This window comes from Manduca sexta, chromosome 26 (genome assembly GCF_014839805.1).
Source record: "Manduca sexta isolate Smith_Timp_Sample1 chromosome 26, JHU_Msex_v1.0, whole genome shotgun sequence".
Taxonomy (NCBI): Eukaryota; Metazoa; Arthropoda; class Insecta; order Lepidoptera; family Sphingidae; genus Manduca; species Manduca sexta.
Window position 1 is genome coordinate 8318161 of NC_051140.1, and position 288358 is coordinate 8606518.

Consider the following 288358-nt stretch of genomic DNA (forward strand, 5'->3'; position numbering starts at 1 on the left):
TCCGTTATATACCTATTTATAAGTTATAATTTATAGCTAACGTTGCCACGAAATGCCAATTCATAACAAGGTAATCCTAATTATATATTGTGGTAGATAAAATAATCAAAGTTATTATATTTAATTTGTTAATTACTTTAATATTTTAACCATTATTTTATAATCGGGAAGTGCGCAAAACTGTATTATTATAATATACTTAGTTTGGGGCAATTCCCGATTTTTCGATGGATTACACGCATCTCTAGTCAACAAATTAACGGGCCCGTCTTCTTATGCCTTGAGAGACTCTATAAACTATTGCATCTACCAATCACATTTTACAATCAATAAAGAGAATGACAACCCTTAAATAAGTGCAGCATAAAGGTGATTTTACCACAACAATTCTTTTTCAAACACTGTATGGGAATAACCAGAGCTTTATCCTCACGTTGCATGATGTGCGAACTCGAACATGCAATTATGTACAATTTGAAAAAATGTAATTGAAAGTGAATAACACTTAATTGCTATGATTAAAATTTAATTATGTTTGTTTTAATTAATTTTGTTTATGGTTACAATTAGAGATGATTTATTTTGATATAATAAACAATGAATTACCACTATTACAGTTATATGGGCATTTTCATGAGTTGTACTCGTGAGAAACTATTCAAAGTTAATTTCCAAAGATGACGTAAAAGGAACAAATGAATTGAGCATACTTGCTCTTTTATTATAAAGTACACAAAAAAATACAATCTAACGTGTGTTATACTTTTTATATAGTTCTTATATTTAGAACACAATCACAAAAATTACTATATCATATTACTATATTAATTCGTACGTGATTGGTATTCAAAATGCATCGTACAAATCACCTGTTTCAGCCCCATTGACCCTTATTCTTTGACCTTGATCTTATCCTATTATTTTGCCATCAATCAATTTTACACGAAAATTTAAAGTGATTGATATGTATATAATTTTAAAGCCCATCAGAGCTCGCATAACATTCTTCATCAGAAAAATACTCTTTAGTACATTGGAATAAAGTGCATAAAAGTGCATGAACACTGCACTTTGTTGCGGAACGTATTATTTATTTATCCGCACCTACCAAAACCAATACACGTAGAACTACACACGGGAATAAAACAATAGTTACCACAGGCCGCAAAATTCTGGACGTTAATATTGATGACTCACGCGAATTAAGATGGAATCGCTTTCCAAACGAAAGGTGCCATGAGATTGGTGCAATTATCAAGCATTCGCCTACAACGCGAGGCAATTATTATCTTTTTGCTGAAACCTCCGTTATATCAGCTTAGATGGCGGGCAAAAACTGAGCGCAGCCAGTGCGGGTTGTGTCGCCGTGTTGAGCACACGCTGTGGAAATGTCTCGAGTACTGTTGGTTCTTGTCGCCGTCGCCTGCTACAACGGCGCGGTGGCCCGGCCAGTAAAGAAGACTTTGAACTTCAACATGTTCGTTCTTCGGCCGCGGCAGGACGCCCCAGACCGATTCCTGCTGTCAACAGACGGTGTCTCAAGATTTGGTCCAATATTGGAATATTTAGTCCAACGAGTCCAAGGTATGATGTCAGTTCGAGTGCCACAGGACAAGATTGATGGTTTCCAGAATGATTTCGAAGTGTCAACGATAATTCCCGACACAGCTGAGAATGAGGTCGATGCTATAGCCGAGTCGCGGACGCCTGGAGTAGTCGTCCGACCGTCGCGCACCAAGCCTGGTACATACGAAGTGGAAATTAATGTTATTGTGGACGACGGCCAACCAGAGGAGAAGAAAAACGAAATAACGTAAACAATAAGTTCAACAAACTCAGTGATAATTATCTGCATTTATTATGTTATAATTTTAGTTGTATGTAAAAATTGAGTCGTAATTAATTTATTTTATTTATTCTTGCCATATTTGTAAGTGGAATAAATATTTTTTCTTCTTGTTAATTATTGTCTCCTCCTTTCTGCACAATTTACAATGAAGACATCACATCACTCATACATAAGTACACACGTATTTATATTTCATTCAGATAAAAAAATATAATATACTCCAGAATATTTTTTCTTTAAAATAAAATTACTATCAAGTGTAAAATTGGAAGTCAATCAATTTTCTAAACTTAAGTATTAAAAATCAAATGATTAGATGTTTAAAGCATATAAATTCGAAGAAAACGAATTAATAAACTTGTCAACGACATAGACTATCATTTATCGATTTCACAACTTTATCATAAAATATATTTCTTTCTGAACGAATTGCGTTTACTGTAGCTCAATTATTTTATAATGGTACTGAATTATCCCTAGACGATCACTGTATGACACTTCTTCAACTCTCATTACGCGGCACAAAAACGTTCCCCAACATCATTAGTAGGAAAACATTCCACTACTCGATAAACCTGTAGAACAAGATCCACACTTTAATCCTGTAGCTTCTGGATTTTCTGACTTAGATGTTTATGCCGTCATCCCCGGTTTATGTGATAATGTAACATGATTATGACTTCCTTTAAGATTATCTTTAAATGTTCTTGCATCCAGAACTCTGGCTATATTAAAATAATTTATAGTCTTTGTTTATGTTCAGTAATTTCCTCTCTCTAGTAATATTTATATCAGTTGATAATTTGGATTGCAGTTAGGATATTAATTCGCACCTTGTTAGACAAGAAAGTCCAAAAGTTACAAATCCTCATCATCAGCAAACAAAATATCAATCGCAAACTATTATTTTTTATATATAATCTCGAGCCTCAGGTTAAAATAAATAATTATATAGTGTATTTTTTTAAACGTATCGTAATGCTGATTTATAAAATCTATTTTCTCTTTTATGAGCTGTAGGATTTTATAAAGTTTTTCTTTAACAATACCAACTGTCAACACCATCAAATATCCACAAGAATGACGTTTATAGGTAGAGGTTTCAAAGTTATTGCCAAAAAAAAATCAAAATTCCCGACAAGGAACCATATAATAACAACTACGATCTTTAATATTAAAACTGCGATATACTTAATCTGAAAATTAGTTTAATTTTAATGTCTAACATTCGCGTAAACATAAGAAATCATTATACGATCTTTAAGTTCCCACCAAATATAAATACGTAGAAATATAATTTCCTGGATTCCTTTAATTACTTGTAAATCACGCGACATGCTTACAACGAAATAACATTGTAAATAAATTACTTCTGTCAACAAACTATATAGATTACTATCATGCTATATTTATATTGCACTAGAGGTGTGAGAAAATTATCTCCACGCATTTCATATAAGGAACTAATTACTACCGAGAAATGATTCTCAAATATTAGCTATTAATCTATCGTTATGAGATGTAATAGATCTTATTTGTATAAATCACGAGCGGACGTGCCCCGGTTTCCATAAATTACAACATAACTGGTTTGCGGTCGGTGCAACGTAAGGCCAAGTGCAATGTGTGAGCAAAGTTTTCATGTGATTTTTGTTTCCGATATTTCTGTAGTTTATGGGTTTTAATTATAATTATCAGCGCACATCGATATTATATGTACTTATACGTCAATATTGGCCTACGTTTGTTAAGAAAGTTACTATGCTCCAATTGTCATAATTATCTTAATATTTGTAAGGCGCCCCAGGTATTATTTTTATTCAAGAAAAATCTCAAAGTTTGCTTGAATTAAAATAGTACACACGCCAGCATGTTGGACTAACGCTTACTCCCTCTCGACAGTAGACGAGGCTCATGCCCAGAAGTGGGATAGTATATGATAAAGGGCTGATATTATAAAAAATTATATTGCTTTAAAAACCTCTAGATACACATACTTTAATTTTTTATCAGTACAAAATATTTTATTCTATAATTCTTAGTAAGACTATAGGAGACACAGTATCTTCCACAAGTATTTAGTTATGAATCTAATGAGACGTAAATAATATTTAGTATTATATACTATTATGCAAGCCCGATTATTAATCGCAAATTATCAATAACAGTACAGAAGAGACTTTACACGAAGTTTGCACCGTAACAGTTGCAGTTATACTTACCGCGGAACATTCAGAGTTTATGGAGATTGCTTCCAAGATCTTCTACATCGGGATTCGAGGACATTCAGACCTTGCCAGTACGACTTTGATTTAATGTTAGAATACAAATAAAATTTAATAAGCTGTATTTTATTTGCAAATTGAATCTATTCATCTTATGGTCCAAAAGCTATAAGTCTCTTAGAAATACGTTCATGTAATAGAAGTTACACTTAACATCACGCCAGTATCACCAATGGGGTAGGCAATGAAATGTCATTGCCTAATTATGGTAGCTTTATCAATGGATAAAGCTACCATAATTGCCGAGATCATAACAGTAACACTATATGCGATTTTGAGGTAAATTTGTTAGTTTTGTACGGAAAATAATAACTAAACTTAAATTTCGTTTTATATTGTAATTGCGATTCAGTTATACTAGCGTTTGAAACATGTTTTGATGTATGTTTTTTTATGATTCTACTGAAAAACCTAAAACAGTTTTTCCTCTAACCCAGTTCAAACACGTTAACCCAATAGTTCAGTAGATAAGGTAATTCTCAGTAAATCAAGGGTGCCCTACATTATTATGTTCTTGTGTGAAAGAAACCATTTACTCTATTATCAAGCAAGACAAGATTATTTATTCTTATTTTTTGCTCTTTCGTAAGTGGCGAAGCACAAAGAGTTTTAATACCTTTAGGCGACGCGCAGACGCTGTCAACATGTGGCAGAGAAACAACGACTATAAAACGATAAGTTTCTTCAGAAAATTTAGCGACTGTCACCTAAACTGGTGTATTTTTTTATATTTATTGTTAGATAATCTTTACATAAATAAATAATATTTCTAAGACAAGACTCTTTTGGCAACAACGTATGAAGGCGTCTATATAAAGAGAGACAAAATTGATATTCACTTAATTTAGTCAATTACAATTTTATCAAATATTATCGCCTTTGCAAAATGCCTAGGAATATAGAAATATAATGTAGTAGCTATTATTGCTACTGTATCACATATTTATGTGATTACGATGTTTGTGGGAGAGGTGCTCCACCACATAGATAAAAACGATATTCTTTTGATCATAACATTAAACAACATTATCTTCCTAGTACATTCTGAATAAAGATTATACGTATGTAATACTCGTCATTATATACTTCATGTTATTCTCTATTTCATCAAAGATTAATATGACTTATTTGCTTCCTACTAACTTGGATATGGTTTTGTATTACCTTCTTGTATCAGTTCCCAACATTGACGTATATTCTATAGACACAAACGTCCATATAAACTATTTGTTCAAAATCTGAACTAAAATAGCAACCAAAAGGTCACTGTTATAACCTATGTATTCACTTGAACAACAAATAATTTTACTTATTTGACTAATATTGTTTAATCTAATCCAGGTTTACACTTAGACTTGAGTTCTTATATTATGAGCGCCACTTCATACACAACCACAAGTTGTCAATATTGACCGTACTAAAGTCAGTTTGAATGGATTGCAGTTCATTTCAGTTGAATACAGTGAATGTTCGGAACGCCATATCTAGTACGTAGTACATATATATCGATGGTGCTCGACCATTCCTTATTATGTTAAATGTACATTACTCTTAGCATATGACTGACATTAATCAGCCTTTACATGAATTTTGTTTTAAGTGTGAAAAATAAATGATAAACGATGAATGATTACTTACTGTAATGTGAATGATAATTAACTCATCAAGTAAAAAATTTACTACATTGAAAATGGTTTACTGTAGCTCATTAAGGGAGGAATGGTGTTTCCTCAATTTACTGTGAAACTGTATATTATTTATGCTAAATATCATCTACATCTTTAATTCTAATAGCTGTTCTGAAAACAAATTGTATTTACTAATTTATTATATATTTAAGTGCAGATTATTTTTTTAACCAAGCGACAATCCAAAACTATGAATTCATAAAATAAAAAAAAGGTCACGAGATTACACAGAATAAATTATTCCAGAAACTTACTTATAATTTTAAGTTTCCTCACTTTAATTTCGCAGAAAGGCATTAAAGATTACCACAGATTATTATAAAGAGACAACTTGGTACTAAAATTATTATCTAAAGTGTAAATCTTCAAACAATTGACGCCGAAAAAGAAACTTGACTTTCTTTAGCGGACAAGGTCGAATGTCCTGTCAGTGGGCCAGAATGCTACGTACAATGAATAATAATTACGTACGTTCATACTTACGCACTCACTTCCTGACCACATTTTAACTAACAAGCATACTGACTACACTCTAAACCACTCATTAAAAATAAAATACATAAATAATTGTGACATAAGTTTCGAAGCTGCATTTGCGAACACCCTGTGAACGTGTTTAAAAACCAATTAAATAAGGATTCATTTGCGATCGTTTCAACAGCACAGTATATTTTTTAGTATATATTGTTTTCATAAAAACTCATAACGAGTAGCCAGGAGATAATCGCGTTAATAGCCTTGTAAGTGAACTAGTGTATGAACCTCTATTCGCTAACCAAAAAGTGTGAAGTAAACATTAGTGACAAATTAAGGACCGCAATTTCGGCGCTTTTCAATGATAGTGGTGAATGTGTTAAAAGTGGTTTGAAAGACTGGCTAATATTTTGTACAAACGATGATTTCTCTTCTATTAGTGTGTTTACATACATCTTTAATAGAAGCGGCACCGTTGCAAGTACAGTTACTGCAACCGTTGCTGCAGCCGCAGCAGATGACGTTGCAAAGACAACTGATGGCATTGCAACAATTGCAGATTTTGAAGAGATTAAATGAATTGCAGAATCCGCCTTTGTGAGTATTGAATTACTATCAATGATTGTGATTATAAATATAGAACTAATGAAAAATGATACATAATATTGCGTAATATTTTAAAATAGTAACAAAGAGCACAGATCACTCGATAAAATATAACTCTACAAAGTTTTTTTTATATATCTCAGTTGGCGAATAAATGGCAACAATTGTATTAACATATACAATATAATATAGATATATAATTACGGAACATGGAATAAATACATATTAATTGATAACATATCATGTCCATTATAATAATATTATATTTTTTATATCCTTGTCGTTTGATAAATAATTAAACTGAATCCATATTATATATTAAATTTAATTATACTTAAATTAAGTAAACAGATTGTATCAAATTGTAAAAATGTTGACAGTATATAGAAAAAATATATCATATCAAAAATATATTCTGTTAATAGCTTCGTTAACTCTATAATGTTTTTCCGTGAATGAATTAACTTTAAAAATGATTGTTCCATCTGTCTATATTTCAGAGACTTACCAAGACCATTGCTTATTCTACTGCCAAAAAACAAAGCTACCATTGACCAAGTACCTGACCTACCCAACTTACGGAATCAAGATACAAAAAAGAATCACGGAATCGAAGACGATGAGAGAGATTCGGTTGTAATAGACGCTGATCCTACTGAAAAATACCACGCTCTGAAAGATACACCAAATGCTATTTTACTCATGCCAAATAATGGGCGATTTTCCATAGGAGATTTTATATCAAGCATTCCATTTTTACCAATAGAAATAAACGTTCCAGACTCCATATCTTGGATATACAATGGAATTTCCAGCATTATATCTGGAATTGGTCAGAGATTACCCTTCAGGCCACAAACGTTAGACGAATTAGAGGCAATGAATCAAGAGGAAGGGAATATGAGGATAAAATCATTGAACAGTCGTGGAATACCGCCAGTTTTGGTAATACCGATGGGACAATCGTTTCCTATGTATAAGTAGCAAACGTTTTTAATCGCAAATTTAATTTTATAGCAATTCTTTGTTATTCATCGTTCCTCTTTGAAGTAAAAAGAGAAACGAAGCTTAATACTTATATGAATTATATATGCTAATAAGAGAAAAATACTGTACTAAGTAAGTGATCAATGAAGACTTAAATTATATTGAGTAAACTTTAATTTTTGTAATAACTATAATTTAATGATGGATAATATGATGTACTTAAAACCTATTGATAAAAATATTACGGCCTGTAGATTCATTATTATTAAATAAAAATATTAACAATATATATAGAGACAGAAATAAAACCGTTTTATATCAAAATGCTTTATTACAATAAAATTAAGTACAACGGCATTGGAAGGTCACGTAAAATCTACACAAAAAAAATATTTATATTGGTAACACGATAAAGCAGTTACAACAAGCGAGACCGGGTTCAAGAGTTTAACCAAACGCAAACCACGGTTGACAGTTATTTTTAAACAACTAGAATATGGCATGTTAGAGAAATTTAATTACAATTTATAGTTACACTTTCAAACCCCGACCGTGCTTCAGTATAATCTATTCGATGTAAAATGAACATTTTGACAGATCAATCGGAACGTGCATGACGTAGTCCTAATAACATGTGATAATTATGGTACAATTAACTTTTTTAATAAAAAGAAAACCCTGTCAAAATGGTCATCACATATTGAATGTATACAAATGGTTAACTTAACTTACTTTCCTACTAAAATGGCAACGATTGAAACCTCGTGATAGGTGTTAATGTAACAAATATATTGCGGTAGATATCAATAGTCAACACTCCATACTAATTGCTTCATTTGAATATCAACGAGGGAAAGACGACCACACCAGTATAAATTAGTGTTGGTTTCCATTACTAATATTGCAAATCAGAACGCCATTGCATATTTAACAAAACTTAACAGTTGGTATCTGCTTGAGAATATTCTTTCATTGCTATGTACAAGTTAACACAATTCGAAAACAGTACCGACTCAAGCAAAAATGTTTCATACTAGATAATAGTTTGAAAGTTGAAATTCCAACAGCAGTTGACAGGAAGTCATAGACATACTCTTCGTCTATTAGTATTCACTAAATAGAAAACACTGACACAATGAACAACTCGACGATTTTCGGTTACTACTTATTCGTTATATGTAAATGAAATTTCTCATTACTTAATACTTGGCTCGCCTATTTACAGGTTTGTGTGAAAAATATAACTATGACTTACCACTGCTATAAGAATTAGATGTTACTAGAATTCTAACAAGTGTCAGGTTCTGTTAAATCCTATGACAATAGTATAGTTGTTAACGGATAGGTGTGGCAGTTTATTCAGAAACGTCTTCTTCTAATTGCTCTGTCTTGAGCTTAAGGATGGAGACTGGGTATCTGAAGCTGTAGAAGAAACCACGTGGGGGCCCCTATAAAGAAAAAAAGTTCAATAAAACTTCTTATAAAATTCTGATCATAAATATAATTGCATATTGCAAAGATCATTATTTTCAGACATTGTCTACTGCTTAACGTAGACCTCCCTCATAGATTTTCAGGTCGAGCTGATAGAAGGGGCAAACATACTCAAATTATTTCTTAAGCTATTTCAACCTTTATTTATTGCGTAAATCATGCCATGTTTTATCCCAAATTCAATGTCATGTCTTTAATGCAGCATGCAAATACCTCGTTATGATAAAATTCAAAACTTACAGTAGGTTCGGGTTCGGTGGTGGTGGAGTAGTAAGGGTCGTAGGCGAGCTCACGTTTCTGCCTGACCTCAGCAGAGGCGGCGACCTGGGGCTGGTAGTAGTTGGCGGGGAGAGCCTTCAGGGTCTGCTGGTAATAGTCCTTAGGGAGGTTCTTAAGGGCGAATCTGTAATAATTAGTTATTTATTTTAAAATATTTCCTTCTGTTAATCTGTATGGATATACTTTTGATTTGTACTATTGGAAATGGATAGAGCGTTATAAACTTCCAAGTATCAAGAGTTCGTCTAATTTTTAGAGCAATTTTTTAAATATAGGTACCTAAAGCTGTAGTCTACTTTATATTCTCAGTACGACTAGTAAAAAATAAAGTTTTCTTTTTGGTTTAACCTATTTATCATAACCAATCATAACAATATTAGGTAAAACAGATGTAAGGCTCTCAGAAAAACTTCATAATGTACACAATAAGTTCTATTTAATATTTCATATAAAAATATCACAAAAAAAAACAATTTATGAAAAATAAAATATTATAAAATACAATTAGCAACTTAAATGTCTTTAATAATACTTTTTACAGCTATAAAAAACAACAGGCATTCTAGTGTTGCCATCTAACATTTTATAAATATCCATACTAAATCGATAACACTCGTTACACTATGCTATTAATAAAAAAATACATATATCAAAATCTAAAAAAATCAACTATGTGACTCACTGAGGGTCTGGTTGCTGAGCAGCGGCTTCGGCGGCTTCCTTCCATGCCTTCTCATGCGCAAGACGAGCCGCCTTCACATCAGGGGCTTCTTCAACGGGCTTCAGTTCTACTTTGGGAATGTTGTCTTCTTGGTGGAAACCATCGTGGTCAGCCCAGTAACGGACCTGATAAATAAAAATGGAGTTTTAGTTCGTGTTTTTTTTCATATTATAACTATGTATTCGAATCACGTTTCCTTTTTTTGTCGTATTTCACATTTACTAATGTTATTAACAATTACAGTTTTTAAAACAAGGTTTTATTCAATGTAAAAAGTCTTCAACCATCTACTTAAATTTATTTAAATTAATTTTCAAAATATTATGACATAACTATGAATAAAAAAAATTAAACTAGTTTCACCTTGATAAGCTTGTTCCTGCCAGATTTGTACTCGTAGGCTCCAGTGACGTCTCCGGACCTAACTCTGTTCTCAATTTTGGCGGACTCAGGAGTCTCGTATCCATAGACGTAAGCGCCAAGACCGTCTTGTCCGTGGAACTGAGCTGCGTCGTACACCTGGCAATTTAAGGGATATTTAATAATATTTATGGATATTTAAAAAAACTGAGCTTTAAATAATATATGTGGAAGGTCTTATTTGGTGATAACTTTACATTTTTAATTAGCTTTTGCATCAGTCTCATAAATTATATTAGATATATTGTCGAAGACGGATGAATCTATCGTACCATCTTAATTTTGTCGGGTAATCTTTCGGGGTGGTCTATTACCGTATATTTATATGCAGCGTCTCTTTAACTTAATCAGATAATTTCACTCACTGCTCAGTTATTAAAGTAAGTCACGTTTCGCGACAACTCATTCTATGAATGTTAAATGAATTCTAGATATTTACCTCTTCTACGTAATCATCGGGGTTTTCGATCTCCTTTCCGTTCTTCCAGTAATGACCAAGGGTAGGGCCGGCTTCGGCAGTGCGGAACCTGGGGTCGTTGTATTTAACCTGAAAAGTTTAATACTCATTTATTTATACAGACTAATGGTATGCCCTAAGATATATTCAGGACCAATGATAAGATATATTTTGAGGTACTAATCTTGTTATAGTACTGATTTGTGTTTTAAATTCACAATTATAGTGATGGTATGAAAACTTAAGATGTTTGCATCATTGACTAAATTCTAAAAACATAATTATACCAGCCCTGTAATAGAACATAGTAACTATTCCTCTAGAGTATTATCTACTCCTCAGAGGTTTTTGGCTTTATAATTCTTAGTTACTCTTCTAGTAATTAGGTTCCCATCAATATTAAACTAATCAATAAATGTAGTATTTAGTTACCAAAGGCAAGACGGCGGTCTTTGGAGAGAGCTGAGGCGCTGTGAACGGTGGGCTGCTGAGGTATTTCTGGGCCTCCTCGGGGCTCAGGTCGAGTTTAAAGATGTTCTCGGGATTTGGGGCCGCTGACGCGAGCGCCACCTGGAATGACAAATATATTTGTATATTGATTCACATTTATTATTATTATTCAATACTATTTGGTTCATTCATTAAAATAAACCGAAATGGATAGTATATTCCAAAACATTTTGCTGGTGGTAGGACATATTTCGTATCCGCCTGGATAGCGACCACCATGTAAGTATGTGACGTTCCGGGATCAGTCTGTATATATCCGATTCCAACAGGCCGGCATAATTGTGTCGACTGCCCAGGGTTAATCATCTCGCATCAGTCGACATTCTATTGGGCCCCGTCAGCTTACCATCAGGTGCAGTGAGATCACTTTGCCATTCACGTATAAAAAAAAAACACTGTCGCATGCGTTAGTCTCTGTTTGACATCCTATGCAGGTATTGCGGAGTAGATTTACTACCTACTTCACTAGAAGTCTATGACGACCATTAGATCGTCATAGACAGATTTCTGTTTTATTGTAAAATATTTAAGGTAATTTGACCCGTAAATATAGTTGGAATTTAGGTCGAATAATCTGCGTACAGCTGAGAGTAGACAACCTTATCACAATGACTAATTTTTTTGCGCCCTATACGAAATCAATATTAAAATTAGCCTTTTAAAATCAGTTATTATTTATAAACGCTATTGCACTTACAATAAACAAACAATTCCTATATACCTAATTTACTATTAATAAACTCTATTTTTTAATTGCTGTAGTAGGCTAACGAGCAAGCGGTCCGCCCGATGGTAAGCAGCATTCGACGCCCATGGACTTTAAAATAGAGAAGCACAGCTAAGCCGTTGACTACCGGGAACTAATAATAACCAATATGTCTATTATTAATTAGGAAGCTATTGAAAGCTGCTAACTATAAACAATTTAATAAAACAGCTAATTCATCATCTATGTTCCCGCCCATCCTCAATGTCATAGGTGTCAAATTAATTTATATTTTAATAGAATAATTGATGGCAGATGACGACACGTGTTTATCGCTATAAATAAAATGAGTAATAGACTCATAAGTAAAAACGAATTAGCGTTCATTCACAACCGGATATAGTATAAAGCATGACATTCATGCAACTGCAATATTAAATAATGGTTTTATCATTATATTCAGTCGAAAATAGAAGTCACCGATTTTCTGTCTTAATAATTGGCAAAAGAGGTGAACTTTTAAATATCCTCTATAATACAGTATTGGAAATATACTTAAGTATAGGTAATATGTTTATGTCATTGGTCCTATGAGCAGAGGCTTAGTTACCGCCATTAGCCGTATCAGTGATACAAGGCCCCCTAGCTTAGGGCCCCTCTGGCCCACACCTACAATAAACTAAATAGACGTCCAAAATTTCTCACTGCCCTGAAGAGCCCTCAACAAATATAGATGTAGGGTCCATTTATGGTAAGCTATGCTACTACTTATGAATCTTACAATTAAGGTATTAAATTCGAAGCTACCTAAAATAAATACGATATTCTAAGGATAAGGTAATATTATTTCAAGGAGTAAGGATATACGAGCCATGTAGATTAACGTAACAGATGCGAAGCTCAGAGGCTAAGGTCTTCTGTAATACGAGACGTAGACGTCTACTTTATCATCAATGAACTACCATATTACTATTATCGTCTTATACAAGGCTTAATTCTGCAGTACTTGACCTTGTTCCTGCGACAGACGTAAAAATACACAATATAAACTACTGCAACAGGGACAGCAGACATGACTGTGTCAATGTATTGCTAGTTTTTGAACTTTATTATTTGTTAAATATAGTTCAAATTACTTTACAATAATTTTTCATCCCTTGCATATTTCGTAGGCATACTTCAATCACAAAGTTGCCGCGTGAATGGGAAATCCCAATACAAATAATGATGCGCTGTGACCTTTGCCTTGGACTGGTTCAAATGAACTCATATGGCTAATATTTACATACACGCGAACATATAAATCGTTTTTGTATGTTAATTAGGGATTATGACGATTCTGTCTCCGGTAAAATAAGCATTAATAAAACGTATATTAAGATATTTATTTAAAGAGAATAATAGAGATCGTAAAATATCCGTGCAAAGAGCGCAGCTCTTACTAGGTTATCCCTTATAACCCTCAGAATTTTGTCATTGTTCTGAGTTATATAAACTACTGCAAGCCCGGATCGAAAATAATACCATTTTAATGACACTCAGTAATGAAATTCGGGGAATCACTGAATATTTTGTGCTCGATCCGTAACTAAATTAATTAAATTTAAATAGTATTAAAATAATTTATTTTTCATTGCCTCCGAAAACAGATGAGAAGGCGCAATTGCTGGTAAGTGGTCACCATTGACTGTCATCAGTGTCAGGGTCCAATCGAGTCGCTGCCAACCACATAATTAATTCCTAGTGTACCAGTTATTAAACATTTTACAATGATAGAGCACAGGAATATATACCATTACATATTAAAATAATAGTTAAACTACAACCGTTTGTGCACCAAAATCTGTTAACATATATTAAGATAATTTGGCGAATATTATCTACCTATAATATAGTTTGCGTCGTGATTGATCTCAGTCTTGCTATTCAAATTATTTATTGGTTGCAATAAGAAACAAATCACGATACAAATATCCACTGTCATACAAATGGCACGTCACTAACTAGTGTCAGTCTGTCCACCCCTTCAAGAATACAGACGTAAGTTGTACTAAAAATGGCGTAAAATCCATACGAACCATATACAAATCCAAGGTCTTTTCTGGGTTTGTTTTTTTACGTAATATTGTTATATGCTAATTATTTGCCGCTATTTCGGGACATTGCCAAGTGATTCACACATACAGAAATGACACACGTACGAGAACGCAAGTATTAGATATAATTAGCAAATATAGTTACCAGATACTATTTCTATCACTTTATATCAATACCTACGTACCTTAATGGCCAAATTAGGTCATGTTTCACATAATATTTAAACTTTATATAAGCTCAATTAAATTATTTAGCGTGAGGTTACTTATTCGCTTATATTGAAAATCCAAATAAACTTATTAGAGGATGGAGAAATATAGCACTGACTAAATTTATATATCATATAATTACGTACAAATGACATGCATATATGTCTGCAGAGGTCTATAAATAAATAAATGATTAAAATATTATTTCAATAACGTCGACATACTATGGTCCATATTATCGTAATTACGTTTAGTAATAACTGTCCACAGCGAAGACAAAATTAATAGAGGTATTTTCATGCACAATTTCAAATTTCTTGTAAATACATATTGTAATACATTCTGTCTATGTAAGTTCGTAATAATAGTCCTTTTATATAAGTATATAAAGTACTTTCTTCGCTGCGTAGCGAAATGTCTTGCTGATCAGCGTTACCAGGCATTTAATTTCAAAGAAAATTAACAATTAAAACCACACCATAAGACCACAGCTAGAATTTTCTAATTAATCAAGGATTTGAGTTATGTTAATGTCTAACATAAAGTATACATACAAATGACTCAACAAAGTTCAATCCGTTGGTGTCTAAAATATCTATGATACAGAAAATGAGTTGTAAATCGTGACTGCGTGATTACACATACGCGTGGCACATAAATCGCCTGGGTGTTAGGTACAACGAATATACATAAATAGCCACAAACTTAATTCAAGAGATATTTCCAACGCTACATTATTTTTCTCTTTAATTCTTGATAATAAAATTCCTATGTCCAATTCCATTCTATCTAGGTTATAAATTAATTTTCCCAGACAATTGCTGAGTTTCACTGCTCAATGCAATGATTATAGTGAGGATAAAAAAATAAACGACTATTTTTTACACACTTCAATTAAAAAACAAAGAATATTCAACTACTAGCTTTTGCCCGCGGCTCCGCCCGCGTTATAAAGTTTTTCGGGCTAAAGTTTTCCGTTATCAAAGTCACGCTATATATTTTCCCGGGAGCCTATGTTCTTCCCAGGGTCTCAAACTGTCTCCATAGCAAATTTTATCCTAATACGTTGGGTAGTTTTAGAGTTTAACACGTTCGGGCAGACCGATGCAGCGGGGACTTTGTTTTATGATATAATTTTGTAGAACTTTTTAAGAGGAACAATCCCGTCATACATTATTGTTGCATAACTTTAACCGTTTACGCAGCGCACGCAACAGAAGTTCTCAAAACTAATAAATTGTCCCCGTTTTTGCATCATGTTTCATTACTGCACCGCTCCTATTGGTCATAGCGTGACGATATATAACCTATAGCACTCTAGGAACAAAGGGCTATCCAACACAAAAATATTTTTTTAGTTCGAACCGGTAGTTCCTGAGATTAGCGATTACTGCTCCGCTCCTATTGGGCATAGCGTGGTGATATATATAGCCTATAGCATTCCAGGAACAAAGGGCTATCCAACACAAAAAGAATTATTCAGTTCAAACTCCTAGTTTCTGAGATTAGCCATTACTGCTCTGCTCCTATTGGTCATAGCGTGATGATATATAGCCTATATCACTTCACGAACAAAGGGCTATCCAATACAAAATGATTTTTTTAGTTCGAACCGGTAGTTCCTGAGATTAGCCATTACTGCTCTGCTCCTATTGGGTATAGCGTGATGATATATAGCCTATAGCACTCCACGAACAAAGGGCTATCCAACGCAAAAAGAATTTTTCAGTTTGGACCGTTAGTTCCTGAGATTAGCGCGTTCAAACAAACAAACAAACAAACAAACAAACAAACAAACAAACAAACAAACTCTTCAGCTTTATATAATAGTATAGATTTAGTAACAGCGCGTAAGATTTTAAAACAACTTGAGAATAAACAAAATAAAGTTAGAGTAAATTAAGATAAGATAGTTGACTCCAAAAAAGTATTACGACCTTTTAAATAATAGGTTTTGTAAATAGCAATCGCTCTTTTTCTTTTTCGCAGATTTTTTATTTCTTTTACTTCATAATTTGATGGTAGTAATAATGCCTGAGCTGTTCATTAACCTTTTTTAAAAAAATGTTAACCCATTAGCAGGTTTTAAAAAAGTATTTTGTTATCTCATTATAGAAGCTAACAAATTGCTCTTTTACATAATATCGCTTTTCAATATTTCATTTGCGTCAACATATTATGTCATAATAAGTAAATTATGGAAATATTTACAAAAAAATCCCATTATGGATCAAATCACAGAATATTATGGCCAAAATAAATCAAATCGAGTTATTTTATTGGATTGTAGATACTTATTTAAATCTTAAAACATCTTAAAAAAATCCCTAATGGCTCACTAATGTAATATAATATTATTTACCCCGTGTACTAATAAAATATTCGTACATTAAATCTTGAGTTATAGATAATTTCATCCACGAAGACGCGTCCCACTACTTTCCCTAGTCGCTTACAGTGTGCGTAAGCAGCATGAGTGCACACGCACACTCCGATAGATAGCGTTGAGGAAAGTGCTTGGATCAGTCTCCTTACCCCGCGACACCCCGCAACAACCCTGCACAATAGGTGACGAGGCCCGTCTTCGTGAATGAAATGATCTATATTTACTTATTTCACACGCCAATTCAAGTGTATTATAATTAAAGAGCATAAAGAGTTTAGTACATTTTTCTGACTATACCTACCTACCTGGGATCTGACTTTAATCAAATAATAAATTTGTTACACGTGGCGTATTCGATTTATGTCCGTTTGTGACAAAACCACAAGACCTTCACACATTCTAAACCGTTCAACACAAAATACCATCCTCATACCGAAAATCTGACTAATAAACAATATAAATAGACTATGACAATATTTACATACAAATATCGTAGCTCGTAATACTTTAGATATCACAAGAAAGTTATTTCTAATGGCCTTCTATGATTACTACTACAAACTTTTCATTGGTTACATATTTTCTGAATAAAAAATGAACTATGATAGCTCTAAACAAAATACTTGATATGTTACGACAAGCTTGTTTTCAATTAAACAGTGATTATGTACTCATTCGAGCGAAAAAAAAATAATTAGAGATGCTTCTGGATCCATAATGCATACAATAAAAAAAACATAACGAAATCTATTTAGCTAATGTTGCTGTTATAAAAGGTCAATTATACCAATCTAAAGGTTAGATTGCTTGAATCGATCGAGAAAATAAGGCAAATTTGGTAACAATAGCGCTCTGCAGCATGTAAATTAGGAAATTATTAAGAGAAACACATTCTAATCTAATTTTATATCTAATATTAAGAGAGTCACAAAAGGTACATAAAATAAAAATGATGTTAGTTAATTAGGCTTATTGTGAATTATAACTATACGTATATGAATGTAACTATAACTTACAAGCAAATAGCAACATTAAAGAAAATAAAGTTCTTCATTTTTATATGATTAATTCCAAATATGTTTAAACATACCGTCTACTACAGATTTTCCATGCAATACCTATATATGCGACTATGTTTAACTGTAAGATAAATATACAATAAAATGTCATAAAAATTCTAATACCAAAATGTTGTATACTTGTAAAATGTGTTAGATATCGTAACTTTGACTTTAGGATGACCAACACCTCAGTCCCTTGACCATGAAGGCTGCAAAGTCTTCGATGTGTCGGGAGTAAATTATAATATAAAAAATCGCGATAAAATTCATAAAACAATTTTATTTAAATAACTAACATTTGCGTAAACATAAGAAATCATTATCTCATAAACTTGTTAAACATGATACCACTTATCAAAATTGATTATATTCACTTTGAAATTAAATTCTTGATTTGATGTTTGCAATAAGAACTAACAAATATTTTATGACGAGTAGTCAGTGTCGTATGGTTATAAGGACTGCTAAGAAGAATTTTAATAAATCGGTATTTAAACATTGAGTGAATATTTTTGTTATCATCAAAAATTTGAGTTAAGAACAAGTCATTATAATTTTGCTCAGTTCCAATTACTAAATTGTATTTTTAATATCTGTATATTATACAGTTCTATCCAATAAAAGATGCACAAAAAAGATCATTTTCCAAATTATTACGTCAATTTATATTCAGACGTCAGCGTATAAGTTACAACGCAAAAATAAAAGATTTTGCTCGATGCATCCTTGGCATTGATAAAACAGGTTTTAATTTCGTGATCTCTGATTCTAGAATATCATCAAATACATTCTAAAAAAATATTTATGTATCTAGAACATAATAACTGAAAGTGAATGCGTTGCGGGAAGTGAATGGATTAAAAGACCGTCATTTGGTAAATATAGATTATAAATATGGCGATAAATCATCAAGAGTGGTGAGTTTAGTGACATGGTAAAGAATTAAAACTTTTTTATATTAAAACATACCTATAATCCTTTTAGAAAATATATTTTATGTAACTAACCCTTTAGTCTCCATAATGGCTTATAAATTATTATTTTTTCCGCATCGACCTAAATTGCTATCGTACAATGGCGAAAGGTTCACATAACCCTATTCTTGCTGTTTCCCTTTCGTAATCTATGTAAAATCAACTATCATTAGAACTATTTCCAGACCGCATTTTTTATCATCTTTATTCAATGAATAAGCTTAGAGGTTTTTAATCCACAAGATTATGCAAGCCTAGACCGCATTTATACATGTTATTAGTACCAGTATGTTGTGTTGGGTTCTCTTTCTGTCTAATGTACCCTATGATTCTTTTTTAATATTATTATTAAACCTTTTTTAAGAACTTCTTTAAACAAGTCTCTCCCAATCAAACTGAATAAATATATTTTATGTTAATATTCGATAAAAACTTTATTTTAGGTTACTACTTGTAACTACTAACAAGATTTAATGTTTTACAAACTTTTGAGAAAGAATACATATTCACAATACCTTTATCAACTTTGTTTAAATTTATTTGAAGGTCGATAAATGTGAAGTTTTAACATATCTTAAAAATTGTAGTGACGAAGTTAGTTGAAGTAAGTGATCGATGAGTATTTCGGACCAAAACAAATCAATTTAAAAAAGGTTCTCGAAGAAAAGTTTTGTGCAAATAAACACTAGCCGAACGTTACTTTTTAACATAAAGTTACTTAATACAACAAAAAAGAAGGTAAAGACTTTAATTTGTTAAAAATGTTAATTAGATTGTATGCAATTGTAAGGTAATGTCAATATAAAAAATACCTATCTAATATCGCGACATGGAACAAAATGTATAATTGAATAAATGTAGAATTTTATTTTATTTTCGCATTAAAACACAAAATTATTAAGTAGGTATATGCACAGTTTATATAAAAGGAAAAAAATCTTAATAAACCATTAGGAATCCAATTTAACATAATCATGTTTGCATAACATGATGAAATAATAAAAATTCATTTCATTGTATAAGTGCCTAAAATGCGAAACTATAAAACTTTACCAATCGGTTTTGAGTAAAATGAACATATTATTATGAGTTTTTTGCGTATTTATTGATAAATTTTACATAAGTATGTACATTACATTTTACGTAATATAAACTACTTAAGTAAGTAGTTTATATTTATATAAACGAGATACTCAAATGTTTTTCCTGACCAACATTGAATCGTCAGATTTATACAATACAGGTATAAGATTCGAAATTTAATTGAAGATTCAATCAAGAGTTTTTGCTAAATTACAAAATATATTCAATTATTTCATCAGTCATTTTGCTAGTCTAATGTTCAGTTTTTTTTTTTGCAGACGTCTTCATTTCATTTAGAAATATATTTTTTTTACCTTCTAATCTGGTTTTAAATAAGGAAAATTGAACAACTTTTAGATTTAGATTCGTCACAATATATAATATATCTTTAAAGCTAAAAAACAAAAAACCTGAATGTCCATTTTTAAATGACCTTTAAATTTATGCGCATCTTATTATTCATGGACTGTGGATTCTAGATCACAAAATTACCATACAGTAAGCATCGTAGAATTTTCTGTTAAGATTATTATGTAAAAAAAACCGTTAAGATTTTCAAACAAAAAATTTTCAGAATTGTTTGAAGCATGTTCCACGTAATCCGTTGCAAAAATAAGTCAAAAATAACTACATATTTTCACATTAAAGTACATGAATTGTTATGACAGATTGAACTGCGTGCAGCCCTGAGTCCAAGTACACGTAGCCAGGTGCATACGACTGCAGTCGTGTCGTATCGTCGTGTGGTATAAATATACCCACGCTTTTATCATTAACAACTGAAAACTGTTTTAAAACTTATAAATACTTAGGTGGACTGCGATATCGAAGGGTTAAAACTTCCAAAAGGGAACTTGACACAGCATATATAATATAGGTATTACATATATGTATAAATGCGGTCTGCAAATCTTTCTAATCTTATATAAATTACGAAAGATAAGCCGGCAGTTATATGAACCCTTCGCCACTGGTGGATTTAACATCCTTTGACAAAAATCTTCTATCCTTAACCAAAATTAAACGCTCATACAACAAACAAGTACTCAGAACATAAATGGAGTTCAAAGAATTGCCGCTCAAGATGGCTCAGGTATTAAAATGTGGCTGTAAACACCCAGCGAACTCTCAAGGTTCGTGCGAAGGTAAACAGGATCTGCCAAAGACAATTATTGATGATATTTGCGGAAATGGTTATAGCATATTTTCTCTTCGGTCATTTATCACTTTAATTAAACAAACATCGTAATACTGTTTATTAAGTTTTAATATCTATTTCCGGTGTATTATTGTTACCAAGTCGACACTGTTAAACATCTACATGGATTGTGACTTTTGCCTTCAAAAGCGTTAGGTACTAAAATGCTTAGAGAAATTGCATATTGATTATATCAATTTAACTTTTGCGCTATGAAAGTAGAGTTGCCACTACAATACCTATTAGTTTTGATTTAAGTAAATTGTAATAATCTCAAATAGGTACACATTAAAGTAATAAATCACCACTATATAATATGTGTTTTGTTAATTAAGACGATTCCTTATATAAATGTCGATGCAAAAATGTAATTTTCTTCAGTTGTTTATTAACGCGTATCCTTTTTAATATATTTGTGCAATACAAGTTATTTAAAGATTTAAGTGGCACAGCGATGGTATCTTCCGATATCTCAAGGTGGTTCCTTCATTTTAATCTTCAATATTTCTTCGAATTGTTTCGTCATTTCATGGCACACCGATAATAAAAGATTGTATGACGAACTGCATTCCAGTTTTCATTGAGAATAAAAAATTAACGAGCTTTTAAAGCTATATTTTAAAGTATTATAGACCTTACCAATACCTAAATAAAACATTATTTTACTGACTAATTAATTTATTTTGTTTATGCTTCATCTTTGTTTAAAGAGATAAATAAATAAATCTCATAAAATATGAGCAAAACTATATGTTGAATTTACTGTAGGTAATTCCCACATGTCTACGATTATCGCATAATACCTATAATTAACAGATTTAATATTTTTTATAGATTCTTAAATCATCAGACGCACCTGTAGCGGATCTCCACGATAATAAAAAATATGTTTTGTTGCTCATTAATTGATCGATTTTGCTTACGTTGTTTTATTCTGTTTTGATGTTCAACAAAAAGCCAAATTGCGTCAGATATAAAAGTAATTTTATAATGAACATCTGACATTGGAGATTATGTTTACATCTGATATTTTACCAACACTTCTCACTGAAATCTTGATCTGGCCGCGGTTCGCCCTTTGATGCTAACGGATTTTATTTATGTACGATGACAAACTATGTACATATTCTGTTCTGAAATTATGAGGCAATATACACACATATTACATAGTATATGTGATATTCTCCGTAACAGAGCCGGTGACGAGCCGTCTCTGAAAATGAGGTCGAAGATTCAGTTACACCGTAACAAAATATTGTTAGTTGAATTAACAACTTTGAATCTACTTAATACCTACCTATATTATCAGATTCAGATAACATGCAAACTTAAAAAAAAAAACAATGAATGATAAAATAAGGAGAATTAAATTCGGACTAAACCACAATCATAATGTTTCATATCATATGCTTAGGCGAATGTTAGGCATGGAAATAAAGCTATTTTACGGATTTTATCGCGGTTTGCTCGCGACGTTTCTTTACAACCCGCGTCGGGAGAAATGATGATATAAAACCGCGATAAAATCCTTAAAATACTTTTATTTCAACCCTACTGACCTTAAAATTGTTTGTATCGTGCCATTTTACATGGGGCGGTACTACTAAAGATTGCTCACCGCAGTTTTTCAAGGAAAGCAAACATATGACAATATGTTGCCTCACCTTCGCAAGTCTTCTTTTTGCACGTAATAAACGTAAACCTTAACAGAATAAAAAAACCTGTTCCTACTAAATTTAGGTATGCTTTTGGATTCCCTAAGATGTTACGGGTCACCTTCTAGATATTATTACATGACATCAAATCTCATATACTGAGTCAGATTTGTAATTAACTTGTTTTCGCTGGACCAAACGTGGTACAATTTCTATTTAATTTGTATACCTACAGCCAAAGTATTGTAGGGTTATTTTATTGTTTTAGAAGCATATTGGGTTTTACGATGAAAATCTTAAAACTTTTAAATTATCAACAACAAAAAGTGCATTATTCCAGGTTACCAACATCGGAAAAGCATCTATGTATAATATTTTATAAGAAATCCAGTTATTGTTATTGATTTGAATTAATAAAAATTATATTTTAAGCGTCCGTGTAACAAAGCGATGTTAATGATTTATATAAAGATTAATGAAGTTTCGCACATTTTATTACTTGCAATAAGATCTACAATGAATCAACCTTTATGTAACAAAACTATTATGTACAGAATACTCTAGATTGTTTATTACAGAAAATAAAATTATACTATTTAGTGCCGTTATTTTTTAGACTAATATATCGATGTCGATATTAAATAGAGTACATAAACTGACAATAAGACATTTTATGAGGTTAGAAACATTGTTTTCTTATACTAATGTATAGTTTATAACTAGTAGTTGAATGCCATTGCCCTTCGTTTTGCCGGGCGCACGTTGTAATCTTGATGATAATGCGTTTACTGAAGAATCTCTTAGCTGATGTAACTTGAAGGAAAATGCAGCAATTGACATAGGATTTATGTATGTTATAGCAGTATAAGGCTACATATTTTATTGAAACATTGATGAGACTATCTGAATAATGAATATCGATTAGACTAATAGCATCATAGTATTGTAGAGCACGATTTATCCGATCTTAGATAATCAAAGACAGAATCTAAGATAATAAAAAAATTATATAATATTTTTTGATCAAGCGTAAGTTGTCCTAAAAATGAGTCAAATATATAAAACAAAATTAATGCGTATAATTTTTATATGAAACTCAATACGTTGTATTGGAAGAAAAAATCTGGGCAATAGAAGTTAGTCAACTGTATTAATTATTACGGCACCATATTCACACCATGTATCGAACATCATCGAATCAAAATCGATATTTTAAGGAATACTTTCATTAATTACTGTCGTTTCAGTCAAGATTTATGAGAAATGGCTCATCAGTCATAGACAATATTAAATCTATAAAAAATTACTGTAACTCTTCTTACTTTGACATTAGCAAAATCATCGTCTGTCAACGATGGAGCGACAATCTAAAAATTGAAATTAATTGAATTGTGCAAAATTATTGTTGTTAAGAAAATAAAATTCCTACAGTTTATAGACTAAGTAAGTTCCTTGTCATTAATTATATTAGAAATATGTACAGCTTATACCACAGTGTCTAGATGCAAAAAAATATGAATTATGTATTTATTTTGAAAAGAAAAAAATCTTTTATATGTGATACTCTTCGCTAATCATGAATGATGAATCATTCGCGAATCATCCCGAGTCTACGAATATATCTTTCATTAAGTTTTACTTTCAGCTTAGTTATTTAACTAGTATAACCGAAAAATATCCGAAATCTTTAAATAAATCGGTTTTTATTGGCTTATGTACTTTGTTTCATTAGAAACTTCGCACTTGGGACATATAAAAACTCTACGTGCTATTTAATTTTATTTGTATATAAAAGAATAGTATTTCTAAAGACTTCTAATAGAACCTAGTAATCACTTCAACAACTACTCTTCATATTTTAATTTATAATGCGGTTAAAAAGATTCGTTACAAACAACACGTTAGTGTAACATGTGATTACATATATCACTTGATAATAATCATTACTTCACATTAAATTTCTTCTCATTTTTTAAATATAACTTAAAACTTAGCGGATATTATGTTCAGTAACCATTCATTATTTTTTTTATATTAAGTATTAGTAATTGTTTTTGTTTAAAATTTAATTATTAAATCGTAATAATAGAACTAGTAAACTTTTCTAATATAATTTTATCATTGCATATGTTATGCACCACGTTTAACCATAAGGAAAACTTAAACATTTTCAATTGTATTTATATGCATATTTAAACTATGTTTAAACTACATATAAACTATATAAACTGAATTAGTTTTGTTCGTGCTTTACTAAAAAGGTATGCGTATTAAATTAAGAGAATAATTTTAAACTGAACAGATACTTCAAATGCCTGAAATATTTAAAAGACTGCTAATTAAATCGTTGCATCAACGACCCCTTTGCGTTTTATACAATTCTATATTGCACAGAGATGGATATACTATTCTTCTCCATATATTCCTGATACTACACGATCATTCCCTGATTATTGAATCTGTACTATAAATTTAAAAATATCTAGAGAACGTAAAACGTATTAATTACAATAATATTTACGCTTCGCTGAACAATTCAAGTGGCAAGCTTACTTGTTATTCGTGATTCTAATATTCATAACAATTTATTATTTCAATATTTAACTTTATCTTACGATATAACACTACGTCGTAATTTTATTTACGAATAACAAATCGCTATTCTCATGCGGTTACATAATTTGGGCCTTGTATGAAAACCTTCGATCGCTTAAACTATGAACGCTTACCAAAGCAATTGCGGTGACAAAACTGAGCATGTTTATTATTTCTCTCGCAACTTTTTCCAACACTATGAACTGGTCACAAATCAACGAAACAAACGTATTGGTGCGCACGCGACCGTATAATATATACCGGCGCAGCCTCCGATGACGTCACTGCCCTCCCCCTCCGCATCCCCGGAACCAGTTCAGCTCATCTTCACGACATTTGACCTTCATGTGTTATACATCGATGTTTCGGATGTGTACTATGTGTTGGTGTGTTGCGAGCGAGAGATGTAGCGCGACCTATGCATGGCGTCGTCGTTTTGTTATGTTTATGTTTACGTCGTTTTTCTTCATAAATAGTAAGGGGTAGACAAAATTTGTTTTCTGGAAATGTCGAGGTTAAAAAGCTGCACAAAGAATCCTGGGAACAAATTTTGATTGTGGGTTTTACCAAAACCTCGAGCAATAATTGGTAGAACAACCCTGTAAACATAATTGACTACATCAAGGCTCTACCGGGATAGTATCCCTAAACCATTTTTTACTGGTGATAGGATATATTTTATATACCACCGTACACAAGATGTTAAAAGCTGCCATAGCGGCCCGCGTAAGTGTGACGTGTTCCGAGATTAGCATGTGTATAGCCGGTTCCAACAGGCCGGCATAATTGTGTCGACTGTCGAGGGGTAATCATCTCTCTTCAGTCGACAGTCTCTTGGACCCTACTCCACTTCTATCCAAGTGCAGTGAGGTTCCTTTGCCGTGCCCGCATAAAAGAATCCATGAAGTGATCTTTGCGTTATGTAAGGTAAGATTTCAGGAAATGCACAACCCTGCCCATTTTCCGGTAAAATTACTTTAAAATCCCCACATTCCCCCGGAAACCAAGGAAGTATGTTAAGTAATACTTCCGAAATTATGGGGATATTTCTTTAAAAATTGCGGATTTTCATAAACATAGGAGTTCACTTAACATTAGGTGAATAGTGAACTACTCAACCAGTAACTGGTCTAAGCTTAAAAAAACAACTGTTTTTAATGATTCACCTGCAGTAACTTCATTATACAGTTTTATGTGACTGTTTAACATTATTAACCTATTAAAAAAATCAGTCACATAACATAAAATCTATATTTTAGAATGACAACACGGAGTTGTATATTTATAATTTCAAGTTCAATACAATTCGGAAACAATTACAATGAGTAATGAAGTTCGCGTTAACAATTGAAAATGATAATTATTATTTTTATCTTAAAGTTTAAAGTGTAATCATACTATATCAAACGAAAAGTATACTTTTTACCGCATAGTTTTATAGGATTGTCGTAATAATGTAGAGATCAATTTGGCTCTTAAATACTTGTTGTATTAGTTTATTCTACATATTTACAGCATTTTTTTTTAAATCTAATTACACGCTACCTATAATGCGATTAACACATTGCTATTAAGAGGAAATGTTTACTGAAGCCCTTTTAAAAATTCACTTTTAAAATAATTATGATGATTAATTTTAATTTATACGCGTTGATGTTTCGATTTACACATTAAATTGCTTCGAGCCTGGAAGAATGCCATATAGGAAGAGAATGTTTTTTCCTCATTAATATCCCATCAGAGATCCTCAATATTTTTCTCTCAGAACTAAAAAGCTCGCATGGTTGACCATACGTTATGCCAAATATTTCTATCCTATAGCGACTGCCATTTCGTATTACAATGCGATGAATCGTTCTGTTAATTATTCATCGTATTGTAATACAGATCGACTAACACGCTTGGCGGTTAAATACTAATAATTAACTATTAATGCCGGTATTTTTGTATCCTCTTGTTAGCTGGCCATTAGTTTGATTCTTCTCCAATTCCGCATGCGCAATGCACCGTCGCTCAGAACCCTTAATACTCGTAAGAAGCAAGGCCTGCCAACTAGTATATTAAAGACCAAATGATTTAAAACAGTTAAAAATCTTAAGAATTCTACAGGAGCCAACTCATAAAAATTATTAAGAAACTTTGAGAAACAGCGTCTCAAGGCGGTTGTTAATTTGATACCACCAATACGTTACCCTGGCGGCAAACAAGGATGTGGTCTTTCGAAAATACTTCTAGAAAACAGGATTTTGTTTGTCATTTTTCGCATAAAAAAAAAATAACATGCACATAAACAGCATGGTCGGTAGGGCCGTGAACCTTCAACAAGTAGGTACGTTACGGGTTACTATGTTTGTGATTTCAACATAGTATTATCAGGTAAAACTGATTTAAATTAAAATATCATCTTCGCTTTTTTATTTATTGATATTGTGTTGTTTGCGCACGATTTTATTTAGATGAATGAGTCAGTTCGATCAACGTTTTGTAGGAATTTTATGTTTTATTACGATTTTTATTTTAAACATAGCAGGTATAATATCCTAATATTATAAAAAAATTAAATATTTATTATCATAGTTTAGCGGATGTTCAAATATGCCCAACAGGTTCATACTCCCAAAAATCTTTGCTGTATACGATATACTGGATAACTTGCAATTATTATATTATGTAGCTTTCTTTTTTTATTGGTCGGCAATCTGCACCAAAAAATACAAGGCAACATGCTGGTGTAATACTTACATCGATTACCTGTATTGTTCTTATAAATCCTTGAAATCAACCAGTCCTTAAACTTATGATCTAGACTTGCTTATTAATTTTGTTCCAACTTTTCATAATTAGGGATACCACGTTTTTTAGGCACGCACGGCTAATTGGTTGATCATCACAACCTGATAGTAATATGTGCTAGATGTAACACGTTCAACAGTGTCACAATTGGCTGCGACTCAAAGACATTAGAAAGAGATCTACAGCCCTGCTATTGAAAAGTTCTTGCAAAATAAAAACTGATAGATCTCAGACATATTAGATTTTTATCACACTTTACAACTTCCATTGTGATTTCAAAAATGAAATTCGTCATGGAAGTCATCAAAATTTTGCGAAAGCTCACGAATGTAGTCTTTGACCGCATGTAATCATTGAGGCATTTAAGCTATTTTATAATACGAATCTTGTGCGAAGACAAAAGGAACTAACCTTTCGTCCTAGTGTAGTTAATTGTAGTGTTAAGTCAACAACACACGAACAAAGTGGTTTATGTTATCATGCTCTAAGAAAGAGCCTAGAATATCGTTTTTACTCGTAGTAAATTTATTACATAGAAAATAAAATTACAATTGTATTGCTTATTAGTCTTATAGACGAGACTGTAATTTATTGCTATGAACCTAGTTCTAACAATAAAGAAAAATAAAACTGTACACCTACTGCTAGTTATCCATACAAGGCTTGGTGGTATATGATTTAATGTCCAATCCAAAATGTCAGTTGCCAACCATAAATTATAATACCAACTGCCACAATTCTGGATAGTTCGTTATTTCGTAGTAAGTAACCCCCAAAACAAACTGAGAAGATTTAAATAAGTACAATTACTTTTTACTTAAGATCTCCAGTCAACCATAACTAAATATGATATTAGGCTACATAATACAATTTATCATACAACAGAACGCTCGGAACGGATTAGACCACCCAAATGTCCCATGGATCTCATTATATCAACAGATTTCGGCTACGTAAAAAGTAAATTTCAAATGCATGCCAATATTATTCTGTAGACTGCTTTAGTCAGCGAAGTCGCACAACAAGCGATACGCTTTGCTATGCGATATTTATCCCTTTTTTCAAGTGTGTAGCGACCACAATTTCACTGAAACTATAAAATCAGTATCTGTAAGAAAGTAGGTATATATCTTTAGTTAAAGATATCTTTAGTTTGACTTGGCCTGTTAAAATAGCAAACTCAGCAACTATGATTTATTATTTCTCAGTATCAATAACTGATGATGGCACCAGTTGCGCACTTTTTTTGCAGACGTAGTAACTTTGAGATATCAGAAGAACTTTGTGCTCATTTACATAACCCCTAATAAACCAATAACCACAAATACCAAAGCTCATCGCATATTGGTTCTCGAAGCCAAAGGTCAAGGTTTAGCCAGCTAATTTATCAACCTGTTTGCTAGTAGTGCGACGACTCCTTTTCATGACAATTACTCGTCGTCACGGATGCCGCTGGCCGCTGGCAACGGGTCGGCTCGTCTTGCGACAAGGTTCAAGGTCAAGTGTGAAAGATCATGCACAACTTTACCGCGTACGTTGTCTTAGACTCGTGTATTCGGAAATGATAATTTGGGCGTGAATTCAAAAGTCAGACATGGTGTAAGATTTGCGATAGTTAATAATATGTTTGATTTTGGTGTCGTATATTACATACATACATAACATCACGCATTTATCCCCGAAGGGGTATGCAGAGGCGCAACTAGGGCACCCACTTTTCGCCAAGTATGTTCCGTCCCATGATGTGATAGGGGGCGAGCCTATCGCCATATCGGGCACAAATTCCAGACTCCGGGCTGATACTGAGCAAAAAAACCCAAATATCACTTTGCCCGACCCGGGATTCGAACCCAGGACCTCAGAGCGCTATTGTACCGGACATGCAGTACAACTACGCCACCGAGGCAGTCGGTGGCGTAGTTGTGTTGTAGTGGTGTCGTATATTGGAAGATAAATAGTGTAAAATATTTCATGGTAACTATATTTTCCGAATTTGTTTATTTCACCAATTAAATTTACCAATTTATTTTAGAATATGGTTTTATTCATACTCTAGACTCAATATAGTATGGTAGTACGCTATTCTACCCTATAAGTGGTTGGTGTTTGGTGGTACTGCTGGTTGAAAGATAGGTCTTAGACTAACTAGCAACCCGTAAGGTAACAATATTAAAAATTATTTTCCATCTCCTAAATTATTAAAAAAAAATGGGAGATCTCTTGTTCCGAAAATGAGACTTATAGATTAAAAAAGCCTCCTAGGACAGGCAAGAGAAGTCGTGGCAGGACTCTCTTGATGTTTCTGGCCTACAGGGCAAATTGTTGTTTCAACTAAAAGACAATGGTCTTAACTTTACCGTTTGACATGGGGATAGTAATGACCGCAAATAATACGTTTGTAGTAAGTAAATGCGCTTTTTTATTATAAAAGTACTTATATATTTATGGTTTGCAAATTTTTGGTTTACATGTGCTGTAAGACATTGCTTTTTGCCATATTTTATGTTTTTAGGTCAACGGGAACTACCCTACATATCGTATAGGTTTTGACACCCCTATGAAATCACAAAATATGCGAAAAAAATTCGAGATACCTCGACGCGGTCCTGAGAAAGGAGTCAGTCAGACGGACAACAAAGTTATCCTATAAGAATTCGTTTTGGTATACAGAAGCCTCAAAATACATTACAACAAACATACTCTTGCTGCTCCACTCAAAAATGAATCCCGAATACCAAGGCTACTTCGAATTCCATTCTAGACTATAGCCAAACAAATTACTTCTATTTTATGAATGAGTCAGTGTTGTACTATATTTGACAATTGTGTAATCTATACAAATAGGTATTATTATTATATTATTAGCTATTGAGGTCAGAGTTTCTTAGAAATGTATAGTAATGTATAACCTTTGCGGCATTTATCACCCACTCTGGCTAGGATGGAATATTAATTGACTGGCAAATTTCACAGAATTGCAATAAAATGACCACTCTTGCTCATTAATTTTATTTTTTGCTCAAATAACCTGTTTACAGAAAAATCGTATATCATTCATTATTATAACAAGCTTATCTAGTTGTAAACGTCCCTATCCTTGAAGTTAAAACGCCTTCTTAGATCATGATTTTGTCACCCGCATTGCTCTGGGGGGAAGTGGTCAATTAATATTTCCAACTCCTTAATTAATCTTTCTATTTGATTAATTTCGTTGCGGGATAATGACATATTAGTTTTCCCTGAGACTCACCGAGCTTCACTGCTCGGTGTCATAAAATGCGTGCCACTGCTGACCCTGGCTACAGAATTTGTAGTGATGGGCGCGAGGGCAGGAAAGTCTCGTATGTAACATTATTAAACAAGAATATTTTCCCATGGATAGGGTATTACAGATTTTGGTAATATTTAACGATAATGACTAGGTAGGTAATGTTCTCTGAGGCACAAACATATTGAGATTTGTTATTCTTATGTGTTAATTTCTTCTGAGAAGGCATCTACATAATATGTTACTCCAGACATTACATTGTTTGTGCCTAACTAAACTATAATGCCCTTTAAAGTAATCTAAATAATTCTGAAACTGCATGTTTGTTTTTCTCCCTAAAACGGATTCTTGCTCTGCGAATTGTTTGCATATTTTTCAATGCAAACCAGACTGCGTTAAATGCAATTAAAATTCAAATGATCAATACCTTGTTTGTAAACAAAACCAGCATGATTGTCATATATACAGCATTGATAAATGTCACATTTTAAAATGCTTAGGGCCTCTTCACCAGTATATAGTAAATTCTATTTCACAGTTATCGTATTAAACAGCTAATGTAGATAGTACTCATTTTATTCCCATTTATTTGGCAGCATAGATTACAATGACTATTGTATTTGGTCCGCTTATACATTTATGTGACGAGAGGCATTCATTTGAAAATTGTTAAACAGGCCCTTATAATTTGAATTCCCAACGAAACCATTATGTAAGTTAAATTTTAAGATCAAAGGAAAAACGTTTAAAACTTTCTTTATTCTTTGAAGTTCTCTATTCTTGTCTTCCTATGCTGGATATATAATTTATCTTGGATAAGACCATGAGCGTAGCTTCTCTAAATAATCTGTGAAAAAGACTGAGTTACACAGTAATTCCGCTCATGAAAGCAGTAATAATTTTATCAGCTAGAAGTTCTAATTACTATATAACGTTTTCCTGGTATGAATACTGGACTAATTTTGTTCCAAAATGTTTAAAGAGTTTTGTACTCTTTGTAAGTATTTAAAAATGTCTGGGTCATTATGGCGAGCTGTGACATGAATATAAATCAAAATACGTTTTGGTCGGAATTACACATTCCAAGAATATTATTAAAATCATATAATTTCCGCGATAGTGGAGTAGCAACCTATATTACGGATATTGGGAGGTTATAGGTTAATTTTCACGTCGGGCAAAGTTTAATCAATTGGGGCTAGATTATCTTACAATTCCATGATATGCCAGCGATGGAATTTATTCCTGACATTGTTGTAATTTCACTTTCTATTCTACTCTGTTGACTTCTCGCCTTTGACATCAAGAAACAAAGATAAGTAGCGAACTACATAATAATATGCAGGTACTTGTTGCTCCTTCCCATAATATTATGTTGGGGCTACAGAGAGGACGTTACATAACTAAAAGATGTTCCAATTACGTTTGACCTCGCATAGTGTTATAAATGTCACTTAGTCATCTAAAATCAATATTTTAACAAACATTTAAAATGATCTACGTACGTAAATGCACGAAAATGTTAGTCATTTTTCGTGAATCTATAATATTAACAAATGCGGAAACTGCGAAATATTCTAAGTAAATATTCAAACCGTGGTTAGCGTCAACACATAAAAAAATTTGCAAAATATACCCATTATTTGGGAATTGTAAAATTTATTACTGTGTCGCGTGGCATTTACAAAATTTTAAGGATAACGATGCTTTTATTGTTCCTAAAACAAACAGAATGTCAATAAAAAAAACTTAGTTTTTCTTTATAAATTGATTGTAGTATGATTACGTGAGTTATAGCAAACTTGCTACTTTAGCTTATGATGGTATTCCTGACGTTACTTTTGAATATAAAGTAACGAGACCCTCGAAGGCCCACCTAAAGTAAAAAAAATCATAAAACTCCTTTCATATAAGAATATAAAGAATACCTTTAATTAAATTGCAACATACAACTACATATTATAAAGTAAATAAAAACTAACAAAATCGTAATATGTTGTAACACGAAAAATACCAAAAATACGGAGGAACCGGACTTTCTTCAATCACACTACTTGATAGCTAAACTACATAGAAAAAATGTACAGCGTTTTTTATATTACTATTATTATTTTATTACCTACCTGGGCACATTATACATACCTACTTACTTACTTTTTAAAAATACTCCAAATATTGGCGAGTTTAATGGACCTGTTAATGCAAATCCCTAAACCCAATATATCTGGCTCAAGAGTGAGTCTATAAAAATGTTTGATTCGCATTTTTATTTCAAACTAAAACCAAATTTAAATCTTGCTTTAATCTATGCTCGTAAAGTTGAAACCCTTGATACTTTTGCTTCAATGCGGAGTTAATTTGTAGATTTTGGTATCAAACCTCCATTTTAAGCTGAATGCTTTCAGTGCCTCTACTCGTAAGTTATGTGCCTAACCGCCATTTTCAATAAATGATTCCAAACGCTTTTTTCGATCTATCTCAAAAATTGACCAAACAGAACAAATTGTTTTTGAAGTGCTTACGAATGAGTTATTTTAATTGGTTCATTTTCTAAATCAGATTAAAGATTGAGATTGGGATTGTTTGCAGCTGTAAAACTATATTGCAACTTATAACTTATCATAGATATTTGGGATAAAAAATATTGTTACGTTACTATAATTTAATAAGAAAAGCATTTAAATTAAATACTTATTTAAGTATTTTAAAATTCAATTACGTTATCTTAAATATCACTTGATTACTAAATTATATATAAAAATCACCACTTAAACACATCCGTTCAACAAATGATTTCTACCTGGTCCGCATAAATTGTTTTGAGGGTGGCCTTAAGGCATTAATTCAAGGTTGATTAAGGGATCTCCTGTAATCTCGATTGCGTCATTCATTGGAACGATAATAATTCTGTGTCCGGGAGATTTCTGTTAGGGAATGTTTGATTTATTTATTTTTATTTTATTTGATTTTTTTATTTTATTTTATTTGGAACAAAAAACAACTGTACAAGTGACTTATAAATCTAATAATCTTATTAAATAAGTACAAATTATTATACAAATCACACCTTTGTCCCCATGTTAACAATAAAATAAATAATAATCCCCAGACCCACTTTTAAATTCAAATTGAATTTAAATTATTTGATGTTTTTATATGTAATGTCAGGGAGCCATTGGCCATATTAATCATTTAAAATATACGCAACCAAAACTGCCTTTCGATTAGAACTCCCGTAATTGCAAAAGGCCCCCTGATCTTATCTAACTTCGTATTTTAACGGTAATTCAACGTCCTCTATATGTTAGATCTACATAATATTGCATACCCCTTCCGCAGTTCTCCGTAATATTGAACACTCGAGACGCTTGTGACCCGTCTCCCCCGTGAGATCATCTGTCCCCGACTTATCCTATATGTTACATAGAACAAAATTTAATATTTTTCAGTAATTGGATTATGAATCTAGTGAGTGGGAACAGAGATATTTCAAAAAATCTTTTGTTTATGATCATGATGACTGATTGACTCACGTCTCCCTGTTATTTTTTACAAAAAAATAATATGCAATCACGGAAATCTAAGATTTCATTGCATGTTTTATAAAAAAAATAACTGTTAGTGTTCATCGGCAACATGACATTTGTCAGCATTCGCGACAAGTTTCGTTTCATCATTTTGGTGTAATAAAAATCCTCCCCAAAATGCTACACTAGATATCAATCCATGATTTAATTCGACTCCAAATCTATTTGAGCATTTAATTGTCTCAAATGTTAAATAAAATTAATTTATAATTTGATTTACAGATAAAGAATCACAAAATGGGTGGCGGACAATCAGTCCGCGCAACACAATTCAACCGTCCTGACAAAACAGAAGCCGATCCAACCATAAACGAAGAATCAACAGAACACCACATCAGCATCTCCAATAAAATGGTAATATTTTTTTTTATAATCACTTGTAAGGTATATACGCAAGTACGTGCGACTATTTTCCGCAGTGTTACGCTTTTTTTAAGACAATTGGATAATTCACCTCCTAAAACATTACAAAAAATTAAGAAGTATAAAAGACTGCTTTCATCCGGGATTAAAAGCCACGGGACTTTATTTTGTCGACTACAATACTTGTTTAGAATAAATATAACGTATAAATACATAATACTATGTCATTATATTTTGGCAGAGTCTGACTCAATTTAAATTCCACTAAAATGATTGCATCTACAAACATTACCTACGACCGGAACCCAGTAGGTAAATGCAACTTCCAAGAATTTCGTGTTATCGCTTATACACAACCCCTTCGTTAGAAATATTAATGCACACGACACAAACCACTATTTCACCTTTGATCTAACTTCAATATGTAAGTATTTAAATAAAAATGATGGGAAAATCCTCGCCTTTAAACACGGATGAGCCAAGCTTTTTGCGTTGAAGCAATAAGTAGATATTGATCTTGACGCTAAGATATGTCGAGATAACCATAATGAAGTTAAAAGCAATGACTAACCTTTAGGTGCCATTTTAATTTCAAACAATTAATTTATATTAGGTATAGTGAATTATTTTGTACCTAACTGTTAAACGAAGAGCTATACCATGAGTAGATAGATAGTTAATATAATAGAAAATATACTTACTTACGTTGTAAGTAACAAAATCTAGTTAGTCAGTTTTATTATTGATGGTTATTATTTCGTTTGCACAATAAATATTGGGTATTGATAAGGTGGAAAGACTGGTGGAAGATGCGACGTTGGCGGGCGGCGTAGCAGCGGCTGCCGCGGGCACACCACGTGGAGACTATAAGGACAAAATGTTCATGGAAAAACTCAAGTACATGGACGAGCATCACTCCGAGAGATGTGGGTGAGGTCATATAACACGGGACATTGAGCTAAGAAAAACAAACTTCCGTAGTATGTATGTAGTTATTCCGAGGTCTTAGGTTTTCCGAATATCTACCGAGCTTGAAGGTTACCTAACGTCTCAATACCACAATTTACATGATAAAAAGCTGTTTCCCAATAGTTATGTTTCGCTACTCTATAATATTATAATGTAATATATAAGTAGGTATATCAGGTATCTATTTGAATAACGGGAGCGGCTCTACATATTTTTATTGGTCTCAGCAAACAGTTATTTCCCTCTCTGAAACAAATTCCAATATCGAACTCTTCTTTTAGATTAACCGTAGAAGATTTAAACGCAATAGCAAAACGCATCGAGCTCCGCACCAGTAACATGGTGAGCATAGAGCCTGTGTGTGCCGAATGCAAGCAGCGGGTCATCGACTGCTACAACCGGGAACGAATCGACAACGCCGTCAGATGTTCAGATTCTGTTGGTAAGTGATGTTAGATAATACAATTGTCATCCCACGACAGTTCCAGTTGATTCCGAGATGAAACAATACTAAACCATAACCCCTATAGGGCAGTCGCTGTAGGGAACTTGAATGGTCTTAATGATAGTATGATAGTAAAGTTTAGCAAATAAGTTGCACAATGTCCATACAAGCCACAAAATCTCAATAGATTCATATTTTATCTATAAACGTTAACTACTTATATCACACATCCAGGTGCGTTCACAAAATGCGTGAGGGAGACAGCAACGACTCGTCTGCGTGCGCGTACGCAGAAGGAAGCTCGGGAAACCGCTCGCCGTTCCAGACACGTGGCACATGCACGCCACCATGCTTTGCGAGACCTAGTACCACCTCCTGAAGAAGAAGCTACTGCTATTTAGAACATATCAATGTATTAATACCATCCCAAAATATTGTATTTTTTAAATTTTTTATTGCGATATTCCGCTCGTAGCCATACAAATGCATACCAGAACGTCCGGAGAAAACAATGATGGTCGTTACTTCTATCATGCACACATCTACTGAGTACGTAAATACTAACATCATTATTTATTTTCGCTTTCGCTTTGTATTGGCCAGATATCTAGCATACGTCGTATTGTGATTCTTACTTTATAAAAGCCACAACAGTGATGATCTATTTAGGAACTTTTAGAACAACTATTAGATAATAGATATTTTTTGCCCGACATTATAAATTTATAAAGATCATTCATTAAATTATTATATTCAAAAGTTTAAGATTAGGTATTCATAAAGTAGTCAGTTTGACATAAATCTCGATATCTTTCAACCTGAGACTATAATTTAGCACGACATTAAGTTTTGTGCTCCAAAATACCACAATAAATATATTATTTACTAACATTGTTGTTTTCGTACAGTTATAGGTATTGATATTTAATTTATCTGCGGTCTTTGATAATAATCAGCCATGTCCGATCTTATAGTAATCATGTGTGTACGTATTTTTAACGAAAAAAACTCGTCATTTTAGTGGACTTTAATATAAAATGCGATGGGTCGTGACAGAGTTATTAAATAAAATTAAACCGCACTAAACCAGTTAGACTCTACATTTTTTGTCATGTATTGTAATATATCTCAAATAAAGAGTCAATAATAACAGCACGTTTTTCATTCATTCCTGTATTTGGCATCGGGAATCCCACTGCATAAAGCTTGTAATTTAAAGTCGCAACTTAAATAATAGAATTTAAGATTGTTGCGTTTAGTAAATATACTATCCAAAGGCCCAAATCATTTCTGGTTAGGGCAAGAAGGAGAGGGATTAGGAAGAGTCCCAATCCCTCTCTTTCTTGTATTCTTCTTTCTTGTGTCTAATCCTTGGCAGTACATCATCATCATACATACTTCGTCACGTATTGTGGATGTGTCGATGTGCATACGTACGTCTTATGGTAGCACCATACTTCACGCGTTTGATCGAATATTTGCATTGTTTGGCCAAACAAGTATCTACTTTTTACTAAAAGAGCACTAAATTTATATTATTTTGCTCAAAAGGTCCAAATATTTTGACAAATACCATTTTCTAGAAAACTAGAATAAAAACGCTAAAACTTCAATATTTATGCTATAATTATAATATTTACATTATCAATATTTCTTTAAATTATATTAGTTAAAAGACACTTTCTTCTTCACATCATCGGGACCGAGTTTCTGCGGTCTAACTGTAGGCATAACCTTTTGCATTCCAATATCATTCTTAATGTCGATTTCTTTGGGCTTAATATCCAATGTGGGTGAAGTGATTTTAGCTGAGTTCGCTGTTAGAATAGCAATTTTCCTGCGTAACTCTCGGACTTGGGCCGCGCTGGCCAACTGTGCCGCGCCTTGGGAGAGTACTTCGGTACGTAACTGCTCGCATTCAGTTCTATAAAAAAATATGAATACCTTTTAAATGCTTCTTTTTAATTCAGTTATCATTAATGAAGCTTGTTCTACTTTATTTTTGATAGGAGAGACTTCGCTACCAATAAGAGTGGTAATGTCCTTTATCCACCATACTAAATGTGTATACATAAATCTTAAAATAATATTATATCTTGAAAACATTTATTTGACAAATTGATTGTGTTCTCTGTTAAAGCAAGCAATCATTAACAATTTTTATTAACATGTAACTTTGAGTAATAAGAGATTAATGCAAATTGAATCTAATTTATGACTCCTTCACAGCAGTCAGTTCCGTAGTCAATAGATCATTCTAGAATTATTATTCTCTACATTTCAAAATTATCTATACTTTATACTAACTTCAAGTGTTCCAGCACCCCAGGTAGCCAGCCGTTTGCAGTCGGTTCACACAGTTTCCCAAACCAGCGCGCCAGTTCACGCCTCTGTTTCTCACATAGACCTTCCAACTGTGAGATGCGTTCCTCATAACTTTCTGAAGAAAAAAAAAATTATAGAATATATTCCTATAGGTTTTAGTATTATAATCCTGAATAGCCAAAATTTTAATTTAGTGATGTAGTCAAATGAAGATTTTTTTACTGACATGGCATAGGTATATTGGGAAATTAAACAATAGGATCAAATAAATGTTTCCGATTCAAACAATAGTTGAAACATCATAATAAAAATAAGCCTTTAGTAACAGTTACTACTACTATGTGTACTAGGTGTTTATTGCGTCTACCCATGTGAAGAACATTTTCTGGGATAAAAGTCCCACTGTGTATTTTTCCATAATAAAAAGGAGTTTCATACTAATTCAGGATAATTTGACTTATATATGTGCTGTACATCTTAACATATTCATGAACTGTCACATTTATCATATTAGTAAGAATAGACACATCACACCTTTATCCCCGAAAGGGAAGGTGCAGGTTAATCAGCCCCCACTTTTCGCCAAGTTATTGTACTATAGTTCGCAAACTATCCTGCGAGCTGTTACCCAGCAGAAAACTCAAATATCACTTTGCCCAACATAATATTTGAACCCAAGACCTTAGAGCGACATACCACTAACAAAATACAACTATGACACCGAGTAAGATAAGGTAAATTTATTACCAATAAGCTCCCTGTCGTAATGTGCGGCCGCTCCAACTTGTTGTTCCCAGATTGTCTGTTTCTCATGTAGCAAGGCTTCCACTTCCACCTGCTTGTTAGCCAGCTCTCTCCTTAACTGCAATATTTAATAATTTATAAACTAGTGGTTTTAGTAATTGAATAATTGTTGAATATAGATATCAGAATACTATGTAATTTCTATATAGGCATAACTAAAACTTTACTAAGAAATGACACAATATTCTGATATCTATATTCAACAAAGAGACAAGGTTATTATATATTTTTTTTCATTGTGCATGGCAAAATGACCGCACAGCAACTGATGGTAATTAGAATGTTGAATGATGAGAAATGATTACCCCTCAGAAGTCAACAAAATTATACTAACTTGTTAGAACCTGATATTTATAGGCTGATCCTGGAATATGGCACTCTTATGCAGGCCATTATAGTGGCAAAAACAAACTATTTTTTAACACCTTTTGTATGGTTGTTGCTATCAGAATGGCAATTGAATATATCCTACCATGAGCAAATTGAACACATCATATTATTAATCCATGTTTTTATATTAATACAAATAGAATACTTTTAGAGACTTTAACACATCATACATTCTCTATTTATTCCAATATTAAGTCCATAATATAAATGCAAAATCTCTGATAAATGTACCAAAGTATGTTTTGACATACATATTTATAGCATCAATATATAATTAAAAACACAAACAAACAATGTTTTGCATGCAGGTAAGAACATAAATAATGTATTAACATCATCTTAATATTGCAGTGATATGGATATTAATGGTATTATATATTTTACCTTGTGTCATATTTTGTTAGTTTTATTGTCTTATACTTAAGTTTTAATGTCAAATGCATACCCTAGAATTTGTTTGTTTCATATGTATAAGATTTTTGGCCATTTCTTGTCTTTTGTCTTCAACTTCAGCGAAGATGGAGTTTCCTTTGGCAGCTGTAAACATTGTAAGGAACATTGTTTATGTGGACATTAAAAAAATGGTTTTATAATATTAAAATGCCTTGACTATCCACGGATAAGTCACTGCTCAAATGAAATAAACATAGTAGATTTACAAATTACACTATAAACCTCAACAAACACATACAATAATCAATATGAATATTAGACATACCATGAGGTTGTGCATCCTGGGCCTCTGCTGTGTACTGATGCAACATAGCCTTCGCTTCAGCTAGTTCCACGATGGTAGCCGCCTCACGCTCATTGGCTGCCCGCAGTTCTTCTCTACGCAATTCAGCAGATGCACGCATTTCACCCATCTCAGATGCCAACTCCTCCACTTTCATACGCCAAGATATGATCTCGTTTCTTGCTTCCTCAAGCGCTACTTTCGCTGCAGCTGCATCGGACAATGCGATATTCACAGCAGCGCGCGCTTCATCTAATTCTGTGTTATCACGTTCCGGGCTCTCTCGTACTTTTAAAACTTGCTCCTCTTTTAAATTGCAAATTTGATTTTCGAATTTTTTTACCTCTACTGCGTGACGTTCAAGAATTTCTGATCGTTCACTTCTGAGGGCTGAAATTTCTTCTTGTAAAGATGTTATACGTGTATTCAACTCACTCTTCCTTTTCTGTTCATCTGCTTGATATCCTTCTAATTCCGCCGTCAAATGTCCTTGTACGTCAAGAGCGGTTTGATAACTTCTTTTTGTCTCATATAGCTCTTGTTTAGTTATTTCATAGCTGCTAGATAAATTTTCAAATTGCTTCCTGAGTAAATAATATCGTTCGCTAAGTTCTCCATTAGTTATATCCTCAGCTTCTGTGCAATTTGTTTTATTGCTTATCGTCGAATAATCCATAGTAGTATTATTTACTTATTGATGCAGTAATTATAATATAAATTTGTAATTATAACAAAATAAACCGAAATTCATTCTAAAATCAAATCAAACGAACTTTCTGAATTCAAACTTAAAAAAAAATTGACATAGACGTCAAAATTGAACTGGTGTTGTTCTGGAACAACATGAAATCAAATGTATCGATTATAACTCTGAAGGCAATTTTGTCAATCCCCTTAATCATGTGTTTTGGCTATGAATCAATAGGTTTTGGCTTTGAATTCCTAGTTGGAATAATATACTTTGTTTGTGATGTTAAAGACAAAATTTTCCAAAATCTAAGCCAAGCCTTTCCAGCAACTTCCTTATAAAATCAAATAACACTGTCTACACTGAAGTGTGATAGAGTGAAAAAATTATAATATTTATCAAATTAGATACCATACCACAACTTACGATAAGAGAAAACCCACATTGTTAAACAAATTAAGCGCACTTTGCCAACTTTGATTACGTAAAAAGAAAGGAATCTTGTAATAATTATTATGTATTGTAAGCAATTTCATCCTCCAAACTAAGTGTAACGGCAGAACTTGTTAAAGATTTTTATAAGATAATGGTAATACCTTAGCCATAATCAGTCCCGGATCTAAAGGGGGGCTAGCCGGGGCCCAAGCCCCGGGCGGTGAATTCAGAGGGCAGGCAAATGCAAACTTGGCAGACGAATACATAACTCATGATTAATGCAACTTTGAATATTGAGACATACACTACATTCAATACTAAAATTATATCCTGCGGGACGCAAAATGATGATAATGGTAAATATATAGGTGGGTGCGCGGCATTTTCCAGATTTTGCCCCGCCTCAAAAAAATTCAAGATCCGGGATTGGTCATAATGGATCATTTTTACTATTAAATTAAACAATTGCATTGAAATATTACTTATATATTTAAAAGTAGAGTTAAATAGTTAAAGCTAAAGTGACTGTAAATTGACAAAAAGTTCTTGAGTGAAGATCACATTCAGGAAACACAACACATTGGACGTCCACTTGTAAGCTGGACAGACGACTTGATAAAGATTGCAGGAACACGCTAGATGCAGGCCGCTTTTGAAAGATCCGTCTGGAAATCTTTAGAAGAAGTTTTTAAGCAGTCGATTACACATGGCATTCATTGATTCGTGGATTCAGTATTTACTCGATATTTATTAACTCTCCAAACTATTCGAATCTCTCGATCTCCTAACGTTGACACTACCTGATAGTGTACGAAGATTGTTGTAATGTTATTGCTCCGTTAAATAAAATTATTTTACTATTAACAATTTAAATAACACATGAAATTAATACAAGTATCTCTAACTTTTATTTTCACTTTAATAAGAGACCAATACTCCAATTTCATTTTGATATAGGAAAACTTGAAAGTTACGGTAGTCCATGTCATAAGTTGGTTACGCATATATTGCATACGCTTATATTTATCTTTTTTTAACGTCGTGTAAGTGTATAAATTTATCCTTGTCTAATAAAAGCAACTTGTGTAATATCTGGAAAGTGGAACAAAATTTTGACATAAAATTTGTCTGCTCTCTGCTCACTGCTGTCAGCTGTGCAATCAAAAATCAGGGGGCGGAATAATACTTTTTTGTTATTATATATCTAAGACCAGGAAAATATTGCAACAATAACACCAGGATGTCCTCTCCCCCGCCCACTAAGCCCCCTCGGGGGGTTAAACAAGGAAAAGAAACAGTAAGTGCAGTGTTTTGTTGCGAACCCATCATGGAATCTATTATCAAAGTAAAATATATTTATTTTTATGCCACCTATACCCAAATATCATAGCTTCCTTGTACAATAAGTTGTATTTTTGTATTTAGCTTTGCCATATTCGTAACGTTAAATATACTAGACCATAATAATATTGGATATTGAGCTTTATGATCTAAATGCCCGCGGCTCCGCTCGCGTTATAAAGTTTTTCAGGCTAAAGTTTACCGTTATAAAAGTAGTAGTTTCCCGGGAGCCTATGTTCTTCCCAGGGTCCCAAACTGTCTCCATGCCAAATTTCCTCTTAATACGTTGGGTAGTTTTTGAGTTTAACACGTTCAGGCAGACAGATGCAGCCGGGAACTTTGTTTTATAATATATTTTTTAGAACTTTTTAAGAGGAACAATCCCGTCATACATCATTGTTGCATAACTTTAACCGTTTACGCAGCGCACGCAACAGAAGCTCTCATAACTAATAAATTGTCCCCGTTTTTGCAACATGTTTCATTACTGCTCCGCTCCTATTGGTCATAGCGTGACGATATATAACCTATAGCACTCCAGGAACAAAGGGCTATCCAACACAAAAATATTTTTTCAGTTCGAACCGGTAGTTCCTGAGATTAGCGATTACTGCTCCGCTCCTATTGGGCATAGCGTGATGATATATATAGCCTATAGCATTCCAGGAACAAAGGGCTACTCAACACAAAAAGAATTATTCAGGACCCTTATTCTGTATGATAGTGTAAACGCGTAACGCGGCCGTGTCATGTTATCTTTGAGAAATGTGCGTGAAATGGTATTCTGTAAGCCAAATTTCTATAGTCCTAAACATGATGTGTTGTGTTACGTGCTTGTTACGCACTGTTAAAATAACGTGCGGGATAGAGAATAAGGGCCCAGTTCAAACTCCTAGTTTCTGAGATTAGCCATTACTGCTCTGCTCCTATTGGTCATAGCGTGATGATATATAGTCTATAGCACTTCACGAACAAAGGGCTATCCAACGCAAAAAGAATTTTTCAGTTCGGACCAGTAGTTCCTGAGATTAGGCATTACTGCTCCGCTCCTATTGGGTATAGCGTGATGATATATAGCCTATAGCACTCCACGAACAAAGGGTTATCCAACGCAAAAAGAATTTTTCAATTTGGACCGGTAGTTCCTGAGATTAGCCATTACTGCTCCGCTCCTATTGGGTATAGCGTGATGATATATAGCCTATAGCACTCCACGAACATAGGGCTATCCAACGCAAAAAGAATTTTTCAGTTTGGACCGGTAGTTTCTGAGATTAGCGCGTTCAAACAAACAAACAAACAAACAAACTCTTCAGCTTTATATAATAGTATAGATGCAGTCACTAAAAAAATTAAAAACGGTAAAGTTATGGCTATTAGTTTGGCTATTAATTATTATGATAAATATGTGGCATGGATCCAAATTCGTGTTGTCCTTTGACTTATACTTGGGCCAGCCTATAACTGGCTGGATTGTTGTTATGTGGCTCGCTGTTGTGATATTTCACATGGAATGGTGCAGCAGTGCACTGATTATTAATTTATATTTATCATTCAATTTTTATTTTAATTACTAACATAGTCTTAAGAAAAATTTTATCCTTTGCTAACAATATGAGTCCTATGTTATTTGAATAAATAAATAATAATAAGAATAATAAAAGTCCAGACAGAGAGAGTACTTGCAAGGTGTATAAGCCCCAACTAGAGTAATGTATCTTAAAGGGGCCTGTGCATTTTGGATCCATGTCCCCATGCAAGCCTTCCAAAAGGACCAGCCTTTATGCTATGATTTTCCACAGGAAAGACTCATAATAATAATTGATTTTTACCCTTTAACTAAATTATGTCAATCCATATCATGGCCCAACTGTATGCCAAATTTTATCCATATCCATTTAGTGCTTCACTAATTATTACATTTACTAGTGAAATAAATTTATTTTTTGCCCTAAATTTGAATGTTCTGTATCCATTATTTTCCAGAGTGGTCTTCTAATGTCAGTGATACGAACACTGTCTGCAAGTGAGACAAATGAACAGCGAGAGAAGGAGAGAGCCAAGCTAGAGAAGGAGTACAAGAAGAGTGATGCAAGACTTGATGAGCTTGTCGCTGCACATGCTCAGGAGATCATGGAAGTTATGCAGGTGGAATATTTTATATTACCATTAGAATTATAGAGATTTATTTTGAAATATTCAGATTTAACATTTAAAAGATAAACTGGGTTAGGCAATTTGTATTATTTTTTATATAAAAACATAGTTATACAGATACATATTGGTATTTATTATTACTTTGAAAATGTTAGCAAAAATGAACATTAAAAACATAATATTTTATTTTTAAGAAATTAATATTTTTTCCAAAATAATATTATGATTGTGCCATAATAATTTATTTATAAAAGTATTTCAAAGATACCACTCTTTTTATTTTTTACTAGTTTAACTTTACAGATAGCAACCTTGTTTGTATCTATAGAAATTCAGCGCGGTTGGCGAATCGCTAGGTGCGTGGGGTCAACACTGCGAGGCAGCATCAGCGCGGCTGGCGGCGTGCCGCGGCCTCCTGCGCTTGCGCCGCGACGACTTGCGTCGACTGTGGGCCGATGCACGCACACACCACTATGCCTTAAATATGCTCACTGACATGTGAGTGACTATATTTTAAAGTGTGCTGTAGTGAGAACATGGCCTTTCCAAAACATTTCAAATCTCAAAGTGATCATAAATTTAGTTATTTTTTAGACATATTGGCATTGAGTCTAAAGACTAAAGAATTAAAATTCTATAGGTCAAAATTAAAAAAGGCCAATTAACACAGAATGGTTATAATCATAACAAATATTTTTTTATATATAACAATTTGTTAAATCCTCTTCCATGTTTCTCACAGAGAACGCGTGGTGGTGTCAGAGCGAGAAACTCGCGAAGCGCTGTCGAGCGGCCGCGTGCTCGCTGCTGCGCATACACTTAAGGCGGCGCTCGACACCGCTGACACCACGCTCTCTCACGTCGATGCACTCAACGCGACGAGGCAGCACTTGCAGGTGATGCTGAATTTGTTACATTAACATGCCACTCAAGTTGAATAGGCAGTGATGTTATTGTAAACCATTATTAATTGTATTCCACTTATTTTTGTAGAACTTTGTGAAATTCCCAAGTGCTAAAATTTTTATAGTTTCTTACTATGGATAACTTTTTCGATCAGGCAAAAAAACGTGAGCTAGTGGAGATGGTAGTTCGGCGCGTGAGTGACGCCGTGTACCGCGGTGAGCGCGCGCCTCTCTCGCGCCGCCTCTCCGCGAGACGCCGCACCGCGCTGCTGCTAGCCGGTAAGCTTTCTGATGTGAAATACCTAACGTCTAAGATAGAATGGAAGATAGGCTTATTACAATGTTGTTTCTTACAGCTATCCTAGTGGTTTAGGACTAGACACCTACTGTGAAAAAAAAAAGGAAGCTAGTATAAAATTATTTTATAATCATGCATAAATCCACTGCTGGATGATATTTCTGTTCTAGACTAATCCCTGACCTATGTTATATCTTTATGTACGAATTAGTAATCTTTTACAGAGCTAACCAAGAGTGAAGAACTAACAGATGCATACTTACAAGACATAACTCCAGAGTATGAGGCTTCATTGTCGGAAGAAGATAAAACTTTTGAAACAACAGTGATGATATCTCTTGAAGCACTTGGTGTGCTAGAACAGCTGAAAGAGGCTACTGAGGTATCTATAATACTTTGCCATTGTTAAAATTAACAAAATATAAGCTAATATTAAACAAAAAAATAATATTGTAATTAAATATATAATGCATGCATTACTAATCCCTAAAGTGGAAATCTAATTAACTGTACAACTAATAATGTTTTGCTATTTATATTGAGACTGTGGTTCCACCCGTCACATTCATTTGTTATTTTTTATTGTAACCAAAACAGAGCCTGAGCCAGAGAGAGCATGCCAGAGCATGACTACCACTTTAAAACAAAATAATTCTCTTACAGAAATTCAAAGTTAACATACAACATGAACTACTTGAAGTAATTGACTCAGTGTCGCGTAGAATCATAGAGGAGGGCGATGTGGAGCCCGACCCCGAGTGCGAAGAGGATGGCGAGATACAAGACAATGAAGGAGTGACAGAGACGGGACGACCGCTGGCACGCCTCGTCACCAGTCTAGGAGAGGAATTCAGAGCTTGTGCAGCACGAAATAAGAGGTGGGATGTGTAATTAACTAAATTTATAGCAAATAATATATAGCTTTTTTCATTTTGAAATCATTGCATTTTTATGTGCCGAAATAACATATATTATATAATCTTTTATCATTATACAAAAAAATATTTATTTTCCCTTATCGTATTCAAAATTAAGAACACCGCCATTGTTTTAATTACACTGGTATTATAACTTTTTGCACACCTGCTAGAAGAAAAAGACAAAATGATTGTAACTATGAGACTTATCATCTACTTATTGTTATAGACTCCTGCAATTGTGGAAAGCTGCGTTACAGAAAAATCGCGTGTCCGACACATGCCTTCACACGGAGCAGCACTATTGGAGCGCCGTCCAGCAAGTTGTATGACCTATTCTTATAACATCTTCTTTGCCATCTAACAATTTTATAACAACCGGCCCTTTGCAGACAAGGTTGTATAATATTATATGTACATTATATTAAAATATTAATCATGTGGACACTAGTATAGGAATAGAACTCACTATATGACTTGGAAAAAAACAATGACTTAGGAGCGGACATATTAAGTACACAGGGCTAGTCGTCCACAGCATGTCGCCTACCGCCATCTTGTGACGGAGTTCACACGCAAGTCCAGTATCGCGCTCCGATTGGCGGAGGGCGTATATCACGTCATTGGGAGCCAATGGCAGTGTATTACGCGAATAAATCTTATAAGGCGCAGAGCCTGAGATTTAAACTGAAAACGGTTACCTTTGTTACAATAGGATTTAATATTTTATATAATTATTGGTATAATGCTTTAATTTAATTTCAATCATTCTTCTGCAGATGCAGCTGTTATTAACAGAATATTTGGAAATTGAAAGCGTTCCATTGTCAGCTCAGAGGTCTAATACAGTGCCTGAAGGCACGGGCCCTGCGCTTCGTCTCACCGACTATTTCGCAAAGAAACGACCGCAAAGACAACATGGAAAACTGTTTAGATTTTCTGGTAAGTTTAATCTAGACATATTTATATGAATTTATTTGCATGGAATATTCTAAAACGTGAACCAGTTCTTATAGTTACTTTACTTATAGACAGTTACATAACACAGACCTAAAGCTATATGATAACTCAGTTAATGTAGCTTCCATTAAAGATTTTTTTTTTAAATGTTTACTATGTATATGAATTATCCTTATACATTCAACCCCACACATTTTTACTGATAATAATGCGTATTAATAATAATATTGTGGCCAGCATGCGGTCCTGTGACGACGACATCGACCCGAAGACACGCGCATCCGCTCGTGTGCACCCCGCACGCGAGTCATCTGCACGCCGTGCTGCCGCTCCTACACTCGCTTTGCCAACACATCGAGTCGATTACTGGGTGAGTACGTAATGATAACACAATTATTAGTAGTTGTGTAACATTGGAACAGTAAATCTCTGAAGTATCATAAGATAAATATGTCATCATGTATAATAAATACACTTACTCTGGATACACCATAGGATACTAATTTGGTTTCCTTAAATAAACAAACAAGATAGCAACTCTAAAGCATGTTTCATAAAATTATTTTCCTTTCAGGGGTGGCGAATGTTCGCTGCGTGCGTTTATAACAGACTACGTGCGCACCGGCGAGAGCGAACGGCTCGCCAGCGCCGCGCGCGCCGCCATAGACGACGCCATGCGGGCCGCCGGCGCGTGGCGCGAGCGGGGACCGCCGCCACCCACCAATATTAAATCCGGGTGAGTGTGTCTTGTAATCTCTCAATGTTACTGTGGGTTTGGAATATTTCCATAGGAGTATTGTATTGATATACATTTTATATCAGATTTTTTCAAATGATGCCTTTGTTAGAAAATGTCGTTTACACAGCATAAAATAAAGTTAGATGACCTGCGGGGCTATTGTGTATCTCAGTTGACAACGAAAATTGATAAGCACTAGTCAAGGTGTACATCAATTAACTGTCAAACTACGGTATTAACGTACACGTAAAACGAATGTAACTATATAATGTGTATGTGCAGTGAGCGTCACCGCGTGATATTCACGTGTTGCGGTGCGTCGTGGCGCGCGATCAATGCGGCGGTGCGTGGCGCGCGGCGGTGCGGCGCGTGCGGCGGCGGCGAGGCGGCGCGCGGCGCGCTGGGCGCGGTGCAGGCGCTGGGGTCGGCGGCGCGCGCCGCGCCCGCGCCACGCTCCGCCGCGCACGCCGCCGCGCGCGCCGCCCGCTGGCTCGCCGACGACGACATCGTGCGCTTCCTGCGCTCGCTGCACAACTACCGCGCCGTAGACATCGCGCCCAAGGATGACAAGGATGCGCATGTTAGTCATATTCTTACCTAAATTTAAAGATATTGAGCAACGCGTGAACATCCAGTAACTTCTCATCAAGAAAGCCAGCCCGGGTTATCCTGGACTTTGCTGAAAAATGATTGATAATCTTAACATTTAGTTAAGAAAATATTCCAACTATTCTAATAAATTACACAATAAGCACACCTATACCTCTAACGATAACTTACACTAATTAACAGGAGTTAAAGCAAGCATACGAACGCGAAGCAGAGATATTGGGCTCGAGCTTGGGTGACGGAGCTATCGCACGCAAAGAAATTGTCGCAGATATAAACACGTTAGCTGACCTAGCGGTCATGTGTGAAACTATGGTAAGTGTATAGTGTTGGTATATTTTGCAAACTTGTCTTTCCCTAATGGCTTACAGTGCGCGTGAGCAGCATGTGTGCACACCACTCCTGGGTGGCAGCCTCTTAAGGGAGGCAGATTTCAGAGGATGCTCACTCAATTTAATTATCCTCCGTTTATTCAACTTTAGTGCCTTCCATAATACAAACAAATGGAAAATGATTAAATATTTTAGAAACCTACATACATAAATACATATACGCATAAACTTATCTACATGTGGCGGCGGAAATAAAGTGGCCTACACTTATAAAAAATATAAATCCGGCACTGGTGCACACGCACACTACTATAGCGAAAGAGGAAAATGCAATACCGCGTAAGTGTTAAATAAAATAGGATTAATTATAATCAAACAAACATTTCGTATATTAAGTATCAGTTTTAATTAAATGTTTTTGTCGTTACACCAAAACTTTCCCCGACGCTTTCTATCGTAGTATGTGTGTGCACTCACGCTGCTCACACACAATGTCTTTGTGGATGATATAATCTATACCAGAAATTAAAACTGGTAGATCATGTTTTAACGCAAAAACTACGTATCGTGTTGCACCCAACTGCGGAAGGTCACGGATCACGCGAATATCCATTACAACATAATATGTATTGTAGCATTTTTAAATATTGTTGTTCATCAGGATTGGCTCAGTGCGAACATAAGGAGTATTCCGTCAATGCTGTCTGGTGCAGTAAAATTGTCCGAGAAGTTCATCAATGACATATCTGGCGCGGCGTCTGTCTTCGACGATATAGGGCAGAAATGCTTGTTGTTCCTGCATTTAGAGGTGAGGGATGTTTCGTGCCATTTGACAGTTTATTACCATTAGATAGTTCCATGTGTTTGTTGCTTTGTCGAGTTGTTTACTTTAATTATTTTAGTTTCAAACAAGCATGTAAAATTCCTTACATAGGCAATTGAAGAAATAGGAACGCACATAATAAAAAATATTTTCTCCAATTTAATGCAGTACATGTGTAATTTTACTCTTTACTTATTTAATTTGTAACTGTTTTCTGTTCCTACTGAATAAAAAAAATACATTTATCATAAAACAAAAATATTTATCTTAAAGATGCGCATCGAGTGCTTCCACTACCTGGGTCAGGAGGAGCGTGAGGGCGCGGAGGGTGCAGAGGGCGGGGCGGAGCGCGGCGGCGCGGCCCAACTCGCGCATGCGCTGCTCGCCGTGCACGAACGCGCCGCGCCCGTACTCGCGCCGCACCGACTCGCCGTAAATATAATACACATAATTACAATCTATCTGAAGGTAATCTAGACTGCCTCGGTGGCGTAGTTGTACTGCATGCGCGGTACGGCAGCGCTCTGAGGTCCTGGGTTCGAATCCCGGGTCGGGCAAAGTGATATTTGGGTTTTTCTGCTCAGTATCAGCCCGGAGTCTGGAATTTGTGCCCGATATGGCGATAGGCTCGCCCCCTATCACATCATGGGACGGAACACACTTGGCGAAAAGTGGGTGCCATGGTTGCGCCTCTGCATACCCCGTCGGGGATAAAATGCGTGATGTTGTGTTGTTGTTGTTGTGTATCTGAAGGTTTTAAACTTATTGACATTGTGCTGTTATAGCAACATCAACGTCAAGGGGAATTTTGCGTCATTGCTACTAATGTTAAAATAACATAAATTACCTTTGTTCGTGGAGTGCTATAGGCTATATATCATCACGCTATGACCAATAGGAGCGGAGCAGTAATGACTAATCTCAGGAACTACCGGTTCGAACTGAAAAATTCTTTTTGTGTTAGATAGCACTTTGTTCCTGGAGTGCTATAGGCTATATATCATCACGCTATGACTAATAGGAGCGGAGCAGTAATGGCTAATCTCAGGAACTACCGTGTTTGAACTGAAAAAATCTTTTTGTGTTGGATAGCCCTTTGTTCCTGGAGTGCTATAGGCTATATATCATTACGCTATGACCAATCGGAGCGGAGCAGTAATGAAACATGTTGCAAAAACGGGGAAAAATTATTAGTTTTGAGAGCTTCCGTTGCGTGCGCTGCGTAAACGGTTAAAGTTATGCAACAATAATGTATGACGGGATTATTCCTCTTAAAAAGTTCTAAAAAATATATTATAAAACAAAGTCCCCCGCTGCATTTGTCTGCCTGAACGTGTTAAACTTAAAAACTACTCAACGTATTAAGATGAAATTTGGTATGGAGACAGTTTGAGAGGCTCCCGGGAAACTACTACTTTTATAACGGAAAACTTTAGCCTGAAAAACTTTATAACGCGGGCGGAGCCGCGGGCAAAAGCTAGTTGTAAATAAAACTCAGTGAACGAACACTCTCCCCCAGTACGTGTTCAACGGCATCGGCGAGATGATGTCGGCGGCGGTGGTGTGGCGCTGGCAGGGCGAGGGCGGCAGCGGCGCGCGCGGCGCGGAGGCGCGCCTCGCCACGCTGCGGCACTGCCTCGCCGCGCTGCATCTGCCGCACGACGGGCTGCACAGGGCGCATGCGTACTTACACCTCCTCACCTGTACACCTGAGGTATGTCAACATACGGATAAGCAACTTGCATCTCTGTTCGATATCTTATTCAACTAAGTCGTGCCAGATAAAAATAGACGACTTATAGTGTGTGACCATGTCTTCGTATTAAACTACCTTTCATTGGACATGAACGTGCAAGAACGCTTGTGAGCTATAATGCGTGTTTAATTAATATTGTTAATCTAATCTATAATGTATTTGTTGCCAGGAAATAATAACGTCGGTGCGGGAGAAAGGGGCTCAGTTCACAGAATTGGAATACTTGAACGCGTTCAAGGTGATCGGCGCGCGGCGAGGCCTCGCGCCGGCCGACATGCGACACCATCTCAAACTGCTCTCCGCGGCTCTCGGACACGTCGGCGTCACTGTATAGACACTTATAGACAGTGACGACCTTTGGGGACAAATCGAACAATCGCTCGGAACCCCGCGTTTTCTAGAAGGACCTCGCGCGATGCTTTATTTGCGAATCTTTTTTAAATCACTACCTAGTTAACGAGCAAAGCATCTTACCTACGAAATTGTTAAAATATCGGATAGCTTTTTTTAATCCCATCTGGGGAGATAAGACTGCCACTGCTTATAGAGATTTCTTTATTGTACATTCAATACAGATAATTCAGCTTAAATGCAGTCCATGCCTCTCAAATTAACCCAGCGATACATTAGATGTTTGAAAGATATAATGATTGTACTGGTCATTTGAATGGTGGATTGCATTTTAAAGATGCTCATTACTCAATCACCACTTAAAGTCGAGACGTGCATTCTTCTTGGACTTTTCCAGTGTTATACATTTCCTTTCTACCTGGAGTTATTGGTATAATTGCGAGAAAGTTTTATCGGTACAGTCTGGCACAGAATTTGCTATTACCTTAAAACGCACTAACTAATAAAAATATACAGAAACGCGTAATATTATTATTATATTATAGCAGCTAGATAGCGTGCTATCTATAATTTTTAAGAACGCATTATTTTTATAATGTTTCTTATATGCAATATTAGCTAAAGATAATGTATTATAGAACAACCCCCTTATTCATAGACGTTATTTATGTAAGGACGGAGCATTGCTGTGATAACAAATCTGTTTCTCAGTGCTGACGACGACTAGGGCTGTTGTGATTGGCTAATATTGAGATACAACTTGAATCTAGTTGGCTGTCAGATAAACAATGCTGAACAAACAGCAAGCTGTCAAATAAACAAAGCTGAGCAACAGACTTGTTATCACAGCAATGCTCTGTCTTTAGATAAATAACGTCTATGAATAAGGGGGTAAAAGTATTTTACAGTATTTTACAATTTGACGGTCTTTGCGGTGTAGGGAATTACGAGCCAATTGTGAAACGAGGCTGAGAGTTTGATCATTACACTGAGGTATTTTTACGTCTCACACGAGTATTCGTTCCCGGCCCATCGTATTAGTTAATCAAATATTAAATCCCTGAATCATTAAGTAGTTGTCTGTATTATTACCTAATCGCTTACAGCACGCTGTAAGCGATTAAGTAATAGGTAAATCTCACGAGATGCATATAACCGTACGATTTTATCACTAATGAAAACTGTTTATTAACATTAAGTACCTAATATGCGTCGTTAACAATCGGCCCCCACTTGATAGGCCTTAAAGAGAAACATGTCGAGCTGCACCACGACGCTAGTCTATTTTGATAATAGTCGTAGAACAACTTAATAATGAGTATTCAGTATTCAAAAGTTTTGTAAGTCTTCATTTAATTTTTAAAGACAATATGGTTGAAAATGGGCATTCATTGTCTAATTTTTATTTACTTTTAAAGGTCTTAATTATAAGAAAATTATTTATATTTGTATTTAAACGTTATATTAAACATCAAATTTTTGATTGCAGTCTTTTATTAAATTAAATCTTATAGTCATACTAATAAATGCCAAAGTGATAGTCATAAGAAACTTTGTGATAAATCCTGTGCAACATTAATTCATTTGTTTGGTGGTCTTTGTATAAAGGACATTGTGCATTGCCCTTACATTTTTAGCCTAAAAACCAAAAGATTTTAAAAAATCTCTTTTTTTTTGTAGATTTTTACTAATATTTATTTTTATTTTTTTTATTTTGGCTTTTTCCTCTTGGTTTGTTTGAAATTTACATAATAATATGCATTGTGTAATCACACCGTAATAGTATATTTCGTATAATATTATAAATAAATGTCTCTTTCGTTAGATTAGTAATATCCGCCTTAAAATAATTGTGCAATTAGAAGTTATGTTAATTGTATTTTTATATTTGTACACGAATGATTATAACAATTTGTGGCTGGATTTTTCTTTAATAAATAAAAAATAAAATAGATAATAACAACTACATTCCAATAAAATTGAATTATATTTGTGGACTTTTTCTAGAATAGAATAACCATTTTACGTAGTCGTATTATTAATATCGAGGAACCTGTTTTCTATGAATGGCCTAGAGCATCAGATATTAATATAATCTAAAATCACACATAGATATTTAATTGCTACATATTATATTAGATATGAATGTTAAAAAATAAAAATAGATAGTTTTAATTTCATTTATTACTTGAAATTAGATATTGACAACCAAATATAATATTAAGCAGTGACCATTATACATCTTGAGGATCCTCTATATTTTCAATCAAAATAGTATTTAAGAACTCTGCAGGGGGGTTTGTTATCTTGCCCAGCTCCTGTACCATATAATGGTCATCACGTGGGTGCAGCAACCAATTGTTCTATGGCTAACAAGATAATTACAGCAGTAGATAGCCTTGTTTGCCAATTTGACAAGTGTCAATTATAATTAAGTATATAATTTTACTCATACGTCGACTGCGTATTTTACCTTGTAGCAACGAAGTGTTTCCTACAGTTGACTCGAATTCGTTCAACAAGCCCTCAAAAACCTCCCTGCATACTTAAATAATATATGAACCATCTTGTATTTTATGTTCCCCATAGTATGACTGGGTAAATGGCAAGTGATATTAAAATTAAGTCATAATTCAATTAAGGAAAGTCTATAAGAATTTTAATTTCTACAAAAATGCTGTGAAATAACGCCCTTCTTATTAATTTTATTGCGCTCCACATAATCAGTTAAAGTGATACTTGAAATGTAATTTGGTTTGATTTTCCACTTGCCTAAGATTAAAATTTAATGCGCCAACTGATCTTATCCGATGGCTTATTTAGTTCTATAAATAGGCTGTTGTAGTCTTTATAGATTACTCTGCCTGGCGCTCGAAATCATAACTTTCTTGTTAACCTAACAACCCATATTATTATAACAAGCTTTTTTTTATTATTTTTTATTACACTGTATCTCTGGCCTTGGTTATTAGCCTTCTAATAGTGCTTCTGCTGACATTAAATAATGATGCCATTCTCTCATCTGAATCTCATGTGTGAATCGTCATTAAATAAGCACTAATTGCCTTTCTTTCTTTTTTTCAGATATTCAGATAATAATTCAGCTTCAATTTCTTTGAATTGTACTCTTGTGCGTCCCAGCCAGTGCCATATCACATGGTTATCCATGGATTCAAATATTTTCAAAATCCTCATTTTTATTTTGTTTTAGGAGCTCACAGAAGTCTTCTATTTGTGTTGCAGAAAAACTATGCTGGGTATTATCAGCCTCGAATAAAAGTGACCATGATTGACTTTCTAAATGGAATCTACATATACGACAGCCTGGCGATATATAATATTTATGGTCACTGAATAACCTTACCCTTATTACATCAGGCACTAATTGTTGTGATTTACTGTTGCAACTTGGGAATATACATCGTGCATGTGTATGAGGGGCTCGTCTATAATTTGGTAAGATTATTATTTCAGATTGTGCTGAAGTGTTATAAGGCAATAGGGCATTTGTACGAAAATCTGCTTCGGCTTTTTGAAAGCATCTATGGCAAATGACATCTGCTGATTGAACCTAAAATAAATATATATAATTAATAATTATGTATAAGTTAGATATACTACATTCATGAGTATGTAGAACAATGTTTGCTTCTTACCTCTTGTGGGTAAATCCAGTTTTGCACAACACTTAAAATATGCTCATGATTCTCATTTAATACCTTGTAATGACGAAGTCCTCTTACAGAGTACCCACATTTTATGCACACATTCCTGTGGCCTACAGAATCATAATCTTCAGAAACTGGGTTGTCATTATGAAATAATAAATGACATGCATCACATATGTAATCACTTGCAGTCACCTGTAATCAATTATTGATATCAATTATATATAAAAAATTATGTATTTGTATAGGCACACAATGAGGAACAAAATAATTAATATGTTTTGTTCTCTTACCATTTTAGGTGCAACTCGTTGCTGTATGTGATGTAAAATTATCTCATCATTTAAAATATGGCGTTTCATTCTTGTGACATTAATTCCACAGTTCACACATTTTAATTGAGTACTACCTCTTGCAGTGCTGTTTGATGTAGATGGCCTTGTATACTGCTTGGCAGCACGATCAGCACGTTGCCAGCAGGGATGGCAAATATAATGTGATGCTTGAACCTTAACGTAAAATATATTAAGTAGCATTAAGTATTAACTAAGATCTTAATTTCACAGATATTTGTGATAATTACAGTCAGCAACAGAAGTCGTTGAACATAATTTGTTTCCAATATTTCCTAATCATTATCATTTACCATAAGTTACTGACTATTTAAAGACAAAACAACTTGTCATAATTGAACTACAAAAGTAGCTGAACGCTGTCAAACCATTCACTGCTAAACATTACTAGCAACAATTATTTGTGATCTGTAGTAAATACAAATGTGGCTGAAATTAGCAAATTCTTTGTTTTATATACAAGCTTTTTTTTCAAAAGTCCAGAATTTCAATTAAATTGTTATTTTATAACATACTAGCTTTGGCTCGCTACTCCGCCTGCGTGAAAATGTTTTTCAAGGACTAAAGTCTTGCTTTATATTTACCCGGAATAGAAAGTAGTATATAGCGCTTAAGAGTAATGTAGCTTCCTATTAGTGAAATATTTTAAAATCGGTTAAACAGTTCCTGAGTTTAGCGCATTCAAACAAACTCTTCAGGGTTATATAATTATATAATAGTATACATTGAAGTTAATAACCAGAATTAATAGGAATAGGTTAGTTACATTTTAAATATCCTATTTTATAGAGCACTGGCTGGTTTAAGGAACAAATGTGTAAATTCAAAATTATTGTGGCAGGAGATTCTCTTTGAAGGATTCAAAGCGTAAACGTCAGTTTCTTTTTCATATTTTTTTCAGCCAATCCTTTACTTTGTTATCCATATTGAAATGATAACCTTAATCTGTACTCCTCTTTGGTAAGTGATTTATGATCCGTTTCAATGTTCAGGTGTTTTGTAAATTAGTATCTGTTCATCGACTTTTGTTGCTGATCGTACCTCTAATGGAAGAATTTTTTCTGTGATGATATTTCTGATATTCTTATAATGTTGAGTATCCATTCTCATAGCAATAACATGGTGTGAACGAGCCCGATGTGGCAATGCTACATGACAAAGAACACAACTTTTGCCTACAAGAGAAGAGGCAGTTATTGTGTCTTTAGCATTCGACCAACATTCTGTGCATATGTGATCATGTGCTTGAACCTGCAAAAAGTTAGAAATTAACTAAGAATCTAGTAATTAAATACTTAACAATAATATGGATGTTTTCAGTAGGAAACTAGATCTGAGATATAACAGTTTTTTTTCTCTCTTTGGCAAGGCGCGGTTAGCCCAGATGGGCTAACCGCGCCTGCATATGCGAAAAGTGCATAAATAATACTAATAAATATAAATAAATGCATTAATAAAAAAAAAATAATACTAATAAAAACGTTGACACTGGCAGATGCCAGTGTCAACGTTTTTATTAGTATTATTTATTTTTATTATAACAATTAATTTAAATGTAATTAGTACCTATGTATCTATTCAGTTAGTTGCTAAAATACACTTTAAGTAAGGAATTGGGTTCATCCCACTTACCAACCGCGGAGTGGTCCTTTGCTGTATGCATTGAAGGATTTGCTGGTCTTCTAACATTATGCAAGCAGATGGCGAACCGCAATTGATGCAAAATACATCGTCTAATCCCATATTTAAAATCGTAAGTCCGTATTAAATGCTAGTTATGTGTCGTTCTCAATAAATCCGAAAACACAGCCAAAGTCGATATAATAATACAAAATCGGTGTCCGTTGTACGTTGTTATACAAAGTCGGTAAATAAATCGTTTAATGTCAATAAATACAATGCCGCAAAACAAATTCAAAGCGTATGTGCAATAAGGTTCTATATAAACCAATTGGTAAGGCTCAATTGCAATAGGCACTGCAAGTCTGCATTTGTGATTTGACATACATCAACTAGGGATGGAGAGTCTTCAGATAAATAAGATCAATTATTATATCTATTTGAATCGATATCATAAATAGATCGATTAACTAAAGTTCAAGATTTAAAAAATAAATTTTATAAAAATTAAACTTATTGTGAAATAATAATAATTATTATTTCGTGTTTGATTTTATGAACCAACTTCAAAAAAAGGAGGAGATTCTCAATTCGACTATTTTTATTTTTATAATAGTTATATAAATAAGCCATATCATAATAGCAAGAAAATCTCCCACATTTATCTTTTGTAATTTTTATTACTAAAAACGAGATTATTGTTGCTGCTTCGGTAAGAACTTTAATATTATTTCTATTTATTTTTAATATTTATAGAGCTTTGTCAAATTTTTACGATAATGTAGCTCCATGCGTCCGTTTTTATTGATGTTTACTCACTTCTCATTTTTTTAAAATATATTTTGAATAACCCTAGCCCTTAACTTTAATCTATTTAGGTGACTGTACTTAGAACGCAATTATAGAGAAGTAAGTATAAAAAAATGTTCATTTAATTAAACACTCGAGTCAATTTCCTTCACTTCTTTTGATCTATTTTAACCTGATAATTTAATATTATATATACTAACTAACTACTAACATCTTAAGTTATGTAGTCGTTTCACTTATCGATTTAGTACGACATATTGATTGATAATATGCGAAATCGATTTTTAGTTAGCATCTCTACGGCAACTTTAAAGTTTGTTTGCAAGTGTCAAAGTCAATAATAGTCAACTTCAAGGATCTGTGTAGTTTCGTTTTTAAGTTTTTTATCAATATATACAAAAGAATATCATAATGTCCGACGTAGATCTAGCGGAATTAAGGAAGCAATGCATTACGAGCTTATATTTATGTACGGATAATATATCGAAATATTTGGACAAAGACAAGGATGCGGAGTTTAAAAAATTACAAAATTGTGTAAAGAAGTATTGTTTACTAGAAGCTCAGCAAGAAGTCGCAGTGCAGGCTCTAGAAAAAGCAAAGGTCTCTGAAATACTTTATCCTTTAAATGGTTCTGTATTTGTTTTGGTATTCATTAAGAAATTGGATACAAAAACAAAACAAATAAACACAAATCACACCTTTATTCCCGAATGGGTGGGCAGGGATGCTACCAGGGCACCCACATTTCACTACTTATGCGTTTTCCATCCCAAATTGTGATAGGGGGCAAGTCTGTTGTCATATTAGGTTCAAAATTCCACTCCTGGCTGATACTGAATAAAAAATCTGAGTATCTAGCACGTCACCCCGGGATTCGAACTCTGGACCTTAGAACGCAACCATATAGTGCATGCAATACAGCTATACTAACAAGAATTCAAAAAGAAACATTGAAGTTTTAGTGAAGACTTTTGACTATTATGTCATATATTTTACATTTTGAATGTTACTAGATCCTACAATCTTTATGCAAACAAATCATAATTCTTAGATTTAGCCATTCAAAGATATAAAGACATTGAAATTAAACTAGTTTTCAGATTTCATCAGGGTTTTTTATATCATAATTTTCTCCCAGCTTTTCAAAGTCTGCAGCCTTCATGATTGCAGGTAGGATTGAGGTGTTGGTCATTGGAAATGTCAATGTCATAATAATATCTATCTATATTTTACAAATTATTATACAAAATAATAAAAAAATATATATTAATGCCGGTTCAATCCATGCAGTATGTCTCTTTTGTTTTTTTAGAGAGAAACAAATACCTCAAATATAGATACATTGGAAGAGCGATTTAACCAGCAACTTAACAGTCTTGCTAACAAGCGGAACAAGCCTGACCATCATCCCTACATGCTAGAACTAAAGAAGAGATACCAAATTGGTAACCAAAGGGCAAAGCGTGAGTATAAGTCTATTTAAAGTTATATCTGAATCATTTTACGAGTAATAGTATAATTAATTACTTTATTGTTATGATTGAAAACGGTTTGTGAAGAGAATAAGCAGGATTCTGTTTTGGGTAAGGCTGTTGAGTAATTCCAGCCAACCAGAGCATCCTTAACGCAACACTTATATAAATTACACACTTATAAACACTGTTTATTCAATGTTAAACTACATTACCAATATCTATTTATCAATATGGTAGTTACTTTAATGTTGTTATAACTAGTTTTAACTGATCTCTTTTGTAATTATGGACAGATTATAATGTTTATAACAATTTCAGAGAACTTGGATGAATCAGATCTGGCGATAACTGAATCACAAAATGAATATGTAAGTTTTATGTTGTGGTTTATGATAATATAGTTAACAATTTAACTTTAACTACTTTCTATAAAAGAAAATTTTACCAGGTATAAGTTTACCTTTTGGTATCATACAAGGATTAAGTACAAAATAGATAAAATAAAATGTGAATAATAGTAATTTAGCAAGAATCTCTAATCTTTTTAATTTGAGTTCAATTGTTATGGTTTCTGCTGATAACATGGAACAACAACAAACATTATAACTTATAAATTATCATAATCTTCATGCATTCCACATTTGTACAATATAAATAGCCACATCTTTATTGAATATAAAAATGTTTTATCTTCAAATATCACTATTGTATTATTAAACTTTACTTACAGTTGGATCCAATAACAAAAAGGCCTGTCACTGATCCAGTGAGGAATTCGATGTGTGGCCACATTTATGATCGGGAATCTATTATGAGTCTTATTAACATGAGGAATAAAACAAAGTGTCCAGGTAAACAAATTACTTAAAATATTAATAGCAAACTGATTTTGACTACCTCAGTGGCGTAGTTGTATTACAGTACGACTGCAGTGCTGAGGTCTTTGGTTCGATACCCGTGTCGGCCAAAGTGATAGTAGGTTTTTATATGCAGTATCAACCCAGAGTTTGAAATGTGTGCTTAATACGGCGATAGGTTCACCCCCTATCACATTATATGTATAGCAAATAACTCGCGCAATGAATATCTTTTTAAATTTGCAATTAAAATTTTATTCATAAAACAGTTTTTATGCTTTATATTTACAATAATTTTAAATATTTCAGTGGTGGGCTGCGGCAACAATTTACCAGTCCTCAAACAGCATTTAATATCTGATGACGAGTTGAAATTCCGTCTCACCCTCACGCAGCATTCCACTATGATACAGGAGCCAAACATAATGGATTTAGATAACACTATAGAGGAGTTATAATGAAAATCACATGATCAACATTCCCATAACAGGTTAAAATTGTCTGCTGAGACAATTTGATTCCAAAGTATTCAGACTTGAATACTTTCTACTCTGAACAACAATCTTAGATAAGTTACTTTTTTCTTATTCAAACACTAAATCATTTGCTGTTGTTAAAATAAGTATAAAGAGTGAAATGTGAGTAGAGATTATTGTTTTATAAGTTTATGATGGATAAGAATATCTGCCGGAGGCAGCCTCAATTCAACATTGCAAGCCCATTTTTTGTTTTGGTCAATTTTATATTGTTTTAATAAAAAAAATATAAGTCCATATGCATTTTAATGAATTATTTAAGAACCTGTAAATATGTTTGGAAACAAATATTTACAGAAAAATAAATAAAACGAAAATGAGATCCAATAATCTTTATTACAGCAAAATTCTGACAAGCGTAACTATGAACTTAGTATATGTAAACAAAGTCCTTTGATTCCTATAAAAAATTTAGAAAAAATAAAAGAAGACATGTATAGGAAATTATTGATAAACATATAAATATTAAGTTACACACGCCCTTATAAAAAAAAAAAAAAAACAAGACAATCACTTTAGCACAAATAATTTTAATCTTATCATGGATTTTCATTCTGAATTTAAAGTCTACAATGATCCCGAAAATATAAAGGCAAACAACGAATAAAATTTGTCTTATCAATAAAAAAAATCCCACACAGGACAATGGTCTTATTATTTTTTTAACATATTGTTCCTGAAAAAGAAAAGTAAGACAGGGACCATTTACGTCAATTTCTGTAGATATGACTCATCACTGAAGTTGGAACCGAATCTGGTTTTGGTCCTCTGAACTCGAACAGGGCGCATTTATAATGATATTTACATTGATATAAAAAATTATAATACTTTATAATGAATTATTAAATATTGGTCCATAAAACTATATCGAAATGTGCATAACAAGATTAACGTTTATAAACACTATAATATAAACTATTGAAGCTTAATAATCTAATTACAATAAAAAAAATACAATAACTGGATTACTAAGTTATTAATAAAATGGTGTTTCCGTTCATGTTACAAGTTCCATATTAATTAGACTTTCGATAAGACTATTTGGAGACTTGGGATTTTAAAAACCCGAATTTTTATTTATAATTAAAAAAATGCAGAGTGAATTGGACAAGAATGGTCCTAAGTATTTATAAACAATATTATACAAATAAAACTAGCAAAATTTTTTTAATTATTGCAGGCACAATATTATATGGAATGGAAAATTAAAAACTTTGTATTAGTTTATTAGACTAATTTATCATAGTTGACATGTTTTAAAAATTGTTTTTCAATTCAAGGATTGAATCCTTGAATTGAAAATCAATTTTTAAAAAAGTCAGTCTCCAATATGGTCATAGACGAAAATCTCAAGGATAAACATTAACATTCATTCGCACAGCCATAGCTCCGTGACTACACAATAAAGCTAACTCGATCTCATTCAAGCATAGAATTTAATAAGTGCACTATCGGATTCTTAATTATTCTAATAAATTGTGAATATAGGGAAAGCTACACATTCAGTATATTTGTTGCAGTAATTCATTTTGTGTCCATCAAAAGTTATGTTTACGTGGCATTAGGAATTTTACGAATCAGCATAGAAACAATTTTCTCAAGGATTTCATACATTGCATAAAAATGTATCAACGCTATATATAAGATAATTCAATTACGTTCCCAATCTATAACAATTTATCTTTCATTTCTTTCGAATAATACTTTTGGCACATGCAATACAATACTAAACCGACGGTGTCATGTACTTGGCATATAATAATTATGATACAGTAATAAGACCGATTCCTACACATTTAATTCTGAATAGATAAGCATTTATTAAATTGAAAACAAATGTGTATTCCCCATAAAAACAACCTCTATGGATATAGTTTCTAATCGATCCACAAATCCCCACTTTACTTTGCTACAAATATACTAATTGCGGAGGTAACTATTAATTTAAATACGAAATGAATAGCCTCATAGCTATAGATATAAGAATATATTCACGTATCAGTATACAAACTATGTGAGACTACATTGTACTCTGAGTATTCCTTCAGTATTGCTATAGTTTTGTATGTGTTTATAATAAGCTTTACAACAATCGCTACTATATATAACGTTATCGAGTTCATATAACAAGTGTACGATTTATAAACAATGTAAATTGGTGTGAAGGTTCATGTTTTTAGGCCGCATTCGGCAGCATAGTTCTTTAAGTGAATACCAAAAATTGCATCGACAGGCATACTGCATAAACATAATTGTTTGATGTTCGAAAAAATAAACAAGGTTTTAAAAAATATATTGAAAATTAAAAAGACATAAAACCCCAACTTCCCCTCTATCATACTTACTCATGTTCAATTAAAACTTGCCATAAAAACTCGATTTAATGCTCTAATTTAAGATATTACGAATATTGTTAAATAAATCGTATGGAATCTAATATTTATAGGAATGTAAAAAAATGAGATAGTGTTATAAACATCTCATTAATTTTCCTTACGAATAATCACGTGCGATTAAACAAATTATGGAGGTTGAACTTTACATCAACGAGTGAGGAACATAAGATTGACATTAATACCGAAGAATATGCGTCATATTTTTTGTACAATCATCACAGTTTTATGAATAGTTAATAAACGCCATTATCTTGAAAATTCAAATGAACAGAATAGAGGAAAGACATTTAAACATACAATCTCGGAGAAGACATGTCATGAAACCTTGGCGATTGTACAAAAGTCGTATATAATCTTTGCTAAATGAATAGCTCCATCATGTATAAGTTTGATTACGGAATAATATTTAATTTTTGTTGTAATTTAATTACAAATGTTTTATTGTAAACTTTACATATTGCTATTCTGTAAACTTTGGCCTTTTGGCGTTCTATCTAATTCTTTTTATACCATAATAAATATGTCTTAGCTAAAACCAATGTGAAACGTTCCAATAGCATTGTAAACTTAACAGTAGCTTTAAATGCATGAAATATAGCATTAATTATAGTTGAAAACGCAGTTTAAACTATGACTAGATTGTTAAGAATAGTATAATAAATATATATTTTTCTAACCAGATTTACAGTTATCGTTAATAGCCAAAATGACTCCAGCAATACAAGCTTTAAGATCATCACTAAAATCTGTTCTAGAATCAGAAAATTTCTTCAACGATTCTGGAACCTTAGCTTCTTTATAATCGAAAGCCACTTTGTTCTTTTTTGAGGTTATGTCTAAAAATGCTAATAGATTCTCAGCGACCTCTACTGGCATTTTGGCGCAATTAGTATCTACAAGCACAGACACATGCTTACCTATTTCGGATTTTATTAACTGGGCAATGAAGTTCTTTTCGTAGTCGAAGTTGGGTTGCTCAGTGTCTGGAGAAGGCCGTTTTAAGGACTCTATTGCTAGAAGTGTAAGAGCTAATATTGCTTCGTTTTGCATCAACGAATGACTTGCCACTAACATGTTCACGAGACTCGATATGCATCCGTCGACCTGTAAGCAGAATTGATTTTTATAATTTTTAAAAGTAAAATATGTATCCACATTACCAGTCTAACAACAAATTCAAAAGGCAATTAAATCAAAATTAATGTCCCTCTACAAGCAGATAACGCCATTCCATTACAACAATCGTACCACTAAATATAAGTAATTCCAAAATATTGGTATAACTCAATGTCCCTGAAATCCCCACTCCCCTTTGCTAAAATTTTGCTACAAAATAAAAGCGCAAACAGCATAATGTACCTCAACAATGTGCCTCCAATGTGTATGGTGGCGCAACTGTTTGACCGCCCAGGCGAGCAGCCGCGGTGCTTCCCCAGCCGCGCCGGCGTATTCTCCCGCGTGTCCCCACTTCGCTACACTGGCCAACGCGGACGAGTCGCTAGCCAACTGCTTGGCCACACCCTCTGGTGGATAATATAATAAAACACATTGAAAAATTATGTAGATATAAATTCGACATACAAATTGTGATGCACCTAAAATAATTCATTCAGTCATATTGCTATAAAAACAAATAATTACCTTGCCCATCAACCAACATCCGTATCGCTGCTAACAGTTTATAGGCCACATGGTGATCTTCTATATGGGGCAAAGCGCTGAGGAAGATTGGTGCCGCGCGGCCCTGCGCTGCCGCCACACGCTTATTAGCAACTGGCACAGTTAAATTCCTCAAGGCTGACAGTACTGCATGCTGGATCTTAGTAACTGTTGCTGAATCTATTGGATGGGGTACATCAGGTTCTTTGCGCATGCGCACCGCGAAACCATGGTATATTTCGAATATATCTGAAATAAAGGAATATAGTGTTTGAATATTTATAATTACTTAATGCTGGACTATTATTGAAGAATAATATAAGGAATAATTTTTTTAACAAATTCATTTCATAATCATATTAAAACTTACCCAACAACTTGTCAAATATCTTATCGTCCATCATTTGCGCGCAGTAATCGTCCTGCCGTGCAAAGTTACCAATAGCCAACACAGCTGTAGTCAGGAGGTTGTAGTTGGGCGAGTCCAGCCATTTCACCATGGTCAGGTACACTTCTCCAATTCCATTCTTGTACAGGATATGCATTGCTTCATCTGCAAAATTGACATATTTTTCATAATTTATATTACTTAGCAACAAATAAGAAAATAATGATAATAACAGATGGAAAGCTTAATGTAAACTAACATATATATTCCTACATCCTCAGTCATAATAATAGAACTATTTGAGAAGATATCCACTATTTATTTTATACCTAATTAATAGCCAGACACAAGCAAATGTGACAACTTCTATTACAGGATTATATATACAAGTGAACACTGGCAAGCACAAATTAATAGTATACAGTAAGCATTAAAATGAATATAAAATCTCACCCAAATAATTCACTGTTGGAAACCTAATAATTATTGATTAAATGGTTTCTAAATTGGCCTATTTATATATGTGCAAGGGAAAGTGACCCAACTGCACATGATGGTAAGTGTAGTGGGGTCCAATAGAATTTTGACTGATGAGAGATGATGACCCCTTGGCAGTCGCCACAATTGTCACTTGTTGTAACCAGATATATACTGGCTGATCCCAGAACGCAACACATTTATGCAGGCCATTATACCAGGTTTTAATACCTTGTGTATGGTGGTTGTATAGCTACCACTGCCCGGATGGGCGAATATAAAATATATCTTACCACTGACAAAATTATACAATATTTTCATATATCAATTTGTAACACCATATTTACTTGATATGTGTATCATGTATCAGATGTGTCTTACCTCCAGTTAACACAATAATGACCAAGTCACACGCCTGCTTCATGATAGTCTCTACCTCTGAATCATCTGCATTCAAGTCCCCAGCCTCATGCTTCTGTGTGAACTGCTCTAGGCGAGAGCATACTGTCTGCACTCCACCTTCATTCGCTAAAAGAGTCTTCACTGAATCTGATATAAAAATAACACTTTATATAAATAGCTAAAGGAACACTTAAAGGCTTTTACAATACTAATATGCAATTTATTATACAAATTACGGAACATATAATGCAAGTATGTTTGTTTTAGTAATGTTTAAGAAGACTGTAATAAACAATTCTCACTTTTTCTTTATTAATTCTTAACTATTTATTATGATATATTTGTAGTAATTTTATAGGATGGTTATATTTGTAACTTAATCATTGATATTATAATTATGACGTTATTGCAAGTTGATTGGTGGGAAATCATTTGTTTTACTAATTTGACCACTACATATTTAGTTTGATGGGTTTTAAGCTACACTGTATCTAAAAATAAAAAGTATAAACATAAGGAAACACAACTTACCATGTTCAGCCTGGGCATGTAGGTGATCCAAGCATAACTCAGAAATTTCAATGTTGGTAGTATCTTTTAATATATTAAGCACAGCTGTATTCACAGCCTCATCATACAAGAATTCTGGAGTGTTGTCATTTATCACACTCAGAATCAACAAAGCTGTAGACACCATATCATCATCCATATCATCTTTTTCCAATTCCAAATTCAAAATATTTTTAAGAACATCTACCACATTTCCTTGGACAATTGCTTCTGAAAATTGCTGGCCGCCAATGCAGAAATTTAGAAGAGTTTTTGAGGTAAACATTTTTATTTCTCCAAATTCAGTATCCAATGTTCTTTTCAACAAATTCACAATGACTGGCACACCATCACAGTCCAGTATTATTTTTCTTGCCTGATCACAGTCGCAGCACAAGTTACCTAGAGCCCTGCAGCACTGCTTAATAAGGCCAATGTTATCTGAAGTTAAGTCTTTCTCAAGATAATTCAATATAGGCTGTATAATTTCTTTTTGAGAGTAAGTTACTCTTTTATCCTCACATTTGACAAGTTCTGATATCGCCTGTACGCTCAATAGCACTATTTCATGGTCGCTATTGCATATTAATGATTTAAGACATGACGAAACATCGAATTCGTACTCTTTTCCGATTCGAATGATTTCGTTCAGTTTTGTTTTTAAATCATTAACATTACTTATATTTTGTATCACTAACGTTTCCAAAGAAGTAGATTTCTTGGTTGTTGTCCCTGCAATAGCTAATGTTCACTTTGAGAATAATTGATGAAATTCATAGAAATAAGAATACGTGCACGTATAACTTACCATCCATTTTGGCCGATTATTGAAAGAAAAATTTGAGTTAATTCACAGAAAAGTTATAAAAAGAACGTCTATGTAAAAGACATAGTTAAATTAACAATAAAAATTGAGAAAAAATGCGTAAAACAAGGTAAATTTGTCGATAAATGCCAATAATTTAATTATCCGATTTACTATGTACTAGCTACTACTGTCAATGTCATTAGCGTTTTATATCTCCTCCACTTGCTAAACAACAAGAAAAGTAAAGAACGTTTTTTTCATACGTAAAGTTTTTTTTTAAAAATTATATAAATTTTCCGGTAAAATTGATTTTTTATTACAAAAATAGTGGAATCTGTAACTGTTTTAAATTGTTTAAATGTTAGCTAGTGACGCTACCGAGAAAAAGAATAACTCGGCATCCAGTAGAAACGGACCCAGAATCCAAATGTAGTTTGTTAAAATGTTTGTAAGAAGTAAAGTCTGTAACAACTAATGGAATTAGATAACATTTTGCACATACAAACTGTCTTCGATTATCATAGATTACATTTTACTCTGGGAAATAGGTCCAATAGAAAATAATTAAATGTTTAACCCGTCTTTCTAAATAGATGGCGCTAGCGACGTAACGATGGTGCAATGGATCACGTGATTTAGTCCCTTTTACACAGGGAAAAGGTTTCCAAGCGGGCGAGGGCGCAAGCAATACAATGTCTTAATACTAATCTGATTTGAATGTACCCTAAGCTTAAATCTAATTTCAAGGAGCGGGATGGGATATATTATAGGTAGATACTTATATTTTTATCCTATCCCCAAGACACATCTTGCGGATATTGATAAAAGTAAGAATGGGGACAAAGCATAGGGTTTATAAAGATTTTCTGTAGGGGATGAATCTTTGCTATCAAAATATTTATATTTATATTTGACAAGAGTAACCGAGGGCCAAAGTTGTAGGTAATATACAGAGTCAAAGTATTACCTATAGGTAAGTATAACATATTAGGTTTTTATTGTTGATTATTTTTCACGACCTTGAGTTCAAATTTTATAACTGCCATATGGCGTAAAACCGTAGGCGTACCGTTATAAAACACTCGTAAATTACAGAACAGGGCGTATTGGTCGCATAAAATACCGCAGGCAAGCAATATTTCACAATGAAATTCATGTTTTTGCCATAAATAAATCGATCTTGATTTTTCATAAATCGTTATGACGAATTGTTTATTATGAAACTATCTATAGAATTATTTATTTCACTATGTTTCATAATGCGATGGGTTGGTAGTAGCCAGCAGACGTTTCTTTATGAGAGGATGCATAATTTTGGTTTAGGAAGGCGTGTTATGTAAGTGTTTTTGTTAAGATTTTTCTTTTTTATAGCACAAGGCCGGGAAAGTTAACTTCTAAGCGTTCAAGATGGTTAATGATTTGGTTAATACCTACTGTGACAAAGAAAGGGTGGGCTGAGTGCGGAACCGTTATTAACATGTGGAATGAGGATAATGTACAGGTAGAGAGAGGAGACTCTTTTTTCGTTTGCAGCAACAGCCACTAGCGAAATTTTGCAGCAAAGATTGTAGTTGACGTAGTATTTTTGAAACAAAGGAAAGTGCTTCTTAAAAGGACGCATTTTTACTTAGTCTCCTATTACCGGCAATTCGATGGCTTCGATAGCTTCGAATGATTATTATGTATAAAACAATTAAATAATTCAAACTTCCTTCCAGACCAAGATATAAGCAGTTCGAAAGCCCTTACGCCTATCCAGCGCCATTACCTTCTTCTGCCATTCCTATAATCCCTTCACCATACCGTAACCTCTACCAAGGGTCCAGAATGACGAATGACACTAGAGTCTATAGAAGAAGGTTTCACTATCAGCCGAAAGCAGTCGGCCACCGAGTATTGTCTGAGGGACTTTTTGATTGCATTGTGAGTAGGATAACTCTAGTTTAGATAAATCAATTAGTGATTGAGATTTTTAATAAGCCCGACTCAAATACATAGACTATAATTGAGACACCTATCACTCAATGGCAATATGTTGTAACTCGCCCTCATAAATTACACTGCCTTTTATTATAAGTAGGCGTGGAGAAAAATATTATTTCAGTTAGTTTTTCATTTTATTTTCTGAGTTAGCTTAAGTAAAAGTGTTTGTATAGAGACTAGCCGCCTTTAGATTACAAGATTAACCTAAAGAAACATTCGCTAATGGAAGTAATTAGGCGCATTGTCGTGGAGAGTGCAATACACGTTACGCAGCAGCAAAACGTACAATTGTTGGTCTAAGCTCGAAAGTAATCCTCTCAATAATCGTCAACCCTACAAATTATAACATATTTGATTAATTATGAAACAAATTGCTAGCTTGTGAGAAATATATAACCGCAAAGAGTTAAGACAAAAATAGTTTCATTAAAAAATTAAATCGCTTCAATTCTGAGCTTTCTAGTTGCATTTTTTATTTCAGATAACTCATCTAGCAATTGAAACGACTGACGGGATACCTATAATACTCCGTGGTGGAGCTGGCTACCGCTTCTTCAATGTTGTGATAAAGGCAAAACCTGGCGATCAATTAAAAGGGAGTGTTAGGGCGTATTGCAAGCGTAGCAACGGGACTTAGCTGGAATTAAAAACAAAGTGCAAAAACCTTTAATAAATTAATATGAAACGTTCGCAATCGTAACTTTTTTGTCTATTATTTTTTTATCTAACTTTTTGTTTGTCCTAGTTAAATAAAAACAGAAGTAAATGGACATATAATTTTCGCAACACTTACAACTCCAATATTTAGTAAACAATAAACAACGAGTAAGTAAGTGCTAAATATTTATAACAGTAATACTTATTATCAAAAGGTGACCTGGGTCGTCTCAACATGAAAACATTTATAATTACGTAGCTATTTAAAATTTGTATTGAAGTAGGTAATGTTTAATTAAGATAATGGTTTGATTTTAAGATGCAACAGTACTAGCATTGCCTGGGTTCTTTTCGTCTCAGGCGAACCTAAAGGAACCGAGCGAAAGCGAGAAAAGATTTTCACAAAACCAAATATAACAGTAAAAATACGTATATTATGATTGTTATATACCCAGTGGTAGATGAAACAAAAATAAAAGAAATAAAGGGTTTATTGTACTCATTTTGCCGCTGCCCCCCCCTTCTAAAAATGTCGCCCAGGGCGGGTCCCAATAAAACTATGTTCCTGAGTAACCAATATGCCGATTTCTTAAAAGACTCTTTGAATACTGCCTATCATCTCTAAAGGTTCATGCAAGCTGGACCACCATAATTAATAAAATAAGGTAAGGTGTTATTATATAATATCTTTATTTGCCTGAACTACGCTGAAGAATCTTTAGGAACAACATTTAAAAGGCCTTAAAAGTAAATATGTACTGAAAAAAAACCCTTGTGATTATTAAACGTCGATTTGTTAATAGGTAGACTTCTACGATAACTTGATGTAGGCTAGATAGCTGTAGACTAGGGATGGCGTACCTTTATTGATTAAGGTGTCATTATTTATAAAAGTAGAAATAACAATGTGGCTACAAGCCTACAACATGCCTTCCAGGAACAACGTTATCAAGTCGAGAGCGCATTTCTTGTGACTTTTAGGCTCCAACTAAGTACTATATTTGTTGGCACAAATTGTCAATATTATTTTGTCCCATGTATTGGTTCGTCATCCTTTCTATAGGCTTTAAAACTGGTGCTAATGTGCTACGCCAGACACCGAATGAACTAGCGTGATAACAGTAAATTGGTAGCAGTGAGTATGTTCATTGATGTAGTCGTTTCGATGGTTATATAGAATTTAAAAAAATTAACAACATAGACGTACGTGAAACGAAATAAAATGTTCTGACTCGTACAGACTTCCTTCATGAGTAAGTGGCAACAGGTGAAATTGTAAATGATAATGCGTGGGCGGGCATCGTCTACATCGCATCGTCAGCCCATAACTCTAGCCCCGTTAAGCCATCGCCGGTGTAAATCACGTTTGTTTGCTTGTCCGTTTGCTTTCTGGAACTCTTTTCCGCTTATTTGGAGAAAAAATAAAAAAAATCACTGTTAAAACTCTCTCACTCATGACTAATGCAATTTTCTACTGCGCCGTTTTTTTAGAGTGTCGGCGATATTCGGAGATCCAGTAATAACATTAAACTTGAGTCCGACTTCTGAATAAGGTATGGCACTGTATCTCTGGAGTTTTCGGTGGTCAGTATGTGATCGTTGAGGTTACATAAAAGGAGTAGCATGTAACAAAAACGTTATTGGCAGAGACCGTTCTACCAGTAAAAGTATGATTTTTTGAGACATTTTTTGTGCATAATTCTGTCAGAGCACTTTTATGTGACAGACACGTGGACAGATAACTTGATAAAGGTTGTAGGAACACGCTGGATATAGGCCGTCTGTGACAGGCCCATCAGGAAATCTTTAGGCGAGGTCTGTGTTCAGCAGTGGACTTCATGTGGCCTATGATTGGGATTATTATGAGTTTGTAGTTAATTTGTGATATTATGTATCTTAACCGCAATGATGCATAAAATTGTGATTCAAATTAAATCATTCAATAGACATTTTAAGTAAATATTCTTTATGCTCGAGACGTGTAAATATACTGACTCATAGTTTCAGGTTAATACTACCATTGGGAACTTACTGAAGACTGATTCATTAAAAGATCAAAACACATATTTCTTTTACTTTCCAGAGAACCAATTATACCCAAACATTTCCTTATAATATTATCTGGAAATAATATGAACATTTTAATGTGAACTGAATTTTAAAACGAAAACAAAGTTAGCAGGAAATGGTGAAATTGATATTTAAAAACCTAACATGAATTTCTGTATTTTACGGTGGACGAAGTGGCTAAGGGTATCCCACCAGTGCAACTTCTGTAAACTAGGATCCATAGTGGCAAGCATTATAATGAATTTTCTTCAACATTTTTGAAACGCTCAAGCCCATCATATTATTTGTCACAACGCTTAAATATTCCGAGTAAAGCCGTTGGTCCTGCGCCTGATCTCTCCCCGGTCATGTCGGATTGCCGTCTCACCGGACTATGAGAGTTGGGCAACAGAGAGTGCACCTGTGTATTGCGCACACATTTGTTTACTATAATGTCTCCTGAATACCTAGTTGATCCAGTCCTAGATTTCTAAATGGCCGTATAGGCCGCGGCCTATGGGCAGCCTCTTAGGGGCGGCAGATTTCAGAGGCCGCTCACTCCATTTAATTTATCATTCGTTTATTTAACTTTAATGCCTTCCATAATACCAACAAATGAAAAATTAAGTATAAGTATTTTATAAATCTACATACATTATACATATGTACATACATATATACATACAAACATAATCCTATCTACATGGGGTGGCGGAAATTAAGTGGCTTACACTTATAAAAAATATTAATCCGGCACTGAGTTGATCTTCGTTGAGATTGGGCGCCGTGACCAAATTTGGGTAGAAGGGATGAATACATTTCGAGTAAGTATTCCAAATGGAAAGTTCATTGGAAATGCTTCCTACCTAGAAATCGAACCTCACTATCGGCATCAAATGACACTACCAATGAGAATTTATGAGCATGTAACTCATTGAACAGTACTGTCTAAGTATAGTGAAGTACACAACGTCACACAAATGGAGCGAGTGTTATAAACAATTAAGATCATTCGGTTCCCGCGGGATTGAGGCGGTTTTAACTAACTCGATGCGTCTACGGAGTGTCCCTTTTACGTGTTTAATCAAACTTGCTATAGATTTTTAGGAGTTTCTACTTCGCTGTTACTAGGTTTACTCCAAGAACTAAGGTGACGAGACCCATGATGGCCTACCTAATTTTAAAATGTTCATAATATCATTTTCTGAAAGAATATAAACAAAAATCTTTCCAAAATAAAGCACCAACAAAAATGCGTTATATTGTGTTTTATGGTGATTTTCAAAAACATGAACATGTCAGGAATATGGGTGCTCAACTTGGCCTGTAAAATTATACGCACGTTATCAACATACTGGATTTACTTTCTTAGTATGAATATTCTTCATTGATTTTTTGTGTCTAAGAACTTGTATCGCGAGTGGAACACTTCACCTGAGTTCCGTAAATTCTTTTGAAAATATAAAAATAAGCAAAAACAATAAAATTTACCTATAAATTCATGTGAAACCGATTATGTATATGCATTAGTTAAAATAATACAATTCTTAAATTTTAAAAAGGTTACTTCATGGAAATAATAACTTGGCCAGTGTCACGACGCACTACATAAAAAGAAACAATATTTTCAAAATGACAGTGGTGGCCTTTGGAACTAGTTGGAGATGCAAATTCGATTCTAAATTTAAGTAGAATCTTTGTAAGCTGGGCTCTCACAGGAACCGGGCTATGTTAGGTCACACCAAAGAGAATATAATCACTACGCTTTAGGTCACACCACTTTAGCTAGTTTTTCTTACTTTAGCTCTTTTTGTCTGGAGAAATTAAACAATCGAAAGAAAATTCTTTCGAATGTTTCTAACGCGCCAATATTTTGGATAAGGATACCATAAATTATATGAACGTATGTATTTAATATTCGTTTCGAAAATTTGGTACCTATACATCTTTATTATTTATCTGCGTAGGCTATGCTATTTTATAGTTATAATTATTTACTGGTTAAAGAGAATCTGTTGCGGTGGAGCAGCATGCTAATGGTCCTAACTACTCAATAAACAGCATAACATTATCCGACGATTTTGAATAACGCACCTCATAAGTAAATTATAGGAGATATAAGTTACATACAAACAATTTATTGGTGTGTAAAATTTCGGTGGCAAAAACAATAGACAGATACTGGCGAGCCCTGATTCATAATAAATTTAAAGTCACCTTTAAACGTAATGCATATTGATAAATATTTAAAATTATACAATAAAACAATTACGATAACTTACAACACACTGTACAACTGCATTGAATCTCAATGTGTTTTATTAAGATCAAACCGATTGTAAGAGACAGAACGGGCGCGACGTTCCGACACAATTTTTATCATCGTACCCTCAAAATGATGTAAAAACATTTAGTTTAGTATCATTGTTATTGTGCGTTTAATATGTACCTGTGTGGAATTAGTGGTTTTTTTAAGAGACGGCGGCCTGACATCCAAAGGGTAAGTACACTAATATTTTAATTTACCTATAAATTAAAGGGAAAAGTTATTTTTTTTTGAGTGTTTACTATAAGGTTTAAAATCAAAACAGTCTTATGAATCCTATCGTAAGGGCCACATAGATGTTCCACATTCATACTATTGCATGACGGTTTTGAACTACAGTCATCTTCCTGTGAAAACATTTGTATTCGTCTGTTCTACAAAAAAAAAAAATGGTGATACGTGCTACAAGAGTGACGATAGTGAAATTAGTGATGCGTATTCCTGTAGGTTTGATAATATAGATATAAGCAATCCGAAAAATCTGTTCAATGATATGTTGTGTATGTATGATAGACACTTAAAAGTACTCTTTACAGTTTTCCTTAACAGGAACAGTTTCAATGCCTTCATTCTTAGTAATTCTAACGCTTGGATCTATAGCATGATTACGTCAATAACTACTAACTCCGGCCGCGGACATATATAATGGTTTTAAGGCTGCAGTCCAGGGTCCCGTAGATTTATAGGGCCCTCTTACGTCAATAATATTTCAATTTAAAGAAAGTTTATAAGACTTTAGTATAAATAGTTAACCTACACTGTTAATTTCTTTTGCAATAACTTCTTATATTGTTTATGTGTCTCTGTCATATTAGATAAATAATATATTTTACTTTACTCTTTTTTCTTCCATACTCTGTACTTACATCGTTATTGAAAACCGTTTTTGACAAGATGGCAGTAAAACTAGAATTCGCCTCGTCCCAACTCTCGGTCCGCACATGATTTTAAAGTTGATACACAAACCCAGCAATTAACTAATAGTAGGCATATCGAATACTTTTATGTTAGCTTTAGCCTATAGGTAAGTAATTAATAATTATACCATATTTGAATCGGGTTTTTATTTTACCTGGTCACGAACAACATTAGTAGGTAATTTTAGTAAGAACTTAACTAGTAGCCCTCCTTCAGATAGAATATGCTACATCAGAGTAGCATCGCTATCTTAAAGAAACCCCACATGTAGTGACAGATTGGTTCTAGTACTGCGTTTCGTAGTGAGATATTAAGAAACCGAATGTCCTGAATTCTTTCCCTCCACGATTTCTATTTCTCTCCTTTGAAACCGGTATGAGTTACACGATTTTTTGGTTACGTAATTTGCAAACACTGGACATCAATTAAATTAGATAGCCCACCTCCTCTCTCGCCAGCTTGTGCTGTTAAAAAGTATTATACAGACGGGTACCTATGTAATTTACAGCGTGTTAATAGGTATTACTGATGTAGACTACATTACGTACATAATGTGTATCCAGTGTTTTTAGTTTAGTCGCTTTTGTTCATGCGTATTTGCAAAGCGTAGGTCGATAGTTAAATAATAAACAAAACTTTAAGCCATTAGACAAGCGTTATTATTTCAAGATTGTTTCTAGTCGGGTTCCGACTGTATAGTTGAAGTTATTTAATAAACGTGAGCGAATTTATGATGCTTTTTCCAGGAGAAATAAGATCCAAATAGTCTTTAGGCATAATCAATTAAGTATTCATAGACCGTAGACATGAAGCCGGAAGGCTTGAAGGCTTTCAATCAACGTTTACAATTGTATTCCTACAATTGTAAACGTTGATTGAAAGAATTAAAACATTTCCATTTTTTTTATTTCAGCGTTATCGATTTTTGAAAAGCATCTTATGTATAGTCCTAATTTTCATCTGGTAATGTACACTAGGAAAGAATATCTTGTTTACATTTTCTATGAAATTGCAATTGTCTATGTATTTTTGGTTTATGTCCTTATTATTTTAAAATTTAATACTTTATTTTACTAAATTTAAATAAAAATTAACAGTTGCAAAAATCACGAGATCAGCCTATTGTGTTATTATAAACTGGCTTACAATCATAATTTAGAATACACTTTTTTACCACGTTCTCCAATATGGAGTCATAATAATCGTTGCTTATATTAATTACATACATACATCATTTTAATTACACCTCTAACAACAGAGAATCAAACGAAAATCTCCACACGATACTGTAGAACAAAACTACTATTTATAAATTCACAAAATTAAATCAAAAGGTCACGATTTATTTTGTTTGATGTACGCACACGGCGCGTCGCAACCGCGTCGCCTTTGATACAAATGACGTTGTTTTTAGACTACAAAAAACATATCACGGTGTATAAAACGGTGTCAACAAACTGCTTGAACGGGAGTCAGGCATGCGTTCATACAGGTGATAATATTATGTAGACAAGATTTTGGTATAAAATTGGTTTGTGAAAGTCTACTGATGTCTAGTAGAAATGTTTGCGCATTTGGTCTACATGGGGTTTGAAGCCATTGGTGATTGGTTACTGGCCACTGAGTATATAAATATTATTGGAGGTCAGGGTTTATCAGGTTTTATATTGTCTGTACGTTCTAGATTTTTTCTTTCTCATTCGGCCCAGCAACGTTGCTAACGTCTTTTTTCTTCAAATAGAATCAACATGACCTTAATCACGTCCACTGTAAATCTGTATTAGAGGAGAAATAGGAGTTGTGTCGCATTGTATCTGATTAAGGCAGCGCTAGGCGGAACGTTTTAAACAGTTTTGTATTTAATGTTTATTTCTGATTTTAACTCATATTTATAAATGTTCAAGGCACCTCAAGTCCTTCCTTCTACTTTAAAATTATTTACTAATTCAACGAGACAAGAAATATCACCTCGAAATATTTTACCGTTTATTAAACTATTGAAATGTGTAATTTGTCTTTCCGACATCTGTTTACCACAATCATAGTGTGTCTGCTATTTTACTCTTGTCTGTCTGTACCCAGAGCTTTAATCAAAATGTTATAAATATTTACTAACTCCTACTATACAATAAATGTATACAGAATAAAATAAAATCTTTGATTAACATAAAATTTCTTATGTTTACGCAAATGTTAGACATTGAAATAAAACTATTTTATCGCGGTTTTTTATACATATATTGTAATTTTCTCCCGACATATCGAAGGCTGCAGCCTTCATAGTCACGGGGGACTGAGGTGTTGGTCGCCCGATAAGTCAAAGTTACAATATCTACCTACATTTACAATTATACAAAATTTTAAAAAAAATCATCTGTTGACGATCCGATCTACGCAGCATGAGCTCACAGTGTCTTGAAGTCTGGCAGTCAGTCTATTGGGTTCCAATTTAATTAAATCACTAATCATGTCATTACACTGCGTTCGTTATCCTGAGATAATGTTTGATTAAAGATTTCTCATAAGCCCCGGTAATTGCTATGCTACCATTTTCTTTTCATTTCTTTGTGTCGAGACAAGCTTTCTCTTCGCCTGATGGTAAGCGATACGACCACCCATAATCAGTAGAAACACCATCCAACACCATGATTTATAAAGTATTGTTTGATATTATATTAGAGACCTAACACCAGTATACATATATAGCTACAATTTCTTTCCAACGATTCGTTTTATCATAGGCTAAGTGCGTTCTTATGCAGCTATGAAGATAATATAGATGTAAAGGTGTGAAATAAAAGGGACGTGCGGACCATAGCCCTGTAGTACAGAGACTGGTGGCTGTCAGCTTCTTTGTCTCTTTTCACAGAACGGTCACTTTTGTGTGGATATACCATAGAATTGAGAAAGTTGAAGGTTTTACGGCTTTCAGTCTATTTTCAAGCTTATTATAGATTAAAATACATTAAAATTTTAAGATCGTGGTGTCATTAGATAAAGGCAGACATGTTAAAATAAAAAAAAAAACACTTTTCATATAAAGCTTAAACATTTCTAATAATGTGTTTTTAGAAATAATGTTTAGTTACATAAATTCACTGCCCTTCTAAGATTAGCCATAGTGGTTACAGATTTATGATTAGAGTAGAACATTATTTCATTCAACGACTTGTGTATTGAGGTATATACTATATACGCTGGTCTGCAGTTATCCCGTTGTCCGGGATTGTGAACGTTTATTAAAAGTGGTTAGTAAACAATCTTATACTAACAAAACATTTTTAGTACATACTTATATTAAGTTTACTATGAAGGAAAAAAAGACGCAATAAAATATTAGAACATTGTCGTAAGCTTCTGAAAAACAGCCGTTATAAAAAAATCATATTTTAATCTAGAATAATTATGTTGGTGCGTCTTCCTAATGAGTCTTTAGTGTTGACTGTCATTTATTTACGCAATTTAGATTTCATTGTCTTTATATCACGTGGATTTGTAGTTCTAATATACACAATTCAGCCTAATTGCGTCACTGCTTGAAAGTTCAGACAGGTCGTACCAACCCGTCCGCGCCCGTAGCGTTCGGGGGCTCGACCAACCCTCAATCCAAGCTCCCGCGCTCACTCGCACCTCCTTCGATCCAATTTTAAATGTCAGATAGATAATTATTGTGCAACGTTCTGGCGACCGATCAACTCTCTGCCTTCAGTAGACCTGTGTGTCCAGAGTTCAGTTCTCGATTCTTGCGTGAGTCGGCGCGCGCGTTCTCACACACGAAAATTACCTCTCGAAATAAACACTAAAGTGCCTGTGACAATATGTTAAAATAGTTTCGCTGTTATTGTGAACTTGAATAATGGAGAGGCGAAGGTGATGGGTGTTTTCAAAATTTTTGGCGTAAACATTGGCATAACTGCAGTGCTTAGGCGATTTTGTAAATATGCATGAGAATAATCCGTAGATAATTTTTTGTGCTAATTTTTAATAACGAAATAATAGGTTTAAAATAAAATATAGACCTTGTAAAATAATATTATAAATGTTTTAATCAATTGAAGTGTAATAATATTGTAAAAAGTTGGAAATGAAACATTACCTATAGTTATTAGTTGTCTTTCATAAATCACCTTGATGGTTAACCATTTAGAATAGTCACGTAACTTTATACAAGAAAAAAACAAAGTAATTTAAATAATAATAAAAATTCCTAATGTCTGACAGTGACGAAGGGCTTCACATCTGTGTATTATATAAATGACCACTTGTATTTTGGGTATAATACATTATTTTGACTATCAATGAATTAAGTACTGCTTCGGGATAATAATATTATCTAAGAATATCAACCTTTGTATACAAAATGTCAAACTTATCTACAGGTTGTTCACGTATTATAGCGCAATACTAAAAGTAGTTATTATTTAATTTATCTACATTGTTTTTGAACTGTCTAGCAGAGCGAAGAGATACATAATGATTGATGTAAGCGACTGTATTTTGTTTTAAATGACGTTTTATTTTATGTTTGCTTACTGATGCTAATATTAGTTTATGTTTGATTAGTAATACGAACTACAGATGATATTATTGATTTTAAAGATTATAATATAAAAAGAAAGGTATAATAGTTGTGACTGATTTCCTTATCATGTATGGGAATTACTTATATTTCTATATCGATTAACAAGAATGAATCTAATTATAATTAGCGAGTGTTATCAAAAACAACTAACAGAAAGTAACGAACTCTCAGTGTTCGGAATCGCTGTGTAGGAGTTATATGTATCAAAAAATGTGGATTTAGGGTCAACAAAAACAACGGACAAAACATCGTCTGTAACATTTTGCCAAAATTAATTATTTCTATAGAATTTTTTAAATTATTGTCGCAACTTGGAAAATAATAATATACCAAAAAGCTAGTCCTATATTTTAAGCGTTTCTACGTGTAAATTCAGAATGTAGACTTACATACTTTGCCAGTTGCGAAATCCTAAAATGAAAGTCAATATAAAAACAAAATAGGTACATATTCAAATTATAGATTTAATGGTTTACCAGTAGCAAAGACCTAAAATCGATTAGAAAAAATCATAGTAATCTAATTAACCTTAGAAGTTCTACGCGTCATAGGGCAATATAGGTACATAATCAATGGTTATTGTCCGTAGTTGTCCTTTATCAACTTGCTTTTGTTAGTTCGTTGATTAGATACACCCTATTTTCTTTAGAATTGATGATGAAAATCTAATAAGTGCCTTTATCTAACTTTGTTAATTAACTGAAACCGAGTTAACTGACTGACCTAATATTAAATAAAAAATATTTTAACATTTAAAAACAGTTCTGCATTGCTTTATTATTATCAAATTTTTAATATTGCTAACTCAGTTTCGTATCAAAATACTGAATCGATACATATTACATTTAACGTTTATTTTATATGAAACCTAAGTATATAATTTAAGGAAAATGAGTGAAAGACAACGGCAAGACAATTTTAACAATCGTCAATTTTATAAACTGTTAAGTATATTATTTCTCGTCAACGAAAAAAGCGTTTGTGCGACGTCTAAATGATTGGCAGCGAAAGCCAATTTTGTTCGTAACTTCCTAACAACATAAGTGAGCGATAGGAAAGGGGGTTTAAATCTTTTGGGTCCAAGGCTAAAATTATATTATTCGAATCATTAACATCGAACGCTCTAAACTGTAGTATAAAGATAATAAACAATGTTCAGATCTGCTAATTATATTAGAATAATATTATTATACATAAAATACTATTTTCCTTTCCCTATATAGGGTATATTCATTAGTCATAATACTATCATGTTGTAAATATAACTCATATAGGATTTTAAAGCACATTATATAAATAGGTTTTTGAGAAGATAATTTTTAGCGGTTTATCACGATTTCGGACCATACCTAAGAGACGGGCTTAGCCCGAAAATCTCAGTTTCAAGATTTTGATATACTGCTAAAATAATTACATATATAATATAAGAAATAATTTTACTATGATACACAGTGATCAATAGAAAGTTCTTAAATTACAATAAACCTAGAAAGAAAATTCAATAGATATTCGATTCGAGATTATTATCTGACATCAAGATTTTGATACGAAACTCACTTACTGACAACTAACTATCGAACTTGCGTAAAGATCAGCGGGTGAGCAATTGATAAAAATGTTCCGCCCATCGTTGTTCCGGGGCTTGAGCCTGGATGACTCTCACTCCGGCTATGAACTCGATAGGAGTCGTCGTGCGTCGCTCTCCGCCGAGCAGCGGAGGAAGCTCAGCATGCTCAGGACCTCAAGCATACCCTCGCCGCTGACTCCGGTGAGCCACATTTACCATTTGGTACCCTGCCCAAGAAAATGCTGCCACCAGGTACATACCCGTTGTTGAGCTTTGTGCTAACTGTGTGTCTTCTTAATACATCATTTGCCATTTTTCTGATTATATCATAATCTTGTCCTTGGATTTCCCTGAATTTAAGGTTTGTTGGTAAATTTCAGTATATTATAACAATAAGCTGTGGGTACATGAGTCCTCATTAAAAATCGTCCACAAATTTGAAATACCAATTTGGATTTGACGTCAGTGCCTCTTCACGCATTAAATACTTACAAGTGTGAGCAGACGATTCAAGATAAGAAAGTTTATACAAATTCTTTTAGTCAAAATTATTACGTATTTCGCGCCTTTTTACCATAAATATAATAAGTATTATACATTTCAATATGAGGAGACACGAGTACTTATTAGAAGAAGTGTATAGACTCAATGATCAATTTTTATGGTACACTGAATAAATAGTTGCATGTCGAATGGATCCATTCTGGACAAGTGTCGAAAGAACAATCCGAAAAAGATAGAAAACAAATAAATATCGTTCACGTCTAAACTAAATATTAAATAACAAACACATTTCAAATCGAGAACAATGCAGTCTCGAAAATCTCATTCAACAATAATAATGACAACCATTTTCAACACGATTCGACGAATACATGATCGTTCGTTTGTAAACACGATATAAATATAAGACCGCTACAAACTTTCAGTTTTAATGGTTCTAAATCACATAAACTTGACGCACTTTAACACCCTGAAATGTCAGTCAAGTCTGTGGACTGATGGGCTGTCAAAGTCTTAGTGTAAAATCAATTTCATCAAGCAATCAAATTGGTTAATATTTTTTATTTCATCATCAGTTATTATTGTTGCAGGCCATTGCTTGACGTGCAAGGTCTTCCCTAATATCAAGTACTAGCTTTTGCCCGCGACTGGCCGCGTTATAACGTTTTTCCGGGATAAATATTTACCCGGGATAAAAAGTAGCATATAGCACTCAGGTGTAATGTAGCTTCCTATTGGTGAAAGAATTTTCTAAATCGGTTTAGTAGTTCCAGAGATTAGTCTCTAAAAACAAACACAGTTACAATCTTTTTTTCTTTATAATATTAGTATAGATGTATATGGAATACAAGTTTAAATCAAATTTAATAATAATAATAAGTACATGGTACGTGTACTCAAATTCTTTCCAATTTTCTGTCATAATGATAATTCGTTAGGGTTTTATTAGCCTGTTTTCGAAGACCACAGAGATTCAATATGCGGAGTTTTCTTCGATATTCTACGCTACTTATAATCATATTTATTAATTATTACAAATTCGTTTATCCATCATGTAAATAATTTAACTTCAAATAACAAGTCGGTAGTTACAATAAATAGAAAAAACATTTATTAATAATATTAATGACATGCACATTTTCGATCGGCAGTATATATTAACTAGAGCAGCGTCCGATTAAATCCAGAAGTTTTGTGGTAACACAACAGCCTAAAAACATCAATCAAACAAAAGATCGACATATTAACATCGGCATAACCTAAATAATTACGTGCAGACTAAATATTGGCCGGTTCTATATCAAGCCGCTGCACCTGTGTTGAACAATACGTTAGGGTCGCATGGCATCATGCCATCGCACTTATAACATTTGCATTGATAGAACAAGGCTCACCAGTATTGAATCTGACATATTGTTATTGTAAGGTCGTAGATGTACTTGGTTTCAATCTCTTTATGTATACTTAACCGATATTCAAGAAAATATACCACCTTATTAATGAAAGTAACTTAATTTTTTTTATTAATAAATTTATTTAAACTATAGTAAATAGAAAAAGATTCGTAAAAATATCCTCGAGCAATCAAATATTATGAAAAATATTGCGTAATCTTAAATAATTGAAATTCCTAATAGCAATGTACTTAACTGCGTTATTACTTATTTATAGTCGACATAAATCTTAACATCCATGGCTACTTAAACGATTACATTCAATTTGTTCCACGTTGTTATACTTTTTTAATATGCCATTAAAAGTCACAGTTTATCGTTAGCACCGGAAAGATTAATTATTTGATAAATAACGTTGGTTGTTTTGCAACAAAAAATAAACATTATTTGGTCTCCATAATATTCGAAATATTAACTTGCTGGACTATAAGATAATAGTTTATTTAACTGAATTTTCATAGGATTATTTATTTCAGTTAAGTATATAATCGACTAATGTTGTTTGTCACTGCGCCTTTATGAAAGGCGTTTACCGCTACAAAATATCCTAAAACCATGCCATAATATTCTATTATTACCCGAGGGAGCAAATTACCAGGATAAAAATTTGCCTATATTTTGGTCTAGAATATCGTCTACTCGATAATTTAATAGATATCCGTATATCTGTTTCTGCATTCATGAAAGCATTTCCACATACTTTCGCATTTATAATATTATTAAGAACTAAGTTTACAGAAATTTAATTAGTTTGATTTGTTATATTTAGTTGAATACTAAGCGACAAAACATAATTGAATTACGCGACACAATTCCATTTTTATGTATATTTCGTAGCTATTTTAGTTTTTAACGAGACGTATTTAGTCCGCTCCAATTGTGGCGACAACAAAGCGATATAATCTGTTGTAAACAACTGTTATTAATGTTTACATAGCTCGCATATTATAAGTTTCTTTGTTATGTTACTATAATATAGTACTTTGAAGTGAAAGCAGCTGTTGTATATGAGATCAAAGTCATTGTCTAAGATTATAAAGAATTTTTTCTTGGCTTTGGGTATTTTATAGCTTTTAATTAATATTTTTCGCAGGACGATGATGCCAAATTACTATTTATAGTAAACATACATATAGGTTATTTTTGATTGACAGATGGATAGCATAATCAAGCATGCCTATATTGCTATGGGCAAAAAAGTTTTCATAGAATTGGAAATTAACAATAAATCATTAGTCTGCTTACACAGGGTCATTTATAATTTCCATTATTAATTGAACCCATATTCGTCTTTACCTCTTTTAACATTGTGTCAAAAATTATCCATAAATAACAAATATTTTCGCTAAAAAACCCAGTTTTAGTTTTGTGTTTTTTTTTTATATATTAAGTATAATATAGCGCGAATATAATGTGTGAAAGTGTATTTCTGAGTTTTCAGTCAGAAATACTCTTTCACACTCAAGAAGTTATTCTCTTCGTGTAGTAGTAGTGGACTTAGGGCATGTCAAATTGAATCTGCATTTACTAATATTTATTTGTTCAAAACTTAGACTTTTTTATTTTACATCTGTGGTTATAATCATTTATGATAAAGTTTATCAAGTGGTATCAAGAAGAGTATAATATGATAGATTTAGAAGATGAGAGAAGTATAATATGGTTTCATTTATTAACGCAATGTCAAAATGACCCAGTATAACAGCTATGTTTGTTAAAGGAAAATGTTGATGAGACTAGCAAACGGAGTTGCAAATTTGTATTTTGTAAAGTGTAATGGCATCAGTATATTCCAAAACAGCGCAATCGCACAAAAACAATACACTTAAACCACTTCAAAATTCAGCCACTAATATTGTAATTTGCGTCAGTGTGATATGATAATTTAGAGAAATAACTGCGGTGGCACGATCGCCCTGCCCACGCGCCGCCGCTAATATAACTACTGGTGAATGACACGGCTTTACGCTCTCTTAATGGCTTTTTGTATTAGTCCGTTAATTTTTGAACGATTTCTTGAAAGCCGCATTTTTTAATCGTCAGCCTTGGTCGACCCAGTGCTGTCTTTTTAATTGCTTGCTTCGTTGTAGTATCATATTGAACTTTGATAAAATATAACAAAAATTTTCGCTTATGTTCCATCCCGTGATCTGATAGGGGTGATTCAATCGCCATATCAGGCACAAATACTTACCAGACTGGTTTATTAGAGCAGGAAAACTCAACATAATTTTTCCCGACCGGGACCACAGAGTGTTGTCATACCGTGTGGCGTGCACGCCATACATCTACGCCACCGAGGCTATAGGTCGCTGCTAAAATATTCGTAAATTAGTATAAATAAAACGCATTTGATCGCATGCACCGCAAGTGATACTCGCAGATAAACAAATGACGTCGACACACTTGTATCAGTAAGCTACGTAGTATTATTTTGCATCCTATGGTATTCGTATTTACTTCATTTTCTGGCGATTAAAAAAGGTGAAATTCATATTCAAAAGAAATAGAAACAAGAACCTAAATAGAACGAAAAGAGGTAGATTTAGAAATTTAGTTTTGCGTTCGCTTTTTTTTTAAATTGAGTTTTCGATAGTAGCTAGCTATATGATACTTATTTGGATCAAACGAAAATCTATGCATTCTAATCATCTCCTTGATCATATTGATTGATTATTATTTAATGAAACTCTTTTCAAGGGCACACAAAATCCCTGTGTTTTCATCCAAAATCGACTTCCACAAAGTCGTCACCTTGTCTGGCCGAAAAACATTTTACGAAATTAGATGCTTTAGTACAGACGGTGTTTATCACAGTTTGAAGATTTATGCGCAGTGTCATCGTATTTGATTCATCGTTTAGAAAAATAATTTTATCGAATATTTAGTGGAAAAAAATAAAATTTATTTATATAAGGTGGTTATAGGATTCAAAGATCTGCAATTTTTGGTGTGTACAACTTCCATGACATAGGACGATTGATTTAACTGTAGCAATAAAACATAATTTAAGATGTATCTGGAATAATCTAGATACAAATTACAAGGAATTATTTCCAATTTTGCCTAAAAATCTTAATGGCTTTCTTGTTTATTTCTAATACAATGGGATATAGGTTTCACCAATTAGATATAAATATTATCTTGTTTATAATTCGAATCAAATTTAATCAGTATATTATACATCAGTGGCAAAGCGTCCATATAAACCTATCCCTACCAGTTTCCCTTTTAGGCTGTAGAGTTGACTGTGTATTTGATGTAATGTATGGGAGTCGCAACTCTAGCTATAATGAAACTCCAAAGATGGCACTGTATATATTGTATATTTCAAAACTCCAGAGTACGTTTAATACACAGAGGCGTACTTAGATGGTAATAGTAACAAATCGTAAGACGTACTAATTAAACAAAGACGCGCGTTGCTTTTATACGGGAGGTATGGTGTGACACAGCGTTCTCGCACAACTACGCACGTGCACTTACATAGCTGCGCAAGTGTGTGTGTCCCAACACCATTCCCCCTTTACAAAAAATAACGCAACGCATAAAATCAATTTTATAAAAGAAGTAACTACACATAAGTACAATAAAAACAATATGTGACGAGTACAAATTCATCGCTGACTAATAATAACGCTAGACACTGGACACTGATGCTGTTGTTGAACATTGCGATAAGTTCGACGCGTCAACAGGATACAGCTCGTATTACGCGTAGCTGTCTGCAGGTGGCGAGGTGTTTGTTTTCGTTGCAGCGATTGATACCTCTTTTCTTAACCACTTTTAACTTTGCGTCGACATTGTAACCACACTGTAGTAACTAACACGATGACTAGCAGTGATGCTATGACGATCAATGTTATGTTAAATTGATTAACTTGCGTTTCAACTGCGCTATTCTGGGCTATAACTACTTCTTCTTTACTATAAGTTTTGCCCATTGTTACGATTATTCGTAAAGTGTGGATTGTCCGCGAGGTCTATAACGTATGAAGTTATAGCGCTATAAATGCTTCTTATACCTTATGACAATGTCCAAGTAAGCAAATAAAATGTTACAAATAATTTAAAATCTAGGTCATCGTTACGCAGTTTGTTCGCGATGGGTAACATTTGACAAAGCAATTTGTTTTAAAATTATTCAAAGTTATAACGTTAATGTTATAAAAGACATAAAATGTGTACAAAAACTGTCCATCGCGAACGCTTTGCTGATCGAGCAGAAACATGAGCAGGCATGTACTCGACTCGATACCGTGCGTTGTTTACGATCTGATGCAATAGTAATGTTTCGAAGAATTGTTTTGCACATGATAAATTTTGTAAAATATAAACACTGTGTTTATGAACAAAAAGAAAAAAAAATTACAAAGACAATATAATGAAAAATAATAACAATATATTTTGCGGAGTCCGTAAAGCGGTCCGACTTGACGAAGGTTGCTAATGCACCCTTAATTACTTAAAAACTAAATTTAATGGTAGCATGCCACGATGCACGTTCTGCAATAAAAAATTAACACGGATTGGTTTTTTCTGCCAATCCGCCGGCAACGCCATCGTGACAGCGCCAACAAAAATGAGGCAGGTAAACCTGCGCCTAAATACTAGTTAGTTTATATGCTAATATTAGCGTGCGCAATGCAACGTATACATTCCATTCGATATACAGTTATGTTGTCTACCAATGTGTTTATTGACATTTTACTATAATTCTAGTAATCAACAATAATAAAATTTTATAAATGTAAAAATAAAGTAAAAATGTGTAAATAAAATGTATATGATTATATAAAAAATGAGTCCTAATTAATCCATAAACCTTACAGGAGTATTGACTACTCGACCACTTCTAGTAATATGTTGTTGCTTTTGTGTCGTATCTTGTTGCAAAACTGGTAAATGTTCAGTGCGACTATTACTAGGTAAAACATTATTACGAACAATTGTTTCTTGTTCATTAATTACGAAAGCTGGTTTCAACCTATCAATTGAAATGCTAGCTTCGCGATTTGGGAACTGTATTTTATATACTTTGGAGTCCCTTTCTAAAACTTTAAATGGTCCATCATATGGCGGTTTAAGCGACTTGTGAACCGTATCGTCCCTTACGAAAACGAATTTACAATTTTGTAAATCGGAGTTCACGAATATTTTTCTCGAGCATAGGGTATCTCGTGTTGGTCGATAAGTGCTGATAGTTTTACGAATTTTTTTGGGTAAACTATGCGGATCATTGGGATCATTGTCCGTTGAAGTGTCGTAGAATTCACCGGGCAAACGTAAAGTTTTACCAAAGGTTAATTCTGCTGCGCTCACTTCGTTATCGGTACGCACTGCTGCACGGAGGCCAAACAACACGGTAGGTAATTCGTCTACCCACGTGGTACGGTTATGCAAACGCGCCATAAGCGCGGCTTTCAAAGACCTGTGCCATCTCTCTACTATTCCGTTACTTTGGGGATGGTATGGCGTGGTGCGAATTTTGTGGATCCCTAAAAATTTCATCAGTTTTGAGAACACGTTTGACTCAAACTGGCGACCTTGGTCGGTCGTGATCCGGACGGGACAGCCGTATCTAACTATCCAACCTTCGTAAATACACTTTGAGACTGTATCAGCGTTTATATCTTGCACGGGAAAAGCTTCCGGCCAACGAGTATACCTGTCTATGATTGTTACTACGTATCTATAACCTTGCGGAGATGTCGGTAGCGGACCAACAATATCTACATGGACATGTTCGAAACGTGCAGCGTTCGGAAATTTTCCTAAATCCGAAATAGTATGGCGGCTTACTTTCGACTTTTGACATTGTGAACAAGCTTTAGCCCACTGTCCGATATCTTTATTCATGCTCGGCCAAAAGAAATGTTTCGAAACCATTTTTCGCGTTGTGCGTATCCCGGGATGGCTTAAATTGTGAACACTATCAAAAGCAATTTTTCTAAAATCTTCTGTTATATAAGGTCTAACGGTGTCTTTAGATACTTCGCAAAAAGTGGTTTATTGCATGTAGGTAAAGAGAATTGCTTACACTGTATATTACTGTCGCTACGTGGACTTTGTATCAAGCGTGTTAAGTACTCATCTTTCGCTTGTGCGTCCGCCAGTGTGTCGTAATCAAGTACAGTTGGGCACAAAATTGTTTCTACACGCGATAACGTATCGGCGACCACGTTGTCTTTGCCGTTTATATGACGTATGTCGACCGTAAATTCGCTAATAAAAAGGAGTTGTCTCGTTCTCCTTGGTGTTTCCTTGTCGTCTTTGCCGCATTTTGAAAATGCATGACACAAAGGCTTGTGATCGGTAAACACTATAAGGGGTCGACCTTCGAAAAGTTTTCGAAAATATTTTATAGCTTTGAATATGGCAAGCAATTCGCGGTCGTACGTCGCGTATTTTTGTTCCGTAGGCGTAAGTTTTTTTGAAAAATAACCTAGTGGCTGCCAACTTCCTTTAATTTTCTGTTGTAAGACTGCGCCTATAGCAGTATTAGAAGCGTCAGTCATTAAAGCAAGGGGAACATTCGGAAGTGGGTGCGTCAATGTAACGGCCTTTTGCAGTCCTGTCTTACACTGAACGAATGCTTCTTCCGAAAGTTCGTTCCAAATGATTAAAGTTTTATCATTTTTCTTTGAATTTACTAAGTATTTATTAAGTTCGTATTGGCAAGACGCTAAATTCGGTATATGCGGTCTATAGAAATTAAGCATACCTAAAAATCGCCTTAAATCGGTTATCGATTTAGGTTTCGGGAAATTAATTATAGCCTCTACTTTCTCGGTGAGTGGCTTAATACCATCAACACTAACTTCGTGGCCTAAGAATTCTATACGCGACTGTCCGAAGGAACATTTATTTAAATTAATAGTGATACCATAGGTATTAAAACGTTCAAAAATTAACCTTAAATGCTCTTTATGTTCCGTTTCATTTTCGCTGGCGATAATAATGTCGTCTAAATAACAAAATAAAAAATCGAGTCCCTGTAAAACTGTATTATTCATGAAGCGTTGGAATGTTTGCGCTGCATTACGCAAACCGAAGGTCATGCGGGGAAACTCAAAAAGGCCAAACGGCGTTATAATTGCGGTTTTTTCTATATCTTGCTGTGCGACGCTAATACAGTGATATGCTCTATTTATATCTAATTTTGAAAATATTTTCTTATTAGCCAAAATAAAAGTAAAATCATGCAATCTAGGTATCGGATATCTATCAGGCGTTGTAATAGCATTTAATTGGCGATAGTCCCCACAAGGTCTTAATTCGCCATTTTTCTTTGTTACGACATGTAGTGGACTAGCCCATGCGCTTTTGGAAGGCCTGCAGATGCCCATCTCCTGCATGAGTCTAAATTCCTCCTTGACCTTTTTATATCGGTCAGGCGGTAATGGACGAGCGCGCGCGTGGACGGGTGGACCCGTCGTCTCTATATAGTGCAGTACGTTATGAGACGGAGTTTCCCTGAATGACACAGGTTTGGTGATTTCGGGGAACAAACATAATAACTCGTGATATGGGTGATTTTCATTAATAGAATTAACCGATGGTTGTTTAGAATTTACAACAGGTGCTAACACTTTTAGATCAGTAACTTTGTCTATAAGCTTGCGATTACATAAGTCAATCAAAATTTTGTGATGTGCCAAAAAATCAGCGCCGATGATAGGCTGTTTAACATTAGCTACAATAAATTCCCAACGGTACGGTCTACGTAAATTAAAATTTAAAATTAATGTTTTTGTGCCGTAAGTAGCAATTTCAGTACCGTTGGCGGCATATAATTTATAATCTACACATCTACTATTTTTAAGTTGCTTTTTAGTTACTGGTAAAACTGAGACATTTGCGCCTGTATCTATGAGAAAATTCATACCCGAGTTGTAGTCCATCACTGAAAGGCGGCTGCATGGTGTTACGGCGCAGACTTCAGCCGGGGTCTGCACGCCGCTACCTAGTTTTTTGACTCGGAGTTTTTTGACTTCCACGAGCAGGGCTGGATACATTTGCGAGCTTGCTGCCGGTATCTGAAATGGTATTGGCATAATCGTTTATTTGGCTCTGGCGTGCGCTGCCGTGTCGTTGGACGCGTGAATCGTCTGAAATGACCTCTGCTACGACTTCGATCTGGCTGCATACGTTCTATGTTATTTAATCTTGAGTTGATCTTAGCTAACTCCGCCATAATGTGAGCTACCCCCTTGTCGTTGTCATGTTGTTCCTGTGTCCTTTGTACTACCTCGGAAACTTGTGAGCTGCGAGTGGCCTCGGCGACGTTGTCTGCAATGACGGCCAAACTATCAAGGCACTTAGTTTCTGAAACGGTTAATACTCCTCGAACTGTCGATGGTAAATGCGTCTGCCAAAGTACGCGAAGTGTATCATCGGGGATTTTATCCCTTGCCAGGTTTCGCATGCGCTGTAGCAATTGAGAAGGCTTCTGGTCGCCTAATTCCATTTCACCAATGAGTTTTTCTATCTGCCTGGTTTTGGAATCTTCGTACATGTTTAACAACTTCGTTTTCAGCGCCTGAAATTTTCCTGTTTCCGGAGGTTGTGCCAAAAAATCCGCTATAGATGTTATAACTTCCTTGGGCAATTTTCCGACGGCAATGTCAAATTTTGTGTCGTCGCTCACCTTCTGCGGTGCCAAGGTTGCTTCGATCCGGATGAACCAGACACGAGGTTCATCTACCCAGAAGTCAGGGATACGCGCCTGAACGGACACTCCCAGTAGATCCGTTTCTTGAGTCTGTGTATTTGGAGCTTTGGTTGCCATCTTGAAGATCACGTCGGGGTCACCAATGTAGAGTTGACTGTGTATTTGATGTAATGTATGGGAGTCGCAACTCTAGCTATAATGAAACTCCAAAGATGGCACTGTATATATTGTATATTTCAAAACTCCAGAGTACGTTTAATACACAGAGGCGTACTTAGATGGTAATAGTAACAAATCGTAAGACGTACTAATTAAACAAAGACGCGCGTTGCTTTTATACGGGAGGTATGGTGTGACACAGCGTTCTCGCACAACTACGCACGTGCACTTACATAGCTGCGCAAGTGTGTGTGTCCCAACATAGGCTTATTTAGGTTTGTCTTAGTTTTTGATTTGTGCTAAATTGTCTGTGATATGTTAACAAATGTAATTTTTTTTGTCTCGAGTTATCTTTCGAAAAAGTTCACCTTTCGCCACTGCTATACATATCTTACAATAGGCGGTAGAGAGTGCAAATTCAAACGCTAAGATATTATCCTTTGTTAAACAACTATGCTTCCGTCCGGAGATCGTAAACGTGCTGTTTTTAATCCAAGTCTTTGATGCGATTGTACAGTGCAACATTACACGCAAATCGACGCTAATTCCAGTATAACTTCTACACGGTACATTTCTGATTTCAGTCGACTTTTTGACTGTATTATATGTGACCCGTCTACGTTGATAGATAACTTGCATCTGTAACACTTTTTCTTTTAAGTTACTTTACGAAAGTGTAATAAAACAGTCCAGTAAAATTATTTTATGTTTTGCAATTAAATCCTAGTTAGGTTAACGAGTGTTATAATAATTTAGGTTTAAAGAAGCGCTAGGTTTATGATCTAAGTTTGTTTATAACAATAAAATTGTTGATATAAAAATGTAAATATTGTTATTTATGGTGTGACATGAAACAAAAGCATTTGTCGTATCGTAGAGCACGAAATTTGCACAATGCGATGCCGAGCACAACTTGCCAAGCATCCATGTTAGTTTCATTGAACCGAGCTATAATTAAAGTTTGCTAAAAATGGCCTTAATAGCACTTCAGTTATTTTTATTTGTTGTTATATTTTTTGACCAAATTTGCCCTTGTCACGCAGATTAAAACATATAGTTAGGTACCTAAACACGTGACGCTGAATGTATACTGTGACATATAGCATATTATTTTAAAAAAATATTATGTCGAATTAGGTAAATATTCAATTATATCTAATATGAGTGATGACTTTGTGTTTCGGAAGATAGTTACATAATATTACAGTAAGTATGTCTTGTTATAGTTTAGATATCACACAGAAGGTAAGGAGAAAATCTATTATGATATGAAAAACACTGAAAATTTAATGAGATTGATTAACAAGCCATAAAATAAACGAAAACACGTGTTTTGCTTTGTACCGATTTCTGATTCATCCTAATTATAATAACATACATAATGCAACACGGAAACCGCAATGTAGGCATGAAATCTTTTACATGTTTCTAACAATATATTTACGATCGTAGAAGACACCGCGTCCGCGTGATACTAAAATAATATCTCGACTTGAAATAAGTTGTCACAATGAGTTCAGTGTATTACCTGTCAATCAGCTATTACGGTAATTATTCGCTTAACAAGTCATAAATAATTATTATTATCGAATCAATGTGTTCTTGAATCGAATCAATTCTTGTGAATTATTATTCACCTGACTGCCTCTATGTAGAGTACTACACAGAAGTAAGTAAGTATACTGCAAGTACTACTACTCGTAGTTGTACTGCAATTGCGGTACGGCAGTGCTCTAAGGTCCTCAAATCTCGGGTCGGGCAAAGTGATATTTGGGTTTTTCTGCCCAGTATAAACCCGGAGTCTGGAATTTGTGCTCGATATGGCGATAGACTCGTCCCCATCACATCATGTGATGGAACACTTACTTATCGAAAAGTAAGATCCCTAGTTGCGTCTCTATATACCCCTTCAGGGATAAATGCGAGATGTGTGTATTTTTTAATTGCTTACGTAATATTCTTTGATAACGCAGTGAAAGTAGAAATTTAATAAAGAAAATGTTGTATTCTTATATTTAAACAAACATGTAAGTAACATAAATGTTAGAGTAACAATATGATTCTGCAAAGATAATAAAAAAATCATAAATAAAAGAAAGTATAAAACACTATTTATAAGTGTGTAAATCTTTTCAACGGCCTCAACTGAAACTGAACCACTGAGCAGTTATATTTAGATCGACGGAATAAAGGCAGTATTATATGTAGGTGTTATAATATTTTTTAAGTTAAATAAAAATAATATCATTGATTATAAAAACATCATGCGTAGCTCGATGTAGCGATTTTAAAGCATATAAAATTAATATTGATGCCATTGTTACTATATTTTTTATCGATTTTATTGTACAAAAGCATAATATGATAATTAATTATTTTGGCTGATAACTAACGCCACTACTGCTTGTTAAAAGTAACAGACACATGAAACTTTTCCTTACAAATTTCTACAATAGGTATATCGTTTTACAATATGTCCTGGCTCCTGAGACCTTATCCAAAATGCCTACAAATTACAATTGTTAATGCTGACATTATGTATGGGAATGCTATGTATAAAAATAAACAAAATGGTATTATAATCTTCCCAAGGCAGTATCACTTACAAGATAGTTATTGCTCTGTACTTGATACGATTGGTATGTTGTAGCCCGAATGCGTGGGGTTGAACAAAGCTTTGTTATGTTAAGTTTGTAATTAGTGCAACACAGAGGTATAAACAAACTTAGACTCAAACTCAATTCCAGGCACACGATGACATTGAAAAAGATCGACAAAACATGATTTAATACATATAACTTGTTTGACATCACGCACTTTATAATAGTAAGGGTTTGCTCGCGGCTTCGCCCGCGCGACGAGCTTTTACCGCAAAAAATGTCCCTAAAACCTTGTAGTGATTTATAGCGCCAAATGTATGACGCCAGTGTCATCAATAAAAAAATAGATTAAAAATCGCAGTATTTAAACAAATAAGCAAATTACCCGGTTAAGAAGTAGCGTAAGTGCTAATTCAGGACAAAGTCTATCCGTGTGCCAAACTTCATTCAAATCCATTTAGCTGTTTCTGCGTTTACTCCTAACAAATATGTAAACGTCCAAACGTCTAGACATTTTTACAATCTTTTCCATTTATAACATTAGTAAGAAGTAAGACACACAACTGCAGAGAGTAGTGAATTGTTTTAGAAAAGGTATAACACCTCCATGTAAACCCAGCCCAGTCGACAGTTACGTTGCGCGCGCATCAAATAGAATAATTGCATACGACAGGAGCGATTTGCTTATTTTTACCTCGCCACTACAGCGGTTATACAGAAATAAATTTCTATATACAAAGATTTGTTGTTTATCTTACGGATTTTGCGCGAAGATCTCACTTTGTCTCGGATACCCGCCAAATAGTATTCACGTGTGCTTTTAGATTTCTTTACGTCTCATGATTTGTTGAACGATAATATCTTTGTTTATTTTACTATATTTAGGATAAATGCACTGGCTAATCTATTAGTTTAGGTATTTTATAGTAGCTAATCCGGACAGGAAATTCATTGTATGATATTAATAGTATAGAATGCAGATGACGTATAAAATGTATCACCAAAAAAGAGGAAGATCTTTCCTGTCCCACCTAGCTGTAGACATACCTTACATTATGACTCTCAACGACGTTATCACCATACATTCGGCGGCATTATGCTAAGATTAGTTTTCTACATCACTAATTCTTTAGATTTATTTATTTATTTACTAATAAAGACACAAAACAGAAAATATACTAATCTAGTTTATACTCCAAAACATGTGTCCTGATCCAATTCAGAAAAGTTTGCTTGTGTGCCTATATATCTATCTACTTAAAATACAACATTACGTGCTTTAAGATTACGTCAATTTAGTCATTAAAGGCAGTAAAACGTTCCCTCGCCACTCAAGATCCCGAGTAGGATCTGCGCTTGATTATAGTTATTGTCGGACCATCGCTCCCCAGCAAACTGATATCGCGCGACAGAAATAACCACACAGAATGCAATCACAATCAGTTACATCAGCTGCAGTTTGCCACTTATGCTGTTAACAATGGAATCGTCCCACTAGCTTGCATCAGGCCAATTGCGTAGGACATGTGTGCGAGTCCCAGAATAGCCGCGGTGACCGGCAGACGAGCCCACCAATCTCCTACACTTAACTCAAATTGTTTTGTTTGTGTGGCTTTATGTTGTGATATGACGGGCAATTGGGTAGTTGTGGTATCTGGACTTATGCGTCTTTATATAATCGTGACAGTCTTCTTACGTCATCTTAGGATATTTTGTAGGACCTTCAATTGGCATAGTTTTAACTCAGTATGGAAAATTCATTGCTCGTAATGTACACAATTATTTCAAGCTAGAGTTTGTTTATTTGAACGCACTAATCTCTGCAACTATTGCTTCGAATCTGAATTTCCGCTAATAGTAATTTATAATAATATATCTGAGTGCTACGGACTAATTTTTATCTTACGGACTTTTATCCCAAGCAATTTAATGAATACTAGTGTTCGTCCATTCGTCGAAATTCTACCGTCTAGACTCTAGTTAAATATAATTGTAAAACATATACATAAATTTTATTTTTCTGCATTCCTCGATTTAAACTTTAATCATGCCAAATCTCTCACTGTTGCGTGCGCTCAATGTGCTTAAAAAGGGGTACAAAGTTTATCTTTTTATTAATATAGGTAGATACTCTTTGATTACTCGGCTCGGCGTCGTGTCAACACAGTCACGTAGGCTGACTCCGCAACGTGACTTAAAGGACTCGTCAGATTGCTATCGTAGTAGTGTATTCCTATTATGCCACACCCAGTAGCGTAGTTTGCCATAAACTACGCTACATAATGGGCCCTATATCTAAATTTGTTGGGGGCCTTTCAGGGCAGTGTAAACTTTTGGGCGCCTACTTAGTTTAATGTAAGTACACGCCAAGAGGGGCCCAAAGCTCAGGGGCCCCGTATCACTGATACGGTTGATACGGTGGTAGCTACGCCCCTGGCCACCACAAATATTGCGTTAGGTGCAGATTTAACCCGCCATAGTGGCCCACGTAAGTGTCGCGTTCCGGGATCAGCCTATGTATATCCGGTTCCAACAGGCCGGCATAATTGTGTCGACTATCGAAATGTATCTCTTGTAAATCGATATGTACTATTAGACCCCACTCCACTTATTATTAGATACAGTGGCGTCACTTGGCCGTAGAAGTATAAAAAAATACTCCCAATTTTCAATCTTTATCTCTGTAAATTCTAAAGTATGACAAGGTACCTAAATAAAAAATAAACTTGTTATTGTTGAACATAGGAGCAATTGAGAATGTATTTTACCTGACCGTGACCCACTGAGGAGACAATAGTAAGAGCGAAAGGTAGCTTGATAACTCGATTCTATAACTAATAGCGTTGTTGTACTATTCACCTTATAGGTAATATTTTGTTCGTTTTAATTTTATTCTGAGTTTTTGTCTAAAATCTTATTAGTACAAATAAAAAATATTATTCGGTAGCTTCAGTTGTTCGGTGGTGGTTTAGGTTTCAATTCCTGGGTCGGGCAAAGAGAACTTGTGTTTCTGTTTTCTGTATCAGCCCGGAATCTGGAATTTATTCCCGATATGGCGATAGGCTCGACGTCTATCACATCATGGGACGGAATACACTTGGCGGAAATTGGATGCAACTATTGCACCTCTGCGTACCCCGGGGATAAAAGGTGGGAGTGTTTGTATTTAATTCATAGAATATACTATTTTTGAATTTGTATTTCAGGTTTATCTTGGAATATCTTTATCATTTTGAATATTCGCATACTTAACCCTATTAAAAATATATAATGATCATTTTGTTAATATTTAATGTTTGTAGTAATTCTGTGTATTGAAGTGTATATAGTCCCATAAATTCCGATAAATAAAATAGTTCTTATTATAACTTCCCAGCGAATACTCGTGACTGCTCGACCGCAAAATCCATTTTCCCAAGTTCTAGGACAACAGCTTCTACAATGCTCTTGACGCTCTCACTGATTTATTTTTGTATTTTACCTAAACATCGGAATGGTTACGGTAGCGCCGCCTGGCGTTGAGTGTAGACATTACACTTTCAGTTTTCAGTAAACTGTTCCTGAAATCTTATGGAGTTAAGGTAGTGCACTTTAGATGGCGTTGTACGCGTGTTTTTAATTGTTTTCATAACACATTTTCTGAACAAAATAATGTGAATATTTCATCATATAAACTGCAGAAAATAGTAACTTTCTTTAGAGCTCTGCATTACTTTATGTTGAAATTATGCAAATATGCAATTATTCTTTATAAAATTAAATAAACACGCGATGCTGGTAATTATTCATTATATTTATGGTTCTAAAATAAAATATATATATTTGAATACCCATCTAAAGCACGTATGTACTGGATAGGTACCCTCAGCCCGTTTTGTAAGTGAATTGATCCATATAAAAGCACTGAGTACAGCAGATAGAATAAACAATATAAATAAGTACTTATGAATGAAATATGACATGTGTCCCATGTCAGTGTGGTGCAATGACCTGCGGACGTCAATTTCGCAGAAAGTTATATCATACATACATTAAAATGTGGCAGACATTCGTGTTATGTGACATTTTATGTTTCCTTTCATCTTCAATTAAAAATATAATACGGAATAACATTTTTATTGAATTAAAAGATTTACGTCTCTTCTTGGCTGTTAGGGCTTATTTTTACATAGAAAAACTTTGAGATCTAATTAAATTTACACTAAAATTAAAATGAATCTTACCATCGTGCTTCAATTGTAATAAATAACTGTTAATAATTATAATTTTCGATCAACATAATTTATCTGTGGTTATAAAATTATATGAAAGAAAAACAAGTTAATTTATTGATCGATAATGTTTGTTACTAAGAAAGCTGATTTTATATAAGACAGGACAACATAATCTTTGTTTATATGTGTCATTTTAAAAATCACCTTTCACTTTTTCTTTTCTGTACTCCGAAATATAAACGAAAAGACATACATTGAAGTAAAAAACGCTTAATATCTAATATCCTAAACAGCAAAAGTACTCATGCTTGTCACTAAAGCCTAAACAGGTATAAATTCTATTTCCGCACCAGTTTCCATTTCCTCTATACGTTTTTATACAGCGGTCGGTATTACAATTAGACGACGACCCAATTACGTGCAATTGAGTGTCGTGGCCGTACCTAGACGTTCGATAATCATTTCCAACGAACGCTTGGGGGAAAAAGTTTGATGGATGCAAAAAGTATTTGATTAGCGCAGCCGATGTAGGGTATATTGATTTTGTGATACTTCTTTTTATGAAAGTTGTTGGTCAAGATTTTGTGCTTAATTTATTATGTAGGTATATACATAGAACGATTTTGTATTCTGTGATATCTTATTTTAAAGTACAAGTTTAAAATAGATTTGTGGTTGTTCTTGGTTTGGTCAGTTTAAGTTTTATAAATGGGCAACATCCATATTTTTTTTTCTGTTAACCACTAGCGAAGAGGGTTAACTTACTATATTTTCAATCTTTCAATTTATTTTATTGCTCTTACTGAATGCAAAAGGAAATCTACCACCCCCACATCCCACTCGTTTGCTGTGGAGCAAGCTATTGTTGCTATAGATATCACTTCTACAATGCAAAAGCAAGTAATTCATAATGCTACCTAGTACTTGTTACTTTTTACATACAATTTAATATTCTGACCATATCGATATAAACGAAAGATATTCTACTGGTTAAATGAAGCCAAATTACGACAAAATTACCTTGTTTCATAAAATAATTATTTGAAATCGCTTACATCCACTTATGAATAAAATTTAACCAGATAAGTGCATGTAAAATGTATTGAATAGAATGACATTTGCATTAACCACACAATTCACATTTCGCGGCTAATAATAATCAACAAAATACGCGCATTGTAAATTTTGTAAAATTCGTCTGAATACTTTGTTAGCATGTATCAATGTAAGTCTTTGTTATACTTAATTATTATATAATCAAACCAAGGCATGGGTCATGATGGCTTGTGTTTTAAATTATGGCCTGGTATCTTGCATTAGCTAAAGAACTAAGGACATTAGAACTTCTCTCTCCATTCCGGAGCAATTTTATTAAATTTTATCGAGCGTTTGCGCCCGGGCGGAATGTTTCCTTTTATTTTATTAATACGAGTATTAAATCTTATTTCGAGGTTATTTGTATTACGAATAAATATAATACGTTTTGTGACGTATAATTATAATATTTACATAAATACAAAGTTGTTTTCTCATGTTCCATTTAGAAAATCATAACAACAAAAGTTACGCGATCGATTGTTTATCCGCAGCGATGATACTGTTGTTTATTGTCCTGTTTTCCATAATAAAAAATATGGAAGTAGTCCATTACCTATATTGATAAATTCGGACTTCGGATAACAATTTATGAGTCCGAAATATATCCTAACAACCCAAAACTTTCTACGAAGAAAGTACCTTTGGAACTTTTTAGTTTCACATGTCCCTTTTCCCAATTTGGGTCGGTGGTAATAAATAGATAATACTTAACTGTTAAGTGTAAAAACTCGTGCCCAAAGAAACTTCATGTCGGCTTATAATAATAATAATAATATCAGCCCTGTAATAATACACTTATATACTTGCCCACTGCTGAGCACGGGCCTCCTCTACTACTGAGAGGGATTAGGCCTTAAGTCCACCACGCTGGCCTAGTGCGGGTTGGTAGACTTCACACACCTTCGAAATTCCTATAGAGAACTTCTCGGATGTGCAGGTTTCCTCACGATGTTTTCCTTCACCGTTAAAGCGAACGATAAATTCACAAAGAATACACACATGATTTTTTAGAAAAGTCAGAGGTGTGTGCCCTTGGGATTTGAACCTGCGGACATTCGTCTCGGCAGTCCGTTCCACACCCAACTAGGCTATCGCCGCTCGTCGGCTTACACCTAACCATTTTCCAACAACTTTAAAAATAACTCTCGCGTTAGTCTTGCAGAGTTCGACACGGTGTGGAAGGTGCATTGGCATGAGATGCTTCAGTTTTAATAATTAGGGAATAATTTTGTACAAATTCAATAGGCTATGATAAAAAGAATACGAAACTTAAATCTTCCTCAGTCTCACACATCATTCTCTTATTTGTCTGTATACTTTACAATATTTTATATTAATTACCTATCAATTCCTAAATATTTATGTATAAATAATATATATTACTATTATTTATTTATATTTAAAACCTTATATTCACCTATGTCTGCGTTCGCTAGCTATTAGATTAAGAAACAAAGAGAAAATCAATTCTGTGCAATCTTACAAATTTAATACGACGAAATTTTAAAGGCCGAAATATCCATGCATATTAATTATTTTTACGTGTTTCTTTCAACTGCGAGAACTAATCACTAACTAGACGTGAATTTAAATTCTTTACTTGTCAATACTTGTTTAGTTACCCAGATTAAAGGTGAAACAAAATGTATGAAAAATGGACCTTAAGCTATAACCTTAAGGTTTAGAATTATTTTACTTGAGAATAGAGTTTCTAGACTCTCTTCACGAGGTCTTAAATCTAAGTCACTCGGTGCCTAGAATTTTTTCAGCATCTAATCACAGATTAACTTTGCCATAGTTTTTGATAATTAACATTTAATTATTTGTATTTGCCCAGTGTAGGGTTTACCTTACCTTTTTCAATTATTTAATGAATAATTTCTAATTTTGAGTGTGTACTTATTTAAAAATTTAAAACCCGATCTCATTAATACCACACAACACATACACCTATTGTGTATATGTACTGATTTTGGAAGGTACATAGAATTTTTAGCTAGAGTCAAAGGCAAAACTTTATAAATAAATTTTCTGTAACTTCTTTTCTATGCCACACTGAAACTGTTTCTAGAGCAACACAATTAAAGACTAAATCAATTTGTGTAGCATAATGTATAAAGTGTGTGATGTGCTCCGGTGAAGTTTCCCATCGGCTGGCGGTGGTGTGCTGCGGCTTGCCTGTTACAGCTCAGATATTTTCATTAACCTAGCTTGGGGAAATGAAATTCATTCGTGTTGCTTTAATATAGGAAAATTGTTGGGTTAAATTTTATGTTTTTAATGTATCCAGATTTGGATTATCATTATGTTTGGAAACAGTATTTTATGCCTTAATTCTTGTTAAAACCTCTGATAGCCCGTTTCAATGTCAATTTTAATATCTATAATCAAGAAATCCAACACGATTTTAGCGTTGGCGAACCCATATCGTTCTTTAACATTACAATTGGCCTGCATTGCACTTACCATAAGTTACAGTGCACTTTACCTCGCTAAAATAAAAATATAAGTAACTCGGAAATAATATACCATGTTCATTACCTGCCATAACAATAACAAACCTCGAAAACATCATAACCGGACTTAGTAACAGTAAATAAAAATACAAACATGATCGCGCTAGAGGAACAAATTGTAATAACAAATAGCAGGCTGTTTATTCATGATTTTACCGCTTTGGACGCACGGTATCCGATATTTCAGCTAGCTCGTACAAAATGTTCGAATTCACATTAGTAATCTCCACTGGGGTAGAAAAACGCGGCGTTTTTCAATCCCCCATCACGTTTATGTTTTTATGTAGCATTTTAAGCGCATAAAATAAAAGCAATAACAAAAAATTATAAAATTTTCTAAAGTAGTTCAACAAATTAATTCCTTATTAAAGAAATCATAAAATATTAAAAAAGTCTTCATAATATTATGTAAAATATTTTATCGTACCAATGCGAGCCTATTAGTCTCTGCTTTGCGGCTAAAATAAATAAATATACCTACGAAGACGTTTTAAACAGATAGGTTCCACTACCGTATACGTATTAGTTGCAGTAGGATTAGAATTCATGAACATCTTTATTCCTTCGTCGGGCAAATCGCAACTGCGCAAACCAAACCTGCGGTTTCAACCTATTAAGTAGCATTGTAAAACTCAACTGTTCTGTGTCCTGGTGAATAATTATTATTTACTATAATTTGTTAACAGTGTTTAGAGCAACTTGTTTCATGGGCGATGAAAGTTAGATTATCGTATTGTACTATTTACAAAATATTATTACGTTAATAAGTAGGCATTATAACTCCTCTATAAAACTATTATAATATCAAAATAGTAGTTAGGTCAACTACTATTTTGATATTATTATAATTTTTCCGCAAACACATTGCCTTTAAATCTAAAAGCTCGAGCGTTTTCCTGCCTCAGTATGCGGCGCGCTCCTATACGGTTTCCTTCAGCCACAAAACGATAGCTCACTGCGTTCCCGATCTTCCCGTCGGTCGGTTGTTTGTTCGTCATACAAATTCACATACGTCGATATGTCTGAAGACGAGAAAGGAGTGCAGGTAACTTTAATTACCTATTTTTTATTGAGATTTGCGCGGATATTGTAGCCTAAAAGTTATATTTCTTAAATCAGACGGTGTTTTTGTTCGTAAATTGAAAATACCAGAATTTCATAGTATCTGTAGTAGTTTGTGTACATTTGGTAAATCACTGTTAATTGTTGCCAGTAATGTATAACAATAACAATAACAATAACAATCAAATAATATTTTCATATTACTTATGCAAGTTTCGGTTTTCATTTAATACCAGTATGGTTGTTAGTAATGTTTTACTTTATTTAGTCGGACTGGAACTAAAAAATAACTTCTGATTTGTAATGGTTGTTTATAAATTTATATTTGTTTGTGTTTATAAGGCAGGTACACAAAGTGGCAACAAAATAAAATATTTAATATAAGTATAATAATTTTTAAATGCTCTATTTTACAAATGCTAATGTCGTTTTGTAGTTGGATAATAAAACGAGTCTTTAATAATGAAAATCCAAAAGCGTCATTGGAAAATGTGCGCAGCGGATGTGTAAGTGGTGAACCCGGTCGCGATATGAGTTTTTTAAAACTTTGATACTAAGTTATGTAAATTTCGACACCAATTGGTCTGAATTTATCTTTAACGATCTAAATTGTTTGTTCCATGTACCATAGTTGTCACTAAATAACGTATTCATATAATATAATGATAAAGTTTTGTATATTGTTTGTTTAGTAACTGAGTAACGAATCACTGAGTACTTTAATGTACTCCTTACTCGCTGTCGCTTACTGCTTTTCAATATTTACATCAATAAAACAACTAGCGGGTAGTAGCGTATTTTCTAAATCTAATATTGTAGCGCGTCGGTAATGCAATAACTAAAACATTTTACATTCCGAGGAAGTAATTTGATGCATAAACAAGACGTTTTCTATATGGTTCGGTTTAAAGAACTTTAACGTAAATCAGTGAAAAAATGTTTAAACATCGAATGAGGTCGTCGGCACTCGTTCTGTTTGCAAACATTCCATACATTCGTTTATTTAACGTGGCCTGGTCGAGTGGCTGCACACCCCTAAATTAGGATACTGCGTATGACGATATTGCGTACATGGTTATTGTTCAGTCGCAATAATAATTGCGTACACCTGAACTGCGTATCACATTATTATACTGATTTTGCTAATGTACCTATCGATCTCTATTTCCCATAGTCACGCCATAACTTGAGAACGTCTTAACTGATTTCTATCATCTTTTTTTGTAATTTCTTATACTTTGTAAAAAAAATTATAGGTAGAAAAGTTTTGAAAATTACAGCTGGGTTTTTTGATAAACATAAAATGTATATATTTCTTCTGTACATGTGTAGGTATGTAACTGAACTCTTATATTGTGGGACCTATTGATTATATTTTACGGGATTTCGGGTGGGTCTCTGGATGGTTCAGATTGATAATTGGACCCGATAGGTGGCGCTGTAGGTCAGGTTTTGGGATTTTACCTCCTTTTTAGAGTAGGACAACTTCTACACTAGTTTATTATGATAAAAACGAAAAATCATTTTCTATATTTACAACTTTCAATGCGATAAACTAAAATGTGTACTTATATTTAAAAATAATAATATATATATCCTCTGTTGCAAAGTTTCAACTATTTAACAATGTTTTAATGCTGTTAATATCTAGATTGTAAATCGCCTCACTGCTCTATTGTCAGTAATATGACTGTGAGGAAAGAAGTTATGTTTTCAGGTATTTTCTTAAATACATAAATTTCATTTGAATGAACAATTGAGTATAATTATCGGATTTGAAGTAAATGTTGACGTTCCATAAACGACTGGTTGTTTTATTATGAGTGTGTAAAACATCGCGTTGTATTTAATAATCACGTAGTAGTATAAGACTTGAGGCTAGTCTAGATATCTTGTAAATACATATCAACCACCTTACTAATAATCGTTGTATATTTATGATAGTTAATCAGTATTTTGTCTTGCTATGTTCAATGACATTTATCGTCAGCAGAAGCGAGACAAAATATTGTGTAACTAAGACAGACAACATTATTAGTAAGGTCCATAGTGTCCACTTTGACAACAAAATTAAAGGGCATTAATATTATATTGTACTATTTATGAATAGTATAATATTTAGGACAGGTTATCCTTCTACTATTCTCGATAGAAAAGTTATGTAGTGCTCGTTTTCAAGTCGGTTACTTGAGAGCCTTCCCTAAAATAAAACGTCCTACATAAACCATAGGGTTTATGTATGTCTATATCTTTGGGGGAAAATAGAATATTTTTTATTATTCTAGAACATGGGTTGCGTCTGCAGGTATTCGCACAAATTTCATTCATCCGTGCAATACATTAAAATTAACAGAAATTAAATCAGCACCTATACAGCTATATAACATGATAGTATATATACAACGAAATTAACATGCCTCGGTTCGTACCGCTGTTTAGTGAAGCGGTCAGTGTACATAGTCGCTATGTAGGTACGTCAATATGTATTGTGACCGCAGGAAGGTGCAATAATCTAGCATCTCCTTGCTTTGTAAGCTAGTGTGGCTTCATTAAACGAGCGACAGGCATGAGGGTGTACCACTGGAGAACTCCTCGAAGCAACCAGCGCTCTTAATCAAGTGGTTTCGAATATGTGGAAGGGTTTACCTTTCCGTTCGTGATTCTTAATTAGCATTAAAAATGTGTTGAGATTAAACACTGTGAATTAATATGTATTCACTACTTTATTTAGTCATTCCTAACATGGAGTTTAATGACACGTTATAAGTAACTTAAAGCATTTGAACTAATATAGACGACTGATGGTTTTATCCCGTTTCCACTTTAAAATTTTATAAAGTTAAACTCTATGTAGGATATATAGCAGATAGGATATTGGAATAAAAGAAAGTTGTCTACAACTTTCTACTAGACAAAAGAGGCCAACCGTTTGTTTTTAGGTGTATAGTTATTTTAAAGTATAATTAGTGTTGACGTATTGTAAGTGCAACTTTGTTCGCCTGCGTAATAAAAAAAAATTATTATTGACTAGCTTCCGCCCGCAGCTTCGCCCGAGTGGATTTCGGACTTCAAAAATGGAGGAGGTGCTCAATTTGTCGGGATGTTTTTTAATGTATGGTGGTATGCAGATGGTCCGATTGTCCGGTCAGGGTCTAATGATGGGATCCTGGTGAAATCGAAGGAAGCATATAGCATGATTCAGTATTCACGCGCGATGGCTTATTATTAGCGTACTTCATGTATAACTTTGGTGTTTCTAAACAGATTTCTATGATTCTTTTTTATGGAATATTTAATAATGTTAACTTTTTTAATTAGGGATGACTGAGAGCAGCCCCGGATCTTGAATTTTTTGAAGGCGGGGCAAAATCTGGATAATGCCGCCCCTAACCACCTATATTTTTACTTTTGTCATCATCATCATCATTTCGCGCTCCGCGGGAAATAATTTATGTGTGTTATATACTAGTCTAGCTTTTGCCCGCGGCTCCGCCTGCGTTATAAAGTTTTTCAGGCTAAAGTTTTCCGTTATAAAAGTCACGCTATATATTTTCTCGGAAGCCTGTGTTCTTCTCAGGGTCTCAAACTGTCTCCATACCAAATTTTATCCTAATACGTTGGGTAGTTTTTGAGTTTAACACGTTCAGGCAGACAAATCCAGCGGGGGACTTTGTTTTATAATAAATTTTTGGTTAACTTTTTAAGAGGAACAATCCCGTCATACATCATTGTTGCATAACTTTAACCGTTTATATATAATATATTTTCCCCGTTTTTGCAACATGTTGAAACTGTTACTGCTCTGCTCCTATTGGTCATAGCGTGATGATTTATAGCCTATAGCACTCCAGGAACAAAGGGCTATCCAACATAAAAATATTTTTTCAATTCTAACCGATAGTTCCTGAGATTAGCCATTACTGAACCGCTCCTATTGGGTATAGCGTGATGATATACAGCACTCCACAAACAAAGGACTATCCAACACAAAAGAATTTTTCAGTTCGAACCGGTAGTTCCTGAGATTAGCCATTACTGCTCCGCTCCTATTGGGTATAGCATGATGATATATAACCTATAGCACTCCACGAACAAAGGGCTATCCAACACAAAAAGATTTTTTCAGTTCGAACCAGCAGTTCCTGAGATTAGCCATTACTGCTCCGCTCCTATTGGGTATAGCGTGATGATATATAACCTATAGCACTTCACGAATAAAGGGCTATCCAACACAAAAAGAATTTTTCAGTTTGAACCAGTAGTTCCTGAGATTAGAGCGTTCAAACAAACAAACAAACAAACTCTTCAGCTTTATATAATAGTATAGAGTATAGATGTCGCAGTAGTCAAAGTTGCGTTAATGATGAGATGTGTATTCGTCTGCCAAGTTTGAATTTCCCGCCCTCTAAATTCGCCGCCCGGGGCATGGCTAGCCCCCCCCCCCTAGATCCGGGGCTGACTGAGAGTGTTATAAACGTAAGAGTAGACAAATATGATGAGAAAGCTTCGAACTGCTTTGCTATCGGGAGCTACACGTGTTATTGTGAGTCAACCATAAAAGATAGACATATGCTGTCGTGGGATATTTTTTATATAATTTTAAGGCGAACATTTCTGTCATACATGATTTCTGTGTAGCTTTAACCATTAAGGTTGCACCCGCGGCGGAAACTTAAAAAATGGAGTAACTTCTCCCGTTTTCCCAACATTTCCCTTCACTGCTCTGCTCCTATTAATTGTAGCGTGATGAAAAGTATACTATAACCACCACAGGAGTATGACAAATAATTGTACCAAGTTTCGTTAAAATCCGTCGAGTAGTTTTTGTTTCTATAACGGTTATACAGACAGACAGACAGACAAAAATTTTACTAATTGCATTTTTGGCATCAGTATCGATCCCTAATCACCCCCTGATAGTTATTTTGGAAATATATTTCATGTACAGAATTGACCTCTCTACAGATTTATTATAAGTATTGATGATAGAAGAAGAAGATAGATATAGATTATTTGAACGAAATGAACTTATTTCTTTACAAAGTTCTCCAAGATTACATATTTCTTATTACGAATACGAATTTTGTACTTGAAACACATTCAGATTTGTGTACCAATCAAAGGAAAACAGCGTTTATAACTTGCTTGCTTTATAAAATAGTAACAGATCCAATTCAACTACACATTCTCATAGTGCACTGTAACCGCCTCCTGCTCAATTTCCTACAAGGTATAGATCACTTCGCCGCAACTTATTAACTGGCTTTCCTAATAATTGGAATTTTTATGATATAACATCGCGTGCAATTGCATGCATTTAGATCTTATTTTCGATTATTCTTACAACACTAACTTGTAAGAATAATCGGAAATCTAAACCTTTAAGAATAGAATATTGTAATTTGTTGTAAATAATTACGTATTAAGAGGTTGTCTCTCGTGAGTGAAGTTTCTATATAAACGCTATTTCTAAGACTAGCAAAGGAGACGTACCCCATAGTGATCATTTAATATATTATTTATTTTATTATTCAGTGTGTACATTTATAGTCCATAATAGATTGTTGATATTATGCTCTTCTAATTATTATAAGAATCTTTATGCACATACTTACTTACCTTCAAAAATATATAGAAACCATAGGAACAATACAAAAGATACAACGTAGCGATTTCAAAGATCCACCACAGTAATACAAAGAGAAAGTCGTTGGAAGGAGTACGGAATTGCTTCACATACATTCTGGAATAAATCTGCATGAATTTTCCCTTTGGAAAGAAACTTCCGCCATGTTACCCTTTGACCTTTGAAATCCATTTGGTAGGCTTTCACCTTTAAAGAAAATTGAAAAATTTATTGAGTCTTAAAATTGGAACAGGAATTTAATTCGTGGTTTTAACGTTGTTTACTACGACAGCAATGATTAAGTAAAAAAGGAGAAATATTTTTTAAATGTATTACGAACAGATCCGGAACAAGTTAAGCTGTGAATTCCTACCATTATCTAGGTTTTTTTAATACATCATAATAAAGGGTTAAAGAGATCATTCGCGATGATGTCCGCTTCTACTTCTCAAAGAAGTAATTTGAAAAAGACAATATTTACAATTTGTTTCTCAAAGGTTCATCTATCCATGAAGATACGAATCAATTGTATCTCAGGTACATGTGGGTCCAGGAAACCAGTGTTTGTATCGCTAAACTACGAACTAAGTACATATTTTGTCTCCCTTTCAAAACTGAGGATTTCACCATAGATGTTCTTCTATTTCACATAGATAGAGTTTAAATTGTAAATGGTTGTTAAAAAGAATTATTAAAAAGCTGTGTATTGCCACATATGTTCAAATATAAGAAGACAGTTGTAACAATTAATACAGATATTGGAAAATAGAGCGACTCGAGCCTCGAAATTCAATATAGTGAATTAATGTTCGTGTTGCTTTGAAGATTTTCTTTACAATCTACAATTTTATTCTACCGCTTACGTTGGAGTGTAGACATATCTTTAGGTTGATTAACTGTTTCTGACACGCTCATGATTATGCTATTAACATAATATTTTTAATTTTATTACAATATAATTTTATTATTGCGAAATTAAATTTATGTTTGCTATTAAAAGTTGGATGTTTAATCACTTGTACTAAAATTATCATAGTTAATTTTTTACATAATGCCTAATATTTTGTTAATTTTCTTTTTAAATAATGTTTAACTATTTGAATACAAGTTTGACTTGTATTTATTTTTATATCAATAATAAAGCAGTCATTATATAACTTTTATATGCTTTATGACTATTTACATTTAAAGCATATTTTTATAGATCCCGTGAAATCGTACAAATAAACAGGCGTGTTAGTGATGTTAACGAATGTACGATAACCGAAATCATTAAATGTTGTGCAAACAGCGAATCCACTGATGTACTAAAATAATTCATACGTCACTACGGTAGATAAGAAACAATACCACTCTAAGGCAGACTCAAAGGCATATTTCTAAAGGAAATGAATCTTATGTCGGAGCGTGTAAGGTGTTCTTTCCACATGCACAGACAATATTGAAAATGTCGATATAACAGACTTTATGTCGCGATGGCGAGATAAATTTCTTCAGAAGAATAGCTAGTAGGTACTAACTATTTTAAGTGGTATTAATGCATACTAAATTAACGATACTCATCAGTTAATTAGGGGTCAAAATGACATATAAACTACGTTCTTTTTCACATATTTTGCAGTACCTTTAACATTCTTTATCAAACCAAATTACACCTACTGAAATTAGTATATTGTTATAAGCTTCCAAGACCATTGAGTTCCTAAAATTTCTAGCTGTTTTAAAAATGCTTAAGACACTAGCTATGCAGTTACCATTTAGTGGACGGTTGTCATGTTGCGATCAATTGACCTCGAGCGCAAACAGATCGCTTGGACACGTGCCCCGTGGCACGTCGCTCCCTGCCAGTGCCTCGTACCTACGTTGTGTACAGAGCTGGATATAAGTACTAACTACATTTTGTTAAAAGACCAGTATACAGTTTGATACTTATTGAATCAATCGATTAATTTATATACAGCGCACCCGAATTTCGATTACGAACTGCACGGTTCAAATGTGCGTGCATTTACAAATACAATAAATTTATTTATTTTGATCTTCATTGTACACGAAAAAAATACTGTATTTAATATTAAAAATACTTATGGCAGAAAAAATATCCAAAAATCTTGTCAATGATATTCCAGAATGTTTTTTTCGTGCGCATTAAAAACGTCTATTTGACGCTGAGTATGACAATCGGAAGTCAACCTTAAAAATAATTGAACATATTAAGGGCAAACGTAAATATTCCTTATCGACATTCCACTTATAGATCCAAACGACCTTCAATACACACAAACTTAATTAAATTACAGCTCAAGTGTACCGAACGAATTGGTGGCTAATTGGGCCACTCGCAGGTAAGAGCTGTAAATGGGCCTCGCATGCCCAGGGGAAATCGGCCGAGTGTACATTGAATCACAGTTTAATGTCCATTGCATCTTTCGCTAATTAATACAATACGGTTCAGAGGGTTTGGGGTTTGTGTGTTGTCTCTTGATCTAGTTACAGTATATTTTAGTCGACCACTAGTTCAGATTCTAGAGGCGATTGCCAGACCGGCCGACACAGTTCCTATAGGTTACAATGTGTCTACAATGATTTGACCAACACTTCATTCCTCTGAGAGAATTATGCAATAATTAATGGTAGTGCGTCAGACAAAAATGTTAGTGAAAAATATAATATTTTATAGGAGAAAAATATACTGCGATGTTTTATGGCCACGCGGAGCGCATTTTTGGAAGCATTGTGTTAATATTGTTAAATCTTTGTGCAAATCAAAACACATTTTAGCTTATAAAGGAATACTTATATATTTTTTATTTATTAAGTTTTCTATGCTTGTGGTTTTGTTATTTTAGGAAGAAATTAACACAATTAATAATGAAAACTTCGATTATAGAAGTTTATTGGTAAATACAACTTATATTACATTAACTACTATGCAATCAAAAGGAAGATCCCACTCTATGTCTAGACATACGCCATCCACTACAAAGTGAAGTGTCATCAGTTAACGCAATCAGGCCAATACGAGCTAGGACGAGCTGATTAAGCTAAATGGAAGCTAGCGGGGGTGCGCGCACGTCAGCCATACAATAACACTAACCTATTGTTATTGTTATAAATTAACTTTAATAAAATCATCATGGAGATATTGTTATGATTATTATAGCAATTTACTTGGTTTCATTCGGTTTATTTTTTATGGATATAGTGCTGTTTTAGTATATTGGACCTTACTAATAGATATAAGCACATACACACACAGAGAGAGGGAGAGAGAGAGAGAGAGAGAGAAAGAGGGAGAGAGAGAGAGAGAGAGACGGCTTTAATCCCTGAAAGGTAGGCAGATGCGTAACTGGTGCACCTATTTTCCGTTATTCCGGCCCATGATATGATAAGGGTCGAGCCTATCGCCATATCGGAAATAAAATTCCAGACTTTTGACTGATATTGGGTAGAAAAACCTAATATCAGTTTGTCCGACCCGAAGATCGAACTCGAGACATACCACTATAGTCGCATCGTAATTTAACTACGCCACCGTGGCAATCTAAGCTTGATATAATAACATATAATTACCTTATGTTTAAGTAACCTTAAAAGTTTTTGTTACATACGTTGAGAACAATTTTCCACCATTCATTATTATAATTAAGAGTTAATTTAGCAAAATTTGGAAAGTCATAATCAATGTCTGAGCCTCATACCCTAACATTGACGACCAAATACGCTTCTGTTTATTTATACACTTGACCGATTAATGCTTTACAGAATTTAACGCGATATATCTTTCGTTCCTGTAGTTTATCGGTAGAACCCCTTATTTCAATCATAAAGGGTTCTGGATATACGCTGTTCAATATTCATCAAGCGATGCCGAGATCGGCGAGTTTATTTTTCATTCGACTGTATTATCAAGTACGGACTACGTTAATTTTACTGAATACGAGTGCATTGTAAAAGAAAACTAGTGGAACTTCTCTCTTTCCATATAAAGCATATTTTTCACTAATGAGGCGTTTACGTCAATAGTAATAAAAGTATATTGGCTGTTGTCGTATACACCTTGTTTCTTTTTATCAGCATATCGTATGAGACATTTGTCTGAATCTAGAAATGATATGCAACGAGTGGTCTCAGATATTACATTCATAATATGTTGTGGTTATTATTCGTATTATATGCTTACAATCAACATTCGTATTTCCGACCTTTCTGAGTTGACATAAATATATTTTTTCTAGTGACCTGTCATAATAATATCTCAGATAGTAGTAGTAGTATGTAGTGATTGTAGAGTATTTTTAGAAATAAACGACAAGGAGAGTTGAGACAGAACAGACTATCATATAGCCATAATTATACATACGTGTACATTTGTATAAATAAATATGCATAGTCTTTGATTTTCTCACAGTTTAGTCGGTTAAAACAGAACAGCGTTGCAAATAAAATCTGTTCTATTCAATAAATATGCTGAGAGAGCAACTGTTACGCGTCAAACTCTGCTCCGTCGATATTTCCAGATGTTTGTAAACAATATATTTTCGGCTTTAGCTGTGGGATGAAGTCATAAATCATACACGGGAACACCTTTAAATCCAAATTTTGCGAGTCGTCGACCCAGAATGGGTGTGCTGAAGGAATAACGGTATGTTAAAAAAATAACATTGTTTTTTGTTTACGACACATTATAGTCTGTTTGAATATTGGAAGATATAAAAATCGATATAAATTGTTCCGTACTGTTTTAGAGCGATATAGAAATACTCCCATTTAACAAGAAAAAAAACGAGTGTAGTATAATCAGTTCTCGAATTGTTATTCTCATATTTGTTATATTCTTCGATGTATATATCATTTGCCCTGTGTTACATACTATCCCACTGCTAGGCACGGGCCTCCACTACTACTGAGAGGGATTAAGCCTTAGTTCACCACGCTGGCCTAGTGCGGATTGGTAGACTTCACAGACCCCCAAAGTTTCTATAGAGAATTTCCCAGGTGTGCAGATTTCGTCATGATTTTTTCCTTTACCGTCACATATTACTCGATTTGTAAAAATATTTTTTGTATAATAGTTAGCTTCTGTTATGTGATCTTAACCTGAAAAGAGCATCCACAAATCTTAATATCAAATAAATCATGGTCGCTCTTAAAGCTGATTTTTCAACCATCAAATAAATTACGACAAATGGGACAAATTCACAACTTTTGTTATACATATAAAAAATTCATTTTTTAATCGCATTTGTTGTACGTTAACATACGCATACCTTTCAACAGAATTAAAAATCAGTCCTTACTGAAGTAAACATGACGATGGCGAGGGGTTTTTTGGGTTTACTGAAATACAACTGTCTGCAAAATGCACCACCATCACCTTTAGCGTTGATTTTGGTGAAATAGACCCGGAAAGGCTGACTGTACTATAGAACTGTTTGCAACATCCCTTTACCACTTTAAAAAATATTTTGTGTTTAATTGAGAGTACCTTTTTATTGATTACACTAAGAAATTGTCTAACTGACAAAACTTTTGATTTATTAAAATTTCAGTCACCTGTTTTAATATTGTCTATTAATACCGTGACCTAATCAGCCGATGCAGTCATCCATTATTAGTCTCCAGCTACGTTTTGCCAGAGGCGAGCGGACCGCAAGCAAGTTATAAGCACATTGCAAAATGTATACAGCATGCTACAGTATTGTTTTTTAAAATATAGACTGCGTCGTTGTATTATGTTCCGATTGCAGTGCTGAGGTCACCGGTTCGATCTCCAGATCGAGCAAGTGGTATTGGGTTTTACTATTCCGTATCAGTCCGTGCAATAAATCTATACATTTTATAATTTTCACATAAATATTAAAGCTACCTGCGGTATTCAAACTAAAGAACATTTGCGAGCTAGAATATTATGTCTATACGTCCGTCATAAAACATCTTACGTAGAAACTAAAATTACAGCAAACGCAAAGAAAATCCTCCTTCGCGACCAGCTGTCCAATTCGGTTCGAACTGGTGTAAAGGCCCATAAAATTTTCCGTGTGTGCGTTTCGGCTGGAGTGTTATAGTAGCACATACAACAATAGCATTAATACATAGTTTTTTTTTTAATATTTTATTGTTTTAACAATTTTTTTTTGAAGACAAACAATAATTACATAAGTAAGGTAGTCTGACCGAAGATAGCCCGATTCCTAACAAGGCCCACCATTCTTGTTTTTTGTTTTGTAATTTAAAAACACTACGATTTTTGTTAATTATTATATTATAACATTTTAAAACATGTAGTTACATGTTGCAATTGTATTGAAGATTTTTTTCATCATTTTTCATGAAACGATGTTACGAAGATTTTAAAATTAAACGGGCTAACAGTAGTTCTGTTACGTTTTAATTAAGATCTGTTATTTTGAGTAAGGTTATGTTTATCAGAAAAAAACGGTCAAGTTGAACCAATTTGATAAATATACTATTCTGTTTATTGCATATAAATTGTTTCACGACTTCAAAACTATTCGTTATACAGGTGATTTAAGAAAGATGTACTTATTAACATAATTCATTCAAGATCTAGAACTACAGTCATACAGTTTTTCTGGAATACTAAATTTCTTGACTAACGACATGTCTGGGAATATTACATATTCTAAACCCACTCCGAAAAAAAGAGTTAATAATAACACATTAATCGAATTATCTTCAGATCCATTGCTTCTGCGCATCACGCTCGTCATCTATAATTAACACGATCAACAAATCATTTAACAATCTGTCATTGCATGAACTGTGCGCGCATGTAGTCTAACGCGCGAACCGGCGTAGATTTCACCATCTATTTCTGTTGCTGTAAACAGCATTGTGCGGGTAATGTTGTTTGTTTACTGAACACGCCCTCAATGCCGACCCCACGTCTTAATTGGCAGCCGTTTGATGCCATATCCGCGGTATTAATAGTTAAGCAAAGTATTTTACGTAATTAGGTTAGTGCAATTTGTATGCTAGAGCTTAGAATGTTTTGTTTACTTTTTCTATCGAAGATGTAAAAGGCGGTAAAAGGTTTACGAATATAGTACTCAAATTAGCGGTAAAAATATACTGAAGAGAAATAGAAACATTTAAAGAACACTATAAAAAAATCCATAAAATCATACTTAAAAATAATTGTATATGCGTTAAAGTGTTTGAAACTTATCATTTAACTACAAAAAAGAGGATTAATATTTTCTGCTGTCACAGCATACATAGACTAGTTACTAGCAAACAAACAAACGGTTCTTGAACATTTACAAACACTATATTTATAAAGTGTGTACTAAAACGCTGCCTAATTTATCGCCGTATCTAATTTATAGTCCTTAGGTCGGTTGCCAATTTCGCTCAGTTCGTCGCTCTTATTAGCCCGGGGCGAGATTATCTCGGCTATCAGGTTTCAAATTTATTCCGACGACAGCTCAGGTGTCTAGGAGATAGATGAGCATCCTTACGTGAATAGGGCTGCTCTATCTCGTTTCGGGATATCTTATCACGTTGTGTCTAGAGCAATGCCTCCCAACCTTTTTTAGGCCATGCCCCACCTTAACATTTCTAAAATTTTTATGCACCCCATACACTATTTTTAACCTATAAAATTGTTTTGTTCCCTTAAGAAATATAAATGATAAGTTTTAGGAAGAAATCACTATGAAATTGTTAACATCGTAAGTAAAATTTCAAAACATATAAGAATGAAAAACTGCAAATTCTGTTTAATTTGCCCCCTTAACTATGAATTTACCCCCTTGTGGGGCGTGGGTTCCACGTTGGGAAACACTGGTCTAGGACGTTAGAGGTGATGCGTTCATACGCGGATAAACAAATGTATGTTTTAGTACTAAAAATGTTAACTGTAGTAATTTGTCTGTATGGAGTCATGACGACGTATTGACTTTAGAGCTGATTGTATAGAATCAATCCTCCTCCGTCGGTCAATTCCCCTCCTGTCTGATGGTAAGCGATACGACCACCCGTAATAGTAGCAACATCATACATAACTTTTTAATACCAAAGCTCTGCCCGACACTCCACTGCGCTCATCACCCTGTGACATGAGATTGCCTCGTGACCATGAAGGCTGTACAGTCTTTGAAATGGAAGAAAATCAAAAAATATTAAAAACTGCGATAAAATCCGATAGTTTTATTTCAAAGTATAGGCCTGTTAAAATATCCCAAGCAAAGTTGATCAATCTGGGATTTTAGCCTAGCACTTCCTAATTTATAGCCCATATAAGCTGCTACTAGCCATTAAAGCATCGGAATGTTTGCCAGCAAACATGACAGCTACATGACATTATGCGTGTCACGGAAAAATAACCTAATTATGTAGCATATAAGGTTATATTCCCGTGACACACGTAAATGTCATGTAGCTGTAATGTTTGCCGGCAAACATTCCGATGCTAAATGGGCTAGATTCAGAAGCCGACCGATTCCAGATTCCACGTTAATACGCAAAAGACCTTAACAGGGACAATTTTTTGTATCAACATGTAATTTATTAAGTTTTTAATAACTTAAAAACTTAATAAATTACATGTTGATACAAAAAATTATAATCGCTTAATTATTTTAAAGTCGGTAAATTAGCCAACGTGAGTGAAGCCTAATACCTTTCCATGCGTCAATCGTCAGCTAATGAGATTGGTTCATGTCTGGCATTAACAAATGTGTACTAGAAACTGTTTTGTGTACAAATCAATTCATCATGTAAAAACTAACACGTTTCATTTCGTGGCCTCTATTTTCGCCAAGTTGATACTTTATCGGTTATATTGAAATTAAAAACTACGGTGTAATAAATACATAAAAAATATAAACAGACGAATCGAGAGCCTCCTCTTTTTGCGAATATCAGTTTATAATTAGGAATGGAATGTGGACTATAGAGTAAAGAAGCTATATGACGTTTATACCCAAATCCGAATTCTTTTTGTAGGTGATAGAAATAGTAGAGTCAATCTGGGTAGTCACTACAGTGCCGCCGCATGTATCTTTCTGCCACAGTTACATTATTTAAATATATGTTATATTTCTCTTTGAGGCCATCAAGCCCCGTGTCATTACTGTTGTTTACAAAGATGAGAAATTTGTGACAGAACAAGCGCAGTATAATCCTCGTCAGCACTTTATATTTCGAAGTCTCTAGTGTAGGGATACTATCTTTGTCGGCTGATTTTGATATCGGCAAGAAAACTACGTTTAAAGGTATTTTAAATATATAATGATTGTTTCCTTTGTTACAGAAATACGTGGTTAGCACGGATCGGAGCGGAGACATCCATGTACACGTTCAGGTAATTCCATAAGAATACATTATTCAATTTATTTTATTAATAATTTTATAACACACCCTTAGCATGTTACTACTAAATACTAAAAACGATTCGCCATATTTTTTATGGTATTAACTTTGAATGGTAGGTGTATTCTTTATAATCAAACCTGGGTCAGTATTATACAGCCAAATATAAATGGACGGCAAACAAGCTAATAGATTACATTTAATAAAAGGAATAATAATTGCTAATAACCGCTTATAAATACTTTTAATGTCGGATAAACATGGGAATGTTGTTAACCAATAAGAAAAGTAACGGCAATATTCAAATGTTTAGTATCCGGAAAATTATAGTCATTAAGATATGACCATTACGGATTGCCATTCACACCAGCTTTCAATAAAATCGAGTAACCTGCGTTGTGCAGCTAATTTATTCATTGCTCAAAACTAAAGTTGTCTGAACAATATACAATATACATACACTTGGATTTGGAAAATAAAAACATAAAGTGATGCAAAAGACATAAATCATTGTGTTTTGAATCATTAAAAAAAATTATAATTTATTTATGATATTCAGTTTTAAAGGGAAATCTTTGAGTCTTCTTGGGTGGGCGCGTAAGATTTATCAGTAAAAGTTAATTTATACGTTTAGTCCATTGAAAAGTTACATTTGGGGTTGCGTTTTTTAGAGGACGCAATTTTATTTTTTAGAAGTGTAGGGGGGGTCAGTGTAAAGCTAAAACCAAGTTTGTGGGGTCGCCACCCTTGTCCCACGGCCGCCATCTTGGGTTGAAATGGTTTTACGATGTATCTCTTAAACTATTTATCTGACAAAAAAATTGTAAACATTTTTGTTGCAAATTAAATTCTCTACAACTTTGGTCCAGTAACTTTTGTCGTAGAACTATAAATAAAAAGTTATAAGCAAAAATGTTAAGCAATTGCTTCATCTGTCCCAAAGCGATTCAGGATCCAAGTAATTCGCGTACAAGCCGACAACCGCGGGTTTGTGTTGTACGTATTATGAACCTTATAAACACACGTTCTGATGACGTTGCAATGGACATTGCTTAACATTAAATTTCTTAACATTTTCGCTTATAACTTTTTTATTTAAAGTTCTACGACAAAAGTTACTAGACCAAAGTTGTAGAGAAGTTAATATGCAACAAAAATGTTTATAATTTTTTGTCAGATAAATAGTTTAAGAGATACATCGTAAAAACTATTTCAACCCAAGATGGCGGCCGTGGGACAAGGGTGGCGACCCCACAAACTTGGTTTTAGCTTAACACTGACCCCCCCTACACTTCTAAAAAATAAAATTGCGTCCTCTAAAAAACGCAAGGTAAGGCCTAAAAAATGTAACATTTCAATGGAGTAGTTGACATTATCGTCTACACCATAAAACAATACATTGACGCACACAAACTTATATATTCTGTGTTATTTATAAATAAAATAGTATTTATTAAATAGCAGAAGCGACGCAGAAATAAAACTGGCCGTATGATTTTATTACCGTGACAAAATTAAAAAAGCAACGCCGCTTGACATTTTAATTCCCGCGCGAATTTTGTCGGGAACGTAGCAATAACTGGCGCGTTGAAATGCCGCCACAGTAAACATTGTGTTTGTACGTAATATTTTGCAAGGATGTTTGAAGGAATACGAAACTAATGTTCTTGTTATTGTTGCAATAGATCTAAATATATACTAGTAATTACAACTAAGTAAATGTAACGCTACTTCAGAAAAGTATTTGTTTTACCAAATTAATATTCTGAAAATTAATAACTAAATGCTTTTTGACTTAGAATATTTTAATAGATTATCACGCAGCACTCCTACGTTTTATGCATCTGGAATATAAGGAACTGGCAACGAAAAAAGTTTGCCAGATAATAAATAATATGTTTGTACCTAGTTAATGTAACACATTGATGAATTTTGGCAACCCGCAATCGAGATTTTGCTAAAGATTTTGCTACATGGTGGACTATAGCATCCAGTGCATCCATGAAGGTCAAAGTCTATGGATCAAGGTTTCCATTCCTGGATATAGTATCACATATTTTTAGAATTTTAAAGCTTATTCTTTCCCAGGAGGCTCTAAGTGAAAACATAATGTAAATATTTTGCGGTCACTGTAATCAATAGTCAATATATATGCATAGAGGTAGCTGTACCTGTTGTATTATTTTACGTTGCGTACACCATCGCAGTAGAACATACGTCATATCGTTTTACGCGAACGCCCTTAATGCTCTATAAATAACGGATTCAATGAAATACCCATCAATCTATTTCAATGTCCCATTTCTGATATTGACCACGATTCGATCGCGTATATAGCTTGCATGGTATAATATCTACAGTATTCTAAGTATTTTTTTCTTTCCTAATTTGATACAGTTTATTAGTGTTTATCTCACTTCGTTGACTTTTATAGCTCTTAGCTAGGTTTAAATTCACTATTGATACTCTAGTATTCAAATATTATCAATAGTTTCCATTAATAGCTGTAGACTTAAATGGCAATCAGTTTTTTCTAAAAAGAACAAAGTTTACTAAGTTCGCGGATTTCAGCGAAAACTTGCTTAACTTATATTAAATTCATCACAGTTAAAAAAATGCCTTACAGGTACTACAAAATCATGCAATGTTTTTTGGGTATAATAATAAGAAATTGTTTATTTGCATTTCAAACTGATTATAAAAAAGTAATTCAGATTACGTTCTAAATGGAGGGAATGCGACAAAGTTTAGCCTAAGTTACAAAGTAACACCAATTTTACAGTATTAAAAAATCTACGCTTGAGGAACGCCAATACAAAAACTTTATACTTACATACCTACTTGAATTCATTAAACGAACAAACAAAACGATCTAACATCACGTGACCACTTCAAATTAAAGTATGTGGTCTAAATTTATTTTGTTTATTGTAAGAGATCCTGCGGGATTCCTGAGTGTTTACTGGCCTTGTCCTGAGAGTTTTACCTACGTCCTGCATACTGACGTCTTATTCTAATTTTAATTTCCACTATCTACTAAGGTACATAGTTATAATATTTATGACAAATATCAATAGCGCATATAGATATACTTTTATAGTTGTGTGAATATTTTTACATGCTGCGTAACAGGGAAACGTCAAGGTGAGTTCAATAAGACTTATATGCTAATAAGAACGCCTGTTCGCAATGAAAACATGCAACATACACACATTGCTGTTTGTTTTCCATCAGGCGCACCTTTTATAGCGCTAACGAAATAAGGTACTGACATACTTAATTATATTCCACAGAGATGTTTACAATATAAAAATACTAACATGTGTACTCCACATTAACACAAATTATACACATAGTTATGAGTTACTAAATATCTACATTGACCACGAGTCAATTGTTAGTAGGTGAAAAGGTATAATCAAAGAAGGGTACTAGGTACCTACTAGACCTTTGTTTGTATTACTATTCCAGCAAAAACTAGGACAATTAAAATATTTAACAATAGTAAAATATATGCTCAAATCAAGAACATATTATTGGAAATCTATACTAATAACATATAAAGCTGAGAAGAGTTTGTTATTTTGAACGCGCTAATTTCAGAAACTATTAAACAGATTTTGTTTTTCTTTAACTAATAGAAAGCTATGTTATTCCTGAGTGCTATAGGCTACTTTTTATCCCGGAAAAATATAAAGTGGGATATTTATAGCGGAATAACCTTTTCACATGGGCGGATCAAAAGCTAGTATAGAATATAATTAGTATGCTAACTATAAACTAGATTCTACTTATTATCTACTTATTCGATCTATTAGTTCCTGTCATATGGACCATGTTGTCATAAAACAATAGGCATTGTGCAGAAGTACGCTCTAGATGTTCTGTCCGTGCGTCCTATAGGGAACGCAGTGACGCTTTCTTTACATTTCACTTTCTTGTAACGTGTGAAGTAGAGCGGCTGTTCTTTATTGCCGTTCAGAGTAAATTACTACGGTTTAGTTGTTGATCATTGCATAAACTTTTTAGGTCTAAGTACCTATTTTAAAATTTGTTGAAATTCATGATATTTATTTACGAACATATATTTATATGTTCATTATACACAATAATCAGACTATTGTTTGGAACATCAATATAAATTCACTGTGAAAACGTCTTAAGTCTGCTAAGACCCATTAGGCCGCTCAGGAGGTTCGTGCTCAGCAATGGTCAGAATGTAATACACAGCTGGTATATTTTTTTTTTATTTCCATTTATTTTAAAAGTTATTTTTAACATTTGTATATATCTTAATACAGTTCATAAAAAAACGTAAAAAAATAATCACCCTTCAATGTTTCGCTTAAGATTCGAACTCATTAGTTATAGTGCCTAATTTTATTATTATATCAATAATAATCTATACGTTTGTAATTCCAGGGTGACTTGAGCCAGCAGGACAAACGATGCGTGTTCCTCACCGTCCACGACCTCGGCACCAACCGTGAGTATCCAAGAGCCTTCACTATGATAAGTAGAATTACTTTAAAACCACGTAGTTTCCTTGGTTATGTATGCGCGACAGCCGGTACTTTAACAAGATGGCATGGGTGCCATTTATGGTAGTCGTGTGTTTTATGAAATAGAACCACGGTGCAGCTGGATTTGTTAAATTTATTGAAATCTACAATACTGCCGTGCTAAGCTCAAAAGCGGTATCTCAAAAAAAAAAAATCAAAATCTTGATTTTTATGTCGTCAGATAGGTTAAAGAAATACCCATCCAATGAACCTCCTATTTAGGGACGTTCAATGGATGGTTATTATGGATGAGGTAACGGTATCTTGTTAAGAACTCGGTAAAAAACCTTAAAAGAGTTTCTCTATCTCAGTTATACATACACAACTATAAAGCTATATTTACAAAATTTCGATTATCTTGAAATATGGTTGCCCTGACGTACCGCTTTTGCGCTTAGCACGGCAGAATATGAGTACGTTGGCCGGACCAATGAATAAACCCGGTTGCAACAGGCCGGCATAATCGTGTCGACTGTCGAGGGGTAATCAACTCTCGTCAATCGACATTCTACTGGACCCCACTCCACTTACCATCAGGTGCAGGAAGGTCACATTGCCGTGCCCATATATAAAAAAATTCTAATCGATAAAAACTTAATGACTCACTCACTTTGACTCTACCTGGAACCTAAAATACTTCCATTATTACTTAAGTCTACATAAGTACTTCCATTATTACTAAAGTCTACATAAATACTTCCATTATTACTTAAGTCTACATAAGTACCGTGAGTCGATCATGGCTTCTGTTTGATGGTACGCGATACGACCACCCATAACAGTATTAACATCATACATAACTTTTAATAACAAAGCACTCCCCGACACTCCACTGCGCTTGTCACCTTGCGACATGAGATTCGCCCGTGGCTATGAAGGCTGTAGTCTTCAAAACGTCGGGAGATAATTATAATATAAAAAACCGCGATAAAATCCGTAAAATAGTTTTATTCCAATATTCGATGTGTGAGATGTGAGATTCTCATTATACCCAGTAATTACGCTAGCTAAAATTTTCTTTAAACCGGAACATAACAGTACACCCACACTGGTGATTGGCGTTAGTAATAGCCATTACGGCGGCACCTTCCCAGACTACCCTCGCATACAAGCGGCCACCAGTAAAGTACCTAATTGTAATACCTTGCAAATCCTAGGTCTAAATGGGCTCCACGATTTGTACTCAACGTTAGAGAATAAACACTCATAAATTATTTTTAAGATAACATTCACATCATAGAAGAAGTGAAAGATATATCTGTTTATTTCTTGAGTTAAGGAGCAGTAAACTACACTGAATAAACAAACGATTATCACAACTGTTGTTGGTGATTAATGTTTTCTACAATTGCTAATTCTTCTTATAGTATTACATTTATGAAATATATACAAGTAGGTTTATTGGGTGAAGATTTACATATTATGTTTGTATCTAAAATATACAAGGCACCTGTACGATATTTCTACATGTTTTTTCTATGGGCGCTAAGGCTAGGCTTCTACTACTTACTAGGACCTTCGATATAGTGGAATGATTTGAGTTAGATTTTCCGGTGATTATTTACTGCGATATTATTTTTAGCATAACATTACATTTTGATCTATCATTCGTCATTCAGAGCAATAATAAAAAAGAAAAAAAATTGCATTACTTAAGTATATAATTTTCTAATGTTTATTTATTTCTGTAGTTGATAATTCTGTCTAATTGGAAATACATTGGATTGAACAAACCTTAATTTTCCTAAAACATAGCAATATTTGTTATTTAACGTAGGCATAAGATAATGAAGAAACCGAATATCGTTGCTAAGAATGAAACATTATCAGATTCATAGATAGGTTACCAGTTTACCAATTTGGAGTAATTTAGTAAAGGGTGAAATAAAAAGATGGTATATTTTGCAGACTCATCGCTGGTGGACTTCGTGAACAGTCCAGCGATGACGGAGATAAAGGAGAGGTCGTGCTTCATACATGTGGATGTGCCAGGTCATGAAGAGAACTCTCCGGATTTGCCAGACTCGTAAGTTTTGAAAATACACAGCAATGTTGAGGTTTTTATTAAATTTAATATCATTTTGAGTCAAATCCCAGCTTAATATGAACATTCATAAAGAAATCAATATCATACTGCAAAGTCAGAATAGAAACTTCTTAAAATTCCAATAACCACCACCTAAACACCGTTCAAATTAAACTATTTTTCGGATTTTATATGAGGGTGTTACTGAGGTGTTGTTCATCCACAAAGTCAAAGTTACAATATCTACCTACATTTTACAATTATACAACTTTCTAAATCAGTCCTCCGTGACCACGAAGGCTGCAAATTTTTCGAAACGTCGGGAGAAAACTAAAACATTAAAAATCGCGATAAAATCCGAAAACTAGTTTAATTTTAATGTTTTATTCGCATAAACATAAGAAATCATTAAATACCATTCCAAAACCGGTTAAGCAAATCTGATTTGGTTTTCAGGTACCAATTCCCCTCTCTCCAAACCCTAGGCGAGGACTTGATAACAGTCCTCGACTTCCTCCAAATCAGATACGCAGTAGGCCTGGGAGAAGGCGCCGGGGCCAACGTGCTGGCCAGATGCGGGCTGGCACACCCGCGTCGACTCCTCGGCTTGATTCTCGTAAACTGCACAGCGTCCACCTCCTCAGTAGCTGATGCCTTCAGAAGTAGGTTCTCTAGATGGCGCGGCGCCGATATCTCGCAGTCTGAAGAGGACTTTCTCATTTACCACAAGTTCGGACATGTGAGTTTTGTTCGAGCACACCTAGACTATCGCTATCAGGTACTATCCTTTTGTGTTTTGTTACTAATTTACTAAATCACGGTGGAGGTAACCGGTAAGCATTAGCAGACTCGTTTTGAACCTTTCTTTTTCTCTTGGTAAATGATGTAGTATTGTGGATAAAGGAAGAATGATAGATGAACCCAAATTACTTTTTACATTTAATTATAGTTCAACGTTATATGTAAAAGTCAGCCACAAAAGTAGTTAAATTCATTCAAAACGCTTCTAAGCATTAAAGTAAACACCTAAAATTGTATTTTAGTGAAGATAAACGATTGTGGATAACGACACAAAAGTTTGAAAGCAAACCAAGTAAATAGATTAATCGCTTGATACGATATGATAGTCTATGCAGGCGGATGAGAAGTAATACTCTGTACCCTAAACTAAACCTAATTCTAAATCCTATACCTGGCAGTTCTAAAAATAAAAATAGTTACTACTCTAATATTCTTCAAAGGTCCGGTAAGGTAAATAACTAGAGGGTCTCCAAAAGAAAAAGCCATTAACTACCATACGCCATTTTTAATCATTTGAATTTTAATTATCGTATAATATTTTAATAATCTGAAATCTGAATACAATGGACTGTGTTATTCTGACAGACTGGCTCAGGAAAGAATTGCCCTAAAGAATTGGTTAAAATGATAATTATCCGAAAGTTAAAATCAACCGATCTGACATTCTTAGTAAAGGCCACGTCAAAAGTATCCTGAACCGGCGGGAATGCATAAAAAGATTGACGAAGGTGGAGGAAGCGAGAGAAGTATGCCAGAATCGTACAATGTGGCAATCCATACTCTCTGCCTACCTCTATGGGATAAAAGGGTGATACTATGTATGTATGTACATGTAAGCTCTGGAATGAGCTACCTGTGTCGGTGTTCCTTGCGCTATGACCTGTACTTCTTCAAACGAGGCTTAAAAAGAGTATTGTCGGTACGGTAGACAGCGGCTTGTCTGTGTTGCTGGCATCACCGAGTCCATGAGCAGTGGTGGCCGCTTACCATCAGGCGAGCCGCTAGCTCGTCTGCTTATACTGGCATACTAAAATCGTTCCTTAGGTGCAACAAATGTGTCGACCTACAAGATACTATTGAGACTGAAATGGTAATGAATGAGTCTGCTAATATACAGCTAGCAAATTACTTTTGCTAACTGTATCTTTGTCGTATAGTATCGATCAATGTAGAAATTTAACAATTGTTGGCTCACATTGAATGGCATATTTAGTTATATATTTTTCACTTCCTTTCACTAACATACTAACAGCTTTTAGATTTAGTGTCATGTTTATTTCTTGAGTCGTTAAAAGCCTTTTAGATTGCGCTTTTGTTCTAATTTAAAGAATGAATTTTAACGGCTTTAAAGAGATCTTATTATTTTTAAACTAAAGGACAATGCGCGTCTAAAAGGGTTTTAATTTACTCCTTTATATTCCTCGTAGATTAGATTTATTAGAAATAATGCTGAGTTTCATTATATACTTCTACGATATTCTTTATGAATGAAACAAATTATTATAAATATTATGTTCTATCCATGCTATTATAATCTTACTATGGGAACTTCTTTAGTACTTGATCTACATAGTTTAAATATATCTAGTGGGAAACCTAACTGGCTTAAACTATTTCTTTCCCTTAGTTTAGTCACATCATAAAATTATAGACCGAGGTACAAAACATCTTGGGGTCGAGTCCCAATGCAAATCTTTGCGTGTTTTTTTTGTTTGCCTGAGATTGAACTTCTTCAGAACGAATTAAAGAACAGGCAACAAGTCGTAACTTAAGCCAAACGATTCTCCAAAAAATCTTGAAAAAATATGTAACGTCGACCCTACATTGGAGTAAAATAAGGTTAGACGAAAGAAGAAACTACATAATCAATATTAATATAGCAAATAACGAGCGAATGCTGTTCGGCTGGCGAGCGCGAGCGCACGCTGGCGGAGTATCGCTCGCGGCTGCGCGGCAACCTCAACACGCACAACATCAAGCAGTACGTCAAAGCATTCATCAAGTGAGTATTAACAATACAGTCATAATAAAGAAAAGAAAAACAAAGTAGGTTTTTTCTTTTATAGCAAATGAATGACGTGACAAGCATGCCCTTCGTCTAATGGCAAGTGATGCGACCGCCCATAAACAGTAGTACTAACATCATTCTAAACTTAGTATTATAAAGTACGCGGCAGCACTCCTCTGCCCTTATCACCCTGAGACACCCCTATGTCTCATAATGCCCAGTAACTACACTTGCTACAATATACTCCAAACCGGAACACAACATTACCTACACACTGCGGATGCTTGATCGTAGAAAATGACATTGCGTTGTTACCTATTCCAACGGATCCTCGAATTTCTGTACCTAACAGTGACTTCAGTGGACAGACTTCTGAGTAGTTTCGTTAAAGTTCAATAAATTATTAAGTAGTACCGGGTGTTAGTGTATAAATAGTTTTAGTAAGGCATGAGACTATCTCGCCCGTACTTCCACCACTGCAAGCCAAGATCGGCATCGGCACGCATTTTATCACAGTAGGCGCCGAAGCTTGGGGATTCTCGTAGAGCATTCATTAGTCATAACTTGCAACGTTATTAACTAAATATAGGATACGGAGGACTAGGAAATATATTTTTCCACTCCTTTCCAAAACAGTGTGGGGGATAAAATTATGGATTACAAAAGGTGTTTTAACTGCATAAAGATCTACAACTGCTGAGCCAGGTGTGAAGTATCACGCATTAATTGGAAGAGTCCTATCGTTTGAGTTGTAAGATTTGAACTTGTTTATGGCGAATGTACAAGTTTGGCATATAAAAAAAGTTTGAAGGCAAAACGTACTGGTGCAAAATGCTAACTATTATATAATCGTGGTTACCTATGGTTTTACGACCGCCTACATAACACCCGAAGTTTATGGTTCTCATTAAAATAATAATAGATAAAGGATATTACACTGAAATGTTTATTACCAATAAACATATCTTTGATACAAAATTACTAAAAAAAATTTAGACCGGCATAATCCTGGCAAGCATCGATAGATGCAAAAATGTATCTTTCTCGTAAATATTAGTGTATATTTTATTTCTCTGTATATTAAATAACATCAGTTAAATTAACCTCACAGAAGCAAATATTAATAATTGCTTTTAAACGATGCCCAGTCTACGATGATTGCATTTCTTTTCCTTTTCCATTCAAAACTCCACGTATTGGCCTCATAATCCTCTTAAAACCAAAAAATAATTTGACATTACCTTTATGCTGGTTAACAAAAAAATAAACTGCCTTTAAAAACTACTTACTTAATAAACATAATTTAATTACCTGTACACTGGTTACCAATTCTTGCATCGGTATCTAATAAAAATTAAACATTGTTTTCGTTAACGTATTCATGTATTTATCTAGCATAGTTAGCAATTTTACTAAGATTAGACTGAGGTGTGAAATATCAAACATTAATAAAAAACATACACTTCGAATTGGGAACCTTTTTTTTAACTCGTTAACTTATCATAAAAACTTTAACCATGTGAAAAAGAAGTTAATTCTGATTAGTAAATTTTTGTGATAAATCTTTTACGAACGTTTATTGAAATCGGTAATCACAAGCATCTGCAAATTTCCAGTCGCAAAGACCTGCTGCTGAAGGGTTGCCAGCCCGACATCCTGCTGATCACGGGCACACTGAGTCCTTACAGCAGCGTCATCGAGAAGCTGTACAAAGAGCTGGACCGGGACAAGGTCACCATCCTCAAGGTAGAGAAAGTTGGAGACGTGTTGGCTGAATCGGTATGTATTAACATCGTTACTCAAATGTATGTAGACTTGGAAATTTGTTGGCAAGAAAGAGGGATTTTTAAAACGCAATATTATGGCAATATAATCATGAGCCTATATCACTAGGCCAGCGTGGTGGAATAAGGCCTTATCCCTCTCAGTAGTAGAGTGGGCCCGTGCTCAGCAGTTGGCAAGTATATAATTCAGGGCTGATATTATTATTATTATTATTAATCATGAGCATCTTAAAGTTTTGAAGTGCATTCTATATTTTTTATTTATTTATTAATTTACACTTTTTATTTATAAATGTATATAGTCGAAGTAAGTGCCGAAGGCATTCTCTACCAGTCAGACTTTTAGGTGATATAGAGATAAAACAATACAGGTAGGTGTAAAAGATAATAATATAACAGGTGAAAGAAATAAAATTATCTGTATTTGAAATAAATTACAGTTAAAAACTACTACTTAGTGTTATTTGAAGATGGCTAAATAAGCAACGCAGTCAAAAACATTGAAATACTAATCGATATTTCCATAAATGTAGTGTTTTCACTTTTGGTTATCATAAGTATAATATCTTATGTAGGTATGCAGTAGTAATTTTGTCGTACAGCCGCGTGTTCCAATCATTGCGTCATTTATTACTTACTTACATACTTTGCAGTAGGGTTTCACAATATCTAAAGGAATGATGGTGAATACAATGCATGGAAATATTATATATTGATTCCTTTCTTAGCTCTACTTTAAAAATACATAGTTTAGTACGAAATAATTATCTGTAATTTGCGAAGGATTAAGCCTTCTATATTACATCACTATTCATTACGCATTACGTGTTCATAACTTATATCGTAATTACAGCAATAGCAATTATAAAATTACTGAATTAAAGCAAATTGAGATATTTTGCAATTTTCCTTGATTTTAATTAAGTATGTTAACGCTTCATCTGTAATTATTGATAAATCGTATTTGTAAAACATTTAAAAGTTCATTAATATCATATTCAATTTTTAATGTTTTAATGCCTAACTATTTGTAAATAATTTTGAAGCTGTAATTTTCTTAAAATTTTACATATTACCAGCATTTAAGGGTAATAAATACGCTTCAAATACCTTGACCAATTTAAAGCGGACCCTCTTCGTTGCCAGAAGTCTTTGCAATCTCGAACGTCCTACAAAGGCAATTGCTAAAACCATCATATCCGACGTTGCACACTCTGTAATGAAGTAAAAGTAACGTTCATTGACTCGCCAAGACGCGAATAGATACAACGCATTTAGCGTTACGAAATTATAGCGTAATACGCTGATTACATGTTCCGCTGAATATTATATCAAAATAAATAAACAAAATCAAGATGGCCTTGATTCTCATATTAATTGAAATAATAATAATTGGGGGGATGCTAGTAGGGCTTTATCAGAAGAACACGAATTTAATGTGCAAATCGAAGAAGAGATTTGACGGAAAGACAGTGTTAGTCACGGGAGGGACAACTGGCATGGGATTAGAGATCGCCGCAGACTTCGCACATCGTGGAGCGAAAGTTATAGTTGCTTGCCCTTTTCAAGATGAAGGAGAACACGGAAAGAAATTAATCATAAGAAGCTCTGGAAATGAAAACGTTATTTTCAAACTCTTGGATTTGTCATCGTTGAAATCTGTACGAGAATTTGCTGCAGACATCTTGGCGACAGAAGAAAGACTTGATATACTTATAAATAATGCTGGAGTTGGTACTGCTAAAGATTGTCTCACTAAAGACGGACTAAATTTTATAATGCAAGTGAACTACTTCGGGACATTTTTACTGACGATGTTACTCCTACCGCTTCTGAAGAAGACGGGAGAGCCGTCTGAACCGAGTAGGATAGTGAATACGTCGTCAGTGTTACACAAAATTGGAAAAGTGGACATAGAGAACCTAAACAAAACAAATTACTGGTATAAGATACAATTGTACGGGAACAGCAAGTTATGTTTAGTGTTGTTTTGCGTCGAGCTAGCGAGAAGACTGAAGGGGTCTTATGTGATTGTGAACGTAGTGGACCCTGGAGCTGTGGGGACGCAGATTTTCAAAAGTACGGGGCCGTCGTTCGGCAGTTTTCTGACATTTATCTTTGGCGTGTTGTTTAAACATCCTTGGGAAGGTGCTCAAACGGCTTTGTACGCAGCGACTAGTACGAGAGCCGGTAAAGTTAGTGGGAAGTATTTTATGAACTGTAAGCTAGGTCGGGCGTCTTCGACGGCTTTGGATGTGAAACTTGCTAAAGATCTTTGGGACGAATCGTTGAAGCTAGTGAAAATAAGTGATGAACAATTGTAATCATAACCTGTGAAAAATATTCTAATAAGTATTTAGTATAAATATAGACAGGGTAATTAAACTATGTTAGAAATAAAGTGTTATGTTTTTAAAGGCCTTGGTTTTATTACCGTTAAATTCATTCAATCATCAAGTAACGATTATAAGCCCATTTGTTAAATTTCAAGCATCTATTAACGGAAGCGGTGTTTTTGCATTATTTACATGATTATTTCGCAATACAGACCTTGTTTGAAATAGATTTCTTTTTTATTCTACTGAGGGTGATAAAAATCATATCGGCAGTAATATGTATAGATTCCTGTTTATTTCTATTGATAATATATTTTGTGTTTCGCATAAAAAATATTATAGTTACTATTCAAGTAAGGTCATTCCAGTAATAATAAATAATAATAATATCAGCCCTGTATTATATACTTGCCCACTGCTGAGCACGGGCCTCCTCTACTACTGAGAGGGATTAGGCCTTAGTCCACCACGCTGGCCTAGTGCGGATTGGTAGACTTCACACACCTTCGAAATTCCTATAGAGAACTTCTCAGATGTGCAGGTTTCCTCACGATGTTTTCCTTCACCGTTAAAGCGAACGATAAATTCACAAAGAATACACACATGATTTTTTAGAAAAGTCAAAGGTGTGTGCCCTTGAGATTTGAACCTGCGGACATTCGTCTTCGTAGTCCGTTCCACACCCAACTAGGCTATTCTATTCCAGCCGCATTCCAGTAGCTAAATATTAATATTTATTTTAAACATTGCATAATTTATTTTCCCTTAAAATATATTTAAATCATGAAATTGTTATACACATTCCGTATATGTTATACTCACGTTTTCAACATTTTCAAAAAATAAATATATATCATTCAATTTAATCCTTGAAGAATGTGATTGGTACCATATAGAGCTTCCAACACCATAGTTCACAAGCGATATGCACGGGTCTCTATCACATCTTGGGACGGAACCCACGGTGAGAAGTGGATTCCTGCTTACGTTTTGGGAGATAAAGGCGTGATAATATGTTTGTTTCTTTTTGATAAATACGTAATATTTTTTTAATTCCCAGCCGGCAAAGGTGGCGCAGTCCCTGCTCCTGTTCTGCCAAGGCCAGGGTCTGCTGACGTCACTGCCGCCGCCGGGCGTGGAGCGGCGCATGTCGCGCGCCATGTCCATGGAGGAGTACGACAAGCCGAACATCAGGCGGCTGTCGCTCACGCCCAGCGTGTCCGAGTCTCCGCCGCCGAGGAAGCTGTAGGTGAGGGTCTCAGACTCTGTTTGATATGTAACACGTTTTACAAACTGTTGGTAGTTTTTGACATGTCCTTTTTAACCAGGTAGACCACAATTCTAGTAATTACGTTAGGAACCTTATCCTTCGATAGGCTTACAAAAATGGGTTGTGGGCTCCGAGGCACCTGGACAACGGGACATGTGAAAAGGTATTGATTCCGTAGTAATTATGATATTTACGTGTTTTTGAGATGGTATTGTAGTATTGTGTGATGGTATATTATACGTATATGGGGTAATTTTGACATTGCATTACTAATTATTATTATTGCATTACTCTCAGTAGTAGAGGAGGCCCGTGCTCAGCAGTGGCAAGTATATAATACAGGGCTGATATTATTATTATATTATATTATTATTACTAAATGAAACCACCTACTTATCCCCTTTAAAATAACACTGGAATAAGTTATTCGAACCGTAGATGTAAAACTAAAAAGTGTGTTTTGAACTAAATAAATGTCGTTAAAATATAATCTTATTCGCCCTAAAACCATTGCTACTATAAGATAATTCTTTACAGTGGCAACATCACACTGTTAGAAATATACTCTCGCACACGCCAAATTGATACTAAACTAAAATAATATTAAAAAAAAAAAACAAAGTCAAACTGGGATTCCTGTTGAAAATATTCGTTATTCATGAATAATTTTTGGCAGTGTTAGCAGAGGTTAAGACGAGTATGTAGTTTTATGTATTAACGCAATGTCAAAAATAACCTTCAATGCTGCATATCAGTAGTGAAAATTATTGATATATCTAATTAAAATAATGGATTCAAAAATGCGTTTAAGAGACGTAAGTAGCGGTAAAAAAATTAGAATTTCGAGATTTATGAAGAAAATACTATAACCCTAGTAATATAATTACTGCTGTTTAGTATATTTATTGTATAGGTACTTGAATGTTAGGTAAGTAAAGTATGCACAAGGCTTATAGTTCTCCTTCAAATATATTTCATAACTTATATGCATTAGGACCATTGCTATTGTAGCTGATTTTTATTATTATTATGCGCTATTTATATATTAATAAGTAACACTACGTATAAACATTTTAGGCGTTTGAAAGTGTTACAAATTGATAAAAACTACAAAACAGTGATTAATTAAAACGCTAATTAAAGTGTTTATAAGTATGTAAGGGATATAGAACTAGTTATTGGATGATTGATGAGTTGCTGAAAATATTATTAATGTTTTATATTTACCTTGAATGCCTGGTTTTGAGTCTAGTCAACAGATGGCGTTTATACCGTATGTCCAAAAATGTTAAGTATATTCACCATTTCCCATAGCTCTTACTTTTTTTTCATGACTATTATTTTGTGATTCTATAAAAATAGATCAATGATAACTAGGCTCTGATTTCGACTGACCATAAAAATAAAAGGGACGAATGTATATTATACGAAATGCAATAGCATAATTGATTTACGTCGAGTTTTGTACAAATTTATACAGAGCTAAAACTACCACAATTGTGTAATAAACAATACCTATGCAAAATACTCTTTGGATAAAGCAATGATACCATTTTTTCATCTAATACTATCACTTCAATTAGTACAATACAGCGCCATCTGTTGACGAATAATATCAATACACCCTTTTCGATGTTATTATGATTTTCTTTGTTATTTTAGTTATAATTTTGTAAAATATGTAAAAGGAAATATTTGTAGAGGTTTCAAGTGTTATTTTATTACAATATATAATCACTAAAACATAGTGTTAAATGTATAAAATGTAGATACGAATTATGAAGTTAATTGAATGGACCCTAATTAAAAGTAATATTTTGATGTCTATAATGACATGTTTAATGACTGTTAAAGTGAATACCTTATATTATTATATCAGAATCTCAGCCAAAGTGGGCTATTATGTCACTATAGAGATCCAATAACATAAAACATGTAAATTGATGTAAACGTGTCTTAAACATTGTAGTATATCAGAAATATATGTGTAATATGTAAAATTTATTTTATTTTAAATCTATGACCCACCATTACCCTTTTCTTTCCCGAAACGGTAGGCAAAGACGTAACTAGTGCACTCACTTCTCGCCATATGTGGGTATTTCATCTTGATGTGATGGTAATGACCCTTTGCCTCGTACCAGCCACTATAATTCCAATCTTCGGCCATATTATTATTAAGGTGAAGTTAACGTGACACTGGACGGAAATGCAATATCACTTTACCTGAACCGCAGATCGAACCTGAGACCTCGGTAGGTCGGACCTTATTGTTGCACAGGGGCATAACTACGCCACCGAGGCAGTCAAATTATTATTTGGTTTTATTTTGATTCGCCCTGATTTTCGACGGTCCGACGAATAATTAGCCTCTTTGGAAAGTGGCAAAGCGACAGTGCGGTTAATTACTGTAGTTGTACTTTTTATAATTCTCTTTGAGTTGTACAACATAGGGATTATGGGTCGCATGATCACTATCACACTTTCTGTGTTCTTTATGTCTACGATCCTTCGACTCTCAAAACAATCACATGAAATGCTTGTCATTCTCCTGAGAATGCAACCTCAGGATGCAACTCAATTTTGCTCTAAAGTGCGATATTAGATGAGACGCTCTCAAACTATAGTCAGCATCTTAAGATCATCATCTTGAGAGATAACATCTCAAATAACATCCTAAGTCACGACTTACTACGAATTTGGCAGCAGAGTTTTGTTCAATACAACAATTAATGTGTACTCGAGATTCTACTCAAAAGTGAGACCCATTTATAAATAAATCTCTGGCCGACTAAGACCACATTTATAAATAGCAAAATAAAAAGCAAATTAAAACTGGGCACTTTATTGACAACAACAGACGGGTACAGCAACTTTTTCAACATTTTACAACACAAAAGACAAAACATTACACTTAAAATAACCTCGCACCGCACTCAACGCGACTAGACATTGATACTTGACAAAAATTACTGTAAAAACTGGAAAAAAATATCCATTCGTCATCTCTTCATCCAATATTTGCTATAAAAATTTCAAAAAACTTCCAAATAGAACTAAAAAAACGACATCGCAAGACCACTAGAGGAAGAGATTCACGATTATTGTAATGAAGGAGGCAACACGGATAGTCTCAAATACTTTAAAAAATCAGATAAATAATATTAACAAAACTGGTTTCTAAAATAAGATATAAAAAGTAATGTGAACAAGTCCATAAGATAGGCTCGAAGGACCAAAATTAGCATTCACCATCGTTCTAGACGTTGGGTATAATAACGATCGTTGCAACTCGAGCATCATCCGACCTCAGCGGACATTTTCAAACCTTTAAATAAATTTTGCAGTTCTGCCATAAATAATATTATCAATGCGGCCGCGATTTAGGGGCGTCCGCTGCGGCGGCGACGCTGCGCAGCCACCGAGTAGCGCCGCGTGACACTGCGACACGGCACGGACCTTCTACAATATAAATTATTTCAGTCAAACTAGTGTCTTCAACTTTTCTTGCAATTGCTACTGTTTCATGTGATTCTGCCATCCTTCAAATAAGTAAGGTTATAAAACTGCTTCGAAAAAAAAACCATCTGTAATCTTAAAGCCATGCCATCAAGTCACGCATAGCTCCGGCATCGATGCTTTCACCTCTGGTGTCGGCGCGATGGAGTGCGGGTGTGAGGGCGATGACGTCATAGCCATATGACGTCACTGTTCGTCATCGCAGCCGGGCTGCATGTCCGACGTCTCGATGGCCACTTCGTCGTAGTCCCTCTCGAGCGCCGCTAGGTCCTCCCTCGCTTCTGAGAACTCTCCCTCTTCCATGCCTTCACCGACGTACCTAAAAATACCATTTTTAAAAACGATGGTTCTAACTATTAGTTTCTTGCGCTCGTTAGAATTTTATAATAGATGTAATATTTTTAACCTGAACATTCTAAGATTGAAATGTTTCAGCATTACTAGGTATTACCCGAGGAATTTTCCAACATTCAGATAAAATTAATAGTCCTACAGAGTATTATGAAGTGTGTTCATACCAGTGCACAAACGCCCTCTTGGAGTACATGAGGTCGAACTTGTGGTCGAGCTTGCCCCACGCCTCTGCGATGGCGGTGGTGTTGCTCAGCATGGACGCGGCGCGCTTCACCTGCGCCAGGTCACCGTCCGCCACTACCGATGGCGGCTGGTAGTTTATGCCCACCTGGTAATGTTCAGACGTACTTTATTAGGTTTTGCTAGCGACTCTACAATTGTGAAGTTCTTCCTCATAATAAAAGTCTCATTCTCCTTAGTAAAAACGTTTCTTTTTACTATATCAAGCGCAATGTAACTTAATCCGGGAGTTGAAATGAGTAGAATTTTATTCCATTCTATTGATAAATTCTAAATACATACTTCTAGCAAAAATAAAAACATCTTCACGATTTTTCGAACCAATGAAAGAATACGAACTTTGTAAGTATCCTTCTCCTCTCCATAATCCTCGTTTCTTTTATTATAGAGGGACAGCACCCACCATTCTTCTGGAATAATTAATTTACTGGCAACGTGTCCACTGCACATCCTCACCAACCAAATGCTCGTTTTTTTCAATTGTTCCTCAAACCTTGACCACAAAGAGATACAGGCGCAGACTCACCTTAAACCCAGTGGGACACCAGTCGACGAACCGTATGCCGGCGCGTCCCTTCATGGCCGCGATGGCCGCGTTCACGTCCTTGGGCACGACGTCGCCGCGGTACAGCAGGCAGCACGCCATGTACTTGCCGTCGCGCGGGTCGCACTTCACCATCTGGTTCTGCGGCTCGAACAGCTCCGCCGTGATCTCCGATACCGACATGCCCTCGTGATATGCCTAGGGGCGAGTCATTATATACTGATGTTATTCGTGTTATTAGTCCAATTGCTCAATTGATAAAATAATGATTCTATGATGGAAAATTGTTTTACAATGCTTTAGCCCGAAAGTTAGGTGGACCATCATAAAATATCTACGTATCTTCATAAACACAAGCACGAAGTCCGACAATTTATTAAAATTCCGATTCCCCTCTCAAATGGTAACCTATCACGATTACAGGAAATCGAAATATTTTTATTTCCCATACCCTTCATTATGTATGAAAATAATTTTCTAATAAAAACCTCGATACCTTGTCTGCGGATACGACTGGTGCGTACGCGGCGAGAGGGAAGTGTATCCTGGGGTAGGGCACGAGGTTCGTCTGGAACTCCGTCAGGTCCACGTTCAGCGCGCCGTCGAACCGCAGCGACGCCGTTATTGACGACACCACCTGCATCATCCATTAGTATTGGAAGTTTCATTCAGTACTTCAAATTCTATATGAAGTTTTCATTGTTCATGGATACCCGAGCCAAGCAACATGCTCGTCTCATTTTGACTAATAAAAAATCCTAAGTCGCAGAAAACCCCTCTCTTAAATCACTATTATATATACACTAAGGCACTATTAGAAAATATTATATTTTGTAGGCATTACTTAGATGTAATATTTCAATACCTGGGTTTAGAAGTAAGACTGATACTCATGCTCTATTTATAAATGATTGCACTTACTTGTGAGATGAGCCTGTTGAGGTTAGCGTACGAGGGCCGCTCGATGGAGAGCCGCCGCCTGCAGATGTCGTATATGGCCTCGTTGTCCACCATGAAGGCGCAGTCCGAGTGTCCGATGGTTGCGTGCGTCGTCAGGACCGCGTTGTAAGGCTCCACTACCGCTGTCGATACCTGCACGGGATACAGCCAACGTTTATTATTATATTTTTTTTTTATGTATTACACTTTATATACAAATATTATATGAATGGACTTGATGCATTTTCTACCAGTCAAGCTCTGGGTGCTGCAGAGAGGTTTACACGTGGATCTGATCATAGTTAAGTTACAATTGGCAATATCCTATTAGAAATCACATTTATTAGGGTCAGTCACTACTAGCAAACTTATTTTAATGACACCAAATTCCAAAAGATTGCTGTCAGGTAAGCGATCAGTCATAAAACCAAACTACGGCGGGCCAATCTCATAATGTAGTGGATAAATACCAGAAGAAAAGATGACAGTTCAATACTTACTCCCATACGCGATAAAAGAAGAAGTACATACTAAATCTACATTTTATTTATAGATTACAAATAAAAAACCAAACTTATTACTAGATTACAAATAAACTAATAGGCAATTTTTATTATTGCAATTTCAACTCACTTGTGGTGCAGGATATATAGCGAACTCCAGTTTACTCTTCTTACCGAACTCGTCAGACAGTTTCTCCATTAGCAATGACGTGAATCCGGACCCAGTGCCGCCGCCAAACGAATGGAACACGAAGAAACCCTGCCGCAGTTATATTAGTATCAAATCGCTAAGAACTTTTTGTAAGTATGGAAATCTTAAGTATTACTATATATTGTTACGCATTAAATTGTTAACGATTTTTAAATAAAATCATCCATAGACTAATAAACCACTAGGCAATTTAAACTCGACAGAGGAAGGCTATAGATATGATCCCTACCTTACCTACATGTTATTTATTTTTATTATGCCCATTTTCTCAGTTACCCCTCCCCCGCCCCCGCTATAAAAATCCAATTATTAGTGCATTGATCAGCGCACCTTATCACCGGGCCTAACATCGCATGCCCGGTCCAGTAAAGCCCGTTATCGAACCCACCGTTTCACTTACCACCAGTCTCATTAACCACCTCAGCTATAAAAAACCAATCACCTGCAGTCCAGTGCACTGGTCAGCCAGTTTTCTAACGCGCTCCATCACTGGCCCCAGCACCTCGCGGCCGGTCGAGTAATGCCCGCGCGCGTAGTTATTCGCCGCGTCCTCTTTGCCCGTGATTAGCTGCTCGGGATGGTACAGCTGACGGTATTCGCCTTGACGGACCTCATCTGTGGCGGTTTAATTAAAATTCCTTAATGATCGGAGTTACTGACTCCATATTAGAATCTAGCAAGTTTCAAAACCTTAGATTTTGTAATGAAGATAAAAGATAATGTTAGTTTGTTGATAAGTTTACCGAACGAGAATTCCCTATGTAATTAAAATTTCTAGCATGAAACCAAGTTCAGTTATACTGTTTTCAATTAAACTGTGCTGCTATGAATCATATACCTATCTTTGTTATACATTAGGTGAATATTTTCTAAACTTACCAATAACAGTAGCCTCTAAATCCACCATCACGACCCGTGGTACCATCTTGCCCCTATCAGCCTCTGAGAAGAACGTGTTGAAGCACGAGTCCGCCGCGTTTGGGTCCGTCTCGCACGACGGCAGCGTGCCGTCCGGCTTGATGCCGTGCTCGAGGCAGTACAGCTGCCAGCACGCCACGCCCATCTGCACGCCGGCCTGGCCCACGTGCACCGATATGCACTCCCTCTGCTCAAGTGTAATGGGTTACACGTTAATGCCCTTACTATGGACGAGCTGTGAACTAAAGTGGTGGTAGAAAACGGTTAGCAAAAACTAATTGATGATTTCGTTTGGCTGGCTGACCTAGAAATAAACTGGATTAAGCCATGAAACTATAAAGAAATAAGCGACAGTATTTTACAAGTCACGTGTTTCAAGCCGCATATAAAACCAAATAGAATCGATATCGAAGGAGTCTTGGTTTTTACCGGTTTAGATGAGGTCCAAAAAATATATAATTTTTCACAGTTGATTAATACTGATAAATGTATACATGAAGAAATTTTCAAAATGGCGGCTTGAAGTAGTTATTTGATAGAATTTATAATGCATATCTACAGCTTATTGGATAATTCAAGTTGGCCATGCGTTACCTAAAAAATACTTCCAGAATCGGCATACTACACAAAGCTGATTTGAAAACACAGAAGAAGGAATAAAATACTTACCTTACTTTTGTCTACATAGTATGTAACATCTTCAAAAACTACCAACGTACTACACCAACACTTACCATGATAAAAACTGGTAATTTTGATAGATCTTTTCACAAAATAAATACAACAAAAAACTGTAAAATCAAAAAGATTTAGGTACAAAAATTTAGATATGGACTGAAATTTGGAAAAAAAAATGAGAATCTGCGGCCGTCTGGTCGGTCGCTTGGTCTATTGTTGAAATTAGTTCCATGTTCAAATATTAAAACAATTGTGAATTCGCGTCAGCCAGTAAGATATACCTGTAAAAAGGATTTAATAAATTAAAAATCTTTTTGCATAAAAAGAATATGTTACACCACACACAATACATCGATGATTTTACATAATTTTTAAAGTTTTATGTTTACACCATCCAAGTTATTAATTAATTATTCCTTCGTATTTTGAGTAAACAATTAATAAAAAATATGTTCTAACCTCTAAGTCTTGGGACTTGTTAGTTCCTTTTTATACATATTACCTACCGACTATGTGTGATCATTATATTTTAATTAAAAAATATACCATAACATTCCTCAATATACCAACCTTTCGACATACTTGTACATAAGAGTAAAGAAAATGCGTACTGCACCCAACTGGTCATAGTGTTTGTAAACTGGGCGAGGGTGCAAAGTATCTAAGTAGGGCACAGAACGGGGAGGGACCCCAACAAGTTGAGCTATTAGGGCACAATGCCGATCGATGGGACCCACACACGACCACCCTAACTATTGCTGGTTAATTTACATTTTTGTGTGTCTCGTTAGACGTCAATGTGGTGGAAATTGTTGAAGTTAAAATATTTTTAGTGTCTGCAGAAGTTAGTTATGTCTTCCATGTGTAAAGTAGCGGGTTTCAGACATGAAGTCTATTAACTATTTTTTGTAACTCTAGATGCCATTATTACCAGGACAATAAATGTGGAAAAGAAAAAGGAGTCATCGTAGTACCAAATCAGCCTCGTGAATATTAGAAGAGGGTTAATTTCCCCAACCATTGATAATTAAAAACAGGATGCACCAATAATTCATAACTTTCCGTTTACAAATATTATTTCGTCACGCTTAACCACGACAACTGTTAATCCTTGTAAACATTCAAATGCAAAGTTGGCAGTCCCTATTATTTCAAGTGTTCGTTTTATTTTGAATATATAATTGCGTGATATTGTCACGGCGGGCGTGTTACAATGTGCTTCAGTAAGCGTGACATTCCATTTGTCACGTTGGCTGCTTGTTTGATTTTGCATTATTAATTAAGAAAACCGCTATTTTTGTTTGATATTTCCAATGGGCGTATTACACATGGTATTATTTGGTATCTTACTGATGGTCAAAACCATAACAGCTGCTGCTACTAACCCTTTATCTAGGACTAGTAATACTTTCACTTAATTTCCCTGTTTTATATGTATACTCTAAGTTAAGAACACTTTAAATCGACACCTGAAAAATCGATCTAAACTCTTCTCTCGTGTTTAGCATATTTTTTTCCAATATTACTCTCAGTAATAGCTATAAGTAAATAGATTTTCAGTACAACAAGGTTTTGACAAATGATGTATTCGTGAGGGGAGATGGAAATCTGATAGCATTGTACACAACGATAGTTATCTCAGCGATTATCGCTAATGTGACGAGATGTCTTATCTCCCTCCGAGCACACTCTGAGCTTAAATATGAATCTGACACATTTTTGTCACCTGCAGACAAACAATTGCAGAACCCATAGCTTGGTTTCATAAAAAAACACATTTTTTTATTGTTTGAATGGCGAGATGAGCTTTGCGTTCGCTTGATGGTAAGCGATACGACCGCCCATAAACACTAGAAACACTATCCAACACCTTGAATTACAAAGTATTATTTGGTATTCCACTGCGCTCGCCATCTTGAGACATGAGGAGGTAAGTCTTATTATGTCCAGTAGTTACACTGGCTACAATGTCCTTCAAACCGGGACACAACAGTGACTACACATTGCTGCTTGGCGGCAGAAATAAACATTGCAGTTGTACCTATCCAGGTGGACTCTCACATAATATGAGAGATCTACCATCAGTAAATCATATCAACAATATTAGTAAAAGCACCGTTATGTTTATCTTTAAATTGCTATTTAAATAGGTATGTTACATTCGAATGCAATCGTGATCCAGCATCAGATTTTTCTCTTACTTGATTATGGGTAACTTTAGATTCTTTAAATCCGAAGTTTCGAAATAATGCCAATGTTTCCTCAAAATCTATATAATTAATTTCCAACAACCTATTAGATTTTTTTTAAATAAATATGAACGTACATTTTTGTTGCCCCCTCGACCTGGATATGCCCGTATGTATTAGTGCTTATTTTGATTTTTTATCAACATCAAATTTGAAATTACCCATCCGCATGACAATCCCCGGTCATAAAGGACCGAGGTGTGTCCCGTACAAAAAATCCCATTTGGTCTACGGAGGCGGAATAATGAGTGCTTTTTACCGGCTAATCCGGATCAGATAAAGCCGTAATGCGATGTTCGTTTGATATTCATGATGCTTGGACGAGTCGCGAGGGATTTGCTGATGTATGTGGGTGAATGCCATGGTGTGACGTTCAGTCTTATAGATTGATAATGAATTTTCATGGAAAACAATTGCTACTTTCCATTCGGGTGGAATATCTGCAAAGAAAACGCGTGATAGAGAATATAGATTCAATTATTATAATGAGTCATTTTGAATACAATCTGAATACTACAATAAATTAAATTAATTTTACATAATGTACGAATACTTATTGTAAAAAAATGGGTTGCTAATTTATTGATTCGTCCACTATGCTGTCTAATTGGTGTTTTAGAAGCAAAAAAAAATCTATACTATTGATGTTGTATTTTATTATTTCAGACAGCTATCGATTTCAAACACTAAAAAATTTACATCCCTGTATAGCCTGGATAAATCAATCAATGTGTATTAAAACTACGAAGCTAAATTTCTAAGTAATAAAAGTAAACGGCAGTAGTAAAATAGGACAATGAAGTCCGTAATTAAATCTTGAGCTGGGATGTAGGGGTGCAAAGCCAGGTGCCCCCGTACAACCGCTCACAAAAGCATTCGTTGACTCGCATTGTAGTTTAGTTTGAATGGAACGGGAGTTAGAATGAGCTGTTTGTGACAAAGAAAACTTTGTTTTTGTTATTATTTATTGTAACTGGAAGTCCTGGTTGACAAAATTTTCACGAAAATGTAATTTTCCGATATAAAACATTTTAGGTTTCCAGATATATTTTTGATATACTGAACTTCGTCATAATTTAATTGGTTTATTTTTATAAATTTAGCATAGGTTTAATGTAATATTTTTAAAAAATCTTTCAATTCTCCAGAAATAATTCATTAAAATGAAATAAAAATCGAGTCATCAATCGTTTTATTTCTCATTTTTTCCCCTCGAGAGTACCGCTTAAAACCAACAGCGCTTTCCCTGGCATGTTTTTTGGTCGAAATATAGTTTTTTCGATAAAAATTTCGCCAATGAATGGAATGCATTGTTCGCCGTGCACCGATGCGTTCGCGACAGATGCACGCGCGGTGTCGCCGACAAACGATAAGGGTAAACGGTTTGACACCACGACAATCGGTCATGACGGATTTTGAAGGTACTGTTCAACAAACATTGTATTTTGGACAAACTTGGGAGGGGTAGGAGAGAAGAAATTATGTAGTGTGTGTTGAAATACTAAATCGATTTTCATGTATAAGTTTATAGTCGACCAATGAGGAGGCCAACGAACCATCAGCTTCATCGTAAGCCACACGACTGTCCATGAGTAATAAAACTACAAACTATAACTTTGAAATGTAAGGTTCTACTTTTATACTGCACTTTGTTCGGAGATGGCGGCAGGAATAGACTTCTTGGTGGCATCTACCTTACCTATACCAGTTTCCCATTATTATATTACTACCTGGGTGTTTGATATTAGACAATTCCAAGTTGAAAAATATGTGTCATCTATCTCACAATTATTTTCCTGACAGTTTTCGCTAGATATCATGATAATTTTGTCATAAATTAATGATGATTTAAGGCGTTTATTATAATGATTATTCATATAAATATTGATAATAACATCAAATAAATTATTTATGTATTACTGCCTAACTTGTGAAATAGGCGTGATATTGGGTAATTGGTCACGCGTGGGTGTTACAGTGGCATTTTGGTTCCAAACTTAAATACGTATTATACGCTTGTCCAAGTGTGATTACTGATTTCCTAAAATAAAATGTTACTTAATCGCATACTAATCATGGTAGCATTGTTTACTATTGTAAACTAAATTGGTTACTAACCTCCATCTTATTATATACCTTTGGAGTTAAGTCTAACAGCACGGGTAATAAGATATCTAGATATCATATTAATATTATATTTCCCTCTTGTTTGTCATAATATCTTTGGTTTCCTGCTATTATGTTATAGGAAATGCATCATTATAATGTTTGTAGAGCCGTCTGTATTTTTTATTCCATATTATAATTACTCAATCCACTAGTTAAAATAATAATCTTTTTTAGAGATTCTCCGAGTCTAATGTTCGGTATTTTATATTTCAGAAGTTGTATTAACGATTTGAAAAAATATATAATAATTTGATGGTTTAAAAATAGGGTTGTAGACCATGATCACAACTCGGCATCAGTTACGCCACATGTCTCGTCTTAAACATTTGTTGGCCACTGTTTAATAAAACGTTTAATTGATACCAATCTGGTTAATACCGACACTCAATGCCACGTGACGGCCGCGTGGTCACACTTGCTGGCACGTGGCGGAGTGTGGCGCTGGGCGGCGCGGCGTGTGCCTATCATTACACGAGTATTTGGCCATATCGTTTGTAGATTTGTTGTTATAAGGATATAATTATTTAATAACTTATTAATCGATTATAATCTGAAGAAGCCTGTGGTAGAAGTGTTTTGACTTAGGTTCTTATGTAAAATTTTATCGATTATAGTTTGGCCTGCGGAGAAAAGTTTTTAAGTTATGATAAATTAATTTTGTATTTTGCGTTACTTGGAACTACGTTGTAAAATGTCTCATAAATAAAGTGATCGTCATGACTATTTTGTAGTGAATAGTGCATTACTTTATTCCCGACGGCTGTTATTTTTTTACATTATACGCATTACCTACGCAATACCAATTCTACTAAAAAATTTAAAGACATAATGCATGCAGGGAAGCATAATAATAAGCTAATGAACCATGTTGTTGGTCATAATATATTATAATATTTATTACCCGTGTGAATATTTCCCCATATTAGTATTAATCCAAAACTCCGTACCTAAATAGACACTTGAGATTTTTTACCAGTGCTTGCATTATCCCATTTTGCAACCACTAAAAATGACACGCACGGTCTCAAGTGGGATAATGATGACAATTACATGACATTTAAAAAGCCATCCAGTTATGATAGGGTTCATTTTTGGCATAAGTTTCGTGTGAAAGTTATGGTTTGTGTATTTTTATTGGCACAAGTATCTATAATGATCATGAGTTTACTCCCACGGTTCAAAATTCAAGTATTTTATGGTGTGACAATAATAATATAATTGATTATCGCCATCGAGCTATCGCAGTTTAGGTAACGTTAATGCTTTTTTCTTTTAGTGCTATGTATTTTATTTATGACTCTCACTTAAAAATATAATGTGTATGTATGTACGTCAACTCTAAAATTACTTCAGTTTATGCTCTGGTTGCTGCAAACTGAAAATGACTGGTAGAGTTTAATTAAATTAACATATACAAAGTAATGTAGTCGCTATAATAATTATGTTACAGGCAATAAGTGTTATGAGTGACCCATGACTGATGGGATGAACATGTAATTTATCCTATAGCAAGTAATACCTACCCTTTAACAAATAACAGTAAGATCGCCAGCTAAAACCCTGGTTTACGAAGAACTGATTGACTCTATGGGTACTTTATTTATTACTCTAATAGGTATTAAGTCTTTTAAAATCCTTCATTCACACCAGTCATGATAATGTGCTTCGAACCGAAGTGCTTGTATCCCGTTGGCGGTTGGATAGAACGTTGGCACTTAAGGTTATAGCTTAAGGTCCATTTTTCATACATTTTGTTTCACCTTTAATCTGGGTAACTAAACAAGTATTGGCAAGTAAAGAATTTAAATTCACGTCTAGTTAGTGATTAGTTCTCGCAGTTGAAAGAAAAACGTAAAATAATTAATATGCATGGATATTTCGGCCTTTAAAATTTCATCATATTAAATTTTAAAGGCCGAAATATCCATGCATATTAATTATTTTTACGTTTTTCTTTCAACTGCGAGAAATAATCACTAACTAGACGTGAATTTAAATTCTTTACTTGTCAATACTTGTTTAGTTACCCAGATTAAAGGTGAAACAAAATGTATGAAAATGGACCTTAAGCTATAAGTTCTCGTATATAAAGGTCGTACCTACCAGTAAAGTAATCTTCATTGTAATTTTATTTAATATGTTACATATTAGTTTAAATTTATATTAGCACTTACTATTGCTCGCGGCTTCGCCCACGTGAAGAAGTTTTCCGGGATACATTTGTTTTCCGACTTACTTGATATGTATCGTTATATTATGTCCAAATTATACAAAATTATTATAAATTATAGCCTATGTGTTATTCTGATGTATTTATAACCAATATTATTGTACAGTTTCATCCAAATCCGTTCAGTATTTTTTTTCGTGATCTTTCACGAAAGTTGTGAAAGTTTGCATATTTGTTCCTCTTGGAACAAATATGCATTCATGTATCCTCACAAACTTTTGCATTTATAATATTAGTAGCATAGCACCAGATATTAAAATTGTACAATTTAATGGTCGAGTGATTTTCATCTGATCTACAGATGTACACTCGACGTTCAAACTTAACTATTATCTTTATAAACAAACCAACACAGATACAGTTGATTTTCAATCAATCTCAAGAGCTTGGGGTACCACTGGACTTGTGTGCCAAATGTTACAAATACAATGATGGTAAACGAAACTTACCCTTAGCATTAAGAGATAGAGTTGAGTTTTATCTGTTGTAGTTTTTTTTACACGCAATGGTTAATATGCAGTTGTTTAAATTGTTATTGCATAGATATAAGGTGTATAATTGATTAGATGAGCGAAATATAATTTTGTATTCTTATAGAGTGTTTACGGGTGGTGTAAAGTAAATAAGCCCTCAAAACTTTGGATGAATGCAATTTTGTTTAATATTATTGATTTGAATTTGTAACAGTTGCATCAAATTATTTTTTGTGATAAATTAGCTAAGTATAAAAATTGTGTATTATGAACCTACGTAGCTTATTAATTCTGTTGTGAAGTGTATCAAGTCTCTCAATATCTTACTTAGTAAAACTATTTAATATTTTGAAATTATTATTGCGCGGTATTGTATCCATAACGTGAATTTGTATATTATTTTTACGACGATTTGTAATTTGGTGTTAATCATGATTCAAGTATCATCAAACACGATAGGAAGATTATCGGTGAAGTTACGCACAAATTAATCATACGCAGTCACATCTTTTATCCCCGATATGATAGGCAGGTGTAATTGGTGCACCCATTTTCCGCTGTGTGTATTTCGTCCCATGATGTGATGATCGGGCACAATTTCGGACTCCAGGCTAATACTGAGTGGAAAAACCTAATATCACCCGACCCGGGATCGAACCTGAGACCCTGAGTTTTGACAGCTCTGAGTGCTGAAACTGCAGTCATACCATAATACAATTATGCCACCGAGGCAGTCATTAAAAAAACAATTAAATTAAACAAGTGCTTTGACGCTTAATAATAAAGGAAACTATTATACTTAGGCGCCAAATATTTTAGCTTCTGGAAATAATATGAGGTAACGATTTCTGTTTGACGATGAATTTAAATATATAGCCAGCTTAGCCACTAAATTCAATATGCTAGTAGCAAATTATGGTAAATCAATAAATACTGAACATTTATTTAGCCTCATAAATAATGTATGATATTTGCACTACGTCTAAACTGTCATGTCAATAATTCTCTTTATTTCATTGACCATCTTTATAGACCTTCGCTGGTTGTTTAGCAACCCTACTTTCTATACTGTTTGTGCCACAAATGGGGGATGTCATGGCTCTTTTTAAGATGGTCTCTATAACTTATATCCCTTGGAAAATAGTTTTTATTCTATTCCACCACGATTGAAATTGCAATGCACATATGATTTAATGTAAATAGTTGTACAGATGTTAGAACCAATTTGCGGTGGACACCAATTCATCTTTCGGTATTAAATGTATAAAATGACATTTCATTGGCTGATCTATGATGAACAGTGGTTTACTTTATATGTTATTATTATTAGCCACACTATTTTTCTGGTTACAAGGGATAAAACAAATATGAAAGAATCGGTGATGGTATGTTTACTTATTAGAGTCAGTATTTAAAGGTAATTTTTGTGCATATAATTCATAATCGCCCAAAGACCATTAATAATCATAGGAAACCGAATTAAGCACCTGATGTATAATCTTGCATTGGCATATATTGTTTTCATGTAAACCAAAAATATCTATAATGATTTTTACTATACATAAATTTTACTTCACAAACAACCAAACACATAGTCCATCAAAAAAACATTAAAAATCTTCAAACGAGTTAATAAAAATCACCCCATGATTCAATTTAAAAAACTAAAGCTAACTTAAATATTGGCTTAAAGTTGTGTACACACTGCCCTGGGCTACCGGCAATGAATTTTAAACATGAAAGTACAAACAAACGGACAGACAAAGCACCAATTAGCCGCAGGCGAGGATTCTGGACATTTGATATCAAACATGTGTATTTGTAATGGTGGTATAAAAAAAACAGGGTTAATGAACTTTGGAATATTTTGTTTAAAATGAATTTGTAAGAGAATAGAAATGTTTTATTTTTATCGAAAATATAATGAATATACTTACTAGCTTTTGCTCGCGGCTTCACCCGCGTGAAGGAGTTTTCCGGGATAAAAGTCCCACTATATGTATATTCTTCCAGGATAAATGTAGCCTGTACCCTTCCCAGGGTCTTAAACATTCTTCATACTAAATTTCATAAAAGTTCATTCAGTAGATTGTGAGGAAATCAATTACATACAGACAGACAGAAAAGCGGACTTTGTTTTATAATATGTATAGATATAAATTACGTATAGTGTCAATCTAATATTATTATCGTTAGAAAACCATTCAAATATGTCTTAGTTCTATTATTAATATCTCACGAAAATAAGTGCGTATGCACCAGTCAACAAACGCCTACGAATATGTGGACAAAGAAATCTTGCCACCTATACAATTGGAATAACACAAATGAATTGCAACGAAAATTCCTTCGACATTATCAACCCCAATACTATGTCGAAGGGAGGGTTTCCAAATATGTAGGATTATCGGCCGAGCAGTAGCCGGTGCATGCTAATGGAAATGACTGGCGATTTGTGGGGAGATATCGTTAAGTATGTATAGCGTTTAAGCATCCATATATTAATTTGCAAGATTTTATTACTCAGCAACTTTAATCGCAACGAAAAAAGACCAAAAAATAACCCGTGTGTTAGTTCAAGGTGTGGTCTAACCGTGTATTCATTTTGATCTAGTCGATTAGCATTTAGCGTGGTTGACTAATAAAAAATTAAAAAAATCGAATGCTAAAAAGCAACAAGTCGCAGAAATGTAGACATAAACTGGTGAAATATTAATGCATTCAATGTAGTGAAATTGATTTTTAAAAGATTGTTATTTTTAAAGCAGTTCTAGTGCAAAACGTGAGAAAAATTTGCAACGGAAGATTTAATTGTAATGTCTATGATCTCCAAATATATTTGCTATGAATATTATGAAACAAAATACCTATTCACTATTTGTTTTTTTTTTAATACTTACTGGAAAATACCATTGTGTTCTAAAAAAAACCTTAAAATGATATGAAATGATTAATCAATAATCCTAACCGATGCCCAAAACTCAATTTGTCGCCACATAAAGTGTGTTTGCGGAGTCTCTCCGTGAAAATCCATTCGCTACGGTTCTGTTGACAATCGATGCGCCTGTTACTGTATTAGGGACTCACGTAAATTGCTTTGTGGATAAGCTTCATCATTCCATTCATATTATCTGAGGTCGTAGCCAAGATGTCTTTTTACAATCGTCAATGCTAACAGAAAACCAAAAATATAATAGAGAATAGAGAACCTATTTAAAAACGACGGTTTAAACTTAGATGTAATTAATAAACATATACGCAAAAAGTGATCATAAATGACATAGTAAATCCAAAAAAAAACTCCTAAAAAGCTTCTAACGTGTAGGCACCCTTGTGCTTCCCACTTGTTTAACCTATATTATTCGTAATTATGTTTGAATATAATGTATAGGTATGTTCTATTTTCCTTTCATACTCCAAAAGTAGCTTAGGCGGGCAAAAGTACCTCGGTGCTAAAATTACCTTTAAAAAACGGGCCATATAATTTATATATATTTAGGACGAGTATTGAACACTGAATACTCTCCAAAGGTTCCTCGACTGACCACGTTCTGTATAATGGAATATTGTTTGAAATATAAGTAGAGTATTAAAATAACCAAACGCATTGGATTTAATAAAATTATAGATCAGGTACTTGTAGGTTCTGGAATTGATATCATACCAGAATCTAGAAATATGATCTTTCATTCATAATTGAATATTACTGAACTCATAGAGATTTTGTTTATTTCAGAACTTTATGTATATGCTGCCGTAACAGAAAATATTTGTGCTCTAGTTCAATGTATTACGTAAACAAGTATTTATTTTTTTAACACAAAAGTCAATTTCCTGCAACCAACAAAATCATTAACTCAAATAATGCGTGACGAAATCACAGATTTGTTCCTGTAATTATAATAATTTTGTACGACTGTGCCAGTTGGTCGGCAGGTGACGCGGGTGCAAGTATTCTTTGATGGTAAATGTGTATGGTATAATGTTTAGCTTACAATCGGTCTAAAAATATTCATTATTAATTTACTGTAAAAGACTTGACAGAAAGAAAAGAATTTTTAGATACGGGTTTCTCGGTAATCACACAAACCATAGGATACCTGAGTTTTTCTAACAGTCCACTTCACGTCGCTTTTCACTTTTCTCTTGTCGTCCTGCTGAAACTGATATACATAATAATAATAAAATAATTAATCACTTAGTTAAAACTCTCAAGTAGCGTGTTTTGCTTGGAAGAATATTACTTCCCTATCTTATTGATGCGAATGTATAAGGTTTAAAAACTTTGTAATAAGGTAAGTTCCGCGGCCAAATGGAAATAATAATAATTGTATATCGGCAGAAAAATATCGAAATAATTGGAGCAAATATAGATGTTCATAACAATATACGGCGTAACGAATTTCCAATGCAAACACAAAGTTGGAGTCAGTAACTAGATACGGAACGGGTGCCCCCATTTTCCACAATATTATCTTTACCACAATATTGACCCTTATACCAATATTGCGTTAAGTCTATATTTCAAAATTAAGAAGCTAAATAAAACTGCCTGATATTACAAAGGCCCTATCCAAAGCAGGGGTGCGCGGGAGCATTCACAACTATTCACTATTTAACAGTCTTTGTTCAAATTTGATTTATATTCATGGTCCTTACTTGTATTATTACAGAGCGGTAAATCAAGCGTGCATTTCTCTCTTTCTGTTTTAATTGGTGTCAGGAGTCGAGCTTTTATGACTTCGTGACGGTTAGTTAATGATTGCTCGAGCTATTACTATTGAAATCAAGTTCTAATGTGTTTATGTTCTAAGAAACCTTCGTGAGTTGGTAACGCTAAGATATCTATCTGATATCTATCCCAGAGACTTATGGATGGAATATTTTAAAACTACCTACATAAGCTATAATGTTTATGTATTTGCACAACTACCATAACATTAAAAAGAAATAAATCATCTAGGTCTTAACAGTGTTATAGTCGTGTATGATTTTGTTTTGATTGATTTTCTTGTATGATTGTATTTTCAGTTGTATTAAGGGATATTTAAACACATATTCAAAAGAAAATATAAAAAATATAATTTCACAAAAATGACTAGCAGTTAGTTAATACAATCCGACTAATTCTATATTTAGCTTATTGTCTTTGGTATTGTATATCCTAAATATAAAGCTTTTGCCTTATCAAAATATTTTTTACAAGACTAGTATACAGTACAGAGTTATGAATTTGCATACAATTTGCTATATCACATCATATATTTTTGCTGAATATTCCTAAATAAATATTATCATGATATTCTCCAGAGTTCTAAATTTAAAATACTTGCATTATAAACCAGATATAACTAAAATAGGTATCTGCATTATAAATGTCAATTTCAAGCTTTATCTTACTTTTCTTTTTACATACATTCAAAACTATTATTACATCACTACATTTGAGCGTTTACAGCAGTTTGTACCCTGTTATAGGAATTTCTGTAAAATCTTTGATCTTCGTAATAATAATTACTTTGTGTATATTCGTTGACATTACTAAAACTGCTCATTTGATTGTATTCTAACAATGAATTTGAACTTTTTACATAACTATAATCGTCATTTTTCCCGTAACGTTTATTCTTGGCATCATCAAAAGCGTTTTTGAAGATTTCGTAGTTCTTTTGATTAAAGTACTCTTCCTGTCCGTTCCCTGTATCGTAGTAAGTTTCATTGTAGTTACAAGGTCCATACGGTCTTCCATAGTAGTTATTTGGTATCATGTTGTCACCGTAAGTTGCAGGATGTGTGAAAAATCCTGTACCAGTAGTCGAAGTTATGCAATTTCCACCTTTATTGTTAACTGATACTGTGACATTACCGACACTGATAAGTACACCTTCTGGAGTTTGCATGAAATGAGTTCCATTAGTAAAGGGCTTTCCACATCCATGATTCCTGGTCTCATCAAAATCAGATTTGTTCGGCACGAAAAACATGTCTCTGAATGCATCTTTGGTGACTTTCTCTCCGGCTATGGAATAATTTTGTATTTTTTCATAAGATAGTGCTAGACCGTCTGCTGGAATTTGACCTGAATTGATGTTGTCTAAAGATTCCAAAGTTTGACTTAGTGCAAAAATATAATTGTGAGCAAATCGTAACGTTTCGATTTTGGTTAACTTTGTATCTTCAGGGAATGTGGGTAAAACACATCTCAGTCTATCAAGAGCTTCGTTTAACATGTGCATCCTATTTCGTTCTCTATCATTGGCTTTCATCCGTCTATTTCTTTTTATTTTCAATATTTGTGTCGGACTTTTGCATCGCGTTACTCTGTTTTTTCCATTTGCATACTTTCTTTTGGGTTTATTTGGGTCTTTTGCTTTTCTTTCTTTCTTTGGCGTTGACGTGTTGTTTGTTGGTTTTAAATGTTCTTCAAAAGCTTTTATAGTTTCTATTGAGTCTTTGAAAGGGTAATCGTATTCTTCACTAAAGAGTTTTCGTCTTGCATGACTCTCTTTACCTGGTGTGAGTGATATGCCCAGGTCGCTCGGATCTTGCTTCAAAGGAGTGGTAGGTGTCGTGGTAAGTGTGTCGTTGTAAGACCTCTCGAAGCCGGAGTCGTTGCTACAAATACTATCGTTGAAATCACAATAGTCATCGAAGTCTGTGCTGAACATTTTGACTAGATCTGAAAAGAAGAAAAAAAACATGATTTATTTGATTCATGAAGCCAGGGAATATACGTATAAAATATTAAAATATATCTCAGATGTTTATTTTTTCTAATACTTCATTCTACAGCTATTTTATTACACACAAAGTTAGACCATTACCACTTGACTTGTTACCATTTCGTCAGTCGCACCCCTGTTGTCCTAATACAATTTCCATGGTAGGGACAGGTGACCCTTTGTAATTACAAATCGCGTGACCGACAGAAACGGTAAGTCAGTTGGACTTTATCACTTTCTACTTCCGGAATAGTGATTTTGTAACACTGGGGTTGAGTTCTTTGATTGATTGACTTATTTTTTTTTTTTACTATGAAATCATAATTTGAAGAAATGGTATGCTTTAGAATTTCCTACAAAATGTCACATTTCTATGGCTGACGGGGTCGGCAATATGAAGAATATGATTGCAATAACATTTGGCTCATGATATGGTAGAGTTCATCTTTATAATATCATGCTCCTGTAAATGAATTCATCACGAGATTAACATTGGTTGCACCCTGATAAGCACTAAAAGCAAACAAGTTGAAACTATGTTATTAGAAATTTTATTCATGCTTCTACATTCGTTGACATTCCTTCACTAAACTAGGAAGTAACCATTTGGTGTACAAGTATAATAAAATGAAGTATTGTTAGTTAGGTTTGCAACACTCGACGCGTGGCCACCTGCACGGCACGCGTCGCGCACGCGACCTGCTGTTTACCGCCGGCAGTGTGGCGTGTTCTATAGTATTTAATTACATATTAACTTTTGGCTAATAAATATGTTAATTTTGTTAGTTGATTGTGATTCAATATATCAAAACGCGTCCTTTTTGCATTACTTCTATCAAACTGTGTACAGCTGTTGAATATCTGGAAACTGTTACAAATATTTTTTATTTTTTTAAATCGACAATAATATTTTTTTTTTTAGCATTAGAATATTTTCGGCTGAGTGTCGTTCCTTATTATTAATATACTTTGAATTTAATCAATTTAGAGTCTGCACGACGTCTGATTAGCAAAACTTTTAATCTTTGTCATACTGTACACAGACATTATTCTACACTAGCTTTTGCTCGCGGCTCCGCCCGCGTTATAAAGTTTTTCAGGCTAAAGTTTTCCATTATAAAAGTAGTAGTTTCCCGGGAGCCTATGTTCTTCTCACGGTTTCAAACTGTCTCCATACCAAATTTTATCTTAATACGTTGGGTAGTTTTTGAGTTTAAGACGTTCAGGCAAACGGATGCAGTGGGGGACTTTGTTTTATAATATATTTTTTTAGAACTTTTTAAGAGGAATAATCCCGTCATACATCATTGTTGCATAACTATAACCGTTTACGCAGCGCACGCAACGGAAGCTCTCAAAACTAATAATTTGTGCCCATATTTGCAACATGTTTCATTACTGCTCAGCTCCTATTGGTCATAGCGTGATGATATACAGCCTATAGCGCCCCACAAATAAAGGGCTATCCAACACAAAACGAATTTTTCAGTTCAAACTGGTAGTTCCTAAGATTAGCCATTACTGCTCTGCTCCTATTGGTCATAGCGTGATGATATATAACTTAGAGCACTCCACGAACAAAGGGCTATCCAACGCAAAAAGAATTTTTCAGTTTGGACCGGTAGTTCCAGAGATTAGCCATTGCTGCTCCGCTCCTATTGGGTATAGCGTGATGATATATAGCCTATAGCAATCCACGAATAAAGGGCTATCCAACGCAAAAAGAATTTTTCAGTTTGGACCGATAGTTCTAAGATTAGTAAACAAATATAATGAGAAAGCTTCGAACTGCTAAGCTATCGGGAGTTACACGTGTCATTGTGAGTCAACCATAAAAGATAGACATATGCTGTCGTGGGATATTTTTTACATAATTTTAAGGAGAACATTTCCGTCATACATGATTTCTATGTAGCTTTAACCATTAAGGTTGCACACGCGACGGAAGCCTAAAAAATGGAGTAACTTCTCCCGTTTTCCCAACATTTCCCTTCACTGCTCTGCTCCTATTAATTGTAGCGTGATGAAAAGTATACTATAACTAGCACAGGAGTTTGAAAAATAATTGTACCAAGTTTCGTTAAAATCCGTCGAGTAGTTCTTGTTTCTATAACTGTTATACAGACAGACAGACAGCCAGACAGACAGACAAAAATTTTACTAATTGCATTTTTGGCATCAGTATCGATCCCTAATCACCCCCTCATAGTTATTTTGGAAATATATTTCATGTACAGAATTGACCTCTCTACAGATTTATTATAAGTATAGATATATAGATAGATTATATCCTATCGGCAATTACTTGTTTTTTTAATACATAGCAAATAATAATATTAATATTTAATCGTTTATTTTTTTTTGTTTTAGATTTAAAAACATCTGAAAATTTTACAACAATTTGCTTAGTCAGTAATAATAAGCCAGGCGATTTTATTATGTCCCAGTCGCGAATATTTATAGGACTTTTCATGTGAGTAGAGCCTTTAATTTTTTTCCCTTAATATTTGTTATAAGTTAAACAAAATCTAGCTTTAGCCAAATTATTTTTTCCACAAATTAGCACAATTTCAACGTGCGGAGATAAATATAATAATCCTATCGAAATATACCTGCTTAATTAATTGTTCATGCGTTAACACCTATAAACATCTTTAAGAACTTTGATATTACGCCAATATAAAAAAGTTAAACAAAACCTATTTAGGACCTGTTTTATAACTTCTAGTAAATGTTATTCGTCACATATATTAGTCGACCAAATAAAACAGTCACACGCTAATCTATGCTTATAAATAAATAGTACCTAAGAAAATAAGTACTATCTACATTAGCTGTTAAATATGATAATTGTCAATAACAATTTATTTGAAACTAGTAAAACAGGCCCTAAGCGTATTACTTCTACCAGTTAGTAGAAGAAACCAACCTTGCGAAACCAACTTCAGGCCAGTCTTTTATAAAATAGTGGATTTCTAACATGAAAATGGAAAAGGTTCTATAAATTATGAGTGAGATATGTAGATAAAAGAAATCCTACTAAAATAATTTAATCAAACGAATTTTCCTTAGTGCCCTATTTTTCTTTTTTTTATTAAAAAAGTAAATGTATATACTAAAACAATAGGCAATTTTGTTGTTATTTAAGAATTAGTCTAACTAGGTAACTAAAATTATTTTACTTCTGGGTCAGATGATACGCAAGCGGAATAAAAATGACATTGAAAAAATATAAAAAAAAACTTACTCTATATTTTATTTAAATCCAAAATATCTATGGAATCACAACCATATAATTAACACTATTACACATAATTTAACTAAGCATGGTTCGCGGCGGCGCGCGTGCGTCGGACTGTGGGCTGGCGGATCTACCACCCTGTTTTATGACCCCATGCCCAATGGGAAGGACATGCCACGCCTATCACTCCTACAAAAGTGAAAATTCATAACACTCCAGAATCAATTTTGATTCAACCTACATGCCTAGGTACTATAATTGATGCGATGCTGCAACTTGTTTTAAACAATACTTCTTGATAACTAATTGATAGCAAAGAAAATTTTGCACTGCAACTTGCAATGTTCTGAATTTAAACATCTACATTGAGGTCATGTAGACACTTAGTTTCTGAATAAATTCTTCGTGTAAATCTTAGCACGTAAATTCTTTTGTAGATGCTGTAAGGACAATAATGTTATGTGCCTAAGTAACTAAATGAAAATAACTTAAGATCTTGCATCATTCTGTTATTAAAGTTGGGTTTTATAAACACTTCTCAACATGTTATTTTATCTTTTAATTTATCGGAAAGTAGTATTTTTTCTTACAGCATAATGTAGCTGTTTCGATATTTAAAAAAGGTAATTAGTTAAAAAAAAAATCACGTCGAATTGATAACCTCCTCCTTTTTTTGAAGTCGGTTAGTAATACAAAATCAAGCAAAGAATATGTTAGAAAAGTTTCTTTTTGCATTGTTCAAGTTTTTTTTGCGGGAAAAACGTGTTTCACCAGTTTTACGGCCCAATGTCGACACTCAGGAGTACAGCATCATCTGTGCGAACATTGGAGCCGAAAGTGCCCTAATAGTCCGTCTACCCACCTAACAGATGAATTTTATAGGGCCGTTAGTCAATTCTTTTATTCCGCATCTTGCAATTCCACGCTATAATGTACAACATGTTTTTTTTATGTCAACCCTTTAAAGTTATTGGGATACCATAAATCATATAAATATTTGATCAGTTACGGATATATTGGTGACCTTTTTATGGTACCCATGGGTATGCTTTTTATTTACACTTTTTGTGTTTTCGTTTTGTAACCTACTTTACAAAAAAGGAGGACATTCTTAATCCCTCGTATTTGTATTTTGGAAGAACCTTTTTGATTGTGTTGGAAACACTTATTTATAAACTGTAAAGTTTATGTTATTAATATTATGTAATAATGTTTCTATTTAATTTTATATTATAATATAAGGTGATATTATTCGCCCTATGTAATTTTCAGTATGACTACCAAGATGACTTAATGCTAAAAAAAATTAAAAAATACACGTCGTATTGGTAACCTCCTCCTTTTTTGAAGTCGGTTAAAAAAATCTGACAGAGCAAGAAAGAAAAGTAAATAAAAATAAATTATAGACCGTAAAAGAGACAAATTAAGCTCTATTTCATCGTCAAAATACTACAATCGGTCACGGAATTCGGACCCGATGGCGCGAACAAACACACAAGGAGGCGTTTCAACGGAAAATGTTAAAAGACACGGTTCATCGGTGTAAACTGGCGAATTATTGACAAATTGCGTCACGGCACCACACGGTAAAGGGTTGAAAAAATATTTCATTGGCGAATAACATAGATTTAGAGCGTTGTCGAAATCCATGATTAAGGCAACAAGTACGTAAGTTTGATTCCTAGGGGGTTTAATATAAAGTTCTAGAGTTAACTATTTACAGTAAACACGTCCAAGAGAGGCTATAGATTCTCCTAGTTCCCTTCAGGATTTTTGGTAAAGGTAACTTATGCCTGCAATTTGTAATCTTATTTACTGCGAAAATATCTTAAGTAGTTTTAACTCGATGTATGTATCGCATTCTGATTGCTTGAACGATGTCAATCACGATTTTAGAAATCATTATTAGCTGCCAGTAACATAGCACTTTATAAAGCAGTCAAAAATTATAATCACATTTGCGGTAAAATATTTAGTTAATTTTTGCATCACCACTCTAAAATACGTGATAACTGTCGCGTCAACTTTGCCCACATGATATTCTAAGCTCCTAATAGTTTTTTACCAAAGCAAATAAACAGGTGTCCACAAGCAAAAGGCGATAAATCTTAATATAGCTGTGCAGTTTAAAATAATAAAAATGTAGGGTACGGGGGGCCGTTTAGTTACTTTGCAGTCGGCACGCTCGAGAGACCATGAATGAATTATAATGTTCTCGTATATGGGCGCGCTTTGAAGGGTTCAATGTAGTGATTTTCAATGTGCATGTAGCTAGTGATGATCCTTGTCGATAATTTTTGAAGTATAAAACAAGCTAAGGTTGATGTTTTTGTATAATCTTAGTCCCAGATAACTCATTGGATTTGGGAATCAAAGACCAAATATTAATATTTTTAACACGCTTTTATTAGCTTGGGTTGTATCTATGTATGTATGTAACGGAATCTTTGAGCTCAATTTTCACCAATTTCCAGAAATCTGATTAATTTGAAACTTTACACACGTATCAAGGACCGATGACAATGCAATAATTTGATAAGTGTTTCCCATTATCCTTATTAGGACCGCCAGGATTAATAATATATCAGGTGCTTGATATAGTATGTATTATAATCATTCTATTGGCTACTATCTATAAGAGGAGAATTATGAAAACGAAGTTAAATGCACCTCACGCTTTTTACTCTGAGTTAAATTATTCTGTTAATAACTTCAAGTTTATTATAATTTTATTTTGAGGTACTTAACTATGATTGATCCTTCAACCTTCTACTACTGTAATATAAATTCTTTGTACTTAGAAATTATTTTCTCCTTTTTAGTTCGATTAGCCATAAAAGCGTGTTTTTTTAGTTTTTTTAAACTATTATTTTTTATTTATTTTCATTAAATTGTAAAGATTAGTGTTTAAATAGACACGAAAAACAAATGTAACATAATAATGTGCACAAGAATTTTCTGGCATTGTACATATTAAAGGGCGGTAAATTTCTTTGTCATAAGATGATTCAGCTGTCCGTTTGACCCAACTTCTATAAAGAAAAACCATGTGACTGTTTGCAATATATTTTTTTCTTAGGCATCAGACTGAGTTAGTTCTATATAAAGTTAGTCTAAATTGCATTGTGTATTCGTTCTTTGAAATAGAAATTTCTGAACCACTATTAGCGTATTTTCAGTTCTACAGCGGAATATCCTTACGAAATATTTGATGTAATAATGGTCACAACCAATATCGATAATATATTTTCCCATCCCCATGCATAACAACCCTTTTAGAGCTGCGTCCGCGCCCCACGCGGGTATAAAATACCGGCTCGCCACCGAGCATAATTTTGCGGACTTAACCCGTCGCGCACTAGCGCTGTGATAATTATTTGCTTATTTCAGACTTATCAAAACACACAGATGTTTGCCTTTGGGTTAGCAACGGCAAAACAATTGTTTTATTGTCCTAATAATAATCATTATAATAATATGTACTCTATAATAATATATAAAGCTGAAGAATTTTAATGTTTGTTTCAATGCGCTAAACCAATTTCATTTTTTTTCACTAATAGGAAGCTACATTGCCCCTGAGCGCTATAGGCTATTTTTATACTATGTATACGTATATTAAAGCAAATTTCTTTATACGAAAATATATAAAGCGGGAGTTTTATCCCGGAAAATCTTTTCACGCGGGCGGAGCCGCGACTAATGATTATTAATATAAATCTTAATTGATATAATATTATTGGCTATAGGGTGTTAATTATACAATTAGAAAGAATTGTTTTGAAAACCTCAATAAATATTATGTAATGAGACTTTCGCGCCGCTTTACTTATACCTACGGAATATACATAAGTTATACTTATAAGGCTATTTTAAATTGAACCAAACCATTCCGGTACAGGTTGTGAGTGCTTTCTTAGGATTTGATTTACAACTAGATTGCTGTTGAAGTCAAAGATGGTCCGTTGAATAATCTTCAGCCAACATCATTACTTCAATATGTACAAGAATGCTTACTCTTAAAACGACGATAGTATCTTCGTAATATTTAGTCTAAAGTTAAAATACAAAATATTCAAATCATGTAATCTTCAACTTTATAAAAAAAATCTCGTACACACGTCAACCCTTTTAAAGGCAAACGTTTAGTTTCATAAAGAGTTGCAGCGTCATTATTTACAACCCTTACGGATAAGCCCTTAACAACAAAGCTTTTTAACATTTTAAAACTCCTCCCCACAATGGAGTATTGCACGTTTTTGTATCCAGATTTAAGTAGAGACTCTGTACAAATGTTTTAATATTTAAGAGATTAACGTCATGTTATTGGCTTTATTCATAAACAATGATATTTTTATAAAATGCTAGTATGTACCGAAATTATTAGCAGAACTGCTTTACGTTTGTGTTTGTTTTTATGTATAAATGATTACCATAAAACATAAAAACTTTACACTAGACAATGTTCTTTCAAGTTGTCTGTAGAATTTTCTATTGTATAAATTTTACAACTATTTAAAAGCAAAATAGAACATACCTATCTACATTGTGCGTAAAGGCCACCAAATATTTATTCTGATCATTAGTGCATGCTGATATAAAATACATATCGCTCATAAAATTGTATGTATTATAATATATAGGTAAAATTAGAAACCTTATCACTAAAGTTTAATAAATATGTATGTCATTTTGATCGATCGATGTATAAGATTTGTATAGTTTCTTATTACATTGAGTATTATTGGATAGGAATTGCGATAGAGTCTTGTGATACGATTTTTACAAAGTGAAGGGCAGATCCGTTAAAAATCATGTCGTAAGACAGTTACAAAGTTACTACGAACAGTCTACAATGAGAGACAGTCGGTTAATCTATCGGGGAATTATTGTTTTTTGGAAGGATTTTGTTTGCACCTTGAATTTTTGTTAGGTGTACTGATTGGTCGCTTGCCTAATTCATGATTGCAGCAAACGCACCTACAGCGTCCTACCAACCAGGTAGCATTTTAAAATAGCGCAATAGAACTAAGAAACTGCATAATTACTGTAACACTGACATTACTATTTAGATTCAATATATTTTAGAATAAAGACGTATTTGTAATAACACCTGTTCTAAGTAAGTGTTGCGCAAGTAAACAATGAATTCAATAGAAACATGTCATGATTTTGATAATAATTAGAATAAAACAAATAATCCACAGATAAACCCGTGGGAATTTTACCTCCAAGAACAGATGCCTGATAACGTTCTATATTGAATTTTTCGCAATAAGCATTGCAATAAAAAGCATTTTATACGCCGTTTGTGCGCGTGATTTTAACTTACGATTAAAGTGTATTGCATTGCAAATATAATTTCATGACATAAGTGTGTTTGGGAAGACGATACAAAATCGCATATCAGTTGATTGTGAGCCACGAATGTACATGTGTGCATCGATGTAAACGGACTTGCAATGGAATATACTGAACTGTATTGAAAAAGTTGAACTAAGCTTAATTTGTAAGATTTACTAGGGTTTCATCGACTTTAAGCTATTTTCTTATTTTTAAAATGGATTTTAATGCACGGGAATTCATATTTTATTTAGTCCATAATAGACACTGTAAATTTTTAATATCGTAAAAAGAATATATTACTATATACAACGCTCAGAGTTAAAATTTGTAGATAAATTTAATAAGTGATTATATTTTGTATCTACCTACTAGAATATCGTATTTAGCGTATAATTAAATGTGATATCTTATAAAATATTTCTATATTATTTAAATGAAAGACACTTTATTAAGGTATGTATTTTGTTTTACAACCAACAATGATATCCACGATTGGTTTCGGTTAAGAAAGTTAGTCACTGTTTAAGATGGATACATAGCTGTTGGACTTTGGAGAAAGTAGTTATTCATAATATTATCCCGCCGAAAAACTTATGCCTACCTTAAGAAAAATACATTTGAGACATGTTAATGTGTTTGACTTCCTTGAAATTTACATGTTAACCTTTTTTAATTATTACCTACTTGAAGATAAAATCTATGCCATTCTATCGATGTATGCTGATAATTATTTTATCTTATAGGTATGCTTTTAAGTAATTAATAAAATCAAGTTTCGTAGCTCTACTTTATTGCTGGATTATGAAATATTTGGAAATAGTACACGACGACACAAATGGTGACTAGAAAACTGCCGTGAATCGGTTTGGCTGCTGCGTGTTGTATGATCGCTGAGATTTCCTGATGTCCAACCCTACACCTCCATTCGTTGATAGTTCCAAATCCACCGTCCTCTGGAAGTCTGAATGTTTATCGAGTTAAGTAGAGGATTATTATCTGAAAATGATTAGCTACTAAAATCAGTTCCTCATTTACGTTGCATTTGTAAGCTCTTTGGTATTTTGCTCAAATAATGTGATCATCTCTTCTATAGGTACCTCTAGTGATCAGTGTTTAGGGACAATGTGAGACCGGTGAATATCTAAGATAATAAGATGCCATGACCAAACATTAAAATTTGCGTGAGTACTTCGGGTTGAAAGAGACACTCAAACTATAACTACCTGTGTACACCGAACTGAATTTTTTCAGATTGCTCATATTATGTTCGTTTTATATAAACTAAGAGCTTAGACCAGAAATAACTACGACGTAAGGTGGATGAAGTAGTTGCACGACTGCATTGTTTAGTCTTGGAAGCAGAGATAAATTTTATAAATAAACAAGTAAAATTTATCAAATATTATCTGTATCCTAGTATTCATAGTAAGTAAGGTATTGATATGTGTAGTTGTGATGCAAAAAATGCGCGGGTGCATTTGCTGCGCTTACGCGTTCTATATTTATACTTATTTATCTGCTTACAAAACAGCACGTGCAAAATTAAAAACCTATAAATACTAAACCTTGCCCTCAAACCCTAAAACAAATAATCAAACAGAAAAAATGGCAATATTTACACAATTGTTCCAACTTGTCCAGTATCGAACGCAATGGGCGCTATAAAAATAATTTCTGACTATAATAAAATTGATAATAGGACTAATCCTTGTTTACACTGAAGGTGGGTGAAGTGGGTGGTCTGATAAGAGTGCAGGTAGGAAAATCCAAACATTTCTATTGGTCAATTTTAGATTTCATATCACCACACAAAAACGCTCCCTGGAATACAATACGTAATACAAAATAGGGTACTTTTATCATGTTTTATTGTTAATATTGTACTTGGATAAACACGTGGATTAATCAATATTTTAGGGAAATTTTATGATGATTGGTAAGAATTATTTGAATTTGGCGCCCGCGCGCTTTTTCCGCGCCTTTCGCAGCTATTGTTATTACTAGCGCCAACTAGCGGTCGTCGCAGATAATGATAGTTTTCCTTTTATTTTTATACAGATTCAGGTCACACACAGCAATGCTAATACTGTAGGTCAAAAACTTGATTGGGAATTAATTATTAAAACTAAAAGTATTCATTCACAAATAATATAATTTTTCAAAAAATTACATGCCATTTAAATAATTTGAAATTATAATATTTTGATATCATTCAATAAGACTCATTACGTCTTGGTCTGTGTCGTCGTATGTGTTTGTATGTGTATCGTCTTGCTATGTTTGCCCATATATATATATTAATATAATTTTTAAAACAAGTAAAAATGTTTATTTCAACAGCTTTAATTAAACGCAGTAGATAATTATTCAGGTTGGAGGTCGAATCCACATATTATACGCCGATGAAATGGGTTGCCCTATTCTTGCAAAATGTGTATTTTACTGTCTTGACTTGTAAGTGCCTACTAATTCATCAACTTATGATAGATTCCTATCATACCAATATACGTATTAAAAGTATAAAAAAAAATATTCGAGGAGCAGTTTAAAAATAGCTCTCCTGTGTAGAGCTTTCGATAAAAGTAGGCATAGCGAAATGAGAATACTGTAGACTTGTACCTACGCGTGTCTGCGCCTTTTTTCTTACAAGTTGTACATCGTAAGTAAGTGCTTATTAAATAAGTAATAATATTTACAATTTCTATAATTTAGTGCCAGCCTATAGGTTTAGACTGTGGGCTAGAATGTCGTAAGTTTAATTTTCAGTTTCAGTAACAATATACGTGAGATTATCCAATACGATTTGACCGAGATTGGACATATTATAAAATATACCTATTATTGTGTAATTTAAGCAGGTTATATATACTAATATACCAAAATGTGGACTACCTACGGGCCTACTTGTTGACTAATGTTAAAATAAAATATTTTAATAAAACTATAAATTAAGCAAGGTTTAGATAAGCAAAAACCTTGCAGAAGTTATTGAAATCCGCCGAGCCTTTTTTGCTCCCGCCAGGTGCTCGCTCTACAAAAACTTCCTAGCAATGTCATTGCGGTAAGCTGACTTCTGCAAATTATGATGCTTGCAAGATTTGCAACAAGTCGCATGAGTATTAAATATTGAAGTACTGCTATCTGGGAGTTTTTGCGGTATAAGTATATTGTTGCGAGAACTTGCTAGTCTAAACTTTGCTTTAGGTTAAAGTTTGGATATTGCAGACTATTTTCCTATATAATACTTATATTTTTATAATACAGAAATAAATAAATTAGGGTTATACAAAATCAATATTACAATTATAATTCAACCGATAGCTCATAGCACTTCATAAAATTATAATATGTCTACTTCGAGCTTTGCCTTTCCACAACGAACAATTAAAAAAACAATGAATGTCAAATTTATCAGTTGACAACAGTTAATAGTGTTGCCAATATTGCGCTTTAACTTCTACTTTAGTCGTTTCTGGGCCTTTTTCGCAACTCGAGTAAATATTATTTATCACATAAATTTATAAGCCGAACTAATTCGAAAGTCACACTCTAATATAATTTCCTAATAAGTGGTAATAAAATGAGTACTATCTACATTAATTATTGTTTAATACGATAACTATCAAATAAATTTTACATGAGTCAGAAACAGGCAAGTTAACTTCCTTCTAGTAAAAGAAATAATTTTAATACAAGAGTTTTGTCAATAATAATTTGGGAAACTATAAGTCAACTTAGGGATTTTGTACTCTCTTCTTGTTTTATATGTGCTAATATTACTTACTCGATATTGGCAAAATCACCGATAAATAAACAGTGGTTGCATATAAGATGATAGAAGAATGTTATTACTTAGCATTTAAAACAAAATAATGTCATGTAATGTAAAATTGTAATGTCTAATATCGACTAAATTAAATAAATCAGTACTGAAGTTGTAAGGATTTTTAAAAGACACTTTCACAGTAAAACCATTGCTAATTATAAGAGTATCTCGGATATTTTTGCCATCAGGGCGGTGTTTTTTCATTTTAATTTGTAATGAAAAAGGCAGTGCGCAGCACACGCGGCTCCTTATTAGAAATATAATAATTTGTTTCTAAATTCAATACTATTAATAATCGAATAGTATGATAAATTCTATTTAATTTTACTCCTAATAATTTTGGTGTGGTATTATATTATATTAACAGTAGTGCAACGACATAATTATGACGTCAACCTAATCCTTGGTTAGATTGGTGTAGTAGATTTTTTCAGTATGTATAGTGGTTGAGGTAATTTTATAACGACAACACTGTCAACATATTTGACAGTTCACATGTTCACAGTTGTCAAATTCCGTAATTGACAATGCATTGTCTGGTGCATTGTAATAAAAAAACATAAAAACATTAAAGACGATCGTTTTATTGATAAAATTACAGGTACTATCAATATTAATATCTGTTTTATGATTTAAATAACTTTTAAAAGAACTAACATAAGCTTTAACTATTAAATGGGTTTATTCTATAGGCTTTGTGAAGTGTTGAAAATATCGATCGCTTCGAAATGATTCCAAATGAGATATTTGCCGAAGACTTGATGAATACGGTGATTCGCTACGGTTTGTACATCGGCGCTGCGTTTCAACTGTTTTGTCTGCTTGCCTGTGTTACATTGACGGATGAGCAAAGCGAAACTCATCCATATGAAAAGGTTTGTAAATATGTAGCCGAAAGCCGGTAAATAATTTTTGCAGGCATTTAGTTATAGGTATGATACAGTTTTCTGTGATAAGTATACTTTTATTACCATTTCGAAATATTTGATTGTTTACATTTAATGTTACTTAACTTTTACTGAATATTGGTTTTCCACATATTTTATCATAGACCTGATGAATCACAAATAATAGGTACATTTTTAGGATATTATTTTCATTCCTATTCATATATATTTTTCGCCTATTATTGGATACTTAATTTCAAGAACAATCTGTGATTATTCCTATTTGTATATAATATCTAGTAGGCCTAAGAGACATCCAGCCACAGATCCCATTATATGTATACTATGTTCGATCTTATAGGTCTTGGCAAGTGCCACCCATCGGGTCCCAAGTTTTTCTATGATTCAACTGGAAGTAACTAAGCTGTCACAATTTTTTTAAATGGGAATGGTTGGGTGATTTTGGAGATTAGCATGTATGGAAAAATTCGATACAAAAATTTAACTTAAACTATCAACTATTGCGGTATTTTCCTGTTAATTCAAGCCTGGATTGTAGATTTAGTACAAAACCATATTTTCATTTTATCATTTCAGTCCTACACTGACAGTGATGAATGCAGCTCGGAACAGTCATCACCAGGGCACAGGGCGACCATGTCTCGTGCCCGACGGCATGATAAGAAGAAACGACGTTAGATCAAACACATGAGTGTAAACATTGTTAACCTTATGGACTAATTCAATATGTCCCCATCTTCAATTTACCCTCAAAACTGAGTTTGATGTCTATGATGTATCTTTGACTATGGATCTCTTATTATTTATTCCATGATATAAAATCTTATATACATTTAACTCCAAGGCATTTTGAAGCCATAATTGTCTAAAAACGTGAATGTGTTGCGCATTTGGCATATTTGTATTTATAGGGTTTTGTAACCTTTATTTTGTATTTGGTTGGTCAAGGTTTCTTGTTAAGTATTATAATACTAATAATACCAGCCCTATAGTTTGTACTATACACTGTCCCACTGCTGTGCACAAGACTTGTCTAATACCAAGAGGGTCTAGACCTTAGTCCACCAACCATGCTGGCCTCCTAATGTAGGCTGGGAAACTTCACATACCTTTGACATTCTAATGTAAAATTCTCAGGTATGTTACATTAATTGGTAAACATATTTGAATATTGTTTTTATTTAAGTTCTGATTTAAGCATATCTATATTTGCTAATTGAATGTAGATACGTAAAAAGGATCCAGCCCACAAAATGACGCTTTGAAATAGTGCAGATTGAAGTTTAAATCGTACTTTTGCTCATTGATATTTCATTTTATATTTCGGTAATTGAAAGTTCAAAATTTTTTTTTAAGAATGGAAAATATAGACCTTATAGACTAGAACTAATTTGGCATACTCGGCTCATTTTCGACCATGCTGTGGGTTATATCCTTTTTGCGTATCTACAACCAATTATATCTCTTACGCCTAAGTTGTATAACCCACTGTTACAGTGATATTTCTAGTAAGTTTTATATATTTATAGCTATAATTGTGGCCGTTTATTCCAAGGATGTAATATTATAATAAATATAATACTCAAATAAATGAATCACTGTTCTCCCCAATATTTATAGATTTTTTTACATTACTTCATACCAATGTTCTGTGTCAAATTTACTGCAAATAGGTTTGCAATTGATTATACTATGTAATATTTAAATGTGTTGTAGTAATATTTTACACTGTAAATTTCGTCACTAAAGAAATAAACAATTATTTAATATAAAGCATTTATTCATTTTGTTAAATGGACTAGACATTTTACAGCATTATTATTTGTTTTGCTTATATACCAATTTCCTGTATGTTTTATTTTACAAAATACTCAATAAGTGTATATAGTACAATATTTAATATGTGATAAAAATCATAGTCTCAAGTTATTATTTTTGTAGAGAACTTCAATTTTATTTGAGTTGTGTTGAAGTTATAATTGACTTTTAAGTACATGAAGACTGACAAATCCTATAATTGACATGGATTATAAAACTAGATAAACAGATATGAATTTCAACACATTAATTTCTCAAAATAGAAACCATAAATAGCAGATCAATATATTATTATAAAATCTTCACAAATATAAATAACAGATGTATATTTAAAACATGTATATTGTAAGTACAACATATAAGGCACTTCGTATAAACAGTTTATAATAGCACCACATTCATAATACCAACAATGTAATCAAAAGATATCTTTTAAGTACACTAACTACTATTTTCTTTATATGGCACGTTTCACTGGCATGAACTTTTTATAAGTAACTTGACTAAAAGCATGGATTATAAAGCCGACAATTTGTTTTAATTATTTTTGGTTTGTTAAATTCTAACAAAGACATTTATTTTTGTAACTTATTTCGGCCATATGTGTCACTTAAAACATCAACATAAACTCAATATGCTTGTCAATGTAGCAAAACATCACAAAACATAGTATCATGCTTCTTTGCATTTTGGTCTTCATATCAAAATTACTATATGTTATATTTTTGCTTTAATACAATTAAATTGTTTTTTTTTTATTTTATGTGCAGTAATAAAATTGAGAATTGTTTATAATATGTTTACGCACTAGCTGGTAACAGCTAAAATTCATTTTTCAATGGACTGTTTTAAATGTCGGCTTCTCAAATCTCATAATATATGTCATTTTCTAAAAATATGATTGCACAAAATATCACCGCGCAGATCTACGCACACTGTTACGAAACAAAAATCCTACATTACTGCACACAGTGGACAAAAAACACAACAAATACATAAATACATACATAGCAATATAACTTAAAAACATAACGTAATATCACGTTTGGCAAAGTTATAGCAGGGCGCTGGTAATGTAGCATATTCGATGTTTCCGAACATTGTTAAATGCAGCGTTGTAAAGCAAATTGTTATGAAGTTGTGGTTAAATTGTGCGATTTCAGAGCATGCACCAGATCATTGTCGGAGAGAAATTGTTTGAAGGCGTCGAGTTTCTTAAAACAAATTGTAATACAACAGGACTTCTTATTACTGCAACAGGAACTCTCGTCCCCTTTTTCACCTGTACTATGGCACGTGGCATCTTTATTAGAATCATCGCAACTACATTTGATGCTGTCAAGAGCAGTCTTCGGTGCCTCTTCATCACACTCATGGAGGGTAAATATTCCTAAATCTTCTAGATTAGAGTTGTTATGCCGTCGATGATAATGTAAAAATGTGTTATGGTTAGTATCCGTCGCCTGTCCGCATCCGACAGCGCATTTCATTGCAGCGTGATCACATTCACAATTCACACACGAGCAAGTGTCTTCCGTACAACCTTTAGTCTCCTCCGATGCTGTACCATTATTGCAGTTTCTGCATTCTCCTTTTGAAGGATTGCATTTGCAATTCGTACACGAACAAATACCGGCGTCAGCAGCTAATTGTTCCAAAGCATTCCTCTTTGCAATTTCTTTTCCGAAAATATTTTCAGTTCTTACAACGTACATATCAGAAGGCGGTTCATTGTCAAACAACAATGTATCTTCTAAATCTAAATCTGTATTAAATAACACAGAGTTTGCGGGATTGATTTCTATTTTATGTTGCACCTTTGATGGAGGGGGTGTATTTAGGGATCTGTCGTCATCGGATCTGAAAAATAAGTCCAAATCCGGATCGAGTTTATTGGGTTCTAGATTTGTAACGATTTCACTGTCATTAAATACTTTATCGCCAACGTCTAGAACGTTTGGAGTGTCCAGATCGAAGGAAGTGTGAGTCATAAGGTTTGCAGTGGGAGCGACTTCTGTATTCAAGTCTATATAGCTTTGCATGTGCGTCGGGACAAACGTTGCTAATGTAAAAATGCTTTCTGGTGTCTGTTCCTTTATACTCACAGGAGTTTCCGATATTGAAGCCGCCAGGGCACTCACGTCAACCCACGGCGCTTGTAATTCAATTTCATTTGCTAAAGCTAATTGTATTGCTTTTGATTTTACTTCCATTTTTATAGGGTAATTTTCATCAGGCTCAAGTGGCACTGTGCGTTGTAGATCAACCCACGTATCGTCGCCTTCTTTTTTCTCAGATTTAACGTTATGAAATGGAGAAAATGTTAGATTTGCCAAATCGTAATCTACAGCAAGATTTTCAGCTTCGTTATTTTTAGTATTGTTAACGGCATCATCAAAAAGCAATTTTGTTATGTCTACGTTACTAACGCTTGTTATATCTTCTAAGCTCCCATCTGTTGAGTTAGATTCAGTTGTTATTCTTCCGAAAGATTCTAATAGTCCATCCCAATTCATTAAATCGTTCGTTTTCGATTGGACATTGGATTCAGCAGGAGGCTGTTGGATCGGCTGCGCGACTTCCGAGACTTGTATGATCACCGACTCGGCGTCAATCTATAAAAATGTAAGGTTCATTTTGTATCATGTTTCATTTTTTAAAACAAGAATATAGCTTTCATAGAACGTACATAAAAATGTTGATACTCACCTGATGTTTCTTAGCATGAGCTCGAAGACTGGTGGCTGTAGAGAACAGTCGTCCGCAACCGGGAGCGGCGCATGCGTGCGGGCGGGCGCCTGAGTGCGTGCGGCCGTGCGCCTTCAGGTGATGCGACGCCGTAAACGATTTGCCGCACCCCTCTGTTCTGCATCTGAAAAATAAACGTACGTAATAAATACTTTTTGTACCGAATAACTGTAAGCTATTTGCAATTGCAATATAGATATCCAAAATCAGTGAATTGAAAATTGGAAAAAATACTTTTTACACAATATAAAAATTGCACAATAATGCTCAGCGTCAAATAAACGGAAAACGACAGGAGTGCCAGTTTTGTATTCACTGCATTCCACACCTGGCAAATAATATTATATTTACTGAATTATGAAACATAACATTTATTAATCAGTTATGGTGACATGAGCAGTGCTTTGTATTTTTTAAATACATCTAAAGGCTTGAAAGAATGGCTTGTTTATCTCATTTTTTTATTGCAAGAAAACAAAGTAATAATTTAAAAAATTTACACACTTGTATGGTCGCTCTTGTGTGTGGGTACGAATATGTTTTTTGAGATCACTGAGTGTTGTAAAGAACTTGGCACAGCCATCAGCTTTACAGTTGAATGTATCTCCACTATGAAGTCTTTGGTGTGCTCTCAGCCTGAAAACAAACTCAATTTCACCTCAAACTATTTGGTATGGCTTATTACTTTTACTGTCCGTCACAGTAACAGTCTAAACTGTATATAATATACATATAATTAAACAATATAGGATCAAAACAAATTAAATAACTACTTCAGCTTAGTAATAGTTTAGACTTTAAAACAACATTGATAATAATACATTATGACTCCATCTCTTGCTACAAATTGAAATAAAGTTAGATATAAATAAATTTAATACTTTCACATTACATCATCGGCAAATATAGATTGTGGTAGAAAATGCTAGTTCTTAATCTAGTATTACTCCCACTTTATTTTCATTTGTAAAAGCACAGTTTATAAATAGCGATGTTTGTTTTCCTACTCATTTTAATTATATTTATAGACTCAATATAATTTTAATAATGATTATGTTTTGAAGCACTTTTACAAGCAATAATAAAAGATACATTTGCTAAGCAATTATAGCTATTATTTTGCAAACTCTAAGGTTACAAATATATTAAATACTCTCTTCTAATAATTTACACTTTTTTGGCAAATACCCAAACAACATTAATCACTTGAAGTTTCCGATTTATGTATTTTGTTTGAAATTTACAGATTTATAGGATTATGAACTTAAAATATATTATATTACATTAAGTTTGTTGGCAAACACTAGAACATCTAGATTTTGTCTTTTTATCTCAATAGAGCTTTTTTTTGACATAGTAGATGTAATAAAAGAATATCAAAATTGTCACAATTTAAAAAGATAATCTACAATGAAGTAGATTTTATGTATACATCATCATGATCAGTTAGCACTATAAGAAACACGATATATGAGTATATATTCAGTATAACAATAAGTACTTGAACACCTTACAGCTTACATTGGCATTACTAGATGGAAATGGCAATACCTCATAACTTCTCAGATACGTCAAACTGCAGACACTTTTATACATGTGTATGTTGGCTTGGACAGACACAAACAAATATGAGGATTGAAAGATTTATTAGCAATATAAATTATGCCCTATGAACGTTGGAAAAGTCACATGTCAGTCATCAGTAACAATTATAGCTACATCAACATAAATAATACTACAAGGTGTGTGAAACAAAGCAGACATTTTGAGTGATGACTTACATACTTCTACTGATTGTGGTTGTGTTATTTTAAGACTTATTACAATGTAGTGGATGCTATAAAATTGTGTTCAGTTCTAATTAAATTATTATCAATGCGAAATGAATAAAGGAAATGTATTAGTTCTCACTAACCTGTAAAGTGTATTGAAAGCTTTCCTGCATCCACCAGTGTTGCACATGAAAGGTTTTGCTTTTGTGTGGGCCCTGACATGAATTTTCAGACTGTATGATGTGAGAAATGCTTTTTCACATGATTGCATTGGACACTTGAACCTGTATTCACCTGTAAAGTACAATAGTGCATTTATTATGTACAGATATTGGTAAAGCTACAATATTTCTGCTTAGGGAAAAAATAATATTAAAACTTGTAATAACAATAAGGCATTGGCAAAAGAACTTCTGATTAATAGTGGTAATTCATTATGTTGTCAGTGTGGGAATGTAATGTTATATACCATTAATGGGTAATGCACTATAAAATATAGACTGGAACAAGTGATATATCAACCACTCTGAACACAAGGAAAAAACTAAAATTATATTAATCAGTAGAAATCTGACTTGACTTAATGTCTTACTCCAGGGTTTTTATTTTTTGTAGGTATAAAAAGTAATAATTAAATTATTGATGGAACTTGCAATAAAACAAATTTATAACAAAATAAAAAATAAGGAAGTCAATATTTGTTAACGAAAATGTTGATGATTATTGGGTAATCTATAACTATAATGACCTTGAAGTAAACTTGTTATCTGCCAGGGAATTTATCATGAAAACATATTTATAACACAGAATACCTCATAATTTTCACTATCAAAGTACTGTAAAGGCATTTTGTCTCAGCTTATATGTATTTTAATTACCTTTGTGTGTTTTCATGTGTGTCCGCAGATTCCCGACTGTGCTGTATGTCCTTTCACACCCGTCATATTCACATTTGTACCGTGCGCTATTGTCTTCCGTTTTCCTTTTGTTTTTCTCCATATTTGATTTTGGCATTTCAATATTACACTTTGGCATTTCTGACGACTCATTGTGTCTGAAACAATATTATATACACATTATCTAAATTGGTTATTGTAACACATAACTATGAAACCTTATACACCCAAGTGTTAAGTTTTATTCTATGTGTCTAAAATGATTTTACAATATGCAATTTCTTGTTCCAAGCTATATAATTGCACAAACAATACAATATACAGTACTTGTTATTAGATTATATTACCTCAAAAGGAATTATAATATTCAAATTGTTAGCTTCAAATTTTCATCAGTACTATTTGCAATAGCAGGTAGCATAAGCTGTTCATTAGTTCATTCTGTCACAAATAACTTTTATGCTATAAGTATAATTATTATAAAAGGGAGTTTCCTTATATCTTTTCAAAGGTGCTAGTGATAGTAAAATCCCATTTTTATAAATAAATCTACTTTCAAAATGTTGCGGTTTTCATACATGCTTTCATCAGTTTTTATTTAAAGGAAAACTGTTGCTTAATCTACCAGATATGTCACTTAAGGAAAAAATTACGATTCAGATATCGAGTGTTTGTGCCTTTTGTTATTGTTCGAGATATAATACCTATTTTTATATTAGCCACTAACTACAGTTAACGAAATAATGAGAAAACATACCTTTCACAAGGATCCTGAGAGAGTACTCATTGGAGAAAACAAATTTAGGATATTCGCATCACATCGTGATGGTAATGTACCAAAATAGAATGCCCAAAAACGATATATACGAGAAAAAGACCACTTGTGTACAATAGCCTTGGTGAGAGCGGGATGGAATATTATTGACAAACAGCTGATTGGATAATAGTTTCATAGCGGAATAAATAGCATAAAAAGCGCACTTAAGCTATAATCCCTTTGAACTAATCTATAATATGAAGTGACAATCATAATTCATAACTCACGATGAAAATCCTTCATGAGACTCAACAATTTCGTCGTTGTTGATTATTTCGCTTACAGACGTCACTGCACACTCAGGACCACTTATTAGAGGATTACATACTTTTGAATGCGTGTTTTTCTTGCTAAATTCTGCCAAATTTATTTCTTCTGTTGTATTACCCAATATCGTCTTAAAATTAACAGGGACAAATGTATTTAAATTGTTTTGTGACAATATATCAGATTGACCGCTGTCATGCCGCCATGCGGCCATGTTTCGAAACAGTGCTGCCAATGCAGCAACTAATGACAAGCGAATGTCATATAAAACCGGTGAGCTAGAGATTTTTATCGGTAAATGGTATGTCATGTTGATTACAGATGGCGCTTTTTTCAAAAGTTACGGAGAGAGTTATCGCTATCAAAAGCGGTGTAGGCACTCACACCCGCTTTGAGAACTCCCGACAGAACTCCCGTTATAATGAACACCACTTGTTGTCTGCGCGGGCAGTGCGTCGACCGCACGCCCTTCCACTCACGCGAATGTGTCATCTTAACACTCGAAGAAAAATTCGCGTATAAAAGTGTGTCGCACTAATAAATCAAATTTATTTATTTTAGTTCAATTACAGCTGTTTCATTTACAAAATGTGTTCAAGAAATATTTTAGCATTATATATTAATTTGGTAAGTTATTAAAAAATATAATTTTCTTAAAGCTTATTTAAATAGTACAGATACTTACATCCACAAGAATAAAATATTTACTTAAAAATAACTAAGCAATTTTGAATTACAAAATAATAAATGATGATAATTATACATTAAACGAAAGTTTAAAAAAACTGCTTTAAACTATATAAAATATTATGTAAAACACAACATTACCTCTAGTCCAACTGTTAAAGAATATTTTCACATAAAAAAAAAACCACTAATTCAATAATGATCGACTTACGGCTACTTTCATGTTCGGAGTGATAGGTAGTGAACCAAATAACATTGAGCTTTCACATACCAACCTATTATTTTTCCGGATCATCACACTGTTCCGCTATTAAATTAAAGGCAACAAAAGATGCTATAGCTACAAAGGTTCATTATTTGTACTTCAAAACTCAACTTAGAAACAAAAATTCAATCTCAGTCAATGTAAGTAATATTATTTGTGGCATGGTTGACTGACTCATTGTCCATGTATTCAGAGCGCACCGCTCAAGGAGATAAGTAAAAAACTATGAAACACTGGTGTTTATCTTTATTTTACTGTTAGGCAGCACCTAGCATCCGTCTAAGGTATTAACGTGTCATTAGTTGAAGGTTGCTGACCGACATCGTAAGCAGTATCCGTGCCACAAAATCACTTAATGTCTTACACGCCGCTATATGATGAGTAATCTTCCGGATGGTTGTTAAGTGTAGTTTTTCCAGATTCCTTTAACATAATCCTGTTGACAGATAACTGACTGACAACCTTATTTGTAACTTCTAAAGAAACAAAGAACTGTTTGAGCTTAATTCATTGTACATCGCAACTTTCGTAATTGTTTACTAATAGATGCAGTAAATTAATGTGTGATCAACATATCTTTCTTCGTAATAACTGCTAAGTAGTTTCCAGTACTGTAACTACTTGGTTGTAGCGGAATTTCCAGTATCTTAAAATGTATAATGATATGTATGAAATAAATCGCTTTTTGCAATTAAAGGTTTATACCAGTTCCCTCAAAAGTGCGACTGTCAAATAAAAAAAATAATTGAAGTTTTGTTACATAATTAATGTGCACCTATCGTCACAAAATAACTTTTAAAAAATAAATTTATTTTCACATATAAAATGTTTCGCCTATTTAATTTTCGTCATCTATGTAAACTATAAATTTTACAATCTTTTGCGTTTCACCTGTAACTTTAATTATGCCTTCCTCCATTTACGACTCATTTTATCTTAAAATACTTTTATTGTGTCGCACAATGTGGTCTTACTTCCTCTATATCCATGTTCAAATCTTCTATAGGTAGTTCATCCAAAATTAAATATGATTAATATAGAAATTAATATTACGGGCAAGACGTTTTACGGTGACGAAGCCGCGATCAAAGCATTAAATTATTGAATTTAAATATAATGAAACACTGAAACAAGGTTTTAATAATAAATTTAAATAATGTATAACATTTTACGGATTCAAATAAATCATTTCCTTTCATTTCAATAAAATCTACATGGATAATATACAAGGATAATTCTTAATTAATATGAGAGAATGTTAGAAATTGAAATAAAACTATTTTTTACTGTTAAATTGACCATGAAGACTGCAAAGTCTTCGAAACATCGGGAGCAAATTATAATATAGTATACTTAAAACCGCTATAAACCCGAAAAACAATTTTATTTCAATTTCCAATATTCGTGTAAACATAAGAAATCATTATGATAGTAAATACTTTGACTGAGACTTTATATTTATAAAAACAAATTCCTATGGACATATCCTGTTCTTATAATACCTACAGTCATAATTGGTTAGCTGTAAAAAAAGCATCTCAGATAAGTCAAAGTCATAAAATAATAGCTTTCTTCAATGTGTACACAAAAGTTAATTTTATCACGCTACTTCATTCTAGTTCGCTTGACATTCACATTATCATCCTTATATTATATCTTACGGTATTTCTATTTTGGGTTTGGATATTTAGTTCTTGTAGAGTAAGTGAGTATATTGATATGTATTGTGGCAACATGTGGGAACTGCAGTGGTGCTAACAGCAAAACACAGCCATTCATAGAATTCTTATATTCGTTATGGGGCCCTTCTGATTTAAATTCTTAATAAAAACAAAGTTATTTAGAAGTGCATGTTCTACTCAATAGGTATATTCTAATAATTCATGTAAATACCTACACGTCTCATAGTCATTTTATACAAAGTGTATAAAATGCTTGATGTCATTCAAAATTCATGACACAATGTTTTACCGTTATTTGCATTTTAATAATAAGTATATAAAATATTATCAGCCCTGAATTATATACTGTCCCATTGCCGGGCATGGGCCTCCTCTACTTCACACACCCTCAAAATTCCTATACATAATTTCTCATGAACGCAGGTTTTCTCATGTTTTCCTCCACCGTTAAATCATACGATAATTCACAAAGAATACACACATGATTTTAGAAAAGTGAGAGGTGTGTGCCTTTGAAATTCGAACCTGTGGACATTCGTCTCAGCAGTCCGTTCCACACTCAACTAGGATATCGCCGCTTTTTTAATTTGCAATTTATAAAAATATACAATTTACGATCATCTTATGGGTTGATAATTGATATACCAAAAACATTTATTTTAAATAGGACATAAATGAGCACATATCCTAAGAATTTCATTGTACTTTTAGCTAAGAACTTTAAAATTGTCCAAAAATGTATAATCTTACAATTATTTCAAATGAGTCACATTGTATGCAAACTTAACTGCTAGTTTTGGCCTACATAAAAAACGATATTTCGGATCTCTGTTGTTTACATTTTCACAAATAACATTTGTCAAAACACAAAACGTAAATTAAATACATACAAAGCTACATTCTTTACATTTTTATCATAAAGTTCAAGGGTAATCGCACGTTCCCGTACGTGACAAGACTCCAAACGGACTTCACGCACGCGTAGAAAGTTTTAGTTTGTGCATACACATAAAAGTCATAGTTTCAAACACTGGCCACAAAGCTGTAGTTTAGTTGCCAAGAAACACGATCGTCCAACTTCTTGCTATGTTAAATGCAGTTATTACTTTGACAAGGAAAATTCCTGATCCTCAGCGCATTAGAGAGAAAACTGAGTTGTATGTCTTGATCGTCAAACCGGGACGAAAGAGAGGCTATGGTAGAAATCTTTTAAACTTCTAATTCTTTGCAGTAAGTACATTATATTCTATCTGATAATTGCATTTTTGAATAAGCATTAAGTGCTAGAAAAGGGTGTACCTAAGTATATTCTTTACGTTGAGTCATAATATGCTAATATTACATAAATACACAGAAAAAAAGTACATAGGCTTATGTCAAATTAACAGAATTACTCAGTGAAATTCTTGACAATTCCATTTAAAACTTTCGATCCAGCGACAAAGTTTCCCAATTGGTCACTTCTAGTCGGAAATCGAGCATCAAACTGCCGTTCAGAACGTGCTCTCCATACAATAGACTCCGGGGGCCAGAATACTTTCGCTGCTTTTTCTATATTCTAATTTCACTTTTGTATCAATACCTCACGTCCGTAGAGAATAGATATTATAACGATCGTCTCCCGAGACGTTAAATGTTGCGTCAACTGAGACTTCATTGTAAGTAAATGCTTTTATGATGTAATAGAATCAGCTGTATTCAATTACATACATATTAATGAGTGATACCTATATCAAAAGGAAGATGTCACTTTCGATTTAACTTCGTAGGTTTTGAATAATGAGAACATGCAGATAAATTAAAGTGACGATGAATATATTATGCTTACTAGGCGTTTAAGTTTATTCTATATTCTGATATTAATGAAGGAATGTCCTTAATTAGAAATTGTTCTTAACAACTAATAACTAAGGGTATTCAATCGAATTATACATAATACATAATCTTTCTATACATCTCATAACACTGTTTAGGGAATGTAATATTAAGGAAGCATGGGTTTTTCCACAAAATCCACAAGAATTTAAGGTAATGTGTCGTGTAAATTATTCTTGCCCTTTCCTAGTGAAAGTGAAACTTTATAAGAAGGTAAACTAATACCTAAAGAAAGCAAATGTGTAACAGTAAGTAAAAACTTTCATTACTGTTGATGTCTCATAATAAAATATAATAGTGTTATAAACACATAATTGTTATTAAAACATGAGCATTTTTTACAACAGAACGCAGGAAGTTGTAGTCTGAATATGAACTTCTTTTACCCAGTAGCAATTGACCTATGAGGATAAAATAAGTCATTGTTTTAGTACAACGAGGCTCTTATATCGAAATATTTGATTAACTGTATATTATAATATTTTTTGTACGCTTCGTCTGAATAAAAATATAAACCTTCGCGCTATTTTCCGAATAAAAATTATCCTACATTTCTCCAGGTCTTATATATGTGAACCAAATTTCACCGTTAATCGACAATAAAGATCAAAACATCTTCAGACACTTAAATGATAGAGATCTTATAAGTTAATTTATTTCGGTTTAAAAACTTGGTACAAAATGATTTTGTAGATACGTGTACTTAACACTTGGTTTGAAATATTTCAATAAATTAAAAATATATAGGCTTAGTTCGTATTTTAAATGGAAGTACTAACTGTGTTAGATACAATTCTATATACATATATATATATATATAATTCGATGAGAAATCTGCGTACTATGTTGATAATTTTTTTTAGTATAACCTTCCCAATTAATGATTGAATTTTAGTCTTTTTCACCCGTGAGTAAGGTTGTAGACGAGCACTTGTTCGAAACAACAGTTCAATGACATGTTATTCACACTGTGACCTAGATATCAGACACTGACACTTTCTTCTTGAGGGTGTTTCTGATTCAACTCACACTCGATTACCCTTTCATTTCCGATGAAACATTCCGAGTCATAGCCGCGATATTAATTGTTTGTTTTTTTGGTTAACAGGCAACACTGATTGAAGTAATCCTTTGTTTCTCTAAATATATGTAATATCAATAGGTACCTCTGTCTTTTTTTGCTTTGAATTAAAAATTAAGGGAAAGTTTACTTTAATATTTTAAGTTGTAATTAATTTAATTGTCATCGTTAAATAGATTTTTTTTTAAACTAATATATTGTGCTACTACTAACTGTACAATATAAGTTTGTGACCCTTATTTTCTGAAAACAACCAAATCTTAAAGTGATTTAATCTCGCTTGATAATGGTATTTCAATATAGGTAATTTGGATTGCATTATCTAGACAGGATGTATTTTAAATTAAAATAAGGATAGTAATATTACTTGGTTCCATTTAATATATCGATAAACATAAACAATTACAAATGGAATACATAAGTAAAATTTAATACCAGCTCAGTAAACAATTCCACAATTTCCCCGAAGACAAGTTCGGAAAGACCGTAAAAAGCTCACGACACTCCTTTTCTAAGCAGTTAACTAGATTTGCCAAGTCACGAACTTTACGGAATGTGTAGGACTTCGTCCAATGCTTCGTACCCAAACAAACTTCAGGTTTATAGTACGCAGTTTCAGCAATGGATTTCTACAACATAAAGGACGGGTTTTGTTAGTAAAAGATAGTTTGAGGCACGGGATCTGTGTCATTCGGCCACGGCATACATACGACCCTGACTGTGGCTCACGCGCCGATGCTATCATATCAAGTCCGATTATTCATTATGAATCATAACGACCTCACTTTTTATTTCAGATATAATTTGATGAAAAAAAAAAACAATATTAGAATTATTCTTAGAGCATAAAAATAGCATTCTAATATTAATTTAAAATTAATATTAGAATGCTATTTTTATACTCTAAGAATAAATTTAGAGACTATTAATTTATAATATTTTAATTAATGGGTCGTGTTTACACTTTTATTTATGATTTTGTAAATAAAAATAATAGGTTCATACTCACAGTTGTATGAAGAGAACATAACTCGTAAGACGTATTCTTTATACGTCCGTGTTGAAACCTAATTTTCAATATTTATTGTTGAATGATTTAAAATCTATGATTTAATTTAAATTTAAATGTTCTATAATATTATAAACAAATCGTGTGTAATACTTATTGTATATTTTATGAATTTTTCAGGCACTTCTCACATATTACGTGGTAGCAGAATGTGGACCTCGATTAAAATTTGCTTGGGGTGACGCGCTTCAAGGAACCGACTGTCCTGGTCCCGATGGAGCTCCATATCCCAGGTGAAATGATCGGTTTTTATTTACCGTTTATTAACGAACATCTCTAATAGCCGTTTTGCCAACATAATAATAAATACATTTTAGGCGGGAATTTTGACAGTCCGTTGAAAAAAATATAAACGCTTTGAATAGATATAAGTATGGACTATTGTAATTTGTAAATTAGAAGATAATTATCTTTGGTAAATACTAAATTAATAAAAAATATACGTACATGACTACGTTTAGTCGGCCACTAATATCCTTATTATTTTAGAGTAAATAATTGTATTTGTTTGTTTACTCTCTAAGAGGTGTGTGTAATGTGTTTGTGATAACCTTTAAGAACAATGCATTAAAATTATGTAATTGATGTGACTTGACTACAAACAAATAGTAACACAGAGGAGGTTAATAAAAAGCTATTTCCATTACATATTTACAAAGGACCCACATCTTGGTGAGTCATGGATTTCCTAAGTACAACTCTTTTAAGTGATTAAGGTAAATTTTATAGCGCTGGTGAAGCGGCTTTTGCATGGGACTGTAATGCCATAATATCAAAACAGGCTTTATGTTCAATCATAATTTTTTTGACTGTGTCGGTGGCGTACTTATAATACGGTACGACTGCAATGCTGAAGTCTCGGGTCCGAATCCCGGGTCGGGCGAAGTGATACTGGGTTTTTCTATTCAGTATCAGCCCATAATCTGAAATTTGTGCTCTATATGGCGATAGTCTCACCCCAATCACGTCATGGTATGGAATACACACGGTGGAAAGTGGGTGCATCAGTTGCGTCTCTGCCTAGCCCTTCGGGTATAGAAGGCGTAAGTGTGTGTGTAATATTATATTTACTTATTTTGTCTTCGTCTCACATGAAACTGTCATGCTAAAAACAAAGTATTATTGAATTTCTAATAGGTAGGCACTAGGTAGGTAATAATGTTAAATTGGTTCCAAGAAACAGGGAGTTATATGCTGGACTACCTATTATCATTTATAATGTTTAATATATGCAACATAAGTACAAAAGTAGGTGAATATTGCTTAGGTACCTATGTATTTAAGCTGTAGATTCAAACCTCTTCACCTAGATTAAAATGCAGCAATAATTATTACAGATCTTCCACACATTATGTACTTAGTAACAATTAAATGATGTATAATAAAACAGGAATAGTTAGTATTTTTAAACAGCAAACATTTTAAAATAGATAAGTAATAATGTGGTACAAAAGCACACAGAGCCACCGTTTTCACGTGTGGTTAAAACGTAAAGATAGTTTATTTACTGCCAGTTGCCACTAACCAACTCTCAATGACAGATGTTTATGTTTTCGCATTGCCTAGTTAACTTAGAAAACCTAACAACAGCTGTACGTATCTACATACTATATACTTATATCGTACAATGACCTAGTAATACGAGCAAAACCGGTTGTTGGCGGTTTCACAGATTGACTAATAAGCATGGCCACACAATCGAACGTGTAAGAGCGGAACAGCATGCTTTTTTATTATTAAACCGGTTTATACAATCCTTGCTGTGTTCGGCTTTAGCCGGCAAAAACTCGGTTAACTTCGTGCTCTGGCGAGGGTTCATGTCGATTTTATACGCCTGTGCCGGTCAGAATACGTAGCTAGTTATTTGTGTTTTGTGCGTTTTTCCTAGTTTATCCCACTGTTTTGCCGAAAAGGTTTAGTGCCAGAATTTGAAAAGTGATATTTTATGTAACTGTGTATAAATATTAAACCATGGAAACAAATATGACTGTGGATGTGGACAAAGACATTTTTAACCAAAAATTATCCGAAATGTTAAGTAAACAATCTGTGAACACATTGCTATTTCCTCGCGAGCGGTACAATCGTATGGTTGAGAAGATAAAGTTATCGAAATCGAATCCTAAAAAGACCCCCGACGATTACCGTCGTGCTAAAAAATATGATATTGTGGAAACACCTGATGGTGAGCGTATGTTAGCCAGGCCGACACCTCTGGACAAACATAACAGACGGCTAATGCTCGTACCTATTGAAGAAATGTATGATATTGTAAGTGAATATCACACAAAATTAAACCATGCTGGCAGGGGCCGCATGATGACACAAATTAAACGAAAGTATAAGAACATTACTGCCCAAGTCGTTCTACTCTATTCGTCGCTTTGCCACACTTGCAAAAACAGGCTTGTGGTGCGCCAAAGGAACTCGCAGCCAAAGCCGGTTAAAACAGACTTGTTGGTGAATTTTGAAGACGACCCGTTAAAAGAAACATCTGTTAATTTAGAAGCTAGGAGTTTAGCCGTAACACAGACACCTGGTTGGAAATACCCCGAACTATATTCACGAGCGCAAGTTGATTTGTTAAGTGTCATGAATGAATCTAGGGAGGAATATAAATTTTTGATGGTGTATAGAAATTTCGTGACAAAATTCATCCATTTAAAGGCAATGAGACAATTGTGTGTTGACGAAGCTGTTGATGCATTATTAGAAATTTTTCTTGTCTTCGGCGCACCTAATATATTGCAATCGAAGAATGGCATTGTCATTGCAAAGCCTATTTGTAGACGTATAGGTAATCTTTGTCCAAATATTAAAATAGTAGCTTCTGAGAGTGTTTTTACGAACCAAGATTTTAAAGGGAAATCGAATGAGGATATACTCAAAATGCTAAACGACTGGCTCGTAAAGACACAGAACGTTAAGTGGCAGGAAGGCGTAAAATTTGTTCAACATACATTGAACACGACATTTCACGAGACCCTATGTAGAACGCCGAGTGAAATAACTTTTGGAACAAATCCAAGGAAAGGATTGAGTTCAGACATGTCTAGGAACGATTACGAAGACATGTTTACCGAACAAGATCTGAAAGCTAGTTTGGAACAAAAAGAATCTCGAGAAAATGTTCCAAAACAATTAAAACTGGAAGAGTCGTTGATAGTGCCATCTACTTTTATTAAGTTAGAAGAAGACATAGAAGATAATGTGATTGAGGATGATAATATGGATATTTAGCTTTCAATAGAACATTTAATAGATTATATTATGAATGCTGATGTACAGGCGTGATAAAATTATTTTTCTATGGTAGGTAACCATTATTAAGTAATTGATCAGTTTGTGGCAGCATTTAAATTCTAATTATATTAAAGTTATCTTTATGGAAGAAGAAATAAGTCATAATAATATTTTTATGTGCTGTTTTTATATTGCGCACTCTTAAACTGTAATTATAATTATTTGTTATCAGGCCGACAGTTTATTTAACTGATATGCCTGTATCCTGCAATCCTCGATTCCGGTTTCACTTCCCAGCAATATTTGTCAACTTTGTTCTTAAACCTGTTCACATTTTTTGCTGCAAACACGTCCTGTGGGAGGTGTGTTTTCACTAATTACGATTGAAAAAATCTAAACAGAGAAAAGGTACTATTCAAGTAAACTACCCGACACTGTCAATTAACACCTAATAGAATAGAGATCATTAAAAAGTTGGTAGATATTTGGTATCAATATATTTTTCTTTGGTTATTGTATAATTATAATGGTGTTTTAGTTCTGTCAATTGTTTTAGTAATTTATTCGTATTATTTTTAGAACATATATATAGTATCATAGCGTTTTTATAAATATAACTCAGGAATCCTTTATAAAACAAAAGTAGCAAATAAAACAGATTTTCTATATTATTGCATGTCCCAGTTACGTTTTAAAAACATATTTTTAGGTCACACCAATTTCGCTCACCTAAACAAACACATCTGGCGAATTAACTTCAAACCATCTAAGTCCCGTTAAATAAACGAAGTTATACATCATGGGAATGTTCTCACCAGTCTTTGCTGTTTCCTACCACGCGCCATAATTACAAAATAATGTCTATTATGTTTGCCTGATTATGATGCGCAACGGTACATGAAAGATCGATTTAGCACGCCTTGCCGTCAGTTTACATTTGGAAATGCGGGCTTATTTGATTATTTTTACTTTTTTAAATAACATACCACTGACATGTTCGTACAGTGTAGATTGCTAATAATGTTATTTAGTGATAGTTTGTGCTAAATTTCGTTTTGAATAGAGTTTACACTTGTATTCCTTGTGTCAATATTATAGTTATGAAGGATTATAATACATTACAGATATTGTTTTAAAGTATATTTTCGATATTTTCATTATTGTAATTAGTCTAAAAAATGCTCTAAAACTAAATTGATTTGCTCTTACTTCACTTCAGTGTGGGGTGTGAGACAAACAAATTGCGATTGGCTTTCAGTTTTCACCGTTACGTGGAGTACTTCTTGGCAAAGAATATTATTTTGATCTAAATTGAATCTGTTTACAGCCAGCACTGATCGGTTGTTTTCTTTAATGGACTTGTAACAATTTCCTGTAACCAATTAATGATACTTAGGTATTTAATGCCTCATGAAATATAAATCAATGTTATGGTTACTTATGAAGGTATAATGTAAGAGCATTCACCGTAAATTTTTTCCTAACGAATTCACTCGAGAAATCACGGTGGGAAGATCAGCCTCATGTATTTTCAAAGACAAATCGATTTTAAATGGATTTTAATAACAGCTTTGTCAGAGTTAAACGACAGGAAAAAACTGGCTTAACCAGTTTCGGGATATAAACAATCAACAATAGAGTTTCGTGGAAACGGTATCAAAAGTTATGAAAGTGTTTAAAAAGAAATGAAATTGAAGACATGATCTTATGACTTATCATCATACTAAGGATACTGATCGCAAGGTAGTGGTCGTAAAATATACTGTTTTGAGAATTTTTACTCAGATCCATTGGGCCACAAAGGCTTCACCTCTAATTAGCTTTGTATCTGATTATTTGATATAAATATTTTTGAATAAGTAATGTTCGAAATTAGTGCTATTCAATAGCCTACTTTGTACGCGAGTTCAAAATCATAATTACACGTCCACAAAATAGTGCAAGATGACATTGATGGACTTGTTAAGTGGTGCGAGACGCGAGTGCATATTATAATAATACGTTTTAACCTGCAAAGAAATGTACCTTTATGTTCTTTAATAGGAATAAAACCACATCATTATTTTCTTACGTTTCTCTAGATAGTTAAAGCTAAAGCAAGTTATACCTAGTCTTGCCATAAATATTGTAATAAAGAAAAAAGAAAATTGTTAACTGCAAATAACATTTATTACTTTTACAGTGTGTCAGTTTAATACATAAATATAAAACAATTAAAAATATAAAAAGCTTATTCGAAGTGGTCTCCATTGGCTGCAATACAGTCCTTTAAACGATGAGGCCAGTTATCAATAGAAGCACGCACTCTTTCCATGGGAAAATTCTTCACCGCCAATCGTATAGATTGTTTTAGGGACTCAAATTATCATGGCGTTTAGAGCAAGCTGTACTCTCTAAAACTGACCACAAATCATAATCCAGCGGATTAAGATCGGGACTAGACGACGGCCAGTCTTCAGCTCTGATGAAGTCCGAAACGTTCGATTCCAACCAAGACTGCGTGGACCGAGCTTTATGACCCGGCGCCGAGTCTTGCTGGAAGGACCATACTTGGTTATTGAACATGGTGATGTTAAGGGGCTTAACTACCTTCTCAAGAATGGTATCTTGATACACTTGTGCCGATGTTTTGATACCTTTTTCACAAAAATATGGCTCAGTCACTCCTTCATAGCTAACACCCCACCAAACCATCACTGAAGTCGGATAATGTCCACGTTGCACTCTGTCGACTAATTGGGAAGCTTCCTTAGAGCTTTGAGCATAAATACGGTCATTTTGTTTGTTAAAATGTTGCTCAATTGTAAAAATTTTCTCATCCGTAAACAAAATTTTTCTGTGACCTCCCTTTGCGTACCGCTTCAGTAGTTGTTTCGATTTTACCACCCTATTCTTCTTTAAATTATCAGTTAAGAAATGGCCAGTGCGTCTCTTATAGGCTGCAAGTCCTAAGTCATCTTTTAAAATACGCGACATGGTTCTAGGTGCTATCTTCATTTCCCGAGATAAAATCTTTTGCTTTCGGACAGGATTTCTTCGAATTCTTTCCCTTACTGCTTTGACCACCTTTTTCGTACGAACACTACGTGGACGGCCAGATCTTTTTCTGTCACAAACAGAGGAGGTCTCATTGTACCTATTAATAGCCCGGTACACAAACATTTTACTAATACCAAGTGTATGGAGAGTTTTAAAAATTGCATTTGGCTCCATACCTACTTTGTGTAATGCTATCACAGCGATTCGGTTCTCTTTATCACCCCACACCATTTTAATATCGCAAAATATTTTACAATGTATTGGCGCCAAAATGAGAAAACACAATGAACAATCGTATAAAAATGACAGATTCGAAATTCAAATGTAATATTTTTTTATAATTAAGTGTAACAGTATTTATGGCCAGACTAAGTATATAAACTACTTCGAGGAATAAATTTCCAAGAACAATTGGAGAAAATAATGCAGTATAATCGTCCGAGAGTTGTGGGTTTATTAATGCAAGAAACACAAAATAAACATTTGAGGAACAAACTTTTATCTGTGCCTAAAACATCGCGCAGTTGGACCTTTATCGCGAAAGGACTTTCACGCGGGTAAAGCCGCGAACAACACTTAGTATTATATAACTCATTAGTCTTATTTTTTATATTGTTTGCTTTGGTCTCTATTTTATGGCAATAAAGGGACATATTTTTTTTAGTTTTTTCTTTTCACGCTTTATGATCTGTAATGTATTTTATTGCCATGACATTGCACATACATAGCGTGTATAGAACATTAAAGAATACCATTTAAACTCGCTTTATGACCATCCGCAGCAATTTCGTTCACTTTCTAAGCATCCATTTTGACCACACCTTTTCTAACGGCATTCAGCGATATTGCCATAGCATAATACTAATACCTATTGTATTCTGTGACATGGTTTATTAAACTCTGCCTGGTATATGCCTATATTATTAACCCGGTACCAGTAGGTAACCATGTACACGAGTGCATTGGCATAGTTACTATTACTCTGAAATAATTTGGTCAGATATTAATGTTTTTTTTTTTTTTTTTTTTATAGAACGACATTTTAATATGGGAAAATGTATGGCAGATATAGAAATATGGTTTATCACAAAAGATCTAATATATCAAAATAATAAGTCAAGTGTTATTTAAAACACTTTATAATTATTTGATAAGGAAAGGAGACGGTTTTCAATATAGATATGGTTGAATAAAATTAATTAACATGTTTACTGTTAACAATAATTTATTTAGCTGCTCGTCCATCACACTTATTTCTCATTACTCTCTTTCGACGCTTTTATTTAATTTCTTTATATTTTTAAACTCCAGGCATTTGGTGAATCGGGCCCTGAAGTCCGGCCCTTGGAGCCAGTCGTCCCGACAAGGCAGAGTTGCGAGGACGGTAGATCCGCGCGACATGCAGAGGGCGTTACTTGAAGCACATAGCATATATTCTGAAGGAGCCGTGAGGCCACCAAGTAATAACAGGACTGGTAAGTAAATCAGCGGTTTCTATTTTTATTTATTCACGTTGTAGATGTAAGGCTTTGGTCACAGTAAGCTGTAAGCACTGTAGTGGCGGGAGATGCGGAATATTAAACGTAACAAATTGCACTTTACGTCCATCGTGTAGCGGCTTTAAAAGGTCCTTTGCGCAATCCCGCTGGATACCGTTGAGCATAAATTGGAGTTTTGTCCAGCCTGAGATGAGCGCAGCGCTATCAGATCAGTAGTCGGAGTTGACCTCACGAAGCTTTCCGTGGTCGTTTCCATTTTTGACAGCAGGAGGTCCTAGCGTGCGGTGGCCTACTTCTGCGAGTAACAATAGTATAACAGAGTGACGAGTAACTACATTCAGACATATAAGGACACTAGCTTTTGCCCGCGGCTCTGCCCGCGTTATAAAGTTTTTCAGGCTAAAGTTTTCCGTTATAAAAGTAGTAGTTTCCCGGGAGCCTATGTTCTTCCCAGGGTCTCAAACTGTCTCCATACCAAATTTCATCTTAATACGTTGGGTAGTTTTTGAGTTTAACACATTCAGGTAGACAGATGCAGCGGGGGACTTTGTTTTATAATATATTTTTTAGAACTTTTTAAGTGGAACAATCGGGTCATACATCATTGGTGCATAACTTTAACCGTTTACGCAGCGCAGGCAACGGAAGCTCTCAAAACTAATAATTTTCCCCGTTTTTGCAACATGTTTCATTACTGCTCCGCTCCTATTGGTCATAGCGTGATGATATATAACTTTGAGCACTCCACAAACACAGGACTATTCAACACAAAAAGATTTTTTCAGTTCGAATCGGTAGCTCCTGAGATTAGCGATTACTGCTCCGCTCCTATTGAATATAGCGTGATGATATATAGCCTATAGCACTCCACGAACAAAGGGCTATCCAACACAAAATTTTTTTTTAGTTTGGACCAGTAGTTCCTGAGATTAGCCATTACTGCTCTGCTCCTATTGGGTATAGCGTGATGATATATAGCCTATAGCACTCCACAAACAAAGGGCTATCCAACGCAAAAAGAATTTTTCAGTTTGGACCAGTAGTTCCTGAGATTACCCATTACTGCTCCGCTCCTATTGGGTATAGCGTGACGATATATAGCCTATAGCATTTCACAACAAAGGGTATCCAACACAAAAAGAATTTTTCAGTTTGGACCGGTAGTTCCTGAGATTAGCGCGTTCAAACAAACAAACAAACAAACTCTTCAGCTTTATATAATAGTATAGATTAACACTACAATAATAAAGTCTATGTTAACTTCAGCACGCGCTATGAACCTCCCCGGCATGGCTCCGGCAGCGAACACGTGCGGCGGTGGTCGGCTCTGCAGGACCAGGTTCAACACAACAGCGCCATTGTACGGAGTGTCGCTGACGTCAGGCCAGCCGGTCACGATAGTACAGAAGTTCCCTGATCTACTACAGCAAGTTGTGTACGAAGTTTGCGAGTGAGTGATTTGAACTGTCAAATTTCTTCTTTATTTATTTATTATATTTCTATCATGTGTACAAAGTGTAAATACACTAACCATGAGATAGACAATTTAATAACAAACATTTTGGTAGTTTGAAATTTTCAAAAAGACCTTTAATTAACCTTTAAAGCAATTATTGGTTTAATCTTTGCATATACCCGCCAGTAACTCGCGCGCCACCAGGTATAATCATCATTCTATAAATTAGGGGGTTAATGTATGGGTCGTCTATGAATAAGGGGGTTAATGTATGGGTCGTCTATGAATAAGGGGGTTAATGTATGGGTCGTCTATGAATAAGGGGGTTAATGTATGGGTCGTCTATGAATAAGGGGGTTGATGAATGGGTCGTCTATGAATAAGGGGGTTAATGTATGGGTCGTCTATGAATAAGGGGGTTAATGTATGGGTCGTCTATGAATAAGGGGGTTAATGTATGGGTCTTCTATGAATAAGGGGGTTGATGTATGGGTTGTCTATGAATAAGGGGGTTAATGTATGGGTCGTCTATGAATAAGGGGGTTGATGTATGGGTTATTTGCAGATCAAGTGAGTGTTCAGTAGTGCGAGGCACGTGCACGCAGACGTACGTGCCGTATCTGTTCCTCGTGCTGCCGCTCGGACCCGTCACGCTCACCGGGCAGGACTACGTGCTGGTGGAGTCAGGCTGCGCCTGCAGGCCCGACCCTATGTCCTAGGAATTAAGGCTCAACTTCCAATGTCTTCAGTTTATGGGACCAAAGTCAACGCTCTTGATTGAGATGTCATATGGGTATTATACAGAAAGATTTTTTATTTTGATAAAATCACCATCGAAATATTTATTAGTTTTTGATTAACTGGAAAAATCTATTTTATGTAGTAATTATATCTATATAGTGTATTATCATAGCAACCTTTTTTGACCGGATTATAGTAATCAGTCACAAAAATAAAATTAAAAGCACTATAAATTATATTCACTTCACAGTTTTATACACAAAATATACTTATTCTTACAGTATTACCATTTTGAAATAATTCATAGATATTCTAAATATCTTACGGATTAAAAAAAATATATATTTTTCGAATCTTGTGAAGCCTGTCTAACTCATATTTTGTTTTAAAACTTTTTAGTTTTGTTATTCTTAGGACGTTATGTACCTAAAAATATAGTTAAGCATTTAAAACAACGAATTTTAATCAACTAAAATTGGTCCCATACTTTTAAGCCAATGTTAAAATATGTGCATTTATTAGTTTAATTTTCTTAATTTATCTTCAAAGGACTCCGTTTCACAGTATTTGATCACTAAATTTAATAATTGGTAATGGATATTTGTAATAAAAACAACTGTAAAATTGCCGAAGAATAAATAACGAAATTATGAAAATTTTTCGACCATTTTGCGGTTTAATATTTTAATATAGACTGAGTTTATTATTGTTAATTATATTATAGATATTTATTTCTACCGTCGATGAATATCAAACTCGAAATGACGAAAAATTAAACTAGTGCCAATCTAGGTATCGACTCTTATTGTTATATTAAAATTAAACTATTTTACGGATTTTATCGCGTATTTTTATATTATAAACTTCTCCCGACGTTGCGAAGATTTTGCAGCCTTCATGGTCACGGGATGGATTGAAGTGTTGGTCGTCCGAAAAGTCAGTTTTATCGACCCACATTTGAATATTATACAAAATTTAAATTATCTATACTAATATAAGATTTGAAATTTCTTTCTTTGAACGCGCTAGTCTCAGGAACTATTAAACTGATTTAGATTTTTTCCACTAATGTAAATCTACATTACTCCTGAGTGCTACAGGCTACTTTTTATCCCGGGAAATCTTTTATCCTCGGGCGGAGCCGCATGTAAAGGCTAGTTACACATAAGGCAAAAGATTTGCTATGAGAAATTAATCATAAATGTAAGTGATAGTGAAGACTCTACCAATACTGTAGCTCAGGTATTATATCTAAGGTCAATGTTTGTTATTCACTGCAGAGTTTTGTTTAGCTTTCTATAGTTCGATTTGTAATATTTCTTGCTAAGTACTAGTACTCAAAGTGTAACACTTTTTTGTGATGTGTATGAAGTTAATGACTTCTTATGTTTACGCGAACGCTAGACATTAAAATTAAACAATTTTTAGGATTTTATCCAGGTTTTTATATTTAAATTTTCTCCGAAGTTTCGAAGACTGCAGCCTTCGTGGTCACGGGGCGAAAGTTTAATTTAGATAGTTTTGGGGATAGTTTAATTTTAATGTATGAAGTTAGCTTCAACTGTGCGTATAACTAAACTTCAATTTGGTATCTGACCAGGTCCACCAGAGGGCTTTAAAAATATATGATTCTTCTATACAACTATAAGTGGAAATAAACTTGGTAATTGCTTGCATGATTTATGATTATTAAAGATTTTGGAAGTAACAGTTATAATTAAAATAATAATACTAGCTTGAACCAGTTTAGTTGATTATCGAAGCTAAAGGTATAATAATTATTTACCGGTTTGATATTAATCAACGCGAATACTGTCTTATATCGGTGTATCAGATATGTATAAATTAATATAATGTTAAATTATATGGAAAGCTCGTGTTACGTTAAGTTACTGTTACGAATGATAATGTATCGAACGTTATTAAATTATTATGGAAATTATATAGTGTTTTATTAATCTTATATATGCAATAATTTTCATGGATTATATTTTTGTGGTATTGTATTGTGAATCATAATATTGAGCAGTGACAGTGCTAAAGTACGCGAGGCCCCAGGTGAAACTAAAAAAAGGGCACGAGGCCCCGGCCGGAGCAAAAAAAAACTTCTCTGGTTTTAACAGTTTCGTCGGTAAAATCGCGAAAAAAGGTCTTCCGAGGTACTGCGTGAGGTTCCGCGCAGTTGTCCGTTTCGCTTCCATCTAAGGTCGCTTCTGATACTGAGTTATGTATAATAGTACTTCGATGGCGTATTTGTATTACGGTATGACTGCAGTGGGTTCGATCCCCAGATCATAAGTGATATTATTTTTTATTATTCAATATCAGTCTGGAATTTGTGCCTGATGTGGCGATAGGCACGCCATATCGCATCATTGGACAGAGTATGCACGGTGGAAAGTAGATGCACCAGTTGCGCCTCTGCTTACCCCTTCGGACATTATAGGCGTGAAAGTGTGTGTACAACAGATTTCTAATAGCAACAATCCCTTATACTTAAATGGTGACAAAATAAGTTTTAAAAATGAAGTTATTTTCTTTAACAAAACGTTATCACAAATAAAAGGAGATTGGATATTTTAAATAAATTTATTAACAATGTATTAAAAAGCTACAAATACGAAATGTGAATAGAGATACATAATAAAATCTAAGAATTTTGACTACTTTAATTTGACTATTAGGCACTCAATAAAGAAATTTCTAAATATATAACAGTTTTTCAACATTACAATAAACTTATATAGAAAATATATAATCACGTGGCTATAAAATAGTTACTTAACTAATTACGAGGCACGGAGTATCAGACAACTACCTATCTAAACTTAAAATAATAATGTCTTTATGATTTGACTTAGTAAATGAAAGCCGTTCAACGTATGTAGGAAGTAAATAAGTTGGGTTTTATATCGAATATTTTTATGGCAAGTTGGAAATCGAAAAAGATGAATAATGAGCTGATGATGAAATGAAATTGCTGGGTGACTAAGTAGTTGAAAGATGAATCTATGTATGAGTCCAGAATTTAGAAATAATCACCTAATTATTAAAGAATATGATGACTAATGGCGATTGATGATCTATGGTAGTGTAAGGGCATGAATGAGTTTCATTGTGGAGAGTTGGACCAATTCATTAGTAATATATTATGATAGGTCATTTATGTTGTAAGAACACTGGTTCTTTACGCTGTTCTGTACACTGGTACAGTAATCGAAAATACTAAGGCTTCCACAATAAGTTAAATTCTTTCGAAATAAAATTGCAATATTATTTCATTGCTAAACGGCAATAGGAATGAAAAATCATAATTGCTCGGTATTGTCATTTTTTTAAAAACAATTTTCTATATAATTATAATGAGCTGTATTAAATTTAGCAACTCCACTTTTTCAGATATTTACGAGCCGTAATTGGGCACCCACCCGTGTTAGCCGACCTTCAAGCCGGTACTAACTGCCTGCTTTACTAACAAATGGGCCTGAAATTGATTACCAATACAAAAAAATATAAATATAAATTGTTACAAAATGATCATTAAATCGACTTGACCTATAATGGAATTGTAGCGATTTGTTCGAAATTTAATGGCGGGCTACACAAACACATGTAGACATTATTACTTAATATCTAAATTAATTTAATGTTCGTAACGGTAATATTCTGGGTGCGGCTGCTGCGGCCTGGGCTGGGGCGCCACTTGCGGCTGCAGGGCTTGGGGCTTGGGCGTCGGGATCTTCACTACGATGTCTGTGGGCTGTCTTTGTACCTGTGAATAATGTTTTGTTAAAATACGAAGATTCTTGATCGCATTATGAACGAATACATTATATTACATCTTAAAAACTTATTAAAGCACTTATAAAATGATTATTATAGTATGTCTCTACTTATATCATCAAAATTGAAGTAAACATTAAAAAATGTATTGGGATACTTTAGCATAATAAGTGTTTTAAACAAAAAATGTGACTAGTAGTATCACGCACAGCAGATAATTCATGACGAATTTCTGTGAGAAAATATCAACAAATCGTTTTAAAGAGCGCTTTCTTATCGTCGATAACTCTCTTTGAACGAAAGTAGGAATACTGCGACTACAACTTTTAATAAAATGTCTAGCAATGTATAGGTAAAATAAATGTGAAGTATAATATGAAGATAATTGTATGTTTACTTACCTCAGCCTTGAAACCCTCTTTGGGGTCAGCAGTGTAAGTGACAGTTCTGATGAATCCATCGCTGTCGACTACCGAGTACGAGCCCTTAATGACGTCACCGTCGCGCTGCTCCTTCCTGTTTTGGTAGTTGGTGTACTGGTCGTCGTTCACGTCGAAGCCGAACTGGTATGAGGGATGAGGCTAAAAGAAAAAGAATGGAGTTAATTAGGTTTTATTTTTTGTTTTAGGACTGTATGATAATTTTGGTTTTATTGATTTTAAGAAGTCTCTTTCTTGTCTATTGACGGCGTATACACCTAGACTGCGGAGTAGTAGTTCCTGGATTCGTATTCCCAAGTCGGAGCAACACAGTGTGAGTTTTTCAAAAATTAGTTGCATGTTATTGAATCCCTCGAAAAAAGAAGTGAAGCAGAAGGTAGAAACTAAGGTAAGTTTAGTCTACAATACGCCTAAAAGTATATTTCGTCGAACCCTCTTTGGAGTGGGCTAGGAGCAAAAAGATGGTCTTTAAGGAGTAGTAGTGAACTCTAAATCATGTTTTTATCATACAAACATTTCAGTGGCTATGTCAGATTCAACCAGAATTTAGTAGCATCAATAAAGTAATTTTAGTGATCATGGTTATACAATTAGTTTAAAAAATCATCATGTAATAGGTCAGTTGATGTATGTTACTAATAACTACCTAATAACAATTACTTTTTATCGTCTTAACGAGGTAATTAAGTAAAGAGTATACGAAGCTGTTTATTCATAGCACGTTATATAACACATCATTCAATACAATCAAATCGTAATATAATTAGCAGTGTTACATTAGGTTTATAAAATAAATAGATCACTTTCATAATCAGTTTTGTTACGTGCTACGTAGTAGATTGTAGACAAGTTTCCGAGTGAAAGTAGTTGGGGCCACCGGCCGCTACACTTCGGTCCGATCCATCCGCGTGGATTCGGCCTACTATATTGTGTTCCTTCGTAAAATGGAACGTGAATGGTAATTTATGCTGTAGCAATAAATGCGATGTTAAATTATGGTTGCTGCACTTCCGCGGTTGGTACTATTTGATCGTATCTGACGCAGTGTGGCCAGAGATTAAGTTTGTTATTGTCAAACAGCTTTTAGCTAATTATCCTAAGAATTCTACTGTCACGTTGCCTTTCATAATTCATAAATAAATCACACATACATTCATAGAATTTATCACGCTGAATCTTTTTCTTTCTGCCTTTATTCCTCACGTCCATAAAGTCGAAGCAGTCAACTTTTGAAGCATATTGCAAAAATAATTTGTAAAATTTTTGACAATAGGCTTCCGTTCTGGTGTTAATTACCTCGGTGGAATCTAGTCCCCAGCCAAATGTGTTAGAAAACACACTCAAAACGAATTAACGAACTTAGAATTAGAACGTAAAACGTTCTGCTGTTCTGCTTTAATATATTATTATGCTTCTACTGTGACAAGGAGTAATTTCATATAGTAAATAAAACTCAATAATACTAAAAAACGTGTCGGTTGAAATAACTGAACTAAATGTCATCGATTTCAAAACGAAAGAGCCGATTATAAAAATATATCAAAACGAGAAATGCATGAAATATGTACGAGAGACATATAAGGTAAGTGGACTAATTGCAGGCGGTTTGTATTATAAATCAATCGATGCAATAAAACAGGTTAGCTATTACTCAATGCTGTCAAAAACTTGCTCCATGTTGAATGCTCTCATTTTTTCTTACAACCCTTGATAAACATTCCGATCTAGGTAAATGTATTTTGTTATACGCTAGTTATGGATTAAAGTTTAATTTGTGTGTCGTGTGGGCAATGATTTTTCATTTCGATTAAAAGTAAATCCTTGAAATATCATCGCGTGTGAGATCACTCATCAATCATAATATGCGTCTTATTGTTTGATGTAACTTCTAAGGCATAAATTTTCGTTATTTTATGTTCATAAGGTGTTATTTGAATTTTATTTCTATCTAAATATGCGAGTGATTTAAACTTACCTATATCTACCAATCTATATTATATCAAAGTTATTTAAATACTCTAACTTCTACCTACACCCATATTGATGCAATATAGAGTACGCGCAAAACATTTTGTATTGCAAATTGCAAAAATGACTAGCACAATTTTCACATTGCATTTTCCGATCGTTTCAAAAACAATCAAAGGGTTATCCAACTGAGGAATCGAATATAAAAACTTACTTCATTAGTCTTCTCATTAGACCAAATAGATAATAAGCTCTACAGAAATTATTTAAACATCAAAACTTCGAAGAATAGAATCTAATATGATACTTACGTCATAGTCTTCCTGGGGTTCACGGGGGTCTTGCGGTCTCTGGGGTTGGTATTGCTGTCTGTACTGCTGGGGTTGGGGCTGGGGCTGCGGTTGGTACTGGGGCTGGGGTTGGTATTGACCTTCGCTTTGGACCGAGTAAGGCTGTAGGGGGGAAGATATATTATAACATAGCATTATTTAACATTGGCGCTACTATTAAAATAACACTGACATGTTGGTAGTTATGGCGAGTTAAAACATCTTAATAGTATTACGCCAGAGCAAGCAATAACCTTTGCGTGAGTTTTGTATGAAACCATCATCATGTTTTACGCGTAGCCAAAGAAAATTTTGAATGTATACCTACACTTCATGTATATTTGTAAAGTAAAAGATGTGCTCTGTCTGGTTGCTGGTTTAGCTCTACCATTCGTCAATTTGATCCACATTCACTAGGGTATAAGTCTTAAGTTAATGTTTTTATTATAGCCGATTTTACTAAACAATCCCAAACCATAACTTTCGATTAATTACAAGAAGAAAGCAATCACATTAAGTCATTTGTAAAAAGCTTAAAAAAACTGATTGGTTAAAGTTCGTTGACGATCCGAAGGAGCAGTTTGGATTATGGATTTTTAAAATTCCTTAAACCAAATTTTATTGTAATAATGTAAATACTCACGAGGCGGGCAGGCGCAGGAGCTGATCCGGGAATGTGAGCTGGTCTGGGGATAACTTGAGTTTGCGCGGGGGAAGGACCGCCCTGGTCAGCCAGGTATTGTCTTAATAGATGAGGTGGGATACCTTCTGGCGCCTGCTGGAATTGTGTATCTTTAGTATAATGCACTTTTTCTAAAGCTTACAGAACACGTTTAATTTAATTAGTTTTTTTCTGGGTACATTTATCCCATGTATATAGACTAAAGTTATAGATTTGCCTTTTTTTTGTGATTATTGACTCTTTTTTTTAATGGGCTTAATGCGTCATTTATTTTGAACATGATTTAGTTTTAAATGTAACTTTAGTCTATATAATAATAATGATATTATTCTGGCGCCTGCTGGAATTGTGTATCTTTAGTATTATGCACTTTTTCTAAAGCTTACAGAACACGTTTAATTTAATTAGTTTTTTTCTGGGTACATTTATCCCATGTATATAGACTAAAGTTATAGATTTGCCTTTTTTTTTGTGATTATTGACTCTTTTTTTAATGGGCTTAATGCGTCATTTATTTTGAACATGATTTAGTTTTAAATGTAACTTTAGTCTATATAATAATAATATTATTATAATTATTATTATAATTATTATAATATTATAATTATTATAATATTATTATTATAATTATTATAATAATTATAATAATAATATTATTATAATTATTATTATATAGACTAAAGTTACATTTAAAACTAAATCATGTTCAAAATAAATGACGCATTAAGCCCATTAAAAAAGAGTCAATAATCACAAAAAAGGCAAATCTATAGGCACAATACAATAGACATCTAACAAGATTAAAGAGCAAAGTTAAACAGATTAGAATTCTTCCATAGGCCATACGTTCTCTTTTTTTATTTTTAATCTTTATTTAACGAGATTATTTTAATGGATATATGGCGCGACATACATTCTCTTTAAATTCTGTAATGTTCAAGAAAGTAAATTTTAATGAAATTACGTTAGCAGGTTACGTAAAGGAATCCGAAGTAAAAACATAGTACGGACTATAGACGCAATGGTTATGTTTCGCTCGCTGTAATAGCATTACAAACGTCTTCAGTGACCGTTTAAGATTTGTCACGCTCTGGTGTAATGGGATGGCATGCGTAACAATTTTGTAGTTGTAATTTTATTGGGCTGTAATCAAGTTTATCGGTATTTAAAATGACCTATATGGTTTCTGGTATGTCTATAAACACTTTAAAAAAAGTGTGAATATGAATGAAATGATTAAGTTGAAATGGATAAATTATTATTAAATAGATATTTATTCATTTTCTTTTAAAATATAATAACCCATAGTTATCTGAACATCAAAAATATAGTATACCACAAGACAAGCCACTGTTGATTACATATTTTCCAATGTGAAATATATTTAAACGGTAATTTTTTGGTGCGTTTTGTCATAATCAACGATAAACGTTTGCCGTTTTTATTGTAGTCTTCATCCTAATCTGCAGTAGAGATGAAATTGATTGGAATTAACCACTAGTATCAGTATTAGAATAGTGTATAGGTGCAGATATAAAATTATGTTTTAGAGAAAAAACAGTTTCTACCATTAAACTTTAAAATTGGGCAAAGTAACATCGGTAATAGTGACCATGATACATGATTCAAGCTCAGCAATTCATTATAGAGACTGATCATTAGCGTAGTTAGGTACTTAAAGGTCCAGATGCAAATTATCAGCCCTCCCCCCCGGCATTAAAGTAAACAATTCTCTGGTGCACCCTACCTTCGAGAGCTCGATGCACTGCCTAACTCTCCGGTAGCTACACCTCTGAGACTATTAGTTTTATAAATGATACTGTAGGCGCAATACATAATCGATGATCCATTACCGATAAGTATTCGTAAACTTTTGTTTTTTGGTGGTGCGTCTCCTATATGGAAGGGGGGGGGGGGTGCGTAAATTTGTCTACTAATTTATTATCGAACAGCTTCCGATTATCATTACATAACAGCTCTACTTAGATAACAGTCATTATCGCTGCCTAGTCTTTACATAATCGATGAATCTATTTACTTCGAATAAAATGTTCTAAAGTTGCGAAATGTACAATACTGTAAATAGGGGGGAAAATAATCTGAATATTTTGTTTGCAGTTCTAAATAGGTTTGATTGTATGATGATTTTTATGTTTGGCAAAGGTATCTACAAAATAATGCCTCGAAATATAATATGTCATTTAATACATTGCAATAAAACATTCTTTACGAGGCCAATGAATTAGTGAAGCACCATCCATAAGTATAATCTCAAAATTTTTTTGACAATTTTTTTTTTATTGCTTTGAATGACGTAACGAACTTGTTTGCTTGATGGTAAGTGATAAAACCGCCCATAAACAGAAAAAACACCATCCAACACCTTGAATTACAAAATATTGTTTAGTATTCCACTGCACTCGCCAGACAGACTCTCAGGTATGAGAGACCTACCCCCAGTATCGAATATACGCAAATGTAGCTCTACAGAAACGTTAATATAACACTGTTGACAGATTAAATTGAGTAAAAAAAGGAATGTTCAACATAAAACTATTTTGTGAACTTTAATTAACGCGATGTAATGAACTAGTCTAATCAATTTCAAAGCTGTGTCATGAATGATCACCTTAAAAATTACAATTACGTTGATTTTGGGTTGACTTTTTCCTTTGGTTTTATCGAATAAAAAAAGATAAATTGAATATGTTTACGAAAACATTATAATATAATTTATTTAACAGCCAACAAAACATACTCCATATATAGTTTTTTAACAATTCAGAAAGTAATTGCTAATAATAATCATGCATGGTGACAAAAAAAAATTTTTACCAACATAAAATAAAACATTATATTTATAACCTTCTGTGGGAATTTTACGCAAATGTTCCCATCGGCAAAACAAGTTTAAAACTAAAAAGTAAAACATTATGGTAAGGAACCTGATTGCATATTTCGTAAAAATACTCCATTTAACTGTGAGAATAGCTGACGCAAGCGGTCGTAAACAAAAGCTGACCTGAAGCACATGAACTCGTTACCAGTTCATGACTCAACCACCAAGCTGCTCTCACTTACTTATTTAAGTATTTTATAGGACAAATTTACTAATTGATTACAATTTTATTCCTTAATAATGATCATATTGAATGATCATATAGGGACGTTTTGCTATTACTTTAGAACAGGTTGGTGAAAAATTTGAAATAATACTTAAGTACTTATATGTACGTATAGTTATAGCTTTATAATATACGTATACACCTGCATACACCATCACAAAATTAAGATGCTTTCTAACTCGCCCTTAATAAATGATAATACATTATTGAATATTAATTGGTTTCTGAAGACACAGGCTGAACCTAATTTGAATCTGTGGAAATTATTTCTTGTTTTCTTTTTTTAAATAAATATATTTTTCATTTTCACTCTTCAATAGCGTTAGTTATACTGGAAGCGTTAGCTAATATTTAAGAAATTATTATAATTAATTTAAACTCCCAATTAAAGTCACCGATAAAGAAAAATAAATAAAATTATCCACATGTCATCACATTTTGTTCAATAATGTCTATTTTAAATGTTAAAATTAAATACTTGTGATTTATTAAGTTAATAACATACAAGTGATAATTGAGAAAAAAATCACACGGAACTATCAAAATATCTCTAAAGGCGTTGTAATACAGTTGTAATACGTACACATAAAATCGAATCACAAGTACTTATTAATTGAAATTCTCATTTTATCCATATTATATTAAAAATAAATTAATTATAAAAACTCACTTGCTGTTGCGCCTGATAGGGATGCTGAGCGCGGGGTGCTGCCAAAACACACCCCAGGACTGCCAACGTTACACAATGCCTCAACATTTTGCACACACAAAAAAATAAAATTAAGTTCCTTTTTTAAAAAAATTAAAGGCCACACCACACTCGCGTCCACAATTACGTATCGTGCGATGCGTGTAAGTAACTCTCACTTTATATAGAGGCACCCCTTCTAGTCATGAAGGCGGGAGTGGTGCAGTAAAATGTGCATGTGTGCTTCGAAATTTGAATTCAACCATCAGTTTCTCGAGTGTGTACTTGCCTTTTATTCACTTTCATTAAATCTTTGTTTCCAGTAGCAAACAAGGGGTTCCTGTTTAGATATAAAGATGCGTTACTTAGTTGCCCTTAGACAATAATATAATATAAATAAAAAAAAAATACCATTATTATACGGTGGCAAAACTGACAAGGCAGTTTTTTAGATATATTGACGTTGAAGATTTCAATGAGCTGTAACAGCACGTTACAAATAATTACGATTAGAAGACTTTTGGCGACAAGTACAGAATAATTGTGATGCCTCGTGTAGCAAAAAAATTAATTCAGGAAGTATGTAATCGTATCGGCGTCGTGGATTGTAAGGAACAAAGTAAGTCTAGACTGCTTATTATAGTGGACTGTATGTAATGTTTCACTGTGTGTGTCATTTTTAAACTTTTATTTTTGTTATTTTTATGTGTGTCTAGAAAAATAAATAGTTTTTGAGCACGATTTTTTTCATGTGAATACGTAATATTTTTCGCTTAGGAGACTAAACATCTTTATAACCTAGAAAGCAAAGCAAAAATAGTGGGAACTAGATGTTTTCGATTATACATGGATGATAGTTACTTCATCATTCGTTCATCATTCAATAATTCGTTCTTCTCCCTAAAATTAATCCAATAATCCAATCACGTAATAGGTTGCAAGTTTATATTGATTGGTAGAGCATGCTTATAGCAATAATTTTATAGAAATCATGAATGAAAGGAAAATAAAAACGTATTAACTAAATAATCGAAGAACAAAAATAGTTGGGATTCTACTAACTACTACTACTAATTACGACTAATTTTAAGACACAATCATACATTTCGTTGGTATTCATTCTAGTTATTGCGTTATTCTTAATTATTTCAGAGCAACTACTTAATGACTCTTACAGAAACATGTTGCTTTACATCTATAAAATGAGTAAATGAATACTTAATGAGGATAATACGTACTTAAAGTAATATTTGGAGATAAACAAAACAGATTGTTTAACTTATTTCGGGGGTAATTAATAATTATTTTCGTTTTATCACATTTAAACATTTTGTTGTTTAATATTTTAGTATATATCTTATAAATATTAAATAAACCAATCAATCTCCTTAGGCGAGGCCCAAGACCCAAATCATCGGTTTCAAAGTGAGAAATCTCCTCGCAATGCGTGCTGTGTCCAGCAATACTTCCTTCTGCCTCTAGCCTTTGACTCAACGGTCAATTGAGAGCATCTGGAGATGTTGGTTGAGGCTCTTTGATTAACCCATGGACGAAAATAACAAGGCTCTTCAGTTAACGCATGTGTAGCAACGACAATCAAGACGATAATTATTGTAGAGTCTACATCCCACATGTCAGTAATATCGTGTGCAAAATCTAAATCTTTACACATTTTGTCTTTTTCGGTCTTAACAATAAACTAACGAAAAATATTATTATAATCTGATTTTTTACTTAATTCTATTCAAAATTATTTTTGTTCCTATTTAAGGCTAGGTTATGATCTATGTTATGATCGATGAATTTAAAAAGCAATTCCAGATCGTTCTATTAGTTTATGTAACAAATTAATTTTACAAGTGTCAATAACTGTTAAGGCCAATGGGTATTGCATGCACAATTGAGTTTTTCAGTCAAGGTTGATTTACGTTTTAATTTGTATTAACGTGTTAACGATAAAATAATAATTACGAAGAAAAAATGTGATCTTAAATAATGAACAATTTTTTTCATGCGTGCACAGCAAAGTGACATTCCACTGCACCTGATGGTACGTGGAGTGGGGTCCAATAGAATGACAACTGACGAGAAATGATTACCCCTCGGTAGTCGGCAGAATTATACCGGCCTGTTGGACCCGGATATACACGGGCTGATTCCGGAACGCGACACACTTACGTAGGCCACTATGGTTTCAACACTTTGTGAACTTAGGTCGCTATCCAGGCGGATATAAAATATATCCTACGACCAGTATTTAACTTAGATGCTTATCATTATAGCACTCAATCAGTTCTCTGCTAAACATACATTTTCTTTAAGGGCAAGACGGGTCCCAAGTTAAAGAGGAAAATGTTTAGGTGTTAGCTTCTTTCGTCACTAATTTATAAGCGTCTTAACCAGCATAATAAAATTACTATACCCCTACAAAAGGCTCATTAAACATACAATCACATAAGTAGGAAGATTTACGAGTTGATTATAGTGTATCTAATACCGAATTTACACGAGAAGAATTTCTGGAATGAAGACACGAATAAAACAGAAAAAATATACTTGTTCGAGGTTGTGTAGGCTTACGCTTCTGATTGGTTTTATTTATTTTTCTATTATAAAATGTAACAGAGATAACCAAAATTCAATGTGGACTTAAAAACGTGGGTTCTGTCGTCGTGTTTCTTGTGTGGATCAGGCTTTATGCATTTAAATTATAAACACTTAATGGTTTTTTAACTACTTACATAGTACATGGTTTCGTTTCAAAGTGTGATCTTATTTTTCCTTGTTTCTATTTAGTTTTATAGGAACGCATGGGGTAATCTCGTATACATGACGTCAGGTAGCGACTTGAGGAAGGGATTATTATCGATCAGAAGATACATGAAGTTGTGGAGTGAAGTTGGTTAACGTTGCTTAACAAAAACACGAATGTGTTTACATTCACATTACACACATACATCACGGCTTTATCCCCTTAGGTGTGAACAGAGGTCGAACCAGAGCTTCTATTTTGCGCCATTCTGTATTCCGATCCTGAAGTCATGCAGCCTGTGCCCATATCAGACACAAATTCTAGATAAATGTAACACATTTCAAATATTTAGTTTTTGACTGCTATCATTAAAGAATTCCAAATTCAAATATCTGGAGAACTCAGCCAAATATGTCGAACTATAACCGAAGACTGTGATTAGCCAAGTCGAGCAGTCGTGCGCTGTGTTTCCACTCGACATGTGACTAATGTCACTTATTAGTTCTGAATAGTATCTAACGCAATTTGTTTTAAGGCTGGCCTTGACTGCGTTCTGTATGCCAATGCACTCGATGTACTAAATATCGTTGCGTTCACTTACAATTGTTTCGTTTTCTGATTGTATCGTGTCGTGACTTATTATATCATATTTTTTTTAGTAAAGGCCGATTTACAATTCAACAAGTGTAGTGGCGAGTTACTTGCAATCATGAACAGATAAGTAAAAACGGTTGGACGCGATCCAGCGAGTTGTCACGTATGATTTTTAGTTTTGTCAAGTTGGCAATTTTGTACTGTTTACTCTACTGTACCTTTTGGAATGGATATTAGATATTAGAAAATTGTATTGAATAGCCTTTAAGTCTCGTGATACCGTTCACGAGCTGAAAATTGTCTGACCTTTAGATCTTGTGATACCGGCTGGATGTCCGGTTGCATTTACTCGCTGGGCTAATTATAATAGTTATTTATAGTTGTATGTAAGAATTTTTATCCTTATAATAAATTATTTCTGTTCATCTCTATCAAGTTTTTACACTCATGATGATTTATTCATGGGTTCATTTTTAAAGGACAAATGATCGCAATTATTTTGACATGACCTGACTTCCTAGTAGAGATATACTTACTGGGAATTCGTAATCAAAATTATCAGCAATAAATTAGGTTGTTATAACATAATGTGAAAGTAGGCTAAATATGATACTTAGTCGCCCTAAAATTTATGTGTAGCCAAACCAAGTCCAACACTTTCTTACGCAAGCCTCAGAATAAGCGCTTAGGCAGTAAGCCAAATCTACACTATATTAAATTCTAATGTCACGCCACAGGGGACATTTCTTATTATTCGATTCATCTTGTGATAGTATATCTTTATAGGACATCTAGTACATGACTACTACTTGAGCAGAAAGTAAAGCCATAAATGATATTAGCTCGTTTCTTGTATTTACACGCACACACACACACATTCACGCCTTTTATACATGAAGGGGTGGTAGGCAGAGGCGTAACTGGTGCACTTTCCGTTGTGTGTTTCCTTCCCATGATGTGATAGGGGGCGAGCCTATATGCCACATAGGGCATAAGAAATCTGTTTGTTAATATACTTGGATGTTACCTTGTTATCCACGTAATGCAGTTCTATGCAACAATCATAAATATGAACCTAAAATAGCGTGTCATTGCCATTTTAGATTTATAAATAATATCTATAATAAACTTGTACCTACTGATTTATTTTCACATTTTTCAATTTCCGAAGTAACATCTGTATGCTCGTTTGCACACGCTCATACTGTTTGAGTGGTGTTAATAGCTTTCCATATAAAACTACTATTTTTTGCAAGGGCAGTTTGTATATAGAATTACATCGGTCCTTGCTCTCTCGTACTTTTAGATAATACCAGCTGTGTACCAAATTTATCGATCAAACTTAAAGGATACAGTTAGGAAATCCGCTAGTCATTAGAATGTTGTTTTTAATGCTTGGGTAAATTGGAGTTATGAAAGATACCGCCTACAGCACAAATAAAATGTTACAGACGTATGCTAGTTTTTGATGGATAATTTTGCTTTGTCTATATTTACTACTAAGCTGCAGCTTGTACTGCTAAGTATCATGCAAGCATTATTTCTTCTGCTTTGAAGAATACTTTATTGGAATTATCTCCTGGGTATTTGGAAACTGTATTCTAAAATTTTAAGGTGATAAGTTTACTTTGAAAAGATAAGTGTAATTTTAAAATTAATACTTAGTCAAAATTCACTTTACAATCAAAATCGAGCAATGCGACATTTCATTTCTAATAATACGTACACATTATTTTAACAAAGTTATCATGAGCCTACATAAATATGTCGAATATTAAAAACATTTGGGACATACACTTTAAAGGCTCATTATGCTCATAATAATATACTCAAGATATACATTTGTCGTCATGTGTTATACTCATAGTCGTTTAGACGCAAAGCCTTGCAATTTGCATGGACAACTGTTGCAGCGTGGCAACAGTCTGCATCCACGACCGTGTACACAACTAGTTTATGTACTAACCTAACCTTTATAAAGCTAAAATTATCGTACCACTTATGCATTGGGTACGGATTTTGATCGCTTGTAATGGCGGTTTGCGTGTGCCTATACCTGTTTCTTGACGTAGGCCAAGTAAAACATAAAAATATGGAAATTTGTTTGATAAAATTGCGTATTATGCTTAAATTATAAGCAGTTTCCTATTTTATAGGCTGTATTGGGGATTTGTAGGTATACCTCAATACATAATTAACTACGTGGATTCATAGATTCATATCAAATGAAAAGTATATCAAATCGGAAATATCAAATCAGTTTTGCAAAATGGTCGATACAGCTTAGCAGAATTCTTCAAATCTTATCCTAAAGCTAGTTTTTATCGAAGCAAATAAAGTTAACTGATCTTCATTGCTCTTCATCACCTATGATGAAAAATTTATCAAGTTGTTACCAACCTCTATGGAAAGGAATAGTACATTTTTAACATCTGGAATGCTCATTAAGTATATGTACGAAATATAACAGGAAAAGCTGACGGTTTACCTCGGATTCCAATCTGGTCTCGTCCTGAATGTACTGACTTATTTATACAGTAACTAAAACTACCTATCGTCTTGTCAATAACCTCTGTCCTATGGAGTCATTTAAAAATCCAATGTAAACTATGTTGACATACATATTGAGATATTTATTCATACTTGTGTGTAGACTGCAGACTATGTTCTACGTGTAATTTCCTCGGCTATGTGAGCTAATATCTACTTATATTTGTTTTCGGTCTGCAATCAGTATATAAGAGATTTTAAATTTGCCACGAAGCTATAGTGAGTTTTTATTCTGATTAAAACTTCCTCCCACAGTTTTTAGGGAACATAGGTCCTATAATAATGGGCTGTTTAATGATCGTGTAATATACAATATTGCAATACATTACTGCATTATCTTTAGCCTTAATGTCCAACTATAACAAGTTTCTTGCTAACAACATCATTAATCTACAATCCTTTCTTTTAAGGCCGGCGGGGCAATTATTATTCTTTAGGATTTCGGTGCATTTACATTAGCTGACATTAGCTTGTTTAGCGCCGCCGACGGTCTACTATGAAGGATATTTAAAAAAATAATAGGTTAGCTATTAACACATACATTCTGAAGAGTTGAAATTGTCTCTATTAGGACAATTGCATTCACTACGTTTTCACTACAAGCAAGTCTTTTATTTTTATTGCGCCTTTATGTAAGCCGTCTAATATCGCCTCTCTTCGTCTCGCTAGGAAAGTGTAATAAATAAGTGATTTCTTTTACGATCGTTAAAAAAATATCAAGTTCAAGCACTTGCGACTTTAATCAAACACTTCGATAGTAATGGCGATAGTGTGGAAGTATAACAAGGGTAAATTACATCAAATTGTTTATTTCTCTTATAAAATTCCTAAATCCGTTCTCTTTAGATATTTTGCATAAAGTTTCGGTAGTACCTGGATTTAAAAAAGTAACTCCAACGAGATAGGCTGCATGCGCAAATTTGGTTGGTTCTAATTTAGGCATATCAGCTTCTTTTAACGCATCTTAACCTTTTTGTCCTTAAAAATACAGGGACGGTATTCGTGACATACTTACTAGCTGCTAAGTAAGATTGTAAGCATACAACCAGTATATATATTACCAAGATTCCAGTACTTTACTACTAGATATATATGAAGTGGGGTACAAAATTCTTCGGCCTGGCACATCGGCTCAATTTTAATCGTGCTATGTCACCGACCGAGTTTTTGTCACACGTAACTGATAACCAGTCGAGTGAGTGTACAATCGCCAGCGATGTGGGTTGCCAAATCCGTGCACTAAGTTTGCACGTGTAGATAATTGAATTTGTGCTGCAGTATGCCTACTCTGAATATTAAATTGCACCAGGTTTATCATGTACTTGTATGTTCTTATTAATATTACTTTACTTGACCCATAAGGACAACGGATCATTGGCTGTATGGAATTACAGTTGGATTGGATACTCAAATTTCGACCTTAACAGCATGAGATATAAGTATCACGTGTGCAGAGGTACCCGGGCTAAAGATCTCTGCAAAGGATACTTAAGAATAGCGAAGACTGGTACGCAAGGACAGTCTTTGGAAAGTTAATTTACAACGAGAAGGTAACGCGATTGTTTCAAACAGTGTAGAAGATAATGGTCGGAGGTGCTAGGCGGTTTTATTTGTTAAGCAACGGTACGCCAAATTAGCAGCATGTAGCAATATGTCGTTATTTGCGAATTAGTCATGAAGAATTCTATTGCCTTCAAATGACTTTGTTTAGAACACCTTGTTGTTTTCATTTTATTGGGCAAGAGATGTATGATTTTTTAAACTTTATTTCGAGATTCTTTTTGTATTTATTAATGAAATTTCAGACGTATCTGACGATAAATGAACTTTCCTGTCCATGAATATCCATAAATTATAATACACAATAGGTATTGTGAATGCGTTGCCGACCTTTGACGAAACGAAAGGGAGGTTGGCAAAGGGAGGGGGATTTGGGCCTCCGGCGATCTCGCTTGCCGCAAGACACGGCAAAGCTGTTGCTTCATGCCCGTTTTTTGAAACGGCAGTAAAATTTTGGTCGGGCCGGCCTTAGTTAAATTTAACTACAGTGAGTCTACCCCACATATATTAATTATAGCACGTAACTTCTAGTTCTTCAAAAGCCTTTCCTATAAAAGAAGATTATATTTTTTATTCTGAAAACGTCTATTAAACATATATATAAAAATGGAGTTAGGTATGTGCCCAGTTAGTACACAGTAAACTAATTTTTAGACATATTTCCAACCCTTCGAATTTATTATTGCGACATCTCATTGTACAAACGCGGGACTGCTGTTCGCCTAAAGTGAATCTCTAACCGCTGAATAATACATCTATGAACCTTCGTTGGCAGGCTAAATAACGAAAATGTGCCGATTCCATACTAGAAGATGTAGAAGACGCAAAGTCGATTAGTATGTCAACATTTGATATGCTAAATTCATCATTTTTTTTCAGCCCTTGAGTCGTCCACTGCTGGACATAGGCCTCCCCCATTGAGCGCCACAGGGACCGGTTCTGGGCCGCCCTCATCCATCGGACTCCGGCGACCCTGACCAGATCGTCGGTCCATCTCGTGGGGGGCCTGCCTACGCTGCGTCTCCCGGTTCGTGGTCGCCACTCCAGAACTTTTCTGCCCCAACGGCCATCAGTTCTACGAGCTATGTGCCCTGCCCACTGCCACTTGAGTTTCGCAACTCTAAGGGCTATTTCGGTTACTTTGGTTTTCCTGCGGATCACCTCGTTTGTGATTCGATCCCGCAAGGAAACTCCGAGCATAGCCCTCTCCATTGCCCTCTGAGTGACTTTCAACCTTCTGACAAGGCCCATAGTGAGCGACCACGTCTCACTTCCATATGTCATCACTGGCAACACACACTGGTCAAAGACTTTCGTCTTGAGACACTGCGGTATTCGGGACGAGAAGATGTGTCGGAGCCTCCCGAACGCTGCCCAGCCGAGTTGGATTCGACGAGTGACCTCTTTCTCGAAGTTGGACCTACCTAATTGGACTGTTTGTCCCAGGTAGACGTACTCGTCGACAACTTCAAGTGTAGCGTCTCCTATCTTGACAGGGGTGGGTCTGACATGGTGGTTAGACATGACTTTTATCTTATCCATGTTCATTCTGAGACCCACTTGTTGGGAAACGCTATTGAGGTCATCGAGCATTGCGCTAAGGTCTTCTAGGGTCTCAGCCATGACTACGATATCGTCGGCAAATCGAAGGTGAGTCAAATACTCGCCGTTGATGTTGATGCCGAGTCCTCTCCAGTCCAGAAGCTTGAAGACGTCTTCCAGTGCAGCGGTGAACAGTTTCGGAGATATTATATTTCCCTGTCTCACGCCACGCTGTAGCTGGATAGGTTTCGAGTACTGATCCTGGAGGCGGACTGACATGGTGGCGTTTTCGTATAGGCACTTCAACACTTCAATATACCGATAGTCAATTTGGCACCTCTGGAGAGACTGAAGCACTGCCCAGGTCTCGATCGAATCGAAGGCTTTCTCATAGTCCACAAACGCTAGACAGAGGGGCCGGTTATACTCCTCGGACTTCTGTATAACCTGCCGCAGCGTGTGTATATGGTCTATGGTACTATAGCCTTTTCGGAATCCGGCTTGTTCGTGAGGCTGGAAGTCATCGAGACTGTTAGCAAGACGATTCGTGATGACTCTCGAGAACAGCTTGTAGACGTGACTCAGGAGCGAGATGGGTCTGTAATTCTTTAAAAGGGTTTTATCGCCCTTTTTAAAGAAGAGCACCACCACGCTCCTGTGCCATGCCTGGGGCGTGGTACCCTCGTGAATGACGGAATTGAATAGTTTTTGGAGAGCCTCTAATATTGGCTGTCCGCCCGCTTTTAGAAGCTCTGCTGTTATTCCGTCATCACCCGGAGCCTTGTTGTTTTTCAGCTGCCCGAGAGCCATACTAATCTCGCACAGGTCGATGTCCGGGATGTCTTCGGTATAGTGTCGGATTAGTGGGGCTCTTGGATCTGTGGCCGCACTGCAAACAGGTCGTCGTGTTGACGTGTATAACTGTCCGTAGAACTTCTCTACCTCACCCATGAGCTCCGGTCGGGAAGATATAATCCTGCCGTCCTCGGTCTTCAGTTTGGTCAGCAGGCTTTGCCCAATGGACAGATCCCTGGCGAACACCTTAGAGCCCCTGTTCCGCTCAATAGCCTCTTCAACACATTTAGTGTTGAATTGGCGTATATCACGTTTCAGGGACTTACAGATCTGTCGATTGAGCCTCCGGCAGACTGTCACGTCACCAGAAGACTGCAGGACCATCTTGCGTCTTTCTACCATGAGCTGTAGGGTGGGATCTGAGATCTTTTGAGTTCTTTTTGGACGCTGGGTCTTAAAGAACTTAGACCCAGTCGTCTGGACAGTTTTCACGAGCCTGTTGCTATACTCATCCACATCTACGCACTCACCTAAGCACTCGAAGCGGTTCCGGAGTTCGAGCTGAAAGCTCTCGGGGTTTTTGATATGGGCAGATGCTGGTCGGAGCATGGACTTCATCAGTCGAGACCTCTCAAGCGATACGTTAAGATTCAATGTGCCTCTTACCATTCGGTGATCACTCCCGGTTTTCACCGCATTGATCACAGAGACATCATTGAATATACGCCGTTTGGTCGACATGATGAAGTCAATCTCATTTCTGGTAGCACCCTTGGGACTCAGCCAGGTCCACTTGCGCTGACTACGCTTTTTGAAGAAGGAGTTCATCATAAAGAGTCCCTCCCTCTCCATGTAGTCGGCCAGCAGCTGACCCCGCGCGTTTCGTTGCCCATACCCAAATTTCCCCATTTTCAGCTCGTTGCCGCTACGTGTGCCCAGTTTCGCGTTGAAGTCCCCCATAACAACGGTGAAGTAGGTCTGGGAGCTATGTATAGCCCGAGATATATCCTCGTACATAGCCTCCACCTCATCATCGGAGTGTGCCGAGGTCGGGGCGTAGACCTGAATAACCTTCAGCGAATACCGTTTGGTGATTCTGAGTATCAGGTACGCCACCCTTGCCGACACACTCTCGATCTTCACGACGTTGTTTACGAGGGACTTGTGGATGATAAACCCGACACCACCTTGGGACTGCTGGTCGCCCTCCCGGAAATAGAACAGGTTACCTGACTTGAGGATTATCGAGTCCTCCCCCCTGCCTTCGGACTTCAGATAATCCTATAACGTCCCACCGTAACCTGCTCACTTCTTCCCTCCAGTTCGACTAACTTCTCGTCGGTCCGCAGTGTGCGCGTGTTATATGTTGCCAGGGCCAGTTTTCGTCGGTTGTGGTAGCCTGGTCTCTGCCGGGGATTCTTAGCACCCCTTGCCCCGCCGTTACCATGACCGCTACCGTAGCCAGGAATAGCGGGGCCGCCGGGGACTAGGGGCCGGTTTTTATGTGGCCTTACCATAGGGGGGTGTTTTGCCGTAATCGCCACGCTTGGCAGGCGGGTTGGCGATCGCAGTGGCGGAAGTCTCATCACAAGACGCTGCTGCCCGTCTTGTGTCTTGTCACTTCCTTCCGCCGTGTTGGAATGGTTTTACCGCCATTAGTCGGTGGACTACTTGCACTAGTGGTAGTGAGCACCACTAGTGGGCGGTGGGGGTCGTCACGCCCCTACGCCTAAATGCTAAATTAAACTACACATATATAAGTTTTAACTGGTACTGATTTTGAACATAGTATTGTGTTTTAACTTCTAAACATAAAAATGTAAAATTGTATTAGGAATAAGTGTAGACATTACGGATATAAGGAAATGGTGAAAGTGTGAAGCCACCGCGCCGCGACGCTCGGTGCTATTACTGAGCCGATTAGCACAAAGTTGTTCAAGGTAATTTCACTGTCGCAGTGAACGATGTATATAATTATCTTGATTACCTATTTTCTTGTTATTGATTGTGGTTTCTGCCGGGGGTATGCTCGAGCCATTGTCATTACTAATGATTTTTTGTGGTAACTAGTTGAAGTTTATATTTACTTACCCTTAAATAATCTTGTCAATGAGCCACACACACGCCTTTTTTCTCCAAAGGGGTAAACAATGGGGAGACTTCAACACTGTAGTCCTATTGTAATACATATCCGTCACCGAAACCTATGTCTTGTTAATGAAACATATATAATAATAATTATACAATTAATTAAGAACTCAGTTGGCGAGAAACTAGTGCATTTAAAATTAATCTTAATATTTTTAATTAATTTGACACCACATAATACACTTACTCAATAAATACCAGATTAATCGAGCGACAGAAATGATAACATTATATCACTTTGGAATAAATCAAAAAGTTACTTTGAATATAAAATTAGTTATTGTTTTCGAAATTGGTAATAACTTTCTAAATAATTTAGGAGTAATAAATAAAATCTTATAATATGCCTTAGGACAGACTAATAGCTTTATAACTGAGGATATCCTTTAGAAACAAGTCAAAGTTTCTTTTTTGTACAATGAATTATTAGAATTAGGCATCTTGGTATTTAATTAATTAATTACGGTAATTGTTAACATGCATAGACCAGTCCAAACCGATTAATCTATAATCTATAAGTTTATATTTTAAAAGGCTCTGACAGCAATTATTCATTTCAAATTTGTCCAATGATTGGCTAATTCAGATAAGACTGATCACATGCTTTAGTTATAAAAATAAAATTATATCACAGGGCGGCCAAGTGACAGTGCGTAACGAGTGTGTGTTGCAACAATTGCTCAAGAGAGAGGCGTGCCGGGTTCACTGGAGCAGACCGCACCCCGCTTATAAAACTGTTACATGACCGTATTGTGGACGTTGTTCCGTAATTGCCCTTGTGAACATTATATTGTGGTTTAATCATGAAGTTAGTAAAGGTTAGACCAAAAAATCATTAATTTAAGCTACTTTTTTTTTTAATTACGTAATTTTTTTTTTATTATACGGAGGCAGACACAATGACAGTATATTTGATGGTAAGTGGACACGGTTGGCCATGGATATCACAATGCTTGGGGGCACAGCCAAGTCTCTGTCCACTGAATCTCTATATTCTTATAAGCGAAATCACCGATTCTTGTTTTACATCTTATTAGGTTTTTTAAAGAAAACTTATAAGAGTATGTTTAAGTAAATGACGAGACGAGAAATCTCAGATTATCACAAACACATCATCAAGCATTTATCTGCCAAGGGGTATGCATAGGCGTAACCAGGGCACCCACTTTTCGCCAATGTGTTCTGTCCCATCATGTGAGCGAGCCTATCGCCATATCAGATTTCATTATTTTCGGAGCAGATTATCGAGAGCTACTTAATTTTGAACTTTGAATTAAGAATCACTTTATGTCACTGTACCGCGCTAAACATTTTGATTAAAGGTATTCTCTTCAATAAACTTTCATTGAGTATCTATAAGTGAAGGTTGCGGAGGTCGCTTCAAGTGTTTATTTCATAATATTCGAGTGATAACTTATTAGACTACTAGATATACTTAAACTTTATACCATGATTTATTTAGAAGCAAAATTATCAGTGAAATTTGGCTTGTGTTTAGGCTTGTTAAATTATAATTCGACGAGGAGCGTTTACAGAGAAGTCGTGAAGCACGAGCAAATGTAATGATCGTAGTTATTCGTAGTTACTTCAGATTTATAGGTTGTACTTACACATTGTTTCAAATAACAAATATGTTTAGGATTTTAACGCTAATTCATATTTTAATTAAGTCGTTAACATTCTTGTTCGAAAGGTGGTCATATTATTATTGAACTGTCTGCCCTTTATAATTAATGTTGGCTTTATGTAATAAAACATCAATAAGGTACCAACTAAAAATGTTTCAAAATATCCAATTTATTTTATCAATATTCAACGCTTTCTTGCGTAAACCTTAGATTAAATTAGGAGTGTAGGTACTTTAATTAAAATTTACCATTAGCATATCTGCTTTTATGATACTATGTTAATCTATTAGCACATTGACTATCAAGGTTAGTCTATAGATACTAATCAAGTACTTATCTAACTAGTTCAAAAGAGTTGAATGTATGCATATTTGTAGTAGTACAAAGATATAAGTTTTAATTTTGTAACACTAATTCATCATAGCGCAAATTGTAGTTTCTTTGACCACTTTATTTAATTTATTTTCTTAAATAACTTTAATTGTGTTGTTCACGTTTTGTAACAAATACTGTGACGCATAATTACGTGACTTTTATGTACGTATTGAAAAATATTAGCAGCTATTACAAGAGTCTTTAGAAATTATATCTAGTATTTATAAAAAGAGTCTGAAACTAGAGATGTGACGACAACCGTGTCAGTATTTGGAGCACGTCTCGAAAACTTTTTGTGCATCCGTAAAATTTATTTCGTTCCTAAATTTGGAAATGGTTGCAATAAAACAAGCACGTAAACAATTAAGTAAAAGTCGGAAGAGTTTGAAATTCTGAATTCGAATTGTTTTAAATAATTTATAATTAGCGAATTTGAATTGAGGTATTGAAATTCTTTTACTTAGTAGAACTTTTGCATAATATTCAATGATATTACAAAATGTACTTATGTAACACAACAATTATTGTCAAACCACAATACGGATTATTATAAAAGAATATGAAATGAAACCAACAAACATTTTAAACTATTTTAATTTAAAAGTATAACAATAAAATCTAAAAGTATAACTAAATAAATTACGTAACAGAAATCTTGTAGAGACGTTTTACGAGGCATATTTGTCTCCGACATGATGCCTCACACCCCATTTGTAGTTTGCGTTTTTGTCCGTCTTTACGAACGTGTGGACCGGGCCGGTGACTCCGCCGGTCCCTCGATGATGACCAGAGTCGTGGTCGTAATCATGGCCTCGTTTTGGCCTCTGTTGATGCCTGTGATCATCTTCATCTGCTGGTTCGACTAAAAAGTATCGTATTGTTTGTTATTTTATTAGTTCAAACTTAAAAGAAACAATATGTAAAGCCTATGTACGATTATGCTCAAGTCTGTATCTGAATCAAAAATCTATTGTTTTTTTGTATATGGGTACAGCTATGTCGTGACTTGATGCTAAGTAAAGTGCTATCCAGAGAGGGTATCAACTGATGAAGGATGATTATCCCTCGACCCAATTATGCCGGCTTGTTCAAAATATACTGGTTCGGCATAGAATGATATTGTTAAAATATATTATTGTGCTCCAACTTAATTTCGAAAATATAACGTACGTGCTAATGAATAAAGTACACATAACTGAAATTTATATAATTTTGAACATTTTCGATTCTTACTGTAATTGGCTTCAAACAGGTTTCCCGCACGAGTAGAACAAGCAAAGTGATTACCAAATAAATTTAGCACCGAAACGAAGCTGTGAAAGGAAGAAATGTAAACTGGATTGCTAAATTAATGTTCAAATTAGGTCGACTACTACAACTAGTGCAATTGACTATCGAATTTACATCAGACTCTATCAAGGATTTAAAGTTAAAATCAATTAGAAATATGTCATTATTATTCCTAACGATCTTACGAAACTAAATAGAATTTCACGAAAATACTTCATGTTATAATTTATAACATTGCTTACGTTGTCTTGATACTTGGAGCTATAAATCTCATAAATTATTCTTATTAGATTATAATATAATTATAAAAATGCCAGCCAGGTATTATATACTGTCCCACTGTTGGGCACGGGTCTCCTCTACTATTGATTCGAATTAGGTGTTAGTCCACCATGGTGGTCTAGAGCGCATGGACAGATTTCACATACACTAAAAATTCTTACGCACGTAGGTTTCCTCACGATGATATCTTTCACCGCTAAAGCAAGCGATAATTCACAAAGAATACACACATAATTTTTAGAAAAGTCAGAGGTGTGTGCCCTTCGGTTTTGAACATCCGTCTCAGCATTCCGTCCGCCGCTTTTATAACATTAGATTAGTTTTTCTATTATTTTATACTAAGACATCACACAGATGCTGTTGTCTCGTGGCCGGGAAACACTACACAAGTTTTCAACTATTAAATTGACAGTTGCTACACTTACTTGGTACGCGACGTGGCGGTGAAGGCGGCGCAAATCTGGTGACCCTCAGCGGAACTCTGGGAACTGGGTAGAATGGTAGAGACCATGCTACTGTTGTAGCCACTATGCATGCTAATAATAGCTAGAAGATGAGATTTTTTTAATGAGATGATTGTGCTATTCTGTTTGGATCGAATGTTCTAATTGGTATTCGATTGTTAATGTTTTACAAATTATTCGTTAATTCACTGAATTAAGTTTAATTTAATGGTAATCTATTATGATGTAACGTAATTTAGATGACTTAAAATAGTAATAAATATAAATATTGAGAGCATTCATGTATTTTTTAGTTCTTATATAAACTACGTGTTTATAAACATTTGTTAAACCTCTATACACATATTATTTTAATACTATTACGGTTTTAATTTATTTTAGGATATTACTCCACTCTCATATTTTTTGTACCTTCCTTTCAAGTCATTTTATTTTTTATCTCTATATATACTCCAACACTATATTACTTTAATAGAGGATTCCTTTGTTTTATATAATTTTATACTAAAGCATAAATTGAACCTCCGAATAATATATCCTTTATTATGTCAGCGATGTTTTTAAGTTTATGCATACTTCTATAACTCGAGTTAGGTAATACTTAAATATAATGAGCTCTAATTAAACCTTGCTGTTATATAAATAAAGGCTTGGACTCATTCAGAGCACGCACCAAAGCGAATGTTGCTGTTAGGCAATGCTAGGCGCAAAAGGCATGATTTTTAAAGCAAACTGCTTTTACCTAGGTAAGTATATAACTTTGATTATTACTACAATTTCGCAGTTGTAATGAAAGTAAGACGCTTTTTAGCAATAAAAATATATTGATTTCGGGATCGTTGCAATAAATTTATAAAAAAAGGATCTTTTCTTACTACTTATTAGTACCTATGTAAAGAATCTAACTTATAAGTACAAAGTTCTTATTTGAATTACTGTCATTATTTAGGTAATAACACCATTATGTACAACTACTATATATGCAGATAGTTACATTCTGATACACTAAACACTTAAAAAGTAACGCACAATTATTATGTTACGACAATCAGAATGTAAACTCACTCGACTATTAACTAGGAAATAATTATGTTTAATTGGTAAGAAGATAATCTTGTTATTTAATGATTTAAGAAATAATTGGATGTGCTAGAAATAACCTCAAAAAGAAGAAAACAGGATGTGTTTGAATGACTGTTATTTCCGATATCGCTCAAATATAAAATATTTTTTAATTCACTTTTCAGATATTAAAAAAATACTGTGGGCTTTTAATTATTTTCTTCATAATTAATTCTTCCATTCCTTTGATTCGAATTACATCATTTGGCAATTATATCCAAGATAAAGTACAGACCTTAGAGTGATACATTTATTTTCTTTATACAAGTGTAAGTGGAAAACCTACTAACATAACGAAAAAGCGTTAGTAAAGCTTTATTCAAGTTCATGTAAGCCATGATTAAAATTATAAGTTCTTAAAATAAGCTTACTATTCTAAAAACTGATAAGTATAAAAATATAAGATTCAAATTAAATGCAAAACCAAAAAGCACAACTAATAGAAACAATAAAACACAAAAACAGTGATCCAGAAACCCAATTAAAGTTTTGTGACAAAAAATCTTACCAGTATTTTCGCGTCCATGTTTCAAAACTAAATGCAATGAACAGTAATTTGCGTGTGCTCAATGGAAATGACAGGTACGGTGTCAAATCTCCCTTTTATAAAGTAGAAAGAAAACGAATTTATAACACTTTCTATCAGACGGTTTTACGCTTGAATGCTGTCGATGCGGTTCAAATAATATTTGAACACGGTTATGTATTTTCCAAAGTAGACTTAAAAAGTTTAAAAACTTAACTAATCAATTGGAAATATTAAATATTGATATTTTAATTCATAGCAAAAACTTTATTTAATAATTAAAGTAAATAAATTTTATGCCAGATGACGTTTTATAGTTCAATAAATCAACATATAATTATAGCACTAGTTTTCTTATAATAGTTGTTATTTAACTTGCACTGACTCTACACGTTTTGTTTATATTCAAACTAACGTACTCACATCGCAAAATTTTGGACGAATCTGCCAAGGTTACAATCTAGAGTTTAAATTACAATGGATCTCTTTAGAACAGTTACTTCGTGTTTCTATTATAATGAATGACAATGAAATGTAGGTGGGTCAAAATGTTCACGACTAAAGCAATTTTAGGTTGAACGACTTCCTAGACGTACTTTAGTTATAGTTCTATTCAAATAAGGTTATTAGAAATTCTACGGGTAATGCATTTCTATTATAAAAAACTGACGAGACGAACAAGAAATGTCTGGTCTTTGAAAAGCCTTTTGCCCATGAACAGAAGAATACCACCCGAATTTTAATAACTTCGCTTAATTTCGAGAAGTCTGTCTTCTGCTTGTCACCTTATTCTAATATTGGATATTAGTCTTATAATTTCATTAAAAAGCACGACCTGGGGTTGCCTAGAGGTTATGCCCGATATGGCAATAAGCTATCCCCCTATCACATCATAAGATGTAATACACAGGCGTAAAATGGGTGCCCTGGTTGCATCTCTACCTACCTCTTAGGGGAAAAGGCGTGAAGTGTGTGTTTATAATTAATAAGTTCTAGGTATACATGATAAGGTATATATTATTTGACCTTAACTTTCTTCAAGAAAACGATTATTCATAATATAGGCACAGTCGATACCTTTCGATTCCCACAACGAATCTGATATAACAAAGCCTAAAGGGAAAGCGGAACACTTTCCGTTTCCCTATTACTAACCTAGTTCGCATTACGATTGGGTGTTCCGTCTTCGACCATAAATCATTAAGGCCTTTAAGTGATTTATATTTAGAGTTCAAGATTTTTATAATTTCTAAACACTACTCCGATCTTGGACATGACAGCGAAAATGCATTCAAATATAGCATCTAATGGAATTTTACTATATACTAAGGTAATCAACTAATTTGGATATACCTTGCAGATAAAATTTGCATCAAGTTTTGAATTATGCTCTCTCAAGTTTGTGTGTTGATGCTGCTAAAGATTAGCAACTACAACATTTTAAGCTAAAATAGCTAGACGAGTAGTTTCGACGATAGGCAGTAGAGATTTTTTAAATTTGTTAAAGTAAATCTAATGACTATTAAAATAAGAGAGAGAAATCAAAGTCCAATCAAGTAAATGTGGTTCAATATAAGTACGCCTTAGATCAGACCTGGATCTTGAATTTTTTGGAGGTGGGACAAAATCTAGATAAAGCCGCTCCCGACCACCTATATTTTTAACTTTGTAATCATCATCGTCATCATTTCGCGCCCCGCAGGAAATAATAATTTATCCATGTAATGTTCTGCATGTCTCAATAGTCAAAGTTGCGTTAATTATGAGTTGTTTATTCGTCTGCTAAGTTTGGATTTGCCGCCATCTGAATTAGCCGCCCGGGGCATGGGCCCCGGTTTGCCCTCCCATAGATCCGGGGCTGCTTAGAATTACTGAGAAAACTTTAATACACACCCAATATCTATTATTTAAATCAATATTACCCAATTCAAATATACCAGCAACAAAACAACGCAGTACAGATTATGTTCTGCATAAAAAAACCTCGTCGAATCCACTGGATATTTATGCAATATTTTCGCGTAACTGTTACTTGTTTTTATGCTTCGTCGAATCTTCGCAGAGCGTATTTCCGCCAGGAATGAACTTTACGACAATAATTAGGTTGTGATATACCTACTTACAAAATGATACAAGTAGAAGTTAAATTAATGTAGTTCGAAATTACGTTTTTATTTACGGTACATACTTACATGTACTATAATTGCTATCCTTATCTATCCTGCTGATTTCACGCTCGAAATTACAACTACAATAATGTTTCGGTGTTCCTTTATAGCGACTAAGGTCCTCATTACCAATTTCAAGTTTCTGCGGTATATCGTATTAGCCCATGTAAGCTTCTTCGGCGCAACAAGCACGGTTTCGGAAAACAGGAAGGCTTAAAGGGCATCAGTTTTGCTTGTACCTGCAATGTACACACATATATTTTGGTGTAAATATATGTGTAATATACATTTAAATCATACAAGGCCAATTTCAACTTAGGCATAATATACTTTCGGAGCTCGGTTTAGCAGGATACATAGTGCGGAAATTGGCTGATATTCGTATGTTTGTCTTATATATATACAAATAAAATATAAATTTCAACCTAGAATCTGGGGTAATCCCCAGAAACGAGAAAAGTGAAATTGTACCCTTTTTTATCCTATCCTATTCCCTTTTTTTTTTTTTAAAAAAAAGAGATGTTTAATACAGTTATTATTTTAAAGATTTATGTATGAGCGACGATGACCATCTGTCAGCGGGTTACCCACTTGCGCGTTTACCGATCATCAGCCATATTGTGCAACATGAAACAATCATTGTTACCTCCAATCTCGATATTCAAACTTTTGTTTTTACTATTTTATAACTCTACAAAAAGTTAATTTGCTGCTCTATTTCAAGCAATGGCTATATCCGTTACGGAAAGGGTCATTAACAGTATTTTTTGTGTTAGGCAATTAGGTACTTAAAAGTAACGCAGAATTATGTAACAAATGACTCAAACAATTAAGCAAATATTAATTAATTGGTCGTTGATGAAGTTTCAGACGGATGACTCAATAATTATTAAAATTAACCTATATTTCGGATTTTATCCCGGTTTCGCGACCATGAAAGCTGCAAAGTCTTCGAAACGTCGGGTAAAAATTTAAATTTAAAAACCGCGATAAAATCTGAAAAATATGTAAATTTTAATTTAATGTCTAACATTCGCGTAAATATTTTTGTTTTAAATATATAGGTTTTTCAAAATAAATATGACCTATAAACTGGAACAGAAAATTGAAATACGCCATAGAACAAAATAGTCCTACTTATTACAAGTTAGATAAATTCTGAATATTATTATTTAATTAACGCTTTTATTTTTAATTTCTGTGTACTGTGACAGTTGACATTTGAAATTTTGGACTGACGAGAGGAATTCAGTGCCAAGGAATGCTTTGTAATGCAAAGTTTTGGGTAGTGTTGCTGCATACAACCAGGCGAGCTATTTGGTCGTTTTATTAATATAAAAATAATAAAAAATACGTTCAAGTTTGTCAATGCTGTATGGCACTTGGCAGCAATAACGTCAACATTCTGCAGCCAAGATAAAAAAAAATAGGATAAAGCTACTAAATCTTTAAAAATAAAGACCATTAATGATTGGTTGTATACGCGATATATAAGTGATAAATCATTCGAAAACAATTTAGCGTGTTCTGCTTGGGTTCCGAATACAATCAACAAAACACCTCGCCTCCATCGACGCGGTGCGATTCCGTTATGCATTCATGTTAAAATGCATAGATCGTGCACATTTGTACATACAAGATTATTTGTTTCGATTAGAATATTTTACTGCCATTTTGGTAATAATAATGGTTCGTGCCTGGTTGTTGTGACCCAACAACCTTATTAAAAATTCTGTAGTGGGAAATATAGACTCTACTATAGAGTTTTAAGATGATAATAATAATAATATACGCACTGGAGAGACGGAATGGAATAGATCGATTATATTTAAAATGACATTTTATAGTGCAATTCTATTGCCCTTATACTTACATTAATTAATGGAATACTAAAATTTCTTCTTACAGTTCCTGCATCCCAGGTATGTTTTTGAAAGTAGCCATAATACTGTATTATCTAACAAAAATAAGTACATTAGTACCTTTACTTTTGGTAATTGCTTTATAAAGAATAAAATTAGCACCGGTGCGGAAATACTTATTTCTTACTTATTTTTCGGGTCATTTTGAAATCCGTTATGAATTTCATGAAAAAAAAAAATGAAATCACTGACCAGTGGCCTATGGGGTCATCGTCGATCTAGCTCCAAATAGTTGTCGACACCTGAACGCGGTGAATTGCTACCGTCTTGTCTATAAATGAAGTAACTGTCGCCGACAACACAGAACCACCATCAAACAGCCGAGATGTCACAACGTGTATTCGACACAACGGTACTCGATATTCCCGAATCGATTATTTACAATTCGAGTAAATTTGAATACTATAAAATGTGCTGTGCAGTGCTAGTGAACTGGTTTTAATTAATATCTATTATACGCATGACTCGGTGTGAAATTACTAAGTAAACGATGTTTTCAGTGTTTACGTTGCAATTTCACGTGCGCGCTCAATTATTTTGTGTAAAATAATTGATTTAGTACTTGAAATTTTAGATTTACACATTATTTTTACTTGCAGTAAACTTATTTTTGTAAAAACATATTATATTGACCGCTAGGCAGAATCTTATTTCAAATATTTAACCATCATTAAAATACATACTGAACATTTTATTATCACAAAACAAATTAGAACAATTAAATGCCATATTTTATCAGCCAAAATCGAATACAAATATAGTACTAAATGTAACTACATTTATTGTTTTCCCATATTCAATTTAATTTTTAATTATATTTCCAGAAATGGCTTTGGTACCTACTACTCATTCAAGTTGGGTTACAATGGACTCCCGTTCGCTGCGTCACAGTTCGGACCCCACCTAGCAACCCATCCACGATAGAGGCCCAAGCGAAATTCTTCCAGTAAGTGGTACACTTTAATTAATTTTCATTCATTTTAAATAAGAAAGCGGCCTCGTGACAATTATTTAAATCTTAACCTTCGTTCCACTCGAGATCTATTGTAATTATGGTATGCAAGTGGTTTCGATTCATTTGCAACAGCTTCTTTTTTCTTTTGTTTACTTAACTGTGTAAGATTGATCAATAAAAAGCGCAATTAAATTAATGCTTACAAACTCTTTGAAATCCGGTTTTCAATATCGATTTTGTATTTAGATGTCTTGTATCTAGCTGGTTTATTTAATTACCGTTATGTGAATAGAAAAATAATACAAACTATATAGATGGAAGCCGAAAATAAAAATTTGAGCATTTCATTAAACTTAAAAATGAAAAATAGCTTCATTGACTGCAACATTACTTTATAGAACACATTTTGTAAGAAGTAACGAAATTGACTTTTGAAAAGTACAAGATTAAAAACAAACCAATAGCTTCACTAATGATTTAGTGAAAAAGTATAATTTGCTTTATAGGGATTTTTTCTCAGTACAGTTGAGCCCATACAAGATAGAGTTCGGTCACGTCTGCGAGGACCCTGACACGTGGGAGCAACGATATGAGAAGAAAGACTTTAAGAACCACAGGGATATGGGAAAAGTAACGAACATTCTATCTTGCTCTGTCACTAACTTTTCTGTGTTTCTTTCTCTGTCTCGCTTCGCTTGGCTCGCTGAAGGTACAGGCATTTGCCCACCTCGGAGGACTTCGATCAGGGCCACCGTTTGGGAAGCGAACGCCACTTCACTGAGCGTCATGAGAGGTCCAGACCCTCAGCAGGACTGTTCGCTGCTAAAGTATGCTTTTAATGCTTTATAACTGATCTTTGCAATGATTTTCATCTATGTTCTTCCTTTATGCTTATTATAATTTAATGTAAGTTCGGCAAAACCAATATAATTGCTCAGAACATAAATTGAAAATTCTTGCAGAAAATACCAACTTAATGTAATATTTTTTGTTCATTATATCTACATATTTTTTATTTGTCTGTCATAACCAACTCGTTCTATTTCATTTTATATTGTGTTTGCGTAATTTTTCAGCCACTATTTTTCCATTTCTATGCTATTAACAATGCTGCCTTCTAAATTTCATTTCTCTTATATTTCAAAACGAAGATATTTATTGATTTGTTTATTTTTTCTTGAAGTAACAATAATTTAAATTATCGTATAGGTCCGTTGGGGAGACAAAAAAGGCGGGTACGGAGAACATTACTGGGATTTAAATCACGCTGGACATGTCGGAAATCATGGTAACGATGACTATGAGAGCGATGCTGACGACGGCTCATACCATGAGAATGATCACAAGAACACTTATGATGAACCCAGTGGACACACATATGGGACAGAAGAGTATGACCCAGAAAGATCCAGCTATGAAGAAAACGGTAGAGCTAAAAGAGCTCATCCATTACGAAGAATAGTAGCTGAAAAAAAAGAAAAAGTGTACGAAGGAGAAGTCAAACCTCAAAAGAAAAGAAATAGTGAGACACAAACAGCTGCCCCAGAAGACGCAGACTATCCTGAAGACGAAGAAACCTATGTCAAACCAAGAAGAAACCAGCAAAGAAAAGAACAGAAAATTGAAGATCATAAGCCTAAAAGTGAGCGAAATCAAGTGGTGTTAGTCGTCACCAAAAATGATGAGGTTGAAAAAACGACAACTGAACTTCCTAAGAAACTTCCAGATGTGAACCATTACGTTCCGTACGAGGGTGGGGCCGGAGTAAGACAGCATCATAAACCTGATATTTCTGCAGCAGTTACTGTACCTAGACTTTTCTTAGAACCATCTACTGGACACGTCGTAGATAGAGCAACAGGCCAAGCTTATGTGTTGCAACCTATAGCAATTAATCGTTATAATTAGTTTAAGTTTAATTATTTCCAGTGTTACTGTTGTTATAACTATTTATTATATAGATTAAAAATCGATATTATAGTTTTGTTTTATTAACATTCGTATGAGAAAAAATATATTAAATTGTTCTCTAAAATAAAAAAGCACCGGTAAAAGCCTAATAATATGAGCTTAATAACTAATTACTGACGTATAATGATTTATTATGTTTACGCGAATGTGATACATTGAAATTAAACTACTTTTTCTCCCGACGTGTCGAAGACTGCGGCCGTCATGGTCACGGGGGGGACGTATGTTTTTTCACTGACACTACACACACACGTAAATGTGTTATGCAAACTACTTTCAATACATAAGTAATGGGCAATGTAAACATAAAGATATTTCTTTACTGTATAGAATTTTAACATTATCGATACAAGTTATTTATTATACCATGTAATTAATTTCGCAAAATACACGAACTTTTTAACTTCCCACTACGTACTACCTATGTTGTATGTAACAGTCGTAATCAACCTATCAGATATGCATATTATAAAAACTTCTCCACACTGAAAAAATATAAATGATGAAGCTTTTGTATCTTATCAAAAACTCTGTCACTCATAGAAACCCTTCTTTTGGACACATAAGTCCTTCATCTATTGTAATATTGATGCAAATCAAGGGGTCAATGATGGTACTTCTCACGTTTCCGCACCGGTCATACAGGTTTGATCGACGGGAGATAACTTTACCTTTTATTATTTTGCAATTGCAGCAACGGCCAAATTAAATGTTGATAGACTGTAATAAATAAATATTACTAAGATTAATCACGAAATTTCAACGAAGAATTATTTGGCTGTGTAATTAGTAATATAATAAGAAATTTATTTTTAGAGTAGATTGACTGTTGATGTAAGATTTACAGTAACATTGTCAATTAGTCCGTTACAAGCATTCTTATACATAAATAATATTTCATGATATTTTTTGAACAGATTATTATTACAACATGAAATAACAGTCCACATAGTTAGTTCCTAGTACATAGTCTTCAAACATAAATCTTTATAAATCAATATTCAACCATCAGTTGAATTTAACCTTTGATTCAAATACAAAGATAGCGCAACAATTATTTACAAGTCAGCTAACCGTTAAATAAACAAATGAAACAGGTTGCTTTGTACGCATAGGGGAGCGATAATGGACCACATCTCCGTGTAAAGACCCTTAGACCAACAAACGTATCTTCGGCACGCGACGAAGATGAAAAAACACAATAAGAGAGGGTTGGTATAATAAAAGGTATAATAATAAGTATGCTGTAGATAATTGTGATGCTGGTTTAAGATTTCATATTTCAATGCCTTTATAAAATAACGTTATAAGATGATCATAGAGATGCATTTCGGAAGACAGGAGATTTAGTCTACTTAATATCCAAGTAAAAACACAATCAAATAAGGAGAGACTTGGGAGCTAACGATTCTAATATTGATGCTATTAATAGCCAGGACTAAGTGATGTACTTATTAAGTAAACCCTGCTAATAAGTTGTTATGACCCTAGGTAGGTAAGAAGAATGATTGTATTAAAAATAGTAACTTTTCAAAAGATTATAATTTCAAGTAGGTCATGATGCAAAATAAAAAATCCCACGCGATTTATTTCTGCAACTTTTTGTACAAGTAAATTTTAATTCTAAAATATAAAATTTATCTGCAAAACTATACTTATACCTGCTTATTCAAAATAAATGTACTAGACACTAACGATAAAATATTCAATAAAAAAAAAGTAATAAATTATTTTATTACTTCCAAGTTCCATTACTATTCCCACAAATTAATCCTTGCGAAATAACGGTTATCACGTACGAATTCACAAGACGGTCAAAGGGTCCACCCTTAGACAAACCCGTTTGACCAGTTCTTCGTGGGAACTGTTGTCCAGTGCTGTCTGCTTGTTACTTGCGGCCATTGTCTGAGCTCACCTTCAATAGCCAAGGGTGGCTTGCACTTGTCCGGAAGGGTGGAATAATGAAGGGACAGCTTGAGACAGTATACACAGGGCTGCCTGTAGTGTCGAGTATAACTAATGGTAATTGTTGTCAAGTTAAAAAAGTTAAAAAATGATTTTGAAAAAAATAAGTGTTAGTATCAGTCGGAAAACCTTTATCTATGTTAGGTTATAGAGTAAATGTTAATATTATTTGAAAATTCTATAGTACATAGTACTTAAAATTATTTTGGTACAGGAATTTAATACACGTAGGTAGAAACCGTAGTACCTACTTATGTACTTAATGCCTATAAGCATTTAGATTAGTCGAAAAATAAGCAGTCATTTAATAAAATAACTATAAATAATATATTATGCGATGTACTACTTACGTCCCAACAGCTATCTAATATTTTTATCCAACGCTCTTGGCGGCCGTGTGTCACAATAAAATTGCCATACCTTTAGTATCATTGCCGACATGCAAATAAAGGGTCATTTGTCCTTTCTCACACTGCGAAGTGGTCAAACTGGTTTGCGGACGAACCCTTTGATTAAAGGACATTACTGTCTTCCCAGGCCATTGTCCACGGAACTGGTTTTAAAAACCATGCGAAAACTAAACGTTTCATCAGGATGTGTTTTGCAGTAAAGCATTGATAATAATAGCAGTTTGTACTGCAGTCTGTTCCATTTATTCCTCAGCGAAGTGGTAGGAATAATAATTATTTGCGTAAGAGACAAGATGAATATAAAAAGCTTCGTTGTAAGTTAAAAATGTAAGTGCCTACCTAAATAATTTCAAAAACAATTTACTATTATAATAATAAGTACGTATGGGAAATTACTTACTTAGCACCTTATTACTACCGCCCAATCTTCGTGGAGGGCAACCAAGCGGTTATGTTGATGTCTCACTGCCTTACCAACCTGTGTTACTGCAAAGAAGAAAATCTAATGTAAATTTATTTAATAATTTTATAAGTACTTAATGATTTCTTATGTTTACAGTTTACACGAAAGTTAGAAATTAAAATAATTTGTTTTTTTTTTTTATTATTTTATCGCGGTATTTTATATTACTTATAATAGTATTTCACAGCTTCCATTCCGCGACCATGAAAATCTCTGAAACACTAGGAGGAAAATAATATAAAAAACCGCCATTAAATAAAAAAAAATGGTTTATTTCAATTTTATACTTACTCTTCAAGTGCATTCGTTAAAATAATATTAAATATGTTACCTTCTTCTGAGACAGGATCGGTGGCATAATTTTATTGTGGTACGACTGCCGTGTTGAGATCTCGGGATCGCTCCCCGGGTCGGGTACTAGTGATATTAAATGTATCTGCTCAGAATTAGCCCGGAGTCTGGAATAGAGCCCCGAAAATAGCAATAGGCTTATCCCCTATTACATGTGACATAAACTAGTTGAAAAGTTGGTATAACGACATCTTTGTCTGTAGGAAAAAGAAAATCGGCGTGATGTTATGTAGCCATGTATTAGACTATGACCTACTTATTAGGAAACTGCGTTAAATAGGTACTTTCTAAATTAAGTGATTGAGGAGCTGCTGACAAGTCGCCACACGGATATGGCAAGGTCGTGCAGTTTTGAAATATTCCGCACGAATCGGCACTGTTAGGGTAATTGTTGTAAAGGAATCCTGATTTGGGTATGCGATGTGGTAACAGAATTCTTTAAGAAGTATGCAAGGAGGCACTTTCGTATTAGGTACATATTATCAACGCGCCTACTTAACGAGCCTATTTTGCCGTTTCGTTCGTTTCGTTTTCGTTTCCGTTCCCTCATCAGAGTTGTGTGGTGTTCTGTCTAGGATATTAAGGTCGCTTACTACTACGTACTATTAATAACTAAAATTATTAAACTTGCAAAATAAGAAATGGATGTTGATTTTCACCGTCAACCTTTTTGGAAAATAATTTCAACTACACCCGTAGTGCTCTGATCGGTTAACATCAAAATGATAACTACTCGCCCACCCTCAATCTATTCCGTCCGTGCACCCTACTAGTTCTTTTATACCTAGTTTCAACATTCACATGTTTGTTTGATGTAGACATCAGGGTAGACCTCTTCAGAATTTAGATTTTAGTCTCAGATACACCATGCCAGAAAATTATAAAATAAAATCCAGGTTAAAATTAAATTACGATTGCTAGACCAAGAATGTGATACTTTAAGTTTATTGATTAGTCGTATAAAAATCTTCAACATCTATTATAGTTAATTGTATTAATTTAGATATAAATAAAATAAAACAAAAATTCAAAGTAAAACATTGCCCACTCAAAATAAAAACAGTTTTGTCGGGGCAGGACAGATATTGCAATGCCTTTGCATGTCTAAGATGCCGCGCAGTGTAAAAAAAATTGGGCGGGGACACGCAACCCCTTTCAAAACTTGTAGTCGATTGTAAAGGGTTTGAGATGACAATTGCAATCTTATTTAAACTTTGTTGTTAGTTTGATACGATTTGTCGTAGTGTACACATCACATATTCGATTTGTATCGAACTTTTAAAAGTTTGACAAAAATAAAACTCTGCATTTTTCTGGTGATGGTTATTTATTAGGATAACATTTTGGAAAGGTAAGCCAAATTAAATTACTATATAATGATATGCTAATATAAAAATATTTTGGTTACATATAATAATTTAATTGATAACATTATTATACTTTAAAACATCTTTAGGGTTTATCAATTTAAAATATCTATTCTACAATGATTCATATTGGTGTTAAATATGTGAATGAAACAGGATGTATCGATGAAATGAATCAGTTTTATCACCTTGCTCGATTACATATTTTTTTTTATTTTTTTTTGCTTTTACTATTTTTTTGTTAATTTATCATCCTTTTTTTATTCGGGCTCGTTCATTCTAAGACGCGCAAAGTCTTCGAAAACAATGTTATCTTCTTCTTCGTTGGTATAAAGTGTGTTTTCGTAGCGATGTCTTTCAATGGACTGCATCTTCTTCATTGCGTTAAAACGCTGTCGCTCAACAGTGCCTGATGAAAAATATATCTCGTTTATAGTTACATTGTTAGTGTCCGTTTAATATGGAAATTTTTAGCAGCTCATCAAACATTAGTAGAAAGCCATTATTTAAAATCCTAAGATATAAAGTTGAGTTCCAAATACCTACGTAAATTATATATCAAAATATATAGATGTACTTAAGGAACAATAAAATTAACGTAAAGCACTTAGGTATAACCTTCAGCAGGGTGCAACAGTTTGAAAGGCACGTCAGTAACAAGCTCTCCTCCAAGGGTTCCGCAATTCAACTTGACTCGCACTGTGTAGGACACAACGATACCAATGGCGTCAGACGGACATTTTCCCTCGGCAACCAGAGTGGAACTAGCCAGATTTACGTCGTCTTCCTTCAGATGACCGTCCAATGCCACACCTAAAATCCAATGAGATATTAAATTATTTTACTTCTTTAGTAAAATAGATGATGCAGAAATTGTATTTTAAAAAATATGCCCAATAGTAAAAATATTCTCTAAATACCAACCGCGCACATCCTTGCTATTGCGTGCCAAAGGAACCAAGTAGAAGGTTTTGGATAAGCTAGCCCCAGGTGTAACTGGGCATCCTTCACGACTCTCCAAGGAAGCAACATGACGGCTGAATTGTGAGTTGATCATAGTTATCTCGACATGCTGTACAACAATACAACGGATGCTTCGGACAGATTTTCTGGAGTTGTTTGAAATTATAACATTAGCAGCAAGTTTCTCCCCGTGGTAGTAAATTTCCCTGTCGAGGGTCACTTCAAGAGTGATCTTTCCGTTGCTGAAAGTAAATCCTTTGCTCACAAGAGAACTTGGGAGGCGACGTCCGCGAGATATCGGGGCGTGTTGTAGCTATAAAATAAAAGAAAAAAGAATAGTATTACCAGACTTAGCATTGTGCATTAGTAATTAATCCTCTATCTATTCTACATAATTATTTTACATGCCTTTTTAATAGCCAGTGTAACAGAGCTTCTTTTGTGGCTTTTTTGGTCTTCCTGTTCAGCAACGTAAGTCCTTACGCAGTATTCGACACCCATTGGTTTACCTTGATCTTCTTCAGCAGGTTGCAGTGTTACCTAATTCACATATATTATGGTTAGTTTTTCTTGTCGTTGCACTTCATACGACCAATAAGATTGTCGTAGGGAGAACAAACTCCGACTTTTGTAATTTCCATAGCGTACATAATATTCCTATGGCAGTGTGGATTGTTCACGTCGGTCGTGAATCTATGTTATTATTTACCATCAGACGATCGACGAACTCGTTTGCCTTTTCCTACCTTAAAAAGTTTTTCTTTTCGGACCGATGATATCACAGATCCGGAATTCTCTTCTGCCCCCATTCCGTCTCGTTATCATTTAAGATGACAAGACAGTACCGATTCTTATTGGAGTAGAACTTTGTATTGCTTTGATCAAAATTCAACAAAATGTAAAATTTACCGAGCTGGGTGCCATTTCCGGAAAGCTGAATGTAAAAGGGTAAGCATTGGGACCGAGCTTCTTTAGTAATTTTTCCTGGACTGGAGTCAATTCCATTTTAGCATTCACCATAGGCACGACTTGGTCTTGTCCGATGACCATTTCCTTAGAAAATTTCACTCCCATCACTTCATCCTCTTCCCGACCATAGCGGTAGGTTGTCACCAGCTGTTCAAGGAATAGAAGCACGTCAGTATAACACGTCATTTATGAATGTTCTACTAGCACATAACACCACATTTGAATACCTGACTATAAACTTTTCTTCCTTTTAGATATTCGGTATCGACCACCACAACTCCATCGACGGGATCGCAGTAATCCATATGATCAATGAAGTCGCGTTTGCCAAGGTAAACAGTGACTTTTCCATTTGGAGTAGTTTTTTTAAATACTTTTACAGCAACAACAAAAGCCAATGAAAGGTAATCCAACATTTTAGAGGACATTTATATGGAGCCTAATAGAAGGAAATTGCACAATCAGATATTAGAATTAACTGAAGGGTTATAAAGGAGGTACTGGACTGTTTGTTTTGAAGCGTTCACAAGAAATGAATATTGCAAGCAAATTTTCCTCTTATATGGGGGTACATGTGAGGTTTCATGCAGATACGTTTACGGGCTAATAGGATATTGACCGTAGGCGTGTTAATGAGATTATAGTCGTGTGACGTATATTCCGTGGGCATTTAAATCGATATGATGGCACAACACTATAGCCATCAAAATTGATGTTTGCTAATGTCACTGGAATGACGTTTTGTTTTGGGGTATTGTGTTTGACGTACGGGGATAAAAGTTATTTTGCAATTTGTTAATTAATTTATTGTAAAGACATGAACGAAGCTAATAAGAATATTTTTATATCAAATACCTAATTAGTTAAACTTGCAAACATGTTGATCGATATTGAATAGCTATAGTGAGTTTATTTTTGTTAATTTTGCTATCTTTATTTAAGATTGAATGGTCTAATTTTGATATTTTTCTTCAGCTATACGATCAGCATGCCGACGTTTTTAACGCCGGGGCGCCATGGGTATAGTGTGCGGTTCTCAAGGACTCGCCCTGATGCCCTCGCAGTTGCGACAAGTCAATACTACGGGCTTGCCGGTGGCGGAACGCTGTTTTTCTTGGAGTTGGCACCTGATGGAAGCACTATCATAGAAGTACAGAAGTTGGAATGGAGTGACGGACTCTTCGATGTGGTGAGACATACCAATAAGATTTAATTTTATTGTCAGTCTCACTGGATAGTTCATTGAAATATATATTTTTATATTCTTGTTTATTAAATTGCATGATATTTTAAGTATATCTAGCTGAATCATAAATGAAAGAAGAATGTAAATTGACTATGATAGTCATAAATAAATTTCTGAATAACCTATTGTTATAAAGAAATTATATTTGGCTTTAAACAAATATTCATATCATATATATCCTAGTTCAAGCATGTCTACACAACTTAAAATAATCTTTTATAATATGTTTTAACTCTGCAAAGTCTGGTTGAAACAAAACATTAACAAATATAAGTATATTTCATAAACTCATTTTTCAATTTTGGAACAGCTAACAGGCAGTATTAAAAAATCCTAAAAATCATTATATTGATAGATATTCGTTTAATTTTTAAATCATGTTTGGGTTGAAACTCTGATGTGGTAAAATGTTAAATTGTTATGTAATACAATAGAAAGTCTTGGCATATATTCAAATAGCATATTAATAACAACTTTCCCATATTTCTTATTATTATTTATCATTATGTCTTCTTTTATAATTTAACAATATGTGACTTGAATACAAGTATCCATAAATGCCCAATGAATTCTGTGAATACAGCTTTAGAATTATTTTTAAACAGAAACAATTATGTGGGAATGTATTTGTTATTTAACTGCCACATGAGTCTGTGGTGAAGCCTTACAATGGATAACAGTGCGTACTAACTTACAACACTGCTAATGGACTTAGGGGATTATATTTGTATTTATAGTTTATTTCTTCAAACTTAGCAAGTCATTAGAGGTGAATGTATTTAGACCTTATCATTATAATTCTCATAAAGAAGTTTAATAATTATATATTATTGATGCTTGAAAGGCATATCTAAGTGACGAACATACCGAAAATGAATTATATAAATATTTTGAATCACCATTTTTTTCTGCATCATTTGATCTAGGTCATGGAGGTCTAGGACAATTTTAATATTAAAAGTAGTTTAATGATATCTTTAAACTATATCTTTAAAATAAATAGTTGAATTGTTTCTTATTAAAATCAAAACATTAAAGCAATATACTCAAAAAATTACTGATTGTCGCTTAGATATGATATGATGCCTTTCAAGCAACTATATGATTTTTGATACAGTAAATTATTTGAATCAAATAAAGTCTATAATATGTAACCTTCTTTAATTGAGTAATTTTATTACATTTGTTTGTTCTTATCAAAGTTGTAATTCACTGCAGTATTATGTTTTAGTATACATGAATTGATAAAAGTACTCATAAAATTGATAAATAAGAAAATTATAACATAACATGCATATAAAGTTAATCTTATTAAAATTTATATTTCAAAAAATATTAACAATATACAAGACTATGATTGATTGATTATAAGAATATAGAGAATATATAGAATATAGATTAATCTCAAACTTTTGTAGTGTTTGAATAAATATTAACTGGAAAAGAGATATCATTGTACTAAAATGAATTATGATAATGTAAAGACAAAGAAAAACCTTGTTAAGATGCTTGCACATACTCTTTATCAATCCTGTGTAAATTCCATCGTATTAGAAGTTGTTCAACATATTTTATTATTATATATATAGGATTGTGCCTAAATCTGTTTTACTCTTTGAATGGATCATATGGCTTTGTGAAATTATTCATAAATAATGAAATATTTTTAGAAATTTTCTCAATTTATTTGATAAGAATCTGTTGCATGGTTTATTTCAATTAAATAAAACCATTTTTTAATTTCTATAACTGAATGAAAACTTCACAATAAAAAAAATAATTAATGTTGCTTTTTTGAAAGTATGTTATGCATTCTGTTTTGTTAAATTAAATTATTCGGGATGGACTTCCATACACAGATGGGCATTCTCCTTTGTTAAGGAAGAGCGTAGTTGCCAATGATATTAAAAAAATATATATTTGCCACTAGGACACACAGTCTAAAGACTCCATAATATTGTGTCAATTAGGATGTTTGCATTCTATACTTAATACAGGCTGTCTTTTTTGTTCCTAATTTTGTTAGTTAATCATTATTTTCACATTTCACATAAAAACACTTTTTTCGATTGATATATTAGGGTTTGGCAGATCTATATTTTTTAAATATCATTGATAATTATAGATTATGCTCACTGTATAGGTTGTTTTGTTGTTTATTGAATGAACAATCTTTGTTTAAGGTAAAATAGTTGATGGATAGAATAGGTTTGCCTAATTATAAAATTGTTTGTTGTATCCAAGTTATAGTTTACAGTATCATCTAAGTTTTGCCAGCAGGGTCAACTGGATTAATTTTTTTAAGTAAATCCATTGTATATGCTGGTTTCTATGATCATTGTATTTTTTTTGGAATTGTACTTTTGTTTAACACAAACCTAATCTAAATAGACTGCTTCATAGTCAAATAAATTTACAAACCAGGTACCCACTATTTTGAAAAGGGTTTACCTAAAATTTACTTTTAAGGTTTAAAATTCCATTACCGACTTTATTTAGTCATTTCCAAATTGTAAATGAACCTACAAGACCTCCTTTGCTAAGTAGACTACTTAATTCTTGTATAATTTCCAAAAGTTTTCACAATGTGAATGTTTATATTGAAGTAAATTTCGGACAGTTTAACTTTATAATATTTCGTACATTTCGAAAAATAACCCATACCTTCACCTAACCTTTGCCAAAACCACAACATACGGGGGTAGTTTGAAATAGTTGGAGGAGCAAGCATAATATGGAAGCAAAATTCAGACCAAATCAGCTGTAGCTTAAACGACGCGGCTCCGTCAGTTCCTCTGTTTTGAATATATTATTTTATGAATATAGGGATTACCTTCCTATATTCGGACGACTCTGAAGTTCGATCAAGAATGAAAAATTCAAGAACATGAAAATTGTGCAAACTGATATGTCAACGGAATTATTCTGAGTTTCCATCAAAGTATCGGAATCTTTAGCCGATAATCATCATCGTTCGTCTCGCATCACCTCGCCAACGCATGTACCAGCCAATTAGCCAGCCAGCATTCGCCATTAAGGTTACCATACGTATGCCGCAACGCATGCCTGGCACCTTCGGCACTCCTGCAGCGACATCGGCATCAACGTCACGGCACGACTGCGCTATAGCCGGTTCATCCACGGGCAGCTCTCGCCGGTTCTCGCGGTATAGCCACGTGACGCACCGAACTCATCGCAACAGCACAAATTCGGTTTCGACTCACAGGGATCGAACTACCCTCAGTTCCGACTCACTGGAGCTGATTGCGCACGGCCCCGACTTACTGGGACCACGACAATCTGGCACTGGCATGTTCGTAATAGTACTAACGCATGGATTAAATGCTCGAAGGCTTGACCAACGGTCTCCGAGGAGGAGGTCTCTGGCGATACTAGTTACACGTAGCACAACTTTCAAAAACAACGTCCAGCGATTTTGAATGACGATAGCAACATTTGCGCATGTTCAAGTTTTGTATAATATACCAGCTCTGAATATAGACCGTCGGAGGGGCCGCGGCCGGTAAGGCACAGCATTCCTCCTGCCTAGATACTCGTATGTCTCCCTCTTTTATAGAGGAATGGTACCATTTGTTCTACATTCGCAATTTTATTTTACTGAATCTGATGAACTGCGTTATTGATTCATAAGAAACAGGAAAGCGCAACTGACTGGTACAAGAAAATTCTCACAATGTCAATATAGCAAACATCGATAGCAGAAGATTATCATTTGACCTTCAGGTTCCTGAAAGTGATTTGAGGATATATCAACGAAATTCTGCCAAAATACAAAACGTTTCATTGACAATAATACTGAAATTTTATGAACGTAGTGTAATATGGAGAGAATCCATCTGGAATTTGGATGACAGTACTGTTTGTTATTGTGAGAACGGCATTTATTTGTTTTTGTGATAGACATGTTTAACGGCCCATTATTTCGATCAGGATTATCCATGTAGGTATTATTCTAGACATGGTCCGGCACGACAGACAGCGCAGCGGCGTGTGGCGCGGGCGACGGCGCCGTCATAGTGTGGCGTGCGGGGTGCGCCGCCCCCCTACGCGTGCTGCGAGCACATACCAGCGAAGTATGCTCCGTAGACTGGCCTAGAACTCATCTGCTCAGTGCAAGCTGGGATACGACTATCAAACTGGTTAGTTGATTTAATACTTAAAAAGATTTTTTCTTTCGTATAATATGTCCTCATGTAGCATAAATCTAAAGCCGCGTTTCTACTGTGCAAGTACTTGCAGGCACGTCACGCTTGGGTATTAAAACAATCTGCATCTGAACATACAACTTTATGGATGTTCACTTTTCTACTATTCAAGTTGCATGTTCCTAGTTGCGTAATGGAAACGCCGATTAAGCTGCAATACCATAGAAAAAAAAAATCCTATATGCAATTATTGTCGAATGTTATTGCAATTATTGGACTGCCACAGTGGTGTAGTTGTAATTGTACATGGTACGAGTACGACTACCGTGCTGAGGTCCTGGGTTCGAATTCCAGGTCGGGGCAAAATATTTGTGACTGGGTTTTTCCATCTTAAAAGTTACTCAGTCGCAGCTCAGAGTCAGGAACTTGGCGGTGTTATACTCCCGTGCCTAAGAAAGCACGTAAAGCCGTTGTTTCTGGGCCTGATCTCTCTCAGATCATGTCAGATTTGCCGTCTCACCGTACTATGAGAATGAAGGAACAGAGAGTGCACCTGTGTATTGCGCACACATTTGTGCACTATAATATCTTTTGCGTACCTGGCTTATCTCCGTTCGGCTTGGAGGTTATTATTATTATTATTGTCAATTATAGTGGGATCCAGAATCAGAAGCATGTCTGAGCACGTTCGCGGGTCACTCTCAGCTGGTGTACACGGCAGCGTTCTCACCACACTCGCCCGCGACGTTCGCGTCTGTGTCGGGCGATGGACATCTCAAGCTGTGGACTTGTACGGAACCGGCGAGACCTGCAGCTGTCGTGAAGGCTCATGATGCAGAGGTATACATTTTCTCGAGCTTTTTTATTTATATTCATAAGTCTGAATATAGTTTAATTGGTATTAGTTATCAGTGGAGAAGGGCGACCTTTTCCGACAAGGAACCCGACACAATATATAGGTACTATTAGTATGCATAAATGTAGTTTGCAAATCGTTGCAGTGATAATTACATTTTATTTATGAAAGGGAAGCCGGCAGGAATCAGCTTATATTCACACTTCGCCACTGTTTGATTGTTATCTAATATCAGCAATTACTGGTTCGAATTGAATTTTTTTTTAGTGTTGGATAGCCCACTTATAGAGGAAAGCAATAGGCTATGCATCACACTATGACCAGTAGGAGCGGAACATCAATGAAAATTGTTGCAACAACGGGAGAAATTTATTCCTTTTGAGTGTTTCATTGCGTGCACTGCGTTAAAGTTACGCAAGAATCATGTAGGACAGAATTGTTCCTCATAAAAAGTAAAATAAAAATATATCTTAATTCTTTGTAATAAGTAATAGAATAGTCCGTATGTATACCTTTAGTGTATATTAAATGTGTAATTAATAAATAAATCATAATCTGTATAACTTTTACAGGTGTTGTCGTGTGACTGGAGTAGAACAGAAACTCATGCACTAGCCACAGCGGGCTCGGACGGGTTGGTCAGAGGATGGGACTTACGGAGGCTCACATCCCCAATGTTTACACTGAAAGGTAAGGTTCTTCAGTACAGTTTGTGTGAACTCAGGCTCTCATTAGACTGTGTGAGTTATGAAGAAAACATTTCTAAGTTAAATTTTTCCCTCTTTGTTTTTTTAGTAAATGCCTAAAATACAATCTCTTGAACTAAATATCTCATATCGTTTAAGTTATTAAAGAAAAAAAAATTAAGAACATTTTTCGCTTTTCGTTTTTTTAGTACATGCCTTGTATACAATGTTGTTACTGTTGTGTTTTAGGTTGTGAATGCGCAGTAAGAAGAGTGCAGTTTTCGCCACACGCACCATCTGTCTTGGCAGCGGTTTCGTATGACTTCACAACAAGGTACCTATCAAAATTACCTATATAAAAGAAAAACTGATACTATGGGATAGTATGATTATCAGTAATGTTAGAATATATTTTATAATTCACCAAGTATATAATTTTTCATATAACCTATAAAAGCAACGCATTAAAAAATATTGGTTTCTTTGCATATTCAATGTCTATTCGATGGGTGAGATATAGGTTCTTTATCAATAACTCGCTATATTTTTTTAATTCCAGGATATGGGACCTGAAGCGCGGCTGTGACCCGTTGGAGACGATCCGGCACCACTCGGAGTTCACGTACGGGCTCGACTGGAACGCGCTGCGGCCGCACCAGGTGGCGGACTGCGGCTGGGACTCGCTCGTGCACGTCTTCACGCCGCGCTCTCTCGCATGAGACTCGAGCACAGGTCTTTTTTTATTATTTTTTTAACGTTGACATACGTTTATTAGCCTGGCAGGGCCGGCTTATACAAACATACCGGTCTTGCGGGTGAGTGCTTTAGGCTCTGTGACCATGATGAGGGCGACCCTCTAAAGGGTCGGGGCCTCGGCTCAGAACGACCGCTGAAAGAGGATGTGACATCCGATTATGGGTAACGCGAGAGGTGCGCAAGCGACCTAACAGTCTACCTAGTTTTCACACAGGTCAACCATTATCTCACTCTTATTAAAACTTGTAGCGCACTCAGGGAACAAACTCCCTTAAGTGTATTGGCCAGTATTTCCACGGATTTATAATATTATCCTCTTATTTTCAGGTATTGCGGAGGTGAATGTGATATGACAAAAAGGCTGTGGTTTGGTACGTCAGTGTGCCAAAATGGATTGTATAGAGATCTATATTATAATCAGGGTTTAACGAGCGCTTCGATAGCGGTGGGATGTGGTGCCTAGCGATAGATGATGGCGAAACAGGGAATCTAGTTTGCAACCTACTGTGGTGTTGGAAGCGGTATTATTAATTAAACAAATAATAGTAGAACTTGGGAATTCATTATTTGGAGCTATTTTAGACAAACAAGAGTCTTAGGACATCGTTTTGGACCCTTTTCTAAATTTGGAATTTTACTCTTGCATCTTATTTTGAATGTAACGTAAATATGTTACTGTACCTCGAGGACGAATTTACGCGCTATCGTATAGTTAACGGAACTAAGTAAAATTTTGTATGGAGATTTGAACAGCGCCTCAGTGAGCGTATTTGGAACTAAAATACTGCAGTGTGAACAACGCGCGTATGTTAACTTCGAAGGGTAAATTACGTAACCATAGTATTGGTAAACTTAATGTATGGCAGTACGAATGGTTTTTTTTCCGTTTATTTAAAAAATTAGTATTCATACTTTATCGCGGTTTTTTATATTTTAATTATCTCTTGACGTTTCGTAGACTGCAGCCTTCATGGTCACGCGGCGGACTAAGGTATTGGGTAGCCCGAAAACCCAGTTACAATATCTTCTTACGTTTAAAAATTATACAAAAAACGAAAACTAGTTTTATCTAGATGTTCGACAGTTCCGTACCCATAATAAATTATTACGTATTGTCAAATAACTATCAAGAAATACGTATACGTTAACTTAATCTATACTAATACTATACGATAATGCGTAATTTCCTGTTCGTACTGTTATTGAAACCATAATGTGGGTTATATGAATTAATACATAATACAGCAACATCAAGAATGCATAAAATGTTCAGTTGACAGCGTTTCATAAAGGGACAAAATTGTGCAGGCGGCGTTTTTAGTATTAAATTATTCAGTAATTCGAAATATCACTCACAAAGATGTATTAAGTATTGTAATTTAAAAGAATAGGGGACTGTTTCACAACTTGTGAGTAAATGGTACTCGTCACATTAAATAAGCCGACCAAATTCAAAAGTCAGGCCCTAATCTATGCTCCAAAATAAATAGTAATAAAAATCGTACTATCTACATAAGTTGTTTAATACGATAATTGTCAAATAAAGCTTACTTGAAACTTGTGAAACAGAACCTTATAATGCTGACTTTGTTATGGTTAATGTTGTTTTCTTATCTATTTTCGTGGTTACTCTATATTTTTATTGGTGTATGATCCGTAATATTTAGCATAATTACATATTACTTGTTACTGTCTTATAGATTTATTGCTGATGAAAAATGGATTTTATTGCTTTTTGTAAAAGTATTAAAACTGATTGTTTTAATCTGTATCGAATATTGAAACCTTCATTTAGATGGTTTTTTGTTACGGTTTTTACTATTTTACTTCGTTAACTTATTTGTAAGTTACTTGACTGACTTTATTTAAGCATTCCGTGGAGCTTTTTAATTGCATAATTTAAATAAATAACTATTAATAAACAGTTGATATCTTTAAACATTTGCATGTTAATAATATTCCTTACCAGCAAAAATATTAGCCTAATTATAAGAACAATGATAATGTTTACATAATTTCATACATTTTATTAAGTGCTTTATTCACAAATAAAAATATAATATTTTAACTCTGCATATAACGAACTTTAATTAGTAAACAGCCGGTGTCAATATCTTACTGTCCGATTACAAACAATTGAGCTTATTGAAGGTGGTTATCTGTTTTTATAAGCTAAGATAAGAATACTTTATCCTATCTATCGTAAGGTAGAATATGATTACTGTCATTGATGTTTCGTTTTTGCCAAAGATGAACATAGATTGTTATAATCATTTATGAAATAAACTTCTTTACGTTAAGTCATTTAAAAATATTGTAGTTGAAAACATGAAAAATTTTCAAACATATTTAAAAAAAAAAAAAACCTTTGGCAGGTATTCACTAGAGTTACGGGTGTTATCTTACTTGTACTGAGACAAGCATTCAGTTATTTATAATGAAACAGCAGTAACAGTTAGTGTAACTTTTACCGTCGAGTTGTGATAGTAAACTCCAGTTATAGGTTTGTACGTTATTGAGACCGGCCGTAATGAGACATAGCAAACTATCGATAAATTTTACTTATAATTTTTGTAAATACTTTTTGTATAATAATAATCTTGTAATATATTCTATGGTAAACTGTATATTGTAGTTAGCTTGTTGAAAGAATCGAGAATTATAATGGCAATGTTTCCTATTTAACGTGTTTTATGGACTCCATAAATGAATGTACTATGTAGAGTATTTAATAAGTGTTTATGTGTGAGCTTATGACTTGGTTTCGTGGCATCGATAATCGACTATCCGAAATATCGAATTTTGTTTGTATTTTTACGCCAAACGGCACTGGAATAATACCATATAGTTATGTTGAAATAATTACGCATTTCGGAATAAAGTTTTAATTGTCAAACGGAATAGGACGTATTCGATAGATGTGTTATTTTACGATTATCGATACATTAACCTCATTTGCAAAACAAAGTAAACCCATACAATATCTACGTTATTTGTTTACCTACAAACTTTTGTATTTATCCAAATATTAAATAAAACAATAAAATGTAATCAACGTAGTTTATTTTTATCACAACTTTTGCAATTTGGACATTTCAATTTTTTCACATGGATTTTTGCACTTGTACAAACAGCGACATCTAGTAATCACGACCAGTACTAAGTAGGCACGTTCGCTTTCAGTCTACGAATTCTCCCTTCAATTGCGCTTAGTATGTAATAAACGGATTTGAGATGTTCCCTATCGTATCGACAGATATCTGTTAAGCTTGAAGTAGGCGATAATAAATATGCCGTGGGTTTTTTGATATCGCAATATCTACATATCTTATTAGTTTGACAGCCGAGTTCTTGGCGCGCACTTGGTTTCATAGTACAAGCTTCTACTCTCGGAAGGCGGAGGTTGTATCGATACGTGGTGTCGGTAGGTGGCGCTAAGTGTCTTGTTACTGAAACAAATGCGGCAGTGGATTCCTTTTGCTACTTCACACTAATGTTCGAATAAGAAACTCACAATGATCTTGGTTGGAAACACAATAACAGTTAGCCAGGATATTTTTCACATATATTTTAAGAACCTTCATATACTTAGTAATATCAAATTCGTGGTAAAATGGGATTCAAATCATTCGAATTTCGCGGAAAAAAACATTTTTAAAGAATGCAAAACTTATATATATATTTTAAAATTGATTGATCAAAGACTTACAGTTTTCCTTCACTCGACCAATCTGCTTTGTTAGCAAGTTGCTGTAGTAGCGACAGGAGGCTGCCAAATGAGTCTTCACACAATCTTCTGAACAATCTGGAAGTATGTAGTTAGCATTTTGATCCTTTTTAACATTAAAGTCTCCGAATCCCGTTATGGTTCAGCTATTACGCTGAACTAAGGACAATTATCAGCAGTGGCGTAGCGTGGACTAATATACATAGTCGTAGATAAATGTGCGGTTGGTAAATATTGAAAAGCATATAATTTGAAAAGAGTTGTGGGCAAGGGCCCACCATTTTCAATAAACGATCCCAATTTCAATCTTCAATCTGACTCCGCGAATGAACCAATCAAAGTGAGTCTCTTGTAGGCATGTAAAAAATGATTTGATGGATCCATCTTTGAGATTTATCCAAAAAATGAATTGAGATCGCTTATTGAAAATGGGAGTATATCACAAATCGTCTTACCTTAAAACTGGGTTTATTTTAGGTTTTGTTATAGTACTTACAAACATAAGAATATGCCTTTAGGCATACATTTCCCAATACCAACGCACTGCCAAAGATACGTAGCGAGTCTGTCCTAATATTTACCGTTACCTAGCCCTTTTCCACCAGAATTGCGCTTGGGGATGTCGGAAATATAATGATTATATTTGTAAATGTTTCCTAGAGCTCTTCTTAGCTGTCTCACACATTCCTGGTGGGCACCTTAATGAGAGGTAGATACTTATAACTTATAGACATGAATCACCTTTCTCAGCCGTTACGTCCGTAAAGGACACCCGACACGCCGAATGTGTTTGAGTATTGACGTCAACGTCTCGATCCTTAGTCTCGACGTCGTCTGATTAAAAAAAATATTAATATGAGAAACATTTCACTCTAAGAGATTTCTGGTTAGTTGTATGTATTCAATTTTTATGGTCAGTCTTTCTTGAACTATTTACAATCTGAACCTCGGAGTTTTAACACTGAGAATAAATTATTCGTTAAATAAAATCTCTATATAATAGAAATAAGCAAGATTCAGAGTCATTCTTTCGAGTTACTAAATTTACTTACCCGGCTGGGTAGATTGGTCTACGAAATGCCGTGATTTTTGTAAACTTTTGCATTGTGTCGTCATCACGGTGGCAGAGCGAACTTCAGGATTTTGAACCATCGTGAACTTAAAATCTAGAAGAAATTACAAATAAATTAAAATAAATTCTTCTCCATGCATCATTCTGGGTTCTGAGGGTTGTGAGAGAAATTATAAAGAATTAAAGATAAATTAGAGCATCAAATAACATTCAACTGATCAGTGAAAATAGGTATAGTATTAAGCGTGATAAAGGAAACTGAAATACTATTCAATGATGAAATTAGTAACTTTCTTGAATGGTGATAACGCAGCGACTACTCAACATTAGCAGGAATTTTTGTCCCTGTTAACACTTTCGGCCATGTTGCGGATTGGCAACTATAATAGACAGTGGCGGTATCTATCTCAAAAGTCTCTTATAATAGAGAGAACCAGGGGCGTAGCTACTGTCGTATCATTGGTACAAGGTTTCCGAGTTTTAGGGGGCCCTCAGAACCCATAGCTACATTTAACTAAGCGGGCGCCCAAAAGTTCTCACTGTCTTGAAGGGCTCTCCAATAATTTTTGATGTAGAGCCCCTCTGTTTCAAGCTACGTCATTCGAGTTCGGAGATCTCATAAGAGAGAGAATCAATTGCTATTTATAAATTATTAATTATTTGTTACTAAACACTAGTGTAACAATACATTACCTGTATTGAGGGGCTTAGAATTTATAGCAGCGTTTCTAAATGAGGGTTGTTGATGAAGGTAATTTATTGGTAACGATTGACTTAAGTCTTCTTTAAACACTAACTTCGTTGTTTCGTAAAGTGCTTTGTAAACTGAAAATGTGAAAGAGATGTTAACAATTTAACCTTAATGCCATTTAGAATAGAGACTACAAAGTATTTCTGCAAATATTTTCACCTCTTGGTGATAAAACTTCTCCGGCAATGTCAGTGCTCTTCTTGTGATAACATATTGGCTTGCCAGACGGTATGGATGAGCCCACTGACACGTGTGTCTGATGCTGTATGTCTATAGGTTCCACTTCTAAAAGGAGAATTAGCAGACAAATTTACGGCAGATGGATAGTTACGCTCGTGTCTTGTACTGAAAAGTAGGTACTGACTCCCAGGTGCACGGGGGGAATATAGAATATAGTGTACTGTGTAGGTAAACTCAAATTAGGTAACTCTATGGAGTTTTCTAAACATGTGGCGGATTTTAAGATGCGGTAGCAAGAGCAGCCGCCTTAACCGCTGAAGCTACAAAAATTGTTTGAGGAGACTGTCCAACGTTTTTGATGAGAATAGGATTTGCGTTCGTAGATTTTGTAAAAAATGTATAGTCAATGGGCAATTTATGGATGTAGTAGGGTTAATGTGCTAAGCACCTTGTTACCAGGTAGACAGAAGATTTGTTAAAAGGAGGTTTTATATCGTTGAATGATCATCTATAAACAGATGTAGACTTTTTCAATTATAGACGCTTAGGATCTAACATATTTCAGGAGTCACGTTTAGCGGCAACCACTGGAGGTTTTTTTATGTTTATAGAGTTCTTTCTTAATTAGAAGGAAACTCACCGACGTCTTTGTTTGATGGTTTTCTTTGGACTTCTGCATCCGTTTGTTGATTATAAACGACACAACGAGGCTCTCGATAAATGAAAACACAATCTGTAAACGAGAAATGAACGTAAATGAACTCATAATTTTATGGTGGTAAATTGATATTTTCCTCTATGGACACGAAGGGTTTAGGATTATACAAATTTGTTGAACTTGGAAGAAAGAAATTAGAAATTATGTGGATTGGACGGATATTAATAGACGTTATTGGGCGCCGAGAATTTTCATTGATGTTTATTATAAGTAAAAAAATATGAACTAGTCTTAATTAAACGTCAGAAACACTAATACAGAACTAAATACTTATTTAACATTTAAGAATTCTGGAATCCAATTTAGTAACCGTCCTGATTTCTCTTACTGATTGCTTCAGAATTTAAAACTAGCTCAACTAAGAATAGATTGATAGATCAATATTTAGGTATTAAAGTATTGGAAAATTGTTCTATAAACAGACGATGAATAATATAAATATGGCAGTTACTTAAAGGTCAGGTAAGCTTAATTTACGGCACAAAATTTAACGCATGATTGTATTTCATTCAAAATACATTAAATTCAAGTATATTATATTTAAAAGTATCACTGTATATTTAGCTTATTTTTGAAAACAGATCATATATAGTTCAATGGAAATTCAGTGGCAATTAAGCGGGAGAGAAGACAGAGAGAATGTTCTATACTGTTGCGTGGCCCCAACAGCCATATTAAACTATAAAGTCAAATGCAGCATAAATTACGAGGCTCATAACTCACAGAATTACGCCTATCTCACTTTTTTCTAAAATTTATATATGTACCAAGGTACATTTATATTTATTTACAAGGTGCATTAACAGATATTTCAAAGTCTATTTGTATTCTGAAGAAAGTAATTAAGCTTTTGAAATAAAACCAATAACTTTTATTATTTTGTCAACTCTCAATTCTCGGGTTTGCGCAGTAAATTCATTAAACTATTCACACGGGAATTGAATCTATTTATTTTTAAATACATAGTACCTTTCGGAACTTGGTCGAAGCTGTTAGGATAACAATATGGCGCTGCCGTTGGAAGAAGACATCGTGACGTCAACACGCATGCCGACTTGCGATTTTCGGACACCGGAAAATCAGTAGCTGCATTAAAACAAAATATTGGTAAAAAAGTATTTTCCAAACTCAAAAGCTAATAATCGCAAATCCTACCTATTTTTCATTTCTCGATTTAGTATAGATTGCTACCACCAGTTTGTGTTGGCGTTTTTTATTCAATTTTAATATTATACTCAATTTTGAGTCGCATTTTGTTGGTGCCGCAACTACGAAAGAAATACACCCAAATAACTATCTTATGCGAAAGAATACTCTTTCAAACATCAATATAATGTTTTACATTAATAGAATATTCGTACCTTTATTCGATATTTCTGGACAAGCTTGTAGAGTACATTCTTTCACATCTTTTACGTTCACTACATCTAAAAACAAAAAGAAACGCTTACATTATGCATTTAAGATTTTTTCTCATTTAATTAAATGTTTTACTTGTAGGAGTTGCCTATAAAATATGTATAATAAGCAATATGAATTAGAAAAGGGTTGGGATTAAGGGCTATTTCCGACATTTGACTGGCCCCTACAAAACCCAACAGTAAAACATATATTGTGATACCAGGGTACGTTTATAGTCAAGCTGGTTACTGAAGGACTGCCTTTTGCAGGCAAAACTGTCTATTTACATTTCTTTTTTTATTGCTTTGAATGACGAGACGACCTTGCCGTTTATCTGATTGTAAGAGATACGACACCCATAAACAGTAGAAACACCATCCAACACCTTGAATTACAAAGTATTATTTGGTATTCCTCTGCGCTTGCCTTCCTGAGACATGGTATGTTAAGTCTTATTATGTCCAGTAGTTTTCAAACTGGAACACAACAGTGACTGCATAGTGTTGCTTGGTGGCAGAAATAGACATTGCGGTGGTACCTATCCAGGCGGACTCTCACATATGAGACCAGTGATCTTGATTAACAACTCATACCTGAAGTAGCCTGGTCAACCATGATAGGATCTTTACTTGGAATTTCCGTTGATGAGATGCATTTTACAACTTTTTGAATTGGAAGAACATCTGCTAAGCTGTCTCTTGATAAAGTAAATGCTGGCAGTGTAGATATAACTGTAACAGGGAATTTAAATGAACATAATTGGTGTATTCATCAAGAGCTATAAACTATTATACAGAAATGTTTTACTAAGTAATTTGTAATGTTATATAAATGTGATTACTGATTAATTAGGGATTAATAATAATTGTGTATTGTTTTTCACGGGTAACCGAAAAATACCTAAATATTGGCAGGTGACTTTAATTTAGTCAAGGAATTGACAAAATATTTATTTAGTTAAAAGGCCTTGGATCTTGCATCTATATTTTTTGTTCTCTTACCAAAACATGGTTTGTCGGTGTGAATTTCTATGAACTCTTGTTTTCATAAAGTTCTAAATTGTTATTACAATTTTCCTATTATATTATATTTCATCATTTATATTTCCAATTAAATTTATTTACCGAAATCTTTATGTTTAACGGGTTTATTATTAATTTTGTTATACGGCTCACTGGTGGAAGTTATCATATCAGAGTTAAGATGTTTTAAATCCTCCAGGATTGATTTGTCGCAATTTTCCACAGACTGACAGGCTGAAAATGTAAATAAAAACATTATTCCTATAAATTCTAGAAGTATCCTAGTTTTAAATTTGTATGATCTGTTTGCAGGACATAAAAAAAACATTAGGTACGCGTTAATATCTCACATTATAAATTAGGAAGAAAACATTTTATTTGACTACGTAATACTTTAACTTATATCTATCTATACTAATGTTATATTAAACTGTACCGTATTCCCTTCTTTGTAAAGACGCACATGTTTTAATCCAATTAGTAGCATTCAAAGCACTGGACGGCATAGAACTTGGATGGCGATGGGAATTGTTTTCTGTATTGGCATCTCGCTGACCGATCAATCTTGATAAAGATACTATTTTATCGTTTATGGGATCTGAAGAAGAAGACAATTTTTCTCTTAATTTTGACAACATAAATTTATCGTCACTGCACTTGAGTGATTTTATTTTGAATCGAGATGTGTTGAATGGTTTTATTTTCCTAAAGGCTAGTCAGAAACTCCACCCAAAAGCGTAACATTTCTTATACTACTGCGAGTCCCTATTGTCATTCTACTTCTAGTTATAAAGATAGCGTAATGAATTATTTTAACAAGGCCTTATGGAATAACGTTATATTACGGATAATGGTAGGATTAAAAATTCTACCACCAGCAAATAATAAACTATAATATATAATTATAAGTCTAGCAGCCCCACGCCATATACGGGGCGAATCCGTTTTATAAAGTGACGGGCTTTCTAATCGAAGGACAGCTTTGACACCTGTACAGGTAAGACAGTCAAAGATGCTCTTTGCCCTAATCTTAGTAACTTCTAAAGTTAGGTTAGGCTACTAGGGTTAAGGTTAAAAAGGATAAAAATAAAGCAAACCGTGTATATTTGGAATTTGTTTCCTGGACGGCTTCGAACAGATTTGATTGCATGCAGATATTGTAATTTCCTTATTCCTTTGATGTGGCGAGGTCTGCGTTGCGCACGCCAGATCTTTTTAACATGAAGCAAAAATAAATCTTCAGCGGATACGATTTGCATAGGTACTTTATTATTCATTGATTTATTTATATTTGTATTATGTATAATATTAAATAAATTATATTATATTTATAGTTTCAAACGTAACACTTAGAGTTCTCACTCTCTTTCTACTGCTTATATAAGTATTAACGAAAACTAAGCAAAATTATGTTTTAACACTCTCGAGTACTTACTTGATGCTTTTGTACTAGTTCCACAATCATACTTTGGCGCTGCGCATGCGCATCCTCGACATGGTTCTAGGAAGGTAAACATAAGATATAATGTGAAGAGTATTATTTCATGATTATAGAAAGGGGATAATAAACAATATATATATTTCAAAGTAACAAATACCTGTATCCTTAACTTTGTTTATAAAAGACTCAGATGTCTGTGTTGGCACCGCTGTAGCAAATTTTGGGAGTTGACACGGTTTCGGTAATGCAGCTGATGGCGTAGTTCCTGCAGGAGTTTCAAAGGATATTAGACATTGTCTGGATATCGTAAAAATGAAAACTACCCGAACTAAAAAAATATTTAAATAAAGTTTAATGCACAGATAGTCATCCGATATTGTTTACTCTTTTACTTTAAAAGTTTCCATAAATCGATAAATTTAAATGATTGTATATTTGTCATAATAAGATCCCATAACATTTGTATGAAGTATTTTAATCCGCCATAGACTATTTTACTATATTTACAGCCTAAAATTTATGCATTCTGATATCTTGGCAGTGAAAAATATACGATAGAAAGATTATAGCAAAGATTTGTCCCCCTTACAATCCTATGGGGTGCCATTAAGGGCATTTGTAAAGAGTAACGTGAATAAACGGGTGAAAAATTACAGCTCCGCACCCGTAATGTTCCGGGACAATTCTCTGCCCGCAATGTTAAGGAGACGTTTATAGACATGTTTAATAAGATTCTATCTTATAAGTGCTGTCTGGAGATTGTCTTTCTTTTGTGTGGGAAAATAAGAAAACGGACGAAGAAGAGGGGTACTTTGTTTGTCTATGCTTGTAATAAATGTATTTTCAAATATGTTTAAAAATATAATCATATTCAGATTCAGAAGGAACAATACTAAATTATTAAATGAATAAGATTTGTACATATTTAAAACATAATATAAATATTCAAAACATATAATCAATAGAAATAGTGTCGTATCCGAATATGCAAAATTTAACATACCAACTTCGTTGTGGTGTTGTTCAGTTTGCGTTGCCATTTCGTCCACAGTATGGTTCAGTTTGTAGAACAGTTCAGACATAAGTAAATTGTGGTTTACGCAAGGTGGAGGATGATATTCTCCTAAAAATAGTTACGTAATGAATACATAATAATATATTACATAGCTTGATAAGGTGCCTGACTAATATTTTAATGAAAACAAAATAAAGTTATGTTAAAGTTGTTATATATCGAATAAACACATCTATAATATGTATAAAAATGAATCGCTGAAAGTCTTGTTAAGCGCAAATCTCGAGAGCAGCTGAACCGATTTCGTTAGTTCTTTTTTTTATAATTTTCCTTGAAGTACGAGGAGGGTTCTTATGAAGACAAAATTTTAAAAAGTTGTTTGAAAAAGTCTAAAAGCAACAATTTTCTATATTCCCATACAAAAGATTCGAACTTAAAAGTCCATTTGAACTTTAATACCATACCATAAAGTTTAAGTGTTAGTGGAGGGGTTCCGGGAAGGCAAAACAATTGAGTGAAGTTAGTATCGTATAAATATTAATGTCAATATGGCGACTGTTAGGCGGTACGAAGTTCGCCGGGTCAGCTAGTTTAATATAAATGTTGAAAAATTATTTTACAGAGGTTCTAAATTACGACAGTAATTATATTTTTAATTTACACCGATGATCAATATTTTATTTTTTGTTATTCGACATATCAACTGCACCTTAACAATCAAATATTTGAGAGCGATGCTCGCGTTTCCGGGATGTTTACTGTTGTATAGAATGCGTAAATTGTTGACGTACTAATAGCTTAAATTATTTGAATTGTACGAGAAAAATCAAGTGATTCTTTTAAAGAATCATATTTGTTCATAAATTATAGGAGTCGTAGTAAATAGAACGTCGTATGATTTTCTCAATTGCTATTATTTTAATTATTTGATATTGGAAAATATTTTAAAAATATCCTTAATATTACCTTGTATATAATGAGGTGGAGTTTGGCATTGTGTCTGTGATTCAATAAAAGATCTATTATTGGCGGGTATCGTTGTATAATCTATTGATGTAGTTTCTTCTTCAACGTTTTTGGAAGTAGATAATGAATTTTCTTTAAGTAAATGTTTATTGTCGATACTTGTAGTTTGTTCATCATATTCTGGCTGAAACTGATCGCCAAAATCAACAAAATATGTATATGAAATATTATTAGTAATACAAGTACTTTTCTCCATTGATTCTGGAGGAATCTGGTTTTCAACATTATTTAAAATGGATGTTCTTATCGATTTATTTTCTACTAAACGTTTTTTGCTGGGTATTATCGTTGTTCCGTCTTGAACGACAAGGCCAGTGTTCATTTCAAAATTGGTCAATAATTGAGTAGATACAGATTTCTCTTCTACAAATGACTTTTTATTGATATAGTCAGTGGCTTTTTCAATTAGAATTGGGCGAGCTTCTATTTGGACATCAGTGTATGTGGTTGAACGGTTTCTGCCTTCTACTGCTGACTCAACATCTCGACCTGTGGGTGCTTTCAATCTACCATCTGCATCAAAATGAGCATTAGTTGTCATAATTGAATCTTTTATTTCTTTAGCTAAATTATTATTAGCTTCATTCAAGGTTTGATTAATTGATCCGACAAGGGTTTGATTATCTCCTTTCGTGTATGTTCCAGTAGATGATATTTTTTTAATTAAATATCCCGTATTAGTGGGTGATGTAGTTTTTTTAGACATCCTTAAGCAAGTTTCTTCAGTACTTTTAGCAATATCTATTATTACAGATTTATTCCCAACTAAGAAATCATTGTTAAATAAGGTCATAGATTTTATTTCTGGTTTCATAGGTTCTATAGTATCATTCCGTGTAGTAGATATTGGCAAAGCCTCTGAAATTAAACATTATTTGGCATTGGAGAAAATTAGTCAAATTGTATTGTAATTTGTCATTAACTTTATTGAACAGGGTTAAGTCCTCATTTAATCGACACATATTTTGGTATTGTGTTGATTGTTTTAAATAAACAAAGTTTAATCAGACTCTTACTTCCTAAATATGAAAATAAAGTAAAGCATTTCTCTAGTGTTCCGTCACAAAAATGTTTAAAACTTTTGTAACACTTGTTTAAATACGAACGATTACATAAAACTTTGTAGTGTCCGCTTCGGACGTTTTAATACTGTTTTACTAGACTTCGCAATGAGCTTAAAACGAAATGCTCGATTTAAGTAGGTCCCAATTTTTTAAATTACAAGAAGTGCATTTAAATAAACATATTGTAAAACGCTCTTTTTACAGTAAACATTATATTAGCAAAATAATTACAGAATACAATTTTAGACATTCTTTTGACAACGTCCAGCCAGAGAGAATAATAATCGAATAGTCGCCGCGTGACATATCTTCTCTTCTGCCAGCCTGCCCGCGCAGCCGAATACTTCCGGAAACGCCCGATGTCATCGGCTAGGATAGCGGCGCGTAACATCGGCCATCCTGCAAAGTGAATACCAAAGGTATTCACAAACATAAATTCTGAGAAAGCAGAACTGAATCGGATACTTATATTTTTAAACATTTTTACCAGTAAATCACTAACTATTTCTGATCGATTAACTCTTTAATAAACCAATCAAGTCTTGCGTATCCACAATATCTAACAACTTATCCATTTTGCAATTAACTTTCACGTTATATGTGTATATAATTTATTTTTCGTTAGTACCTAAACCCCGTTTCCTTACTTCATTCCCAGCAACCAAAGACCTTCATTCTATTTATCCAAGTTTACATACAGTTAATGCTGAATACTAGTAGCAATCATAGAATGCTGAGAACCAAACTTAAGTTTAAAATAACACCCAGAACAATTAAACCTTTCAAAGCAAAACCTCCAATTAGTAAGACAGCAGCAAATGAAAAGGAATGAGAAGCACAACTAAAGAACTCCATAGAAGTCGCAAAGGAAGTTAACACACAAGATAATAAAACACACAATAAGGACTTATCAGCACACGATTCATACATATAAATAAGCATACGCAACATATACCAACTCAATCAAATCAATTAATCAAATGGTTTACGAGTAACACAGCATAAAGGCAAGAAGCGTTAGAAAAGTCATAACTGAAATTAATAAAATATTTAAAACTAACATGCGGAAGATTGCCATGCTTCCAGATTATAAACACAGAAAAAAATGCATTCAAACGACCAGAGGCATTAAGAAAAAAAAGACGGGAAAATACAGACAGCGAAAAGAGATTAGATCCCCAGCATAAAGGATAAAAACGGCATAATAGAAACCACAATACGAGAGTCTCTATCAAAGCTACTTAATGCATCCAAGAATTATACACATGCAGAAATACTACAGAAACAACAGATCCGACCATTAAAGAACCGGTACCGGAGACAATCTCTGAAACATAAAAGTAGTCAAATAAAACTTCAGGTGCAGAGAACATCAGCAATGAACTTCTCATCGAGAACAGGGACATTATTAACACCTACACTCACATAGTTATTGACTGAGGTCTTAAGAATAAATTAATTTCAAGTCAGTGGACAACAATTACTATTATACGACTACACAAGAAGATTGAAAAGAACAATTTTTTTTTATTACTAGCTCTTCTAACCTAATCGATAACATAAGATGTACAGACTCCAAATTAAGAACGGATACATTAGCAACAGAACTGGGTGCACGACTTTCGAGAAGTGAACTCTACATGCAATAAAAGTAAATTAGGAAACAAGTTACAATGTGTTTGAATTAGTAATAACGAATTAGTTGAAGTCACAAATTAGGGACAGAATTTATTATTCCAAGTTTCTTAATCTGAGGTACTTTACCGCTAAAATACAAATTTCTTGAAGCATATTATTGTGGACTGATACATTCGCCACAAAGGCAAGTGATGACTATAATTGATTCGCCGTGTTGGCAAGTTGAAAGTCACTCTGTTATGGAGACGGTTGCCAGAACGAGAATCAGCAAAATTAAGTTTCATTAACAAAACAGAGTTATCAATGTCAACGTTAACCCATTTTTGTAAAAATAAAAAAAAAAATGATATCTGCCATCTCGCGTCTTTATTCAAGAAAACTGATTTTAAATTGAGCAAGTCTAGATTCGTAGCTTTGTAAACTGTGGCAGTGGTTATTCACGTGTGAAAAATGATACAGAAACTGCTTCTGGGCTCTCATACCAATCTCTGAATATGTTCGATGAATGACGGACTCCAGAGAGCATAGCAACATTCAAGATCAAATCGGACGAAACAACTAAAAATACGACAGAGATCTCGGGATCTTCAAAACTTTCGTTTGTTATAACAGAAAACCAATTGAAAGCGCAGTCTACCCCGTAACTATGAGTCGAATAGTCAGTTAAGCCACGCGTGTCAAGACACTTCCTAAATGGGATATTATTTAAAAATATAAGGAACACTAAGAAGACTATAAATCTTAACAGTTTGAATAAATAACTATAGGTCTACAACTTGATGTCAAATATCTATAAAGTCCTCGCTAAAGTGGTTCTATATCGCAGGCATAACCAAGACACTGGACCAGATTCAACTAAGAGAACCAGCAGACTTAACCGTTACCCCAGTGTTTATAAAAACTGTCACTGGCGATCGAAGCCGATGTGGAGACATGTGATTTACAATTACATTACTCAAGTACAGCGTTAGCTACACGTGTATGTTCCGCTTATATAAACAACCAGCAAAGAGAACATTGCCAACATGGAATAAAAACAACTACAGCAATTTTCATATGCATTACATAATGTTGGCAACTCATCGGAACCAGGATTTGTACATAATTTTCGGTAATGACAATTTTACATTCCGTAAATTGGGCTCCGTAAATAGTATCGATACTGAAGCACACATCCGTCGCTACTTCTACCGAATATGTTTCAACTTTTTTTAATTATTATAACACTACCTGTAATTTCTCGCCATATAATTACATATATACAAAATGACAATAACTGAACTCTAAACATTCATTTTTTAACTATTTGATTAAAACATCAGCTTCTAATGACCCACTAAAATCAGAAGACATCCATCTCTGAAGTATCATCATGATATGAATTCCTTGTGCATGTCTGCTCGATAAAACCACGGTTAAAATATTTCTACAACTCAACAGGTTAACAGAAAATAACTTATCATAAGCAGTATAATAGATGTCAGTCGTAAGGTTTTATTTGATATTTTACTTTTTTGTTCATAATGTTATTACCAACAATAAACCACCACCACCACCATGGTACACTTCAAAATTGCAAGAATACTCAAAGACAAATACAAATGTTTTTGCAATCTCAGATTACCATTCCCACTGTTTATCAAAAAATTGAGCGAAGGTTAACCAACCAAGCTTAGTGTTACAGCTAGTACGGCAACACAATCCAGTATACCATTTCAGAGTCACCATATTGTACCTTATTAGTATACTTAGAGAGCATCAATTGTTCAGAGCCATTGCGTAAGTGCTATGTAAGAATACCAAACATTTCAATTAATAAGCCAGTGCTTTTCAATTTATCCAGAGTCCAAGTACAGACAGAATAGTTTTTTATCATGCTCCAAACCAGATCAGTGAGGGTATCTGGAACAGAAGATATGTATGTTATATTATATTATTATATTACATTTCTAAACAACAACGTTTGCTCTGTCTTATTTTCTTTACTCTGTTTTCCTAAATTGCATTTATACATCAACACAGTTGACTGGATTTTGGAACCTCGTATACCACAAATCACATAATATTGTACTCCTGCCGTATATTGTAGCTTAATCTCTTTATGTCAGACTGTAAGCTTTCCATGTAAGATTAATGAATTCACAGATACTATATATAGTTTATAATTAAATATAAACACTAAACCAGAAACAGAACTAGAAAAACAGAAAAGAAATTAAGTAAAACAGAATTAATGAAGCAGATCAGTAAAATAAAGCAGTCAAATCAGACAGAGTATGTTCTGACGTAGTGTTACCAGGTGTCTCGATGTGCGCGGAATATCCCGGTTATCAGAGTTCTGGAGACGCGTCCCGATTTGCGACTGATTGGAACATTAAATGTCCCGAAAATCAATAAATTTATCAAAAGACATTATTATCAAAAAAATAAACAACACATCACATCACTAGCCCTGTAGGTATAGTTTTATTTTGTTCTGTTGTTTAGAGACGCGACTGTACCGTGATCTACGATTCCGATGTTAAAACAGAAATTGCAATGAAAACCAACATTAGCATGATTTGCAGTATTTTTTTTTTGTGTTTCGACCTTCAATCTGGATCCCGATTTGTTTTACCTGTTGCCCGATTTCAAACAAATAGGACCTAGTAACACTAATCAGAATGCTCATGGCTACAGACAGAATATGATCAGAAGGCTCATGGCCACAGACAGAATATGATCAGAATGCTCATGACTACAGACAGAATATGATCAGAATGCTCATGGTTACAGACAGAATATGACCAGAATGGTCATTGCTACAGACAGAATATGATCAAAATGGTCACGGCTGCAGATAGAATATTATCAAAAGGCTCACGGCCACAGACAGATCAGATTAAATAAAATAAACAGTTACGCACGTTCGCATTGTCAGCCTGAAGTGTTGCGCCACTAATTTGACTTCACATGACTCCAGTCATTCCTGTCTCCAATGATTTAGTTTCTAAGAAAACACCCTCTCCAGTGAGCCAAGCAGCAGGCATAACGAAGTTTTTGTTATGAATGTCGTTAATCGTACTTATGTGCAGACATCAATTCCATATGCATTCCCAACATATTTACTTCAACAGACGTAGACGTTGCCATGGTAACTAAAAATCTGAGAATCTGGTAATTTTAATTTTGGCATTCAATGATTCATCACAGATTTATTCCGATAGTTCTCTTCACATTCGAATTCAATGTAACTTCAAATTATCATTTGTATAATCCCACTTCTGAATGTAAAACGCTCTTTTTACAGTAAACATTATATTAGCAAAATAATTACAGAATACAATTTTAGACATTCTTTTGACAACGTCCAGCCAGAGAGAATAATAATCGAATAGTCGCCGCGTGACATATCTTCTCTTCTGCCAGCCTGCCCGCGCAGCCGAATACTTCCGGAAACGCCCGATGTCATCGGCTAGGATAGCGGCGCGTAACAATATTTTTATAAATCCACATGTCGAGTAAGCAAGTGCCTCATGTGATGATGATCATCTTAGTTACCTAAAGTTATAAGAAATGCTGGGCGAATCATGGGTATGATGAGGGAAATAGACTTTTACAGACTTTCGTATAGGTGTCTGATCCAAGTACCTTAATTGAATTATTGTAACTAGTTTACGTTTAATAATATATTACCCTATACTGGGAAGAAGTAGTAGATCTATAGCTGTACTCTTTAAATTTATAATTTTAAATTTATTTAAATCACCTTTAGTTATGAAGATATCAGCATTCACAGTCCGCTTATAATTTTGGGGATTATGCGAAATAATGTAAGAGCTGCTGTTTAAACGGTCGGCCGCTTTCGTTTCTAAAAATGAAATAAATATTTAGTAATAATTATGTATAAACATGATTCAGTGTTTAAAATGTTATTGCAAAAGTCTTCAAAATAATGAAGGATCGTTGTTTTGTTCGACAGTTTGAAATAATAATATTATGTAAACATTGATCTGACGGGCATGTTTAAAATATAAAATTATAATAATATGTTTTACCATTTTTACAGGGTTTGTAATCTGCTCTATTACACAAACAATTCTGCGGATACGGAGCGGTCAAGCCCTGGCAGGATTCAATTAAGTTTACGTCGTTGCCAGGAACTCCTGCCAATTCATATCAATTATTTTACAAAAATCTAAATCAGGGTTTATATGGAAAAGTTCACTAGATTGCACGAACAAGGATGTAATTGTGTGTTTCAAATCATTTAATTTTTTTAATTAAATTTTTATTAATTTAATTTCTTTAACAATTCCTGCAAAAAAAAAAAACAATGTGTTGTTCGGCTGTGAGTGAGTATGTTATATAGGACTGCCAAACATACAAACCTGCGGTAGTTACATCTTGTTTTGAAACGGTTGCAGAAGTAGTTTTCATCATGGCAGACGATATTGATAAAAGCTTGGGCTCTGAAAATTTATACAAATTCGTACCACGATCGTCTTAAAACTTAACTACGACGTAAACTTTTTATATTGTTAACAAAATATTCTATTAAATGATGTTAAAACTTTATAAATGTTGTTATTTATGTTTTAAGTTTGAATATTATTTTACTTGTATATGTGAAAGTAGTTGTAAGAGGGATCGCTTGAACGGCAAAATGTTTCTTCTGTATGGCATCAACTGATGTGGTTGTACCTTTAAAAGATTATTTTATTATAAAATACTTAATTTATGAATATTATTATTCCACTATGTTAAATACAGAATAACGCGGTACCTTATTTTTCCCCATTTAAAGTTTATGTAAACACGACTTATGGCACACGTTTCCAAGTATTACAAAATATCATATTAAACACTAATTATTTAAGTGTCAAGATTGATAATTGCAAATCAGAGTGAATAGAACTCAGAGCACGGAAAACACTAAGTGTGCTTTCAGCCACGGAACTTATTTGAAGGCGCTCTTAGACTTAGATTTTTACACAAATTAATCGACTTGACTAAAATTCAAAGTACGAAGTTAATTAAGAACACGTAGAAGAATTGAAAGAAGTTGGTTTAATAAAATTATAATTAAAACTTCGTTTCCTTTCACTACTTGAGTGATTCTCAGTTTTTCATATTATGTTATGATATAAAGGCAAACAATTTGAGAATACTACCACGTGGGGGATTTTTTGTACGTAGTTATTACCTGCTACAGTACAATCTCGTCTCCCGATTGGTGGGGTTGTGATAGCTCTTGAAATTCTGATAGGTCGAGTAGGCACTGCTTGTGTTTCTGTGAATCACTTACGGCTTAAATATTTACATATAATAAAATTGTAACAGGCAGATGTCTGTGCATTATAGATATTGAAGAAAAACTAGTATGGGGATCTTTATTAGATCGACAGAAGCCAAAACCACAGATTTTAGAATATTTTGTCTATTTGCATGTTCGTGTACGCATAACGCAAATGTATGGAAATTTAATATAGTTTTGATCGATGTATTGCTTGCGGTTTAGTCTAAAATATAAGCTCCATTTTATCCCAGGAAAATATTAAGGACTTATATGCCGGAAAACGTTTTCACGCGGGCGGAGCTGCGAGCAAATGCTAGTATACAATACTAATGAATAAAAGAGAGTATTGCTCAAAGTAAAAAATATACCAGTATACATATGAAAATATAATTTTTAGTAACTATTGTATTTATAATTCAATTACTACGTTCTTGAATCTCGGCTGTATAGGTTGGTAATTACTTAATATTACCCGCATCGGCACTAAAACTCGGTTTAAAAAGAAAACATTATTCTCACTAGAGCAGAATACTCGTTCAATGTGGAATTGTCTCTCGATTGACCTATTTGGTTTTCGTGTCGGCTCTCTAATATGGCTGTCCGGGACAAGACGTGACTATGTGGAAGCCGAAACTCTTTTTGCAAGCAGACAATCGTAAATTGGGATTATAAATAAGAAAATATCAATGAATATGATTTTCTCGAACGATTACATTGATTTTTGTAGCGCGTAGCGTTATAAAGTATGAAATTAAAGCGTTGCGTAGCATTTAAGTCTGATATACAATACGGGATAATTTCGTAGCACAAATCTTTCAGTTTATTGTAAGGGTAGTTTTACATTTTCATAATTCTAAAAGAGCACATTATTAATACACTATTAAACATACCAATATCATACGACTTCTTGATTTTGTTTTCCGATTCTGTATCTTTATTGTTATCTGCATGAATATGTTTTGTTTCTGTAAGCATTTGTAAATTATGTACAATACCGATGTAGGTAAAATCTAGGTTTGTGATAACTAAGTTTCATTTCACTTGATATCTGTTTGAAAAATATTTACAAAAAGAGCATTAAAATTAATCCCTGATTAGATCAATTGCTTGAAAATTACAGCAAAACACTTTATTTTTTACTTGGCAGACCTTTAATTCACATGGGTGATCTCAAAAAGTCTACGAATGCTTTAAACAATTTAACTAGAATAATTATAGCCTGGCCAAAATAAAAAAAAACTGTGCACTTTTCCTTTTTAGTTTCAAAGTTAACTTTGTCAGTGCTCCAATTCGAGAACATATTTTTTGTTTCTTCTAGAGCCAGTGTCTAAAATCTTATTGCCAATGTGGGAAATCATACAAATACGTGTCATATCGAATGTAGTTCAATATCTCCCAAAGCTTTCTAATTCAATGTTGCTATTTTACTGATTTTGTTGATGAATATTAGTGGTGCTAGCGATCAGGCGAGCTACTTGCAGGTTTCATAATTATGAGATTATTTTTTATTGAACACCTCGATTGCAGTTTTTGTAGTCATTTAGATCCCTCCAAAGATATGTAATTCTTAGGCACGACAGTAAATATTGTCATACATTTAAATTACCTGTATTAGCTGCTGAGGGTGAATGGAACACATGACTTGAGGTAACGGTTGCAACAGAACTGGCAAATCTGTCCCGAAAAGCGTCTGTCTCTGAAATTAAGCAAAGAAACTACCTTTGGAAACCCGTGTCTCGTTGTCAAAGGTAAACATGAAGATTATTTTGGATTTACAAAAGCAATCGACTTTATTAATGTATCTGCCGATTTATAACAAAAAGGAAATTATTTTCAGAAATATAAATAAGACAGATCCAATATACCTTCATTGTGGTAATCTATGTACATTTGAGTTCCCGCATCCATCAAAGCAGGCATTTGTAATTGTATATGATTTGCGGAACTTTGTATGTCATTTTTTATTTGAATAAATATTGGACTTGTACTTGTTGCTGAAAAAAGATATTTTAAGATAGAATATGAATTATGGCTACGTTCAAATATTTGAGAAAATGCGCCTGAGCTTTAGGAAATAAGGTCTATTTAAGTTTAAGGTTTGTCAGGCCTCACTTGTTTGTCAGATCGCGTAATGCGGAGGTATGTGAACGAATATAAACTATAAAAATATACATAGCGCGGGTTAACTGGGATTCGCTGGTGGTACATTTTATATCTGCCCGGATAGCGATCACTGTACACAAGGTGTTAAAAACCGCCATGATGACCTACGTAAGTCTGTCGCGTTCCGAGATCAGTATGTAACATCCGGATTCAAAAGGCCGGCATAAATCTGTCCACTGTCGAGGGTTAATCATCTCTCGTCAGTCGACATTCTATTGGACCCCACTCTACTCACTACCGTGCCAGTATAACAAAAAATCCTAACACCGCATGGTTTATAGAAAAAATACAGCTTAATATTTAATTTTACGCTTTTCTAAAGTTATGTATAGTTTATTACCAATTTTATTGATGATGTTATCAAATGTTTCTTCTTTGTTGCAGTTATTTTTGACTGTGGCAAATTTTTCGGGAGCATAAGAATGTTGCAGCATCATTTCAAAATTGTCCTTGTTTTTCTCTAAGAGAAATTTTTCTTCTGTAATAAACAAAATGTACGTTAGCACAATAACAGTTTACGCTAAGATACTAGATAATTGTAATTTCTCTTCTTTATTTGTGTGATTTGATAATTATTTATGATTTATTGTAAAATTAAATGAGTTGTAAAACTTACTTGAATTGTGTAGGAACGGAAACATGGATGGACCAGAATTTATTCTTGACTTTTTACTCATAGATTTACTCGTATTTGGTAAATCTAAAATATATTATAATTGTTTAAAGTGGTTAACTATACCTATTCATTTATTGATGAAGAAATTATTGTTAACCACGTTGGAGAAGTAGAGAATTAACATCCAGTAAATTTATAAGTGAATTATAATAGAAACAAGAAGAATCATAAACAAATTGGAAATATTGAATAAATAAAAAAAGAATGCAACAAATGAACACTTACCGTAGTATTTATTAGACTCAAATTTGATCAAAGCGGAGATCGCTGCAGATTTTTGCTCCCTCAAAACTGTACCAGTGCCTAAAAGCAAAAATGTGTCACTGTTACGTGAAGGAAATAGTTTCCGCGATTTATGAGGGTGAGTACTTAAACTGGCCGATCCACAGACGTATGCGCGGGTCCAATGTTAAGTCTGCGAAATGTATTAACATAATAGTTTTGTAAGAGGATGGAAAGACCACTTTACGGCGGGGATACTTGGAGACCAGCTGGATATAATGAAAATATAGGTTATGACATTTCAACAATATGAAACTGTAGTCAAAAATTATGAAAATAATGTTGAAATTGATTATTATTAATAGAATTTTCATAGCACATTCAATAAAGTTCCAAAACATCGACAGCTAAACAAGCAGATATCACGCCTTTGTTCCCGAAGGGGTATACAGAGTGTGCAACCATGGCACCCTACTTTTCAACGAGTGTTCCGTCCCATGATAGGATGGTCTGTAAACCCATTGCAATATCCAACATAAATTTCAGACTCTGAGCTGACGCTGAGGAGATAAACTCAAAGCCAAAATATAATATGATCTTTTTAGGCAAGAATAACAATCATGAACATAAATAGCTGTCAATCGGCTATGTCTGTGGGATTCTTGAGATGCAATTAGATATCCATATTGTTATTAAATAAAAAAAACGCCTTATTATTCCTTGCATTATTACAAGAATATCTTATTACTAATCGGTGTATATTTTGTTGTTAAACTTAAATTAATTGTTAGTTTTGTTATATTTTTCTTTAATGCAAGTAATCACTTATTGGATAAAGGCCTCCTCCAACCATTATTAATTATGAGCCAATAATAAATACCAAAACATACCTGTCTCCCTGAAGACGAGTAGGGTTGTTTGTACTTTAGCGTCTTCCCATATTATCGCACGTTGTAGGTAATGCATCATGCGAACTGGTGGAGTTGTTAGGATTTTAATGGAGATTAACTCTTGTATTAACTACTATCTTAAAAACTTTAACGGAGTTTATTGAACTGTTAATACAGTGATATAAATGTAATGATTTTAAGCATACAATTAATAGAATATTGAAGTTTTTTTTTAAAATGTTTTTTAAATATCTTACCTTTTTTCAACTTCGACGGCGATTTTGACCACAGAGCCCAGCGTTCTGCTGTTTTCTTCCATACGTGATTCCATCTTTTTCGACATATTCTTACCCAAAGTTGTTTCCGAAACGAATCCAACCGTTTCGTAACTAAGGAAAGGAAAAATAAATATCGTCACAACCTGAATATTGTATGTACGAGATCAGAATTAAAACAAAAAACCAATTTCCTATATGGTAGACAATTTAACTTATTGAACTTGACTAGTGATTCACTTTGCCCATGTAGCAAGACGGCAGTCAGACAACCTGGATAAATTGAATGTAGTAGGTAGAGTAGACGGTAAAAAACCTAGAATCCGATCACCTATTCGATGTTTGACGGCAATAAAATGAAATCCCAGTCCCCCGGATGCTCTGTGGCAGGCACAAGACAGGCTGGAGTGGAAGCAGCTCGTCAGCACCACCAAGACTTATCAAAGTGGGCACGACCTTCAGTCATGAAGAAAACGACATAGAAAAAGTGATTCACAACTACGATTACGCGAAGGATATTAAATATCAAAAGTTTTTTTTAAGTAAACAACTTGTAGTCGGAATATACGTTTGACGAGAAATCATTACTTCATGTGTATGTATTAACCCGTGAGGTAGCTGAATGTTTGCCGGCAAACATTGACAGCTACGCGTGTGACGGAAAAATAACCTTATTATGTAGTATATATGTAGTATATAAGGTTATAATCCCGTGACACACGCAAATGTCATGTAGCTGTCTTGGCTCGCCGGCGATTCACGAGAGACCAAGAGTTAAACTCACATCTGTACCGGATGCTGGGATACGTTCTAAATCGTCGGCATTTCTTACAACGTTCTTTTTTGCTGCATCTTGTTTTAAACTTTTGTCGGAGCAGTTGTTTCTTCCAGCAATTCGAGTTGTGATAATGTTGACGAGAATCTAAAATCGTAATATTCTGTTTTTAGTTTCTTCCTAATTTAACTTTAAGCTGTTAAGTACATGTTCATCTTATTGATTGTGATATAATTGAATCATGAAGCAAATGTTACTATTCACATCTCTATCTTTATAATTTTAATAGCAGCCAAAATTTTAAATGACTAAGCATTACATGGGAGTGCGCTATGATCCTTAAACACAAGACCGTACGTACCTATTACCTATCTACCTATAAGTATTTTTTAAAAGAATAACATACATTGCTTAAATAATTTAATACATTACTATTTTCATCATGTTCCCGAGAATTACGATGCAAGTATTTCAAAGCGGTTTCCTTATCATTTGATGGCGTCTTCAGTAAGTTTTCACTTCGACGAGACTTGCATTGCGGAGTCCAATCGTCGGCACTGTGTACCTCAAGTATACTGCAGTCATCTATCCGTTCTAGAGTACATTGGCTGGACAGTTCCTCTATCAGTTCAGTATCAGTTGCCAGAATACTGCTTACGGTTTTTGACGAATCACAACCTTAGAGAGAATAGGTAGTATATTTAGAATATTATGAAACTTTTTCATAGATTTCGTTTTAATTATACCCTTCGACCTATAAATAAATGTCAAGTGTATATGAACGATACGTAAAATAAAAAATAGTTTTCTACTGGTGTATGATATTATTGTCGTAAAGATTATCGAGTCACCTTCGAAATTAATTGTCTTTTGCAGTATCTCTGATGGACATTCGATATAAGATATATTTTCTTTGCGACATTCTCTATCTTGGTCATTAAGTTCTTTTACTTTTAGAATATATTCCTCATGTTCGAACAGTTCTGAAAATAATGCCAATTAATTACCGACGTTTACGAGCAGCAAGATGATTGTTAATGACCGATTTATCCAAACCCTCAACGTCAAAATAAAAGTGAAATTATGTATGTTACTAATATAATACTTAAGACTGCGTCTAAATTTTTAACACAAATAAAAAAATAAAGTTGAAGAGTCTGTTTGTTCTTTTTTACTTACTGGTCCAAGTATGAACATTGTTTTACAAAACGCAGCTATATATAAGAGTGTTTTTTTCAGAAACGGATATAATGTGTGTGGACCCAGGAGCAAAAGCTAGACTCTTTATGCTATCTAACAATGAATACTTACGATACGTACTATCTTTAGACAACCTGAATTGTTTGGTCCCGAACTCTGTATTTATTTCATTAATCTTACTGCTGTCGGCCAAACATTCTTCCTTTTTTACTATTCCTTGTATAGAAGGTGAAACAAAATGTATGAAAAATGGACCTTAAGCTATAACCTTAAGCCATGCCAATCATGTTCTACGATGCATAGCTTTTATATTATAGTGGCTATTGAGTAATTAAATATTTTGATCGACATTTAAAGATAGAACAAAAACTGTTATGATGATAAATTTTAAATTTATTACCTTCTTTTTCGATATCATTAGAATCATTGGAAAATTTTACGCTCGTCTTTTTGGTAACATTTATCTCATTATTCTCATGCGTACTTTTAACAGATGGAGCAGTTTGTTTCGAGTTGATAATAATAGCACGGCGCAGGTTTTCGGGGCTCGATGAGCGATATCCTAAAACAACCAATATGAAAGCAACGAGTTTATTAAAAATAAATTATGAGATCTTGTCGGCATCTCGCAGTGTTATGTTTGATTAAATTGTTTTATATTTTGAGTTAATATTTGGGTGAATTACTTTTATTCAACAAAAGGTTAAATACCCGATTCATTGTCCACTCCTAAACATTCAACATCCGAGGTGATCCATTCTTTGACGCTTTCGTTTGTGGTTTTGTAGATTTGTTGGATTAAATTAATTCGATCTACCACGAGTGTTGAATCATCATAGCTTGTATCAATTTCTGAAAGAAAATATTGTTTTTATCACCAAAGAAACGAAATAGTAAACTATATACGCTGAGTTATTTATTAGCTTATTAAATATATTGAAATATAAATTGACGCCAAGATCTTCTAATGCGGATTTGTAGATATTATAATAATTTTGACTCTAGGTTACTTACATTTTCTAAAAATCAGCCTTGTTTTATATGCTGTAGCCGAAGAAGGCTGTGCCACTGTTGGGCACGGCCTTCTTCGACTACTGAGAGGGATTAGGTCTCAGTCCACCACGCTGGCCTAAAACGGAATGCGGTTTGGTAGACTTTACACGCCCTCAAAATTTCTATAGAGAATTTCTCAGGTATGAGGATTCCTCACGATGTTTACTTTCACCGTTAAAGCAAGCGATAATTTACAATGAATAGACACATAACTTAAGAAAAGACAGAAAAAAAAAACGAGGTTGTGCCCCTGAAATTTTAGCCTGTGGACACTAGTTTCGGCAGTTCGTTCCATACCCAACTAGGCTATCCGCTTAATCTCTTTATGAATAATGTTATATTCAATCTCTTTATTAATTGTATACTTACCGACATCACAGAGGGGTGACTCTCTGTGATCGCTATCAATGGAGTGCCTTAATTGTATTGCTGGATTAAATTCAAAGGAATTTAAGGGCGTGTTCAATGACATGAACCAGTCTGAAAATGTAATTATCTATACAAATATCCAAATCGATTTAATATAATATTCAAATATTCTTCACAAAAGCTTTTGAGTTAAGTTCATACACAACATAAGTGATATCATGTTCTGTATAACTATAGCTAGCTACGATATAGATTCTATGGTTAATGCTGATTACAAACCTAGTTGTAGAATTTATTTACCGTGAAAACGATCAGTCTCTATCAAACTGTCCGGTCTATATATCTGTCCTAACGTCGGTATAGGTTTCGCTGACACTACAGATGTTGCCTGAGTCCGATCTTCGGGACATAAATCTGTAGTAATATATGATGTTATTGTTAATTTTGTTTCGAAAATTGCTGCTCACGTTTCATACGAATAATAAATCTGCGGTAAGCCCTTGCCATTGCTGCGAGAAAAACGTTTGAGTATATTGAAAGTTTTATAAATACGTAATTGGATGAAATAAATTGGACATTACCGGCATTGATTAGCATTTGAATTCTTTGTATATTCTTAGCTTCGAAAAGATGTTCAGATTGTTTTTTCAAGCTTGCGTTATCTGTTATTGATTCTTCATTTATATCCTTGCGTCGAGGAATACCGCTCGGTTTCTGCTTGTCTGTAAAAAGCATTTTTTTTCTATTTCGATGTACTATTTTAAATACATAATAATGTCAAAGATTATGTACTCACGTGGTTCATTACTTTTTGGTTTTTGTATTCGGTTCGACCGTTTATTGGTACCGATAATAATGTCACCTAAAAGGGATTTTAATTATTACACGGTTATGGGAAATAAATAATTGTCCACAAAAACTGAAATAATAATATCAGCCCTGTATTATATACTTGCCCACTGCTGAGCACGGGCCTTCTACTACTGAGAGAAATTAGGCCTTAGTCCACCACGCTGGCCTAGTGCGGATTGATAGACTTCACACACCTTCGAAATTCTTATAGAAAACTTCTCAGATGTGCAGGTTTCCTCACGATGTTTTCCTTCACCGTTAAAGCGAACGATAAATTCACAAAGAATATACACATGATTTTAGAAAAGTCAGAGGTGTGTGCCCTTGGGATTTGAATTTGCGGACTTTCGTCTTGGCAGTCCGTTCCACACCCAGCTAGGCTATCGCCGCTTAAAAAAACTGAAAAGCATATTAAATCCAAACATTTCTTTATGCGCTCAGAGTCGATTATCGCCTTTAATGTGTGTGAAAAACGATAAAATGAGTCAAGCGACCGAAGCAAGCTCTCCGCTGTATTGGACGTCGAGTGTTACTATGTAGATTGAATTGATTGTTTTTTTTTCTTTTCTCCAATTATTGCTTATAATGATACTATAGTTTAATATACGCTAACTTATTAGCGTATATTAAACTATAGTGATCAAAGTAAATTTAAAAAATATAATACCTGCATTATCTTTTCCGTTTTGTTTGCAAAGATTCTTGTTAGTTCTGTAGAAGGAAGAATTTCTTACAAACCTTGGTAGCTTACTTGTGCATTTTTTCTTATTTTGTTCGATAATATTTTTGTTTTTCACTGAAAGAACACCTTCGTTATTTCTAAACATGATTTGTAAATAATCGAGAAATAGCAGACTTACCGTAGGTGGTCATTAACTTATCACCAGATTTGGCAAACATTGGCTTATGCAGTCCATGAGCCTGCAATTTGGTTGATTCAACAACTTGTTTTGAATTTTCAATTTCCATGTTCGGTTTTATTTATAAAATGTTAGATCAAATACCGAAATAAACTTTAGAGTCCAAAATCAAGTTACAATTATTATGAAAAACCTAAATAGAAAACACAAAATAATGTTTAATTTTTATATTTTATGGAAAAATTGAATGAAACATTTTGACATCAATGTCAAAATTGTTTTCTTTTAATTTTGTTATCCTCCTTAATGGCTTAGAAGAAGTAGAGTCTTTACTGGAAATTCTTAGTCCTTGTTGGGTTGTTCATTTTTGCTTGTACTAGGTAGCTGTTGTGAATTTATTTCTTCCAATTTTCTCATCAAATCTTCTTGAACACTGTCGACTATTTCTTTTAAACTCTTAGCTGTAATAATCATAGATACATTAATATTTCCTCAGATTAATTAAAAATAAGTGATGTTGATGATAAATGGAACGTGGCAAGTTATATAACGTCGTATTATACCTCCTAGATGTAGACCTTGTATTGGTATTTTGGCAACTTGCGAAAAAAGTCGGTCTAAACTTTAAACACAAACCTGTTTTTTGATTAAATTCCTCTGCAATTAGAGAAATCTTTTTTAAAGTCCCGACATGTTTCTCTATTTCACTGGCTACATCATGTTCACACCCAGTGTTTACAGATGCGTCTTGCATCATAGCTCGTCTTCTTTTATCAACTGCTATCTTTAGCACTTCGCTATTAACCAAAGGCATTTTAGGCATCTTGAATGCTGATTTGTGCGATGCTATATCCATTTCTTCAATAGGTTCATCATCAATAAGTATCCCTGTTAAAGGTGGTAAGGCCACGGTATCCTTCGATATGAGTTCGGGAGCGAATGATTGAAGCGTTTCGATTTTCATCGGGGAATCTTTCTTTGGCGGTGTTCTTTTCGAAAATTTTATTGGTAATGCATTTGTGATGCTTTCTATGATGGTCTCTGTTAAATAAAAATGAATTAAACAAGGAAATTTGCATAATTTACGGTTGATAGATGCGGACAAACATAAGTTATTTTACAAACGCTAAGCAGCAAATCTGGTTTCTTTAGTATGTATCTTTTATATACTTACGAACAATATTTTTGGGAGACTCTTCTTCTTGTTTCTTTTTCATCGCTAATTTCCTTGTGAGTTCTGCCAGGAACATTGAACAAGTTGGACCTTTAAATACAATAATGATATCATGAATAAAAATATTTATTTCGAATATACGAAGTGAGATGGAATTTTATTAAATTTACCTTCGCTTTTGCGTTTCTTTGCAGTTTTTGGTTTGACGGCAGGTTTTTTGTTTTTGCCTTTGTAACGTGCTGGTTTATCCATGGCTGTAAATTAATATCATATAGATATTTCAAAGAAAACCTATATTAGATCTTATATCATTTGATATACGCTTCTTCTTTCCTTGTTTTTCTCCTTTTAACAAACCGTAGTTCCTTTATAATATTTATAAGATCTCTTTACAAGAATAACCCCAGTGAGTGTGTTTATTCGTGCTATTGACATATCTGGCTGCAGTTAAGCTCTACCGAAAATCTTTACACGAATTTGGATATTGTTAAAGTGAATTCATTAAAAATATAATATTTATGCTATTTTTGCATAATTCAGACGAATTGCCAAAACATTAGGTGTCGTTAGTAGATTATATTAAATCTTTACCATTATCAATGAATGCCAAGTTGTATTATTATTAATATTATGAGCCCTGTATTGTATACTGTCCCACTGCTGTGCACGGGCCTCCGCTACTATTGAGAAGGATTAGGTCTTAGTGCACCACACTGACCTAGTGCAGATTGATAGACTTCACATACCCTCTAAATTCCTGTACAAAATATCTCGGGTATGCAGATGTCCTCACGATGTATCCTTCACCGTTACAGCAAGCGATAATTCATAATGAATATACATAAAAAAATTAAGAACTCGGAGATTGTGCCCTTGGGTTTTGAACCTGCGGATATTCGTCTTGGCTGTCTGTTTCACAACCAACTAGGTTATCGCTGCTTTCAAGATTTATTAGCATAAACACAATAAGGTATACATACCCCAGATAGATGCTTATATCGATTTGATTTTCGAAAATCTGGTAATACAATATCAAATTAATTGTGGATAATACATAATCGATTACTGCGGGAAGTCCCGTATCTACGGGACCCCCGGGCGATAATTTATTACCTACTTTGCTTTCTCCAATAAAACTATAATTTTCAGAAGTTTAACGTGACATCCCGTGACACACCATGACATCCAAAATGACATTTAAATGTCTATAGTCATCGGATGTGAAGTTATTGAGAAAGAGTTTTATAGGCAGGAATAAAAACTAGTTTTTAGTCGAGCCCCGTCCGCGTCTCTTTCTTTAATTGAATGACTCATAGTAACCGTGTACTTTTGAGATAAAAAATTATCTAAGGCAATAGTTTCTCATCTCATTCAAATATTTGTTATTTTTATATTTTAAAGCTTCTGTTATTTGGTACTATTTTGAAGATAATTCTTACAAAGTCTTTTCAGTGAACGAGGTTTTGCTGCATTTTTTATTAGAAATACGACCAGTACTTATGGAAATGAGACAATTTGATTTTTTTTGTTATTTTTATTTCAATCATCAAAGTTCTTCAATGTCGTCAAAATTTAGAAGATTACCTGAAAGAGAGATAGCTTTTATTAATAAAAATGAACTTAATAAAGTAATGGTATGAAAAAACGAATTACTAAAACAAATACAAAAAAAAAAAATCATAACATAAACGTGATGTCAACTTATCCAGGTAAAGAGGGAAAAACTCAATTTTACAATTATTATGCTGAATGTTACGCCAAATATCTATAATAGCTTTTGCCCGCGGCTCCGCCCGCGTTAGAAAGTTTTTCGGGCTAAAGTATTCCGTTATAAAAGTCACGCAATATATTTTCCCGGGAGCCTATGTTCTTTCCAGGGTCTCAAACTGTCTCCATAACAAATTTCATCTTAATATGTTGGGTAGTTTTTGAGTTAAATACGTTCAGGCAGTCGGATGCAGCGGGGGACTTTGTTTTATAATATATTTTTGTAGAACTTTTTAAGAGGAACAATCCCGTCATACATCATTGTTGCATAACTTTAACTGTTTACGCAGCGCACGCAACGGAAGCCCTCAAAACTAATAAATTTTCTCCGTTTTTGCAACATGTTTCATTACTGCTTCGCTCCCATTGGTCATAGCTTGATGATATATACCCTATAGCATTTCAAAAACAGAGTGCTATCCAACACAAAAATATTTTTTTCAGTTCGATCTGATAGTTTCTGAGATTAGCTATTACTGCTCCGCTCCTATTGGTCATAGCGTGATGATATATAGCCCATAGTACTCCACGAACAAAGAACTATCCAACACAAAAATATTTTTTCAGTTTGAACCGGTAGTTCCTGAGATTAGCCATTACTGCCCGCTCCTATTGGTCATAGCGTAATGATATATAGCCTATAGCACTCCACGAACAAAGGTCTATCCAACGCAAAAAGAATTTTTCAGTTTGGACCGGTAGTTCCTGAGATTATCCATTACTGCTCCACTCCTATTGGGTATAGCGTGATGATATATAGCCTATAGCACTCCACGAACAAAGGGCTATCTAACGCAATAAGAATTTTTCAATTTGGACTGGTAGTTCCTGAGATTAGCGCGTTCAAATAAACAAACAAACAAACAAACTCTTCAGCTTTATATAATAGTATAGATTACAAATATTAATACAGCGAACGAGTTGCATTAATTAAAAAAAAAAACGCTAAAATACTAAATAGTTACACAGTCAAAACAATATATATCACCATTCAATTCTATATCTTACCTTTGACTTACTCCGGAGGCGTAACAGGTTTCTGAAAACGAAATTTGTCACACTTTGATGTCATTGGCTTTTAAAATTGAATTTCTAGACGAAACTCCACCGGCGGTATCAATTTTAACAACTCGAGTGGAATTTCACAGGGGGATCTCAATGTATTGAGCCACTGTCCCGGAAAAACGTGTGGGCTGCTATTTATTGTACACACACTTTATCGGATATTTACCGGCGGGACACGGTGTAAACTTGGACAATATCGACTTTGCATGGTAACAATAAGTCGGTATATTAAGTTTACTCGAATGTTTACTATAAGGACCCACAAAATTGTATTGAAATTTGATTCTGCATGGTAATAATAAATCTATTTATTAAGTTTGTTCGAATGTTTACAATTTAATGGGTATTGTGTTGAAATTCGACTCTGCATGGTAACAATAAGTCGGTTAATTAAATTTGTTTGAATGTTTACTATTTGGTGGGTATTGTATTGAAATTATATAATTAGTTAGTAAACATTTCCTATACTATTACAAAACCATAGTTTTCTGATGTTATTAATTTATCAAAATACAGAAATATGGATTATTAAAAACCATTAGTTAGTATTATCGGTGAATACATAAATCATTATTGATACTTATATTTTATTAATGAGTATTTAAGCTTTAAATAAGAACATTGTCCGTATACGTCAACATTCGCTTATATAATTTACTGCAAATAGTTGCTAACTAACGCTCTACAACCTGATACTGGACAAGATCGGTGAGTCCGTGTAAGAGTAAAGCAAGAAAAGAAATCACACATCGTTAAACAGCTGCTTAAGAGTGCTTAGAAATAAGAGCTCAGTTAAATAACGGATACGATAATATTGGTTAGTCCTCTGACTATCGTTGAAAAGGTAAAAAGAAGTACTATATAATACTAGCTGTCCCAACAGACGTTGTCTCGTCTTAACTATGAATTTGCAGCGCGCATTTTGTCAATCGCTGACAGTTATTTCAAACAATTGACAGTTATATCAAATTAATAATTTCGTTAAGTTTTCTCAAATTTTCCGTGCAATTTGTGGAATTTTTTCTTTCGTAAGAACCTTCTCCTGACAATAACAAACACAACAAAAAAAATAAATAGTGAAATCGGTCCAGCCGTTCACGCGTGATGACGTGACCAAGGGAAATTCTACCACACATAGTGCAAGCAATCAGTTTTTGTGCCTGGTATTGTTAACTGTGTGTGTGTGTTTGTTTTTTTTTTCTTTTATACTTTTTTGTTGTATTTATGTGTGTGTAGAGAAATAAATGGTTTAAATGGTAAAAAAAAAAAAGAAAAAAAAAAAAAAAGGGATTCATTTTTATATATGTAGATTAATATAGATTAATTAATTACGTCAATTGCTGTAGATGGTTCGCGGCTGGGGATGGGAGGTCGCTGGACTGTTGCTGGTTGCGGTGCTTTTGGGTTTGATACGTTCTCCGAATGCGTTTGCGTTAAGCTGGTCCCCGTCAATGGCGTGCTCACTGGATACTCTAAACAAATATTTTCGTGCAACATGTTAATTATTCCTAAGACATATCAATATTGATTATTAACAATTTTCAGACAAATGCTTGACTCTTGATGTTTGATCAAGTGTTTTAATTTATGAATAATAGGCGTCAAATTATTAATAACTATATCAAGAAGCATTTCTGAGATTACAATATTACCAGGCATAGTATGATAGCTTTCATGTGCATCGAAATACTCTTCTTTAGAGGGCTCATCTACTGATGGGACCATGGAACTGACTTCCGATACGCTTACAGACGAGTCACTTGGATCTCTTTTGATGTGCGGCGAAAGACTTTTCTTTTTTTTCTTGTGTTTCTTTACCTTTTAGTTTAAAAATAAGATTAATAATATTTACTTTTGCCATAATATGTATTTTTATGTGCAGCAATTCAAAACTTTTAGTACGAACATTAGTTATTATCAAATGCAGATCTTTGATGGTAAAAATGACGTCAATTTGCATTATAGCTGTATTATGACAATTAAAAAATATTCGGGAAAATTTCACACTGTCATTTGCAGTAAGTGGAATAATATTATTAGAAGTGACAGTAGTTATAAAATACTTAAACACTCGAAAGAGCAGACTAGCTCATTGCCAAGTGTACACTATTGAGTCAAACGCAGCAGTCATTTGTGTCACATATCTCTCTACTGCTATACTTTCGTAGTTTCTGCTAAACTGTAGAATAACTTCGTGTCATTTATAAATTTTGTCATTTTAAAGATGATACAAATATAAATGTTTAATATAGTTCTAATGGATTCTTTGGGTAAGGGCCAATTTTTCCATCAGCAAATAAAAATGATCCGTCAAATAAATTATAACCTGACGGAATTGAGACGTCAAACTATTTAACTATACGGACATTTTGAATTTATTTATGTTGTATTTTATCTCATAATATTTTTATGTGACATTTGAGAAATCAACCATAAAACTATTATAGATCGAAATATAAATTAGAATACAACTTTACACTGCGAAGTAGTCATATAATTTTAACGAAAAACATACGTCGAAGAAAAGCATTAACACCCAGAAAATATCGCTTTGTTGGCAAATCTAAGACCCCTCACGATAAGACTTAATAAATTTGTTATTATACGCGTGATTAATCTACTGTGAATATTAATAACGATAATTACATTAACATTTGATTCAGGTGCTACACTGTCAGTTCCAGGTTCGTCTTTGATCAGTTCGTGAAGCTCCAGAACAAATGGTTCTTGCACATCGAATATTGCTTGGTTCGACGATGATGAAGAATCTTCGGTGTCGGTTAGATCTAGAATATCTTCTATGCCTGGTAGAGCTGAAAGAGTAGAAACATCATTTAGAGATTTCTTTAAGTCAATGTGCTCTAAATACGTCATCGGTCTCTCAACTAAACACGCAGTGGTCTCTTCGCTTCCTTATATCAGAGACAACATAGTGCGAAAAACAACCATAAACGAAAATAATACAGTGATATACGATCGAGAATACAGTATTAAAAGATAACGAACGGAGTGAAAAGAACTATCGGTATAAATATCGGTAGCAAAAGAGATGCGAAGATTAAAGTTTCGCTCAATGTATTAAAACAAAACAAACGAATGTAGTCTATAGTCGATCGTAAATAAAACCACCCTTAAAATGTTATTACGTGTTTTAGCGTGACACGGGGGAAGTTTTCGTTTCGTTCAAGTCTTAATTGTTTAAAAGCACCTTTAATGCTTCTGTTTTCGCCTGGCAATGATAATAATGTTGATGGAAGCAATAAAATTAATAACTACATGAAGAGATGTTTTTATAATTTGACCATAATATTTAGCAAGACCCCTAATTTAAATAATTGTTATTTTATAAATGCGATGGTTTATGAAATGTTTCGATGTTTGTTTATAAGCGCCGAAAAAGCTAAACGGATTGGGATCAAGTTTAGCACAAAGGTAGATCATGCCTTGAATTACCAAATAGGCTGCTTTTTATCCCGGTAACTAGCTCCCGTGGGAAATGATTTTTTTATTTGATTATCTAATTGATGGGGCTGGAGTCGTACAGACGACGCAAAGGATCTCTAAGGTGATTAAGGTAGGTGAAAAGGGTATTCATGCGGGCAAAGCTACGAGCAACACCTAGTTTATAAATATTATTCACATCTATGTGTCAGTTTTGTTCGGGTTTATTTTAATGTTAAACACTTTTAACAAATATTTATAAATTTATTTTGTAGAATAAATGAAAAAAACGTACAACCATTTTATTTAAAGTCAAAGGAACCAGAGAGAGTATTCCCCGTAAAAGACAATATATTCCCTTTTTTTTAATTCAGAAATTAAAACCAAAACCTATTTATTTTTAACAAGTTTAAGCAGCGGGTTTGATTACATTTGCTGCAGGTTTCATTTTTTTAACGAGTCATTGCAAAAGGCACTAGATTCTCGTATTACAGAGAAGCATACTTACAAACATTTTTGTTATCCATTTTTATGTGGTAATTTTGAGTTGTATTTATGTAATTTTGTTTATGGGCATCTCGTATTTATATGACTTTCATGTTGAAATATAGTTTTTATTCTTGGTTTTGATAAATGTTTGCACGTAATAATTTTGCACAATATTTGACGAATATGTCTAATTTGACAAATTCATTCTATATTCAAAAAAAATATAATTTGTAAGTTACAACTGCGGAGTTTTGTAATGTTATACTGCTAGAAACACACAGATATCTACAACCATTTTTGCAATAATGATTTAGCGTTTTTAATATGTATTTGTTTGATAATTAACTCAAAACTAAAATAGTGTTTGGTACTTATAACAAAATAATTACTTATTTACTTACCAAAAGACACTTAGACAACAGTTTTAATCAAATTAGTTAACTAATAAGCATAAAAATATAACTAGCGAAATGCAATGATTGTGAACGTCATTCCGAAATCCGATCCTAGGCGAAAACGTATCGCCAACGCAGTGGTCCGCAGGCCAGCTGGTTTAGTTTGGCGCCCTTTTTTTTTCTTTTTTTTCGCTTGACTGACCACATCACCTGGCTGATTAATGATTAATTAATGTATAAAATATTGCGTTGACTGAAAATCAATTTTAAATACTCATCACTACATATACGCTTTCTTTGTTTTAATACAGTAATTAATAAATCGACGTTAGTGTGGTTCCATTAGAAAAAAAAATGCAAAACAAAAATACAATAATATATAATTGTGGTAAAGATACTTTAGATTTAAACATAATATTATTTATTCCTAATGTCCCACATTGCACAGCCTTGCCTTTCACTCAGCAAATTAAACCTTAACACAGCGAATTAAATATGAAAGTATTAACGTATTTAAAGTCTTTGTTTACACAAGGATAAGGTCGCGTCAAATAAAGCGACATTTATTTTTTACACACGCCATAAAACTTGGAATGGACGTTGCCCTCTGTTGAAAGGTTTACGACGCGATTGACAGTGACCTCAGATATTCTGAGGGTGATTTGTGAAAATTTTATCAAGATTTTACTTAAGTAACGTAAAAGTAGAGATGAAATGTACAGAATTTTGCGACGAATACTTCAGCATTTTAGACGAAGATATCACTTTATTTGATGAAGTTTAGAAAAAGTTAATTTGTATGTCTTCTGGGTATAGGAGAAAGAGAATTAGAATGACTGAGAATGTCATTGACCTTGAGCTTTCCCTCAAAACGTCCTGATATATTTCCAAATAAATTAATTAAATATATATCTGAACCTGGGATAGAGATCAGTTCTTGAAAAGTTATAAAGAAGAACCAGTATAATGAATGAAGTAAGTCCTCCTTCAAAACTATTCGGACTTCGTACAATGAACGGGTATAATCCTTCTTAATATTATTATAAATGCGAAAATTTGTGTGTTTGTATGTTTGTGAGAAGTAAAGTTGAAACGGCTAAACAGGATTGGATAAAATATGGCACATGGAGAGACTATGTCCTGAAGAAACATACAAGCTACTTTTTATTTCGTTCATTTGTTGGTTTCTTTTTCGAGGCACGAGCACGGGCACGGCAAAGTGACTACTGCACCTGATAATAAGTAGAGGCAGGTCTAATAGAATGATGACTGACAAGAGATGATTATCCCTCGGCAGTCGGTACAATTATGCCGGCCTGTTGGAACTGAGTCAAGTAATAATTATAATAGTCTGCCCTACTATTTTATTTATATTGATAAGGCTATTTAAACTTTAAGCAAATGATATACGCATTAAATAACTATTGATTAACGATATAACACTATTTTCATGTCTTTTATAATACTTTCGAACATAAATAATACTTAAGCCAAAAAATTACACAGTTCGTGCTATTTTATATAAATATAATATTATTATGAATTGTTTTTATTTTACACACTTTCTATACATAATTAATGTATAAAGAAGGATTTAATGCCGAAGGCATTCTTTATCAGCCAACCTTTGGGTGATGCAGTGATGAAACAATATAGGGAGGTGCAAAAAATATATATATTATGGAAAAAGAAAAAAATAATACCAAAACAATATATATCATATTGTTATCATCCGATCGTAAATTATAACGATCATGTATTCAACGTTTTCAATATTTAATTCATAAAATATCAAAGAAGGTACCTACCTAATATTACTTATAGACAAATTCTTTTCCATTCAAAGGGTAAAGTTTTGTACGATTCTTATAAGAGATATCGTGAAAACTTTCATAGCATACACATATTAGATTTATTCCGAATGCTTACCAAGCGCAACTTGTAAAACCTGTCAAGATAATGCTATGTGCGACGAGGGAGAGTGCGGTGGCCACACGAGCTAGCAAATGTAGGATATTACGATATAAAGTGGAATTGATAATCAATGGAATAAATTGTTGGTGGTAGGATATATCCGCCCAGATAGCGACCACCGTACTCAATGCTAAAACCCACCATAGCGGCCCACGTAAGTGTGTCGCATTTCGGGATCAGCCTGAGTATACCCGGTTCCAACAGGCCGGCATAATTGTGTCGACTATCAAGGAGTAATCATCAATCGTCAGTCGATATTATATTGGACTCCACTCCACTTACAATAAAGTACAGTGGAGTGACATTGCCATGCGAATATAAAAAAAATTGGAGTCTATAAATTATAAATAAAGTCACATGAATAATTGTAATAATTCACATAATGAGACTGAAAAGATGAGAAGTATATTGTATTTAGTATACGAGTATATGAGTTTGTAGAAAACCGAAAAATTTCTTATGTTTGCGCGATTGTTGGACATCGAAATAAAAAAAAATCGGATTTTATCGCGGTTTTTAATATTTTAATTTCCTCCCGACTTTACGAAGACTACAGCCTTCATGGTCACGGGGCGGTCGGGTAGGTCATCTGAAAGTTACAATATCTACCAATATTTAAAAATTATACATTTTTTTATTATTTGTTAATGACGCTCCGATCTACGCAAAATGAGCTCACAGTATCTTGAACGTGGCCATAAAGGATACAAAGTCTGAAACGTCTTGAGAAACTACTACTTATATTTCGATCGTAGAAAACCTGTTATCATTTTTGATGACCTATGAAAACACCGAGAGGGAATCTACACTTACCTAAGAATTCACTTACTTTTTTTTAATTTCAGCTTGACTAAAACCTGAACTATCTCAATAACTACTATAGCAGGTGAATTTATAGCAGTGGGATAGTAAATTTAATTTAATGTTTTTACTGTTGATGCAATTAATTAGCATTATATTTCGATATTTCGCTTTAAATAATTCTATCATTAATTATTTTAAAAATTAATGTAACTTGTCTGTCTAGCTCGTTGCAATAAAGTTTTAATACCTCGTTTTTTACTACACGTTTGTTCACACCCTACAAATACGATTTCTCTAAAGAATTTGAATAGAAACTGCAGCCAATAACAAGTTGTCTCGTGTCGCGAGCAGCCGTTATCGAGGATCGCAGGAGCTCGGATGGACCGTGAGAATGCTCGCGTGGTCCTTCGAGCCACCGTCGCATCTACCTTCCTATCTAATTTTATAGGATTTGAATCAATTTACGTAATTTTTTATTTGTTTACATTTTAAATAATACGCAGCGAAAATTTTTGCAGATTTTACTAAACGTTAATAAACTTATTTCTTATTTAAATCATATGAATAATACAGTTTGTGATCATGTTTGTTAGAAGTAAACGCAGAAATCGCTGGACAAATTGCGATGAAATTTGGCGTACTGGTAAACTTTGTCTTGTATTAATACATAAGATAATTTTTATCTTGCTAATTTGTTCAAGTGGGAAACGTCAGAATGTTCCTTATCAAATATTTAGCGAGGAAAGGCTTTTCATACGGGTAAAATTCGCAAGCAACGCCTCGTATTTTATATTACTACGTTTGTTAATCCATAAAGTGCACGCACCACTCAATATCTGGATTTTCAAATACTGATTGTTTTCATCTGTACATTGAAGTGATTGCATCGAGTGAAATATTCCGAATATGAAATTCCAGTTTAGCAATAAAGACAATATGGCGGGTATGCTGTGTGCATTTTACACATCCTGTATTTTATGGTGTTTGCCGCAAGATGTTTACGATGCTTAGGTAGGTTGACAATTTCCTTTGATCTGCCAGTCGTTTGCTACTGAGCCATTATAAATGTTATTCATGAGCTAAGTGTTTACCTGAACTCAGATGAATACGCTTTACGATACTCGTCACAAAAAAGGTTCGTATCTGAATACTTCATCAGCTTATTTATGTGTTATTTGGGTATATTACTGTCTATTCAGAACCATAAATATATTTTTTCATATGATTAGAAAACAAGCTACTTATACGTTTAATAGTCTTTCAAAAAGTAGGAATATTACCTACAACTTTCATTACATAGTACTGTATAACTACTGTTATTTATCTTATTTCTTAATAAGCATTAGGTACCTAATGTATGAAATGTATGTTTGAGATTAGTTTCACACTGTGTTTTATTTTCTTATATTGAAAATGAACTTTCGTTATAGGTTAATAAATAAATACATTGTACAAATAGATTTCAGTAGCGAAGAGTCCATATTAGCTGATTCCTTTCGTAACTTATGTAAAATCTAATTATCATTAGAAAAAATTGCAGACCGTATTTATGCATATTAGTACCAATAAATTGTGTCAGGTTCCTTTTCGGAATGTTTCACCCTTCGCCACTGATAGGATTGTCAAGATCACAGCATGTGGCACTCTATAGACTATACTTACCCATGTTGGATATCGGTGTTAGTGTGTGAATACAACATATACATAATATGTATGTATACCTACATTTATGAAAACAATCGTTTTTTTATTGCTTTGAATAACGAGACGAGCTTGCCGTTCGCCTAATGGTAAGCGATACGACCGCCCATTAACAGTATAAACACCATCCAACACCTTGCATTACAAAGTATTGTTT

At 34.0% G+C, this 288358-nt stretch overlaps 23 protein-coding genes and 1 long non-coding RNA gene across 46 annotated transcripts; 11 read left to right on the top strand and 13 right to left on the bottom strand.

Annotated features, from left to right (window-relative positions):
* Positions 1 to 6077: 6077 nt before the first annotated feature.
* LOC115445656 lies at positions 6078 to 9318 on the top strand. Its single transcript, XM_030172016.2, has 2 exons — positions 6078 to 6893; positions 7403 to 9318. The coding sequence occupies exons 1-2, from the start codon at positions 6718 to 6720 to the stop codon at positions 7884 to 7886; spliced, it is 660 nt and encodes a 219-aa protein (XP_030027876.1). The 5' UTR covers positions 6078 to 6717; the 3' UTR covers positions 7887 to 9318.
* LOC115445655 lies at positions 8201 to 26017 on the bottom strand. Its single transcript, XM_030172014.2, has 7 exons — positions 25869 to 26017; positions 11693 to 11830; positions 11243 to 11350; positions 10747 to 10902; positions 10345 to 10508; positions 9624 to 9786; positions 8201 to 9337 (listed from the first exon to the last, which is right to left on the bottom strand). The coding sequence occupies exons 1-7, from the start codon at positions 25896 to 25898 to the stop codon at positions 9245 to 9247; spliced, it is 852 nt and encodes a 283-aa protein (XP_030027874.1). The 5' UTR covers positions 25899 to 26017; the 3' UTR covers positions 8201 to 9244.
* Positions 24466 to 38103, top strand: LOC115445657. Of its 2 annotated transcripts, none has more exons than XM_037443496.1 (5): positions 24466 to 24582; positions 35605 to 35736; positions 36536 to 36675; positions 36996 to 37156; positions 37394 to 38103. In XM_037443496.1, the coding sequence occupies exons 2-5, from the start codon at positions 35620 to 35622 to the stop codon at positions 37558 to 37560; spliced, it is 585 nt and encodes a 194-aa protein (XP_037299393.1). In that variant the 5' UTR covers positions 24466 to 24582; positions 35605 to 35619; the 3' UTR covers positions 37561 to 38103. The 2 variants fall into 2 exon arrangements, with proteins under 2 accessions (XP_037299393.1, XP_037299394.1); XM_037443497.1 differs by lacking the exon at positions 24466 to 24582 and adding an exon at positions 35382 to 35478.
* Positions 38104 to 38767: 664 nt separating this feature from the next.
* Positions 38768 to 42192, bottom strand: LOC115445685 (protein Spindly). Its single transcript, XM_030172057.2, has 5 exons — positions 41397 to 42192; positions 41124 to 41215; positions 40232 to 40346; positions 39467 to 39599; positions 38768 to 39083 (listed from the first exon to the last, which is right to left on the bottom strand). Exons 1-5 carry the CDS (start codon positions 42088 to 42090, stop codon positions 38825 to 38827), a joined length of 1293 nt encoding a protein of 430 aa, XP_030027917.1. The 5' UTR covers positions 42091 to 42192; the 3' UTR covers positions 38768 to 38824.
* A 1428-nt stretch (positions 42193 to 43620) lies between these two features.
* Positions 43621 to 51562, top strand: LOC115445673 (exocyst complex component 4). Its single transcript, XM_030172038.2, has 15 exons — positions 43621 to 43834; positions 45865 to 46026; positions 46364 to 46533; positions 46778 to 46931; positions 47096 to 47219; positions 47463 to 47620; positions 47902 to 48116; positions 48385 to 48481; positions 48935 to 49097; positions 49353 to 49485; positions 49690 to 49851; positions 50137 to 50204; positions 50327 to 50434; positions 50647 to 50778; positions 51457 to 51562. The coding sequence occupies exons 1-13, from the start codon at positions 43778 to 43780 to the stop codon at positions 50419 to 50421; spliced, it is 1758 nt and encodes a 585-aa protein (XP_030027898.1). The 5' UTR covers positions 43621 to 43777; the 3' UTR covers positions 50422 to 50434; positions 50647 to 50778; positions 51457 to 51562.
* A 4113-nt stretch (positions 51563 to 55675) lies between these two features.
* Positions 55676 to 59743, bottom strand: LOC115445672. 2 transcript variants are annotated; one of them, XM_030172037.2, is made up of 5 exons: positions 59383 to 59743; positions 58788 to 58997; positions 57687 to 57902; positions 57382 to 57588; positions 55676 to 57296 (listed from the first exon to the last, which is right to left on the bottom strand). In XM_030172037.2, exons 1-5 carry the CDS (start codon positions 59407 to 59409, stop codon positions 56898 to 56900), a joined length of 1059 nt encoding a protein of 352 aa, XP_030027897.1. In that variant the 5' UTR covers positions 59410 to 59743; the 3' UTR covers positions 55676 to 56897. The 2 variants fall into 2 exon arrangements, with proteins under 2 accessions (XP_030027897.1, XP_030027896.1); XM_030172036.2 differs by having other exon boundaries at positions 59379 to 59743.
* Positions 59744 to 60486: 743 nt separating this feature from the next.
* Positions 60487 to 63284, top strand: LOC115445666 (E3 SUMO-protein ligase NSE2). The gene is made up of 5 exons (XM_030172030.2): positions 60487 to 60779; positions 61492 to 61642; positions 61973 to 62022; positions 62385 to 62505; positions 62821 to 63284. The coding sequence occupies exons 1-5, from the start codon at positions 60588 to 60590 to the stop codon at positions 62967 to 62969; spliced, it is 663 nt and encodes a 220-aa protein (XP_030027890.1). The 5' UTR covers positions 60487 to 60587; the 3' UTR covers positions 62970 to 63284.
* An 80-nt stretch (positions 63285 to 63364) lies between these two features.
* LOC115445665 (rap1 GTPase-GDP dissociation stimulator 1-B) lies at positions 63365 to 69939 on the bottom strand. Of its 2 annotated transcripts, none has more exons than XM_030172026.2 (7): positions 69727 to 69939; positions 68901 to 69659; positions 68349 to 68516; positions 67473 to 67655; positions 67085 to 67351; positions 66803 to 66966; positions 63365 to 66547 (listed from the first exon to the last, which is right to left on the bottom strand). In XM_030172026.2, exons 1-7 carry the CDS (start codon positions 69731 to 69733, stop codon positions 66116 to 66118), a joined length of 1980 nt encoding a protein of 659 aa, XP_030027886.1. In that variant the 5' UTR covers positions 69734 to 69939; the 3' UTR covers positions 63365 to 66115. The 2 variants fall into 2 exon arrangements, with proteins under 2 accessions (XP_030027886.1, XP_030027889.1); XM_030172029.2 differs by having other exon boundaries at positions 68901 to 69650; positions 69727 to 69938.
* Positions 69940 to 70750: 811 nt separating this feature from the next.
* LOC115445667 lies at positions 70751 to 72409 on the top strand. Its single transcript, XM_030172031.2, has 3 exons — positions 70751 to 71062; positions 71445 to 71649; positions 72191 to 72409. Exons 1-3 carry the CDS (start codon positions 70944 to 70946, stop codon positions 72344 to 72346), a joined length of 480 nt encoding a protein of 159 aa, XP_030027891.1. The 5' UTR covers positions 70751 to 70943; the 3' UTR covers positions 72347 to 72409.
* Positions 72410 to 76740: 4331 nt separating this feature from the next.
* Positions 76741 to 135839, top strand: LOC115445687 (uncharacterized protein ZK1073.1). Of its 7 annotated transcripts, none has more exons than XM_030172060.2 (9): positions 81376 to 81529; positions 83832 to 84060; positions 120996 to 121046; positions 125477 to 125540; positions 127525 to 127642; positions 128099 to 128420; positions 130324 to 130445; positions 132068 to 132230; positions 135632 to 135839. In XM_030172060.2, exons 1-9 carry the CDS (start codon positions 81516 to 81518, stop codon positions 135818 to 135820), a joined length of 1272 nt encoding a protein of 423 aa, XP_030027920.1. In that variant the 5' UTR covers positions 81376 to 81515; the 3' UTR covers positions 135821 to 135839. The 7 variants fall into 7 exon arrangements, with proteins under 7 accessions (XP_030027925.1, XP_030027920.1, XP_030027921.1 ...); XM_030172061.2 differs by having other exon boundaries at positions 81377 to 81529; positions 128099 to 128381; XM_030172062.2 differs by having other exon boundaries at positions 81378 to 81529; positions 83694 to 84060.
* LOC115445689 (retinol dehydrogenase 13-like) lies at positions 132243 to 134991 on the top strand. Its single transcript, XM_037443211.1, has one exon. It carries the CDS (start codon positions 133591 to 133593, stop codon positions 134557 to 134559), a length of 969 nt encoding a protein of 322 aa, XP_037299108.1. The 5' UTR covers positions 132243 to 133590; the 3' UTR covers positions 134560 to 134991.
* Positions 135840 to 138670: 2831 nt separating the features above from the next.
* LOC115445686 (tubulin alpha-8 chain) lies at positions 138671 to 143970 on the bottom strand. Of its 3 annotated transcripts, XR_003938842.2 has the most exons (10): positions 143804 to 143970; positions 143031 to 143259; positions 142594 to 142766; positions 142071 to 142199; positions 141420 to 141590; positions 140995 to 141135; positions 140481 to 140696; positions 139879 to 140042; positions 139487 to 139679; positions 138671 to 139303 (listed from the first exon to the last, which is right to left on the bottom strand). XR_003938842.2 is itself a non-coding variant. In XM_030172059.2 (9 exons), the coding sequence occupies exons 1-9, from the start codon at positions 143804 to 143806 to the stop codon at positions 139547 to 139549; spliced, it is 1356 nt and encodes a 451-aa protein (XP_030027919.1). In that variant the 5' UTR covers positions 143807 to 143970; the 3' UTR covers positions 138671 to 139546. The 3 variants fall into 3 exon arrangements, 2 of the variants coding, with proteins under 2 accessions (XP_030027919.1, XP_030027918.1); XM_030172059.2 differs by having other exon boundaries at positions 138671 to 139679; positions 143031 to 143256; XM_030172058.2 differs by having other exon boundaries at positions 138671 to 139679.
* Positions 143971 to 156021: 12051 nt separating this feature from the next.
* LOC115445683 (basic helix-loop-helix neural transcription factor TAP) lies at positions 156022 to 160946 on the bottom strand. Its single transcript, XM_030172054.2, has 2 exons — positions 160838 to 160946; positions 156022 to 157547 (listed from the first exon to the last, which is right to left on the bottom strand). Exon 2 carries the CDS (start codon positions 157534 to 157536, stop codon positions 156307 to 156309), a length of 1230 nt encoding a protein of 409 aa, XP_030027914.2. The 5' UTR covers positions 157537 to 157547; positions 160838 to 160946; the 3' UTR covers positions 156022 to 156306.
* Positions 160947 to 170493: 9547 nt separating this feature from the next.
* LOC115445676 lies at positions 170494 to 172680 on the top strand. The gene is made up of 3 exons (XR_003938841.2): positions 170494 to 170604; positions 170696 to 170878; positions 171488 to 172680. It is a non-coding gene; the product is annotated as an uncharacterized LOC115445676 (long non-coding RNA).
* A 373-nt stretch (positions 172681 to 173053) lies between these two features.
* Positions 173054 to 179467, bottom strand: LOC115445660. 2 transcript variants are annotated; one of them, XM_030172020.2, is made up of 6 exons: positions 179190 to 179467; positions 178128 to 178303; positions 177393 to 177543; positions 175982 to 176113; positions 175439 to 175601; positions 173054 to 175344 (listed from the first exon to the last, which is right to left on the bottom strand). In XM_030172020.2, exons 1-6 carry the CDS (start codon positions 179441 to 179443, stop codon positions 173860 to 173862), a joined length of 2361 nt encoding a protein of 786 aa, XP_030027880.1. In that variant the 5' UTR covers positions 179444 to 179467; the 3' UTR covers positions 173054 to 173859. The 2 variants fall into 2 exon arrangements, with proteins under 2 accessions (XP_030027880.1, XP_030027881.1); XM_030172021.2 differs by lacking the exon at positions 179190 to 179467 and adding an exon at positions 178903 to 179168.
* Positions 179468 to 179533: 66 nt separating this feature from the next.
* Positions 179534 to 197808, top strand: LOC115445663. 3 transcript variants are annotated; one of them, XM_030172023.2, is made up of 5 exons: positions 179534 to 179856; positions 186009 to 186121; positions 193482 to 193645; positions 194936 to 195119; positions 195691 to 197808. In XM_030172023.2, the coding sequence occupies exons 1-5, from the start codon at positions 179818 to 179820 to the stop codon at positions 195842 to 195844; spliced, it is 654 nt and encodes a 217-aa protein (XP_030027883.1). In that variant the 5' UTR covers positions 179534 to 179817; the 3' UTR covers positions 195845 to 197808. The 3 variants fall into 3 exon arrangements, 2 of the variants coding, with proteins under 2 accessions (XP_030027883.1, XP_030027884.1); XM_030172024.2 differs by lacking the exons at positions 179534 to 179856; positions 186009 to 186121 and adding an exon at positions 189050 to 189200; XR_005113068.1 differs by lacking the exons at positions 179534 to 179856; positions 186009 to 186121; positions 194936 to 195119; positions 195691 to 197808 and adding an exon at positions 187630 to 189200 and having other exon boundaries at positions 193482 to 193610.
* A 1009-nt stretch (positions 197809 to 198817) lies between these two features.
* Positions 198818 to 207122, bottom strand: LOC115445682 (activating signal cointegrator 1 complex subunit 2 homolog). 2 transcript variants are annotated; one of them, XM_030172053.2, is made up of 5 exons: positions 206864 to 207122; positions 203030 to 203161; positions 202369 to 202509; positions 200051 to 200230; positions 198818 to 199638 (listed from the first exon to the last, which is right to left on the bottom strand). In XM_030172053.2, the coding sequence occupies exons 1-5, from the start codon at positions 206948 to 206950 to the stop codon at positions 199510 to 199512; spliced, it is 669 nt and encodes a 222-aa protein (XP_030027913.1). In that variant the 5' UTR covers positions 206951 to 207122; the 3' UTR covers positions 198818 to 199509. The 2 variants fall into 2 exon arrangements, with proteins under 2 accessions (XP_030027913.1, XP_030027912.1); XM_030172052.2 differs by having other exon boundaries at positions 203030 to 203164; positions 206864 to 207116.
* A 14304-nt stretch (positions 207123 to 221426) lies between these two features.
* Positions 221427 to 224728, bottom strand: LOC115445664. Its single transcript, XM_030172025.2, has 3 exons — positions 224492 to 224728; positions 222823 to 222943; positions 221427 to 221687 (listed from the first exon to the last, which is right to left on the bottom strand). Exons 1-3 carry the CDS (start codon positions 224507 to 224509, stop codon positions 221494 to 221496), a joined length of 333 nt encoding a protein of 110 aa, XP_030027885.1. The 5' UTR covers positions 224510 to 224728; the 3' UTR covers positions 221427 to 221493.
* Positions 224729 to 228898: 4170 nt separating this feature from the next.
* LOC115445670 lies at positions 228899 to 231478 on the top strand. Its single transcript, XM_030172034.1, has 4 exons — positions 228899 to 228951; positions 229424 to 229545; positions 230061 to 230184; positions 230764 to 231478. The coding sequence occupies exons 1-4, from the start codon at positions 228925 to 228927 to the stop codon at positions 231460 to 231462; spliced, it is 972 nt and encodes a 323-aa protein (XP_030027894.1). The 5' UTR covers positions 228899 to 228924; the 3' UTR covers positions 231463 to 231478.
* Positions 231479 to 236022: 4544 nt separating this feature from the next.
* LOC115445684 (arrestin homolog) lies at positions 236023 to 238557 on the bottom strand. The gene is made up of 6 exons (XM_030172055.2): positions 238241 to 238557; positions 237954 to 238160; positions 237453 to 237584; positions 237006 to 237357; positions 236700 to 236894; positions 236023 to 236490 (listed from the first exon to the last, which is right to left on the bottom strand). Exons 1-6 carry the CDS (start codon positions 238439 to 238441, stop codon positions 236342 to 236344), a joined length of 1236 nt encoding a protein of 411 aa, XP_030027915.1. The 5' UTR covers positions 238442 to 238557; the 3' UTR covers positions 236023 to 236341.
* Positions 238558 to 238737: 180 nt separating this feature from the next.
* Positions 238738 to 248774, top strand: LOC115445653 (peroxisomal targeting signal 2 receptor). Its single transcript, XM_030172012.2, has 8 exons — positions 238738 to 238916; positions 238989 to 239202; positions 243237 to 243419; positions 244080 to 244265; positions 244854 to 244971; positions 245217 to 245301; positions 245527 to 245699; positions 246051 to 248774. The coding sequence occupies exons 2-7, from the start codon at positions 239002 to 239004 to the stop codon at positions 245684 to 245686; spliced, it is 933 nt and encodes a 310-aa protein (XP_030027872.1). The 5' UTR covers positions 238738 to 238916; positions 238989 to 239001; the 3' UTR covers positions 245687 to 245699; positions 246051 to 248774.
* LOC115445651 lies at positions 248770 to 275519 on the bottom strand. 8 transcript variants are annotated; one of them, XM_030172005.2, is made up of 42 exons: positions 275392 to 275519; positions 275199 to 275327; positions 274476 to 274541; positions 274261 to 274401; positions 273980 to 274093; positions 273680 to 273790; positions 272969 to 273109; positions 272658 to 272819; positions 272378 to 272473; positions 271909 to 272040; positions 271490 to 271735; positions 271067 to 271204; positions 270265 to 270396; positions 270008 to 270091; positions 269121 to 269198; positions 268836 to 268919; positions 268560 to 268697; positions 267922 to 268050; positions 267663 to 267752; positions 266947 to 267021; positions 265964 to 266050; positions 265378 to 265461; positions 265149 to 265229; positions 264816 to 264923; positions 264527 to 264628; positions 258017 to 258934; positions 257039 to 257158; positions 256193 to 256300; positions 256030 to 256095; positions 255692 to 255805; positions 255031 to 255192; positions 254697 to 254828; positions 254166 to 254303; positions 253533 to 253598; positions 253141 to 253257; positions 252094 to 252186; positions 251433 to 251558; positions 251216 to 251347; positions 250503 to 250616; positions 250192 to 250284; positions 249433 to 249528; positions 248770 to 249172 (listed from the first exon to the last, which is right to left on the bottom strand). In XM_030172005.2, exons 1-42 carry the CDS (start codon positions 275498 to 275500, stop codon positions 248883 to 248885), a joined length of 5742 nt encoding a protein of 1913 aa, XP_030027865.1. In that variant the 5' UTR covers positions 275501 to 275519; the 3' UTR covers positions 248770 to 248882. The 8 variants fall into 8 exon arrangements, with proteins under 8 accessions (XP_030027865.1, XP_030027868.1, XP_030027864.1 ...); XM_030172008.2 differs by having other exon boundaries at positions 258017 to 258589; positions 272369 to 272473; XM_030172004.2 differs by having other exon boundaries at positions 272369 to 272473.
* A 115-nt stretch (positions 275520 to 275634) lies between these two features.
* Positions 275635 to 277757, bottom strand: LOC115445654. The gene is made up of 6 exons (XM_030172013.2): positions 277683 to 277757; positions 277546 to 277583; positions 276736 to 276819; positions 276566 to 276655; positions 276028 to 276432; positions 275635 to 275852 (listed from the first exon to the last, which is right to left on the bottom strand). Exons 3-6 carry the CDS (start codon positions 276815 to 276817, stop codon positions 275734 to 275736), a joined length of 696 nt encoding a protein of 231 aa, XP_030027873.1. The 5' UTR covers positions 276818 to 276819; positions 277546 to 277583; positions 277683 to 277757; the 3' UTR covers positions 275635 to 275733.
* A 327-nt stretch (positions 277758 to 278084) lies between these two features.
* LOC115445674 lies at positions 278085 to 283524 on the bottom strand. Its single transcript, XM_030172041.1, has 6 exons — positions 283347 to 283524; positions 282044 to 282210; positions 281050 to 281215; positions 280730 to 280869; positions 279341 to 279371; positions 278085 to 278149 (listed from the first exon to the last, which is right to left on the bottom strand). Exons 1-5 carry the CDS (start codon positions 283363 to 283365, stop codon positions 279348 to 279350), a joined length of 516 nt encoding a protein of 171 aa, XP_030027901.1. The 5' UTR covers positions 283366 to 283524; the 3' UTR covers positions 278085 to 278149; positions 279341 to 279347.
* Positions 283525 to 288358: the final 4834 nt, after the last annotated feature.

What these genes read in the sequence shown, in the direction of transcription:
- LOC115445686 (XM_030172058.2), bottom strand. An exon ending in TTTAGAGGCTACTGTTATTG is followed by an intron (nt 142,767 to 143,030) that starts GTAAGTTTAGAA and finishes AAACCGCCACAG; the next exon opens with ATGAGGTCCGTCAAGGCGAA. An exon ending in CTATATATCCTGCACCACAA is followed by an intron (nt 141,591 to 142,070) that starts GTGAGTTGAAAT and finishes TATCCCGTGCAG; the next exon opens with GTATCGACAGCGGTAGTGGA.
- LOC115445656 (XM_030172016.2), top strand. Translation starts at nt 6,718, where the DNA reads ATGATTTCTCTTCTATTAGTGTGTTTACATACATCTTTAATAGAAGCG. An exon ending in GAATTGCAGAATCCGCCTTT is followed by an intron (nt 6,894 to 7,402) that starts GTGAGTATTGAA and finishes TCTATATTTCAG; the next exon opens with AGACTTACCAAGACCATTGC.
- LOC115445687 (XM_030172060.2), top strand. An exon ending in ACCTAGACTATCGCTATCAG is followed by an intron (nt 128,421 to 130,323) that starts GTACTATCCTTT and finishes ATATTAATATAG; the next exon opens with CAAATAACGAGCGAATGCTG. An exon ending in GAGACGTGTTGGCTGAATCG is followed by an intron (nt 132,231 to 135,631) that starts GTATGTATTAAC and finishes TTTAATTCCCAG; the next exon opens with CCGGCAAAGGTGGCGCAGTC.
- LOC115445653 (XM_030172012.2), top strand. Translation starts at nt 239,002, where the DNA reads ATGCCGACGTTTTTAACGCCGGGGCGCCATGGGTATAGTGTGCGGTTC. An exon ending in GGGATACGACTATCAAACTG is followed by an intron (nt 243,420 to 244,079) that starts GTTAGTTGATTT and finishes TGTCAATTATAG; the next exon opens with TGGGATCCAGAATCAGAAGC. An exon ending in TGAAGGCTCATGATGCAGAG is followed by an intron (nt 244,266 to 244,853) that starts GTATACATTTTC and finishes TAACTTTTACAG; the next exon opens with GTGTTGTCGTGTGACTGGAG.
- LOC115445682 (XM_030172052.2), bottom strand. Translation starts at nt 206,950, where the DNA reads ATGTTGAGGCATTGTGTAACGTTGGCAGTCCTGGGGTGTGTTTTGGCA. An exon ending in AACCCCAGGAAGACTATGAC is followed by an intron (nt 200,231 to 202,368) that starts GTAAGTATCATA and finishes TTTTTCTTTTAG; the next exon opens with CCTCATCCCTCATACCAGTT. An exon ending in AAGAGGGTTTCAAGGCTGAG is followed by an intron (nt 199,639 to 200,050) that starts GTAAGTAAACAT and finishes CATTATTCACAG; the next exon opens with GTACAAAGACAGCCCACAGA.
- LOC115445651 (XM_030172004.2), bottom strand. Translation starts at nt 275,500, where the DNA reads ATGGAAATTGAAAATTCAAAACAAGTTGTTGAATCAACCAAATTGCAG. An exon ending in TAATGATATCGAAAAAGAAG is followed by an intron (nt 272,474 to 272,657) that starts GTAATAAATTTA and finishes CTTCTATACAAG; the next exon opens with GAATAGTAAAAAAGGAAGAA. An exon ending in AACTAGTACAAAAGCATCAA is followed by an intron (nt 255,806 to 256,029) that starts GTAAGTACTCGA and finishes CATGTTAAAAAG; the next exon opens with ATCTGGCGTGCGCAACGCAG.
- LOC115445674 (XM_030172041.1), bottom strand. An exon ending in CACCTGAATCAAATGTTAAT is followed by an intron (nt 281,216 to 282,043) that starts GTAATTATCGTT and finishes TTAAACTAAAAG; the next exon opens with GTAAAGAAACACAAGAAAAA. An exon ending in AAGCTATCATACTATGCCTG is followed by an intron (nt 280,870 to 281,049) that starts GTAATATTGTAA and finishes ATATTTGTTTAG; the next exon opens with AGTATCCAGTGAGCACGCCA.
- LOC115445689 (XM_037443211.1), top strand. Translation starts at nt 133,591, where the DNA reads ATGGCCTTGATTCTCATATTAATTGAAATAATAATAATTGGGGGGATG.
- LOC115445666 (XM_030172030.2), top strand. Translation starts at nt 60,588, where the DNA reads ATGTCCGACGTAGATCTAGCGGAATTAAGGAAGCAATGCATTACGAGC. An exon ending in CTGAATCACAAAATGAATAT is followed by an intron (nt 62,023 to 62,384) that starts GTAAGTTTTATG and finishes CTTTACTTACAG; the next exon opens with TTGGATCCAATAACAAAAAG. An exon ending in GAATAAAACAAAGTGTCCAG is followed by an intron (nt 62,506 to 62,820) that starts GTAAACAAATTA and finishes TAAATATTTCAG; the next exon opens with TGGTGGGCTGCGGCAACAAT.
- LOC115445673 (XM_030172038.2), top strand. Translation starts at nt 43,778, where the DNA reads ATGTCCTCTCCCCCGCCCACTAAGCCCCCTCGGGGGGTTAAACAAGGA. An exon ending in AAAACTGTTTAGATTTTCTG is followed by an intron (nt 49,098 to 49,352) that starts GTAAGTTTAATC and finishes TATTGTGGCCAG; the next exon opens with CATGCGGTCCTGTGACGACG. An exon ending in GATCAATGCGGCGGTGCGTG is followed by an intron (nt 50,205 to 50,326) that starts GCGCGCGGCGGT and finishes GCGCACGCCGCC; the next exon opens with GCGCGCGCCGCCCGCTGGCT.
- LOC115445667 (XM_030172031.2), top strand. Translation starts at nt 70,944, where the DNA reads ATGAAACTATCTATAGAATTATTTATTTCACTATGTTTCATAATGCGA. An exon ending in GGTTTAGGAAGGCGTGTTAT is followed by an intron (nt 71,063 to 71,444) that starts GTAAGTGTTTTT and finishes ACTTCCTTCCAG; the next exon opens with ACCAAGATATAAGCAGTTCG. An exon ending in AGGGACTTTTTGATTGCATT is followed by an intron (nt 71,650 to 72,190) that starts GTGAGTAGGATA and finishes TTTTTATTTCAG; the next exon opens with ATAACTCATCTAGCAATTGA.
- LOC115445655 (XM_030172014.2), bottom strand. Translation starts at nt 25,898, where the DNA reads ATGCTCAGTTTTGTCACCGCAATTGCTTTG. An exon ending in TTGTCACCGCAATTGCTTTG is followed by an intron (nt 11,831 to 25,868) that starts GTAAGCGTTCAT and finishes TTGTCATTCCAG; the next exon opens with GTGGCGCTCGCGTCAGCGGC. An exon ending in CCACCGAACCCGAACCTACT is followed by an intron (nt 9,338 to 9,623) that starts GTAAGTTTTGAA and finishes TTTTCTTTATAG; the next exon opens with GGGCCCCCACGTGGTTTCTT.
- LOC115445683 (XM_030172054.2), bottom strand. Translation starts at nt 157,536, where the DNA reads ATGTTCAGCACAGACTTCGATGACTATTGTGATTTCAACGATAGTATT.
- LOC115445660 (XM_030172020.2), bottom strand. Translation starts at nt 179,443, where the DNA reads ATGGCCGCATGGCGGCATGACAGCGGTCAATCTGATATATTGTCACAA. An exon ending in ACACAAGAGCGACCATACAA is followed by an intron (nt 175,602 to 175,981) that starts GTGTGTAAATTT and finishes TTTATTTTTCAG; the next exon opens with ATGCAGAACAGAGGGGTGCG. An exon ending in CTCATGCTAAGAAACATCAG is followed by an intron (nt 175,345 to 175,438) that starts GTGAGTATCAAC and finishes ACATTTTTATAG; the next exon opens with ATTGACGCCGAGTCGGTGAT.
- LOC115445672 (XM_030172036.2), bottom strand. Translation starts at nt 59,489, where the DNA reads ATGGGATTAGACGATGTATTTTGCATCAATTGCGGTTCGCCATCTGCT. An exon ending in AAAGGACCACTCCGCGGTTG is followed by an intron (nt 58,998 to 59,378) that starts GTAAGTGGGATG and finishes AACTTTTTGCAG; the next exon opens with GTTCAAGCACATGATCACAT. An exon ending in AAAAAATTCTTCCATTAGAG is followed by an intron (nt 57,903 to 58,787) that starts GTACGATCAGCA and finishes TTTTACGTTAAG; the next exon opens with GTTCAAGCATCACATTATAT.
- LOC115445684 (XM_030172055.2), bottom strand. Translation starts at nt 238,441, where the DNA reads ATGTCCTCTAAAATGTTGGATTACCTTTCATTGGCTTTTGTTGTTGCT. An exon ending in GAAGAAAAGTTTATAGTCAG is followed by an intron (nt 238,161 to 238,240) that starts GTATTCAAATGT and finishes TTCCTTGAACAG; the next exon opens with CTGGTGACAACCTACCGCTA. An exon ending in ACTGTTGCACCCTGCTGAAG is followed by an intron (nt 236,491 to 236,699) that starts GTTATACCTAAG and finishes ATTTTTCATCAG; the next exon opens with GCACTGTTGAGCGACAGCGT.
- LOC115445670 (XM_030172034.1), top strand. Translation starts at nt 228,925, where the DNA reads ATGTCACAACGTGTATTCGACACAACG. An exon ending in GCCCAAGCGAAATTCTTCCA is followed by an intron (nt 229,546 to 230,060) that starts GTAAGTGGTACA and finishes TTTGCTTTATAG; the next exon opens with GGATTTTTTCTCAGTACAGT. An exon ending in ACCACAGGGATATGGGAAAA is followed by an intron (nt 230,185 to 230,763) that starts GTAACGAACATT and finishes ATTATCGTATAG; the next exon opens with GTCCGTTGGGGAGACAAAAA.
- LOC115445663 (XM_030172023.2), top strand. Translation starts at nt 179,818, where the DNA reads ATGTGTTCAAGAAATATTTTAGCATTATATATTAATTTG. An exon ending in GATGGAGCTCCATATCCCAG is followed by an intron (nt 186,122 to 193,481) that starts GTGAAATGATCG and finishes TTTAAACTCCAG; the next exon opens with GCATTTGGTGAATCGGGCCC. An exon ending in ACCAAGTAATAACAGGACTG is followed by an intron (nt 193,646 to 194,935) that starts GTAAGTAAATCA and finishes TGTTAACTTCAG; the next exon opens with CACGCGCTATGAACCTCCCC.
- LOC115445665 (XM_030172026.2), bottom strand. An exon ending in CATTATTGTGTTAACTGGAG is followed by an intron (nt 67,656 to 68,348) that starts GTAAGACACATC and finishes TCAATTTTGCAG; the next exon opens with ATGAAGCAATGCATATCCTG. An exon ending in GATGTTGGTTGATGGGCAAG is followed by an intron (nt 66,967 to 67,084) that starts GTAATTATTTGT and finishes ATTATCCACCAG; the next exon opens with AGGGTGTGGCCAAGCAGTTG.
- LOC115445654 (XM_030172013.2), bottom strand. Translation starts at nt 276,817, where the DNA reads ATGGATAAACCAGCACGTTACAAAGGCAAAAACAAAAAACCTGCCGTC. An exon ending in GTCTCCCAAAAATATTGTTC is followed by an intron (nt 276,433 to 276,565) that starts GTAAGTATATAA and finishes TTTATTTAACAG; the next exon opens with AGACCATCATAGAAAGCATC. An exon ending in GGAATTTAATCAAAAAACAG is followed by an intron (nt 275,853 to 276,027) that starts GTTTGTGTTTAA and finishes TGATTATTACAG; the next exon opens with CTAAGAGTTTAAAAGAAATA.
- LOC115445685 (XM_030172057.2), bottom strand. Translation starts at nt 42,090, where the DNA reads ATGGATTATTCGACGATAAGCAATAAAACAAATTGCACAGAAGCTGAG. An exon ending in CCAGGATGCACAACCTCATG is followed by an intron (nt 41,216 to 41,396) that starts GTATGTCTAATA and finishes CAATGTTTACAG; the next exon opens with CTGCCAAAGGAAACTCCATC. An exon ending in GGGGTGCTGGAACACTTGAA is followed by an intron (nt 39,084 to 39,466) that starts GTTAGTATAAAG and finishes ATTTTTTTATAG; the next exon opens with AACTGAATGCGAGCAGTTAC.
- LOC115445664 (XM_030172025.2), bottom strand. An exon ending in ACCGCCACGTCGCGTACCAA is followed by an intron (nt 221,688 to 222,822) that starts GTAAGTGTAGCA and finishes GATACTTTTTAG; the next exon opens with TCGAACCAGCAGATGAAGAT.
- LOC115445657 (XM_037443496.1), top strand. Translation starts at nt 35,620, where the DNA reads ATGGGTGGCGGACAATCAGTCCGCGCAACACAATTCAACCGTCCTGAC. An exon ending in CATCACTCCGAGAGATGTGG is followed by an intron (nt 36,676 to 36,995) that starts GTGAGGTCATAT and finishes CTCTTCTTTTAG; the next exon opens with ATTAACCGTAGAAGATTTAA. An exon ending in CAGATGTTCAGATTCTGTTG is followed by an intron (nt 37,157 to 37,393) that starts GTAAGTGATGTT and finishes TCACACATCCAG; the next exon opens with GTGCGTTCACAAAATGCGTG.